Here is a 215,000-nt window from a genome sequence, read left to right on the forward strand (position 1 = left end):
CGGGGACTGCATATATTTTTGCATCTTTGGTTAACAGCGGAGTTTTGGGATCTTTTGTTGAATTACCCATTTTGTTCTACCCTTTAATAATCGTTCGTAACTCCTTAATTTTAACAGTGGTACCACAGTTTTGTTATAGTCTCTTCAGAATGACTGCCTCACCTGCTCTGTTTCCCTGATCTGCATGACCAAGACAGTAATCTTTTTGTCCCTGACTTGTAGAAACAAAGTCTCAAATAAAACAATACAAATCTAGTCCCTGATCTAAAACAGAAAAAAATTGGGTAGATTCACCTTACCTGAGCCTCTAGAAGTGATTGATCACTCCTGGATCTCGTGGTAAACCATCCTTCAATGCTTAGATCAAGAAATTGGCTGGCCTCTTTTGTACGACAATTCAGTCGTGGAGGCTTTTCAAATAAGAAAGAACCGAAGGTGGTTTCTTCCCAGTACGTGTTTCAAACCACCCCTGACCACCAATACTGGTCCTTATATGGCGAAATTGAGGATTTCGGTCTGGAAGGACCAATCTGTCAAAGGAAAAAAACTTTCAAAGACTTGGGTATTCAATACACGTAAGGTTCAGTTAAAGGCACATTTAATAACTTGCAGCAAGGAGACAAAAACATGCAAATACAAGAGTTTGCCTAACTACTTAACAGGAAGCATGCTATTCTTATACTGTTTTACAAGACATGGCCTTCTATAGCCGACGTAATCCAAACACAACTTTCAGTATTGTTCTACAGCAGATGTTACTCAGATTTTCTGCTGACATGACTAGATTTGTGAGAAACATTTTGAGAAAAACAACCTGGCCTTAGTGGGGACTAGCCCAAGCATAAGATTCTGTTGTATAGTTATAATGCATGTGTTAGCATTTCAAGGTACTTTTTCTAGCTCAGACACAAGCTAAAATGCTGGATTGCAGTTCATATTTTCAAGCAGTCTTTGTTCTAATTATCTATAGCTTCTGCAGCTGTGTATTTTCTCACAGCACAAGCGGAACTCCTTGTCTAAGTTTCATAACATTTATATAAGTGGTATTGTTCTATTCATTATTTTCCTGACAGAAGCATTAATCATCTGCTTCTCAGTAAATTTCCAAGGCATAAGCAAAGATTTTAGCTGCGCATATTTCATGACAATACAAGGTCAGAAAGCTTCTGCAATTTGTACAGATTTATGCAGTGTAAAATAGAATAAATGTGTTAATCCTTTTCAAGCTCTAAATGCACTAAGCATATTACTAATACATATATTAATACATATTTTTCTGACAGTGTTTAACACTGTTGAAAATTGGCTCTTAAATTGACGTCTCATATTAAACCCTAAAAAAAAAAAAACAAGCTGCTGCTTTTCTCTCCCTTTCGTAAAGCCTCCCCCCTACCTTCACCATAACATCCAACAATGGCACTACCATTGCCCTTGATACCTCAACTAAACTCCTAAGTGTTACAGTTGATAATAACCTTAAGTTCGATGTCCATATTAATCAGACTATTAAAAAAAAATCAACAAAACAACTTGTCTCTGTATACAAAATTAAACACTTCCTCACTCCACATGCTAGGACAGTTTTGCCCCGTACGCACCTACTTTCCACCCTCCTATATGCCTCCCCACTTTTTATAAACCTGAGTAAGACTGACCTTAACAAACTCTCTTGCTGCTGCAATCATATAGCCAGATTTGCCATGGGATCAGCATATAGAACACACCACTATCTGAACTTAAACCTTCTAGATTGGCTTGAATTGCCTAGCCAACTTCAGTACAGTCAACTAATAGTTGCATATAAAATTCTCTATCAACCTGAAAACATGCCTGTACTTACAAACATTATCACCCCTTACAGTAACCTCAAGACAATCCGCTCACCCAACAAATTACTTATTCAAAGTCTCAAATCAAACATCTCAACTAGAGACTCTTTGTATGCTAACTCTGTTAGCAAAGCATGGAACTCATTACTTGCTGAGCTTACTTCAGAATCCTCTCTATCACAATTCAAAAAATGCCTAAAGCAGTACCTTAAAAGGTGATGGCTATGTTCTTGCTCTTATCCTGATTAACTCTCACAATATAAACAAGTGCTAATGAGGACTTTTGGCTGCATCAATAATGCTTCCTATTAGAGGGACTATAACGTATCAAATTTAATATGTTAAATTCTATGTCTCATATCCTTTGAAAGATATTTGTAACAGTGCTTTGCTTGTTTAATACAAGTTTTTCTGTTTGTATGTCTGGAGCTTTTCTCCCCGGGCCTCCACTGAAAATGGGCATGTATCCAGTCGGACTATCCCAGTTAACAAATGTAAAATAAAATAAAAATGTTGCCAAAAGTGACAGATATGGATTTAAATAGTTTTGTGGAGGGGAGGCAAACATTTGGCAACATTAATAGAACAATGATGATCTAGAGGGAAGCAGTGTAAGAAAATACTGCTGCTGTCGGTGGACCTTGATGCAGAGAAAGCATTCAACAGAGTAAGCTTGGATTTTAGGAGTAGTACAATGGAAGCATTTGCATCCCCCGATACAAGGTTAACTAGGAGGATATATGAGGGATCAGAGGCAAAAAGTTGAAGGGTTCCTTTCTGATAAGCTTGTGTCTGAACAGAGGAACCAGGTAGGGGTGTCTTCTTTACCCTTTGATGTTTGTTTTATAGTTAGAGCCACTGGCAAAGAAAATAAGGGACTCAGAAATTCAGGTGCATAATTGGTATAGTAATCAAGAAAAGTTTGCTTTATTTGCAGACAATATTATTTTGCACCTGATAAAACCAGAAAAGGACATCTCAGTGATGTGGAACATCTTGAGATAGTTTTGAGTCTTTTTGGGATATAAAATTAATGGAGATATAACAAAGACTATAACTGTAAACTATGTACCCATGCATTAATTAGTCCAGCAATTCCCATATTTATGGGGACATGACAAAAAAGGTATGTACTTACCATAACGTTCCATGTGAGTTGTTTATCTTGCCTTTATTCTCACTGTGGGTTCGGAGCCGATCCTCAGCTCTGACACGGCCAATAGCAAAGCTCAAGGTTTGCCAGTAGCTCAAGACCAAGCCCCTTATCCCACAATGCATTGCTGGAATTACCTCAGATCTTGTTTGCTGTGAGTATATATGCCCTTTTATTTAATTCTATAAGGAAGCACTTCCCGAAGGGGAAGAAGTATTGAATAACCAGGATGGTACTAGCCTCTAAGTCAACTGTCAGCCAGGAGGGGGAAGGAGGGAGGGAGAGACGTGAGAATAAAGGCGAGATAAACAACTCACATGGAACGTTATGGTAAGTACATAACTTCTTTATGTGAAGTTGTTAAATCTCGCTGTTTATTCTCATTGATGGGTAGCGTCCCTAGCACCTTCAATCTTGGGTGGCTGATGGAAGTACATTTTTCAGTACCGTGGAACCAAAGGAAAACCTGTCCCTGGAAGCCTTATCTGCTTTGTAATGTGAGATAAAGGTATGAGGCTTAGACCAAGTGGCTGCAGCACAAATTTTGTCAAGGGGCAATTTAGCTTGAAAGGCAGAAGACGTAGAAACGGCTCTGGTAGAATGAGCCTTAGGTTTGTGTGTCAATGGCATGCTTGCATTCGCATAAACAAAGGATATACAATCTGATAACCATTTAGATAAAGTTGTTTTAGCCACTGGATTACCTTTTCTGGCTTCCAAAAAGGATACAAAAAGTTGATCTGATTTTCTAATATCCTTAGTTATGTCAAGATAAAATCTGAGCTGTCTGTGTACATCAAGGTTGTGCATCATGTATTCCAATTTGTTAGAGTGGTTGGGAGAAAAGACTGGTAGCTCAATGTTCTGATTGATATTGGATTCAGAACAGACTTTAGGCAAAAAGGAGAGGTTTGTTCTGAGAGATACTCTATCAGCATGGAAAATCATGTAAGAAGGCCTAACAGATGATGCTTGAAGTTCTGACACTCTGCAGGCAGAAGTAATGGCTACTAGAAATATGGTCTTCCAGGACAAATATTTGAGATCACAAGAAGATGCTGGTTCAAAAGGGGGGAGAATAATTTGAGACAGCATAAAATTAAAATTCCAGGGAGAATAAGGAATTTTGACAGGAGGTCTCATGAGAAAGGCCTTAGATAACTTATGGCTCATAACATTCAACCCATCGAATCCAAGGTGGAAATTTGATATGGCGGCTAACTGGACTCTAACTGTGGCAGCTGCTGCTCCTTCTTTAAAAAATCTTTGTCAACAATTCTAAAATGGACGATAGAGGAGCTTGGAAAGGGTCGATTTTCTGTATATTGGCCCAAATTGAAAACCTGCTCTACTTGCTGCGGTGCAGTTTCCTGGTGGATGGCTTGTGAGAAGACAAAAGGATTTGTCTTGTATCATCTGAGAGCGAATGAAGCCTGGCAATTAGGGGAAGTGGATTAGCTAAGCAGTCAGTTTTAGGGACTGCAGTGAAGGATGGAGGTCCCCTGATGGGTGTGTCAGAAGGTCCGGAACTGGGTCCAGGATCCATGGATCCTCCAGTAGATGATGGTGAAGGAAGGGGAACCAAATCTGTGGAGGCCAGTAGGGAGCTATGAGGATAACTGTCCTTCCCAGTGACTTTGCTTTCTGTAAAACCTTGGGTATCACTGGAATAGGTGGGAATGCATATAGCAGACCCGGAGGCCAATTGTGTATGAGTGCTTCTCTCGGGGAATGTCCCGGAGGTGGTATTAGGACAAAGTAGCTTCTGCATTTGGAATTGATGTGACTGGCAAAGAGGTCGCAGCAAGGATGGCCCCATTTGCGGAAAATCAGATCTGCAACTCGTTGGTTGAGAGACCACTCATGAGGCAACAGCATTGTCCTGCTTAGCTTGTCCGCTATCACATTGGATTTCCCCGGGATGTGCATTGCTATCAGAAAATGGTAGGATGACACAGCCCATTGCCATACCCTGAGTGCTTCTCGACAAAGGAGTAAGACTTGGTTCCACCTTGTTTGTTCAAGTACCAGACCACTGACATGTTGTCCATCTGAATTGCAATTGTCCCTAGTGGAAGAGTGTCCTGAAAGTACTGCAATGCCTGAAGTACCGCTCTCAACTCCGGAACATTGATATGCAGATGTGACTCTTGATCCGTCCATGTGCCTTGGGCAGTCTTTCCCTTAAAATACCCCCCCCACCCTATCAGGGAAGCATCCGTGGTCACAGTGGCTACTGGGGGGAGAACAAAGGGTCTTCTGATTATAACATGAAGAGATGTCAACCACCATTGAAGATCTCTCTTGCAAGAATATGTGATGAGAATCATGTAGTGCATCGGTAGCTTTTGGTAGGACCACTGAGCGAAGAGGAGCCATTGAAGGATTCGCATATGCATCCTTGCGAGTGGTACAGCCAGGATTGCTGCCACCATCAACCCTAGTACCTTCAAGACCTCTGCTGCTGTAGCTTTGTTCTTTGACACCAGTGAGATGACATGTTGGCAAAGAAGTGAGACTCTTTCAATTGGAAGACGTAGAGTGGTGGTTGAGGTATCTAAGTCTGCTCCTATAAAAACGGTATTCTGCGATGGCAACAAGGCGGACTTTTCGAAGTTGATTGTAATGCCTAATTGATGGCAGAGTGTCAGAGTATATTGTGTTCCCTGAGTCAATTGATGCCTGGTGGTAGCAGTGAGGAGCCAATCGTCTAGGTATGGAAACACCTGGAATCCTAGACGCCTCAGGTGAGCTGTGACCACTGCCATGCATTTGGTGAACACCCTGGGGGCTGTAGTGAGACCAAAGGGCAGGGCTTGAAACTGGTAATGATTGGCTCCCAGCCAGAAATGCAGGTGACCCCTGGAGTGTCTGTTCATCTTTATGTGATAGTATACGTCCTTGAGATCTATGGAGCATATCCAATCGCCTTTCCCTAGGAAGGGAAGAATGGCCTGAAGCATAACCATTCAGAACTTCTCTTTCTTTACAAATTGGTTGAGTCTGCTGAGGTCCAATATAGGTCTCCAGTCCCATTTTCTTTGGTACCAAAAAGAATCTTGAGTAAGTTCCATAATCCAACTTGGTCTGCTGGGACTGGTTAGATGACTCTTTTTTTCTAGCAATTTTTGGACCTCTATGATTGCTTGTTCCCTGAGATTGGGTGGAACAGCTGGGATTTTACTTACAGGAGTAGGTGGAGAAGAGAACGGTATGAAATATGCTCTGGAAATAATGCTTTGTACCCATGTATCTGATGTTATGTTTAGCCAGGCTTCTGGGTACAAAGACAACTGACCCCGACTGTCTCCAGAGCCGAACAGCCAGGCCCCCTTTCAGGAATGCTGGTACGGCTGACCAGAGAACTGACCTCCACCACCCTGTTGCTGCGGACCCCCTCTGCCGTGCGGGCGGCGTCTTCCGTTATAACCTCCTCCTCTGCCTCTAGAGGAGGTTTCTCCACATGTGTCCTTGAAGGCTCCCTGTGCTTTTTGGAACCACATTTTCCCTACCCTAGGGCCCTTGGGGTAGAGCTGAGTAGGGGTAGAAAAATGAACTCCAACGGCAGATAGGGTCTTGCCTTCCTGCTCACACCTGCTTAAAGTTTCCTTTACTTTAGGTCCAAACAGTGATGAGCCATCAAATGGGGTGTTGATAAAAGAAGACTTAAAGGGTTCCACAAAGGAACAGAGATGCATCCAGGCTTGTCTCTGCAGAGAAATGCCTGAACTAGTGGTTCTACTCAAACCATCAGCTGCATAAGATATGAGACACATGGACGAGTTTACAACCGAGTTTAGGGTAGTGAGCTGTGTTTTGACTTTGTCAGCAACCCCTGCAGCTACTGTACCCTGGAGAGTATCTCCTAGTTCTTTCAGGGGATCTCTCTACAGTCTCATAAAATGGGTTAAATAGTTCAGCAATCGCAGAGAAAAAGTCGCTGAACTAAACATGCATTTCCCATATCTATCCATGATCCTAGAATCTCTGTTAAGAGAATGGATAGAAGTGGATGTTTCAGACACTTCTTTTTTGGTGGCTGCAGCTACCACCACGGCATCAACAGGCACTCCTTTGGTCAAAAAGGCTTTGTCCACCGGGACAGAGATGAACTTATTCGGCTTCCGAAGACAGGTTCCATGGCCTCCGGTGACTCCCACGCTTTACGAGAGATCAGCTCCATGGGCTCATTGTAAGGCGGAGACACCCAAGAAGTGGAAGGTTGAGATCCAAAAGCCTTCAAGAACACTGACTCATCCTCAGTAGGAGTTTTGGACTGCCAATCGCCCCTCTAACTAAGGATCTCTAATATCTCCACAAAGGAGATATCCTCAGAGGGGGATTGAGGGGACCCTTCTGACTCATCCAAGTCCGTGTCGGATGTCAAAGACTCATGTGGGGAGTCTAAGTGCCTCCTGTTGCACAGTCTCTTCCTGGGTACCTCCTCAGTGGGCAGATCTGGGGAGGTCTCGGAAGAGCAGGGGACGCCCTGTGGGGCCACTTGAGGCTCGGGGTCTCTACGCTTAGGGTGGCCGGTAGATGTAGAAGCGGACACAGGATCTTGAGGGGAGAAGGAAGCCCGAATTGGTGCCGATGATGTCTTAGGAGACAGGACTCTCCTCATGGCATCGAAAGCACCATGGCTCTGATGAGAAGGGGTAAACAGATCCAGGGGGACCATCCGATCCTCCCGCACTGAAACCATGGGCTCCGAGCCTGAAGTAGGAGCCAAGCTCATCCAAGCCGAAGCCTCGAGAGGAAGAGTCGGCACTGACAAATTGGTCCAACTATCCTCCCTGGACCTGACAGGAGAGTGTCGGTTCCTAGCTTCCTCGGTCGGGGCCGAGGACGTCCGAGTAGATGGAACTGATAACACCAGTGTGTGTCTTGGTTCCATAGGTTTGACAAGCATTGGTTCAGGCTCCTTCAGCTCCGAGAGTCCAGTACAGCTCAGACGAGGAGTAGCCAAATCTGGTTCAATGGTCTTCGGCTCCGAAGTGGTCAGGGCCGACAACAATTTAGCAAGTCCTGGTGCCCGTAGAAGCTTCTGCACTAGCCGATCCATATCCATATTAGAGAGGCTGACCGAAGACTTTGAGGAATGCACTGAAGGTGCTGACTGGAGCAGAGGAGATGAGGGAACCTCAGAGACCGGCTCCAAGACTGGGATTTGGCTCCGAACCAAAGGGACACTCTGTTCCGAGGACTGTGGCACCTATGACCCTCTATCCTCTGATCTCTTTGCCTTCTTGGTTTGTTTAGAATCAGAAGATTTTGAAGATTTAGAAGTGCTGGCTACCCAATGCCTCAGAGAAAGTATGCTGCAGCAACCCCCTATCTATGAGTTTTCTCCTTCTCTATAAGAGAGCCCTAGATGAAAAAGAGTGGCAAATACCGCAGGAGTCTTGGACGTGTTTAGACCCCAGACAGTAAACACATTGAACATGTCCGTCCGTGATGGACATTTTCTGTCCACAATCTGGACATTTCTTAAACCCCGATTTGGGGTGAGACTTTTCTCTCTCATCTGACATTTATAAAGAGACACGCCACAAAATAAACCTGTAAAGGTTAAATACAGGGTTAACTGAGCTCACATTAAACAATATACTGAGAACAAGTAAAAAATTGTTAAACTAAATAGGGCTAAGAAAGGGCCCAACACTAAGAAAAAACATAGCCAACACAGGGCACTATCACTACAATCCAACCTACTTTAAACTATTATTATTTTTAATAAGAAACACACGCACAAACACTAAATATGAATAATCTCTCAAAAAGAGAAGAAAAAAGTTTTTTTAAAACTTGCGATTTATCAAAATGGTCCAAGCTAACTGGATCACCGAGATCTCTCTTGCCGCGGCAAACTAGATCTGGGGTAATTCCAGCAGTGCATTGTGGGATAAGGGGCTTGGTCTCGAGCTACTGGCAAACCTTGAGCTTTGCTATCGGCTCCGAACCCATCAGTGAGAATAAACGGCAAGATTTAACAACTTCACATTGGAAGTATTTAGGAGTATGGATTAAAAAGGGTTATGTTATGGTAGCTAAGGATATGTGGGAATAAACTAAACAAAGGATAATACAAAAACTGAGAAACTGGAAGCTATTTTTATGGACAGGGACAGTAAGATACACTTCAATTTTGTACACAGGTCAAGCATATTTTAATCAACCAATAAAGAAGATATGGACAGTAATTAATAGAGCTGAAGGATTTTATCCAGGAAGGGAAAACAGCAAGGATCAAGTGGGTTAAGATGATCCTTCCAATAGAACACTGTGGATTAGGATTAATGGATTTGAAAGGATATTTTAGAGCTACACAGTTAAGGCTCATATACATAACAAGCAGAAAGTCATAACTCAATGTGGAAAAGAATAATGATGAAGCTGGGGGAGGCCATTCAAAATAAGAAGAGAGAGTGGCATTTTGAATGCAGATCCTTACGGAGAATAGCCACATACAATATTATATTCATAAAGTAGCAAAGTATTTTAACTAAACCAACACAAGAATGGAGAAAGGAGATTTTGCCAATAAGGACGACTGCAGTTAGGGGGCTGGAATTTACTGCAGAAAAGTGGCAAATGAACCAAGGTATTGGGAGAAAATATCTAGACAAAAATAACAGAATGAGAAGAAGCCAAGAAGACATCTGCATTGCAGGATGGAGATGGCCTTCCCTATCAGGGACTGATATCTAAGGATAGGATTCCACTATTCCTTTCTCCTAGCCTCAGTGAAAGACCTGATCTGATAGTTTTTAATTGAATCTGAACAGAAGCTGCTGATACAAAAGGGATTAGTAGTTGGGCATATAGAATACTGCATGATAACTATAGAAATTAGAGGAGGTCAAAAAAGATTGGGAAGAGAGATTGGGCAAGCAATTCACAAGGAAATAAATGGTAGGACATATGCATGGCTCCCAACTATGCAACAAACAAGATTTAGGGTTTTCATTTATAAGTGTTTGCATAGGTATATTTATACCTCAAGCAGATGCCAAATAATTTTTCATCAGGTAAATGGCAAATGTTGGAGGTGCAATGGAGAAAGAGAGAGTTAACTAGAAAAAACATTGTGCCTTACCATAACGTTCCATATGAGTTGTCCATCTTCATTTGTCATCAACGTGTGGCTTTGGTTCTGATCCTTCGGAACCAACTTGGCAGCTTCTCTAGCTTGTGGATTCCAAAAACTCTCGAGCATATCCCTTACCCATCATACTTAGGTTAACATTTGTTAATCTATGTAATACTGTCTATTGGAGCTTTTCTCCCCGGGCCTCCGCTGAAAATGGACATGTATCCAGTTTGTCTATCCCAGTAAACAAATGTAAAATAAAATAAAAAATTAGGGTAGATTACGTCGGATCAAGTTTGCTGATAAGTGAAAGAAAGAAGTAAAAATATATGAAAGGAGACCATATCTGGAGTAGCAATAAATTCCAAAGGGAAACATTTTAGGGGAATGCCCATTCTTCCAGGAAAGTTTGCAGGGGGAAGGAGGGAGGGGATTTGATGACAAATGTAATTGGACAACTCAGATGGAGCATTATGGTAAGACATAACTTCATTATCTGAAGTTGTCAATCTTCATTTTGTCATCAAAGTGTGGGACAGAGTCCGCAGATATGTACAATCCTGGGTGGACTCAAGGAAGGATATTCCTGAGCACTATTGAACCAAATGACACCCTTATCCTAGAGACCAGATCTAACTTGTAATGAGTAACAAAGGTATGGGGTGACACCCAAGTTGCAGCAATACAGATGTAATCTATGAATGTTCTTAACTGGAAGACAGTAGAAGTAGCTACGCACTAGCTAAGTGAGCTTTTGGGGGTATCTACAATGAAATACCCACCTTCCTAGAAAAGAAAACACAGTCCGTAATCCACTTGGCTAAGGTTGCTTTGTTCACAGCCTGTCCTAATTTATTATATGAAAAGGAAATGAATAACTGGTCAGATTTTCTGATACCCTTGGTCCTGTCAAGGTAGAATCTTAGTTGTCTGTGAACATCTAAAAGATGTAATGAGTACTCACGCTTGTTAGAGTAATTTGGAAAAAATACTGGAAGGCTGATGCATTGATTAAGGTTGGTTTCCAAAACTACCTTAGATAGAAAGGATGGGTTGGTTCTTGGAGAAACTCTATCCTTATGAAAAATCAAATATTGTGGTCTACACAAAAGTGCTTGAATTTCTGAAATCTGTCTAGCTGAAGTGATGGCTGCCAAAAAGTTAGTTTTTCAGGACAGAAACTTTAGATCACACATAGAGGTTGGTTCAAAGGGGGATTGTGCTAGAACTTGCAGTATCAGAGTAAAGTCCCAAGGAGGCATAGGATCCTTGGAAGGGGGTTTAAGGAGGATGGAACCTTTCAAAAAGGCTTTACAAAACTGATGTGTGGCCACTGATGATTTGTGGAAACCATTGTGGAAATTAGAAACTGCTACTAGTTGGACAGAGAAGTGGAAGCGCCTTCAATGAAAACTGAAGCTAGAAGATGAAGAATTTTGTGTATTGGTGATGAAAAAAGATCAAAATGATGTAGAGGCACCCAATAAGCAAATCCTTTCCATTTACTTGTGTAAAGTTTACATGTAGATGGTTTGTGAGATGACAAAAGGATACGTCGGACTGGGGAAGAGAGTATATCATGTCTGGCCACTAATGGAATTAGAGAAATCAAGCTGTCAGCTTCAGAGTTGTAATGCCTGGGTGGCTGATGCCTGTCGGGTGTGACAGGAGGTCCTGAGTTGGATTCAGAATCCAAGGTTGTTGTATCAGATGAGGCCAAAGGAAGAGAACCAGATTTGCCAAATCCAAAAGGGGACAATAAGGATGACTTTGCTCTTCAACTTAGGAATTTAGGAATTGGTGGGGTTGGCGGAAAGGTATAAAGGAGACTGGGTGGCCAATTGTGAAGAGCATCTCAGTAATTCCTCTAGGGGGATAAGGGCAAAGTAGCTGCTGCATTTGTTGTTCAGAGGGGAGGCAAAAAGGTTGCAGCAATGCTGGCACCATGTGCAGAATATCCTTTCCGAAACTTCTGGCTTGAAGGACCATTCGTGGGGTAAAAGAATACACCTGCTTAATTTGTCTGCTACCACATTTGACTTTCCTGGGATATGCACCGCAATCAGAAAGCGGATGGATGAGATCTCCCACTGCCATACTCTGAGGGCTTCTCGGTATAAGGTGTAAGATCTGGTTCCTCCTTGTTTGTTGAGGTACCAGATCACTAACATGTTTATTTGAATCACAATCATCCCTAGAAGTAGAAAGTCCTGGAATGCTTGCAACACTAATAGCATTGCTCTCATCTCTAGAACATTTTTGTGCAGCTTAGCCTCTGTTGAGGACCAAGTGCCTTGGACTGTCTTTCCCTGGCAATGCCCGCCCACCCAACTAAGCTGGGAAGCGTCTGTGGTCACTGTAGCCTGGGGTTGAGGGGAAATGAATGAGCACCCTTGTAAGACTTGTTTCAAATGAACTCGCCATAGGATCTCTCTCTTTCATCTGTTGGTGATTAAGATTGGCATTGACAAGGGATGATGAAGCACGGACCATTGTGCTCTAAGCACCCATTGTAAAATTCTCATGTGGAACCTGGATAGGGGAACAAGGGTTATGGCAGCCACCATTGATCCTAATGCTTGAAGTATTAGCCATGCTGGAACTCGGTTTCTTTGTAATAGTGTCTGGACAGTTTCCAGCTGAGATGGAGGACGTGAGGCAAAGGAGGTTGTTGTGTCCAACAAAGCTCCTGTAAATGTTAGAATTTGCGTTAGTTCCAGCGAGGATTTTTCTAAGCTGATTATGATGCCTAAATGGTCACACAATTGTAAGACTGTTTGTTTTGCTGTTAGCAGTAGCTGCTTGGTAGCAGTGGAAATGAGCAGGCATCTAGATACAAAAACACCTGGAATCCTTGCAGTCTTAAGTACGCTGCTACTACTGCCATGCATTTGGTGAACACCCTGAGGGCTGTAGTGAGACCAAAGGGCAGAACTCTGAACTGGTAATGACTGGCTCCCAGACAGAAACAAAGGAATCTTCTGGAATGTCTGTCCATCTTTATATGGTAGAATGCATCCTGAAGCTCTACAGAGCACAGCCAGTCATCCTTTTTTAAAAAAAGGAAGAATGGACTGAACTGTGACCATCCAGAATTCGTTTTTTTAAACAGATTTGTTTGCTGAGATCCAAAATTGGTTTCCAGTCTCATCTTTTTTTTTGGCACTAAAAAGAATGAGTAAAAAACAGATTCTATTTGGTCTGGTGGGACTTCTTGGATGACTTTTTTTCAAGCAGCTTTTGTATTTAAATGACTGTTCCCTCTGACTGGGTGGAACATCGGGGAATGTCTTTGAATAGGAAGGAGGAAGGCAAAAGAGTATTGTATAACCTCTAGAAATGATTCTCTGCACCTAAGTATCAGAGGTGATTCCTTGCCAGGCTCTAAGATGCAGGGATAAGTAACCTCCAATTGCCTCCAGGGGACAACTGGCCTCCTTTCTGGAGTTGTAAGGGTTTCCCGATGAAAGCATTCCAGAAACCCTGATTCTGTGAGCCACCTCTGCTGCCAGGGTGGCGGCATCCATTACTGTTCTCCCCTCCACCCTTGGGGAATCATCACTACATGCATTCTGGGAAGACCCTTGGGATTTTCTGAACCACATTTTGCCTGTTTCTCATTGGGTCCTAGAGAAGGACCTCTGAGGAGTGTAAAAACATGCTACTATGACAAAAAGGGTTTTCTCATCCTTCTCACATCTGGTTAAAGTGTCTCTTAACTGTTGGGCCAAAAAGGGATGAGCCATCAAAAGATACTTTGGCAAAAGAAGACTTGAATGGATCTGCAAAATCACACAAGTGCATCCAGGCATGCCTCCTTATGGCAATACCTGAACCTGCTGCTCTAGTAATTTCTTCAGCTACATGTGAAATGAGTCTTATGGAAGAATTTGAAATGGAAAACAGGGTAGCCAACTGAGAAGTGACTGATTCTTGTACCTCCTCAAAAACAGCTGAGAGAGAGTATCTAATAGCTCTTTAATCAGATCTCTCTGTAGTCCAGTAAAATGTGCCAGGTAATTCAAAGACCATAGGGCAAAGTTTGATGAAGCATAAACTTGCTTCCTGAATATATATGCATTATCCCTGACTCCTTGTTGGGAGGATTGATAGAGAAACTTTCCTCTGCTAGTTCCTTTTTAGTGGCTGCTGCTACCACTGTGGCATCTATAGGAACTCACTTTGTCCGAAAGGGCTTATCCTCTGGGGCTGTGATAATTTTGTCTGGTCTTCTGGGGATTGGTTCAGTGGTGTCAGGAGCTTTCCACAATCTCCTAGAGATCAACTCAATGAGCTTGTCGGCGGGTGAAGACACCCAGGAAGTAGATGGGCAGGTACCGAAAGCCTGCAGGTACATGGATTTCTCAGTTGAAGGATTGAGGGACTTCTAATCATCTCTCTAAGGATTTCTGGGATATGTCCAAAAGGGACATCAGGGGGTGACCTGGGGGACCCTTCGCCCTCAATCAAATCAGTGTCTTCTGTGATGGACTCTTCTGGGGAGTCTGTTTCCTTTTACATAATTTGTTCCAAGGGACATCCTCACGGGAATGTCTGGGAAGGCTTTGGAAGAAGAGGAGGTACCCTGCTGAGAAACCTGAGGCTGCAGTACCCACTGACCCTGTGGAGGGACTCGCTCTGTGACCAAAGGAGTCAGGAATGGAGGATCCCAGGAGGACCTAGTGCTAGAAGTAGCCAATACCCTTTTCACAGCCTTGAAGACTGACCCACCAAAGAACATGCGGGACTCTGGAACCAAAAGGGCACACCTTGGCATTGAAGCCCCTCACTGCACCAATTTGGTCCCTCTTGAGACTGAAGCTGGAACAGAACCTGTCCATGGCGATCCTCCAAGATGTTGAGACTGTTCCAATAAAAGAAGTCAACCCCAACACCTCGGAACCAATAGGCAAGCTATCGCTCCAGGAGGACTCTGGTTCCAATACAACTGAAATGCTCAGGGCAGCCATCTGATCTGAAGAGAAAGGATATGTTTGGAGCCAATGCAGTCAGTTCCGGAAAACTTGGAACTGAGGACTCTAAAGTGCCTGCAGAGGTTAATTATGGAGGGGGAAGTAGAAGGTATATGTGCCTGTCCTTAAGGGGTAGAAACTGACAGAATGTCTGAAACCCCTTGGGCCCAAAGCATTTTCATCACAAACCTCTCCGTGTCATCTTCAGTTAGACTCCTGGGAGAATGGATGGAGACCAAGTCGGCTCCAAAGGGTCGGAAGCGAACCCTTACATTGATGACAAAATTAAAATTGACAACTTCAGATCATATTATTTTGGGATTTAAGGAGATGGCAAACCTTAAAATATTTTCAGAGTACTCCATCAAGTATTGGGAAAGCAAATAGGTGTAGCCTACGACTTTTTTTGAATTGGGGTACAGGATCTGAATTGCCTAGACATAGTAAGTCCTTAAGTTTAAATCTGGTGATTGTCAAAAAAGCAACTACTAGAAAACGGAAATCGAGGTCTAAACCAACTGTATTTGGACTAGTGAATATTGTAACAGAGATAAAAGAACTGGACATGGGATGTTTAGAAAGGTTAGGAGGAAAATGCACAAAAAATGGAAATTGTGGGAACAATGCAAACAGAGTAATGATTTACAGGAGTGAGGTTTAAGGGAAGGCAGGAACTGAACAATTTTTGTAATGATTAATTGATAAACATAAAGAATATATGTGATGTATGTCTGCAATTTGGAATATGTTAATATGGTTTGTTTTCATTTATACAAATGTATGCTTGCCTATGCCTTAAGTGATAATTCAATAAAGGTGTTAAATAAAACAAATTACAAATTTCAAATAAAAAAAGACATCTACAGTTTAAATAATGATTCTAAATTAGACACAATGTTAGAACATTTGTTAAAAACAGATAACATTTCTCTAACTATTAAATTGTCATACAAGTTGCATCTAGTTTACAGAAATTAAATATAAGTTAGTATAATACAAACAGGAATTGTAACGTGAGAAAAAAGCAGGGTTATGGAAATATTTATATAGAGTCAATGGAGAGAAAAAAGAAGTGCTCTTTAAGGAGATCCCTCTGAAGGCGGGTGAAATGGCACAAATAATTCAGAGACCTCATGGAAACATTCGCTTCCCATATCTGTACATAGTCCTAGACTCTTTGTTAGGGGGAATGGGCAGATGATGAAGTTTCTGCCAACTCCTTCTTTGTGGCTGCTGCTACCACCATGGCATCAACAGGTACGCCCTTAGTCAAAAACTGTTTGTCCTGAGGTGCAGTTATAAATTTAGCAGGTCTCCTGGGGGGTTGGTTCCACTGTGTCTGGAGCTGACCATGTCTTCCAAGCCACCACAGACATAAGTGGGTCGAAAGGCGGAGACACCCAGAAGGTAGAAGGCCAGGAACCAAACACGTCCAGGAATACAGACTCATCCTCGGAAGGGGCTAGGGTATGCCAGTTCCCCCTCTGCCTAAGCATTTCCAAAATGTCTGAAAAGGAGACATCTTCAGAGGGGGATCTTAGGGACCCTTCCGAATCCTCTAAGTCAGTATCTGATGTGACAGACTCAGGGGAGTCAACGTGCTTCCTCTTGCACTTACTCTTACAAGGTGGCTCCTCTGAGTGATCAGGGGAGGCCTTTGAAGAGGAAGAAACACCCAAAGGGGTGCCCCGGAGCGCTGGTTCCCCACGCTTGGGGTCTGGAGGAGGGGTAGAGGCAGACGCAGGCACCATAGGGGGAGGAGCCGATGGAGTTGACCGTGGGACTGACTCAGGGGCCAGTACACTCCTCATGACTTCGAAAGCGCCCCCGCCCGGACACAGAAAAGACTCCAGTTCCGAAGAAACCGGAATCCCTCCCCGCACTGAGTGGGATGGCTCTGAAGCCGATGTAGGAGCCGAGCTCACCTGCGCCGAAGCTCCAAGGGGGAGAACGGGGTCAGACAAGGGTCCGATGTCACTCGCCCCCTCGGAGCCAACGAGGGAGTCCCAGCGCCCAGATCCCTCCAAGGACGGTGTTATGAAAGGAATTGAAGCCGACGAAGGAACCGAAGGAGAAGGTAAAGGAGCCGACGGTTCCACGACTCGAACCCCAACGAACTCCGGCTCCGAGCTCAAGAGAGGAGTCGGAGGAGGAATATCTGCAGAAGTGGATGGAGCTGACACCTGATGAGGTGGGCTGGACAATATTTTAGCTAGGGCCTGTGATTTCAGCAGCCTACTGACCACTCTCTCCAAGTCCTGATCTGAAAGTCTAGAGGACAGAGAGGAGTGAGAGGACCTATGACTGCGCTCCGATTGGAGCAGAGGTGACCGTGGAGCCGAGCGTATCGACTCCAAGGAGGGAGACCTAGCTCTCTTTCGACTCCCAGACGGCTCCAAAGTACATACTAGAGACGATTGGGAGGGAGGCACATCGGTTCTGGTCGGAGCAGAGGTGGATAGTGGAGTTTCACCCAGCGACAGCTCAGAACTGGAAGCCGAAGACTTAGGTGGCTTGGAGGATTTCACAGGCTGAGCCTTGGCCGGTGAATCCTGGGGCTTGAGCAAACCCTGAAGGATTAACTTATTTTTCTGCTCCTGCAGGACTCTTGGGCTGAAAGCATACAAACCGAACAAGAGTCCTGCAGGTGCACCGCACCCAGACAATAGACACAAGAAGTGTGATCATCTGTCAGAGACATCTTCTGACAGCATGAGTCACACTTTTTGAATCTGGACACTTTAGTATCCTTGGACATGTTACCACACACACACACACACACACACACACACACACACACACACACACACACACACACACACACACACACCAAGGTTAAACACGCACGCACACACTCACCCACACACACACACACACACACACACACACACACACACACACACACACACACACAAACAAGAAAAACAAGTTAGCAGGTATAACTAATTAAATAATATAAACTATACAGCTAACACACACAAACTAAGTAAAGTCTACTACTACAGACACTACCTAAAAACGTTCTTTCTTTTTTTTTTAAACTAGAAAAAGACAAAAAAGGGTTAGCCTCTAATTTAAATGGCTACCACGAAAGGGAAGGGAGGGGTGGGGAAAACTAAGTAAAATGAGTTTTCAAGAAAAAAACAGGAGGGATAGATGCTATTTAGAGAATATGGCTGGGGAATAGTACAACTAAGAAGTTAGGTACACTAAAAAGGATAAATTCAAGTAAAACTAGAAAAACACAATAAAGTATACTAGCCTGAGCCAGTAAGACAACCTCGCAGTCTGAAGTGGCAAACGAGATCTGGGTAACTAGCACCAAGCATCATGGGATATGGGGTAGCCTCGAGCCAGTAAACAGCTCTTGAGCTATTGAAAATGGCCGGGTCGGAGCAGAGGATCGGCTCTGATCCCCAACCAGCAAGAATGAAGGCGAGTTAGACAACTTAACATCTGAAGTTAGAAAGAGAGTAAAGTAGGGGGTGTAAGGAGGTGTAAGATACAAATAGGTACTTTACATTTAGGGACAGAGTTATTTATTGGCATTTGTTTACTGGGATAGTCCACTGGGCCAAGCTAAGCCCATTTTCAGTGGAGACTCGGGAAAACAGCTCCATAAGAAACACAATTAGAAAATAAAAGCAAAAATGATAAACTTATTACAAAGTAGCACACTTAGCTATATAAAGCACACAGAATAAACTTATTACAAAGGTTCAAGTACAGTTAGCATAGAAAATGGGTAAACATATTAAATTATTAGCAAACAGAGTGGAGATTCTAAGCTTCAAGTACATTAACAGACAATAGTAGTCAAGTTAAAGGAGTGATAGGGTATAAGATGAGTAGTGGGGAGAAATAAGCAGCAAGGGGAAGGAAGTGATGGTGTTAAGAGTAAGTGAGTAAGGGTGAGAGAAAGAAAGTAAGAGATACAGGACTGGTGAGAAGGTTGCTAATAGTAAAGGGTAGAGAGAGAAGGAGAGTGGAGTAAGGAAGTAAACTTGAAGACAGCGAGTGTTAGGAGGGAAAATGAAGAAACTAGGTTATAGAAGGAGGAGGTTGAGTACAATTACAAATCAAAGTAGAGTTGAGGAGATTACGAAGAGCTGTTTTGAAGGAAACAGTGGGCCAGATTCAGGAAGCCTCCGTGTAAGAGTTATAACTCTTACACGGAGGCTGCAGTTAAACGGTGTGATGTCAGCATGTCATGCATATGCATGAGGTGCATGAGGCATGCTGAATCACACTGTAACTCTTACACGGTCCGTGTAAGAGAGTAGGGGGTGTGTCCGTAGGCTAAGCCCTGCATGCGGACACGCCCCCGTAAGTGTAGAATGGCTGAAAGTAAACAGCCACGAGAGAGGCCATGGAAATGTAAATAAACACACTACACAACACATTCCCCCACAGACCATCAGTGTACAAAGTGAACAGAGGCTATAAAATGAAAATAAAAACTGTTTTATTTTTTTTAAACCCCGTAAATGTGTGCTACTGTGTGCAGGTGTCTTGTGCGGGTGTGCTACTAGCGCAACTGCAGTTAGCAATCAGTGGAAAAGGATATGAGAACTAAATATGCAAAGTAAGCCAAGAAGAAATAGCTTAGCGGTAGAGTTGCCGGCTTAAGAGTAGGCAGGCAGGGTTTGAGCCCACACAACAACCTTTTTTTTTTTTTTTTGTAAATAAGCGCTAAAAAAGCCCCTGACAGTATTGTACAAATGTGAAAGTATACCCTTTTGTAAAATGGAATGAAATGGAGCATATATATTGAAGTAACACAATAATAAAAATAATTAGAAATGTACTGATAGCTAAGCTGCTGTGAGACAGAGTGCCCGTAGCTGCGTAGTGTTTAAAAAGCTGCAAACTGTATGCCCATTGCTAAGCACCGGTTTAACAGGCTGAAACTGTTTGCAACTAGCTGTGCTTAGCTTAACATGTGTGTCACTAGACAATTAAGGTTTATCCCAGCGCACACCGTTTGCACGCCGCTCCCACAAGTTAACTGGCAGTGCGCATGCATTAGCTCCGCACAAACGAGCGCAGACCTGCTTTTAAGTGCTTAAAAGTGCTTATGGCATGTTTGATTGACAGGTCCTCAACTCATTTCTGTCAGGAAAATTAAAAATCAGTGGTTAGATTCGAACCCAGGATACCATGCACTAGAGTCAAGGTACTAAACCACTAAGCCATGACAGCAATACCTAGAAATGCAGAAATAGCATATATATGGGATAAAATCCAGAATGGAGCATGATAAAGCATTTTCAGTGAAGTAGATACAATTCCAAAACGGCCAATCAGAGAAATGTGTGGGAAAAGCGGCATATATAAGCCCCATAGGCGGGAATACACAGCAGAACCGATTGTAGAACAGACCTGCAGTCAGAATGAGTGGAGTAGGTGAGGGACGTTGCTTTCAAGCACAGCATTGGGGCATTGAGGAGTCCAGATACATGGTCTGGCTCCTTGTCCATCATCACGAGGCCCAACTCATGCAGGGCCAGGTCTCATGGGGAGCGTACAGGGCGGAGGCATGGGACCAGTTGGCTCGTGATCTGACCAGTGCTACTGGCATTCCACGCACTGGTGAGCAGGTCCGTCACCACCATGCGGACCTGAAGCGACGTAAGCAAGACCAGTTGACTGAATGGATCCAGGAGGCCCGGGATATGCCCAACGCCCCACTACTGAGTAAGTTACATTTTACTTATGTATGTAAGGATTTCAACTGGCTGATACCATGGAGATGTGTAGTCAATATTACTTCTTTGTATTACAGCTGCAGGTGTGCGCTCTGCGAACCGAGACTCATGCCCGTGGGCTGGCGGCTGCGCCACCATGCAGGTTAGTAACCCCACCCAGTACTTGTAAATAAATATTATACTGTAGCATGTATCAGAACACTGCAGTGTATTGATTAAAAGTAATATAATGTGCAAGCAAGAATTGAAAGTCTGCAGGTATGGCTGCAACAAGTTCATCAGTATGCAAGTGTAACTGGAAATATAATTGATAGAAATAAATAGTGCTGTAATACAGATGTCCCACCATTAATTAAATATAGTGTAACCTGCAGTAGTCTCAAGAGTACAGCTTCAGAATCTGAGGTAGTCACATGTGAGATATATCCCTGTTGAAATGCTGAATCATGACAGAAGTGAGGCTGTTGGAAAGTGTTTGAATCACCACCGGTCTAATATGTGAACAAAGCCTAGAAGTACCAACCTGAACTGTGAAGTTGCAGGATGTGTGAGAGTGACAGAAAGGGTCATGTATGAATAAATAAAGTAGTAATAACCCCTGAATATATTAGCCCCAGTGTGTTTCTACAGAACTAAATGCATGTGGGAAGTACAAATTAACATCCCAAACTGATTTCAGTGTGTCAGAATCTGGAATGTCTAGGCCAAAATCTGTATATGGTGATAACAGTAAACAATTTGCAGATAGAATGAATGATTATCTGACAGACTAAACAGCCATAGTTGTCCCCTGTCTTGTCATCAAAGTGTAGCAGGATGATGTATCTGATCAAATTCAAAATAAGTAGGCTAGTGATGTATTTGTAACAGGTGTAGCATGACAGTCAAATAAAAATTATTTTGAAACATCAGCCTCAACTTAATTGTGTACCTATTACAAATGTATATCAATGTGTAACTTATGAATGTGTCATCACTTTCTATCTCCACCCAACCCTATAATTCCATATAACAACCCCCACTAAATATTGGTATGTGAACATTTCATTAACCATGGACATTTGTCCGTTTCAAAAATATATGCATGTCTGTTCGTGCATGTGCCCTGTTCATACCTGCAAATCTGATGGCCTGTTGCCATTAATCAACCCTGCATGTTGTTTGATTGTGTATTTCCGTTCAAATAATGCATGTGATATTGATATGCCCCTTGTTCAATGGTGTTAATATCTGGGTGTTTGTTTAATGGGAAAACCAATACATGCTGTTACAACTAATCTGAATGGAATAATATGCCACTAACCCAAACTAACATAACTACTCACAAACCTAGAATGCTTGGGAAGGCAGGTCCCAGCGGACCCACCTCTCCCACCTCAGCTGGCGACTGCACCTGGCACTAGTGCCCAGGCCGGACCCTCCTCCGGTGGCCCTGTGCCACCTTCGGGTGGAAGCGCTGCAGGGGATGGGGCGCGTCCCCCCTCTGCAAGCGTGGCGGAGGAGTTTGTCCACTCACCCTCCAAGGTGTCTGGTCTGTGGTGCAAAGGGAGATCCAAGACTCCGTTCTTGGGCCCCTACGCCAGCTTGAGGCTCGTGTGGCACAGCTAACGGCCCTGCCCATTGCTCCGCCTACACAGCCCCAGCACAGCCCGTCCTGGGCTGTGAAGGAACAGTGGCAACTGCCTATGGGTGGGGATATCAGTTCCACTGTTGCCATCTGTGGGCTCATGCGTCTTGGATATCCCAACCTCCGTCCCCGTCAATTGTGTAACCCCCCCAACGTGTGTCATACACCGCCCCTGTATGCGTCTTGTCTGTCTTGTCTGTTAACCTACCCAACCTACCTCCCCAGCTATACCGACTTCCTTCACCTGACATACCACTCTCACCTGAAAAAAAAAAAAAAAGGGCACTCTGTACCCACAAAAAAATTACGCCCCATACATAGCTGTCCATGTCCGCTTGACATTGAAACTGTTAATTACAATTGGCTCTACAACAAACATTAATGTTGTCCTGACACCTCTCTCAGGGGTGGAAGGTTTCAAATGTCTCACCAAAATACATGGAAATGCACAGCTGTTGCTGCTAAAGACATAGGCATCTATGGGCCTTACCTACATCCCTCCTGCAAATCCCATGCTTGTTTCCCTACTGTCTTACCCTCTTTGTGACCCCTTTTTCACCACTTTCCGGTCACCCCTTTTTCTTTTCTTTCAAAGAAAATAGCGCGGGTGTGCACGTGTGTTAGCGGAGCTCAACGCCAGTGCGCATGCGTGAGCTCCGCGCAAACCAGCGCAGACCTGGTTTTAAGTGCTTAAAAGTGCCTTTATGGCACTTTGATTGACAGGTCCTGTACTCATTTTGAAAGTCTGGAAAGAAAAATAAATTCCCACTGCCAGTCTCGAACCCATGACTTTGGTAACATTAGTCTGTATGACCTACCACTAAGCCATGACTGCCATACAAGAACATAGTGCTAAAATAAATATAACATGTAATAGTAGGAATCAATATAAAGGCAATATAGGAGGTGTACTACCCAATGCATTTCAGGTAGAGTTTTAATGGCCGAATTACTGGATTCCCACACTAGTTCAGTGTTAACAGAAACAGCCCTACTAATTGTTCGCTTGTACATAATAATGTAAGATAATGTACACATAAGAAGGTATGTAAATGTACACATACACATATATAAATATATAGTAATACATATGAAATATAGTCGTAGGTGTCAGTATCCATACACACTCACTACAGGAGACAGTGAAGATAAATGCAGCAGCCAGAATCTGCAACACAGCCTGACCCCTCTGAGACCCACTAACCCTTTTAACTGCTTAAAGGTGGCTTCAGCACTTTGATTGACAGGTCCTGTACTCATTTTGAAGGTTTGGAAAGAAAAATAAATTCCCACTGCCAGTCTCAAACCCAGGACCTTGGTAACATTAGTCTGTATGACCTACCACTAAGTCATGACTGCCACATGAGAACATTGTGCTAAAATAAATATAACATGTAATAGTAGGAATCAATATAAAGGCAATATAGGAGGTGTACTACCCAATGCATTTCAGGTAGAGTTTTAATGGCCAAATTACTGGATTCCCACACTAGTTCAGTGTTAACAGAAACAGCCCTACTAATTGTTCGCTTGTACATAATAATGTAAGGTAATGTACACATAAGAAGGTATGTATATGTACACATGCATATATATAAATATATAGTAATACATATGAAATATAGTTGTAGGTGTCAGTATCCATACACACTCACTACAGGAGACAGTGAAGATAAATGCAGCAGCCAGAATCTGCAACACAGCCTGACTCCTGTGAGACCTACTAACCCCTTAACTGCTGGAAGGTGCCTCCAGAACTTTGATTGATAGACCCTGTACTCAATTTGAAAGCAAAATACAAGCATACTAGTAGGCCCTACCACAAGACCATTCTAACACTGGTCTGTATGACCTACCAGCAAGACATGACTCTCATACAGGGATATAGTGCTAAATAAGTGGAACATGTAATAGTAGGAATGAAGATAAAGGCAATATAGTATGTGTACTACCCTAAGCATGCAGACAGACTTTCACTGTCCCAATTACCAGATTCCCATACTAGTGTGTGTTAACAGAAACAGCCCTGAAAATTGTTAGCTTGTACCCAATATTGTCAGCTAATGTACATATATGACAGTATGTATATGTACACATATGTATATATAGCAATACATAATAAATATAGTTGTGGGTGTCAGTATGCATACACACTCACTACAGGGAACAGGTGGGAGAAATGCAGCAACCTGAATTCACAACACAGCATGACGCATGAGAGATGTACTAACCTTCACACTCACAGAACATTTTCCAACAGCATACCAGCATGGTCCACGCCCTTACAATCTGAAAGGGCAACGCCTACCTCACATACCTTTTTATAGCACTGTCCTGAAATCACAGTGAGACATGCAATCAGTACACAACTGGCTGTATGCAATTAGCCAATGCTGCCTTACAATTGGTGCAGAGGCCATCACATGGGCCTATGCAGATACCTACAAAAGCATTCAGTACCCACACTCCACACATGCAATACAGTCATTGCACAAACCTGAGAAAGAGAGAGAGAAACAGAAATAAGAAAATATACAGACTGACAGCAGCAAAACCAGCAGCAGCAGCAGAAAACAGCAAGCAGCAAGCAGCACCACTGACACAGCAACAGCTGCCACAAACACAGGTAATGCAAAGTAGCAGGTTAATACTGTGTTTACTGTGACACCTCCAAATGTATCATAGTTCACTATCTATAGGTATGTCCATGAGATAGGTTGTGTGTACATAGTCCTGAAATATATACATATGTAATATTGCTGTACATGTTGCCCATACTTAAAACTTCCATAGCTTAGAACACAAGGCCAGCTGTGCATATGATGCAGTAGTTACCAGGGTCAGTAGAGGTTACTCCTCATTGGTGTGGGACCACTGTGTATGTATGGCACTGTTCAGGTACATATCCCGTAGTATGGCCAGGGATTAATATCAGTCTGTCATGTGGTGCTATGTCCTCCAGGGGTGAGCGTAGCACACATCCAGGGATACCATTTCGTAACAGTGATGCTATGTGTTCTGCAATGTTGAGGGTGGCTCTCACCTGGATATGTGAGAGGATAGGGAGGTTACAGTCATCTGGGATAACTAATACCACATATGTAGGAGAATGGGGGGGGGGTACCTGCACCTAAACTGTCTGCAACAATGTTGCCAATATCTGTGCATTTGGTGAATGTGAAGCATCTTAACACTGCTGACCACAGATGCCTTGCCTTCATGTGAATCTGCCCTGTGCTGCAGTAGCCTCCTGCTATTGTTATACAATGTGCCTGTATCTGTAGTCCACTGGACAGGATTAATAAGTGGTGTGCAGATGTTCTGGGTTAGATATGTGTGTGCACAGTACATGCAGTATGTGGGATGTCTGTGGTAAGCATATGCAAAGGGGCCGGCGGTATGTGTTGTGGCTTCCACTGGCCCAATGGGCTGCATGGATAGCATCACTGTCATAACTAGTGAATAACTGTGTAATTACATGCATACATAGCAAGGTAGTGTACTGTGCTTGTGGTGTTGTTCGGATATGTATATCCAGGCTGAGTAATGTGTGTCCACATCACAGGGTTGGATGGCAACACACATCCAGTATGTAGGGATGAACACCCAGAGCGTGTCAGACGTGTCACCTGTGCAGAAATATCTGGCCATTACCTGTGCATCCCCACAACACACACACATGCAACATATGGCAGAAGTACTATAGCAGTACACACATGTTCATAGGTTCATACTAGGCTATTTGCCCTAGGGCATTGATAAGCCTAGTAGAATGTGTTTGTCTTCGCCACCCAATTACAAGTTATGCTGCTATGCCCTTGTCCGACGTTAGTATACTGTGCCTCTGTCTAACAGTGACATAGAAGTGATACCTGGGGTACAACTATGATCTCCATCCACTCATCCAGATTCCTATGGAAGAGAGTCAATGAGGGACTCTGCCTAACCTGTAGTGTGAGCTCATTACAGAGTGAAGGGAGCCTCTTGGTTAGGAATATGCCCTCCAGCATGTCCATGTATGTCAGTGCTGAGGTCCAGGTCTCCTGAGCATGTGGCTGTATGGGACTCTGATTGCCTGAGGTGCAGCATGTTCATTACTGCTGGGTAGGACATGGCTGTATATGGCACGCAGATTGCCTCTGAACAGGCAGTATGCCACTGAGTCCAGCTGGATTTCCTTTACCTGGGCAGCGTATGACATCTGTTTGAGCCATTGCATCCTCTTGATGAGGTACTGTTGTCCTGTACCAGTTGCTGTAGGTGTCTGGTTAGGTACATCCCAAAAGGTGCATTGTACGCAATTATAGGCCTGATGATGAATGAGTAAAGAGGCACAATGACCTCCCCTGCCATACATGTGAATCCCTCATGATTAGCTGGGCTATATAACATGTCTTTCAATCCACGTTGGCCATGTGGTTGACAAATGACAGACTGCTACCATGTTTCTTCCCCAGGTCCCCAACTACGTCTTCTGTACTCAGTGGCGTAACACCTATGTTGTACTTTGCCACCAATGTGGAGGTGTGGGAATCTGCATTGAATATTGATACTCCCCTCCCTTGTTCAAGTGTTGGGGCCGACAAGAATGGTAACAGCTATAACTTGGTAGTACTGGTGTGCTCCTGTGAAACCTGAAACAGGTTTATGTTACTGCACAGATATCGATGTCCAGAATGCTAAGTAGGGTTTTGAGTGCGTGCATCCTGAGGTCTAGACTTCCGGTGTTGAGTAGCATCACTCTTACTTCCTCATCCTTTGTGATACAAATGGATGTGGGTTTGCCTTATGAGCCTTGCCTAATACAGGCACTATGGGTGTAACAAGAGGCTCCAAATTCCAATAGGACAGGGGTGACAGGTGCAAGCTGTCCCTAGCAAAGCATACCACCCCAAGATGGCAGGCATTGGCACACCTGTGAATGACACCAGTATGTCAGTCAATTGTTGGAAGGGATCATCGTGCCTTGATATTGTGGCATTGTTCTTGGTGAGGGTAGGATGCTACTCAAGGTCAGGGTCAAACTGTCTTGGGCTACGTGCTCAGAGAGCTCCGTACTGTCTCATGTCATGTAGTCCAGCGAGGTATGTGTCAGGTCATTCACACCAGCATGGACATTGACTGAGTCATACCTGTACTTGCCTTGGGGTTACCTGAGTATTTGTGTTATGTGGCAGGTCATAGTACCCGACAGGCTGCACACCGTGACCCTCACCTCGTTAAGCCTGGTGAATGTGATGTTAGTGTGCCTGATGATAGAGGCACCTAGTACAGGTGTATGAGGTGTGTTGTTTACTGTTAATGGCTGTGAGTGTTCAGCACATTGGCTTTGTGTGATATGTGTTGCACGTGTTCGTTTCCGTGGTAGTGGTTGCCTGAGTGTCTGCTTAGGAGGTCTCTGCTGCGTAGGCAGACCTGTAGTCCCAGCCTACAAGTATGTTCATGTGTGATCATGTGTTAGTTCTGCTGTCGTGGTAGGTCTATGTGAGACTGGAAGTGTAGTGAGTGTGGTTTCCTTCGCCACCTGACTGGTTATGGCGGTATTGAGTAGACAGAGCCTAGCCTCCAGTTTGTTATATGGTTGCATCACTCACATGAGTTTGAATTTGTTGTTAGGAGGAGGGGGTTGTCTGTGTACATGCAGCTGTTCTAACATTGTCTCTGGAGTACCACACTCACCAGCTGGACTGGGAGGAAACAGACAACTGACCACTGGACATGCTAGAATACTATTGTGAATTCCGTAATAATTGAAAACAAGGTCCAGTGGGGAGTGAGGGTGTACTGATATTACCTACAACTGCTGACTGATATAAAAGTGTCAGTGAGCAAGTGCCAGGTAACCTAAGTGCAATGTGTCACAATTAAGTAAATGCAACAATGACAAGCAGTCACTTGCTGTCATGTGTAACATGGAAATACGTACAGTAAGCAATGCAGATATCAGTAGTGAGTCACAGAAGTGTTGAGAAGCTGTGTATTATGTGGAAGTAGCATACCAGTGAAATAACAAGCTAACAAATAACAAGCATATAAACAAAGGTAGATCCAGGAGGCCTGGATGTAGTGTTTGCTACAGCAAACAAGGTGTAGCAATGTCAGTAAGATACAGCTCAGATATGCAGGCACTATAAACCTGAAACCAGATGTCCCCAGCTATGAATGGCAGAGTACAGCCTATTGTCACACACGAGTGCAGACCACAAACCTTGTTAATGTTAAATAACTGGCCTGAAGGCCAACTGCCTATACCAGAACTAATACACTTGTACACTGGGCCCTCAATCAGCAGTTCCCAACTTCAACGGATGAAAGATATGTGTCCTGCCACCACAGTGCTTGCCACAAACCTCCCTAATGTAAAACAACTGGTCTGAAGGCCAAGTGCTTAGTCCAAATGACTTAGAATGATAGCTACACTGTAATCAAGTTACAACCAAGCAGTAATAAGTACAATTTAATACTCCCTGTATAGAATGTGTACCATGTATTGCTGAGATACTATGCTGATAACCTGTTTGTGTACCTTTCCAGGTTAACATGGCTCCAAAAAGGAACCCAGCATATTCTGCTGCAGAGGATGACGTGATTCACCAGAGCCTGGTGCGTGACTATGCCATCCTGTTCTCATGCACCACCCAGAATCAGAAGGAGAGGTCTGCACTGTGGCAAAACCTAGTTAGCAGGATAAATGATGTTGGCATGCATGATAGGACATATGAGCAGGTGAGACATCACTGCAGTGATTTGATTAGAAATGTCCGCCAGCATGCTGCAGATATCCGCAGGCAACAGGTTGCCACAGGTGGGGGGGTGGCCACACATCCCCTCACCAGACAGGAGGGGCTACTGCTAAGTGTTGTGGATCCAGCCCCAGAACAACAACAGCAACAGTCATGCATCATGATGGAGGTTGGATCCACACAGCAGCAAGACACCGAGCGTGCAGGTAAGATGCCATATTTATTTATTGTTATTACTTTTACATTTGTTGACCAATATAGTCTAGCTGGATATATGTCCATTTTCAGTAGAGGCCTGGGGAGAAAAGCTCCACACATAACATAATAAAGGCAGACAGACAAGTTGTTAATACAGACAGCCAACATAATAGAAATATACACCAGCCTGTTAATTAAATCAACATACATTTAAGGAACTCAAACAGTTTAGAATCATACACAATGTACTGTCGGTTTCAAAACAATTCTACCTAAAGCATAACGGTTATGCAATAAGGCAAAAGCCATATAGATAATAGTTAGGGCTCAGAAGGGTAGAGAAGTAGAAGGAGTATGAAAGATAAAATAATAGGGAAGAGGCAGGAGTCAAGAAGGGAAGTGAGGAAAAGAAGGAAGACAGTCAAGAGGAGATGGGAGGGATGGGAGAAGTAGGTCAGAGCATAGAAGGACATCAAGGTGAAAGAAACAGGGTAGAAGCTAGTTTCTATGCACAATGAGGGGTTAAAGGTAAAGAGAGGGTGGGGAGAGGGACGTTAGCCTGGAGTCCAACAAGAACAAAGCCAGTGGTTTTGGAAGTACAGTTTGAGTTGTCGTTTGAAGAGAGGTAAGGGTGAGATTAGAGTTAACTCCTGGTATGTACATATGACTGTTCTGTACACTGTTACTTCATGCACGCATAAGGTGTGCATGTGGTATGTATCTGTCATCATGATATGTAATTGTGCATGTGTGATACAGACATTATGAGCAGCTGATGTGTATAAGGGAACTAGTGTACTACTGTACTGTATCATGTGCAAAACAAATGGCACACTTGTGCCCACTGACATTACTCTCTTCACACTTCCAGGTCCCTCCCATCTAGCAACGAGGCAGGCAATACATGCTGGTGAGTGTTTTTAACATTACCTGAAAAACAATTTATAATACTAGTAAGAGTAGTGTAACTCTGTAGTAGACATGCTGGTGAGTGTGTTTAATAATACCTGTAATACCCAGTTGTACTAAATTAAGAGTAGTGTAACACGGTACTGATGTGTGTGTTTACTGTGGGGTGTACATGTGTGCAAGTGTGCCTGTGCCCATGTGTGCATGTGTGTTAGTGTCCATGAGTGTATGTGTCCATTTCTGAATGTGTGCATTAGTATTGAAGTGCATCTCTGTCAAATATGTGTTGAGACTGTAATCTGTGTTCCCTGTTTTCCTCCCATAGGTTCTGGTGCTGCTCTGGTGACCTGCAGCAGGGAACCTGAATCTTGTGCCCCAGGTACTGATGATGATGAAATGTCTGTAATGGTGCAGGAAGGTGTGTCTGGGTCCACCATTGGTCAGCCAATTGACAGTACACAGCTGTCAACCCCGTCAATGCGCACAGTCATCCTGCTGTTACATCCTTTGTCACCATTGTCCCTAGGTGATGGATAGTCTACAGTGGGCATAGATCAGTGTAATGTGGTACCTGTGGTACATGCATCCCCACAAGGCAGCCATGAGCAGGGTCCTCCAATGGTACCACGCAGACAGTCGCCCATGGGTTCTCGTGGGGGCATCCGTGGCCGTACTGCCTCTGGCCGACGTGCCCAAGGAGGTATGTCACCCTCCACTATGTTTCGAACTGTCATGCAGGCACAGGCACGTATGGAAAGGTACACCAGACAGGGTCTGAGGGAGCTGAGAGCATGTCGCACAGCCATGACAGACGGCATGCGTGACGTTGCGAATGCTATCCGTAACTTCACAGATGTCGTTGACAGGCGTTGTGGGGCAAAGAACAGCTCCGCCACAACCAGATGTCCATGGGCCAGGGCGATGGTGTGCGTTTGCGGCGTCGGCGTGGCGTATGCCAGCAACAGCACCAGCTGGCAGCGGCCGCGGACGACAACAGGCCCACTCACGCACCTCAAGTGCCAGCACCAGCCCCATCAATGCTGGGTCTGTGCTGTCATCAAGACGCCCCAGGAGACCACGTGCACGTGGCTCTGGACAGTCCCAACAGGGAACTGTGTCCAGTCAACACACCCCTGCTTCTGACGACAGTACCCAGTCTGGGTTAGTACCGGATACGGCCTGTAGCACCACTGCCAGGCACAGGTACCGTTTCCGTGCCCACAGACACTGATCTGGATGACCTGACAGGTGCAGTCTGTGGCTGTCCACAAAACCCTGTACATGGCAGCCATTATGTGGGACTGTGTGCGTGCTTACACACATGCAGAAACCTAACACCTAGGGCAAACACATACACACACACACTGCACCAACAGTGGTCCACCCTGTACTGCTGCCCCTCACAAACACACATACACACACATGTCAATTGGTGTTACCAGTGGCTGGCTTGGGCATACCTAAGCCACACCCTGTGCATATGATGACACTGTGCCACCTCCTACATACTACAACATTGGTGCAGGAAAAGGTAAACACGTTGCTGATGCACAGGGTGACTACATAGATGTGTATAAGTAGTAACATGTTGGTAACTGTTCACTGTTCCAATATGATTGTGTGTATATCCCAGCAGTCCTGCTGCAGTAACTGTATGAATGTCCTCAATTGTTATCTGCACCCATACTACTTACCAAAGTGTACCAGCTGCACACCATCACATGCTAACATTGACTATGGGAATGCACATCATGTGCTGTTATGTAGATTCAGCTATATGTATCTGTTCTGTCACACATGCATTTATACACACCCTGCTACCCACACACATGCACACGCTCACCTGCCATTCCCATTATTTATTACCCTACATGAGTAGCTGTCGATACATGACAGGTACACATTTGAGAAGTGCACTATGTTGTTTACTACCGACTTCCTCTTCTCTACCTGTACTCACAGGGTGCAGGCAACCTAATCAGTTCAAAGATGTAATGTGCATCAGGTACTGTGGTACCCTGATTGCCACATCAAACATGTTTCCCATACGGAAATGCACACACAGACACATCCCACATTCACACACTTGCCACATTCAGGCTTCAAAACACTATTTAGGTATATTCTGGTACATGTGCGTGTTACAGTAGCATGTAACACTATACTGAGTACTGGCAGTTGTCTGTTGTCATGTTGTTTGTATAGAATAAAAGAATTGTTTGATTATCCTACTTCGTTTTGTGGACATTACTTGAAGAAGTGTTACCTTACATGTGTTATTGGTATCACCACCTTCGCTTTTGTAGTTTTGTTTGTATAGGGTGCTGTCAACATCACTGCTTGTTAAGGGTAATGTGCACCCTGCAGTGCATAGCCCCATGTGGCAAAAGCCACATCCCACCCCCATCATTGTGCACACACACTAACCCCACCCACAGTAAAACACATACTTTCCATTTGCAAGATTCAAACCCATACCTAACTGTGTTATGACAGTAGAAACAGACACATTAGCAGAGTGTGCTATTTGCAGTAGTTGGAGAAATCCTTTCTAATGCTGTACCTGGAGGGTGCTGACATCATCTGTGTGTAGGAGGAGGGATGTGCACCCTGTAGTGTGTTCTCCCAGTTGGCAAAAGGCACTTATCCCTCCCAGCATAGTGCACACACATAAACCCCACTCATACTAACACACATACATTCCCTTTGCAGGATTCAAACCCCTACCTAACTATGTTATGACACTGGAGAAAGACGCATTAGCAGAGCACGCTATGCAAATTACTGGAGGATTTTAATACAGGTAATATAGTTATAGAGTCCTGACATCATCAGTGTTTCAAAAGGGGGATCTGCATCCTGTACTGTACTGTCACAGTTGCTAATAGGGGCATTTCCCACACACACATCGATGTGTTTGAGGTTTGCATATGTGGGGGATCCAGTACTCCAGTGTGATTAGTATATGGTTTGATTGCAACAATGAGGGATATACTCCCAGTGGTGAGCATTTTGTACTCATGTTTGTGATGATCAGGTCTAGTATATCTGCCCCTCTTGTGGGAAGGTTGGTTACCTGTTCCATAGCTAAAGAATGTCTGATCTATGGGAACCCTAGAGCTTGGGTATTGTGGCTTGTGTAATGTTCACAGTCTATGTTTGGGTAGCTGGCGTCACCCAGTATGATGGTGTTTGCAGAGAAATCTATACTCTCCTGTGTCAGCATGAAGGCTGTGTGGGAGTCCTGAGTTTGAGAGGGTGCTGTAAGAGCTCCTCTTTGTCTCTTTCCATGTGGTCCAGGGAGGTATGTCTCAGGTTGTTTGCACCAGCATGGACAATGACTGCCTCATAGTTGTACTTGCTGTGGAGTGACCTGTGTGCCTGTGTTATGTGGCACATTCTATCACCCGACAGGTAGCTAAATGTGACCCTCACCTTGCTCTGTCTGGAGGGCCGCACGTCTGTCAACAGCTCATGTCAAGCAAGTTCACACCCCTCATAAATGATGTGGAAACCTTCAAAGGCCCCAGGCCTGTTGAAAATATGGACCAGACTGCAGATACCTGTATAAAGGCATTCTATGGACACATTCAGGAATGCATGGATCATGAAACCACATATGAAAGCATGACCCAATTCTCCAAAGGCAGATGTCCTGTGTGCGGACACCAGCCATAAACACACTATACAATAGAAGGATGACGCCACTACATGATACAACAACCTCCCAAAATGTGAAGGCATCACTGATGAGTATTGGAAGACAACTACAGGCACCCATATGATTGTCTAAGGCCATCTTTGAGAGAAGATTCCACAAGCCACTGAGGATAATCACAAGGCTTTCTGTAGTTATGTTAGGAACCTGGGTGGTACTACCCAGATATGCTCAGAGGTAATCCAATATGTCACACGAAATACAAACACACAGACATTGCCATCATCCTAGTGGACAGGTTCACTGCTGCCTTCTCCCCCCCCCACCAAAAGGGCAAATATGTCTTGCGGCAGAGTGCTGCCCCCCCTGACATCACAGATGCTCAGGTAAGAGATGCCCTTCCCAAAGCAATAAACACTGCATCAATGGGACCAGACAGTGTCCCAGGCTGTGTCCTACATGAACCACAAGAAGAGCTACACCCAGACATAACACCACTGTTCAATCCCAGCCTTACTACACGATATGTGGCCAAAGAGTGGCGTACAGCAACAGTGGTCCCTCTACATTCAGGTGGTGCCTTCACGGATCCTGGACACTATTCGCCCCATATGTCTGACTAGCTTTGTCTGCAAAGCTATGGCAAGGATCATCATGAACCTCATATATCTAGATATTGTGGACCTACAGATATGTCACCATACACAGTTTGACTTTGTTAATGGCAGATCCTGCCTCTCAAACCTGTTTGATTTCTTTGAAACAGTCACCAAGGCCACTGTCAAGGGGAAGGAGGTCTACACAGCCTACCTGGACCTTGCATAAGCCTTTGATACAATACCCCACTTGTGCATTCTAGGGAAGCTTACCAGTGTACATATTAACCCCTATGTCACTATGGTTATTGCACAGTGGCTCAAGGGCAGAACACACATGGCTAGAATTGCTGGAGCCATGTCAGCCTCCAACCTGGTACAAGTGGTGTCCCACAAGGCTCAGCCCTGGGAGCTGTCATGTTCATTATATATTTATCATAGGTACAGGCCAACATGGAAGTACTGTGGCTGAGCAAGTCGCAGGTGACTGCAACCCGGACTCCATAATCAACTCTCCAGCTAACACACACATCCTCCAAAAGGGCCTCTTGCAAACACACGACTTGTGCCACAGCCATGGCCTCAAGGTGAATGACAGAAAGTGTATAGTCATCCCCTTTGTCAAACACAAAGTGACCACAAAGTACCACATATGTGTTAATCCATTAAGTGCAGACGAAGGAATTATGGACCTTGGGGTACACAGGTTGATAGCATTCTACCATTTGACAACAACATGGACAAAGTGGTTAGGAAAGCATGTTATATGGGCCACATCATCATAATGGGATCCACATGTAGATCAGGGGAGGACATTGTGCCCCTTTACTCATCCCTCATCATGCCCATAATTGACTATGATGAACCTGTCTGCATGCACCTTACCAGACACCTGCAGCAACTGGAGATACCACATACGTACCTCGACAAGAGGATCAAAGGGCTCAAACAGATGCCACATACTGACTGGTTAAAGAAACAGCAGCTCTACTCAGTGGCATACTGCCTCTTCATAGGCAATCTGTGCCTGACATATAAAGCCATGTCAAACCCTCACTTAATGGCCATGCTGCACCTCAGAATATCCAGATCCCATCAGGATACATGCTGGAAAGACTTGAACCTCAGGAGTGATATACATAGGACATGCTGGAGGGGCACATTCACAACTCAGAGGCTCCCTTCATTCTTGAATATTATCCCTATAGAGGTTAGGCAGAGTGACTCAGTGACTATCTTCAAGAGTGATATTAATGACTGGATGTGACATTGTAGGGTTACCCTGGGTATCACTTATGTGTCACTGTGAGACAGAGGCACAGTATACTAACCTTGGAAAAGGGCATAGCAAGACAGATTTACAATGCATGTTGAAAGCCACACATTATGGCTAGGTGGATACATGCCCTGGGCAGACATCCCTGTATGAACCTATGGACCTATGTATCTTGTTCACCATTGGCCCTACGTGCTGTTAATCACCAATGCAATCTCAATACTATGGTAGCATGTGCAAAGGTCAGTTGTCAGTCACCTCTATGGTACAGTTGTGGAATATGTGTGTCATGTAGTAATGTCACAGCTGCCACATGTACACAGTCAACCCTATCCCCTACCCATGGATGTACAACACATGTATGAGATGGAAACACATGGCCAAACTGTGGACTAAGCACTCTGAACCCAGTACTGGCATAACCTGTCTGGTGGCATGAAATACTACAGTGACAGCAATACCAATCTGATGTGGACCTACACGGACAGCAATACAAGCATGGAAATACACTGGGCCAGTTGTGGAGCTTAAGGATAGCATCCTGCATGACTGGCAGACATCTCTGCAGCTGGCACACAGGCATACATTAGGCCTGCACACAGCACGCATAACACATAGCACACAAATCCTGTGTGTCAAACAAGCACAGTCTGTACAGCTATACAACACTACTGCCGCAGTTGTGTTAGGTACTTTTATTGTCCAGTACAGTGAGAACATGCTCACCAGGCTGGACAAGGTGTAGGTCACAGTGATATGCTCATGGGGCACTGTGGTCCACCCCATAACACAAGCATACAGGTCAGTCAGATGCATGGACACATATGACTCAGTCATTGTCCATGCCACCACAGCTGATGTGGGATGTCCCTCACTGGGATACATGATAGGGAACATGGAAGGGATCACTGAGCAAGTGACACAGGCTGGTAGACCCCTGACCTTGGTTGGCATCAGACCCTCACCAGGGATTCTGACATATTACTGAATGCTAATGAATTAGTGTAGCTACAACACCCTAGCTGAATGGTTCTTAGCATGCAGTCACTGCATTGCTATGGAATAACGTCTTACCACTCCCACAACAGGTGAAAACATGCAGCACCTGTACCTCAACATGTAGACTATATGCCCCAGACCAGGTGTGTATCCCTCACTACTAGGCTGATAGCATCTACATCTCACACTGTATATACACATCCCACATGCAGCACCTGCACAGAAGACCACAGTCATAATGTTACCCTGTGCAAATACCATGTATTCACATGTGGCAGGCATCACACATGGTAACTATTGAAGGTCACAGGTACATATGTGTATTTGGCACACACATACATCATGTGTGCATCGCCATAACTGGTTTAATCAATGTCATGCATTATTGTGAGGGACAACCCGCACACATGGGCATTCTGTGTGGGCAAAACACACGTGGCATGTCTGTAATCAAAAGCCATACATAATTGTGATATCATTTAGAAAGGGTATGTGCATCCTGTAGTGTGTTTTCCCAGTTGCCAAAAGGGATATTTCAGTCATACACACTTACCCCCCCTTCACACACTTGCCACTTGCTGGATTCAAACCCCTACCTAACTATGTTATGACACTAGAAACGGACGCATTAGTACAGCGCGCTATTCACATTACTGGGAGATTTCCTTTCCCCTGATATACTTATAGGGTGCTGACATCATCAGAGTTTAGAAAGTGGAATGAGCATCCTGTGGTGTGTTTTCCCAGTTGCCAAAAGGGATGTTCCTTTCATACACACTTGCATACACACTTACCCCCCTTCACACACACTTGCTACTTGCTGGATTCAAACCCCTACCTAACTATGTTATGACACTAGAGATGGACGCATTAGCACAGCGCGCTATTCGCATTACTGGGAGATTTCCTTTCCCCTGATATACTTATAGGGTGCTGACATCATCAGAGTTTAGAAAGTGGAATGAGCATCCTGTGGTGTGTTTTCCCAGTTGCCAAAAGGGATGTTCCTTTCATACACAATGACATACACTTACCCCCTTCACACACACTTGCCACTTGCTGGATTCAAACCCCTACCTATGTTATGACACTAGAGACGGACGCATTAGCAGAGCGCGCTATTCGGATTACTGAGAGATTCCTTTTCTCCTGATATACTTATAGGGTGCTTACATGATCAGTGTCTAGAAAGGGGAATGAGCATCCTCTGGTGTGTTTTCACAGTTGCTAGGAGTAACATTTGGACCAAGTGTGTGAGCATGCCCAGTTCAGCCTTCCCATGGCATGTTGTGTGAAAGATGTCTCATTTATCTAAGTGTGTGAGCATGCCCAGTGTGAGCTTTCCATATGTTGAACTCTGCAGCCCATCACATTTGTGGATGAGTGTGACCTTCAACAAATACCTCCAGTTTATGGTTGTGTGTTCTGTGCCATGTTGTGTAGTTACTGTCCAAATGCTTTTTGTGTGAACACAACAGGGAGTATACTGTGCCTGCAGGTTTTACATGGGATACTTTGCACACAATTGTCAACATCCGTTCATACTGACCTAACACTGTAGTACTGTATAGTGTAGTGGTTCAGTACTTTCACTGTGGTGGTCAGTATCCTGGGCTTTAGTCCTATCACTGCTTTACATTTCCATAGTGTGCACAACAGCCTGGTTAGGGTCCAGTTGTGCACATCTGCACAAAGGCGGTGCCTCTACGGACCCTGGTAATTACTGCCCCATAAGCTTAACAAGTCTAGTCTGCAAAGCTATGGAGAGGATCATAATTGAGCTCATAAACAAAAATATAGGGGACATGCAGACATTGTACCCGTCCCAGTTTGGCTTGGTCAAGGGCAGATCATGCCTTTTGTACTCGGTTGACATCTTCAAAACGGTCACTTAGGCCATTGTTGGGGAAAGGCAGTCCATACAGCCTACCTTGGCCTTGCAAACACTTTCAACACAATACCCCACTCAGGTATTGTGGAAAACCCTAACAACTGAAATGTAAACCCATATGTCACAAGATGGGTTGCAAACTGGCTTAAGGACGGGACCCACAGGGTTAGAGCTGCTGGAACTATGTTAGACTCCAGGCTGGTCACAGGTGGTGTCACACAGGGCTCAGTCCTTGGTCCCCTATTGTTTGTCATGTACTTCCCAGAAGTACAGGCCAACATGGGAGGACTTTGGCTGACAATGTTTGCAGATGACTGCACACTGGGCGCCATAGTGGACAGTGCATCAGACACGGATATCCTTCAGAAGGGGCTCACGGTAACTGATAGCTGGTGCCAGAGCCATGGCCTGAAGTCAAAGTGCACAACATGTGTAGACATACCCTTCAGGAAAAGCAAGGTAACCCCAAGCTACCATATAGGTGGCAATCCTCTAAGCACAGAGGAGGTTATCATGGACCTGGGAACCCAGGTTGACAGTCGCCGTTCTTCTGACACTCACGTTGCTAAAGTGGCTAGAAAGACCTTCTACATTGCCCACCTGATCAGGATGGGATTCACATCCAGATCTAGTGGGTCATTGTTCCCCTGTACTCTTCACTTATCAGACCCGGTGATCGAGTAGAATGCCCTATTCTGGATGTATCTCACCCAACATCTGCAGCAATTGGAGACACCCTGAATGTCCCCACCTAAAGGATAAAGGAACCCCAACATCTGTCATATGCTGCCAGATTGAAGACACTCCCGCTCTATTCAGTCACATACCATCTGCTTAGAGGTGACATGTGCCTGACATGCAAGGCCATGTCCAAACAGGGATTAATGGACATGCTCCACCTCAGAATCGGCAGATCCACCTGAACCAGTAGTGCAAGTGACTTGCACCTTAGCATGGATGTACGTTGGACATGGAGTGATGGAGTTGTCACTCGGAGACTCCCTATGCTGTGGAATACAATCCCGGTCCATGTGAGGCAGAGCACCTTGCTGGCTGTGTTCAAGAGGTATCTTGACCTGTGGATGGGAGGTCATACGTTTAACCCGGGGATCGTCACTGTGTCACTGCTGGAGAGAGGCACGACAAAATAATGGGCACAGTACTGTTTCCATATAAGGGGTGGTGTACGCCAACAAACTCTGGGCTAGGCTTATACCTGCCTTAGGGAAGATAGCCTAGTATAACCCTATGTACCTATGAACCTATCTGACCATGTTGCATTATGTTCAGATGTGAACTACTTACAACAGCCTCATCCAACATCAGTAGTGTATTCCACAACATGGGTGTACATTGGCAAACACTACCGATGTGCCCTAGGCCATTTCTAATGCTAGTCGGAGAGTGTGTTTGTCCGTCAACACATTGTAAGTGTAGTTTGCCATGACATATGTCTTGTTTAGTATACTGTACCTCTGTCTACCTGTGACATAACATTGATACCCAGGGTAAACCTACCATCTCCCATCCACTCATTAGGATTCCTGTTGAGGGGAATCAACGAGTGACTCTACGGATAACCTGTACTGGTAGTTTACTCATGCGTGGGGGTGGCTTCTGTGTTATGGATAATGCAGTACAGCCTGTCCTATGTATGTCAGTGCTGGGGTTCAGGTCCCTCATGTGCATAGCTCACTGCCATTCAGATTGTACAAGGTGCAGCATGTGCATTGATTCCAGCTTGGACATGGCTTTCTACATCAGGCACAGCTTGCGTCTGGGTGGACAGCATGGCAGTGTGTGGAGCTGCACTCTGTTTAATCAGGCGACACATTACATGTGTTCCAGCTCTTTCATACTCCTGGTGAGGTACTGTTGTGGACTTTACAGTTGCTGGATGTGTCTGCATGAGGTACACCCCACAGGGGCTGTTGTGGTAATTTCTAATGCTGATGAAAGATAACTGCAGAACCACAATGACCTCCCCTTAGCTAGATGTCAGAAATCATGGACCATGCAATCACAAATAAAAACAGGACCCTCTCCACAAAGGGAAAGTGGCCTGTCTGGTGGACCACAGCCATAAACAAACTGTATAACAGATGAGGGATACTAATGCAAGACAGAGCTACATCTCCAAAAGGGAAGATAGCTGTGATTAGCACTAGTAGAAAGCTACATTATGTCATAAAGACATGCAAGGTCAACTTGGGGACATAAATCACCAAAGACAATGAAGGTAACCACACTGCTTTCTTCAGTTATGTCAGACACCTGGTTGGGAACCCTCAGATATGCTCAGAGTTGGTACACAACAACATATATTCCAGTGACCTGACAGATATTGGCAACATTCCGGCGGACAACTTCAGTGCGATTTACCCCCTCCCTCACCCCCAAAAGAAGATAGTTATCACAGCTGTATGTAACCTCACTGTCATCTTGGATGTCCATGTGAGAGCCGCACTCAGCAAAGACAAGTACACAGCATCAATGGGACCTGATGGTATCCCTGGTTGCATGCTATGTGAACTCCAGAAGGAGCTGGACCCGTATATACAAATGCTATTTAACCTTAGCTTTGCTACAGGATATGTACCTGAACACTGGCGTACGGCAACAGTGGTCCCACTCCACAAAGGAGATGCCTCCACAGACCATGGCAACTACCACCACACAAGCTTAACCAGCCTTGTCTGCAAAGCTATGGGAAGAGTCATTATGGAGCTCTTACACAGAGACATTGCTGACCTACAGACCCTTGATCCCACCCAGTTCAGCTTTGTACAGGGCAGATCCTGCCTTTTGCACCTAGTTGACTACTATGAAACTGTCAGTAGGGCCATTGATGAGGGCTACACAGTCCACACAGCCTACCTGCACTTGGCTAAGGCCTGTGACACAATACCCCACTCAGGCATCATAGACAAGCTCAACAGCTGATATATAACACCATATGTCACAGGATAGGTTGCAAAATGGCTAGGAAATAGAACCCATAAAGTCAACATTGCAGGTGCCTTGTCGGATTCAAAGCCAGTCACAGGTGGTGTCCCACAAGGATGTGTCCTGGGACCCCTCTTAATTGATATTTACTTTTCAGATGTGAAAGCAAACATAGGAGGGTTGTGGCTGACAAAGTTTGCAGATGACTGCAACCTAGGCACCATAGTGAATACATCAGCTGGCACACACATCCTACAGAATGCCGTCACAAAGACGGATAGCTGGTGCCAGACTCATGGCCTGAAACTGAATGCAACTGATGTGTAGTCATCCCCTTTGGGAGGAACAAAGTACCCACAGATCAATACAAAGACAGCAACCCACTGAGCACAGAAAACAAATCAGACACCTGGGGACACGTGTAGATAGTGACATCTCGTTTGACACCCATGTTGCCAAAGTGGTTAGAAAGACTATCTATCTTGGCCACCTTATCATGGAGGGTTTTCCATCCAGATCATAGGAGGTCATTGTACCACTATACTTCTCCCTTATCAGGCCCATGATTGAATACAAAGCCCCATTTGGTATGTACCTCACCCAGCACTTGCAACAGCTGGAGAGACCCCAAAAGTACCTTACCATGAAGATCAGGGGTCTACAACACATGTCATATGCTTCCAAAATAGAGGTTTTCTAATCTTAATGAGCTATTTGGATTATATTGGGAAAATAACGAATTTAGGGAAGGGCAATCCCGAGGTTTAGTATGTATTTTATGTATGGTAGTTAACTGGAAATACGTGAGGTAGTGGTGAAGTTTAAGCCAGATTAAAACTTTTAGGGGAGTGCAGTGGTGGGTGGAAAGGCAAGTGTTTTTCGCAAATTTGGCTATTTTGTTCTAGCATATTTCTAATTTAGTTTTGAGGATTGCAGGCTGGTTAGCAATGGGGCACTGTAGACAAGGAAAGGTAGAAAGTAGGTGGAAATGAGTACTTGTTTTGTGGGGACAGAAACAAAATGACTATGTCTGTAAAGAAGGCCTATTTTTGTGTGAGCCTTATTGATGTTATTTTTGTATGTGTAGATCAAACTTTAAGTTTTCATCAATTATGACTCCCAGTAGTTTGGTGTAAGAAACTAATTAAACTTTTGTGTGGTTTAGAGAGAGTATGTTAAATTGAGATTTGCTGATGAGAATATTTTCCTTTGGCATAAACATTACAGAGTTTGGTTTTACTGGGGTTTAGTGACAGATGCTGATTGTGGAGCCATGTCTCTATTGTAGAAAATGCTGACTGAGTGATGTACTGTAGCTGCGTTGGATTTTCAACATAGCAGATAATAGTGGAGTCATCTGCATACTGAGCATGAGACCCTTGATGTAATGTTAAGTGAAGGTTATTGATAAAAATATTGAACAGTAGAGTTTATTATCGGTTTGAGCAAGAAGAAGGCCAGAGTCTTTCAGAATGATTTTAATGGGCTGGTGGGACAGTATTGACCTGATGGATATAGTTAGAGAGTTCGAGGCAGTGACTACTGATCTACTGCACATCTCTTAACATATCATTAAAAAAATACTCCTAAGCCTCCATTGAACATGGGCTTCAATCTTGCTGGATAACTTGGGTTATAAAAAAGAAGTTATGTTCTTAACATACCATTCCATCTGTGTTGCCCATTTTCATTCATCCTCAACATATGGTACTTGGATCAGACCCTTGGGTCTGACTCTGCTGCTATTTCAGCTCGTGGAAGCCTACAAACTCGAGCTCCTCTCTACCCATGATGCTCTGGTCCCCATTCTCCTCAGATAATACATACAGCTTGATACAGAAAAACAGAAGAAATAGGAAACCCTACAAAGCACCATCAGTGGAGTTCAACACCTAAGTAATATAAAGTTTCTAATGTGTCCTCGTGTACTTCCTTCTTCCTATAGGAAAGGGGTAAGGAGGGTGGGGAGTTGGGGATGAATGAAAATGAACAACACAGATGGAACATTATGGTAAGAACATAACTTCTTTATCTGATGATGTCCATTTTCATTCATCTTTAACATATGGGACAGAGTTCCCAGCTGCCTGAGCCCTGGGTGGACCCTAAGGAAGGATGTTCCTGAGAATGGTCGCATCAAAGGCCACTCTTCCCCTAGAGGCCAGATCCAATTTATAGTGACTGATAAGGGTACGTGGGTTTGACCAAGTAGCAGCTGCACAAATATCATCCGTGGGAGCTCTAGATAGGAAAACAGAAGTAGCCATGGATCTAGTAGAATGAGCCTTTGTGTTTCTCTCTGGAGGGGGACATTTAACTTTTTGTATACAAAGAAAATACATTCCATAATCCATTTAGCTATAGGAATGTTAGTGATAGCTTCCCCCAATCTATGATGTGCAAATGAAACAAAAAGTTGGACTGCTTTCCTCAAATCCTTCATACGGTGTTAAGTTTCTGTCAGTGTATGTCCAAGTAAATGTAACAAGTATTCTCCTTTGTTACTGAAATTTGGAAAGAATAAGGGGAGGTTAATGGTCTAGTTAATATTTGATTCTAACACCACTTTCAGTAGAAAGGAAGCATTGGTACGCAAAGTAACCTTAGCCTTCTGAAAGACCAAGTATGGAGGTTTTTATGCTGAAGTTATAGCAACCAGAAAGGCTGCCTTCAGAGATAAAAAATTTAAATCCCATTTTGCTGTGGACTCAAAAGGAGACAGGGTCAGGGCTTGTAGTACTAGCCTTAACTCCCACAGGGGAATAGGATCTTTAAAAGGGGGTCTGAGCAACACAGTACCTCTCAAAATACTTTGCAAACTTTAGAGGAAGCCAAAGTAGAATTCCTGAATCTCAAATGCAAATTTGAAATCACTACTAGCTGCACCTTAATCATAGATCAACTTGCCCAGTCATTAAACAACTGAGCTAGAAAATCAAGAACTGTGTGAATAGAAGCTGTAAAGGGATCTATGTGATTCTGCTCTGCCTAAAAGACAAAACATTTCCATTTGCTTTTGTACAATTTTCTGGTGGACGACTTAAGGGATGATAATAAAATGGAACAGACTGAGGAAGAAAACAAAGGTTGCCTGGCCATCAGCGGACTTGGAGAAACCATGAGGCCAGTCTGAGGCTTGGAATGTCTGGGTGAACCAGTCCCATCAAATGGGACAAAGTCTGGAGTCAGATCCAGAATCTAAGGTGGGGACAGAAGATGAGGCCAAAGAAAGGGGAAATATACTTGCCGAGGCCAGTAAAGTGCAATGAGGATGACTCTGCTCTTCAATCTGGCTGCTATCTGTAGAAACATGGAAATCAAGGGAATTGAGGGACAGGCTTGGGAACCAAACTGGAGAAGAGCATCCCTTGATGACTCCTCCACTGGGGGGACTAAGGAAAGAAGCTGCTGCACTTGTTTAGGGGAGATGCAAAAGATCTTAGCAATGCTGACCCCACTGACAGGAGATCATTTCCACCACCTTGTGGCTGAGGGACCATTCGTGAAGTAGCAGGATGGACGTGCTGAATTTGTCTGCTGTCACACTGGAGTTCTGCGGAATGTGCGTTGCTATCAGAAAATGACTGAGGCTATCACCCATTGCCACACTCAGAGCTTCTCGACGTATGGGGTCAGATTTAGTTCCTCCTCATTTGTTGATATACCAAACTACTGACATTTGTCCATTTGAACTGCAATTGTCCAAGAGGGAGACAGTCTTGGAATGCTTGCAATTCCAGAAGCACCACTGTCATCTCTAGAACACATATGCATAGTGGCCTCTTCGGGGGGCCAAGCACCTTGGACCGTCTTCCCTAGGTAATGTCCCTCCCCAATGAATCTGGGAAGCATCCATGGTCACTATGCCCTTGGCCTGATGAAGTATGAACAGTCGACCTTGTTGGAGCTGGGAAGACTGAATCCACCATGAGAAGTGACTCTTGCATATTTGAGTCACTCTCATCTTCGCGGACAGAGAGTGACTGAAAAGGGACCACTATATGTCTGAAGCATCCATTATAACATTCTCATGTGATACCTCAACCAGGGGCACTAGGATTATGGCTGCAGACATCAAGCCTAGAGCCTGTAAAACTATTCTGGCTGAACTCTCTGTACTACAGATGATCTTGTTGACTTGGTTTCTGATCATCTGTATTCACAAATAATGGAAGCAACACAACCATGGAATGTGTGTTGAAGACTGCGCCTATGAATTCCAGTTTCTGGGTGGGTTGCAAGTTTGATTTGTTGTGATTTACAGTGATTCCAAGATTTAAACAAGTTCTCAGTACATGGTCTCTTGCTTGTACCAACTGATGCCTGGCTGGGGTGGCAATGAGCCAGTCATCTAAATATGGGAAATACCCAGATTCCCTGCTACCAAGGCCATGCATTTGGTAAACACCCTGGGGGCTGTGGTGAGGCCAAAGGGCAGTGCCCTAAGTTGGTAGTGACTGGCTCCCACTTTGAAACATAAGAACCTTGTTGATCATCTGTTCATCTTTATAGGATAGTATGGGTCCTGGAGATCCATAGAGCACATCCAGTCATCCTTTCCCCGAAACAGTAGGATGGACTGTACCATGACCATCTGGAACTTGGTGAGCGTAACTGACTTGCTTAGCGCACTGAGATCCAGAATTGGTCTCTAGCTCCCCCGTCTTCTTTGGAACTAAAAAGAGCCTTAAGTAAGTTTCAGATCTGATTCGGACTGGTGGGACATCTTTTATGAGTTTTTCGGGCAACTGTTGAATTTGCTGAGTTGCCAGCTCCCTCTGACTATGCAGAATACTGGAGAGCTTTGTAATCGATGGGGGCAGGAGGTAAAAGGATACGGTATATCCTGTGGTAATAATTCTCTGCACCAAAGTGTCGTTTGTGATATTCAGCCAAGCTGTTTGGTGCCAGGAAAGTAGACTCCCAACTGCCTCCAGAGGAAGTTAATTTTGCCTGCTTTCAGGAGCACTGATAGGGCCTGTCAAAGAAGGTATCTCTGGACCCTATACTCTGTAGGCCTCCTCTGTCATTATAATTTCCCCTCTCCCTCTGGGAGAACTAGTTCCATGTGTATATCTTGGGATGGACCTTGAGATTCCTTGAACCACATTTTGCGACTTCCCCACTGATTCCTTGAAAAGGTTCCAATGTGAAACGAGGTCTTTCAGTCTTTTTCACATCTGGAGAGTGTTTCTTTCACAGTGGGTCCAAAAAGTGAGGATTCGTCAAACAGAGCATTGACTAAAGAAGATTTAAAAGGCTCTGCAAAGTCACACAGATGCATCCAGGCATGCCTCCTAATGCTTATGCCTGAACCCACCGCACATGAAGCACCTTCCAGAGTGTTGGAGATGAGCCACATGGAGGCATTCACAATCGACTGTAAGGTAGTTAGAAGAGCCACAGATTCTTTGGGCCCTTGTTAGTAGTGGTTCTTGCTAATGAGTTAGAAAGTTCGTGGAGTAGATCCCTTTGCAATCTGCTAAAGTGGGCTAGATAATTCAGTGAACATATGGCAAAAAAATTGCTCAAGTGTACACTCATTTCTCAAACCTGTCTATGGCCCTAGACTGCCTGTTCTGAGGATGGACAGACAGTATCTTCAGCGAGTTCCTCTATCATGGCTGCCACAACTATGGAATCAACTGGTACTCCCTTACTCTAATTCTGCCTTTCTACTGGTGGTGCCACAATTTTATCTTGTCTTATGGGGATGGGTTTGGTCGAGTCAGGTTCTTTCCAAGCGTTTCAGCAAATTAGATCTACCAACTTGCTGGCAGGCAGGGCTACCCAGGAGGTAGATGGGCCAGTCATAAAAGCTTCCAGTATACAGACTCTTCAGGAGAGGTTTTTTGAACAGACCAACCACCCTTCTGTTTTAGGAGTTCAAGGATGTCTCCAAAGGAGAGGTCATCAGGTGGTAATTTGAGAGACCCTTCTCCCTCATTAAAGTCGGTATCCTTGGTGAGAAAATCTTGCGGTGAGTCCAAGTATTTCCTCTTATACCATCTCTTCTTAGGACTTTCTCAGTGGGATGGTCTGGGGAAGTATCGGAAGAGGTAAGAAACTCAGATTGGAAGCTTTTGACTGGCTGTCCCAGTGGCATGGAATGGTGAGGATCACGTGAAAGTCAGCTGGGTGGTAGAGTGGAGCTGAGGTGGTAGGACCCACCTGATCTGAAGGCACAGAAAAGACCCTCTTCAGTACCTCACAGGCTGACCTCTCTTGGGATGAGGAGACCAACACAGCAGAGCAAGGGTCCCTGGTCTGCCAGCATACCTCCTCCCCACAGGCTGTCTACCTGAGGAGGAAGACTGAGCCAAACAATCAAACAACGTAGCTCCAAAAGGGAGAGAAGGCTCTAAGAACTTCCGAGTTGACTGAAACCCCTTGGAATCAGCGTGGAAACCTCAGCTCTGACAGCTGTCCAGATCTGAAAAAGTCAAAGCCAATGAACTCTGTCGTTATCAGATCTGAAGAAACCAGCTTCTTCAGATCTGACACAGAAGGGCCTGGAGCACTCTAATCTGGGAGAGAGAGAAAACAGAGCAACAGAACAGGATGAAAATCACAGGAAAAGGCAAACGCCCAATAGGAAAACGAGATTATCTAAAGACTTATCTGACTTTGAAAACAAACTCGAGAGCAGTCAACAACCACATCTGGACATGAAGAGCAGCAAACGAGATCTGAGGGGAATGGGGACCAGAGCAACATGGGTAGGGAGAAGCTCAAGAGTTTGTAGGCTTCCATGAGCCGAAAATCCTCTCAGTCCAGCTAAAAGCAAAGAAAACTCTAATCAGCAATCATCAAAAAATAGACTGCAGCCCCATGTTTAACTCCAGGAACCTCGTTTTTGCCACTTGTATAGTGTAGGTGCCTGCTTTTGTGACTACTGTTATGCTTTAAAATCTGTTACAGTCAGCTAGACTGCAAACCCCAGGGCCGACAGCTGCAAACCTTCTTCCTCTTAGCTCACCCCCACCCCTTTCATCCATTTCACTGTTCACACATTTTATTTAACTTATTTGTTTTATGTTAAGGTATTTAGCCCCTCTCAATAGAGTCATAGCCTTCAGTCACTTCCCCCTCAATACTTATTCTTCACTAATTACGTACTACCTGCTTGTCTGTCCCTTTTCATCCAGCATAGGGTTCCCCCGAGTTACCTGCTCACTCAAATTACCTTACTGATTGCTTTTCATTTGTTTCCTTCCTCTTGTGCTTTCTCCTTGCAGGGTCAACCAGCTCTGTTTGCCCTTGCTACACTTGGGCTTACTCCACTCCCCCTACCCTATCCCCATTCCCACCCATCCCACTTTCATTTCCTTTATACTTTTCTCCTCTGCACCCTCTTCATTTCTGACCAATCCCCTCCTACCATACTTCATTTCATATACCTGCCCCTAATCTCATCCTCTCACATCTGCCTTAGTCTCCTTTTCTGTCAATCACCTCACTTTAAACCTCCTACACCTTACACGCCCTCAAAGCCCTCCTCATTATGGAAAACATTGATGTCTGTGCTGTGACTGAAACCTGGTTCAAGGCTCCTGAGAGCACCCCAGCACTATCAGGTTATACCTCATATCATGTGTTCCGGCCCCAAAATCCGGACCGAACCACAAAAGGAGGGGGAGTATCCATATTCATAAAGGATACCCACACCTCCAGGTTAGTGGCAACGCACGAAGCATTGGAGACCATCCAGGTGCAATTAACCATAGGTAAAACTGCCCTACAGTTTGTAGCATGCTACAGACCACCCTCTCAAACTCAGGAAACCCACACAGCCTTCCTGAAGACACTGGAGAGTATGAATGTCTCTCCAAACATCATCATATTGGGTGACTTCAACTACCCAAACATAGACTGGGAACATTACTCAAGCCCCAACACCCTAGCCCAAAGGTTCCTGGAGTTCATAAACTCAAATGCTATGGAACAACTAGTCACCATTCCCATAAGAGGAGAAAATATACTAGACCTGATCATCACAAACATGGGGACAAAATGCTCCACACCGGAAGTATATCCCTCATTGGTGAGATCAGACCATAAATTAATCTCACTGGAGATCCACATCCCGCCCCCAACCCCCGCAAAAGACCACAGTGTAGGACTTCTCAAAAGTAAACTTCACACTTGAGACTGGAGTGGTATCCTTCAAGGCCACGAGCCAGTGGAAACCACAACCCACACTGCTGAAACCCTTACAAATGCCTTCTACGAGCACCTCCAGGAATGTATGGATCAAGCAATCCCTAATAAAATCAAGACCCTTTCCACCAAAGGCAAGCGCCCGGTCTGGTGGACCCCAGCCATAAACAAACTCTACAACAAGAGGAGAAAGCTACTACATGACAGAGCAAAATCCCTAAAAGGGAAGGCATCTCTGATCAATACTAGCAAAAAACTATGATCACTCATAAAATCATCCAAGGCCAACTTTGAGAAAAAAATCGCTAAAGACACAAAAGAGAATCATAAGGCCTTCTTTAGCTATGTTAGAAACCTGGGTGGAAACTCCCAGATATGCTCAGAATTAGTCCAAAATGATACAAAAATCACTGAACCAACATACTGGCAGACAGGTTCAGTGCAAATTTCTCCCCTCCCTCCCCCCAAAAGGAGAAATATCTATCCCACCAGAGTCTAGCCTCCCAAACATCTCAGATGCCCAGGTGAGAGCTGCTCTCTCTAAAGTAAAAAACACAGCATCAATGGGACCGGACGGTGTCCCCGGCTGTGTGCTACACGAACTCAATGAGGAACTAAACCCACACATAAGGCTGCTGTTTAATCTTAGCCTTACTACAGGATACACTCCAAAGAATGGCGACGGCAACTGTGGTCCCACTCCACAAAGGCGGTGCTTCTACGGACCCTGGAAATTACCGCCCCATAAGCTTGACGAGCCTTGTCTGCAAAGCTATGGAGAGGATCATAATGGAACTCATAAATAAAGACATTGGGGACCTACAGACACTGGATCCTACCCAATTTGGCTTTGTCAAGGGCAGATCCTGCCTCTTGAACTTGGTCGACTTTTTCGAAACAGTCACTAAGGCCATTGATGAGGGTAAGGCAGTTCACACAGCCTACCTTGACCTAGCAAATGCATTCAACACAACACCCCACTCGGGCATCATAGAAAAGCTCACCAGCTTAGATGTAAACCCATATGTCACAAGATGGGTTGCAAACTGGCTCAAGGACAGAACCCACAGGGTTAGAGTTGCTGGTGCCATGTCAGACTCTAAGCCAGTCACGAGCGGTGTCCCACTGGGCTCAGTCCTGGGCCCCCTCTTGTTCGGCATTTATTTTTCTGAAGTGCAGGCAGACATAGGGGGATTGTGGCTGACAAAATTTGCAGATGACTGCAAACTGGGCACCATCGTTGACACTCCATCAGACACAGACATCCTCCAGAGAGGTCTCATAGAAATGGATAACTGGTGCCAGAGCCATGGCCTTAACTAAATGCCAAAAAATGCACATATACAACGCTTTAGTAATGCGAGACAGTTTTTTGTGGAGAGAGAACTAAAACCTATTATTAAGAAAAATAGGAGTTACAACTTGAATAAGGAAGAATGGTGCAAATTACAGGATATGAGTCAGAACAGAAATATAGTGTTTAAACCATCAGACAAGGGGGGCACGTTAGTTATATTGAATGCACAGGACTATTATAACATGTGATCTGAAGTAGGCAGACTTCATTCGTCTGCAACCTGTGGGTATCGGATCCGACCTCGGATCCGAGCCGGCAATTCAAAAGCTTAGGCTCCGAGCTCCTAGCTCCTCCCTCTTACCCATAACCCCTTGCCAAGCCCTGACTGACCTCAGATTTCATTTGCCGCTTTTCAAGTAGCTACGGATTCTAGAGCTCCTGGCGTTTGTTGAAGAAAGATAAGATTTTTTGACTAAAAAGTTTTGAAAATCTCTATTTTGTTATTGATATTGTTAGTGTTGAGTGTGTATAGGCTTTCCTCTCTTTATTTAATAGTTCTCGGTTTTGTAGTTTGTGTGTGTGTTGTGTTAGGCCTTAGGGTTGTGATGTCTGAAGCCCATAAGGCTGTTTTCGAAATGTGTGTGGCCATAAGCTGTCCCCAGCGGATGGCCACACTCGCAAGAATGCTTGGGGGTTGAACACCTGTCATCTGGTTGTACCATTTGTGCAGGGTTCAACCCCCGGGCTTTGAGGGAGCGGAGGTCGAAGCTGGTGCTGGCGGGTCTTTACGCCCAGATACCGCCGACCTCTGCCCTTCCACTCAGCAACCTGTTGCTGTGGGTTCTCCCCCTCTGGCTGGGACTCAACCTCCCTCTAAGTTGCCGGAGGGGAAAGAGTCCTCTAGGGAGAGAGAGAAGTTGAGGCACAGGAGAGGCACCACAAGCGGAGGCGAAACTTCCAGTTCGGCTCCTCCATCTAAGCGGCCTCCCTGTGCCTTCTAGCTTTCCTCCTCCTCGGCTCCACTCCCTCGGTTCTCTCCTGGACCCGAGGAGGAGGAGGCTAGCCCTTCTAGGAGGTCTCCGAGGCTCTCTAGGTCCGCCGGTGGCCTCCACCAGGTCAACTTTTTCCATGAGTGAAGCTGATATGGACCGGGTGATGAGGAAATTCATCCAGGGCCACATGCAAATGGGAGTGCTCCTGGCCCCCATCCGGGAGGGGCTTCGACCTTTTTTCGCCCCTTGGCTCCTTCTCCGACCCATACCACGGGTTCGGAGCTGTCGGCGCGGGCAGACTTGGATCCGGGGGTGGGTCGGATCCGATGGGTCGGCGCACCTCGGATCCGTCCCATCCCTTGAGTGCTTCGGGTACTTCGGACCCGACCTCTCGAGCAGAGGCCGAGCCTCGGATCCGAGGGAGCTGGTGTGTCTTCGGCTCCCCAGGTCGGAGGGCACCGTCTCGGATCCGACGGTTTCGCTCGACTCCGATCCGCAAGGCCGGATCCGAGTGGGGGTCGGCTCTCGGGGTTTAGAGAAGCTGGCTCCCCCTCGGCTTTCGACGTAGTGGAAAGGGCACTGTTGAGGACGTCCGGACCCCCGGTCCCTGCCACGGCTCCATCCCGCACTCCCTTGCAGTTGGGCCAGGCCCCCACCAGCCGGTCCCAGGGACAGCCCGCCTCGATGTCCCAAGTGGTTCCCTTGGAACATCCAACTGCTGAAGAGTACTCCTCGGACAGCCCCCCCGATGAAGTACCTCGGAAGCGTAAGTGCAAAAGGAGGCACATGGACTCCCCCGAGTCCGTTACTGAAGACACAGACTTGGATGAAGGGGAAGGCTCCCCTAGGTCACCCCTGAGGACGTCTCATTTGGAGACATTATGGAGATGTTAAGGATCAGGGGTGGTCTGCCCCCAAGGCTTCCTCTGACGAGTCTGTGTTCTTGGAGGCATTCGAGGCGGGCCCTTCTACCTCTTGGGTGTCCCCTCCTGCTGACCCCCTGGTGGATCTTATTTCCATCAGAGCGTGGAAGGATCCGGACACCGTTGAGCCTATCCCTAAGCGCCCGGACCGCATCCTTTCCCCTCCGGCGGACCGCACTCACTGGAGCAAGGGCCCCCCAGTAGATGCCATGATGATGGCTGCAGCCACGAAGAGGGAATTGGCCCAGGAGAGTCCCTCCATGCATCCTCCGGGCAAGGAGTCCCGCTCGATGGATTGCATTGGGAAGCGAGTTTTCAGTTCAGCAACCTTCTCCTTGAGAGCGCTGAACTACATGGCACATGTCATTAGGATGCAGCGGGATCTGATTAAAGAATACGCTGCATCTCCCCCGGAGTCCATGTCGAGTGTGGATAAACAGGTATACTCCACCCGAATGGCCACTCTCAGATCAGTTTCCAATACATCTATGCGGCTGCTTTCTCATGCTACTGAGGGAGCTAGAGCCAGCGGAGCAGGCCTAGTCATGAGGCGACAGGCCTGGCTCCGCCACTGTGATTTTGCAGAGCCCTTCAAGGCGACCTTCGCGAATGCCCTTCGATGGTTCTGCCTTGTTTGGCAAGACTGTTCAAACATTAGTCCAGAGCGAAAGGACGGGAAGACGCTGTCTGCCATCGGAGTCCGCTTCTCAGCTCCCCAGAGGTCCTTCTCTAAGAACCAAAAGGGACAGAAGAAGATGTGGTTCCGAAGTCGCAGCAGTCCCAACCTGCTCGGATAACCAGTCCTTCCGTGGCAGAGGAGGACGGGAGGTCATCGTGCTAGAGACAGGGGGCTCCTGGCAACTTTGGGTCCAGAGAACCTTTCTCTGATAGACCCACGCAGCAGCCCTGAAGGGTTGCCCGGCTGTCCGTCTCTGGAGGCAGTCGGGGTGGTTTTCGAGGCACCTGACTTCTTGGGAGTCCATAACAACAGACAGTTGGGTGCTTCGTGTCATATCCAGAGGGTATTCAATTCCCTATTCAAGGTTCCCAAATCTCGCAGCCTCCCAGATGTTCCACCCGACCAAAGGGAGGCGGCAGGTGTTGGAATCGCACAGCTGGCAAGAAAAAGAGCTATCCAGCGTGTCCCGAGATCAAACCGGATTAGGGTTTTACTCCAGGTTCTTTTGGTGCCAAAGAAAACGGGGGACCTAAGACCAATCTTAGACCTTTCCCAGCTGAACCTGTCAGTAACCAAGCAAAAGTTCCGGATGGTCACCCTGCAATCTATACTTCCCTCTTGAGGGAGAACGACTGGATGTGCTCCATCGACCTCAAGGACGCCAGACTACCACATTCGGATGGACAGACGATCCAGGAGGTTTCTTCGCCCGCTGGGAGCCAGTCATTATCAGTTCAGGGTCCTCCCTTTGGTCTCACCTCAGCCCCAGGGTGTTCACCAAGGTGCTAGCGGTGGTAGCGACCCACCTGAGGCTCCAGGGATTACAGGTCTTTCCGTACCTGGACGACTGGCTCCTGACGGCATCATCAAGGCATCTTCTGTGCTCAGCCAGGGATTACTTTCTGCAACTAGCCCCAAGGCTGGGCATCACGATCAACTGGGAGAAATCTTTACTGCACGCCACAAGTTATAGATTTCATAGGAGGAAGACTAAACACCAGATCAATGCGAGCCTTCCTCACTCCAGACAGAATTGCCAGCCTGAAGTGTCATGTGACAGCGGTCCTGCAACCATCTCCAACTGCAGCTTCGGTCCTGAGGGCCCTAGGTTCTATGGCGGCAGCTATTCCGCTTCTCATTCATGCTCGTTTTATGCGGGTTCTTCAATGGACCCTTCAGTTTCAGTGGTCCCTCTTTGTTCCTCTCTCAACGCCTCCGATTGCGGTCAGCAAGGCGTGCAGGGACTCCTTCTTTGGTGGCTTCTTTCTCCGAGCCCTGGCAGGAGACCTTTGTGCTGCATTTCCCGAGCCACAGTGACCACGGACGCTTCTTGCCTCGGGTGGGGGCATTCTATGGAAAGATTGTCCAAGGCACGTGGAATCCCACAGAGACGCTATTGCATATAAATGTCCTGGAAATGAGGGCGGTGCTCCTAGCGTTGCAAGCACTTCACCACATTCTTCCTTCAGGGACTATTGCATTCAGACAGACAACATGTCGGTAGTCTGGTATATCAACAAACAGGGAGGAACCAGGTCTTACCCCTTTGTCGAGAGGCCATGAGAGTCTGGGAATGGGCAATTTCCACCAAACGCTTTCTGGTAGCAACGCACATTCCGAAAAGTCCAACATCCTGCGGACAAGCTCAGTCGCACCATTCTTTCTCCACACGAGTGGTCTCTCAATCCTCAAGTAGCGAAGAAGATTTTTGCCGCCTGGGGCAACCCTGTTGCGATCTTTTGCCTCTCCCTCAAACGCCAAATGCGACAATTTCTTCGCTCTACTTCCCCCACCAGGGGAGTTCCCGAGAGATGCTCTGGTGCATGCTTGGCCTCCCGGTCTCCTTTATGCCTACCCTCCACTTCCTCTGATGCAGAGGCTTCTGCAGAAAGCCAACAGTTTGGGGGGCAGAATGATTCTCATTGCCCCGTTCTGGCCTCGTCAACCTTGGTTCCCCTTCGTATGGTCTCACAAAATCAATCCACCCTGGATTCTGGATCCAATTCCGGATCTCATCTCCCACCCTCTGGGAATGTCGGTTCCCAATCTGCACCCTGAAGTTGACAGCTTGGCTGCTCCAGTTCCATCCTTAATTAGGACTCCCGGTATCTCATCACCGGTCAAGGCCATTTTAGTGGCAGCTCATAAACCTTCCACCAGGCAGGTTTACCGGAGTAAATGGAAGAGATTCTCTATTTGGGCGGTACAGAGAACTTTGGATCCTTTCGGCACCTATGTCAGCGGTGCTGGATTTTTAACAGACCTCTTTCATCAAGGGGCTAGTTCTTCCACGATTAAGGTACAATTGGCAGCTATCTCGCATTATCACATTGGTCATGACACAGCTCCCCTTATGACGGTAAATTATGCAAAACATTTCTCAAAGGGTTTTTGTTGAGGCCTCCAGTCAAGGAGGTTGTACCACCTTGGGACTTGTCTTTAGTTCTGCAAGCCCTTACTGCTCCTCCCTTCGAGCCTGCAGCTTCTACAGATTTAAAGTACCTTTCCTGGAAGACTGCCTTCTTGGTAGCTATCACTTCAGCCAGAAGAGTGTCTGAGCTTCAGGCTCTATGCGTCAAGCCGCTTTACCTTTCTTTCTTCCCTGATAGGGTGTGCCTCAGGACCAATCCATCTTTTCTTCCGAAGGTCTCTTCGGAATCCAATATTAACCAATCAATTAATTTACCTGTGTTTTTCCCAAGTACTCAAACAAAGGAGAATACAAATTGCATTCCTTGGATGTTCAAAGACAATTACGTTTTATATTCACAGAACAGCTGGTCACAGGAAATCAGATCAGCTGTTCTTCTCCTTGCTAAATTTGCTCTGGGTAAAGCAGTATCTAAAGTCACACTATCTAAGTGGATTGCTAATTGTATTCTGCAGGCATATGACACTTCAGGTAGACCTGCTCCTCAGAGGGTTACGGCTCATTCTACTAGGGCAGTTTCCACGCCAGCCGCCTTTAAGTCCCGTGTATCATTGGATGATATCTGCTGCAGCTACTTGGGCCTCGCCTCATACTTTTATTTCTCATTATAAGGTGGATGTTGTTTCTAGAGGAAGAGCATCCTTTGGCTCAGCGGTGCTCCGAAACATCCTTCCATGACGGCCGCCCAAGATTCAGGTAGCTAGGGACTCTGTCCCACAGGCTGCAGACGAATGAAGTCTGCCTACTTCAGATTTAGAAGTTATGTACTCACCATAACGTTCCATCTGAGTAGGTGACTTCATTCGGATGCAACCATCCCCCCCTCCATCCCCCTGACATTTATAGAGCGAGTATTTATGCTGTTTTAGTGTACTGTAGTCAGTATTTTGAGGCAAACTCAATCTGAGGTCAGTCAGGGCTTGGCAAGGGGTTATGGGTAAGAGGGAGGAGCTAGGAGCTCGGAGCCTAAGCTTCTGAATTGCCGGCTCGGATCCGAGGTCGGATCCGATACCCACAGGTTGCATCCGAATGAAGTCACCTACTCAGATGGAACGTTATGGTGAATACATAACTTCTAATTTAGAACATTTGAAGAATGAAGGAGTTTATGGTAAAGTGCAGGAAAATATTCTTAAACAGGCACAAGAGGAACTATACAAATTGTTAAGGAAAGGGGAAAGGTTATGCTATTTTACATCTAGGGACATAAATAATAAACTGTATATAAAAAATAATAGGCTTAAATGATACCTTATTCTTTGTATCAAGTTTTATTACTCTAAAGCTTATGTAGTACTGATATGATGTAACCATTGACTTTTGTTGTTGCATATAAAACTGTAATAAAGAATTTAAAAAAAAAAAAAATAGTACTATAGCAAAATTTTTTTGTGTCCCAGAACTGCATAAAAACTTTTTCCATCCCCCAGGCCGCCCTATAGTATCAGCAAAGGGTTCCTTTACACACAAGGTGGCTAATCTTTTGCATGAAATATTAATAGGAGAGGTAACCAAGTTAACATCATATATTAAGGATTCATATGATTTACTGGATAAAATAAAACAGACAGTCTGGACAAAAGACATGTTTTTCATCACAGTGGATGTAGTTAGTCTTTATACCAGTATTACCCATGAACTGGGTTTGAGGGCTGTGCAATATTATTTGAAAGAGTCACCAAGGACTCAGTATATAATGGAGTTATTAAATTTTTGTTTAGTTAACAACATTTTTGAATCTGATGGGACATTATATAAACAAAAAATGGGAACTGCAATGGGGGCAGCCTTCTTTCAGCGTATGCCAATTTGTTCATGGGACTGTTTGAGTTGGAACATGTCTATAGAAATAGTTTTTTTAGGGGTCATGTAATACAATATTTTTGTTTTATCGACGATTTGATTTTTATTTGTAAGGGTGATGGAGAGGAAGCTAAGGTATTTATACAATATTTGAACAACAATGAATATAAAATCAAATTTGATGATATCCATATGGGAGAAGAAATCAATTATTTGGACATAAATTTGAAGGCAAGTAGGCAAAAATTCAAGCTAAAATATATAGGAAGTTCGAACAAATGAGTAGGATGGTACATGCTACTGCCACCCAGAACATACATTGAAATCTATCCCATATGGGAAATGCTAAGAGTCAAAAGGCTATGTACCAATGTTAGGAAGCAGAAGTAGAGTGTGACAAGGTTTGCAATAAATTCATGGAGAGAGGTTATGACCCAAATCAAGTGAAACTAAGTTATAATAAAGTATTTGGAAAAAGTAGCAAAAACAAGATTATGGGAACAAGGATAAAATAGTCAGCATGTAGTTACAAATTACAAGGAGAATGTTCAAAATGTTTTTGTCACAAAATATACTATTTTTCTAAAGTATTTAATGAAATGATAAAAAATAGTTGGAACAAGACAAGAAGGAGGTACCTTCTTTGGTGAATGTTGAGCTTACTATTTCTTTCCAGAGAGGGAGAAGTTTGAAGGATTTTTAGTAAGAGGCAGGTTTGAGAGACCAACACAGAAGCTAGCATGTGCAATAACAAGGAAGGAACTTTCCCCTGTGGAAAATGTGCAATATGCCCTATATAATCAGAGAAGCTGAAGATATTAAGGGAAAAGTTTTAATACTATAGGAACATTTAACTGCACTAGCAGGGTGATTATATATCTTATAAAATGCTTTTGTGGCAAAGGCTATATTGGGGAAACTAAAAGAAGTCTGGCTGAGAGAATAAAAGAACATGTTAGGGATGTTAAAATAGGAAGATGAGCAGCCCAGTGGCAGAACATTTTCATTCAGAACATGGGGTATAATAGACAATATGAAAGTCACTGTTTTGGAACAAGTATATAACAGATATGGAGATGAAATGTACTGAAAAGATTTTAAGAAGAAAGGAAGCAATTTTAATAATGAAATATGAAACTTTGCAGCCTTTAGGAATGAATAAAGAGTGCAATTGGCAGAACTTCATGGGTTAATTGTTAGCTTAACAATTAGGAACTGATTTTATTATGTAATGAATTGTTAATTGATATGGCAGCTGTATAAAAGGACTGTGTGAGTGAGCTTTACTTTTTACTAAAAGGCTTGCAGCCGAGGCGCTAGGAGAGGAGAGACAACTAAAAGGTTTTTATTAAATTCTTATTTTGGAAAGTAGAGCTGTTTTCACTGGTCTTTTGTGTGGTTTCAGAATAATCTGCTTTTGGATAGTGGTTATTTTATCCTCCAGAGAGGTCTCATAGAAATGGATAACTGGTGCCAGAGCCATGGCCTTAACTAAATGCCAAAAAATGTATAGTCATACCCTTTGGGAAAAACAAGGTAACCCCTAATTACCACATAGGTGGTAATCCATTAAACACGGAAGAAGTTATCAGGGACCTGGGGACCCAAGTTGACATTAACCTCTCTTTTGGCACTCACATTGCCAAAGTGGTTAGGAAGACCTTCTACATTGCCCACCTGATCATGAAGGGATTCACATCCAGATCAGGAGAGGTCATTGTACCCCTGTACTCTTCACTTATCAGACCAATGATTGAGTACAACGCCCCATTCGGAATGTACCTTACCCGACACCTGCAGCAGTTGGAAAGACCCCAAAAGTTCCTCACCAAAAGGATAAAGGCTCAAACATATGTCATACGCTGCCCGACTGAAGAAACTCCAGCTCTATTCAGTCGCATACCGTCTGCTCAGAGGTGATCTGTGCCTGACATACAAGGCCATGTCCAACCCGGAATTAATGGACATGCTCCACCTCAAAAAATCCAAATCCACCAGAGCCATGAGAGCAAGAGACTTAAACCTCAACACGGATATAAATAGGATGTGCTGGAGGGACAGATTCATCACCCAGAGACTCCCTACACTATGGAACAGAATCCCAGTTCATGTGAGGCAGAGCCCCTCACTGACTCTGTTCAAGAGAAGTCTTGACAAGTGGATGGGAGATCGTAGGTTTACCCCGGGAATCATCTCTGTGTCACTGCTGGACAGAGGCACAGCAAACTAATGGGTATAGTATTCTCATCCTAAGGGGTGGTGAAAGCCACACACACTCTGGCTAGGCTTATAAATGCCCTAGGGCAGATAGCCTAGTATGAACCTATGAACTGTTCTTACTAACATTCACATAACTCTTCTCTACTATGTCACCTCAACACCTACTTATCCCCCTCTCTTCTCCTACTAGCACTATCTACTTCATACCATGGACCTCTGCATTACATAGCATCAACAGCAACTCTCTCAAACCATCACCATTATAGCTACCTTCACACAATTCTAATCTCTCCTCACCTATTTCCCATCTTTCCTACTGCTTACTATTCAATTAAGACATATCCTAATGTTTCACTTTCAACATTTACAAAACCCATAGCTCCATATACACTTGGCTTACTCTCTTTACTGACTGATTTCACTGATGCACTACTCCTGGATGGCAACGTCCACCTCAACCCCTGAGCCACCCATCACCACCTCTTACAAGCAAACACCTCCCACCTGAACCCTTAGACAACACCCCATATCCACAGTCCATCTCCTAAATATCTATTTTCTCTCTAAATATCCAAAGCATTGTTAACAAAACTACAGACTTACACTCATGGATTGAATTCAACTCCCCCCACATCTTAACCCTCTTTGAAACCTGGTTAAAATCTCACATCTCTAACTCAGAAATCCTTCCCCCAGGCTACAATATCTTCTGTGCAGACAGAGGAAATAAAAGAGGTGGAGTTTGCTATCCTCTACTCCAACCAACTTACTCTCTCTCTCTCCACTCTCACTTTCCATACTTAGCTTTGCTCCTGCTGAAATATTAATAGTAAGCTGTCACCTTAACCCCTATAAAAAAATTGCCAATGTATCCATCTACATCCCCCCAGGGGACAATATCCCTAGCCTTGAAAATTCTCTCTCTTGGCTCAACCTAAACGTTCATTATGAAACTATTATACTTGGCGACATAAATATAGATTGGACCACTCTCTCCTCATTTCCTTCCCATAGTCTAAATCTGTATGGCTTCCACCAACTAATATCTTCCCCTACCAGGCACAACAGGAGCTTTATTTCAGGATCTATAATAGACTGGATCCTTACTTCTGACCCTTGTCTCTACCATAACCCCTGCATTTTCCCTAATTCTCTAAGTGACCATTTCCCTATTTATATTTTCATAGATACTCCCAACACCCTCCCAAAGAACACCTTTACAGAAAATGTCGTGATCTGACTCACTTCAATCCAATTTCATCTCCACTTTGTCCAACATAAACTGGTCCTTCCTTAAAAACCTCCCCCTTGACGCTGAATCCTCTTTTAATACTTTATTTCTAGATGTATAAATTCCATGGCACCTTTCAGGAAAATCAGAGTAAAATCAAAATGTGCTCCCTGGTTATCTAAGCAAACATGCTCTATCATGCATCTGAGGGATGCTGCCTGGAAAACTTGGGCCAGAAATAAAACTCCTCCCTTACTCCAAAGCTACAAGGAACTTAGAAATAGGTGTAAAATTAGAAGTTATGTACTCACCATAACGTTCCATCTGAGTAGGTGTATTCATTTGTCTGCAACCTGTGGGTTATGGATCCGATATCGGATCCGAACCGGCATGGTTTTCCAGCTATGGATCCAAGCTCTCAGCTCCTCCCCTCACCCATAATGCCCTGCTCTACCCTCATGACCTCAGATCGAGTTTGCCAAAGCAACAACACCCTAAAAAGGGTAACATAGAATATGCAGGAAACTGAAAGGCCAGGGGGATAGGAGGGCGGGATGGTTGCAGACAAATGAATACACCTACTCAGATGGAACGTTATGGTGAGTACATAACTTCTAAATCTGAAGTAGGATATTCATTTGTCTGCAACCTGTGGGACAGAGTCCCCAGCTACCTGAATCTTGGGCGGCCATCATGGAAGGATATTCCGAGCACCAAGGAGCCAAAGGATGCTCTACCCCTAGATGCAAGATCCAACTTATAGTGGGAAATAAACGTATGAGATGAAGCCCACGTGGCTGCTGCACAAATATCATCTAGAGGAATCCTAGCCTTGAAGGCTGCCGAGGTAGATACTGACCGGGTTGAATGGGCATGAACACCTCCGTGCGGGCCTTCCTGAAGCTTGATAAGCCAATAAAATGCACTGTGAAATCCAGCGGGACAGAGAAACTTTAGAGATTGGCTTGCCCAAATTGAATTTTGCAAAGGAAATAAACAGCTGGTCTGATTGCCTATGACCAGCTGTCCTGTTCAGATAAAATCTAAGTTGCCTGTGAACATCTAGTGAATGTAGCTTATATTCACCTTTGTTTTCATATTTAGGAAGAAAACAGGAGGTTAATGGACTGATTGATGTTTGCTTCAGAAGTTTATTTTAGGAAGAAAGGACGGGTTGGTCCTGAGGGAGACACGGTCCGGATGAAATACCAAGTAAGGAGGTTTAGCTGATAATGCTTGAAGTTCAGACACTCTCTTGGCCGATGTAATGGCTACCAAAAGGCTGTCTTGTAGGACAAGAATTTGAGATCCACCGTAGCCGCTGGCTCGAAGGGGCGGTCAAGGCCTGTAGAACCAAAGAGAGGTCCCAAGGAGGAACTGCTTGTTTTATAGGGGGCCTGAGAAGAAAAGTACCTTTAAGAAAATTTTACACAATTTGGCTGACATAAGAGGATTAGAGTCATGGCCAATGTGATAGTGAGAAATTGCCGCCAGTTGTACTTTGACTGTGGAACTGCTGGCACCATCGTTAAAGAGAGTGGTTAGAAAGTCAAGCACTAAAGGAAGAGGAACCGTGAAGGGATTCAGGCCTTGCCGCCCGCCCAAAGAGAAACGCTTTCCACTTGCTTCGTAAACCTTTCTAGTGGATGGTTTATGAGCTGCCACCAAAATTGCTTTAACCGGTGATGAAATACCGAGTCCTTATCAAGAGTGGAACTGGAGCAGCCAAGCGGTCAGCTTCAGGTTGTCCAGATTCGGAGGAGGAATGCAGGATGGATGGGATATCAGATCCGGATGGGATCTAGAATCCAAGGAGGATTCACCGAGTGAGACCTTAGGAAGGGGAACCAGATCTGTCGAGGCCAGAATGGAGCAATGAGAATCATTCTGCAACCCACCCGAGAGGCTTTCTGAAGAACTTGGAGCATCAGAGGCAAGGGTGGATAGGCATACAGAAGACCGGGTGGCCAAGCATGCACCAGAGCTGCCTCTTGGGGTACCTCCGGGAGGAGGTATTAGAGCAAAAACTGTCGCACTTGGTGTTTGAGGGAGAAGCAAAAGATTGCATGAAGGGTTCCCCACCGTGCGAATATGCGCCCGCTACTTGACAATTGAGAGACCACTGTAAGGGGTCAGAATGGTGCGACTGAGCTTGTCCGCTAGGATGTTGGACCGACCCGAATGTGCTATTAGAAAGATTGGTGGAGATTGCCCATTCCCAAACTCTCATGGCCTCTCGACAAAGAGGGTAAGACCTTGTTCCCCTTGCTTGTTGATGTACCAGACAACAGACATGTTGTCCGATTGAATTGCAATTGTTCCCAAGGGAAGAAAGTCCTGAAGTGCTAGCAACGCTAAGAGCACTGCTCTCATCTCTAGAACATTGATATGCAGTAAGGTCTCTGAATCGCTCCACGTGCCTTGGACGGTCTGGCTCAAAAGTGCCCCCACCCGAGGCGGAGGCGTCCGTGGTCACCGTGGCGAGAGGGGAGAAGCACAAAATGGGCGGCCTTTGTGGAGATCCGGGAGTGGAGCCACCACAAGAGGGACCGCTTGCAAGCCTTGCTGATCGCTATGGGATGATGCATGGGGAGAGCAAGGTATGACCACTGTACTAAGAGCGCCCACTGTAGAATGCATATTGAGCCTGGCAAGAGGAAGAAGTGCTATAGCCGATGCCATGGACCCTAGAGCCCTCAGGACCAACTCCGTGAACAGAACTTGACTGGAGAATGGCCCGCACCTGGAGCTGCAGATTTAGAACTCTGTCCGCAGTGAGGAAGGCTCAGAACTCCTTGTGTCTAGCCTGGCCCCTATAAAATCTAAGAACTGTGTGGGCCAGGTTGGATTTCTTTGTATTTATTGTGATGCCCAGAAAGGGAGCAAGATGGAGAAAGGAGTCTCGCCAATAGAAGTAGATGCCTTGTTGGGGCGGTAAGAAGCCAGTCGTCCAGGTAGGGAAAGACCTGCACCCCTGAAGCCTCAGGTGGGCCGCTACCACTGCTAATACTTTGGTGAACACCCTGGGGCTGTGGTGAGACCAAAGGGAAGGACCCGAACTGGTAGTGACTGGCTCCCAGCCGAAGCGGAGAAACCTCCTGAGCGCCTGTCCATCAGGATGTGGTAGTACGCTCCTTGAGGTCTATCGAGCACATCCAGTGATTTTCTCCCAGAAGGGGAGAATAGATTGCAGAGTGACCATTCGAATTTTTCTTTGGGGACTGCCAGATTCAAGAGAGAGAGGTCTAGGATTGGTCTTAGTTCCCGCCTTTTGGCACTAAAAAGAATCTGGAGTAGAACCCTGATCCGATCTGGTCTGGGGAACGGGCTGGATGGCTCCTTTCTTTAGCAGATGGCCAATTTCTGCCAAAGCGGCCTCCCTGACCGGGTGGGACGCCTGGGAGGGACTTCAACTTTGGAGCGTGAAGGAAAGGAATGCGTTTTCCCCTGGATTTGATTTCGAGAACCCAGCGGTCCGATGTTATGGACTCCCATGCCGCTTGGTGCCCCGGAACGCCCCGACTGCCTCCAGAGTAGAGCAGTCGGGCAACCTCAGGGTTGCTGCAAGGGCCGCTCAGAGAAAGGTTCCCTGGACCCAAGTTTCTGGGAGCCCTCTGCCTCTAGGGCGGCGTGGTCCCTGTCCTCCTGTGGCACGGAAGGAGTGGTTGTGGGGAGCAGGCTGGGACTGCTGCGACTTCCGGAACCAGATCTTCTTCTGACCCTTTTGGTTCCTAGAATAGGGCCTCTGGGGTGCAGAGAAGCGATTCGACGGCAGACAGCGTCTTCCGTCCTTTTCGCCTGGGTCAACGCCTCGAACGGTCTTGCCAAACAGAGCAGAACCATCAAAGGGGCGTCGCAAACGACGCTTTGAAGGGCTCAGAAAAATCGCAGTGACGGAGCTAGGCCTGACGCCTAGTGACCAGTCCTGTCCTCGAGCTCTAGCGGCGCCTTCCGCTGCATGGGAGAGTAGCCGCAGAAGTATTTGTAACTGACCTAAGAGTGGCCATACGGGTGGAGTGCAGAACTCTGTCCTCCTCCGAAATGGACTGGGGGATGCAGCGTATTCTTAATAAGATCTCGCTGCATCCTAATGACATGTGCCAAATAGTTCAGCGCCTCACCGAAAAGGTCGCGAACTGAACATCCGCTTCCCCAAGCGGTCCATCATCCGAGACACCTTGCTCGGTGGGTGGAGTGAGGGACTCTCCTGAGCCAGTTCCCTCTTTGTGGCCGCCGTCAACATGGCATCTACCGGAGGCCCCTTACTCCAATGGGTCCGGTCGGATGGCGGACTAAGGATCCTATCCGGTCTCTTGGGAATTGGCTCCACGGTGTCCGGTTCCTTCCACGCCCTGGTGGTAATAAGGTCCACCAGGGGTCGGCAGGGGACACCCAAGAGGTAGACGGGCCTGCTTCAAATGCCTCCAAGAACACGGACTCGTCCGAGGAAGACTTGGGGCAGACCACCCCTTATACGGACATTTCCATGATGTCTCCAAAGGAGACATCCTCGGGGGGTGACCGTGGGGAGCCTTCCCCTTCCTCCAAGTCCGTGTCTTCTGTGAGAGACTCGGGGGAGTCAATGTGCCTCCTTTTACGTATGCTTGCGAGGGACCTCCTCTGGGGGGCTGTCAGAGGAGTCCTCGCAAGCAGCAATTTGTTCCATAGGAGCAACTTGGGGCACAGAAACGGGCTGTCCCAGGGGCCGGATGGTGGAAGCCTGGCCCAGTGCAGAGGGAGCGGGACGGAGCCGAACAAGTGCCGGGGTCCGGAGACCTCAACAGAGCCCTCTCCACTACATCAAAAGCAAGGGGAGCCGACCTCACCAAAGGATCCGACAATCGGCTCCCTCGGATCCGAAGAGTGGACCGGAGCCGGCAAGCGCCGGATCCGGGACAGTACGCCCGACACAGACGGGCGCCGAAGGAGCACTGATCCCCGGATCCGAGGCTCGGATCCAGGCTCCGAGAGGTCGGATCCGACGCACTCGAGGGCAGGGTCGGATCCGGTACCAGTACTATCGGCGCCGACCCACCCCGCCCGGCTGCTCGGCTCCAGCTGCTCCAACCCGGATAGCGGGTCGGAGAAGGAGCAATAGGCTTAAAAGGGTGTTGAGCTCCCCCAGAGGGGAGGCAAGAGCACTCCCATCTGCATCTGGGCCTGGATGAACCTTCTCATCATCCGGTCCAGATCAGCATCAGAAAGGCTATGTAGATCTCGACGAGGCTACCGAGGTAGGCCTGGAGTGCCTCCTCGATAGCCTCGACGATCGGGTCTCCTCCTCCTCAGGACCCGTGAAAAGCACACAGGGGACCGGAGCCGAGAAGGAGGAGACCGAGCCGACACGGAGCCGGGAGAAGCTCGCTGGCTGGCGGGGCCGAAACAGAGGTCTCGGCCCGCCAGGGTGCTTCTCCTCCGGTCCTTTTCTAGCATCCCTCTCCTCTCCAGAAACGGGAGGTTGAGTCCCAGGAGCAGGAGGGGGTGCCACAGGGGGAACAACCGTAGCCACAGTTGTTCTTGAAGGAGCGGAGGCCGGAGCCGAGTCTGGCGGTAAAAGACCCGCCAAGACAAGCTTGGACCTCCGCTCCCTCAGTGCCCTGGGGTTGAACCCTGCACAAATGGAACAACCAGATGTGAGGTGTTCAACCCCGAGACACTTAACACACCGAGTGTGGCCATCAGCCGGTGAGAGCTTATGGCCACACTCGGAGCATTTCGAGAAAATAGATTTAGGCTGATCATCCATAATCTTTAAAGCTACTAAAAGTAACTTAAACAAAAAGACACACAGGCCCAACACACACACTCTACGCAACAACGAGGGGAGGGAAAAAAAATTACTTAATTTAACTCAAAATAAAACTATCAAAGAGGGAAACCTAAACTTTCACACAGAAAAACCAAAAAAACTTTAAATTTTCTGTTTTAACAAGTAATAAATGACCACTTAGCTGAGAGCTATGAATACAAATCCAGTCACCAGCGCGGCAAACGAGATCTGGGGTCATGAGGGTAGAGCAGGGCATTATGGGTGAGGGGAGGAGCTGAGAGCTTGGATCCATAGCTGGAAAACCATGCCGGTTCGGATCCGATATCGGATCCATAACCCACAGGTTGCAGACAAATGAATATCCTACTTCAGATCACTAGTTACCACAGACAAAAAAACATGCTTTGCCTCTAACCAAAGTAGCCCACATAACAACCCTAAAACATGTTGGTCTACCATAAATAATATCCTCCACTCTGGTAATCCTCCTACCCCCAACCTGTTCCCTCTCAATACTGCCTCAGAGACTGCTGCTCTTTTAGTTTATTGAAACAATCCAAAGACCAACTCCAAACAACTCTACTGTCTCCTCTCTACCTTTACATCCCAGTCCTCCTTCCTCCAATACATTCTCTCTACAACTAGTTCCCACTGCCTTCATCAAATCATAACTAAATAAACTTAAGCCCTGCTCTCCCTCTGTTGACAATCTACCTCCCTACTTTCTTAAAATTGCTGCCAATGCTTTCGCTTACCCTTTCTCTATCCTTATTAATCATTCTATTACTGAATCTCGTCCCAGATGTATGGAAATCCTTCTATACAATCCCTTTTCACAAAGGAGGAAACTCCACTGAGCCATCCAGCTATCGTCCCATTGCTATATTATCCCCCCTTTCCAAAATTCTAGAAGTGTGTGTGCACACTCAGCTACTTAAACACCTGCTATCTAATAAGCTTCTTACTCCCACCCAACACGGCTTCAGAACCCACCACAGTACATCAACAGCTCTACTCTCATTCACCCAAACAGTAGCAGAAGCCTGTGATAACCTACAAGTTTCCTGCTTATTCCTTTACCTCTCCAAAGCATTTGATACTGTCTCTCACTCTAAACTGATAACTTCATCTTTCCACCCCCTCTTTAAGCTGGTTTTCTAACTACTTATCTAATAGAAAACAATCTATATGCTGGAAAACTGTCACCTCTCCGTTTCTTCCTAACACCGGTGTCCCCCAAGGTTCTATATTGGGTCCTCTCTTGTTCAGTATTTTTACTAACAGTTTATGCTCTGCTACCAACCTCTCCACACTTTTACAATATGCTGATAACTCGATCCTTATTACCACTGCCCACAGCATCCCAGAACTCTTTGCTCTTACCCAAAATACTTTTACATCCATCGAAACCTGGCTCACTGATAATCAACTAATTCTAAATCCCCCCCAAAATTTCTACTTTTCTTCCTAAAACAATGGCAACACACAAATCCACTTTCTCTATTACCTCCATCAAAAATACCACTATTAGACTAGAACCCCATACTAAATTACTTGGTGTTATAAATGACGATGAATTAAAATTAGACATACATATCCATCATTGCATAAAAAAAAAAACACCAGAAACTTGGTCTCCTGTACCGTAACCACAGACTGCTTTCATCCTCCACCAAACCTTCCCTGGCCCTGTCTCTCCTATTATCCTTTCTCTTGTATGCAGATCCAGTTTTTAATAACCTTCAGTCTTCATTTCTCTCTAAACTAGAGCATACATACAATAAAATAGCTAGATTCGCCTCTAATCTCGCTTACAAATCCCACCACTGCCTCTCCCTTAAATCATTACAATGGCCTGAATTCCCTAAATAATTGTTTCTTTCTCAACTGCATATCACACACTCAGTTCTTTATAATCCCACTTCCTGTCCCTCCATTTCTAATACTATATCTCTATATAACCCGCGACATAAACTCTGTACATCTGACAAACATCTTCTTGACATTTACAAACCATCAAAAAATATCAGTAAGTCCCTATATAAATACTCTGTAGCTCACACATGGAACTCCCTTCCACTTAAAATAAGAAGTATCCCCCATTTCAAACTACAACTCAAACACTACCTTCTTACGATCTGGTCCTGCTCTTTCCAAGCTCCAACCTGATCTCTAACTGATTTCTTCCTAAATGCTACTTTTGATAACTAAGTTTTTCTCTCTTTTTATCTGCCTTTCTTGCTGTTCTTTACAGTATATCTACAGTCAGGTTTTTGTAAATATTCCTACTCTGGGATTAGCCTGATGCTACTGCATTGGATTTTTTGAAATGTTTATATAAATATATTGTCTTTGTTGATTTTACTTTATGTAAATGTTTCTTGTCAATATTACTGTTGTAATGTTTAGTCTTTGTATTAATTACTGTTTTTTGACATGTCTGTAACTGTAATTGGAGCTTTTCTCCTCGAGTCTCCACTGAAAATTGGCCTTTGACTCAGTTGGACCAACCCGGTTAACAAATGACAAATAAATAAAAATAAATAAATATAAATAAATAAATAGTGGCCAAATCAGATCAGAGGGTGAAATCAGAGTCCCATACTCTGTGGGTGAATGAAAACGGACATCAGATCAAATATTTGGTGATGGCTGGTTTAAAATGGACTCCAACCCAATCCCCAATCACTCATCTCAGTTAATCCAGTTCTTTCTGCCTGATCCATCTGATCTAGATGGAATGAAATAATAGGATGGATACTGCATGCTGCATAGGTTGGGCATAACCACCTAAGGTACTCTTAAAACATACTTTTCTAAAAAATAAAAACATTGTGTAGTGTACAACAGCACCTTATTGTAGGCATTATTATATGCAAGTACACATTAATCAAAACAAATTTGTAATGGAACTCGCACAATTACTTACAATGCTTTACCTTGTTTCTTCAGAAGCAGAACAAATGGTTTACAAATTTAAAATCTACATATGCAACCCATATCAACACACAAACAAGGACATCTAAGCAAAGACTTTTATTGTGTATATAAAAATTGTTTTATTACAAAAGTGAATAGTGTAGCCATTTGCCACATCAGAGCACCACGATTTTTAACACTAATTTCAATTCTTCTCAGATGCCCTACTTGTTTTTGATTAAGAATGAGAGGCAACATCACACACCCCACTATTTGTTTAAAATGACAAAGGATTTCTTGGAGTAGCAGTGGAAAGCACAACTGTCTATGTCATGTAGCTCAAGTGCACCTGGTGCAAAAACTTACTTTCATTTTACAAAAACGTTAAACATGTCCATCATCTAAGTCACTTGAAAGTCCTTCCTTGAAATGTTTCTTTCTTTCAAGGTTTTCTTTTGCTTTTCTTTTCTTTTCCTGTTTTAGTCTCTGAGCTTCATGTTTCTCTTTCACAAGCTCACTGTCTTCTCCCTTGTAAAGAATGTCTAACCTTTCTTGCATTATTTTTCTAGCTAGTTTTCTGTTTTGCTCCACTGATCTTGTCTGATGACACTGCAAAAGACAGAGAGAGAGAGAGAGAATGATAATTAGCAATGCTGATACATATTTAAAACTAGAATAAACCATTAAGATGCCTTCTTCAAATCAGGGCAACATGATTTGATGTTTGTCTCAAACCATCAGCAAGCCTTCCCTTGTGTATACAGGAATATTTTACAAATATTAAATTTAATAAAAAACTCAATCATCCATGTCCCCTTATGTTTGCGTATCATATTTCAGCTGGTCAAAGTATAACAACATCCATAACAGCATCTGAACAAAATTGTGAATACGATCTTCACAAAAGTGCCATGAGTACCTGGCAAACTGTTTAGACTTGGACTCAACACTGCATATGAAATAGATATATAAAGATGCAAAAGACTGCGACTTTGTTTAGGCAGAGAATCTATGCCTTGCACCCAATGACTGCCATAAGAGGGTCTGGCTCCTCTGTAGCCTTGCATCTGGATTAAGCACGTAAATGGAGAATAAAAGAATGAGCAAAGACAGACCACTTTTCCCACCTCTTGCAGTCATATCAAGTGGCTCAAGTCAAAGTCAAACTGAAACAGAAAACATGGTGTATTATACTACACATTACAGCAGTTTCACTCCTTATCTTTAAGCCACCAAGACAAAGTGTACACTGTTTTGTCTGCTTCAACATCATGGTCACTGTAATAGAATTATTCTGACACTTTTTCAAAGAACATATTTTCTGCTTAATTTTTAAATGTAAGATTTTGCATAACATCTTGCTGTAGTCCATACCTCTCAACTTCTTAGATCAAAAAATCTGGACAAAGCCTAACATGATGGGGGGACAAATAGGAACAGATTTTAAATATTGCTCTTACAAACTTAGAAATTTGATAGAAAAAGAAGTTATATACACACCATAACGTTCCATGTGAGTTGTTCCATCTCGCCTTCATTCTTCAATGATGGGGTTTGGAGCCAATCCTCGGCTCTGAAACGGCCGACTAGCAAGCTCAAAGTTCTCCAGTAGCTTGAGACCCCACCCCTTATCCCACAATGCACTGCTGGAATTACCTCAGATCTTGTTTGTTGCGTACCATATAGAAGTACAATAATTATTCTGCCTAGGAATGAAGACAGCCTCCAGTTCAACTTTCAGCCAGGAGGGGGAAGGAGGGAGGGACGTGAGAATGAAGGCGTGATGGAACAACTCACATGGAACGTTAAGGTAATTACATAACTTCTTTATGTGAAGTTGTTCAATCTCTCCATTCATTCTTCACTGATGGGCAGCGTCCCTAGCACTGTGATCTTGGGTGTCTCACGTAAGTACACTCTTCAGAACCGTAGAACCAAATGAAGCCCTGTCCCTGGAGGCCTTATCCACTTTGTAATGAGTTATAAAAGTGTGAGGTTTAGACCATGTGGCTGCTGCACAGATGTTGTCCACAGGTCATTTTGCTTGAAAGGCTGAAGAGGTAGAAACTGCTCTGGTTGAATGAGCCTTTACTTTAGTAGACAAGGGCAAGTTATGACAAGAATATGTGTAGGTGATGCAATCCGATAGCCACTTAGACAGGGTTGTTTTAGCAACTGGTTTACCGTTCCTGGCCTCAGAAAAGGACCCAAAGAGCTGATCTGATTTCCTAATGTCTTTTGTTCTGTCCAAATAAAATCTAAGTTGTCTGTGAATATCGAGTTTGTGCAACATATATTCCAATTTGTTGGTATGATTAGGGAAGAAAACAGGCAACTCAATGACTTGATTAATGTTAATCTCAGAACATACTTTGGGCAAAAAGGATGGATTTGTCCTCAGAGATACTCTGTCAGCATGGAAGACCATATAAGGGGGCTTGATGGATAGTGCTTGGAGCTCTGACACTCTGCGGGCTGAAGTGATGGCTGCTAAGAAGATAGTTTTCCATGACAGAAATTTCAGTTCACAAGATGATGCAGGCTCAAAAGGAGGAAGAATGATACGTGATAACATAAAATTCAAATTCCGGGGGGAATAAGATGTCTTCACTGGAGGCCTCATGTGAAAAGAACCTTTTAAAAAAGCCTTAGACAATTGATGAGCCATAATATTCAAACCATCGATTCCCAGATGAAAATTAGATATAGCAGCTAATTGCTCTCGCACCATAGCAGCCGCTGTTCCTTTGTTGAAGATTTCTGTTAAGAATTGTAAGATAGAAGACAATGGCACTTGGTAAGGGTCAATGTTGTGGGAAGAAGCCCAAATGGAAAATCTCTTCCACTTACCACGATACAATTTTCTAGTGGAAGGTTTATGGTAAGCCAACAAAATATGACTAGTTCATGAGAAAAATTATAGAGCCTGGCTATGCGGGGAATTGGAGCAGCCAAGCGGTTAGCTTCAGTGTCTGGAAGGATGGATGAAGATCCCCTCAGATGTGTCAGCAAGTCCGGAACCAGGTCCAGGATCCATGGATCTTTCAGAATGTGATTGTAAAGAAATGGAAACCAAATCTGCCGAGGCCAATGAGGGGCTAGAAGGATGATTGTAGGCTACACACTAAAGTGCGCTAGCCGATTTACAGCATTTATAGCATTTACTGTCTGTTTTTTTCCTTGTCTCTGTAATAAAACAAAAAAAAATCTCTTGTTTTCCCGCCTTACTGAACTAGAGTAGTCCAGTTTAGTTCCTGTTACTGATCCATTGCCTTATTAGGGAGGAGGGAAGTTTCTTTGCTTACCAGTGGGAGTGGGAAGCACTGAGCAGCCTTTCTGTCCGATTTGGTGAAGTTTCAGCCAGAAACTAGTAGTCCATTGGTCGCTTTTGGGCCAATTCCTAGCTCCTTTCAGCCCCTGCTATAAAACACGATTTTCCAGCTTGTACCAACTCAGCACAGATCCTCGTGGTGGCCTGCAGAGTGATCCAAGCAGCAGAGAGCTAAAAGAGTGACTTTCTACCAGATATAAGTATTTTTGTGGCTTTCCCACTGTTATTTAAGCAGCGACTGCATTTTAGCCTGTTTTATTGCTACTTTAATTGATTTCTGCATTTTACACTGTTTATTGCACTTTAAGTTACTAATTGTTGCAAATTGTTTCTGTAGGCTACACGATTTACAGCATTTACTGTCTGTTTTTCCTTGTCTCTGTAATAAAACAAAAAAATCTCTTGTTTTACTGAACTAGAGTAGTCCAGTTTCAGAGTTGCTGATCCCTGGGCTTTGTTTTAGTTCCTGTTACTGATCCATTGCCTTATTAGGAAGGAGGGAAGTTTCTTTGCTTACCAGTGGGAGTGGGAAGCACTGAGCGCCTTTTGTCTGATTTGGTGAAGTTTCAGCCAGAAACTAGTAGTCCATTGGTCGCTTTGGGCCAATTCCTAGCTCCCTTCAGCCCCTGCTAAAAAAACGCAAACTCTTAAAAGCCCATGATTTAGCGGAGTTACCACTGTTGCACACAAGAGCAGCGCGGTTAAACAAGGTTAAACTATTTGGGCCATCTAAATTCCACTCTTCCAATTTTCCTTAAAACTACCTTCCTCGAGCTGTACTGCTGATCTAACCAGCATATCCTATAACTGAAAAGTTCATCTCTACTTGATTCCCAAGTAGACTATTCTCTATCTGTAAAGCCTAGCACTTACTCCTACAGTACTTGCACCTTGATAAAGCACTCTTATTATAGCTAGTACCCCACCAGCCTAAAACCCACTTCCCGAGTCCTTTGAAAGTCTCTTTATCTACTACTTCTAGTATGTCGAGGGATCAGTTGCTAGTGTCCTCTCCAGCTCAACTGGTGAACCTGGGAATATTGAGGCAATGTTACAACTGCCTCATGTACACAGACAATCCTCTCCTTCTCCCACAAAACACAAATACATGCGAGAGATGCAACTAGGCTGAGCTCTCTCAACATAGGACTGGCAAGACCAGACAGGAGGAGAAGGTAACCACACACAATACATACCCAGTCACACATGGTACCATCACAACTTCAAATCATACACATACTCACACAAAAGGCTCTGATCAAAACTTTACCAAAACAGCAGAGGCCACCAAAGCAGACACCCAAACAACTACCACCTCACGACCCAACACATGCAACACATAGACCACACAGTCAGAGTGTCAAACAGTCACAGCCCTTAAGGCCAAACAAAATGCCAGACACACTTGTCATTGGTGATTCCATAGTCAGACACACTGGACGCCCGCTCACCAGACTGAGTAAAGAGAAGGTCACAGTAAGCTGCCTGTCGGGCTAGAATCCGCCACATAACGCAAGCACTCAGGTCTCTCAACAGCAGGTACCGACTCAGTCATTGTCCACGCTGGTGTCAACGACCTGAGGACTACATGAAAGGGACATCGAGGAGCTCTCTGATTATGTAGCCCAGGCAGGTATGACCCTGACCTTGAGCAGTATCCTACCTTCACCTAGAATGATGCCACAATACAGTGATAAGATGATCAGCTTTAATAATTGGCTTAAATTCTGGTGTCATTCAAGGATCCAATGTCTGTCTGCCTGGGATGACATGCTGGACAAGCCACTTGCACCTGTCACCCTGGGCTCGGATATTGGCAAAGGCTCTTGCCAGCCCCATAGTGCCTTTTTAGGCAAGGCTCAAATTCTAAACCTACCACCCTAGAACACCAAAAGGAAAAAACTAAGGGTAATGCTGCTCAATGCCAGAAGTCTCAATCTCAAGATGCAGGCCCTTCTCAATATGGAGAACTTCCAGGTCCGTGCTGTGACAGAAACCTGGTTCAAGGCTCCTGAGAGCACCCCAGCACTAACAGGTTTCACCTCATATCATGCGTTCCGGCCCCAAAATCCGGACAACACCAAGAAAGGAGGGTGTCCATATTCATAAAGGACACCCACACCTCAAGGTTCGATGCATCGGAGACCATCCAGGTGCAATTAACCATAGGCAAGACTGCTCTGCAATTTGTAGCATGTTACAGGCCACCCTCTCAAACTCAGGAACCTCACATGGCCTTCCTGAAAACATTGGAGGATAAATGTATCTCCAAACACCATCATACTAGGTGACTTCAACTACCCTAATATAGACTGGGAACACTACTCAAGCCCGAACACTCTAACCCAAAGATTCCTGGAGTTCATAAACTCAAATGCCATGGAACAACTAGTCACCATCCCCACAAGAGGAGAAAACATACTTGATCTCATCATCACGAACATGGGATCAAAATGTTCAACACCGGAAGTATACCTCACTGGTGAGATCAGATCATAAACTAATCTCGCTGGAGGTCCTCATCACCTGAAACAAAAAGACCACAGTGAAAAACTTCTCAAAACTTCACACTTCTAAAAACTAGTGTGGTCTCCTTTAAGGCCCCTGAGCCAGTGGTAAACATTACTCAAACCGCTGAATCACTTACAAATGCCTTCTACCAGCACCTACAGGACTGCATGGATCAGGCAATCCCAAACAAAACTAAGACTCTCTGTACCAAAGGCAAGCGTCCAGTCTGGTGGACCCCAGCCATAAACAAGCTCTACAACAAAAGGAGGAAGCTACTACAAGATAGAGCAAAATCCTTGAAAGGTAAGACACCTTTGATCATTATAAGTAAAAAACTAAGAGCTCTCATAAAATCATCCAAGGCAAATTTTGAGAGAAAAATCGCCAAGGATTCTAAAGAGAATCATAAGGCCTTCTTTAGCTATGTTAGAAACCGAGGAGGAAACTCCCAGATATGCTCAGAATTAGTTCAAAATTATGTGAAAATTACTGAACCTACACACATTGCCAACATACTGGCTGACAGGTTCAGTGCAAACTTCTCCCCTCCCCAAAAGGAGAGATATCTATTCCAGAGGATTGTAGCCCCCAAACATCTCCAACGCCCAGGTGAGAACTGCCTCACTAAGGCAAAAACACAGCATCCATGGGACCGGATGGTGTCCCCGGCTGTGTGCTTCATGAACTCAACGAGGAATTAAACCCACAGTTAGGACAGCTGTTTAATCTTAGCCTCACCTCAGGAAAGGAGTGGCGACTGTGGTCCCACTTCATAAGGGCGGTGCCTCCACAGACCCTGGAAATTACCGCCCATTAGCTTGACAAGCCTTATCTGCAAAGCCATGGAGAGGATCATAATGGAACTCATAAATAAAGACATAGGGAACTTGCAGACTTTGGATCCAACCCAGTTTGGCTTTGTCAAAGGCAGATCCTGCCTCTTAAACTTGGTTGACTTTTTCGAGACAGTCACCAAGGCCATTGATGAGGAAAGGCAGTCCATACAGCCTACCTCGACCTGGCAAAGGCCTTGACACAATACCCCACTCAGGTATCATCGAAAAACTCATCAGCTTGAATGTAAACCCATACATCACAAGATGGGTTGCAAACTGGCTAAGTGACAGAACCCACAGGGTCAGAGTTGCTGGAGCCATGTCAGACTCAAAGCCTGTCACAAGTGGTGTCCCACAGGGCTCAGTCCTGGGTCCACTCTTGTTCGGCATCTACTTTTCTGAAGTACAAGCAAACACAGGAGGGTTATGGCTGACAAAGTTTGCAGATGACTGCAAACACATCTGACACAGATATCCTCCAGAAGGGCCTCACAGAAGCGAATAACTGGTGCCAGAGCCATGGCCTGAAGTTAAACGCCAAAAATGCATAGTCATACCCTTGGGAAAAACAAGGTTACCCCTAGCTACCATATAGGTGGCAATCCACTGAGCACAGAAAAAGTCATCAGAGATCTGGGGACCCAGGTTGACAGTAGCCTTCGTTTGACACTCATGTTGCTAAAGTAGTTAGGAAAACCTTCTATATCACCCACCTGATCATGAAGGGATTCACATCTAGATCAAGGGAGGTCATCGTCCCCTGTACTCATCACTCATTAGACCTATGATTGAGTACAATGCCCGTTCGAATGTATCTGACCAGACACCTGCTGCAGCTTGAAAGGCCCCAAAAGTTCCTCACCAAAAGGATAAAGGGTCTCAAAAATATGTCTTATGCTGCCCGACTGAAAGAACTCCAGCTCTATTCAGTCTCATACCGCTTGCTCAGAGGTGACCTGTGCCTGACATATAAGGCCATGTCAAACCCAGATTTGATGAATATGCTTCACCTCAAAAAATCTAGATCCCTCAGAATCACAAGGGCGGGAGACTTAAACCTTGACACGGTTATAAATAGAACGTGCTGGAGGGACAGATTCATCACCCAGAGACTCCCTATGCTGTGGAACAAAATCCCGGTACATGTGAGGCAGAGCACCTCTCTGGCCTTGTTCAAGAGGAATCTTGACCAATGGATGGGAGATTGCAGATATACCCCAGGGATTACTTCAGTGTCACTGCTTGACAGAGGCACAGCAAAATGATAGGCATAGTTTTTATTCAAACTAAAGGGGTGGCGAAAGCCACATAACTATGAGCTAGGCTTATAAATGCCCTTGGGCAGATAGCCTAGTATGAACCTATGAACCTATAATCGTCCGTCCCAGCGACTTTGCTTTCTGTAAGAATTTGGGCATCTGGGGAATTGGTGGAAATGCGTAGAGGAGACCCGGGGGCCAATCATGGACAACAGCATCCCTTGGGGAGTGACCTGGCATGGGAATCAAGGCAAAATAGCTTCTGCATTTGTTGCTGATGTGACTGGCGAACAGGTCGCAGGAAGGCTGGCCTCATTTGTGGAAGATCCTGTCCGCAATCTCTTGTTTGAGGGACCAATTGTGAGGCAATATAATTGCTCTGCTCAGTCTGTCCGCTATAACGTTGGATTTGCCTGGGATGTGCATTGCCAACAGAAAGCGCTGGGATGACTGTGCCCACTGCCATACTCTGAGGGCTTCTTTGCAAAGGGGATAAGACTTGGTCCCACCTTATTTGTTCAGGTACCAGACCATTGACATGCTGTCTGTCTGTATTGTAATTGTCCCTAGAGCAAGAGAGTCCTGAAAGTATTGCAAAGCTATAAGTACTGCTCTCATCTCCAGGACATTGATATGCAGATGTGATATTTGATCTGTCCATGTGCCTTGCCAGTCTTTCCCTGAAAAAGCCCCCCACCCTATCAGGGAAGTGTCCGTGGTCACAGTGGCAACTGGAGTGAGGAGCATGAAGGGACATCCTATTGTGACATGACGTCAACCACCACTGAAGATCCTTCTTGCAGGAATTCGTTATAAGGATCATGTGACTCACTGGAAGTTCTTGGTAAGACCATTGTGTGAATAGAAGCCATTGAAGGATTCTCATATGCATCCTTGCTAACGGGATTGCTAGAATAGCTGCCGCCATCAATCCTAGAACTTTCAATACTTCTGCAGCTGATGCTCTGTTCTTTGATATCAGGGCCATGATGTGTTGGTGAAGAATAGAAATTCTTTCTGGTGGAAGACAAAGAGTGGTAGTTGACATGTCTAGTTCTGACCCTATAAAGACGATATGCTGCGATGGCAACAAGGCAGACTTTCCGAAGTTGACTGCAATGCCTAACCGATCGCAGAGTGTCAGAGTAGCCTCTCTTGCTTGAAGAAGTTGATGCCTGGTGGTGGAGGTAAGGAGACAATCGTCCAAATATGGAAACACCTGGAATCATAGACGCCGCAGGTGAGCCGTGACTACTGCCATACACTTGGTGAACACTCTGGGGGCTGTAGTGAGACCAAAGGGCAGAGCTCAGAATTGCTAATGATTAACTCCCAGCCGGAAACGTAGGTGATCTCTGGATGGTCTGGCTATCTTTATGTGATAGTACGCATCCTTGAAATCGATCAAGCACATCCAACTGTCCTTCCCTAGAAACGAGAGTATGGACTGTAGCGTGACCATTCGGAACTTCTCTTTTCTCATAAATTGGTTGAGTCTGCAGAGATCCAAAATGGGTCTCCAGTCCCCTGTTTTCTTTGGAACCAAAAAGAATCTTGAGTAAGTTCCGAATCCTGTCTGGTCAGCTGGGACTGGCTGGATGACTCTTTCTAGCAATCGGTGTACCTCTATTGCTGCTTGTCCCATGTGACTGGGTGGAACTTATGGGATTTTTTTGACGGGAAGGGGCTGGGTGAAGAACGGTATGAAATACTCTCTGGAAATAATACTTTGTACCAAACTGTCGTTTGTTATATTTAGCCAGGCTTTTGGGTACAATGATAAGTGACCCCCGACTGCCTCCAGAGTAGGACAGCCGGGCCTCCCTTTAGGAGCGCTGATAGGACTGACCAGATTGAAATCCCCTCCTCTGCCTCTGGAGGGGTGCTCTCCATGTGTGTCTTGAAAGGTTCCTTGGTTTTTCCAGAACCACATCTTTCCTCCCCTCTGACCTTTAGGAAAGGGACAAGTGGGGGTGGAAAAATGGACTCCGATGGCAGACAGAGTCTTTCCTTCTTGCTCACACATGGCCAAAGTCTCCTTCACCTTTGGCCCAAACAAAAATGAGCCGTCAAATGGGATATTAGTAAAGGAAGACTTGAAGGGTTCTGCTAAGGAACAGAGCCGCATCCAGGAATGCCTACGAAGAGCTATACCCATACCTGTGGCTCTACTCCAACCATCAGCTGTTTAAGATACTAGACGTATGGATGAGTTGACTATCGAACTGAGGGTAGAGAGCTGAGTGGCAATCTTGTCGGATACACTCGAAGCTACAGCATCCTGAAGAGTACCTCCCAACTCCTTAAGGAGATCTCTCTGCAGTCTGTTAAAATGTGTCAAGTAGTTCAGTGATCTGAGTGAGAAAGTCGCTGAACTAAACATGCATTTCCCATATCTATCCATGATCCTAGATTCTCTGTTAGGAGGATGGATAGATGAGGAAATCTCAGACATTTCCTTTTTGGTGGCTGCCGCCAACACCATGGCATCAACAGGGACTCCCTTGGTCAAAAAGACTTCTCCACGGAGGCAGAAATAAACTTATTAGGCCTCCTAGGAACAGGTTCCATAGATTCTGGTGACTCCCATGCCCTACGAGAGACCAGATCCATAAGCTCATCATAGGGCGGAGATACCCAAGAGGTGGAAGGTTGAGACTCGAACGCCTTCAGGAGAACCGACTCGTCTTCAGTAGTGCTCTTTGACTGCCAATCACTCCTCTGCCTAAGATTTTCAATAATCTCTGCAAAGGAGATGTCCTCAGAGGGGGATCTAGAGGACCCTTCTGATTCATCCAAGTCAGTGTCCGATGTGAGAGACTGCTGGGGGGAGTCCAAATGCCTCCTCTTGCATAATCTCTTCCTGGAAACCTCTTCAGGGGGAACTTCTGGAGAGGTCTTGGAAGAGCAGGGAGCACTCTGTGGGGCTACCTGAGGCTCAGGGTCTCTACGCTTGGGATGACTGGAGGAGACAGAAACTGATAGAGGCACTTTAGCGGAAGAAGAGACCAGACTTTGAGATGAGGAAGTCTTTGGAGACAACACTCTCCTCATGGCTTCGAATGCACCTCGACTCCGATGAGAAGGAGTCGATGGATCCAACGGAGCCGTGATCTCCTCCCGCACCGAAGCCGTGGGCTCTGAGCCCAAGTTAGGAACAGAGGCCCCAAGAGGAAGAGTCGGCATTGACAAGTTATTGCGACTATCCTCCCTGGACCCGACCGGAGAGTGTCGGCTCCTAGAGTCCCCGGTCAGCGCCGAGAACGTCCGAGCAGATGGAGCCAACGACACTAGAGCAGGTGACGGCTCCAAGGGATCCACAATCATCAGGTTGGCCTTCTCCGGCTCCGAAGGTCAGGTATGGCTCGGAGGAGCAGAAGACAATTCAAGAGTAGTGGTCTTCGGCTCAGATGGTTGGGTCTGAGCCGACAGCAATTTAGCTACACCTGGTGCCTTTAAGAGTTTCTGAACCAGCCAGTCCATATCCAGATCAGAAAGGCTGACAGAGGACCTGGAAGAGTGAACAGATGGAGCGACTGAATCAATATGGATGGAGGTTTTTCGGCAACCGGTTCCAGAGCATACTGTCGGCTCCGAAGGCAGTGGAGCCGAAGTCACCACATTTTCTGACCTTTTCCCTTTTTTGACTTAGATTCAGTGGAAGATTTGGATGATTTGCTGGCTCCATCCTGGTCAGAATGCCTCAAAAAAGGGGTGTTTGATAATACCCCTATTAATTAATTTCCACTTCTTTTCTGCTAGCACTCTGGTGGAAAAGGAGTGACAGATACTGCATGACTCTTGCAGGTGCACCTCACCCAAACAGTAAACACACTGTACATGGGCATCCATGACTGACATTTTCTGTCAGCAGTCTAGGCATTTGTTAAACCCAGACTTTGGATGTTTGTCTCTTTCTTCAGACATTTTACAATTTCCACTAAATGGAACACACTATTTAACTAAGAGTTATTTAAGAAATGTTAACTAACTAACTCGCACAGCCCAAAAGGGGCAACTAACAACTATCAATATTAAACAGGATTAAGTAATCCAATAACAACAGTCCCAACAGGGAACACTGACTAACAGTAAAGAAAAGGATCCTAAGGCTAAAGGGCCGAAGGCAAACAAAGACTTACTGAGGAAAGGGGTTGAACACAGAAAAAACAACCATCTACTAGGTAGTTGTTGTTGTTGTGTCTTTCGGCTTTTCCAGATTAGGGGTCGCCACAGCAGAACTCCAGTCTGCTAATGATTGGCAGTAGATTTTTACGTGCCGAGTTGCTGGCCCTGACGCACAACCTTCAACGAAGGTACGCCCATTCACGCATGTCTCCACACAGAAGACGCTCTAGCTGAGAATCGAACAGGACTACGTCTTACTGTGAGGTGACAATGCTACCGCAGCACCACCACCGCAGTTCAACCATCTACTATCTATTATTAGAAATAGATCAAAGATATATAAAAACTGAAAAATATAACTTGCTGAAAGTTGAAAACTCACAATAAAGTCTCGAGCAACGCTGGAAACCAAGAGATCCGTGCCGCGGCAAACTAGATCTGGGGTAATTCCAGCAGTGCATTGTAGGATAAGGGGTGGGGTCTCGAGCTACTGGAGAACTTTGAGCTTGCTAGTTGGCCGTGTCAGAGCCAAGGATCAGCTCCGAACCCCATCAGTGAAGAATGAACATCGAGACTGAACAACTTCACATTAATAGGTTTCGCATTAGCATGAATTTTCTGAAGGATGTGGATCTTAAACTCAAATGTTTGTCATTTAATGACTTCAATCCTCAGCTATTTGCCAGAAAAGTACATATTTTAGGAGGAACACACCAAACATATGAGGCAAAAATCTGGACATCCTGCGAAAATCTATACAGTTGAGAGGTATGCTGTAGTCCTTTCCTGGTTTCCTGTGAAGCTTTCTCCACCCACTCCATCCCTAGACATGTTTAGGCTAAACACCCCAACATTTTTTTGACACCATAAAGCAAGCACATCCCAGCATTTTTATCACAGCATAAATGCAAGCATATGCCAAGTACTGATGCACACTGCTGCAGGAACTGTGGTTGAAAGAAAATTGGGCATTTACATCATCCCATATTTTGTAATGTTCCAAATTTCAGAAGTAAAACAGATTAGAAAAGTTGCTACCAGGTGAATTCTATTTTCCTTCCTTAAACACTCTCTTCTGTAGGTTCAAGAAAAAAGAATAACCTCTGCATCTCAAAACAGAATACTGCATTATCTATAGAGATGAACTGGTGTGAACAATGATGTATTTTTTTAGGGTGACTGGAAAGATAAATAGTGAAGGACATACACAGCAAAAAATATTTCAGACAGCAAAAGATAACAAAATCAGAGACTGGAAGCTCTGTTTTATGAATACGGATAGCAAGATATAAACAGTTAAAATGTTTTTAGTTCCTTTATTTTTATACACTGGTTTAATTAGCCAGAGAAGAAGTCGTGGATAGCAATAAAGAGTTGAAGGATTTTATCTGGGAGGGGAAGAAGGTAACAGTCAAGTGGGAAAAGTTGATCCTATCAACAGAACAAAGTGGTTTCGGATCCTATTAGAATGCCGAAAGCTTAAAATAGAGAATGACCTAAAGGTTGGAAATACCGGATTTCTATCTGCCTTTTGTGAGATTATGGTACAGTGGGGATTGGAATATTTGCCCTTTCCTCACTGTAGTGCGAGCTCGGAGTTGGTATATATATTTAGTGGGGTGGGGAGGTGCAGCCCCCCACAATAGCATGTTTGAGGTCCTGCATTTTCGACCTTTAGGTTGTTTGCATTTTTGGATTTTCATTTATGTAATATAGACCTGTTTTGGACTACCTGATTGGAAGGGGTATTTTATTGTACTGTAACATGCTCATGCCAGCCAAAAAACTTTCAAGCTAAGCTTTTACCCACAATGTCCTCCCTCTGTTACCTCATATCTCGTTTGCCTTGTTGCCGTAAAGCCGTGACAAGCCAGCTCTCTAAGCTAAGTGATACAAATTTTTCTAAATTACCTGTTAACTGTTTTTTCACCTTTAGTCTTTATCGTTTATTACCCACTGTTTCGTAGTTACTCTGTCTACCATTTTCTTACAGTTTTTTTTAGGTAATTTTCTATACCTTTCCCTTCTCTATTACCATTGTGGTAAATCTCTTATTACCAACGTTGGTAATCTTTCCCCCTTACCTTTTAGGTAATTCCTTTTAATACCATTGTTGGCATTTCCCACCCCACCCTTCTCTTCTTTCCTTAAAAAAAAAAACTCTCTATCTCGTCTCTAATAGCGTTTATTAATAATTGTTAGACATTACATCTGAAAAGAAAGGTGCGCCTGGGTTTAAACAATGCGACCAGTGCAGCCGCAAGATGCCAAACTCTGACACACACGCCTCTTGTGTCTACTGTTTGGGTCTTTCTCATCTATCAGTACAACCACCCTGCGTGATTTGTAAAGGACTTTCTTCCAGGACACTTAATGAGAGGAAGAATAAACTGATTCTATAAGGCTTCCTTAAACACCATTCTTGGAGGATACCTCTGGGTTGTAGGGCTTATCTCCTCCCAGTAAACATAATAAAAAGAGATCACACTCAGTTCCTTCATCACCTTCTAGTGAGAAAAAACAGGAACCGAGACGTAAAATTCCTAAATTGTCTGAACTATTGAAATTGACCTCCACGGCACCGTCAGTTACGGTTCCATCCACGTTACCGCCATCGAAATCATTTATCTTGAGTGTCAGCCTCAGCACAGAAAACTACACCTTCAGCACCGATCATACCTAAAACATTAGAACTCACATTGTGCTGATCTCGGTCCCATCAACTCTGGGACCGTCTCTCTCAGCACCATACACAGCCAGGGCCCCGAACTTACCTTTATTGGTTCATAGGTTCATACTAGGCTATCTGCCCTAAGGCATTTACAAGCCTAGCCAGAGTGTGTTTGGCTTTCGCCACCTCTGAACTGATTTCACTGTGCCCTTTTTAAGGTTAGTTTACTGTGCCTCTGCCTAGCAGTGACACCGAAGTAATTCCCCAGGGTAAACCTACGATCACCCATCCACTCATCAAGATTCCTCTTGAAGAGAGTCAGTGAGGGGCTCTGCCTAACATGGACTGGGATTCTATTCCAGAGCGAAGGGAGCCTCTGGGTTATGAATCTGTCACTCCAGCATGTCCTATTTATTTCTGTGCTGAGGTGCAAGCCCCTCGAGCACGTAGCTCTAAGGGATTTGGATTTTCTGAGGTGGAGCATGCTCATTAATTCCGGGTTGGACATGGCTTTATACATCAGGCATAGATCGCCTGTAAATAGGCGGTATGCAACTGAGTAGAGCTGGAGTTTCTTTAACCAAGCAGCGTGTGGCATCGGTTTGAGTCCCATGATCCTCTTTGTGAGGAACTTTTGGGGTCTTTCTAGTTGCTACAGGTGTCGGGTAAGGTACATTCCAAATGGGGCATTGTATTCAATTATGGGCCTGATGAGGGATGAATAAAGGGGCACAATGACCTCCCTTGATCTAGAAGTGAATCCTTTCATGATAAGGTGGGCTATATAGAAGATCTTTTTAACCACTCTGGCAATGTGGTTGTCAAAGGAGAGATTACTGTCAACTTGGGTCCCCAGGTCCCTAATTACTTCTTCCATACTTAATGGATTCCTGCCTATGTGCTAATTTGTGGGCACTTTGTTTTTGCCAAAGGGTATGACTATACACTTTTTAGCGTTTAGCTTTAGGCCATGGCTCTGGCACCAGTTATCCGTCTCTACGAGACCCTTTTGGAGGATGCTTGTGTCAGCTGGAGAATCAATTATGGCGCCCAGTTTGCAGTCATCTGCAAACTTGGTCAGCCACAGTCCTCCCATGTTAGCCTGAACCTCAGAAAAATATATACCGAACAAGAGAGGTCCCAGGACTGAGCCTTGTAGGACGCCACTTGTAACTGGTTTAGAGTCTGACATGGCTCCAGCAATTCTATGTGGGTTCTGTCCTTGAGCCAGTTTGCAACCCATCTTATGACACAGGGGTTTACATTTAAGCTGGAGAGCTTATCTATGATGCCCAAGTGGGGTATTGTGTCGAAGGCTTTTGCGAGGTCCAGGTAGGCTGTGGGGACTACCTTCCCCTCATCAATGGCTTTGGTGACTGTTTCAAAGAAATCGACCAGGTTTAAGAGGCAGGATCTGCCCTTAAAGCCAAACTGGGTAGGATCCAGTGTCTGTAGGTCCCCAATGTCTTTGTTTAGGAGTTCCATGATGATCCTCTCCATAGCTTTGCAGACGGGGATAACTTTGGAACTGTCCATGCATACTACCATAGACATTTCGGTGCCAGTGACCCCAACAGCCAGATCCTAATATTCACCCTCGGTGGATCCCTTCCTGGGCAACAGTACAGTCCCTTCTTAGAAAGGCCTGACTCCCCGTCAGGAATATCGACGCACTCCCCCAGGAGCTTTTCCAAATTGGATGTGGTTCACCTTGTAGATCAGCTGCTGATGGTGAGATGGATTACACCACCATCCAACACTCCTCTCCCTCTTGGAGGTGGGAGTATTTCTCCAGACTCCAGCTAACTGTCCTCCTTCGACTTCTATGCAAGTTTCGAAGCCCCCTGAACAGACATCCTCATTGGCTCCCACTGCTTCGGTTCCACTGGTAGATCTCACCGTGGTGTCGGAGCCATCCCTTTGGCTCCCGTCCATTTGGTAAAGAGCCTCAGGATCGTGGCTGGCCCGTAGGCACCGGGGTGCATGGTATGGCACAGATTTTTTTCTACAGCGACATCCATGGTACCGGGAGTCCTTTCGGTGCCCAGTCCTCTTGAGACTCCTTGCTTGGGGGCTGGCTTGTTGGAGCCGGGTGTGACCCCAGTTCTGAGGTTGTCTTTCTCGGTTCTGGGCTCCCATCCCTCTTCAGGTGGGCCAACTTTCCAGACAACAGAGAGAGCTCTTGCCTTGGTAGGCAAGCCTCTGGCATCAGAACCCACACTACATCCTCCTTCTGAGCTGCAGCTGAATCAAGCCACTACTGTAGAACAGCGAGCACAAGAGTCTCAGGATACCCTTCCACAGGGCGTTTTGTTTTCGGAGTCCTCCTCAGAAGCTCCCATTGGGGAGGTCTTGCATAAGAAGACATGCAAGAGGAAGCATGCAGACTCACCTGAGGAGTCCTTTACCAAAGACATGGACTGCGATGAAGGAGAAGGGTCCCCACAGTCGCCCCTGATGATGTCTCTTTTGGAGACATCCTGGAAATATTGAAACAGAGAGGTTACTGGAAGCCCTCCAAACCTTCCTCTGAGGAGTCTGTGTTCCTGCAGGCTTTTTGTGATCCCCCCTCTACCTCCTGGGTTATCCCACCAACAGATGAGCTGGTTCAGCTCATTGTGCCATATGCATGGAAATGTCCTGACACCACTGAACCGATCCCCCCAAGGCCGGACAAAATCTCATCTCTCCTGCAACAACCCCCCCATTAGTCCAAGAGACTTCCAGTAGACGCTATGGTGGTGGCAGCTGTCAGCAAAAAAAGAACTGGCCGATGAGAGCCAGACAGTCCACCCCCCAAACAAGGAGTCCCGGGCAGTAGACAAGCTAGGGAAGCAAGTCTTTGCATCATTGACCTTTGCAGTTAGGTCTTTGAATTATCTGGTACACTTCACCAGGCTTCAGAGAGACTTAGTGACTGAACTCTCCGAAACTTTAGCAGGAGCTGTGGTCTGACGACGTCCGCGACAAGGTTGCCTCACAGCTAGCTACCCTGGAATCCATCTCCAACTCCTCCATGTGTTTGATTTCTCACGTCACGGAAGGAGCTGCCAGAGCAGTGGGTCCAGGAGTTGTAATGAGAAGCCACGCCTGGATGCGCCTTTGTGACTTTGCGGACCCCTTTAAGTCTTCCTTCCTGAATACGGCAGTGGAAGAATCTTCCCTTTTCAGCCCTAAAGTCAAAGATCCTATCAGGTGTTAAAAAGACAGCAGGACCCTTTCTGCTGTGGGCATACATTTTTCAACCCCTCAACGTCCGTCCATATTCTAGGAACCAGAGGAGTTGAAAAATGTGGCACAAAAAATCATAGGTTCCTTTCCATGACACACGTTGTGAATACACCTCCCCATGGTAGAAGGGGTAACTCAACTGGAAGATGCCCCTATAGGGGCAGAGGAGGTCCACGTAACCATGGTTCCAGAGATTCTTTCTCTGGGCAACCCTACCAGCTCTCCTGATGAGAGGCCCAGTTGCTTTCCTCTGGAAGCAGTCGGGGGATGTTTTTCCTTATACCATTCTGCTTGGCAAACAATAACAGATTTATGGGTATAATGGAACATTACCAGAGGATACCACATTCCATTCAACCTTTGTCCAATACCACCAACTTGAATTCCTGACATTCCACCCAGTCAAAGGGAAACAGCAGCACTAGAAATTCAAAAGTTGCTTCAAAAAAGAGTCATCAAGCAGTCCCACCAGACCAGATAGGATCCAGATTTTACATGAGATTCTTTTTAGTGCCAAAAAAGACAAGGGACTGGAGACCAATCCTGGATCACAGCATTTTAAACAAATTTGTCAAGCAAGAAAAATTCTGGATGGTCACGGTTCAGTCTATCCTTTCGTTACTGGTAACGGATGATTGGATGTGCTCAATAGATCTTCATGATGCACATTACCCATATAAAAATGGGCAAATGCTCCAGAAGATTCCTTCACTTCTGGCTAGGAGTCGATCTCTTTCAATTCCACATACTGCCCTTCGGACTCTCTACAGCCCCCAGTGTGTTCATCAAGTGCATGGCAGTAGTAACAGCTCACTTGAAACTATTAGGATTTAGAGTATTTCCATATCTGGACGATTGGCTCCTCTCTGCCCCACCAAGCGTCTACTGGATATAGCGTTATTGTACAACTCTCAGACTTGCAGAACATCTAGGAATCTTGATAAACTGGGGAAAGTGCAACCTAACTCCTTCTCATTCCCTAGAATTTATCAGAGCAATCTTCAATACAACTGCTTGTCTAGTATCTCTACCAGATCAGACTGATCAGTATAAGATCGCATATCTGGATGATACTCTGTCAAAAGCTAGTCCCAGCCCGATCTGTACTTCAACTCTTGAGTTCGATGGCAGTGTCAATTACGATGGTACCCTTGGCAAGACTGCACATGAGAATTCTACAATGACTCTTTCTAACTCAATGGTATCCCTTACATCACCCCTTATTCTTCCGAATTCGAACACCACAAAAATGCAAACAAGATTTAATGTGGTGGATGAAGCCACTCCTTTTGTCCTCAACAGCCCAGGGCCACACTGACCACGGACGCTTCCCTGATTGGGGGGGGGCTTTACCAGGGGAAGATGGTCCAAGGCACTTGGTTGAAGACAGAGGCCAACCTACATATCAATGTCCTAGAACTGAGGGCGGTGCTTCAAGCATTTCATCCCATCCTTCCGTGAGGGGCTATTGCAGTTCAATCAGACAATATGCTAGTAGTGGTTTGGTACATCAACAAACAAGGTGGAACCAAATCCTACCCTTTATGTCAATAAGCCATGAGTATTTGGCAGTGGGCGATAGCTTCCAATCGCTTTCTGACAGCAACGCATATTTCCCGGGAGTTCCAACATGATTGCAGACAAACTGAGCAGATGCATCTTACTGCCTCACGAGTGGTCCTTCAATCCTACTACAGTGACGGAGATCTTCAATTGCTGGGGCCAGCCTTGCTGCAATCTATTTCCCTCCCCAGCAAACCATAAATGCAGCAGCTACTTTGCTCTAATCCCCCCATAGGGGAAGGCCCCGAGGGACGCTCTGATCCACAACTGGCCCACGGGACTTTTGTATGCCTTTCTCCTGCTTTCCCAATTTCTAAAGAAAGCCCTTCATCTGAGAAGTAGAGGAATCCTCATTGCCCCTTCTTGGCCATGACAAGTTTGGTTTCCCTTCCTTTGGCCTCACCTACTAGATTGCCCATGTATTCTGGATCGTTCTCCTGAAGTGATCTCGCAACCACAAGGGTCGACTCACACGAACATTTCCAGTCTCAAGCTGACAGTTTGGTTCCTCCACTTCCATTAATCACCTGGCATGACAACCTCACATCCTTGATGCATAATATCCTTCTGACTTCTCTTAAACCATCCACCACGAAAATCTATCTCAGCAAATGGAAGAGATTCCTCATTTGGTCTCAAAGAAGACAACTGGATCCCTTCTGAGCTCGATACTGTAGTCTTCGAATATTTGTCAAATCTTCAACCATTCAGGTGCACTTAGCTGCTATCTCAAATTTCCATACTGGGATTCAAGATTCTTCCCTTATATCCCACTGTCTCTGCAAAACATTCTTAAAAGGTGTTCTACATATCAGACCCCCTTTCCGGGAACCAAGAGAACCTTGGAACTTAACATTAGTACTGCAGTCTCTAACACTATTCTCCTTTTGAACTTGCCTCTACTTGCGATCTAAAATTCCTGTCCAGGAAATCATTATTTTTGATAGCTATCACATCAGTTAGACGTGTCTCAGTGCTTCAAGCTTTGTGTATCAGACGGCCCTATATGATATTTCACAAAGACAGAGATCACTCCGAACCAATCCATCCTTTCTACCTAAAGTCATTTCTGAACTGACAATTAACCAAACAATTGACCTGATAGTAATTTTTCCCAACTACTCAAATAAAGGAGAATATTGCATTGCCTTCACTTGCTGGACATACACAGGCAATTACATTTTTACCTCGACAAAACTAAATCAATACGTAAATCAGACCAATTATTTGTGGCCTTCTCAGGACCAAAAATGGGTAATCTTGTCTCAAAGGTAACTTTGGCCAAATGGTTCAGAAACTGCATAACCTTGACTTACCAAAAGAACAGGACCCCTCTGCCTTATAAATTCAGAGCACATTCTACCATGTCAGTAGCTACTTCTGTTGCTTTCCATGCAAGAGCGTCTTTGAATGCCATTTGTGCAGCCACAACCTGGACTAACCCTCATAACTTTATCACTCATTACAAATTGGATTTGGCCTCCAGGGGAAGAGCATCCTTCAGTTCAATGGTACTCAGGAACAAAGGTAGCTAGGGACTCTGTCCCATCGATAAGGAATGAATATTAACAACATTAGATAAAGAAGTTATGTTCTTACCATAACGTTCCATCTGTGTTGTTGATCTTGATTCATTCATTACGTCCCACCCTCCTTCCTCCTTCTAAGGCTCCTGGGGGATCGTACAGGGTCTTACGCCTGTTCTTAGGGTTTTTCTGCCCAGAGACAGCCTCTGCTTTACTTATGTTAGGCAAACTCGATCATTTAACAGGGGAAGGGCATTGTGGGTAAAAGCTTAGCTCGAGAGTTTTTTGGCTGGCATGAGCTTGTTACAAGGCCAACTCGGTTCAGAGGACAAAACAGACACCCATCAGTATTGAATGAATGAATGAAGATCAACAACCCAGATGGAACGTTATGGTAAGAAAAAGAAGTTATGTCTTAACATAACATTCCAACTGTGTTGTTCATCTTTTTTCATTCATCACTGATGGGTTTGGTTAAGAGCCCTCAGAACAGAGTCGGCCTTTTTACCAAGCTCGTGCCAGCAAAAAAAACTCTCGAGTTAAGTCTTTACCCAAAATGCCCTTCTCCTTGTTACCCCAGATTGAGTTTTCTACAGAAAAAGTAGTAAAGCAGAGGCCACTTCTGCACAAATACCCTAGGGCACCACTTGTACCCAAAGCATCCCCCAGGAGCCTTTGGAGGGGGAAAGAGGGTGGGAAGTGATGAAAGAAGATGAACGACACTGATGGAACGTTATGGTAAGACATAACTTCTTTATCTGATGTTGTTAATCTTTCCATTCATCACTGATGGGACAGAATCCCAAGCTACCTTGAGGTCCAAGGGTGGCCCTTATAGAAGAACATGCCTCAGTACAACTGAGCCAAAGTCAGCTCTCCCTCTGGAGACCAAATCCAACTTGTAATGATTGATAAAGGTATGAGGTTTAGCCCAAGTAGCTGCTGCGCAGATGTCATCCATGGAAGCCCTGGAATGGAAAGCTACAGATGCTGCCACAGATCTACTGGAGTGAGCTTTAACTTTTGGCATAGGTTTTTTACTGAGGGAATAGATGAAACGTATAATTTCATAGTTTCATAGTATAGTAACTAGGCTATCTGCCCTGGGGCATTAGTAAGCCTAGCCATAGTGATGTGGCTTTTGCCACTCCATGAAATGGTACAAAAATGTACAGAATAAATCTAGAATACTGTGCCTCTGTCTAGTAGTGACACAATGAAGGTCCCCTTATATAATAGAATTAGTTTACTGTGCCCCTGTCTAGCAGTGACACAGATGTGACCCCCGGGGTAAACTTACGATCTCCCATCCACTCATCAAGATTTCTCTTGAAGAGAGTCAGTGAGGGGCTCTGCCTAATACGAACTGGGATCTTGTTCCAAAGCATGGGAAGCCTCTGGGTTATGAATCTATCCCTCCAGCATGTCATATTCATACTTGTGCCGAGGTTTAAGTCTTTAGCTCTCGTGGTCCTGCTGGATTTGGATTTTTTGAGGTGGAGCATGTCCATCAGATCCTGATTGGACATGGCCTTGTACGTCAGGCAGAGATCACCTCTGAGCAGGCGGTATGCTACTGAATAGAGCTGAAGTTTCTTTAGTCTGGCAGAATAAGACATATGTTGGAGACCCTTGATCCTTTTGGTGAGGTACTTCTGTGGTCTCTCCAGCTGTTGCAAATGCCGGGTGAGGTACATACCAAATGGGGCATTGTACTCAATCATGGGTCTGATGAGGGAGGAATATAGGGGTACAATGACATCCTTGGATCTGGATGTGAATCCCTTCATGATGAGGTGTGCAAGGTAGAATGTTTTTCTAACCACTTTGGCAATGTGGGTGTCAAATGAGAGGTGGCTGTCTACTTGGGTCCCTAGGTCTCTGATTACTTTTTCCGTACTCAGTGGGTTGCTGTCTATGTGATAATTTGTGGGTACTTTTTTTCCAAAAGGGATGACTATACATTTTTTGGCATTTAGTTTAAGGCCATGACTACGGCACCAGTTGTCCGTTTCAGTGAGGCCTTTTTGTAGGATGTGTGTGTCTGCTGGTGTATCGACTATGGTGCCTAGTTTGCAGTCATCTGCAAACTTTGTCAGCCACAGCCCTCCCATGTTTGCTTTAACATCTGAGAAATAAATGCCGAACAAGAGGGGTCCCAGGACAGATCCCTGTGGGACACCACTTGTGACTGGCTTTGAGTCTGACATTGCTCCAGCGATTTTAACTTTATGGGTTCTGTCCTTTAGCCAGTTTGCAACCCATCTAGTGACATAAGGGTTTACTTTTAAGCTGTTTAGCTTATCTATGATGCCTGAGTGGGGTATTGTGTAGAAGGCCTTGGCCAAGTCCAGGTATGCTGTATGGACTGCTTTGCCCTCATCAATGGCTCTAGTGACTGTTTCGAAAAAGTCAACCAGGTTTAAAAGGCAGGATCTGCCCTTTACAAAGCCGAACTGAGTGGGGTCAAGTGTCTGTAGGTCCCCTATGTCTCTGTTTATGAGTTCCATAATGATTCTTTCCATAGCTTTGCAGACCAGGCTAGTTAAGCTTATGGGAGGTAGTTTCAGGGTCTGTAGAGGCACCCCCCTTGTGGAGTGGGACCACTGTTGCTGTACGCCAGTGTTCAGGTACATATCCCGAAGTAAGGCTAAGGTTAAATAGCATTTTTATGTGTGGGTTTAGCTCCTCTTGGAGTTCACGTAGCATGCACCCCGGGATACCGTCAGGTCCCATTGATGTTATGTTTTTTGCTTTGTTTAGGGAAGTTCTCACTTGGACATCTGAGATGACAGGGAGATTACATTCAGCTGGGATAAGTATTTCTTCTTTTGGGGGTGAAGGAGGGGAGAAATTTGCACTGAACCTATCAGCCAGAATGTTAGCAATATCTGTGGGTTCAGTGTATTTTTTGTTGTTGTGAACCAACTCTGAGCATATATGAGGGTTTCCGCCCAGGTTTCTAACATAGCTGAAGAAGGCTTTGTGGTTATCTTTAGTGTCCTTAGCGATTTTTCTCTCAAAGTTTGCCTTGGATGTTTTTATGAGAGAACGTAGTTTTCTGCTAATGTTGATCAGAGATGTCTTCCCTTCATGGGATTTCGCTCTGACGTGCAGTAGCTTCCTTCTTTGTTATACAATTTGTTTATGGCTGAGGTCCACCAGACAGGGCTTACATTTGGTGGAGAGGAACTTGGATTTGTTTGGGATTGCATGATCCATGCATTCTTGGAGATGTCCATAGAAAGCATTTGTGAAGGATTTGGCATTGTGGGATGTGGTATCCACTGGCACAATGGGCTTAAAGGATACCATCTCAGTCTTAAGAAGAGTGAAGTCTGCTTTTGAGAAGTTTTTCACTGTGGTCTTTTGTGCTGGGGTGGAGGTGGGATATGTATATCCAGGGTGATTAGTTTGTGGTCAGATCTCACTAGTGAGGGGTATACTTCCAGTGTGGAGCATTTTGTCCCCATGTTTGTGATGATCAGGTCTAGTATATTATCTCCCCTAGTGGGAGAGGTGACTAGTTGTTCCAGTGCATTTGAATTTATGAATTCCAGGAACCTTTGGGCTAGGGTATTAGGGCTAGAATAATGCACCCAATCTATGTTTGGGTAGTTGAAGTCTCCCAGTATGATGGTATTTTGTGATACATTCATATCCTCTAATGTCTTCAGGAAGGTCGAGTGGGGTTCTTGAGATTGGGAGGGTGGTCTGTAACATGCTACCAGTAGTATAGCAGTTTTGCCTATGGTTAGTTGTACCTGTATGGTCTCTGATGCTTCATGTGTTGCTACTAACCTGGAGGTGTGGGTGTCCTTTATGAATATGGACACTCCCCCTCCCCCTTTGTGGTTCGGCCCGGGTTTTGGGGCCGAAACGCATGATACGCGGTATAGCCTGGTAGCGCTGGGGAGCTCTCAGGACCCTTGAATCAGGTTTCAGTTACTGCACAGACGTCGATGTTCTCCATGCCGAGGAGTGCATCAAGTGCCTGCATCTTGAGATTTAGACTTCTGGCGTTGAGCAGCATTACCCTTAGTTTTTTTCCATTTTTGTTTTCTAAGGAGGTGGGTTTGTCTTTTGAGCCTTGCCTAAAAAAGGCACTATGGGGGTGGCAAGAGCCTTAGCCAATATCCGGAAGCCCAGTGGTGACAAGTGTAAGCCATATGCAGTCCCTTAGCCATTTTGATAATGTAACCTTGGAAACGGCCAGTCCCATTCTGGGTCCAGAAAAACAGATGAAGAGCTGTTTCGATTTGCTGATAGGTTTGGTCCTGTCTATGTAGAATGTCAGTTGTCTATGTACGTCTAAAGAGTGAAGGCAGTACTCTCCTCTATTGGCAAAATTCGGAAAGAACACTGGTAGATCAATGGCCTGGTTTATGGAGAATTCAGAAACAACTTTGGGAAGGAAGAATGGATTCGTCCAAAGCGATACTCTGTCCTTATGAAAGACCAAATAGGGCCTCTTGATACACAATGCCTGCAGCTTCGAGACCCTTCTGGCAGAAGTGATGGCTACCAAGAACAAGCATTTCCAAGACAAAAACTTTAGGTCACACTTCGCAGCAGATTCAAAAGGTTTTTGAGTCAAAGACTGAAGGACTAGAGTGAGGTTCCATGGGCTATGTGACAGGAGAGGTCCCGTTGAGGAAAGTCTTGCAAAGGTGTAAAGAGATGAGGGGTGCCATCTATACCATTGTGGAAACTTGAAATTGCCGCTAGATGTACTTGTATGGCAGAGGCAGAGGCTCCATTATCAAAATACTTAGCCACGTTTTGAAGCACTGCAGTTACTGCAGCTGAATATGGGTCTAGCATGTTAGCCTTGGACCACATGGAGAACCTTTTCCATTTATCCTGTTATAGTCTTCTGGTGGATGGTTTATGAGGCCAGAAAGATGTCTCAAACAGGTGAGGATAGATTTGCTTACCTGGCTATTAGTGGAAGTGGAGAAACCACGCTGCCAGCTTGAGATTGGACAGATTTGGGTGACTCACCCCTTAGGGGTGAGTAATCAGATCTGGTAGAGGGTCCAGAATGCATGGCAGGTATACTAGGTGAGGCCAAAGGAAGGGGAACCAAACCTGTTGAGGCCAGAATGGGGCTATGAAGATTACCTTGCATCTGAACCGAAAAGCTTTCTTTAGAATTTGTGGAATCAGGGGGATGGGAGGATAAGCATAAAGAAGTCCCGTGGGCCAATCGTGGATCACAGCATCCCTCGGTGACTCCCCCCTCTTTGGAAGTAGGGCGAAATAGGTGCTGCACTTGTTTGATGGGGAGGCGAAAAGGTCACAGCAAGGCTGGCCCCAGTGGCTGAAGATTTCTGATACCACCTTGGGGTTGAGAGACCACTCATGAGGCATGAAGCTGCATCTGCTCAGTTTGTCCGCAATTGCATTGGAGCTCCCCGGGATATGCATTGCTACCAGAAAGCAATTAGAAGATATCGCCCACTACCAAATTCTCATGGTTTCTCAACATAGGGGGTAGGACTTTGTTCCTCCTTGCTTGTTGATATACCTGACCACTGACATATTGTCTGACTGAATTGCAGTTTTCCTGGAAGGGAGAGCCGAATGGAAGACCTGTAACACTAACAGCACAGCTCTCAGTTCCAGAGCATTAATATGCAGGTGGACCATGTGCCTTGGACAGTCTTTCTCTGGAAATGGCCCCCCCCACCTGATCAGGGAAGCATCTGTGGTCACAATGGCTGTGGGCTGAGGGGATTGAAATGGGTGACTCCAAAGTTCTACGTCTGGCCTCATCCACCAAAGGAGGTCCTGTTTGCAGGAGTTGGTTATTCGAATCTGGTAACCAAGGGGGTGATAGCTTGGGAACCATTGACAAAGAAGGAGCCATTGCAGGATCCGCATATGTAGCTTTGCTAGAGGCACTATTGGGATTGAAGCTTCCATAGAGCCAAGGGCCTGAAGAACTTCCCTTGCTGAAACTTTTATTTGAGAGAGTATCACTCGGAGTTGAAGCCTCAATCAATGGAGTCTGTGAATTGGGAGTGATACCAGACATAACATTGCTCCAATGAACTCATTTGTTGTGTAGGAGTAAGGTTCAATTTCTCCCAATGTATCATTATTCCCAACAAATTTGCCAGAGAGAGGGGTATAATGCAGTGCTGTTACCAGAAGATGCTCGGTGGGGGCGGTGAGGACCCAGTTGTCCAGATATGGAAACACCCAGAATCCTTTTAGTCTCAAGTGAGCTGTAACCACTGCCATGTTTTTTGTGAACACTCTGGGGGCTGTAGAGAGACTGAATGGCAGGGCACAGAATTGATAATTACTGGCCCCTAGCCGGGAGCAAAGACGAATCCTGGAGCCACTTGTTCATCTTGATGTGGTAATATGCATCCTGGAGATCTATAGAGCACATCTAATTGCCTTCTCTTAAAAAGGGAAGAATGGACTGAACCGTGACCATCCAGAATTTGATTTGAGTGACAGACTTGTTTAAGCTGCTGAGATCCAAAATGGATCTCCAGTCCCCTCTGTCTTTTTTGGCACCAAAAAGAATTTCAAGTAAAATCCGGATCCCCGCTGGTCTGGTAGGACTGGTTGGAGGACTCTTTTTTTTTTTTTGAGACCGCTTTATAATCTCTGAAGCTGCTTCTTCCCTTTGACTGGGTGGAACATAGGGAAGTTTTCTTGGAAGATTTGGTTGACAAGAAAGCGGAATGGTTTAACCTCTGGTGATGATACTCTGCACCCAATGATCGGTGGTGAGAGACTGCCAGGCAGCTTGGTGCAGAGAGAAATGACCCCCGACTGCTTCCAGAGGTAAGCAATCAGATTGCTCCTCAGGAGTGCTGATAAGGCTGTCCAGAGAAGACATCCTTGGAGGCTTGGTAATGAGGACCCTCTCTGCCTCTATAGGGACATCTTCTGGAATTGTTACCTCCTCTGCCCCTGGGGGTATCATCACCATGTGCGGCACGGAAAGGCCCCTAAGATTTTTTATGCCACGTTTTTCCACTCCTCTGATTCCTGGAGAAGGTACATTGAGGGTTGGAAAACCGTAGGCCTATGGTAGACAGGTTCTTTCTGTCTTGCTCACACCTGGCTAGCGTGTCCTTCACTTTGTAGCCAAAAAGGGACGAAGCTTCAATGGGAGCATTCAGAAAGGAAGACTTGAAGGGATCTGTGAGGTCACAAATGCGCATCCAAGCATGATGCCTCAATGCCGAACCCGCTGCTCTAGCTGCTCCCCTTCGGTCACATGTGACAGCAACTTCATGGATGAGTTGGATATTGATTCCAGGGTTGCAAGCTGTGAGGCCACTTTGTCCCTGACCTTGTCAGACAACTGTCCTGAGAGCACCCCAGACAGTTTGGGGAACAAGTCCCTCTGGAGCCTTGTAAAATGTGCCAAATAATTCAGGGACCATATAGCAAAGGTCCCTGATGCAAAAACATGCTTCCCAAGTATGTCCACCGCCTGGAACTCCCTGCTGGGTGGGTGGACAGCGAGACTTTCCTTAGCCAAGTACTTCTTCGTGGCCACCAGCACCACCACCATAGCATCAACTGGTAACTCTTTGGACCAATGTGGGTTCTCCTCGGGATCGCCTTAATGGAATCAGGGTTCTTCCAAGTGTGCAGTACGATGAGCTGGACAAGCTCGTCGGCAGGCAGGGTCACCCAAGAGGTAGAAGGCTGGGCGCAAAAAGCCTGCAGGAACACCAACTACTCAGATTAAGGGTTGGAGGGCTTCCAGTCACCTCTCTGCTTTAACATTTCCAGGATGTCTGTGACCGCGGGGACCCTTCACCATCATCGTAGTCTATGTCTTCCATTAAGGACTCCTCGGGTGATTCCCCGTGCTTCCTCTTGCACATCTTCTTTCGAGGGTGCTCCTCAGTGGGAATCTCTGAGGAGGAATCAGAAGAATGGGTACCCTGAATAGGGGTGTCCTGCAGCTTTCTGCCCGATGTCCCAGTGGGTGGTCTGTGACAGCTGTAGCTCAGGGGGTTGAAAACTGGGGTTCCAACATTAAAAGAGTGCTGCCAGAAGCAAGAGCCCTCTCCATCGCACAGAAGGCAGGTCTGCCCAAAGAGGGATGGGAGCCTGAAACCGAGAAAGTCAACCTTGGGACCGGCTCACACCCCACTCTGATGACCCGCCCCATGGGTGGAACCTCAAGCAGGATTGGTGTGGACAAGGCTATCGGCACCGAGGAGAAAGACGGCTCCATACCCTGGGCCAAAGCGCCAGTCCCCCAATCCCCAGATTGAGGAAGGACCGGTTCAGTGGGAATCGAAGACCAAAGGGACAAACTCGGAGCTGGAGTGAGATGCACCGTAGGTGCCGAAGTGATGGGTTCCAAGAAGGATGTTGGAGCAGAAGGCTTCGGAACCGAGAATGTTGAAGGAGGAGTGTAAGATGGAGTCCGTGAATAAGTCAACCCAAGTCCTGCAGGTGGATGGGTCTTAGAAAGTGTGGGGACCCCCTGGCTAACAACAGCTGGTCCACAAGACGCACCATGTTGTGTTCCAACAGGCTCCTGGTGGATCTAGTGGATACTCCGGACTGGGAGTCAGGACTTTCAATGAACGGGCGCTATGCTTGGACCAGAAACGGTCTACGGAAGGGAAGTATCAGGTCCATGGTGCAAGGTCTGCCGGCACTGAAGTCTCTAGCTTTGAGACTGGAAGTAAAGGGGTCCAATCCAGTGAAGTTGGTACAACGCTCGGTGCTGAAGTGGCACTCAGAGCTGAAATGGTCGGTTCCAAAATGGTAACTAATGAAGTAGTCAAAGGTGTGCCCTGAGCCGAAGTGACCACTGGTGCCAAAGTTGAAATAGGCGTAGTAAGGTCTATGATCGGTGCAGAAACTGGAGTCGGTACTTTTAGTTATGTACTTACCATAACTTTGGATGTATGGGATCCATCTCGCCTACATTCATAACTGATGGGTTCGGAGCCGATCCGTCGGCTCCGACTCGGCCACTATACACTAGAACGAAGTCTCTCATTGGCTGGGCTACCCCTTATCCCATAGTGCACCACGCCTGCTTCCCCAGATCTTGTTTGTTCGCTTTCATACATACATACAGGTACAGAACACATACCAATAACTGTAACCAACCAGAGCCCTTCCAGAGGAGAGCTTAGCAAGATCAATATTTCCTCCAAATCCAAAAGGTAGGGGGAAGGAGGGTGGGTATGAATGTGAGATGGATCCCATACATCCAAAGTTATGGTAAGTACATAACTAAAAGATGTAATGGGATCCTATCTCGCCTACATTCATAACTGATGGGACGGCGTCCCTAGCACCTAAAACCCTGGGTGGCTCACCGGAACACACTCCCGAGAACTGCGGAACCAAATGAAGCTCTGCCTCGGGAAGCCACATCAACCTTGTAATGAGAAATGAAGGTGTGCGGAGAAGACCAAGCAGCAAACGCACAAATATCATCTATTGAAACTTTGGAGTGAAAAGCTACAGAGGTGGCCATAGCCCTGGTAGAATGAGCTTTGTGTGGGAAAGGCAACTCTCTGCCTGACTGGGAATAAATGAAAGAGATGCAATCCTTAATCCATTTGGCAATGGTGGTTTTGGCAACTGGTAGACCTAACCTATTCTCCGCAAAGGACACAAACAGTTGGTCAGATTTTCGTGTCTGAGTGGTCCTATCTAAGTAAAAACGCAGTTGCCTGTGAACATCCAACTGGTGGAAGGTATATTCTGCTCTATTAGAGAAATTTGGAAAGAAAACTGGGAGCTCCAATGATTGCTGAATGCATAAAGGGGACGCTACCTTAGGCAAAAAGGATGGATTAAATCTAAGGGAAACTCTGTCTTTGCGAAAAATCAAATAAGGAGGAGAAAAACAGAGAGCCTGAAGCTCCGAAACACGCTTAGCAGAAGTTATTGCCACTAGAAAAGCAGTTTTCCAAGACAGGAATTTTATATCACAAGTGGCTGCCGGCTCAAAGGGATGGGCAGTTAAAAAGGCCAGAACCAAATTCAAGTCCCAAGGGGGCACAGGATGAGCCGTAGGAGGCCTGAGGAGCCAGGCTCCCTTAAGAAAGGACTTGCAAAGTCTGTTAGCCATTAAAGAAGGCGCTATAGCAACATGAAAATTAGATATAGCTGCCAGTTGAACTTTAAGTGTGGAGACTGAAGAGCCTGAATGGAACAACGAAGCTAGAAATTCCAAGACCTGCAGAACTGGGGCCGTAAGAGGATCAATGAGGCTGCTGGGCCCAACAAACAAACCTTTTCCATTTGCTGGAATACAGCTTAATGGTAGACGGCTTGTGGGAAGAAGACAAGATGTGCATCACTTCCGAAGAAAGAGAAAGATCTCTAAGGATGGAAGTGGAGTAACCAAACCGCCAGTCACAACAACCAGAGGGACGGATGAGAGTGTCCCGACTGATTGGACAACAGATCCGGCACTGGGTCCAGAATCCAGGGGCCCTGTACCGCATACTTCTGAAGGAATGGGAACCAAACCTGATGGGGCCAATGTGGGGCGACCAAAATCATGTGGCACCCGACATGAAGAGCCTTCTGAATCACCCTCGGGAGAAGGGGAATCGGGGGGAAGGCATAAAGCAGACCCGGGGGCCAATTGTGGGCTAGAGCGTCCCTGGGAGACTGGCCCTGAGAGGGTGTCAGAGTGAAGAACTCTCTGCACTTCGCATTGTTGGGGCTGGCGAACAAGTCGCAACAAGGGAGACCCCATTTGGTGAAGATCTGCGCAGCCACTCTGTTGTTGAGGGACCACTCGTGGGGCAACAGGAGAGTCCTGCTGAGCCTGTCTGCAATCACATTGGCTTTTCCCGGAATGTGCGTGGCTATTAAGAAACGTCGAGAGGCTATGGCCCAGCGGCATACTCTCATGGCCTCCCTGCAAAGGGGGTAGGACCTGGTTCCGCCCTGCTTGTTTATGTTCCAAACTACCGACATGTTGTCGGATAGAATCGCAATAGTACCTTGGGGAAGAGCATGATGAAGTGCCTGTAAAACCAGAAGCACCACTCTCATTTCCAGGATATTGATGTGAAGGTGCGCCTCGCAATCCTGCCAAGTGCCTTGGACAGACCTGTCCAGACAATGACCCCCCCACCCTATCTGGGAGGCGTCTGTGGTCACTGTGGCAACAGGGGGCTGAAGGGAGAAAGGACGCCCCCGGTCCAGGTTGGACCGACATAGCCACCAACGGAGGTCCTGACGACAACTGTCCGTAATCAGAACTAGGTGGTTCAGAGGAAGTTTTTGGTATGACCATTGAACCGATAATAGCCATTGCAGCACCCGCATGTGCAGCCTGGCTAACGGTACTAGGAGGATAGTTGCAGCCATCGTGCCCAATAACTGAAGAATCTGTCTGACAGGAACTCGAGATTTGGGTAATAAATTTAGAACTTGTGATTGTAGAACCTGAATTCTCTCTGATGGCAAAAATGCCCGCATCCTTTTTGTGTCTAACTCTGCGCCTATAAAGGTGATATGCTGAGATGGCCGCAGCACAGATTTTTTCCAACTGAAAGTGATTCCTAGCAAGAGACCCAAGGTTACTGTGGCTCTCAGTGCTTGAATCAGTAGATGCTTGGAGGTGGCAGTGAGGATCCAGTCGTCGAGATAGGGAAACACTTGGAATCCTAGACTTCTCAAGTGAGGTGTCACCACTGCCAGACACTTGGTAAACACCCTGGGGGCTGTGGTGAGACCAAAGGGCAGTGCACGAAACTGGAAATGAGTGGTTCCTAGGCGGAAGCGTAAATGACTCCTGGACTCTTGACGTATCAAAATGTGATAGTAAGCGTCCTTGAGGTCTATGGAGCACATCCAGACATCCTTCTCCAATAACAGGAGAATGGACTGAAGGGTGACCATCCGGAACTTGGACTTCTTTACAAAACGATTTAAAGAGCTTAGGTCCAAAATGGGCCTTACGTCCCCTGTCTTTTTTGGCACCAAAAATAATCTTGAGTAAGTTCCTGATCCAATCTGGTCGGCGGGGACAGGATGGATGACCCCTTTGCTTAGCAGCTTTGAAACTTCTATGGCTGCCAGATCCCGTTGACTGGGTGGCACGTCCGGGATTCTCCTTGTAGAAGGAGGGGGCTTGAAAAAGGGAATGAGGTAGCCTCCGGTTACAATGCGAAGCACCCACTGATCCTTGGTTATCGATTCCCAAGCCTGTGGGTGTTTCGCAAAACGACCCCCGACCGGCTCCGGAGAAGCACAGCCGGGCAACATCCTAGGGATGTTGAGGGTAGGAGGAACCACAAAAGGAGTCACGGTCTCCAGAGTTACGGGGGCCTCTGCCACCTCTAGGGCGGCGTCTTCCTGAATCCCCCCCCCTGCCTCTGGAGGGGGGATCACTCGATGGAGTAGAGAAGAATTTTTGGGATTTCCTGAACCACATTTTCCCTCCTGTCTGGGCCTTGGGATAAGGTCTATAGGGAGCGGAAAAACGGGCCCCAACGGCAGTCAAGGTCTTGCCCTCCTGCTCGCACCGAGTAAGTGTGTCCTTCACCTTGGGTCCAAACAAAGAAGACCCATCAAAGGGGGTGAAGGAAGACTTAAAGGCCTCTGCGAGTGGACACAAGCGTAACCAGACTTGTCTCCTAAGAGCCACTCCTGTGCCCGCTGCTCTACTCGCCCCTTCGGCTGCATCGGAAATGAGCCTCATGGATGAGTTGACAATAGAAGATAGGGTAGTCATCTGGGCACCTACGGTCTGTGCTAACGCCTCAGGAAGGTTACCCGCAAGGGACTCTCCTAACTCCTTGAGGAGGTCCCTTTGGAGCCTTGTAAAATGACAGAGATAGTTCAGCGACTGCAGAGTAAAGGTCGCTGAAGAAAGGGTATGCTTCCCGTACCTATCCATGCTCCTAGAATCCTTATTAGGAGGATGAATAGACGTTGAAGCCTCTGCCACTACCTGCTGAGTGGCAGATGCCACCACCATAGCATCAACTGCAACACCCTTAGTGAGGAATTCCTTCTGGGGAGGGGCTGAAAGAAACTTATTGGGCCTGGCAGGCACCGGTTCCGCCATATCAGGATGTTCCCACACCCTCCGAGAGATTAAATCCAATAACTCGAAGGGTGGACACCCCCAGGAGGAAGAGGGCTGGGCCCCGAAGGCCTTGAGGAAAACTGACTCCTCAGCGGTAGGGGCTTTGGATTGCCAATCGCCTCTCTGTCTCAAGATCTCAAGGATATCCGAGAAGGAGACGTCATCCGAGGATGATTTACGGGACCCCTCCGCATCATCGAGGTCAGTATCTGAAGTGACGGATTCATCTTGGGAATCAACGTGCTTCCTCTTACACAGTTTCTTCCTTGGGGGTTCATCCGAAGCAGATTCAGAAGGACCCCCCGGAAGAAGGGAACCCTCCAAGGGGGTATCCTCAGGCCCTGGGGCCCCACTGTCGTGGGAAAGAATGTCTCCAGAGGCACCAGTACCCAAAACTTGGGACGGTGAGGTAGAAACCTGCTGAACCGGCAAGGTCATGGCCAGCGCACTCCTCATGGCCTCAAAAGCAGGACCTCCAGTCTCTGCAGAGGACACTTGCTGAGAGACCACGGCAGTACCGGGAATACCTGCGGCCGATGCTCCGAGGGGAAGACTGGGCATCGAAGAGGCGAGCTCCACAGTGTTGCCCTCGGCCCCTGCCGAGGAAGACCCGGTACCAAACCCTGACACCGAGGACAGGGTAGGAATGAAGGTCGGAGCAGAGAAACTCCGAGGGGGTCCCTGCTCCAACTGGATGATTCCGCTGCGTTCTACCTGCACCGACTCCAACGGCTCCAAGGGGGTCGGAGGAGGAATCAGATGCATGGGATGTGGAATCGGCTCCGAAGCCGCGTGGGCTGGAGCCGAGATCATTTTAGTAAAAACTGGGGACTGGAACAGCCTCTGGATAACCCTATCCAAATCCGAATCCGACAACCTAGAGGATTTGGAGGAAACAGATTGGGGCCGAGAAGACTTCTGCCTCGGCTCCGATAAAGCAGGGGATCGGCTCCGAAAGGGTTCCAGCACTATCGGACCCGAGACCGGGACCGTTTGCAACAGTGTCGGTGCCGAAGGAGGCTCCGGAGCCGAGGGGGAAGAGTCTGAGCTGCACACCTCCAATGGCTCTGAGACCAAAGGAGCCGAAGTAGGTGATTGGCCTCTCGATGCACTAACCTGCGGCCACGACACCAATGGAGCAGAGGGAAGAAGCACCGAGGCAGACCCTTCAGCCATGGGCTCCGAAGCCATTGGAGCCGAGGAAGAAGAAGTCGACCCTTGTTTCTTAGCTGTCGGGTCCGACGGACTGGTCGGAGCAGACGATCTATGCTTCTTGGGTGTCGGGCCCGACGGACTGGTCGGAGCAGACGATCTCTTCTTTTTAGAAGCTGGAGATGAAGCCAAAGCTTCCTCAAATGAAGGCTTAATCAGACCTCTAAGTATCAGCTTGTTTTTTCTCTCCTGGAGAACCCTGGAGGAAAAAGCGTGACACACACTGCAAGTATCCTGTAAATGTTTAGGCCCTAAACAGTACACGCAGACAGCATGGCTGTCTGTAATAGACATTTTATAACTACATTTAGCACACTTTTTAAATCCTGATTTTTGCTCCTTAGACATTTTCAGTAGAAAAAACAGGTAACTGATAGCTAGAAAAAAACAGTAACTAATGTATGGGCTAAAGCCCTCTAACTTAAACGGGCTTAGCCCGACACAACAGGTCAAAACACAGAGAAAGGAACTACGTGGGCTAAAGCCCTCTAACTTAAACGGGCTTAGCCCGAAAACTATTTCAGTCACACAACAAGAAAATTAGATAAACATACAATAAGGGCAAAGGCCCTCTAACTTAAACGGGCCTTGCCCAGTACACTAGTAGCGTGAAAAAGAATAAAATTTAACTTTACACCAAACTGACCACAAACGCTCACAAAGCTGTTAAAACAGCTGTTTGTTTAAAATCTGACAGAAACCCTAGTCAAAAAAGACCAAAAGGTCAAGAAAAAAACACTTAGCTCCAGCCAAGTCGAGACCACGTCCGGCTTGAAAAGCGGCAAACGAGATCTGGGGAAGCAGGCGTGGTGCACTATGGGATAAGGGGTAGCCCAGCCAATGAGAGACTTCATTCTAGTGTATAGTGGCCGAGTTGGAGCCGACGGATCGGCTCCGAACCCATCAGTTATGAATGTAGGCGAGATAGGATCCCATTACATTCAAAGGTTTCGAGATGGATCCCATTACATTCAAAGGTTTCGAGATGCTCGGAGCCGAGGAAGACGGAGCTGTAGATGCAGATTTATGCTCCGAAGATAACTTTGGGACCTTTGATTTCCCAGGCTTGCTCTGATCACCCGATGGTGAAGAAGGAACAGAGTGGGATCTCTTTTTGACCTTAGTAGGAGGGGTTGAGACCTCCATCGCAGAAATGGCCTATGAGAGGGGAGACTTGAGTAACCCTTTCAGGATCAGTTTATTTTTGCGTTCATTAAGAGTGCGTTAACCGAAACTGACAAATGCCACACAGAGGCTGTACCGAAAGGTGGGACACTCACAAACAGTATACACAGTCATCATGAGAATCTCTATTACGTAACTTTCCATTACATGAAGCACAATGCTTAAAACCTGAAGTACCCTTCTTATCAGACATCTTGATAGAAACACACCACAGGCCAACCATATAATCCAACTAGAACAAAGTCAAACACCGTTCAAAAAAGTCACAAATATAGCAACATACTGATATGTAGAGAAAAAAGGAAACCCCTTACTAAAAACCAAAGCTAATAGGTTAAACAGAAAAGAAAATACCAACTATGGTATTGAAGAAATACCACAAGGGTAAGGGAGGAAAGGCCGTACCAACAATGGTACTTGAACAATGGGTAGAGTAGGGGGGAAAAACAAGGTTAGACAGAAGAAAGGACACTGGAAATACTAATTACTTAATAGAATATGATGATATCAAAAGTTTTTCACACAAATATCAAATAAAGTTCCACTTAGCTGTGAGCTTGGTTGAAACGTGGCTTTACAGCTATGCAGCAAATAAGATCTGGGGTAACAGGGAGAAGGGCATTCTAGGTAGAGACTTAGAGAGTTTTTTTGGTTGGCGTGAGCTTGGTAAAAAGGCTGACTCAGTTCGGAGGGCTTGGAACCAAACCCATCAGTGATGAATGGAAAGAAGATTAACAACATCAGATCATAACTTCCTTTTAGTAACCAAAGAAAACTTCACTAAGTCCAAAATATCCTAAAGTCCTTGCAACATCCTCCAAAAAGTATGGTAGTGGAAAACTAGATAATGTACATGTTTTATCTTATTTGTATAAATAAAAGTTATGTACTTACCGTAACTATGCATCTGTGTTGCCCATTTCCATTCTTCCTCAACAAATGGGGTTCGGGTCAGACTCTGACACTTTCTTCAGATTCTAGTATCAGATTCTCAAGCTCCTCATAGGAGGTTACCAGGCTATTGGCTCTAAGGCCTCTAAAAGCCTAGCCATTTTATACCCTTGGATCCCTTGTGGACCAAAATATAGTCTATGTTTGCATGTGAATCTAAGATTTCCTCACTTACCCATAATGCCTCTGATCACTGCAATACCTCAGATCTAGTGTGCCGCTATCATACATTATCACAAAAAAAAAAATAACTCAAGATAGGGTTGGTTGGTATAATGGTTGAGGTGTTTACCTAACAAACACAAGGTACAGGGTTTAATTCTTACATGAGGCAATTGGTTAGGCTACAAATGGCCCACAAGGGAAGTTAGCCTAGTAATAATTTATGAACCTATGAACCTATAGCTATGACTGAAGAGTGACAGGAGCTCAAACAGGAACTTGTTGTTGTGTCTTTCAGCTTTTCCCGGTTAGGGGTCGCCACAGTGGAACTCCGGTCCGCTAATGATTGGCAGCTGCTTTTTACGTGCCAAGTTGCCAGCCCTGACGCACAACCTTCAACGAAGGTACTCCCATTTACGCATGCCTCCACGCAGAAGACGCTCTACCTGAGAATCGAACCGGACAGTGTCTTACTGTGAGGCAACAACGCTACCGCAGCACCACCACCGCGGATAGGAGCTCAAACAGGAACTATGGTTTATAATAACAATTCTGTTAGGTCTTTCCCAAAGACATGGAAGGGGAAGGTGGGAGGGAATTTGAAGAAAGAAAATGGACAACACAGATGCATAGTTATGGTGAGTACATAACTTATCTGATGTCATTTTAATTTGTTCCTCATCGAATGGGACGTCGTCCCCAGCTACAGTTACCTTGGGTGGCCCTCATGGATGTTTCATAGCACCTCAGAACAGAATGAGGCTCTGTTCCTGGAGATGATATCCAAACCATAATGGGAAAAAAAGGTGTGAGCATTACACAACGTGGTAGCTGTACAAATGTCATTGATGGAAGCTCTAAAACAAAAATCAACTGATGTAGCTAATGAACTAGCTGAATGAGCTTTTGGTCATCTTGGTAAAGTTAGGCCTTTCAAGGAATAAACATAGGAAATACTATCAGTTATCCATTTAGCTAGAGTAGTTTTTGAAACTTTTTCCCAACTTGATATTGGAAAAGGAGACAATTGATCAGCTTTTCTAAATTTCTTAGTTATATTAAGGTAAAAATGAAGTTGCCTATGGACGTCTAAGAGATGAAGGGTATTGTCTCCTTTATTGTCAATATTTGGAAAGAAAATGGTAGGTTGATGACTTGACTGATGTTTGATTCGGCGGCCAGTTTTGGTGGAGAGGAAGGATTAGTGCACAGGATAAGTCTTTCCTTGTGAAAAATCAAATACAGTGGTTTGAAGATGGTGCTTGTAGTTCTGATACTAGTCTTGCTGAAGTGATAGCCACCAAAAAGACGCTTTTCCAAGATAAAAACTTAAGGTCTATTTTAGCAGAAGGCTCAAACAGTGGGTGTACTAAAGTCTGTAATACCAAAGTCAGATCCCAAGGTAAAGTGAAATCTTGAGTTGGAGATCTAAGCAAAAATGTACCTCTTAGGAAGGACTTACATAACTTAGATGAAGCTAAAGGAGAAGCATCATCTCCAGTGTAGTAGATGGAAATGGCTGCCAGCTGTACTTTAAAGGTGGAAAAACTCACCCCTGTTTGAAAAATGGATGCAAGGAAATCTAAAATAGCTGGGAGTGGAGCAGTGAAAGGATCCAAGTCTCTCTGACAAGCTCACAAAGAAAATCTTTTCTATTTGTTCTTATAAATCTTACTAGTTGAAGTCTTGTGGGACGAGAAAAGACTCTGACGAACTGGGGAGAAAAGCCTGGAATATCTAGCCATCAATGGAATTGGAGAAACCATGCAGTCAATTAAAGCCTGTAATGTCCTGGTGAATCATCCTTGCGGGGTGAGACAGGAGATCTGGAGTGGGATCCAGAGTCCAAGGTGGACATACTAGGTGAGACCACAGGAAGGGAAACCATACCTGCCAAGGCCAGTAAGGGGCAATAAGGATTACTTTATTCTTCAACCAATATGCTTTCTGAAAAAACTTGGGTATTAGAGGTAGAGGAGGGTAAGCATAAAGGAGACCATAGGACCAAACGTGGACTAGAGCATCTCGGTGACTGTCCCTAAGGGGGAATTAGGGCAGAGAACCTACTGCATTTGTTGTTGAGAGAAGAGGCGAATAGGTAGCAGCATGGTTTACCCCAACTGTGAAAGATCATATCCGCCACTGAGTGACTGAAATGCTAGAAGCACTGCTCTCATCTCTAGAACACTTACATGCAATTTATAGTTTGTTCTTGGGACCACGTGCCTTGAACTTTCCATCCCAAGTAATGCCCCCCACCCCAACTGGGATGTGTCCATAGTCAATGTGGCCTTTGGGGGAGGAAGGATAAAAGGGCACCAGTGACAAAACTCTTTGGAGTGTATCCACCACAATAGGGATTTTCTGCAAACCCGAGAATTTCACTGGGTGTCATTGAGACGGTTGATGAAAAGATCACTGCACTGTTAGAGTCCACTGAAAAATTCTCATATGGAAATGAGCAGTGGGTATTAAAGTTACTGCAGCAGTCATCAACCCTAGGGCTTGAATACTATTCTTGCTGGGGGGAGAAGGATGAGAAAGAACTTGACTGACACGCAATTTCAAAATAAGAATTCTTTTTTGAGGCAGAAGAGCTACGCAACTGACTATGCCTAGACGAGTCCCTATAAACTCCAAGACTTGAACTGGTTGAAACTGACTTTGACAGATTTTTTGTAATTCCCAGAGACTGAGATAAATGAAGTAGGTAATCTCTGGCCTTTTCCAGAAGATGCTTGGTCGGTGCTGCAATAAGCCAGTCTAAGTAAGGAAACACACTGAATCCGCAGTTAGATGAGCTGCTACCACTGCCATGCATTTGGTGAACACCCTGGGGCTGTGGCGAGACTGAAGGGAGGGGGCTCTGACCTGATAATGACGGGCTTCCAGCCAAACCGTAAATATCTTGAGAGCGGCTGTTCATTCTGATGAAATAGTATGTGTCTTGAAGATTTAGAGAGCACATCCAGCCATCCTTCTGAAGGAGAGGCATAATGGTCCCGTTTTCTTTGGCACTAAAGAATTTTGAGTAAATTACAGATCCTCTTTGGACTGGGGGGACCTCTTGGATGACTCTTGTCCAGCAGTTTTTGAATCTGTAGAGCTGCTAACTCCCTCTGATTGGGTGGAACATTGGGGAGAAATGTTCTTTTCCTTTGTAGAACTTGTAAAAAGGAAATGAAATATCTTCTGAATACGATCCTTTGCACCATAAATCTTTTGTGATGGCTATCTAGGATTTTGGGTGCAAGGACAAGCACCCCCCGACTGCCTCCACAAAGGGACAGTCAGGCAACCTTTCAAGAGTCGTTAAAGGAGCTGTCTGAGAAAGAATTTCAAGACCCTCATTTCTGTGGACCCCCACTGCTATGTGGGCAGTGCCTCCCATTGTAGTTAACCCCCACCTCTAAGGGAAATTCTCAGAATGAATCTTGGAAAGGCCCTTGAGATTTCCAGAATCACATCTTTTTACCATTGCAATGATTCCTGGAAAAGGGTCTCTGCGGGGTAGAAAAGCAGATTCCCACAACAGATAAGGTCTTTCTATCCTACTCACTGTGGGAGAGTGTCTCTAGATGTTGGCCCAAACAAGGAAGATCTATCAAAGGGAGCACTGATGAATGGCACTTTAAAGGGCTCTGGGAAATCGCACAACCACATCCAGGCATGTCTCCTAATGGCTATGCCTGAACCGGCAGCACATGAGGAACCTTAAACTGCATGCGAGACTGATCTCATGGACACGTTAGGAATGGATTGTAGTGGGAACAGTAATGAGGAAAAGGACTTCTGTTCCTCTGCGGACATAGACCCAGGGGTAGTTAGAGAGTTCCTTGACTAAGTACCTCTCTAACTTAGTGAAATGCACCAAATAATTCAGTGACTATAAAGCGAAGGTCACTCATGCACACTCTCACATCCCAAACCTGTCCAATGCCTTAGACTCCCTATTAGGGGGATGGACAGAGGAGTTCTGTTCAGCCAACGCTTTCTTAGAGGCTGATGCAACAAGCATGACATCTACAGGAATACTCTGTGTCCAGTGTTGCCTGTCAGAAGGAACACTCAAAATTTGGTCTGGACATTTGGGGATCAGATCTACAGAGTCTGGTTCCTTCCATGCTCTATGGGAGACAAGGTCTATTAGCTTATCTGCAGGTGGGGTAACCCATGATGGCCCAGACCCAAAGGCTTCTAAGAACATCGATTCCTCCTACGAAAGGGTTTGGGAAGACCAACCACCTTTCTGGCAGAGAATCTCTAAGACGTCTCTAAATAAGACATCCTCAGATGAAGATCTAGGTGAGCCTTCCCCTTCATCAAAATTGGTGTCTTCAAATCAGGGATTAATGTGAGGAATCCAAGTACCTCCTCCTGCAAGCCCTATTCAGTGGAACCTTCTCAGTGGGATGTTCTGGGGAGGTATCAGAAGAGACTGGGAAGTTCCCTGGAAGCAATTCTGGGCTTGCTGTCCCTGAGATGTAGGATGAGAAGACTCGGACAGGATCCAAAGAGGGAATGGGGCATGGATCTAAAGAATGGAGAGTCAAAACCACTCTGGAATGCGATAATACACTCTCCACCATCTCAAATGCAGAGGAATCAGAAACAGCAGACAACAATCCCACAGGAGCAGAGACTCTAAGAACAGACAACCCCCCAGGCTTCACTAACCCTCCATTCAGGTGGAGGAGTCCGAGCCCAGCTATCTAAAGCTAAACAGACGTCTACGAAAACTTTGGAGTCTAACTTATCTCCTCAGATCAGACAGTGATTCTTCAGCTCCGAAAGCCATTGTGCTCCAACAGGGTCAGAGAAGATCAGATCAGGGAAGTTGCTGGAGCAGATGATAAAATGACCTTCAGATTCTGTGGCTTGATTCTCGGGGCTCTTGGATCTAAGGACTCTGAAATGGCTGGTCTGATTGGAGATGGAGCAAGTAAGGCTCATGGATTTGATGCGCGATGGAACTGAAAGGATCCCCATCTGGATCTGTGTTCTGAGGAATTTTCTCATCATCCTTATCCACCTCCGACCTAGAAAGACTTCCAGAAGACCTAACAGAAGAGGACGTGGAAGGTGACCTTAAAGTTTTGAGAGTCTCTCATAAAAAAGGAGACCGGAATCTCGGGGATACTAGCTATGGAGAAAAGCTTGGAGCACTGGGCCGAGGAGATTTGATTGCAGATAGTGTCAGAGCTGAAGGCTTCAGATCAGAGGTCTTAGAAACCTTCATAGGAGGCTCCAAGAAAGCTGTAGATACATGAGACTGTGGGGATGCAGGAGACTGTGCAGGTGAGTGTTTACAGTGCTCCCTTGTCTTCTCTGATTTTTGAGAGGGGCTTTAAGCCCCTGAAGAAGTGCCTGCAGAAGAAGCTGAGGCCAGAAGGAGAACTTTTAAAATCAACTTATTTCTCATATCACTTATTGCTCTAGAGTTAAAGACCGCACAAAGAGTGTGAGGTATCCAAATATGCTGAGTCCAAACAAACTAATTTCCTGTGGGCATCAGAATTGGGGATGTTAAGCCCACAGGAAGTACATTTCTTAAAACCAGTATGCTTATCAGCCATACTGAAAACAAGCCAACTGTGTAGATACAAAAAGATTTTTTTTTATACAGAAAGCAGGAAAATGATAACAGCTAACTACCAACAATTGTAAAGAGAGAGACAGGTGGACTACCAACAATGGTAGTACAGGATTAATGAAAAAAAAAACTCAATAAGGAAAGATTTTTAAGGGTAAGGGAGACGGTCTTAGTATATTAAGGAAAAAATAATTATATATATATAAACATATAGGAAAATATACTGAAAAACCATAATCTATTCACTCACTATAACCCACCAAGAGCTCGAGCAATTGCAAACCCAGCCGATCTTGAAGAGCGGCAAACGATATTAATACAATGATTGGGACATTATGGGTAAGGGAGAAGCTCAAGAGTTGGATCTTAGAATCTAAAGAAAATGGCAGAATCAAGTCAGAGGATCGGATCCGAACCCCATTCATCGAGGAACGAATGAAAATGTCATCATATCTGCTTTTAACTGCATAACAAAAACATAAAGAACCGAGAGTGTTTCTATTAGGTAAATGTTTTTTTTAAACAAACATTTTTATTAAATTGTGTATGACACAGGCCATTGCCTCAGGATGCCCATGTCAACCAGACTGGCTAGAGAAACTGTTAGAAATTGTCCATCCATAATGCTAGGTAAGTTGATGTGGTCATAAAACAGGGAGATGACAGGAAGGAACACGTAAAGTAGAGAACAGGAGATGTGGACAAAAAATATGAAGGGTGAGTGGGTAGGATCTGTGTTGGTACCTCTGGAGCTTCACTGAATGTATCACTTATTAGTCAGGGACAATCAACAGGACTCACAGATGAAGCACCAGCAGAGTACTAAGGGAAAATCTGCATGCAAAACTGCATATAAGCCTTCAACTAGCAATTTCCAGCTCAGAAGGTCAGAAACTACCCTCTCCTCCCACAAGATTGTAGACCACAAACCTTCTTAATATAAAATAGCTGGCCTGAAGCTCAAGTGCTTAAAGCAGAACTAAGACCCTTTTATAATAACAAGCAGTTCCCAACATAGAAGGATGTAAGATACCTCTCCTGCCACAAGAATGTAGACCACAAACCTTCCTAATGTAAAACAACTGTCCTGAAGCCCAAGTGCTTAAACCAAAAGGCTTACAATAAGTTACAATTTAATCAGGCTACTAACAAGCAGTTATAAATGCAGCACAATAAATGCAATTGAACACTTAAGAACAAGCAAAAGTAATATAGTAGGAAGAAACACAAATACAATAAAAGCAGCTGAATAAAGTGCATTTTCTGGGTTAAGTGGGAAGGGAGGAAAAAGATAATTCAAGGTTGAGAAACTAAGGGGGTGGGCCTTTCTAAATGATCTCTCCTCAGTAGAATGAGCTGATGAGAGAGGACTGGGAGGAGTGTCCAAAATCAGACATAATAGGGGCGGGCAACTCAAAAGCCACCATGTTTAAGAACTCGACAATTGGGCAGGTGGGAGGGAAAAATAAAATGCAGCCAGAGATCAGCAATATTCAGGCAGAGTATAGCAAACAAGCCAAACAAAACACTTCAGCTAAATAGAGATATTTCTCGATTTAGAAATCCTCTAGATTTTGTTGCATATTTGGGAGACATACATATATTCTCCATTATGTCTTTGCAAATTGCTTATCTGATCTCTCTTCCCAGTCCTCCTAACTTAATCGGATTTATTCTTATAGTTATGATGCAATATTTTATACGCTCTAATTATTTTTATTAGGTAAATGGCTTTCTTCTTTGTTTAGAAATGACTGAAAAGTGGGTTTTAAGGTTAAAATACTGTATGCATTTAAATGTTTTCCAATGACACTGCTGCACTGATGTTACATATTTGTTTTGTGTTGGCAAAGTAGGTTCAAAAGGTTTCCAAGTTGGGCCCTGTAGCACAACAGTCAGATCCCAGGGAGGTGAAGAATCCTTTATTGGAGGTCTAAGAAAGTAATTGCCATTTAGAAATACTTTGGAACAGAAAAAGGGTCAACACTGTTTCAATGCCCAAAGTTAGAATCTTTTCCACTTGCTCTTGTATACCTTCTTGGTAGAGACTTTTTGTGAAGACAAAATTATGGAACATACTGAGGAAGAAAGCCTGGGCTGTCTGACCATTAACTGAACTGGAGAAACCATGCAGTTTGCTTGAGGGACTGAATATTGGAATGGCTGATTCCCGAGGGGTGTGAGAGGAGATATGGAAATGCTTCCATTATCCATGGAGGATAACGAAGGTGAGACCATAAGAAGGGGAACCATATCTGTTGAGGGCAATGAGGATGACCAAACTCTTCTGCCCATTTGCTTTCTGTAGAAATGTTGGGATCAAGGAAAGAAAGGGATCAGTATAAGGGAGACTGAGAGGCCAAACATGGACTATAGTATCGCTCGGTGACTCCCCCCAAAGGGGGATCAGAGCAAAATACCTGCTGCACTTGTTTGGGGAAGCAAATAGTTTGCTGCAAGGTTGGCCCCAACATTGAAAAATTTATTCCACCACAGACTGTTTTAAGATTCCACTCATGTGGCATCAAAATGGATCTGCTTAATTTGGCCACTAATTTGTTGGATTTCCCCAGCATGTACATTGCAACTAGAAAGCAGTTTGAAGAGATTGCCCATTCCCACACTTTCATGGCCACTCTGCAGAGTGGGTAAGATAGAGTTACTCCTTGCTTGTTGATGTACCAGACAACAGACATGTCGGTCTGAATCACAAAGGGCTCTAGTGGAAGTCCTGAAATGCCTGCAATGCCAATAGGACTGCTCTCATCTCTAGTATACAGAAAAGCAGTTTGGTCTCTTGGGGGGGGGACCATGTGCCTTGGATTGCTCTTCCCAGGAAATGCCACCCCCCAACTGGCAAGAATCCATAGTCACTGTGACCACTGGGAGTGGTAGAACAAAATTTCAGCCTAGGTGAATGTCATCTGACTGACACCACCAGAGGAAATGACATTTGCAAATTGGAGTAAGTTTGATTGGAAAGGATAGGGGCTGTTGAAGAATGGCTCACTAAAAAGCTAGAGCCCACTGAAGAACACAAAAAGTAAAGTATTAAGCCAAGGAAAGCAATACAGTGGTTGCTGCCATTGATCCTACTACTTGAAGAAAGTACAGTTTTGTACCTACCATAAATGTAGATGTTCGAAGATCCACATTGCTGTAGTCCTTACACTTGGGTAGTCCGCTGTCCTCGGTCGGCCCGAATATCAAAGTATAAGGCTGACATCGGTCAAGGCGCATTTGACTGACATCAGGACGTCAGGGTACAAATGCGCATGACCAACGTCATATCCTCAGTCTTTTCTTGCCCCAGATGTCAGAAGACCCTAAAAATAAAAGGTCAAAACCAAAAGACAGCAAACACCCAACCAACCACCCTTGCACTAACTATATGTACAAAAAATACAATATACACAATATGTACAACCCAACCCACACAACCACCTCTAACTACAGAGGGAAGGAGGGAGGAAATTGGACTGCAGCAATGTGGATCTTGAACATCTACATTTATGGTAGGTACAAAACTGTACTATGTTCTTCATCTCACATTGCTGCAGTCCTTACACTTGGGTAGAATCCCAAAGCAGAGGTAGGGGAGGATGGCTAACTACAAGGAAGCAGGAGCTGCCAACATGCCCTGCAAAACAGCAGTGGCAAAACCAGCCCTGGATTTAGAGTAAAGTGGCAGGTGATAATGCCTAGAGAAAGTATGCACTGAACTCCAAGTAGCTGCCTCCAAAATATCCTTGGTTGCCACTCCCCTCAAAAAAGCTGTTGAAGTGGCAGTAGCCCTAGTGGAATGAGGCCTAATCCCAGCTGGAACCTCCTTGCCATGATGGGAATAACAGAAAGCAATGCAAAACCCAATCCACTTAGAAATAGTTTGTTTAGACACAGGCTTGCCCTGAGAACTCAAAGCAAAAGAAAAGTACAGTTTTGTACCTACCATAAATGTAGATGTTCGAGGATTCCATTGCTGCAGTCCTTACTATTGGGTATAGTCCGCATCCAGTCGGGCCGAATACCAGAGTATAAGGCTGACGTCGGTCAGGCGCATTAGACTGACGCCAGTACGTCAGGGTACTAATGCGCATGACCGGCGTCATATCCTCAGTCTTTTCTTGCCCCAGATGTCAGAAGACCCTAAAAAGACAAGGCCCAAAGTACCTGCACCAAAACATGAACAATATATACAAAAATATAAGCAGGTAAATCACCTACACAACCACCCCTAAACACAGAGGGAAGGAGGGAGGTAATTGGACTGCAGCAATGGAATCCTCGAACATCTACATTTATGGTAGGTACAAAACTGTACTATGTTCTTCTTCCATTGCTGCAGTCCTTACTATTGGGTAGAATCCCAAAGCAGAGGTAAGGGAGGCTGGCAAATCATAAAGAAGCAGGAGCTGACAACATGCCTTGCAAAACAGCTGTGGCAAAACCAGCCCTAGACTTAGAGTAGATAGGAAGGTGATAATGCTTAGAGAAAGTATGCACTGAACTCCAAGTAGCTGCTTCCAAAATATCCTTAGTTGCCACCCAGAAATGCTGTTGAAGTGGCAGTAGCCCTAGTGGAATGAGGCCTAATCCCAGCTGGAACTTCCTTGCCATGATGGGAATAACAAAATGCAATGCAAAAGCCAATCCACCTAGAAATAGTTTGTTTTGACACAGGCTTGCCCTGCGAACTCAAAGCAAAAGAAACAAACAACTGCTGAGACTGCCTAAAATCCTTAGTCCTGCTTAAGTAATAACGCAATTGCCTGTGTACATCTAAAGTATGCAAAATCTTTTCCCCTTTATTTTGGGGGTCTGCATAAAAGGTAGGCAAATGAATAGTTTGGTTTAAAGCCACACTAGAAACCACCTTAGGCATAAAGGAAGGATTAGTACGTAATGATACCCTATCCTTATGGAAAATCAAAAGGGCTCGACTGCCATAAGGGCCTGCAACTCAGACACCCTTCTTGCAGAAGTAATAGCCAACAAAAAAGCAGTCTTCCATGACAAATATTTCAATTCAGCAGTAGCCGCAGGCTCAAAAGGTTGTAGAGTAAGTTTTTCCAACACAAAATTGAGATCCCAAGCAGGAGTAGGAGCTCACGTGGGGGTCTTATATTCTTAGCCCCTCTAAGAAACTGCTTGAACAAAGGATGCGAAAACAATGGTGGGTCACAATCATAGTGAGCTGAGATTGCTGCAGCATGAATCTTGATGGAAGAGAAGGACAGACCCTTGTCCAGTAACTCAGTAAGATATTGAAGAGCCATACTCAAATTAGGCTCAGAAATCTCCAAATTCTTTGCTTTACTCCAAAATAAAAATCTCTTCCATTTTGCTGCGTACACTTTCCTTGTACTAGGTCTTCTAGCTTCCATAATCACATTTAAAACTTGTTGAGGAAGTTGAGACCTGCTGTGTTTCAACACAGAATATGCCAGGCTGTCAGAGGAAGAGAGTGAAGCTTGACATTGAGCAGATGACCGTCCTGCTGGGATAACAGATGTGGAATCAAAGGTTAAGGCCATGGAGGCTTCTTTACCAGACTCCGGAGTAGAGGGTACCAGTGTTGCCGAGGCCAATCTGGAGCTATCAAAATCATCCTTGGCCTGTCCTGTCTGACCTTTAACAGTACCTTTGGAAGAAGAGGCAGAGGTGGAAAGGCATACAGATGAAGGTTTGTCCAACTGAAAGACAGAGCATCCACTTTCCAAGCTGTGTGATGAAACCCCTTTGTGCAAAACTGTGGCAGCTGGTGGTTTAGTGGAGAAGCGAACAGATCCATGTCTGGAGTTCCCCATGACACTGTCAATTTCTGAAATACATGAAGATCCAGTTTCCACTTGTGGGGATCCATGATTTGTCTGCTTAACACATCTGCTAAGGAGTTCTGTGCTCCTGGCAGAAACCTTGCCTGAAGAGTTAGGTGCAAGCGTAGCGCAGTCTCCCATAAAATCATTGCATGCCTGCATAGAGGATAAGAATGTGTTCCCCCTGTTTGTTGAAGTACCACATGACAGTTGTGTTGTCTGTTAGAATCAACACCTGCCCTGGAAGAAGTAACTCCTTGAAAGCCAGCAATGCGAACTGGACTGCTAACATCTCCTTTATGTTGATATGTAGATGCTGTAGTCTGGCAGGCCACTTGTCTTGTATCCACTTTACATTTAGATGAGCTCCCAAGCAATGTCTGAGGCATCTGTCGGTAAAATCTGACTCGCCTCTGGCGGGTCACAGAGAGTCCCTTGTTTAGGTGACATTCCTGAGCCCACCACAAAAATACTCTTTGAAGGCAAGGTATTATTTGAATGACAGTGTCTAAATCCTGGCAGTGCTGTGTCCATACATTTTTGAGATACCATTGTAACTTCCTCATATGCAGTTTGGCATTGGGAAGCACCAGAATATAAGATGCCATGAACCCTAATGCTTGAAGGACTGTCTCTGCAGTCAGCACGGACTGATGAGATAGTTGATGGAAGTAAAGTGACAGACTCTTTTGTTTGTCCGGGGTTAAAAGGCCATCTGGGCTGCTGTATTCAGTCTCACACCCAGAAAGCACATGTCTTGAGAGGGTACTAGACTGGACTTTATTTCGTTCACAGAATACCCTAGGCATCTTAGCACTGCTATAAGATATTCCAGATGCTGTAGAAGGTCTTCCTTTTCTTGAGCCAGAATCAGGCAGTCGTCTAAATAAGGATAGATTTGAAGTCCTTGTAGCCTGAAGTAAGCTATCACTGGAGCCAGAACCTTTGTGAATACTCTGGGCAGTAGATAAGCCAAAGGGCAATGCAGAGAACTGATAATGAGAATCTCCAGCTTGAAACCGCAGATACTTCCTGTAACTTAGCCTGATATGCACATGAAGGTAAGCTTCCTTGAGATCTAAAGTTACCATCCAGTGATCTTTGCCCAGCAGGTAAAAGCTGTTGTAACGTCAACATCTTGAACTTGGGAATGTCCAGATAAGTGTTGAGGAGAGATAAATCCAAAAGCAGTCTCCACGTGTTCCCCTTCTCTGGTACTAGGAACATGCGAGAATAAAATCCTAGGCCCCTTTCTGACACAGGGACTGGTAGAATGATGTCCAACACCCATCTGTCTTGAGTAATTAAATCCCAATTTCCTTTGAAAAGAGACAGTTGTCCTTCCAAAGGAGCTGCCAGACGAGAATCTACTGGCAGTTGAAAAGGCAGGTCATTGGGTCTGTTTACGAAAGGACTGACCCTGCCCTCACCAGAAGTCTGAGCAGGTGAACTCCTGTTCTAGGCCTAAAAGAACCTTGAGCCCTGCCCTACCACGTCTAGACCTACCCCTAGACTGGGAATCATAAGCAGGATATGTCCACCCCTTAGCAGGCCAATTTCTACTAAACTTGGTGGCTGTACCTGCAAAAATCTTTAACAGTTTGCATAGACTTAGCTTTGTCCTCCATTTTCTTTAAAACTGCTTCCACAGGTGAACCAAACAACACATCAGACTGTAAAGGAGCATCCAAAATCCTTGTCTTAACATGCTCAGCCAAATTTTGATCCCTCAACCAGGCATGCCTGCGAAGAACAGAACTAGTGGCAGCCACCCTCGAGGAGGCCTGCACAGCATCAAAACCACATTGCAAAGAATGCTTGCCCACTTGTTCAGACACATAAACTAAATCCAGCAAGTCTTTACAATCAATACCTTCCGCCAAAGCATCCACCTTAGATTTCAATTGTGAAAGGAGATAATTTTGATATTTCAGCATGTGAAACTGACAATTCAACGCTCTCATGGCTAGAGTGGAAGAAGTATACACTTTCTTACCCCACCTATCTAACGCCCTTGCCTCTTTGTCAGTGGGAACAGGATTTTTAACCACAGAGGCCTTAACACCTTTAGGCCCCTGAGAAACAGTTTCTGGGTCCGCCCTAGGACTCTTAAACAAATACTTATGAGCTTGGGCACCCTATAGTACCTATCAGGTTTAACAGGAGCAGGAGGCAAAGAATCAGGGTTCAGGAAGCCTCTGCAAAACATCTTCCACCACATTCAACACAGGAGGTATAGCTAAGGGCCTATGCTGGGGTAAAACAAGAATTCCCTAAGCCTCTTCCTGGAATCAGAGTAATCCTGGCCTTCCCATTTAAAGTGCTCCCTCATGGAATGCAGAGTCTCTGAAAATGAAAAATCCTCAGGAGGAGAAGCCAAGGAGTGGCATCATCCACATCAGAATCAGAATAATGAGGATACTCCTGCAAATCTTCCGCAGAAGATTCAGAAGCCCCTGAACCCTGTTCAAAACTGTCAAACTCTGGTTCCACTCTAGGCCTCTTATCAGGAGGGCCCATAGAACCTCTAATCATAGTAATCAAATCTTCTGCCATTTTAAGCATATGTTTCTTAGGTACAGAACCCGAAGGCTAGGAGAAGCCCCTACTGAAGCTGAAGTTGGCCTACCTCTAAAGAAGTTTTGGCAACAGAAGGAGAGGCTCTAACTACTTTGGGAAGAGAGGGAAGAATAGTTACCTGAGAAGCCCCTCAGCCTGGCCTGCCTCCTGAGAGGGTACATCCTGTAACAGTAAAGTTTCTGCCTGAGACTCTATAGAAACTCCTGGCAAAACCTCTGGCTCCACTGAGCCATCTAAAGAACCGACGTCTGGGACTGCGGTTCATCAACCCTAGGCTTCGCTGTTTTGTCCTTGCGCTTCTTGGATGAAGCGGGCGTCGGACCATCCGACGGCATTTTATAATTGCAACGCTTCCCAAACACTAATCTGGCACAGTCTAACCTCCTCTTAATAGTGCGTTTGTTAAACTTAGCACAAGAGCGGCAACCAACAACGTCGTGCTCAGGCCCTAAACAAGGTATACATAATGTATGGTAATCCCTATGAGGTATTTGTTTCCCACAAGAAATACAGTTATTCACTTTTTCTGACATCCGGTTAAATACTGAGGCAAGAAAAAAACAAAATGTTCCCCAACGGGGTACTTAGCCAACTCTGATTCGGTCTGAAACTCCGGTTTCGGAAATATTTCAGAACGCCAACCTGCACTCGCAAAACTGCTTCTGCATCGGATCACGCGGCAAAAAAGACTGAGGATATGACGCCGGTCATGCGCATTAGTACCCTGACGTACTGACGTCAGTCTAATGCGCCCTGACCGACGTCAGCCTTATACTCTGGTATTCGGGCCGACTGGATGCGGACTATACCCAATAGTAAGGACTGCAGCAATGGAAGACGAAGAACATCAAACAACTGCTGAGACTGCCTGAACCCTTTAGTTCTGTCCAAATAATAACGCAACTGCCTGTGTACATCTAAAGTGTGCAAAATTTTTTCCCCTTTATTTTGGGGATTTGCATAAAAAGTAGGCAAATGAATAGTTTGGTTTAAAGCCACACTAGAAACCACCTTAGGCATAAAGGAAGGATTAGTACGTAATGATACCCTATCCTTATGGAAAATCAAGAAAGGCTCAACTGCCATAAGGGCCTGCAATTCAGAAACCCTTCTTGCAGAGGTAATTGCCAACAAAAAAGCAGTCTTCCATGATAAATATTTCAACTCAGAAGTGGCTGCAGGCTCAAAAGGTTGTAGAGTGAGTTTCTCCAACACAAAATTGAGATCCCAAGCAGGAGTAGGAGCTCTTGGTGGGGGTCTTATATTCTTTGCCCCTCTAAGAAATTGCTTGAATAAAGGATGAGAAAACAATGGTGGGACACAATCATAGTGAGCAAATTGCTGCAGCATGAACCTTAATAGAAGAGAAAGACAAACCCTTGTCCAGTAACTCAGTAAGATATTGAAGAGCCACACTCAAATTAGGCTCAGAAACATCAAAATCTTTGCTGCACTCCAAAATAAAAATCTCTTCCATTTATCTGCGTACACTTTCCTTGTACTAGGCCTTCTAGATTCCAAAATCACATTCAAAACTTGTTGTGGAAGTTGAGACCCTCTATGGTTCAAAACAGAATATGCCAGGCTGTCAGGTGCAGAGAGTGAAGTTTGACATTCAGCAAATGGCTGTCCTCCTGTGACAACAGGTGTGGAATTGAAGGCAAAGGCCATGGAGGCTTCCGTACCAGACTTCTCAGTAATGGGTACCAGTGCTGTCGAGGCCAATCTGGAGCTATTAAAATCATCCTTGGCTTGTCCTGTCTGACCTTTAGAAGTACCTTTGGGAGGAGAGGCAGAGGAGGAAAGGCATACACATGAAGATTGCTCCAATTGAAAGAAAGAGCATCCACTTTCCAAGCTGTGGGATGAAACCTTTTGTGCAAAACTTTGGCAGCTGGTGGTTTAGTGGAGAAGCGAACAGATCTATGTCTGGAGTTCCCCATGACACTGTCAATTTCTGAAATACTTGAGGATCCAATTTCCACTCGTGGGGATCCATAATTCGTCTGCTCAACACATCTGCTAAGGAGTTCTGTGCTCCTGGCAGAAACCTTGCCTGAAGATTGAGCTGTAAACTGAGAGCAGTCTCCCACAAAATCATTGCTTGCCTGCATAGAGGATAAGAAATCGTAGCCCCTTGCTTGTTGATGTACCACATGACAGTTGTGTTGTCTGTTAGAATCAACACCTGCCCAGGAAGAAGTAATTCCTTGAAAGCTATTAATGCAAACTGGACTGCTAACATCTCCTTCATGTTGATATGTAGATGTTGTAGTCTGGCAGGCCACTTGTTTTGTATCCACTTTCCATGTAGATGAGCTCCCCAAGCTTTGTCTGAGGCATCTGTCGTTAAAATCTGACTCGCCTCTGGCCGGGTCACAGAGAGACCTTGTTTAGGTGACATTCCTGAGCCCACCATAAAATTCCTTTTGAATGCAAGGTATTATTTGAATGACAGTGTCCAGATCCTGGCAGTGCTGTGTCCATACATTTTTGAGATACCATTGTAGCTTCCTCATATGCAGTTTGGCATCGGGAAGCACCAGAATACAAGATGCCATGAACCCTAATGCTTGAAGGACTGTCCTTGCAGTCAGCACGGACTGATGAGATAGTTGACGGAAGTAAAGGGATAGACTCTTTTGTTTGTCCGGGGTTAGAAAGGCCATCTGGGATGCTGTATTCAGTCTCACACCCAGAAAGCACATGTCCTGAGAGGGTACTAGACTGGACTTTATTTCGTTCACAGAATACCCCAGGCATCTTAGCACTGCTATCACATATTCCAAATGATGAAGAAGCTCTTCCCTTCCTTGGGCCAAAATCAGGCAGTCGTCCAAATAAGGATAGATCTGTATTCCTTTTAACCTGAAGAAAGCTATCACTGGAGCCAGAACTTTCGTGAATACTCTGGGCAGTAGATAAGCCAAAGGGCAATGCAGAGAACTGATAGTGAGAAGTCCCAGCTCGAAAACGCAGATACTTCCTGCAACTTAGTCTGATAGGAACATGAAGGTAAGCCTCCTTGAGATCCAAAGTTACCATCCAATGATCTTTGCCCAGCAGAGGTAAAAGCTGCTGTAACGTCAACATTTTGAACTTGGGAATGTCCAGATAAGTGTTGAGGGTAGATAAATCCAAAATTGGTCTCCACGTGTTCCCCTTCTTTGGTACTAGGAACAGGCGAGAGTAAAATCCTAGGCCCACTTCTGGCATAGGGACCGGCTGTATGGCCCCTATTTGGAGTAACAGAGAAATTTGCTTGTGAGCCTCTATTCTTTGTTGAGGAGGAATGTCTGGCATGCCTTTGAAAGGAGGCAAGGTATGGAAATAAAACCTGTAACCGTGGTGTATGATATCCAATACCCATCTGTCTTGGGTAATTAAACTCCAATTTTCTTTGAAAAGTGCCAACCTTCCTCCCAAAGGTGCTGCCAGGCAGAAGGCTCTGGCAGCCGAAAAGGTAGGTCATTGGGTCTGTTTACGAAAGGACTGACCCCTGCCCTCACCCGAAGACTGTGCAGGAGAACTCCCTGTTCCAGGCCTGAAAGAGCCCTGAGCTCTGCCCCTACCACGTCTAGATCTACCCCTAGACTGGGAATCATAAGAAGGATACGTCCACCCCTTAGTAGGCCAATTTCTACTAAACTTTGGAGGCTGGACCTGCAAAAAATCTTTAACAGTCTGCATAGACTTAGCCTTGTCTTCCATTTTCTTTAAAACTGCCTCAACAGGAGGACCAAACAACACATCAGATTGTAAAGGAGCATCTAAAATCCTTGTTTTAACATGTTCAGACAAATTTTGATCCCTTAGCCAGGCGTGCCTGAAGAACTGACCCAGTGGCAGCCACCCTAGACGAGGCCTGTACAGCATCAAAACCACATTGCAAAGAATGCTTACCCACCTGTTCAGAAACATGCACTAAATCTTGCAACACTTTACAATCAATACCTACTGCCAGAGCATCAACCTTAGACTTTAATTGTGAAAGGAGATAGTTCTGGTATTTCAACATGTGAAACTGGCAATTCAAAGCCCTCATAGCAAGAGTGGAAGAAGTATAAACTTTCTTTCCCCATCTATCCAAGGCCCTAGCCTCTTTGTCTGCAGGAACCGGATTCTTAACAACAGAAGCCTTAACACCTTTAGGCCCCTGACTAACAGTTTCTGGGTCAGCCCTAGGACTCTTAAAAGATACTTATGAGCTTCAGGCACCCTGTAATACCTATCGCGCTTAACAGGAGCAGGAGGCAAAGAATAAGGATTAAGAGAAGCCTCTGCAAAAACATCTTCTACTACATCCAAAACAGGAGGTATAGCCAAAGGCCTATGCTGGGGTAAAACAAAAATTCCCTAAGCCTTTTCCTGGAATCAGAGAAGTCCTGACCTTCCCACTTAAAATGCTCCCTCATGGAATGAAGAGTTTCTGAAAAGAAAAATCCTCAGGAGGAGAAGCAGAAGGAGTAGAATCATCCAGATCAGAATCAGAATAAGGAGAGCACTCCTGCAAGTCTTCAGCCGAAGACTCTGAAACATCGAAGCCTGCTCAAAACCCCCAGCTCAGGCTCCAACCTAGGTCTCTTATCAGGAGGGGCATAGAACCCTAATTAAGGTAATCAAATCTTCTGCCATTTTAAGCATATGCTTCTTGGGCACAGTACCTGAAGAGCTAGGGGTAACACCAACTGAAGCCAAACCTGGCCTGTCCCTGGGAGAAGCCTTTGAAACAGAAGGAGAGGGCCTAGCCACCCTAGGAAGGGAGGGAGTATAGTAACCTGAGAAGCCCCTCAGCCTGACTTGCCTCCTGAGAGGCCACATCTTGCAATAATAAGGTCTCACCCTGGGAACACAAAGAAACCTCCGGAGCCACCGGCTCCACCGACACCTCAAAGAACCGGCGTCCGGTACAGGCGGTTCTTCTAGCCTAGGCTTAACTGCCTTGTCCTTGCGCTTCTTGAAGCGGGCGTCGGAGCATCCGGCGGCATTTTATAATTACACCGCTTCCCAAAGACTAACCTTGCACAATCCAACCTTCTCTTTATAGTGCGTTTATTAAATCTAGCACAAGAGCGACAGCCAACAACGTCGTGCTCAGGCCCTAAGCAAGGAATACACAAAGTATGATAATCTCTATGCGGTATCTGTTTCCCACAAGAAATACAATTATTGACTTTTTCTGACATCCGGTAAATCACTGAGGCAAGAAAAAACTAAAATATTCCCCAACGGGGTACTTAGCCAACTTTGATCTCGGTCTGAAACTTCAAACTTGAAAAATCTCAGAACGCCAACCGGCACTTGCAATGCTGCTTCTGCATCGGACCATGCGGCAAAAAAGACTGAGGATATGACGTTGGTCATGCGCATTTGTACCCTGACGTCCTGATGTCAGTCAAATGCGCCTTGACCGACGTCAGCCTTATACTTTGATATTCGGGCCGACCGAGGACAGCGGACTACCCAAGTGTAAGGACTGCAGCAATGTGAGATGAAGAACATCTAACCTGGCTGAAGTCTGATAGAGATGGATGGAAAATAATCTGATGGACTTGACACCTGAGCATGGATATGTGATGAATGGGTAGTGATGCTATTTGCGTTGTGTCTAGATGTGCACCAATGAAGTCAAGGCTCTGGACTGGAACAGAGCTTGATTAGGCTAACTTCTTGTTAATCCCACTGACTGGCAAATCTGGAGCAGTTAGTTCCTGGACTGCAGAAGCAGATGCTTGGAGGGGGTGGTTAGGAGCCAGTTGTCCAGACATGGAAACATTCTGAATTCTATGAGTCTTAGGTGAGCAGCCACCACAGCCATGCACTTGGTAAACACCCTTGGGGCTGTGGCGAGTCCAAAGGGCAGGGTTCTGAATTGGTAATGACTGGCTCCCAGCCAAAAGCATAAATGCCTTCTGGATTGCCTGTCTTTTTTGATGTGAAAATATGCATCCTGAAGATCTAAGGAGCACATCCAATCATCCTTATGAAGAAATAGCAGAATGGATTGAAGCGTGACCATTCCTAACTAATTTTTTATGTATTAATTCAATTTGCTCAGATCCAGAATTGGTTTAAGGTTCCCTATCTTCTTGCACACTAAAAAGAAACCGGAGTAAATTCCAAATCCTATTTGGTCTGGCAGGATCTCTTGGATGACTTTTTTTTTTTTTTTGCAGCTTTTGAATTTCTTGCGCTGCTTTCCTCTGACTGGACAGAACATGAGGAAGCTTTTTCTTTTTGGAAAAATGGAATAGAATAACCTCTGGAAGTTAGAAAAATGGAATAGAATAACATCTGGATATTATTCTTAGCAACCAGGAATCTTCTGTTATATTTGCCCAGGCATCTGGGTGCAACAACAAATCATCCCCAGACTGCCTCCAGAGGTGGACAGTCAGGGAGCACTTCAGGAGTGCTGTAAAGGTCTGTCTGGAAAGGAATCACAGACACCCTGATTTTGCAGGCCTCCTCTGCCCCTAGGGTGACGTCTACTACTGGAACTTCCTCCTCTGCCTCTCGAGGAATTGTCCCTGTGCGAATCTTGGAATGGTCCCAGAGATTTCTGGAGCCTTATTTTTTTACCAACTTTTTGATTCATGGAGAAGATTTATTGAGGGGTAGAAAACTCAATTCCCACAGCAGACAGAGTCCTTCCTTCTTGTTCATTATGGGTAAGCATCTCCTTCACCGATGGACCAAATAATGATGTGCCATCGAAGGAGGCATTGACGAAGGGGGTCTTAAAAGGCTCCGCAAAGCCGCACAGTCACATCCAGGCATGTCTCCTTATGCCAGTGCCTGAACTGGCAGCTCCTAAGGTGTCTTCAGCTATGTGTGAGATCAACCTCATTGAAGTGTTAGAAACTGACAGCACAGTGGCCAACCGAGTGGATGCTCTATTGAAATCTTCTGAAGACATGGACTCTGAAAGAATTTCATAGCTCCTTGGTCAAATCTCTGTAGCTTCGTGAAATGTGCCAGGTAGTTAAGAGACCTCAAGGTGAAGATCGCAGAGACAAAGACTCACTTTACAAGTCCTGCGCCCTAGACTCCCTGATTGGTGGGTGGACAGAACAGCACTGTTCTGCTAGCTCTTTCTTAGTGGCTGCCACCACCATCATAGTATCTACTGTGAACTTCTTTGCTCCAGTGGGGTCTATCCTGGGGGATTGGAGGGGCAAAAAATGTCTCTTTGGAATGGGCTCGACGATTTCCATCTCATTCCATGCCTGGCAGGAAAATAAATCAATGAGCTCATCTGCTGGGGTGAGTAACCCAAGACATAGATGGACCAGAAAAAAAAAGTTATGTCTTACCATAAAGTTCCATCTGTATTGTTGACCCTCGTTCAGTCATTACGCATGGGTATCAGTTCCGACCTCAGAACCGAGCTGGCCATTTTCCAAACTCGCGTCAGCTACAAACTCTTGAGCTAAACTCTTACCCATAATCCCTCTCTCCCTGTTACCTCAGATTGAGTTTGCAAGTCAAAAGAAAGTAGAGGCTACCTCTGGTAAAATAACCTAAGAGAACCGGATGGTGAAATCCACTAGAAGCCACAGGAGGGGCTAATAAGGAGGGTCGTAATGACTGAACAAGGATCAACAATACAGACGGAACGCTAGGTAAGACAACTTCTTTATCTGATATTGTTAATCCTCGTTCATTCCTTATGCATGGGACAGAGTCCCCAGCTACCTCTATTCCTGGGAGGCTCTCATGGAAGGACATTCCTGAGCACCATAGAACAGTACAGTTGTGTAGCTACCATAAATGTAGATGTTCGAGTGTATTCACTGTTGCAGTTATTACACTAGGGTTATCCTGCTGGCAGGCTACCCAGTCGGTGTGAATTCCAAAGTCCTGGTCCGGCGTCAGTTGCTCTCGCCTCTTCCGTGACATCAGTGCGCCAGAGGTATAAAAAATGCAGCAGACACCATTTTCTTGCCCCAGATGTCAGGTGCCCCCAGAATGGTAGGCTAAAAATTTTTGCTAATAAAAAAGCATGCACTAAAATAAAACAAATTCTTCATCTATAAGCAAATACACTACATAGGTTGTATAGGATAGAGAAGTACAGATAAGTCCCAGCAAAGAAAGGGGGATGAAGGGTGGGTAACCTGGACTGCAACAGTGAATACACTTGAACATCTACATTTATGGTAGGTACACAACTGTACTATGTTCATCGTGTTTCACTGTTGCAGTCATTACACTTGGGTTGAATCCCAAAGCTGAGGTTGGGTGGCTGATCCTAAATAGAATTAGGAGTGGCTATGAGGCCTTGCAGAATGGCAGTGGTGAAGCCTGCTCTGGATTTAGAGTAAAGAGGTAAGTGGTAGTGCTTTGTAAAAGTGTGCACTGAAGTCCAAGTTGCAGCCTCCAAAATGTCCTTAGTTGGTACTCCTCTGAGGAAGGCTGATGAAGTAGCTGCTGCTCTGGTTGAGTGTGACCTGATGCCCTTAGGCACTGACTTGCCATGCCGTGAATAGCAGAAACGAATGCAGTGGGCTATCCATTTGGAAATAGTCTGCTTTGAGATTGCTTTTCCTTAAGATCCTGCAGCATATGCCACTAAGAGTTGCTCAGATTTTCTGAAAGCTTTAGTTTTGTCCAAATAGAAGCGTTGCTATCTGTGTATGTCCAAAGAATGTAGAAGTCCCTCCCCCTTATTCTGTGGGTTCGGATAAAAGGTAGGCAAATTAATTGTTAGATTAAGAGCCACACTGGACACTACCTTAGGCATAAATGTTGGGTTTGTCCTCAGAGAAACCCTATCCGAGTGAAAAATTATAAAAGGTTCAACCGCCATTAGTGCCTGTAACTCAGACTCTTCTTGCTGAAGTTATTGCTAAGAGCAGAGCTGTTTTCCATGATAAGAATTTTATCTTGGCTGTATTAGCTGGCTCAAAGGGAGGCGGTGTGAGTTTTTCCAAGACAAAATTGAGGTCCCATGCAGGTATTGGTGCTCTTCTTGGGGGTCTTATGTTTTTGGCCCCACTGAGGTACTGCTTTAGTAGTGGATGTGAAAATATAGGTGGGTCCGTATTGTAATGAGCTGAAATGGCAGAGGCATGAATTTTAATCGAAGAAAAGGATAGGCCTTTGTCCAACATCTCAGTCAGGTATTGTAAAATCTGAGGAATATTTGCTACAAGCATGTCAATCCCTTGTGCCTAGTTCCAAGCACAGAATCTCTTCCACTTTTCCGCATATGATTTTCTGGTGCTGGGCCTTCTGGCCTCCAGAATAGCATCCATAACTGCTTTGGAGAGAGGTGTGTTCTGAATGGTTACATTATCCGCCATGCAGCCAGATTTAGGGTTTTGAGTTGGCTGTGCAGTATCTGATTGTTCTGTTGGGTCAGTAAATGAGGAATTTGAGGCAATGTCCAGGCTGGGCCCCGAGACAAGCTCTTTAGTACTGGTTACCAGTGCTGGCGTGGCCAGTCTGGGGCTATCAGGATCATTTTTGGCTTCTCTTGTCTGATCTTTGGGAGTACCTTGGGGAGGAGAGGTAGTGGTGGAAAGGCATATACTGTAAGGTTTTTCCAACTGAATGATAGAGCATCCACTTTCTATGCTAGCTTGTGATAAGTCCTTGTGCAGAATCTCTGTAGTTGGCAGTTGTGAGGGGAGGCAAATAGATCCATGTCTGGGTGTCCCCATTTCCTTGTTATTACAGTGAAGATTTGTGGATCTAGTTTCCATTCATGAGGATCCATGAGGTTTCTGCTTAGTTCGTCTGCCAGAGTATTTGTCCTTCCTGGCAGGAATTGTGCTTGCAGGTGCACTTGATAAGTTGGTGCTGTGTTCCACAAAATCATGGCTCGTCTGCAAAGGGGGTAGGAATGTGTGCCTCCCTGCTTGTTTATGTACCACATATCTGCGGTATTGTCCGTCTTTATCAGCAGTTGTCTTGGATGAAGGAGATCCTTGAAAGCTGTCAGTGCATTTTGTACAGCCAGCATTTCTTTTAGACTGATATGAAGATGCATTTGGCTTGTGGGCCATGTGCCCTGAATACATGTTCCTGCCATGTGGGCCCCCCAGGCATAATCTGAAGCATCTGTTGTTATTGTTTGCCTGGCAGAGGGTAAAGTGAAAGGCTATACCTTGTTGTGGTGACAGGCCTGAGCCCACCATCGAAACTCCTGTTGCAGGCAGGGAATGAGTGTAATTCATTTTTCCAGGCTGTGACAATGTTGAGTCCAAACACTTTTTAGATACCATTGAAGTTTCTTCATATGTAGTCTTGCATATGGAATTAACAGAATGCAGGATGCCATGAAGCCCAAAGCCTGCAGAATTTTTCTTGCAGATAACTGGGTTTTTGTTGCCAACATTTCTAAATAAGAAGTCAGTTGCCTTTGTTTGTCTGGCATGAGATAAGCCATCTGGGTAGTTGTATTTAAGCTTGCACCCAGGAATATTATTTCTTGAGAGGGTACTAGCCTTGATTTCTTTTCATTTACTGTGTACCCCAGGCAAGTTAGCAGTCTTTTTACAAATGCCAGATGTTTTAGTAAAATGTCCTTGTTCTCTGCTTGAATAAGGCAGTCGTCCAAGTAGGGATATATCTGAATTCCTCTTTGTCTGCAAAAAGCAATTACTGGTGCCAGGCATTTTGTGAAGACCCTGGGTGCAGTAGATAAGCCAAAGGGCAGTGCAGAGAATTGGTAGTGCATTGAGCCAGCTATGAATCTGAGGTATCTTCTGCACGACTGTCTGATTGGGACATGCAGGTATGCCTCTTTTAGGTCCAAAGTTGCAAGCCAAGCCTTCTTGGCCAGCATGGGTAGAAGCTGCTGTAGAGTCAACATTTTGAATTTTGGAATGTCCAGAAAAGTGTTTAGAATAGACAGGACCAGTATTGGTCTCCAGGCTTTGTCCTTTCTGGGTACCAAGAAAAGTCGTGAGTAAAATCCTTGTCCCTGCTCCTGTGGAGGTACTCGCTGAATGGCCCCCATGTCCATGAGGAATGAAACTTTCTTTTGTGCCTCTGCCCATTGATTGTGTGGCAGGTCTGGCATGCCTCTTGCTTTTGGGAGGGTGTGGAAGTGGAACCTGTATCCCTGAGACACTATATTTAAGACCCATTTGTTCTGGGTGATCATGTGCCAGTTTTGTGAAAAAAGTGCTAGTTTTCCCCCTAAGTGGGCTTCCAAAAGGTAAGTGCTTGGTAGTGGGAGAGGAAAGTAATTGGGACTGTTTCCTATAAGGCTGAGATTTGTCTTCTCCACTTTTGGAGGTAGAAGCACCCCATTGCTTAGGCCTGTATGAGCCTTGGAGCTGGGATCTGCCTCTAGGGTGTCTGTATCTGCCTCTTTGTGGCCTGACACTGGAAAGGACCAATTTTTTGAAGGCCAGTTCCGGCTAAATCTGGGTGACTGTACCTGTAAGAAATCCTTAACTGTCTACATAGATTTTGCTTTATCCTCCATTTTCTTCAATACCTCTTCTGCCTTAACACCAAACAAAGTATCATGCTGTAATGGAGCATCTAATAATTTTGCTTTAACATGATCAGGCAGGTTCTGTTCCTTTAACCAAGCATGCCTTCTAATCACAAAACCCATTACAGCGGCCCTACAAGAGGCCTCCAAACAATCAAAACCACATTGCAAATTATGTTTACCCACTTGTTCAGCTGCATGCAATAAATCCCGCATTTCCTTGTTTTCTGAACATTCAGAGTTAGTCAACATTTTCTGTTTTAAGAGTGACATTAAATACTGCTGATATTTAAGCATATGAAATTGACAATTTAAGGCTCTTACAGCCAAAGTAGCAGAGGTGTAATCTTCTTTCCCCCATCTGTCCAGTGCCCTTGAATCCCTGTCAGAGGGGACAGGGTTTTTAGCAGTAGAAGCTTTGACTCCATTAGGACCCTGAGATATGGTTTCTGGGTCAGCAGCAGGGTTTTTATAAAGAAATTTATGGGAATCTGGGACCCTGTAATATAAAGTCTGGAGAGAGGCCGGACTCTGAAAAAACATCATCCACAATGTCCAGAACAGAGGGAATAGCAAGGGGCCTGTGCTGAGGAAGTAATAGAAAATCTCGGAGCCTTTTCTTAGATTCTGAGTAATCCTGGCTCTCCCAATGAAAGTGCTCCTTCATGGTATGCAGGGTTTCCCCAAAGGAGAAATCTTCTGGAGGAGAAGCTGAAGGAATAAATTCTTCAGCATCAGAGTTCTCATAGGGAGGAAAAGAGTATCCCTGATCAGACGAGGAATCAGAGGAAATGGAAACCTGGTCTGAAGATTCATATTCTGTCTCTTGCCTAGGCCTCTAATCAGGAGGGGGATGGGAACCCCTGATCAAAGTAATAAGGTCTTCGGCTATTTTGAGCATTTGTTTTTTAGGCATGGAGGCCTGTCCTGGAGAATGCTGTACTTGTTTCTTTATCTTTAGAGCTGCTTTGGTCTTTGGCTTAGAAGCTGAAGATGGCTTTACATATAACTGTGTTGGTCTGAAAACACCCTCAGAAGCTGATGCCTGCACAGCGGCTCCGGACCCATCTGAGGGAATAGTTTCCGAGGATCCAATACCTTGAGTTTCCAGAGGCCCAGTCGGCTCCATGTGGGAGTCGGAAGCGGCCTGTGGCTCTGAGGTAGCAGGCTTCAGGGGCTGCGAAAGCGCCTCACTGAGAACCGGCGAACCGACGACTAGCTTAGCGGAAGCTTCATCATTGGTTTTGGACCTCGGATGCCTGTCCTTGTCTTTATCCTTGCGTTTTTTAAAAATTGTGGTTGTCGGTTGTTCCGATGGCATAGTATAATTGAATCTTCGGCTGAAGTAATGAAAGGCAAAATCGTACTGATGCTTTACAGTGTGTTGGTTAAATCTAGCACAAAACCGACAACAAGCAATGTTGTGGTCAGGGCCTAGGCAAGGAATACAGTAAGAGTGAAAATCCTTATGAGGTATTTGCTTCCCACAAGAAGTACAATTGTTAACTTTTTCTGACAACGGTCTGGAGCAAGAAAAATGTTTCCCCAACGGAAGCATTTAATGAAGACTTCGGATCTGAAATTAGATTTCGAAAATCTCAGGAGTCAGCCGACCGGCACTTGCGAACTGCTTTTGCTTTGGGCACCGCACGGCAAGAAGGACTGAAGAAAATGGCGTTGGCTGCATCTTTTATACCCCTGGCGCACCATCAGGGAAGAGGCGACAGCACCCGGACCAGGACTTTGGAATTCAGGCCGACCGCGGGTAGCCTGCCAGCAGGATAACCCTAGTGTAATGACTGCAACAGTGAAACACGAACATCAAGAGATGCTCTTCCCCTGGAGGCCAAATCCAATTTGTAATGATTGATGAAGGTATGAGGCGTAGTCCAAGTTGCAGCTGCACAGATGTCATGTAAAGAAGCTCTGGCATGGAAGGCAGCAGAAGTTGCCACCGACCTTGTCGAATGAGCTTTCATGGTAGTAGGCAACGGGATATTACAGTGTGTATAAATGAAGGTCACACAGTCCTTCAACCATCTAGCTAATGTGACCTTAGCAACAGCAGATCCTAATCTAGGTCCAGAATAGGCCAAAAATAACTGGTCAGATTTACGAAAGGACCTAGTCCTGTTTAAGTAAAAACGGGTTTGCCTGTAGATATCTAGGATATGTAGGCAATACTCTCCTCTGTTTGAATGATTGGGAAAGAAAACTGGCAATTCAATGGTTTGATTAATAAACATTTCACAGATCACCTTTGGCAGAAATGAAGGATTAGTTCTCAAAGACACTATCTCTATGAAAAATCAAGTATGGACCCTTGATACATAAAGCTTGAAGCTCAGAGATATATCTGACAAAAGTAATGGCGACCAAAAACAAGGTTTTCCATGACAAATACTTGAGGTCGCAAGAAGAAGCTGGTTCGAAGGGTGGCATTGTCAGAGCTTGTAGAACTAATGATAGATCCCATGGTTGAACAGGTTCTCTAAAATGTGGCTTCAGATGATTCACACCTTTTATAAAGGTCTTGAACAATTTGTGAGATATAAGAGAGGAATATTGGACATCCTCATGGAAATTAGAAATTGCAGCCAAATTAACTCTAATGGTAGAGGTCGATAGACCTGATTGGAAAAGGTCGGCCAGATAGTCTAGCATTATCGACACTGGTGCTGAGAAGGGATCTACTTGTTTATCTTTCAGCCAACAGGTAAATCTTTTCCACTTGCTCAGATAAGTAATTCTAGTGGAAGACTTATGAGATGCAATGAGAATATCACGTACTGGTAAAGAAAGATAATTCTGCCTGGCAATCAAGGGAATTGGAGTAGCCAAGCTGTGAGCTTCAGGCTGTTCGAGGTGGGATTAATCAGGTTCTGTGAGTGTGAGATAAACTCCGAGGTTGGCTGGAGAATCCATGGTCGATCTAGTAAGTGAGGCCAAAGGAAGGGGAACCAAATCTGACGAGGCCAATATGGTGCTATCAGGATCACCTTGCTCTTCAACAGACGGGATTTCTTCAGAAACTGGGGAATGAGGGGAAAGGGTGGGAATGCATAAAGAAGACCCGAGGGCCAATAGTGGACTAGAGTGTCCCTGGGTGACTGTCCCGGAGAGGGGATCAGGGCAAAGTAGTTGCTGCATTTGTAGTTGGTTGGGGATGCAAAGAGGTCGCAGCAAGGACGGTCCCAGTGGTGGAAGATCTCTGCTGCTCTCAAGGGATTCAGGGACCACTTGTGAGGTTGTAGAATGCACCTGCCGAGTCTGTCTGCTATCACGATGGAACTCCCAGGAATGTGCTTTGCTAGAAGAAAACGGATGGTAGCCATCGCCCATTGCCATATCCTCATGGCCTCTCGACAAAGGGGGTAAGACTTGGTTCCACCTTGCTTGTTGATGTACCAGACCACCGCCATGTTGTCTGATTGAATCGCAATTGTCCCAGATGGCAACAGAGGATGGAATGCTTGCAGAGCCAGAAGCACTGCCCTCAGCTCTAGAACATTTATATGCAGATGGGTCTCCAGTTCAGACCAAGGAGCCTTGGACTGTCTGTCCCCGACATAGCCCCCACCCCATCAGGGAGGTGTCCGTGGTCACTGTGGCCTTGGGTTGCTGGGGGGAGAAGGGGCGAGACCATTGTGACAGATTGTGCGTCATCCACCAATTTAAATCCTGTTTGCACCTGTTGGTTACTCAAATCTTGGCTGAAAGAGGATGCTGAAAAGGATACCATTGGGTGAGCAGAAGCCATTGTAGAAGCCTCATATGAAACCTGGCCAGGGGGGACAATGGTGATGGAGGCTGCCATGGAACCAAACAACTGTAGAACACAGTGAGCTGTGGATTTCTCCCTTGAAAGGATTGGAATCAGTTGTTGCTTTATCCTTAAAATTCTGTGCTCTGGAATGGCAGGTCTGCAGTTCTTTGTGTTCAAGATAACCCCTATGAATTCTGTCGACTGAGATGGGGTGAGATTGGATTTTTGCCAGTTTATGGTTATGCCTAGCCTTTGTGCAGCGAGGAGAGAGTATGCCAGGGCTTCTTCCGTAGATGCCTGGTGGGGGTGGAAATGAGCCAGTCGTCTAGGTATGGAAACACCTGGAATCCTTGAAGTCGCAAGTGAGCTGTGATGACTGCCATGCACTTTGTGAACACAATGGAGACTGTAGAGAGTCTGAAGGGCAGAACTCTGAACTGGTGGTGACTGGCTCCCGCACGGAAGTGCAGAAATCGTCTTGATGGCCTGTACACTTATGTGGTAGTACGTATCTTGAAGATCTATCAAGCACATCCAATCGTCTTTTTCCAAAAGCGGGAGGATAGACTGTATTGTGACCATCTGGAATATTTGTACTCTCACAACTTGTTCAATACACTGAGATCCAAAATTGGTCTCCAGTCCCCGGTTTTCTTTGGCACCAAAAATAGTCAAGTAGAATCCGGATTCTATCTGCTCTGGAGGGACTATTTGGATGACTCTCTTTCTTAGCAGCTTTTCTATCTCTAGTGCTGCTTCTTCCCTTTGACTGGGTGGAACGTCAGGAAGGTTTTTTGAAGGGACAGGACAAATATCAAAGGGGATATGATAACCTCTGGTTATAATCCTTTGTACCCAAGAATCGGTGGTGATGGTTAGCCAGGCAGAAGGGTACAAGGAGAAATGACCCCCAACTCCTCCAGAGGAAAGGAGTTGGGCCACTTTTCAGGAGCGCTGGTAGGATTGGCCAGGGAAAGAGTCCCTGGAACCCTGGTTACGCGGACCCCCTCTGCCCCGAAAGGAGCGTCTTCCCTGTGAGTTTCTCCCTCTGCCTCTAGGGGAGAACTCGGCCTGTGTGTCACGGAAAGGACCCTGAGATTTCTTGAACCATATCTTTCCACTCTTTTGGTTTCGGGAGAAAGCACGTTGAGGGGTAGAATAACGGACACCTACGGCAGAAAGGGTCTTACCATCCTGTTCACATCTGGCCAGTGTGCTTTTAACTTTGGGTCCAAACAAAGAAGAGGCCTCAATGGGAGCATTAAGAAAGGAAGCCTTAAAGGGTTCCGTGAAATTGCACAAGTGCATCCAGGCGTGTCGTCTCAAGACCGCAGCTAAACCCACCACTCTAGCCGCTCCTTCTGATGCGTGAGATATCCATCGCATAGAGGAGTTAGATATTGACTCAGTGGTGGCCAGTTGAGAGACCACTTTGTCACGGACCTCATCAGACATGGCACCAGCCATGGTTTCAGAGAGCTCGGAAATCAAATCCCTTTGAAGCCTGGTAAAGTGTGCCATATAATTCAGGGACCTGATAGTAAAGGTCGCTGATGCAAAGGTGTGCTTCCCTATCCTGTCCAGGGCCAGGGACTCTGTTAGGTGGATGGACAGTCTGGCTTTCTTCTTCTGCCAGATCCTTTTTTGTTGTGACCGCCACCACCAGAGCATCCACAGGAAGACCTTTTGACTAATGGGGGTCCATAGCAGGAGGGGACAAAATCTTATCTGGCCTCCGGGGAATAGCCTTGACGATGTCAGGAGCCTTCCACGCATGCTGCACGATGAGCCGGACAAGTTCATTGGCAGGTGGAGTAACCCAAGAGGTGGGGGGCTGGGCGAGAAAAGCCTGCAGGAACACAGACTCCTCAGAGGTCGGATTAGAGGGCTGCCAGTCAACTCCCTGTTTAAGGATTTTGAGGATATCACCAAAGGATACCTCAGAGGGTGACCAAGGGGATCCTTCCCCCCTCATCAAATTCTGCGTCTTCAGTAAGGGACTCTCTGGAGTCCATGTGCTTCCTCTTACACAAACTTTTCCAGTGGACTTCCTCAGAGGGAGAAGCTGGGGAAGACAGCGGAAAAAGGGTTTCCAGTGGGAATATGTCCTGAGGTCCTTGTTAGGTGCGACTTGAGAAACCAGTGTACCAGAGGAGGGAGGTGGGATAGACAGCCCAGTATTGCCAGCATCGCTAGCAGAAGCAAAAGCCTTCTCCATCAGTTGAAAGGCTGGTCCACCTGAAGAGGACTGAGTGTCCAGGACAGGGGTCACCCCTCCCCTAAGTGGCTCAGCCTGCCGACTCGGAGTCCCCGGATGGCTGTGGAGCAGCAAATTATGCGCATCACAACTATCATCTTGGGTCGTAGCAAAGATTTCCTGCCACAAAGGCAACTGTGGTTCCTTAGTGAGATCCATAAAGGGAACCGCAGGAGGGGAAGACTGAGCTATATCAATGGACTTCAAAGGCAATGAAGGAGGAGAATAAGAAGGGGTCTTTGGAGATGGCTGATCACCTCCCAAGGAAGGATAGGTCCTGGGGGGTGGGATACCTCTGACCAAAAAAACTTGATCCACAAGACGCAACACATTGTGTTCGGAAAGACTTCTAGAGGACCTCACAGAGACTGAGGGAGAAACAGGCCTGTCCACAGAAGAGAAACTCTGTGCCAACCTCACCCCCTACATCATGCCTACACAATACCAGTATTCCACTATATGGCTGTCTCGTTCCAGTTACCATAAAACACTGTTCAAACTAGTCTTTACTTTTATAGTGACTACACAGATTCTAATTTTAAAATTTTATTTCAAGTTTCACAGAGCAAAAACATGGAGAGGTAGATATTTGCCAAACAAACAAAAAATGGGTACTACAAACAGATGTAGCATAAGCAACAGCATGCCTCACGTTCCTTGAAAACTGAGACTCACACTGAAGTGCATCTGGCTTACTACTTGAACAAAAAGAGGCATATGCAGGGAGTCACCGTCAAGTAGTTTATAGTGAAGCACTAATGGGTGGCTATTTAAATTGTGGAGGGATTCATTTCTGACAGAGTGTGTAAGGCATAATAACCATGCAAAGTGAATTCCTTAATTAGTGATGCACACCCACACGTTGCTTGTCTGTGTATCCCAGTCAGTTTCCCCAGGGGAATTGTTGTGCCTCACACATGTAAAGTTTTTGACCTCCACATTTTATCGCCATATTCAAGTCACAAGTCACAACCTAGCCACTGGGGATGCACAAGCCAGTGCATTTCTTTGTGCCAGTCCCAAGCCCGGATAAATGGGGAGGGTTGCATCAGGAAGGGCATCCGGCGTAAAAATTCGTCAAAAAATTCATGCGGACACCAGTAAATATTTCCATACCGGATCGGTCGAGGCCCGGCTTAACAACAACCGCCACCAGTACTGTTAGCCAACAGGGTGCTGGCGGAAATTGGGCTACTGTTGGCCAAAGGAAGAGAAGAGGTGGAAGGCATGGCCGAAGGCAGGAAGAGAGGAGAAAGGCTAGGACTGTGGTAGTGAGGGTCGGAACTTTGAATGTTGGCAGTATGACTGGTATAGGGAGAGAGCTAGCTTATATGAAGGACAGAAGGAAGGTTGGTATATTGTGTGTGCAAGAGACCAGATGGAAGGGGAGTAAGGCTAGGTGTATCGGAGGTGGGTTCAAATTGTTTTATCATGGTGTGGATGGGAGGGGAAATGGCGTAGGAGTTATCCTGAAGGAACAGTATGCGGAGAGTGTTTTGGAGGTGAAGAGAGTGTCTGATAGCATGATGTTTATGAAGCTGGAAATTGATGGTGTAATGATGAATGTTGTTAGTGCATATGCTCCACAAGTTGGGTGTGCAATGGATGAGAAAGAAACATTTTGCAGTGAGTTGGATGAAGTGGTGATGACTGTACCCAAGGGTGAGAGAGTGGTGATTGGAGCCAATTTTCAATGGGCATGTTGGTGAAGGGAACAGAGGGGATGAGGAAGTGATGAGTAGGTATGGTGTTAAGCAAGGGAATACAGAAGGTCAGATGGTAGTGGATTTTGTAAAAATGATGGACATGGCTGTAGTGAATATGTATTTTAACAAGAGGGAGGAGCATAGGGTGACATACAGAGTGGAGGAAGATTCACACAGGTGGATTATATCTTATGTAGAAGGGCCAGTCTGAAAGAGATTGGAGACTGTAAAGTGGTGACCGGGGAAAGTGTAGTTAGGCAGCATAGGATGGTGGTTTTTAGGATGACATTGGTGATCAAGAAGAGGAGGATGAGTGTGAGGGCAGCACCACGGATCAAATGGTGGAAACTGAAAAAGGGTAATTGTGAGGTGGAGTTCAGGGATGAGTTAAGACAGGTACTGGGTGGCAGTGAAGAGTTACCAAACAGCTGGGTAACTACAACAGAGCTAATAAGGGAGACGGCTAGAAAGGTGCTTGGTATGACATCTGGACAGAGGAAGGATGACAAGGAGACATGGTGGTGGAATGAGGAAGTACAGGAGAGTATACATAGAAAGAGGGTGGCAAAGAAGATGTGGGATTGTCATTGAGATGAAGAAAGTAGACAGGAGTATAAGGAGATGAGGTGCATGGCAAAGACAGAGGTGGCAGAGGCCAAGTATAAGGCATATGAAGAGTTGAATGAAAGGTTGGACACTAAGGAGGGAAAAAAGGACCAGTACCGAATGGCTAGACAGAAGGACCGAGCTAGGAAAGATGTGCAGAAGGTAAAGGTGATAAGGGATAATGACGGAAACATACTCAAGTGAGGAGAGTGTGTTGAGGAGATGGAAAGAGTACTTCGAGGGGTTGATGAATGAAGAGAATGAGAGGGACAGAAGGTTGGATGATGTGGAGATAGTGAATCATGAAGTACAATGGATTAGCAAGGAGGAACTAAGAACAGCTATGAAGAATGGAAAGGCGGCTGGTCCAGATGACATATCTGTGGAAGCATGGAGCTGACTACTGGGTCAGCTCTTATGGGTGTATTATTAATGTGGCAGTTCCTTGGGATAGATGACTTCCAAGAAGGTGCAGTATTGCATTTTGTTTCTGTACATGATTTTGGCACAGTTATTTATTTGAGATACAACATCCTGCAGGGCGGCAAAATCATTTGGGAATTCAATAACTGCTCCTAGCTTTCAGTCCTTTGCAAACTTAAGTCAAGCACAGCGCTTTGGTACTGGCTTTTACTTTAAAAAGGTAGGTGCCAAACAGGCGAGATCCCAGCACAGAACCCTGGGGGGGGGGGGGGCTCCAATGGTGACTGGTCCCTTTGTAGAGGTAAAGTACAGTTGTGTACACTTACCATAAATGTAGATGTTCGAGTGTATTCACTGTTGCAGTCATTACATTTGGGTAATCTGCTGGCAGGTTGCCCTCAGTCGGCCTGATTAACAAAGTCTTGGGTCCTGCGTCAGTTGCTGTCCCTTCTTCCATGACGTCAGGTTGTCAGGGGAATAAAACATGCAGTCAATGCCATTACATCAGTTTTTCTTGCCCAAGATGTCAGGTGCCCCCCAAATGGGGAACAAAATATATAAGTAATTAACAACACAAAAATATACCTCCAAACAAAAGCAAATACACCAAAAAGGCTTTTAAGCATAGTAAAAGAAAGTAGAGGTATAGTAAGAGAAAAACAGGGGGTTGAAGGGGGGGGGGGTAACCAGGACTGCAAAAGTGAATACACTCGAGCATCTACACTTATGGTAAGTGTACACAACTGTACTATGTTCTTCGTGTTTCACTGTTGCAGTCATTACATTTGGGTAGATTCCCAAAGCTATGGTTGGGAGGATGGATTTATATAGCATTAGGACCAGCTATAAGGCCCTGCAAAACAGCAGTGGCAAAGTCAGCTCTGGATTAAGAGAAAAGTGATAATGCTTGGTGAAAGTATGAACTGACAGGTAGCAGCTCCTAGAATATCCCTGGTAGGGACACCTCTGAGAAAGGCTGTAGAAGTAGATGCAGCCCTGGTGGAATGAGATCTGATCCCCTGGGGGATAGGTTTTCCATTGTGCTTATAACAGAAAAGAATACAATGGCTTATCCATTTAGAAATGGCTTGTTTTGAAATAGCCTTCCCCTCTGCCCCTGCAGTAAATGCTACCAGAAGTTGTTCAGATTTTCTTTGAGATTTAGTCCTATTCAAGTAGAATCCAAGTTGTCTGCGTATATCCAATGAATGCAGAATCAGCTCCCCCTTGTTCTGGTACTGGGAAAGAAAGTTGGCAAATGAATGGACTGATTAAGAGTCACAATGGATACCACCTTGGGCATGAAGGATGGATTGGTCCTGAGCAACACCCTGTCAGCATGAAAGATGATGAAAGGCTCCACTGCCATAAGGGCCTGCCATTCAGATATCCTTCTAGCTGAATTGCTAAAAGGAAGGCTGTTTTTCAGGAAATAAATTTTAAGTCTGCAGTAGCAGCTGGCTCGAAAGGAGGTAGAGTGAGTTTCTCCAATACAAAGTTAAGGTCCCAGACAGGGGTTGGAGCTCTCCTGGGTGGTCTCAAGTTTTTGGCCCCTCTGAGATACTGCTTTAGCAGAGGATGAGAGAAGGGGGGGGGGTCTGTGTTCTAATGAGCTGACATGGCTGAGGCATGGATTTTAATGGAGGAGAAAGACAGGCCCTTGTGAAGCACCTCAGTTAAGTATTGCAAAATCTGATGTAAATTGGGCGCTGCTGTGCTCATCCCTTGAGATTGATTCCAGGCACAGAATCTTTTCCATTTCTCAGCATAAGATTTTCTAGTACTGGGTCTTCTCGCCTCCAAAATGCTAAGGGATGCTAAGGGGTAATTTAAATGATTAGCCAAGCTGCAAGATTCAATGTTTGGAGCTGAGGATGCAGAATTTGGTTCTCCTGCTGAGATAGTAAGGAAGGTGTCTGAGGCAGGTGCTATGGAGAAATTTGTGACACACTGCGCAGGAGTGGGTACCAGTGTTGGCGTGGCCAGTCTGGAGCAATCAAAATCATTTTTGGTTTGTCCTGTTTGACTTTTAGTAGAAATCTGGAGAGCAGAGGCAGAGGGGGAAAGGCATAGACTGATAGGTTTTTCCAGCTGAAGGACAGAGCATTCACTTTCCAGGCTTTTTTGTGATGAGTTCTTGTGCAAAATTTGCCCAACTGGTAGTTCTGGGGTGAAGCAAAAAGATCTATGTCTGGGCTCCCCAATTTGCATTGTCAACATGTTGAAAATCTGTGGTTCCAATTTCCATTTGTGTGGGTCCATGAGATTTCTGCTTAGTTCGTCTGCTAGAATATTCTGCTTTCCTGGCAGGAATTGAGCTTGTAGTTGTACTTGGTAGCTCAAAGCCATGTTCCACAATGCCATGGCTAGTCTGCAGAGGGGGTAGGAGTGTGTACCCCCCCCCCGCTTGTTTATGTACCACATAACCGTGGTGTTGTCAGTCTTTACCAGTAGTTGTCCTGGATGAAGGTAGTCCTTGAAGGCTGTCAGAGCATTCTGTACAGCTAGCATTTCTTTTTGATTGATATGAAGGTGAATTTGATTTGGGCTCCACTTGCCCTGAATGCACTTCCCTGCCAGATGAGCCCCCCATGCATAGTCTGATGCATCTGTAGTTAGGGTTTGGGCGGCAGGAGGTGGTGTGAATGGCAGTCCCTTGTTTTGGTGGCAGGCCTCTTCCACCATAGGAACTCTAGGTGCAGGCAAGGTATGATAGGAATCATTGTTTCCAGGCTGTGACAATGTTGACTCCATAAACTTTTTAAGTACCACCGAAGTTTCCTCATATGCAGTTTTGTATATGGAATTAGAAGAATGCAGAAGGCCATGAACCTCAAGGCTTGCAGTATTTGTCTTGCAGATAGCAGGGTTTTTGTGGCCACCTGTTTGAAGTAAGTCACCAAATGAATTTGCTTTTCTGGCGTAAGGAAAGCCATCTGAGCAGTTGTATTCAAGCTTGCACCCAGGAATGTAATTTTTTGAGAGGGTACCAGTTGTGATTTCTTTTTGTTTATGGTGTACCCTAGACAAGTTAGAACCCTTTTTACAAACGCAGATGTTTTAGAAGAGTGGTCTGGTTTTCTGCCTGAATTAGACAATCGTCCAGGTATGGATATATTTGAATATTTCTTTGCCTGCAAAATGCAATTACTGGAGCCAGGCACTTTGTGAATACCCTGGGCACAGTAGGCAAGCCAAAGGGCAGTGCAGAGAACTGATAATGCATGTAGCCTGCTTTGAAGCGAAGGTATCTTCTGCAAGATTCCCTGACTGGGATATGCAGGTAAGCTTCTTTTTAAATCTAGAGTTGCCAACCAGGCATCCTTGCCTAGCATAGGAAGTAACTGGTGAAGAGTCAGCATTTTGAATTTTGGAATGTCCAGAAAGGTGTTTAGAGTAGACAGGTCCAGAACTGGACGCCATGATTTCTTTTTTCTGGGTACCAGGAAAAGTCTGGAATAGAAACCTTGTCCCTTTTACTCTTCTGGTACTAGTTGAATAGCCCCCATGTTTAGTAAGGAAAGTACTTGTTTCTGAGCCTCTACCCACTGATTTGGGGGCAGAACTGGCCACCCGTTTGGAGTTGGCAACGTGTTGAAATGAAATCTGTATCCCTGGGACACTATACTTAAGACCCATTTGTCCTTGGTTATAAGTGTCCAGTTTTCCACCCAAAGCAGCTGAGAGGTAAGTGCTTGGTAATTTTAAAGGAAAGTCATTGAGGCTGTTTACCATAGGGTGGTGTCTTGTTATTTCCAGATTTGGAAGTGGAAGTACCCCACTGTTTAGTTCTGAGAGTCCCTTGGGACTGAAAACTAGTGCATTTAGTGTGTCTGGGTTTGACTTGAGTGGCTCTGGAAGGAGATGGAAAGGACCAGTTCTTAGTAGGCCAGTGCCTACTTAATCTTGGAGGTTGTACTTTTAAGAAATCTTTCACAGTTTGCATAGATTTGGCTTTATTTTACATCTTTTTTTAGAACTTCTTCAGCCTTATTGCCAAACAGACAGTCCTGATGTAAAGGAGCATCCAACAGTTTTGTTTTAACATGACTAGGCATAGATTGTTCCTTAAGCCAAGCATGCCTTCTAAGCACAGACCCAGTTACAGCAGCCCTGCAAGAGGCCTCTAAAGAATTAAAACCACACTGCAAAGTATGTTTTCCAACTTGTTGAGCTGAATGCAATAAATCCTGTAAATCTTTATTTTCCACACAGTCAGAAATCAACATAATCTTCTGTTGAAGCAGTCCCATGATATGCTGTTGATATTTTAGCATATGAAATTGACAGTTTAAAGCCCTGATTGCCAAGGTTACAGAAGTATAAACCTTTTTACCCCATCTATCCAGCGCCCTGGAGTCTCTATCAGAAGGGGTAGGATATTTAGCAGTAGAAGCCATAATGCCCTTGGGCCCCCTGAGAAATTGTTTCTGGATCCGCAACAGGATTTCTGAAAAGAAATTTATGGGACTCAGGAACCCTGTAGTATCTGTCTGGTTTACTAGGGGCCGGAGGCAGGGAATCAGGGGCCATACTGGACTCTGAAAACACATCAATGTGTAGAACAGGAGGTATAGCCAAAGGCCTATGCTGAGGAAGAAGGAAATCCCTAAACCTCTTTTTGGATTCAGAAAATTCCTGACTTTCCCAGTGGAAATGCTCCCTTAAGGTATGCAAAATTTCCCCAAAAGAAAAATCCTCGGGGAGAAGCAGAGGGAATGGAATCCTCTGCATCAGAATCCTCATAAGTAGGTATGAACTAATCCAGTTCATTAGAAGAGTCAGAGGAAACAGAGTCCTGTTCAGAAGAGTCATAATCAAGTTTGGCCCTAGGCCTCTTAGAACGGGGGGGGGGGGGGGTTGACTAGGGGTACTGACGATCAGAGTAATTAAATCTTCAGCCATTTTGATCATTTGTTTTTTAGGCATAGGGGCCTGTACATGTGGCCTGGGCGTCGGTTTTTTAGACATAGATCGAGATTTAGGCCTTAGTTTTGATGGTGGAGTCAATTTAATATGCAAGTCTGTAGGCCGGAATACAACCTCAGAAGCCGGTGCCTGCACAGCGGCTCCGGACCCATCCAAGGTAGAGACATCCGCTGGTTCCATAGGTGAAGCATCTCGCGGCATACCAGACTCCGAATGGGTCACAGTAGAGGCCTGCGAATCAGAAGTAGCAGGTATCAGGGGCTGTGAAAGCGCCACACTGAGTACCAGCAAACTGGTGACTGGCTTAGGAGAAGCGTCATCGGCAGTTCTGGACCTCAACAGCCTGTCAGTCTTTTTCTTTGCGTTTTTTTCGGTATTCCGGTAGTCAGATGGCTAACCGACGTCATTTCTGGATAATTAAACCAAGAACCAAAATATTTAGAAGCAAAAATGTACAGACGAGGGATAGTGCGCTGATTAAATAAAGCACAAAGCCGACAGCAAGGTATGTCGTGGTCAGGGCCTAGGCAAGGAATACAGTACAAATGAAAATCCTTATGAGGTATTTGCTTCCCACAAGTAATACAATTATTAACTTTTATGGACATCAGTAAGGAGCAAGAAAAACGTTTCCCCAACAGGGTACTTAGCTTTTAGTTGAAGACTTTGGTTCTGAAACTCGAATACGAAAATTTTAGGAGTCGGCCAACTGGCACTTGCGAACTGCTTCTGCTTCGGGCACTGCACAGCAAAAAAGACTGATGTAATGGCGTCGGCTGCATGTTTTATACCCCTGACGACCTTATGTCATGGAAGAAGGGACAGCAACCAACGCAGGACCCAAGACTTTGTTAATCAGGCCAACTGAGGGCAACCTGCCTGCAGATTACCCAAATGTAGTGACTGCAACAGTGAAACACGAAGAACATCTTCCCCTATTTTGATTTCTAGTGTCCTATCTGTGAGCCATTCGGCAACCAGTGGGTGACATAGGGGTTTATGTCAATTACCCACTTTACAAACAGCCAAAATAATAATTACTAAATGATACGTGAACAACAAAAAAACTATTAACCTAACTGTCTGTTACCTTCTACCAGGTAATAATTTTGACATAGTAGAAAATCTGCTCAGCTGGGCATCTATGTCTCTACCACAAGAGACCATATTACTAAGATATTTTTATATCGACTGGCAAACTTGCAACTCCTCTAAACCTACCAAAGTACAGTTGTGTACACTTACCATAAATGTAGATGTTAGAGTGTATTCACTGTTGCAGTCATTACATTTGGGTAATCTGCTGGCAGGTTGCCCTCAGTTGGCCTGATTAATAAAGTCTTTGGTCCTGCGTCGGTTGCTGTCCCTTCTTCCATGACGTCAGGTCGTCAGGGGTATAAAACATGCAGCTGATGCCATTACATCAGTCTTTCTTGCCATGCGGTGCCCGAAGCAGAAGCAGTTCACAGTGCTGGTCGGCCGACTCCTGAAATTTTCGTTTTCGAATTTCAGAACCAAAGTCTTCAACTTAAAGCTAAGTACCCCGTTGGGGAAACTTTTTCTTGCTTTTTACCAATGTCAGTAAAAGTTAATTGCATTACTTGTAGAAAGCAAATACCTCACAAAAATTTTCATTCATACTGTATTCCTTGCCTAGGCCCTGACCCCGATGTACCTTGCTCTTGGTTTTGTGCTTTATTTAATCAGCGCACTATCCGTCGTCGGTACATTTTTGCCTCTAAATATTTAGGTTCTCGGTTTAATTATCCAGAAATTTGGTCGGTTAGCCATCAGACTACCGGGATTCCGAAAAAACGCAAAGATAAAGACAGAGACAGGCCATCGAGGTCCAAAACTGCCGACGACGCTTCTCCTAAGCCAGTCGCCAATTCACCGGTACTCAGTGAGGCGCTTTCGCAGCCCCTGATACCCGCTACTTCTGACTCACAGGCCTCTACTGAAGACCCATTTGGAGTCCGATATGCCACGAGATGCCTCACCTATGGAACCCGCGGATGTCTCTACCTTGGATGGGCCCGGATCCGCTGTGCAGGCACCAGCTTCTGAGGGTGTATTCAGGCCTACAGACTTGCATATTAAACAGACTCCACCTTCTACTCTAAGGCCTAAATCTCAATCTATGTCTAAAAAAACAACGCCCTGGCCACATGTTCAGGCCCCTATGCCTAAAAAACAAATTATCAAAATAAATGGCTGAAGAACTAATTACTCTAATCAGGGGTAGTCAGCCCCCCCCCCCCAAGAGGCCTAGGGCTGAGCTTGATTATGAATCTTCTGATCAGGTTTCTGTTTCTTCTGACTCTTCTAATGACCTGGATTCGTACATACCTACTTTTGAGGATTCTGATGCAGAGGATTCCATTCCCTCTGCTTCCCCTCCCGAGGATTTTTCTTTTGGGGAAACTTTACATCCTTTAAGGGAGCATTTCCACTGGGAAAGTCAGGAATTTTCTGATTCAAAAAAAGAGGCTTAGGGATTTCCTTCTTCTACCTCCTCACAGGCCCTTGGCTATACCTCCTGTACTAGACATTGTTGATGATGTGTTTTTGGAATCCAGTATGGCCCCTGATTCCCTGCCTCTGGCTCCTAGTAAACCAGACAGATACTACAGGGTTCCCGAGTCCCACAAGTTCCTTTTCAAAAATCCTGTTGCAGATGCAGAAACCATTTCTCAGGGGCCCAAGGGCATTAAGGCATCTACTGCTAAAAATTCTACCCCTTCTGATAGAGGCTCCAGGGCGCTTGATAGATGGGGTAAAAAAGGTTTATACTTCTGCAACCTTGGCAATCACGGCTTTAAACTGCCAATTTCGTATGTTAAAATATCAACAGCATATTATTGGACTGCTTAAACAGAACATGATGTTGATTCCTGACTGTGTGGAAAATAACGATTTACAGGATTTATTGCATTCTTCTGAACAAGTTGGAAAACATACTTTGCAATGCGGTTTTGATTCTTTAGAGGCTTCCTGCAGGGCTGCTGTTACTGGGTCTGTGCTTAGAAGGCATGCTTGGCTTAAGGAGCAATCTTTGCCTGATCATGTTAAAGCAAAATTGTTGGATGCTCCTTTAAATTAGGACCGTCTGTTTGGCAAGAAGGCTGAAGAAGTTCTAAAAAAGATGGAAGATAAAGCTAAATCTATGCAAACTGTTAAAGATTTCTTACAAGTGCAACCTCCAAGATTTAGTAGGCACTGGCCTACTAAGAATTGGTCTTTTCCAGCTCCTTCCAGATCCTCTCAAGCCAAACCAAGACACACCAAAAGCACCAGGTTTCAGTTCCAGGGGAATCTCAGAACTAAGCAATGGGGGGCCTCCACTTACAAATCTGAAAATAACAAGACACCCCCCTATGGTAAACAGTCTCAATGACTTTCTTTTAAAATTACCAAGCACTTACCTTTTAGCTGCCCCTTTGGGGGGAAAGATTGCTCTTCATGTAAAGAACTGGGAACTCGTAACTCAGGACAAATGGATTTTAAATATACTGTCCCAGGGATACAGATTTCATTTCCACATGTTGCCAACACCAAACGGGTGGCCAGACCTGCACCCAAATCATTGGGCAAAGGCTCAAAAACAAGTACTTTCCATCTTAAACATGGGGGCTATTCAACCAGGGACAAGGTTTCTATTCCAGGCTTTTCCTGGTACCCAGAAAAGACAAATCATGGCATCCAACTCTGGACCACACCTTTCGGGACATTCCAAAATTCAAGATGCTGTCTCTTCACCAGTTACTTCCTATGCTAGGCAAAGATGCCTGGTTGGCAACTCTAGATTTAAAAGAAGCATACCTGCACATCCCAATCAGGGAATCTTGCAGAAGATACCTACGCTTCAAAGCAGGCTACTTGCATTATCAGTTCTCTGCACTGCCCTTTGGCTTGTCTACTGTGCCCAGGGTATTCACAAAGTGCCTGGATCCAGTTATTGCATTCTGCAGGCAAAGAAATATTCAAATATATCCATACCTGGACGATTGTCTAATTCAGGCAGAAAACCAGGGCATACTTCTAAATCATCTGGCATTTGTAAAATGGGTTCTAACTTGTCTGGGGTACACCAAAAACGAAAAGAAATCACAACTGGTACCCACTCAACAGATTACATTCCTGGGTGCAAGCTTGAATACAACTGCCCAGATGGCTTTCCTCATGCCAGAGAAACAAATTCATTTGGTAACTTACTTCAAATAAGTGGCCACAAAAACCCTGCTATCTGCAAGACAAATTCTGCAAGCCTTGGGGTTCATGGCTTCCTGCATTCTTCTAATTCCATATGCAAGACTGCATATGAGGAAACTACAGTGGTACTTAAAAAGTCTATGGAGTCAACATTGTCACAGCCTGGAAACAATGATTCCTATCACACCTTGCCTATGCCTGGAATTCCTATGATGGGCAGAAGCCTGCCACCAAAACAAGAGATTGCCATTCACACTACCCCTTGCCACCCAAACCCTAACTACAGATGCCTCAGACTATGCATGGGGGCTCATCTGGCAGGGAAGTACATTCAGGGCAAATGGAACCCAAATCAAATGCACCTACATATCAATCAAAAAGAAATGTTAACTGTACAGAATGCTCTGACAGCCTTAAAGGACTACATTCTTCCAGGACAACTAATGGTAAAGACGTACAACACCACAGTTACGTGGTACATAAACAAGCAGGGTGGTACACATTTGTACCCCCTCTGCAAACTAGCCATGGCATTGTGGAACACAGCCTTCAGCTACCAAGTGCACCTACAAGCTCAATTCCTGCCAGGAAAACTGAATATATTGGCAGACGGACTAAACAGAAATCTCATGGACCCACACGAGTGGAAACTGGAACCACGGATTTTCAACATGTTGACAAGCAAATGGGGAGGCCCAGACATAGATCTATTTGCCTCTCCCCAGAACTACCAGTTGGACAAGTTTTGCACAAGGACTCCCTACAAAGACGCTTGGAAAGTGGATGTTCTGTCCTTCAGCTGGAAAAACCTATCCATCTATGCCTTTCCCCCTCTGCTCTCCAAAATTCTGCTTAAAGTCAAACAGGACAAACCAAGAATGATTTTGATTGCTCCAGACTGGCCACACCAACACTGGTACCCACTCCTGCGCAGTGTGTCACAAATATCTCCATGGCACCTGCCTTAGACCCCTTCCTTGCTGTCTCAGCAGGAGAACCAAATTCTGCACCCTCAGCTTCCAACATTGAACCTTGCAGCCTGGTTAATCACTTAAATTCACCCTCATCATCCCTCAGCAAACCTGTGATGGATGTCATCTTGGAGGCAAGAAGGCCTAGCACTAGAAAATCTTATGCTGGCAAATGGAAAAGATTCTGTGCCTGGAACCAATCTTTAGGGATGAGCACAGCAGTGCCCAATTTACCTCAGACACAACAGTGGTGCTGCGGTAGCATTGTCGCCTCATAGCAAGACGTTGTCTCGTTCGATTCTCAGCTAGAGCGTCTTCTGTGCGGAGGTATGCGTGAATGGGCGTGCTTTCGTTGAAGGTTGTGCGTCAGGGCTGGTAACTCTGCACGTAAAAATCCACTACCAAACATTAGCGGACCGGAGTTCCGCTGTGGTGACCCCTAACCGAGATAAGCCGAAAGACACAACAACTGAGATGCTTCACAAGGGCCTGTCTTTTTCCTCTATTAAAATCCACGCTTCAGCTATTTCAGCTCACTATAACACAGAACCATCCCTCTTCTCTCATCCCCTGCTCAAACAGTATCTCAGAGGGGCAAAGAACTTGAGACCACCCAGGAGAGCTCCTACCCCTGCCTGGGACCTTAACTTTGCTTTTGGAGAAGCTCGCTCTACCTCCTTTCGAGCCAGCTGCTACTGCAGACTTAAAATTTCTCTCTTGGAAAACAGCCTTCCTTTTAACAATCACTTCAGCTAGAAGGATATCTGAATTACAGGCCCTTATGGCAGTAGAGCCTTCCATCATCTTTCATGCGGACAGGGCATCTCTGAGGACCAATCCATCCTTCATGCCTAAGGTGGTTTCCAGTGTGGCTCTTAATCAGTCCATTCATTTGCCAACCGTCTTTCCCAATCCACAGAACAAAGGGGAATGGATTCTACATTCCTTGGATGTGCACAGACAACTGAGATTCTACTTGGACAGGACTACATCTCGAAGAAAATCTGAACAATTGCTGGTAGCATTTGCTGCAGGGGCAGAGGGGAAGGCTATTTCAAAACAAACCATTTCTAAATGGATAAGCCATTACATTCATTTCTGCTATAAGCACCATGGAAAACCTATCCCCCAGGGGATTCAGATCTCACTCCACCAGGGCTGCATCTACTTCTGCAGCCTTTCTCAGTGGTGTTCCTACCAGGTATATTCTAGAAGCTGCTACCTGGAGTTCTGTACATACTTTCACCAAGCATTATCATTTACCAATTTTGTCTAAATCCAGAGCTGGCTTTGCCACTGCTGTCTTGCAGGGCCGTATAGCTGGCCCTAATTCTGTATAAACTCCTCCTCCCAACCATAGCTTTGGGAATCTACCCAAATGTAATGACTGCAACAGTGAAACACGAAGAACATAGTACAGTTGTGTACACTTACCATAAATGTAGATGTTCGAGTATGTTCACTGTTGCAGTTCTGGTTACCCTCCCTCCAGCCTCCTAATTTACTCTGGCTATACTTCTACTTTCTTTTACTATGCTTAAAAGCCTTTTTGGTGTATTTGCTTTTGGTTGGAGATATATTTTTGTGTTTTTAATTTTATTTGCTCCTCATTAGGGAGGCACCTGACATCTGGGGCAAGAAAAACTGATGTAATGGCATTCCACCCAAGCCACCATTGCACGTGCCCACCTTATTTCCACACTCTTATATGCATCACCAATATTCACCAATCTCAGAAAATCAGATCTTGTCATTCATCAAACCTGCTATAATAAAATTGCCAAATCTGCAACAAATATGCCCCATTGAACACATCACTGCACTCATCTAAAAGCTCTGGATTGTCTGGAACTTTCCAACCTCATTCTTTACAACCAACTTATAACAACCCACAAACTTCTTCACTGTCCTGACAAAATCCCTGCTCTACAAAACCTACTTCACCCAAGCACCAAAGCTAGAATTCTACGATCAAATCAGAAACTCCTACTGGTGGTAACAAAAAACAATAACTATGCTGGCACTTCCCTTTACAGTAACTCTGCTGCTAAGCAGTGGAACAGCCCCCCCCCCCCCCCAATATCACAACTATAATTACCCTCACCTCCTTCAAAAAAGCCATAAAATCCGATCTTCAACATCTTTGGTTATATAACTGCAATAACCCAGACTAATCTCCTACTAGTACTTTCAGCCTACAATACAGATCTCTATTTCCCACCCCACAACTTCTACTTCCTTGCTCTGCTTCCCAATATCATTTCTCCTGTTACATCTCTATGCCTCTCCCTCTAAATATCCCTTCCTTTCCTATATCCAACTGATTTTATGTACAGCACACCTACCAATACTATCCTTACTTACACCCTTTGAATTATTCCTCTGTATGTCTGCAACCTTCCTGCGTACCCTACCTTTAGACATTACCACCTACTAATCTCTCTCAGTACCTCCACTTACATTTCATTATTTCCATATCAGTACCTATCCTCTCTCCCCTCTACTCAGAACCCTTCCTATCCAATCTATCTTTTATACATATTTCATCCTACCAGCTTTTTATAATGTGTGTGCGTGTGTGTGTATATATATATATATATATATATATATATATATGTATATCATTATTAATAGTAAAAGTGTATGGATACTATATATGATTGCATGTAATCTAACTGTATATCAACTATCTAATGTAATATTTTACTGTGTACATGGAGCTTTTTTCCCTGGGCCTCCGCTGAAAAAGGACGCGTGTCCAGTCGGACTTTCCTGGTTAACAAATGTAAAAATAAATAAATACATTATTTAGATTTTCTACTATGGCTGAGTGAGTACTTGTGTCAAAAGCTTTTGCCATGTTGAGATATACTGTGAGTACCGTTTAGCTTTCATCCATTGCTTTGGTGGTCTTTTCAAAAAATCCACCAATTTAAGCAAGCATGACCTGCCCTTGATGACAAATCCAAACTGAGATGGGTCCAATGTTTGGAGGTTCCCTATCTTATAACCGATTAGTTCCATGGGTCTGTAACTGCCTGGGTCTGTGGAAGGTCCTCCCTTATGCAGGGAAGTGACTGTAGCTGATCGCTATTCACTCGGTACAAAACCTGTATGGGGGGGGGGGGGTGAGACTAGACAGGGTTGATAGGGATGTGCTTCATGCTACGTAAGATGCATCCAGGGATTTTGTCAGGACTTTAAAATTTAAAAGTATGCAAAAAAACACCAAGAAAATTTTCAATCTAGATTTAATTTGCTGGATTAGAACTCTGGCTCACCTGTATGGTGGCCATTAACATGGTGTATCAGAACTGACAAATCCATTTTTAAGTCATATCATTTATACCACTATTTCATATAGTACTAGTCTTGCTTTACCTTAACTACCACCACTTTGTTCATTTCCCTCAAATCTCTACATGCTCTACTAATCAAAATCTTTAACTATCTGGTAATCACTTGTCACTTCAATAATAACATAACCACCACATTTCACTTTAAAACAACTTTGTCAAATCCATTATTCTCACTGTTCCCACTATTCTTTCACATTATATCTTTGTAATTAAACCATTTGCAACTGCGTACCCCATTCTGATTCCGACCACACAAAAAAAAATCACTTTCTCTCTTTCCAAACCTTTAATCACACTCCTCTACGTATTTTCATTATATATTCAATAGGTAGCAAAGTACAGTTGTCTACACTTAACATAAATGTAGATGTTCGAGTATATTCACTGTTGCAGTCATTACATTTGGGTAATCTGCTGGCAGGTTGCCCTCAGTCGGCCTGAATAAAGTCTTGGGTCCTGCGTCGGTTGCCGTCTCCTCTTCCATGACGTCAGGTCATCAGTGGTATAAAACATGCAGCCAATGCCATTTTAATCAGTTTTTCTTGCCCCAGATGTCAGGTGGGGAGCAAATAAAATAAAATAAAAATATTTTATATTTTATATATATATATATATATATATATATATATATATATATATATATATACACACACACACACACACACACACATACACACACACACGTAATTTAGAACACAAAAAATTTACCTCCAACTATAAGCAAATACACCAAAAAGGCTTTTGAGCATAGTGAAGGAAAGAAGAGGTATAATAATAGAGAAGAAAGGGGGCTGGCAGGTGGGTAACCCAGACTGCAACAGTGAATACACTCTAACATCAACATTTATGGTAAGTGTACACAACTGTACTATGTTCTTCGTGTTTCACTGTTGCAGTCATTACATTTGGGTAGAATCACAAAGCTATTGATGGGAGGATGGAATTATACAGCATTAGGAGCAGCTATAAGGCCCTGCAGGACAGCAGTGGCAAAGCCTGCCCTGGATTTAGAAAAGAGAGGTAAATGGTAATGTTTTGTGAACGTATGAACTGATCTCCAGTAGCAGCTTCTAGAATGTCTCTGGTAGGAATCCCTCTGAGAAAAGCTGCAGAAGTAGCTGCAGCCCTGGTGGAATGGGATCTGATCCCCTTGGGTACAGGTTTACCATGGTGCATGTAGCAGAAACGAATACAAAGGCTTATCCATTTTGAAATAGTCTGCTTTGGGATAGACTTCCCCTCTGCCCCTGCAGCAAATGCCACCAGTAGTTGCTCAGACTTTCTTAGAGATTTTGTCCTGTTTAAGTAGAATCTTAGTTGTCTGTGAACATCTAATGAATGCAGAATCCGCTCCCCCTTGTTCTGCGGATTTGGGAAAAAAGTTGGCAGATGAATGGTCTGGTTAAGAGCCACACTGGATACCACCTTAGGCATAAAAGGATTGGTCCTGAGGGCCAGCCTGTCCGGATAAAAGATAATGAAAGGTTCCACTGCCATGAGAGCCTGTAGTTCTGAAATCCTTCTAGCTGAAGTGACTGCTAAAAGAAAGGCTGTCCAAGAAAGAAATTTTATGTCTGCAGTAGCAGCTGGTTCAAAAGGAGGTAGGGTGAGTTTTTCCAGCACAAAATTGAGGTCCCATGCAGGAGTTGGTGCTCTCCTGGGAGGTCTCAATTTTTAGCCCCTCTGAGGTACTGCTTTAGCTGGGGATGACAAAAGAGAGGAGTCTCTGTGTTATGAGCCAAGATGGCAGAGGCATGGATTTTTATAGAAGAAAAAGATAGGCCCTTGTGACGCATATCTCAGTTAAATATTGCAGAATCTGAGGAATATTGGCATTGTTGTGTTCATTCCCTGTGCTTGGTTCCAGGCACAGAATCTCTTCCATTTATCAGTATAAGATTTTCTAGTACTAGGCCTTCTAGCCTCCAAAATGACATCCATCACAGGTTTACTGAGAGATGTGATTGGCGAAATTAGTTAATTAGCCGGGCTGCAAGATTCAGAGTTTGGAGCGGAGTGTGCAGAATTTGATAGTTCTGCTGAGACAATAGATGAGGTGTCTGAGGCAAGTACCATGGAGGAAGGTGTGACACATTCCTTAGAAGTGGGTACCAGTGTTGGCGAGGCCAGTCTGGAGCAATCAGAATCATTTTTGGTTTTTCCTGTCTGACTTTTAGTAGAATCTTGGAGAGCAGAGGCAGAGGGGGAAAGGCATAGACTGATAGGTTTTTCCCGCTGAAGGATAGAGCATCCACTTTCCAAGCTTTTTTGTGATGAATTCTTGTGCAGAATTTGTCTAACTGGTAGTTTTGGGGAGAGGCAAAAAGATCTATGTCTAGGCTCCCCCATTTTTGTGTGAACATGCTGAAGATTTGTGGATCCAGTTTCCATTCGTGTGGGTCCATAAGATTTCTGCTTAGGTCTTCTGCCAGATTATTTTGCTTTCCTCGCAGGAATTGAGCTTGTAAATGTATATGAAAAGTCAAGGCTGTGTTCCACAAGGCCATGGCTGGTCTACCAATGGGGTAGGAGTGGGTACCTCCCCTGCTTATGTACCGCATAACTGTGGTGTTGTCTGTCTTTATCAGTAGTTGTCCTGGACGAAGGACGTCCTTGAAGGCTGTCAGAGCATTCTGTACAGCTAGCATTTCTTTCTGGTTGATATGTAGGTGCATTTGATTTGGGCTCCATTCGCCCTGAATGCATCTCCCTGCCAGATGGGCCCCCCAAGCATAGTTTGATGCATCTGTAGTCAGGGTTTGGGTGGCAGGGGGTAGAATGAATGACAGTCCCTTGTTTTGGTGACAGGCCTCTGCCCACTAAAGGAACTCCTGTTGAAGTCAAGGAATGAAAGGAATCATTGTTTCCAGGCTGCGACAATGTTGACTCCATAAGCTTTTTAGGTACCACTGAAGTTTCCTCATATGCAGTCTTGCATATGGAATTAGCAGAATGCAGGACGCCATGAAGCCCAAAGCCTGCAGAATTTGTTTTGCAGATAGCTGGGTTTTTGTGGCCACTTGTTTGAAGTAGGTTATCAATTGAACTTGTTTGTCTGGTGTGAGGTAAGCCATCTGGGCATTTGTATTCAAGCTTGCACCCAGGAATGTAATTATTTGAGAGGGTACCAGTTGTGATTTCTTTTCATTTATGGTGTACCCTAGGCATGTTAGAAGCCTTTTTACAAATGCAAGATGTTGTAGAAGAGTGCCCTTCTCTGCCTGAATTAGACAATCGTCCAGATAAGGATAAATTTGAATGTTTCTTTGTCTGCAAAATGCAATCACTGGTGCCAAGCACAAGACCCTGGGTGCAGTAGATAAGCCAAAGGGCAGTGCAGAGAACTGGTAATGCAAATAGCCTGCTTTGAAGCAGAGGCATCTTCTGCATAATTCCCTGATTGGGATATCCAGATAAGCCTCTTTTAAGTCTAGAGTTACCAACCAGGCATTCTTGCCTAGCATAGGCAGTAGCTGTTGCAGAGTCAGCATCTTGAATTTTGGAATGTCCAGGAAAGTATTTACAATGGGTAAGTCCAAAATTGGACGCCATGATTCGTCTTTTCTGGGTACCATGTAAAGTCTGGAATAAAAACCTTGTCCTTTTTCCTTTTCTGGTACTGGTTGAATAGCCCCCATATCCATGACAGACATGACTTGTTTCTGGGCCTCTGCCCACTGATTTGGAGGCAGATCTGGCCATCCGTTTGGAGTTGGCAACGTGTGGAAATGAAATCTGTACCCCTGGGATACTATATTTAAGACCCACTTGTCCTGGGTAATAAGATGCCAATTTTGAGCATGAAGTGCTAGTTTCCCCCCCAAAGGGGCTGCCAAAAGATAATTACTTGGAAATGGCAGAAGGAAGTCATTGAGACTGTTTACCGTAGGGTGGTGCTTTGCTACTTCCTGATTTGGAGGTGGAGGCACCCCATTGTTTTGTCCTGTAAGATCCTTGTGACTGAAACCTGGAGCCCTTGGAGTGTCTGGTTTTGACCCGAGCGGCTCTGTTGGGTACTGGAAAGGACCAATTCTTAGTAGGCCAGTGCCTACTAACCTGGGTGGCTGCACTTGCCAGAAATTTTTTACAGTTTGCATAGATTTAGCTTTGTCTTCCATCTTTTCCAAAACTTCTTCTGCCTTATTACCAAACAGACTGCCCTGCTGTAAAGAAGCATCCAGCAATTTAGCTTTAACATGATCAGGCAGCTGTTGCTCCTTGAGCAAAGCATGCCTTCTTATCACAGACCCAGTTACGGCTGCCCTGCAAGAGGCCTCCAAGGAATCAAAACCACATTGCAAAGTATGCTTTCCAACTTGTTCAGCTGAATGCAATAAATCCTGTAACTCTATTTTCCACACAATCAGAAATCAACATCATTTTCTGTTTCAGTAAGCCCATGACATGCTGTTGATATTTAAACATATGAAATTGACAGTTTAAAGCCCTGATTGCCAGGGTTGCAGACGTATAAACCTTCTTACCCCATCTATCCAGCACCCTGGAGTCTCTATCAGAAGGAGTAGGATTTTTAGCAGTAGATGCCTTAACACCCTTGGGACCCTGAGAAATTGTTTCAGGGTCAGCAGTAGGATTTTTGAAAAGAAACTTGTGGGAGTCAGGAACCCTGTAATATCTGTCTGGCTTACTAGGAGCCGGAGGCAGGGAATCAGGAGCCATGCTGGATTCTGAGAAAACATCATCAACAATGTCTAAAACAGGAGGTATAACCAAAGGCCTATGCTGAGGAAGAAGAAGAAAATCCCTAAGCCTCTTTTTGGATTCTGAAAAATCCCGACTCTCCCAATGAAAATGTTCCCTTAAGGTATGCAAAGTCTCTCGAAAAGAAAAATTCTCAGGAGGAGAAGCAGAAGGGATGGATTCTTCTGCATCAGAGTCCTCATAATGGGGAATAAAAAATTCCTGATCAGAAGAAATGGAAACCTGATCTGAAGATTCATAAGCAGTGCCTTGCCTAGGCCTCTTAGAAGGAGGGGGTTGAGAACCCCTGATCAAAGTAATTAAATCCTCAGCCATTTTGATCATTTGTTTTTTAGGCATCAGGGCTTGAGCACGTGGCTCATGCATCATTTTTTTAGACAGAAAAGTTGGTTTTGGCCTTGTTTTTGATGATGGCATCAGTTTAATATACAAATCTTTAGCCCTGAAAACACACTCAGAAGCCGGTAACTGCTCAGCGGTTTCGGACCCATCCAAGGGAGAGACATCCGCGGGTTCAATACTTTAAGAATCTCGAGGCATACCAGACTCCGAATGGGTCTCGGTACAGGCCTGCGACTCAAAAGTAGCGGGCATCAGGGGCTAAGAAAGTGCCTCACTGAGTATCGGCGAACCGGCGACTGGCTTAGGAGAAGCTTCGTCGGTTTTGGACCTCGACGGTCTGTCTTTTTCTTTGGGTTTTTTACGAATTCCGGTAGTCGGATTGCTAACTGATGACATTTCAGGATAGTTAAAAATCTTGACCCAAAGTATTTAGAAGGAAAAATATACCGACGCTTAATGGTGCGTTTGTTAAATTTAGCACAAAACCGACAGCAAGGCACGTTGTGGTCAGGGCCTAGGCAAGGAATACAGTACAAATGAAAATCCTTATGAGGCATTTGCTTCCCACAAGTAATACAATTATTAACTTTTATGGACATCGGTAAAGAGTAAGAAAAAGTTTCCCTAATGGGGTACTTAGCTTTAGTTTGAAGACTTCGGTTCTGAAACTTGAAAATTTCAGGAGTCGGCCGACCGGCACTTGCGAACTGCTTCTGCTTCGGGCACTGCGCAGCAAAAAAGACTTATTAAAATGGCGTCGGCTGCATGTTTTATACCCTGACGACATGGAAGAGGAGACAGCAACCAATGCAGGACCCAAGACTTTGTTATTCAGGCCGACTGAGGGCAACCTACCAGCAGATTACCCAAATGTAATGACTGCGACAGTGAAACACGAAGACCATATTAAGTTATCACAAGGACAATCCAATCAACTATCCTAAAAGGACCACACATACACTCTTTCAAACACTTCTGAATTAATAATATTAATAAAACTTACATTTTCACTTTGCTCATACAGACACAAATACATAACCTTCATTGCTGTGCTGACTGCATCCCTAATGTGCAATCCATAGAGGAAAACAAGAACAAAGAATCATCTGTTGCTAAATAAAGTTATAACAGAGAACTCTAAAAAGGGAAAGAATGCAAGTATGCCACAGATGGAATATAAAAAACTTCCGACAGTATCCCACATTCCTGGATAAGAGAGTGCTTAAAAATGTATAAGATACACTGTACCGAGGTATTGCATTACACGACCATGAAGCGGTGACAAACCACTTTGCTGTTAAGCCATGACAAAGGACAAATTATTATTCCAGGGATAAAAATTCAAAGTGGGATATTCCAGGGTGATGCTTTCTCACCGCTGTTCTTTTGTCTTGCCCTTAACCCATTAAGTTGTCTACTTAAAAGATTAGGCCATAGCTACAATTTGGCTCCCAGAAAACAACAACGTGCAAAGTCTTCTCATCTTCCTTTTGTAGATGATTTAAAACTGCATACTTGATCAGATGAGGAACTGAAAACACAATTACAAGCATTCAAAACTTTTTTCAGATAAGAATGTCATTTGGTCTTCACAAATGTGCAAACTTGAGCAAGAGTGAGTATATAAATATCTGGGAATTAATGAAGGATCAACAATGAAACATGAACAAATGCAAATAAAACTTAGTAAGGAGTACTTTAGAAGACTAAAATTAATACTGAAAACGGCTCTGACATCTAGGAACATTCAAGCTATAAACCAATTTGTTCTTCCTGTCCTAACTTACAATTTTGGAGTGACTGATTGGCCCCAAAAGGTATTGGATCAGCTGGACAGGAAATCAAGAATAATCCTTCAAGCTCAAATGATTTATAAAAATCAGTGTATACCAAGCCTATATGTTCCTCATTCTGAAGGAGGTATGGGCCTCCTCGAAACTAATTACATGTACAGATCTGCAATCATAGGACTGCATACATATCTGCTGACCTCACAAGACCCAAACATAGTGAAAGTTCTAAAACAGGAGGAGAGTAAGTCTAAGATGACTTCCCTGTTTAGCTTAGCACAGCCATATCGGTGTCAAGCGGGAATGGAAATTAAACCAGAAGTAGATAAAAATCGGGCAGCAACTGATGTGCCAAAAAAAACAGATGAGAAGGCAAGAAATGTGGAAAATGCATAAATATAGTTGCAAGTACAGAAAACGTACAGTTGTGTACCTACCATAAACGTAGATGTTTGAGTGTATTCACTGTTGCAGTCATTACACTTGGGCTTATCCTGCTGGCAGGCTACCCGCAGTCGGCCTGAATTCCAATGTCCTGGTCCGGCGTCTGTTGCTGTCGCCTCTTCCCCGATGTCAGTGCACCAGAGGTATATAAAATGCAGCCAATGCCATTTTCTTCAGCTTTTCTTGCCCCAGATGTCAAGTGCCCCCAAAAGGGTAGGCAAAAAATGTTGCAAATAAAAATGCATGCACTAACATAAGCATTACCTTCATCTACAAGCAAATACACCACATAGGTTGTATAGGATAGAGAAGTACAGATAAGTCCCAGCAATGTAAGGGGGATGGAGGGAGGGTAACCTGGACTGCAACAGTGAATACACTCTAACATCTACATTTATGGTAGGTACACAACTGTGCTATGTTCATCGTGTTTCACTGTTGCAGTCATTACACTTGGGTTGAATCCCAAAGCTGAGGTAGGGCGGCTGGGTCTAAATAGAATTAGGAGTGGCTATGAGGCCCTGCAGAACTGCAATGGTAAAGCCTGCTCTGGATTTAGAGTAAAGAGGTAAGTGATAATGCTTGGTAAAAGTGTGCACTGAACTCCAAGTTGCAGCCTCCAAAATGTCCTTGGTTGGTACTCCTCTGAGAAAGGCTGCTGAAGTGGCTGCCGCTCTGGTAGAATGTGGCCTAATATTCTTAGGCACTGACTTGCCATGCTGTGCATAGCAGAAACAAATGCAGTGTCCTATCCATTTTGAAATAGTCTGCTTTGAGATAGCCTTTCCTTGTGATCCTGCAGCACATGCTACTAATAGTTGCTCAGTCTTTCTGAAAGCTTTTGTTTTGTCCAAGTAGAAGCATAGCTGCCTGCGTATGTCCAAAGAGTGCAGGAGTCTTAACCTTTATTCTGGGGATTTGGATAAAATGTTGGCAAATGAATGGTTTGGTTAAGAGCCACACTGGATACTACCTTTGGCATAAATGTAGGGCTTGTCCTTAGAGAAACCCTGTCCAGATGAAAAATGATAAAAGGTTCCACTGCCATTAATGCCTGTAACTCTGAGACTCTTCTTGCTGAAGTTATTGCTAGGAGCAGAGGAGTTTTCCATGATAAAAATTTTATATAAGCTGTATTGGCTGGCTCAAAAGGAGGCAGTGTGAGCTTTTCCAAGACAAATTTGAGGTCCCATGCAGGTATCGGTGATCTCCTTGGGGGTCTTATGTTTTTTGCCCCTCTGAGGTACTGTCTTAGCAGTGGATGTGAGAAAATAGGAGGTTCCGTATTGTAATGAGCTGAAATGGCAGAGGCACGGATCTTAATTGATGAGAAAGATAGGCCTTTGTCCAGCATCTCAGTTAGGTATTGTAAAATCTGAGAAATATTTGGAACAAGTGGTTCAAGTCCTTGTGCCTGGTTCCAAGCACAGAATCTCTTCCATTTTTCTGCATAAGATTTCCTGGTGCTGGGCCTCCTGGCTTCCAAAATGACATCCATAACAGCTTTAGAGTGGTGTGTTCTTGCCATGCAGCCAGATTTAAGGTCCTGAGCTGGCTGTGCAGGATCTGACTGTTTTGCTGAGTCAGAAAATGAGGAATTTGAGGTAAAGTCCAGGCTGGGCCTAGAGACAAGCTCTTTAGGATTGGGTACAAGTGCTGGCGTGGCCAGTCTGGGGCAATCAAATCATTTTTGGCTTCTCTTGTCTGACTTTTAGGAGTACCTTGGGAAAGAGAGGCAGTGGTGGAAAGGCATAAACTGTCAGGGTTTTCCAGCTGAATGATAGAGCATCCACCTTCCATGCTTGTGAGTGATAAGTCCTTGTGCAGAATCTCTGTAGTTGGCAGTTGTGAGGGGAGACAAATAGATCTATGTCTGGGCATCCCCATTTCCTTGTTATCATGCTGAAGACCTGTGGATCTAGTTTCCACTCGTGAGGGTCCATGAGGTTTCTGCTTAGTTCGTCTGCCAGAGTAATTTTCTTTCCTGGCAGGAATTGTGCCTGCAGATGTACTTGGTAGGTCAGTGCTGTGTTCCACAAAGTCATGGCTTGCCTGCAGAGGGGGTAGGAATGAGTGCCCCCTTGCTTGTTTATGTACCACATAACTGTAGTATTGACCGTCTTTACCAATAGTTGTCCTGAATGTAGTTGATCCTTGAAGGCTGTCCGGGCATTCTGTACAGCTAGCATCTCTTTCTGATCGATATGAAGGTGCATTTGGTCTCAGGCCATGTGCCCTGAATACATTTTCCTGCCATGTGTGCCCCCCAGGCATAATCCGATGCATCTGTTGTTAGTGTCTGCCTGGCTGTGGGTGAAGTGAAATACTGTCCCTTGTTGTGGTGACAGGCCAGTGCCCACCATCGAAACTCCTGTTGCAGGCAGATAAGAGGTATTATTGTTTCCAGGCTGTGGCAATATTGAGTCCAAACACTTTTTAGAAACCATTGTAATTTCCTCATATGCAGTCTTGCATATGGAATTAGTAGAATGCAGGATGCCAAGAAGCCCAAAGCCTGCAGAATTTTTCTTGCAGGTAGCTGGGTCTTTGTTGCCATCATTTGAAAGTAGTGAGTCAGTTGCCTTTGCTTGTCTGGCGTGAGATAAGCCATCTGGGCAGTTGTATTTAAGCTTGCACCCAGGAATGTTATCTCTTGAGAGGGCACTAGTTTTGATTTCTTTTCGTTTTCTGTGTACCCGAGGCAAATTAGTAATCTTTTTACAAACGCCAGATGCTTTAGAAGAATGTCCTTGCTCTCTGCTTGAATAAGGCAGTGGTCCAAGTAGGGATATATTTGGATTCCTTTTTGTCTGCAAAAAGCAATTACTGGTGTCAGGCATTTTATGAAGACCCTGGGCACAGTAGATAAGCCAAAGGGCAGTGCAGAGAATTGGTAATGCATTGAACCCGCTATAAATCTGAGGTATCTTCTGCAAGTTTGTCTGATTGGGACATGCAGGCATGCCTCTTTGAGGTCCAATGTAACTAGCCAAGCCTTCTTGCCCAGCATGGGTGGAAGTTGCTGTAGAGTCAACATTTTGAATTGTGGAACGTCCAGGAAACTATTTAAAGTAGACAGGTCCAGTATTGGTCTCCAGGCTTTGTCCTTTCTGGGTACCAAGAAAAGTCTTGAGTAAAATCCTTGCCCCTGCTCTTCCTGTGGTACTTGTCGAATAGCCCTCATGTCCATGACAGCAGAAATTTGGCTTTGTGCCTCTGCCCATTGATTGTGTGGCAGGTCTGGCATACCCTTTCGTCTTGGTAGGGTGTGAAAGTGGAACCTGTAACCCTGAGAAACAATATTTAGTACCCATTTGTCCTGGGTTATCATGTGCCAATTTTGTGAGAAAAGTGCTAGTTTTCCCCCTAAGGGTGCTTCCAAAAGGTAATTGCTTGGCATTGATAGAAGAAAGTCATTGGGACCGTTTCCTATAAGGTTGTGATTTGTCTTCTCCGCCTTTGGGGGCTGAAGCACCCCACTGTTTAGGTCTGTATGAGCCGTGGGGCTGAGATCTGCCTCTTGGGCATCTGTATCTGCCTCTTTGTGGCCTGTCTGACACTGGAAAGGACCAATTTTTTGAAGGCCAGTTCCTGCTAAATCTGGGTGGCTGAACCTGTAAGAAATCCTTTACTGTCTGCATCAATTTTGCTTTATCCTCCATTTTCTTTAACACCTCTTCTGCCTTAACACCAAACAAAGTATCATGCTGTCATGGAGCATCCAATAATTTTGCTTTAACATGGTTAGGTAAACTTTGTTCTTTTAACCAAGCATGCTTTCGAATGACAGAACCTGTAACTGCGGATCTGCAAGAAGCCTCTAATGAATCAAAACCACATTGCAAAGTATGCTTTCCCACCTGTTCAGCTGCATGCAATAAATCCTGCATTTCCTTATTTTCAGGGCATTCTGAGCTTGTAAGCATTTTCTGTTTTAGCAAAGACATCAGGTATTGTTGATATTTCAGCATATGAAACTGGCAGTTTAAAGCCCTTACAGCTAAAGCAGCAGAGGTGTAACATTTTTCCCCCATCTGTCCAGTGCTCTAGAATCCCCATCAGAGGGATCAGGGTTTTTTGCAGTGGAAGCCTTGACCCCTTTCGGACCCTGAGAAATTGTTTCTGGGTCAGCAGCAGGGTTTTTATAAAGAAATTTATGAGAATCTGGGACCCTGTAGTACCTATCTGGTTTGACTGGTGCAGGGGGTAAAGAATCAGGAGACAAAATGGATTCAGAAAAAACCATCATCAACAATATCTAGTACAGGGGGGATAGCAAGGGGCCTGTGCTGAGGCAGTAAAAAAGTCTCGGAGCCTTTTCTTGGATTCTGAATAATCCTGGCTCTCCCAATGGAAATGCTCCCTCATGGTATGCAAGGTTTCCCCAAAACAGTAATCCGCAGGAGGAGATGCTGAAGGGATAGATTCTTCAGCGTCAGAGTCCTCATAGGGAGGTAGAGAATATCCCTGTTCTGAAGAAGAATCAGAGGAAATAGAAACCTGGTCAGAGGAGTCATAGTCAGTGTCTTGCCTAGGCATTTTATCAGGAGGGGGATGGGAACTCCTGATCAAAGTAATAAGGTCTTCGGCCAGCATCTGTTTCTTTGGCATGGATGACTGTACTGGAGAATGCTGTACTTGTTTCTTTGTCTTTAATGGTGTTTTAGACTTTGCCTTGGCTGCTGAAGTGGTCTTGATAGTAAGCTGTGTAGGTCTGAAAACACCCTCAGAAGCCGATGACTGCTCAGCGGCTCTGGACCCATCTGAGGGAATAGTCTCCGTAGGCCCAATACCTTGAGTATCCAGAGGCCTCGTTGTCTCCACTTGGGAGTCGGTGGCGGCCTGTGACTCTGAGGTAGTGGGGTGTCAGGGGCTGCGAAAGCGCCTCACTGAGAACCGGCGACTGGCCTAGAAGAGGCTTTGTTGGTTTTGGACCTCTGATGCCTGTCCTTTTCTTTGTCTTTGCGCTTTTTATGAACTCCGGTCGTCTGTTGCTCTGATGGCATTATGTAGGTCAACCTTCGGCCAAAGTAATGTAAAGCAAAATCAAACCGATGCTTAATAGTGCATTGGTTGAATCTAACACAAAACTGACAACCAGCAACGTCGTGGTCAGGGCCTAGGCACGGAATACAGTAAGAGTGAAAATCCTTATGAGGTATTTGCTTCCCACAAGAAATACAATTGTTAACTTTTACTGACATCAGTCTAGAGCAAGAAAAAGTTTCCCCAAAGGGGTACTTAGCTTTATTGAAGACTTTAGGTCTGAAATTCAAATGCGAAAATCTCAGGAGTCGGCCGACCGGCACTTGCGGACTGCTTTTGCTTCAGGCACCGCGCGGCAAGAAAGACTGAAGAAAATGGCGTCGGCTGCATCTTATATACCCCTGGCGCACTGACGTCAGGGAAGAGGCGGCAGCAACCAACGCCGGACCAGGACTTTGGAATTCAGGCCGACTGCGGGTAGCCTGCCAGCAGGATAACCCCAAGTGTAATGACTGCAACAGTGAAACACGATGAGCATCTCTTGGAACCACCTCATGTAGATCAGGATCAAATGCAGGAATGGTTAAGGTGAGATGAATTTAAACCAAAAGACGAAAGGTTAAATATATTGATGGCCCAAGACAGTGGACATTACTTTACAAAGTCCATTGAACATGTGGGAGAAACAGACAAATATAAGTTTTTTTAAAACAGAATTGGAAACAGTCACATATCTTGTTGCTGGCTGTGATATACTAATAGCAGAAAAACTGTATACTGAAAGGCATAATAATGTGGCAAGACTGGTTGCATTTGGGATTGTGCAAACATTATAAAGTACTGTTGTGTACACTTAGCATAAATGTAGATGTTAGAGTGTATTCACTGTTGCAGTCATCACTTGTGGGTTATCCCTGCTGGGTATGCCTTGGCCAGCCCGAATACCAGAGTAAAGGATTTCCCTCCTGCGTCGGCTGCAGGTCACCAGAGACTGACGTCAGGTCATCAGTGCTATAAAGAAAGAGAGGCAGCTGACGTCATTACATCAGTTTTTCTTACCCCCACCCCAACCACTTCCAAGAAGGCCTGAAGAAGGACAGCTTGGGTAAGGCCATAAGATAGATGGAAAAGAGAAAGGTGGGAGGAAAACAGGACTGCAACAGTGAATACACTTGAACATCTACATTTATGGTAAGTGTACATAACTGTACTATGTTCTTCGTGTTTCACTGCTGCAGTCATCACTTGTGAGAAGATTCCCAAAGCTGAAAGGTAGGGTGGTAGGAATGCAGTGAAGGAGCTGGAGAATAGGCTTGTATTGCTTTAAAATGGAAGCTACAATGCCCTGCAGTACTGCTGAAGCAAAGCCTACCCTGTATTTGGAGAAAGTAACCAGATGATAATATGTTTTGTGAAGGTGTGGCAGCTTCTAAAATGTCCCTGGTAAGGATGCCTCTGAGGAAGGCAGTGGAAGTTGATGCTGCCGTGGTAGAATGGGTTCTGACTGACTTGGGAGGTACCTTTCCATGAAAAGAGTAGCAGAAATGGATGCAGTATGATATCCATTTGGAAATGGTCTGTTTGGATATAGGTTTCCCCTCTGCCCCAGGGGCAAAGCTGACCAGCAGATGGTCAGTCTTTTCTGATGGACTTGATTCTGTCTAGGTAGTATCTAAGCTGCCTGTGCACATCTAAAGTATGGAGAATTCTCACCCGCCCCATTTTGTGGAGTTAGAAAGAAGGTAGGGAGATGGATGGCCTGATTAAGAGCCACATCAGACATCACCTTAGGTGTAAAGGAGGGGTTTGTCCTAAGGGATACCCTGTCTGGATGGAAAATAATGAAAGGTTCAATGGCCATGAGAGCTTGTAGTTTAGAAAATCTTCTGGCTGAGGTTATGGCCAGCAGGAAGGAAGTCTTCCAAGAGAGGTGCTTAAATTCTGCTGAGACAGCTGGTTCAAAAGGGGGTAAGGTCAATTTCTTGAGGACAAAGTTCAAATCCCATGCTGGGGTGGGTGGCCTCATAGGAGCTGTAATGTGTGATACCCCTCTAAGGAATTGTTTTAACAGGGGATCAGAGAATAGAGGTTGCTCTTTTGGAGAATGAGGAGAGATAGCTGAGGCATGGATTTTGATAGAGAAATAAGACTATCCCTTTTGTATGAGCTCCCGCTAGGTAGTCCAAAACCAAGGTGAGACAGGCATGGGTGCTGTTTTCACCCTTATTTTGGCACCATGCAGATAATCTTTTCCATTTAGCAGAATAAGATTTTCTGGTACTGGGCCTTCTGGCCTCTTTAATGATATCCATGACCTGTTTGCTCAATAATGGCCTGTTATCCGCCTCTGGGGGTAGAAGCCATGTGGACAGGCTGAGTGTGAAGATTTGGGTGCAGTACTGAGCCTTTTTCATGGGTTATCAGCTTTTTTGTGAGAGGAATGTTGCTGGGCAATTCTTCGGTTAGGCTGAGGAGTACGGGGTACCAGTGCTGTCTGGGCCAGTTTGGGGCAATGAGGATAGCCCTTTGTCCTTCCTCCCTCCCTGATCTTTAGAAGTACCCTGGGAATCAGTGGTAAGGAAGGAAAAAGTGTACACAAATAGGTTGCCCCAGTGATAGGAGACACATCCACCTTCCATGCTCGTGGATGGAATTCCCTGGAGCAGAACCTGTTTGGCTGCCTGTTTTGAACTGTAGCAAAGAGGTCTACCTCTGGGCAATCCCTAGAGGTGTATGATGTAGATGAAGATGTAGATGTGGATGGAATTCCCTGGAGCAGAACCTGTCTAGTTGCCTGTTTTGAACACTTCTGCCACTAGGGTGCAGGGGAACCTTCTCCAAAAAAAGACGGCCTGGATCAGTGCGCAAGTTATACAAACAAAGCTAGATTCAGCAGGCCTGAATCTAGTTTATGCTAGCTGCCTCAGCAGAATTTAAGCACCTCTCTTGGAAGACTGCCTTCCTGTCCCAGAGACTTCCCATACTCTGGAATAAACTACCTATCTATATCAAACAAAGCTCCTCATTAGGACTCTTCAAGAAAAATCTTGATGATTGGATGGGAAATAGGAAATTCACCTCGGGGATCACTTCTGTGGCTTTGCTTAACAGTGGCACAGGAAAATAATTTTCTTGGGTGGCGAAAGCCAGAGTACCTTCTTGGCTTATATAGGCCCTAGGGCCAATAGCCAAGTACCTCCCTATGAACCTATGAAAGTGTCCTTGTGTAGCTGCCACTCGTATGGGTTCAGGACATTCCTGCTGAGGTGGTCTGCCAGGGTGTTGTGTTCCCCTGGAATGTACTGGGCTATCAGATTCAGACCCATCATTGAAGCAGTCTGCCAGACAAGCATAGCTAGGGGGCACAAGGGGTATGACTGTGTTACCCTGTTTGTTGATGTACATTCACCTCTAAAAAAGGGAAACCAATCTGGTGGTCCCCTGCCATAAACAAACTGTACAACAGGAGGAGAAAACTGATGCGGAATAAGGTGAAGTCCCAAGACTGGAAAATCTCCCTTATCAGCCTCAACAAAAAGTTGAGATCCCTCATCAAATCCTCTAAAGCTAGGTATGAAAACAGAATTTCAGCAGATAGTAAAGACAACCACAAGGCCTTCTATAGTTATGTAAAGAATCTCCATGGCAATACCCAGATTTGCACTAAGCTACTACACAATGGTACCTCCTATACTGAGCCAAACAGATATTGCCAGTATACTGGCTGAAAGATTCAGTGCCAACTTTACCCCACAAAGGACCAATCACAATACCAGTAGATTGCCAGGCACCCAGTATTACTGCTACACAAGTTAAAACAGCACTGTCCAAGGCCAAGAATACAGCTTCTATGGGACCTGACAATATCCCTGGTTGTGTTCTACATGAACTACAAAGTGAACTGGCACCTCACCTATGTGCCCTATTCAATCACAGCTTCACCTCAGGCTTTGTCCGTACCGAATGGCACACTGCTACAGTCATCCCTCTTTACAAAGGAGGAGCGACTACAGACCTTGGAAACTATCTCCCCATTAGCCTGAAGACTCTGATATGCAAAGCTATGGAACTCATCATGATGGACCTAATAAACAAGGACATAGGGAATCTCCAAACTCTGGATTCCACACAGTTTGGTTTTGTGAAGGGTAGATCATACCTGGTCGACTTCATTGAGTCAGTCACCAGAGCTATGGATGAAGACAAGGTGGTTCATACAGCCTACCTTGATCTGGCCAAGGCTTTTGATACCATTCCCCACTGAGGAATTATAGGAAAAACTCACTAAGCTTGGCATCAACCCCTATAAAACTAGGTGGGTTGCAAACTGGCTCACAGATAGAACCCACATTGTGAAAGCAGCTGACTCCAAGTCAGACTGCCGATTAGTCATGAGTGGAGTCCCACATGGTTCGGTCCTGAGTCCTCTCCTGTTTGGTACCTACTTCTCTGAAGTCCAGGACAACACGAAGGGACTCTGGCTGACAAAGTTCACAGACGATTGCAAGTTGGGAGCTATTATTAACTCCCCAAGTGATGCTGACATCCTGCAGAATGACCTCACTGTGACCAACGGACTGGTGTCAGAACCATGGCCTTAAGCTCAAAGCCAAAATCTGTGTCATCATCCCCTATGGGAAAAACCCGGTTCCCATGAATTACAACATTGATGGTAGTCCACTGAACACAGAAGGTGTTACAAGAGATCTGGAAGCACAGGTTGACAGCAACCTCTCTTTTGATCAACACATTGCCGCTGTGGTCAGAAAGTCCTTCTACGTGGCACATCTCATTACTAAGGGATCTGCATCCAGGAAAAAGAGGTCATTGTCTCCCTCTACTCTTCCCTCTTTAGGCCATTCATAGAGTACAATGCCCCATTTGGCATGTACCTCACTAAACAACTGGAGAGGCCGCAAAAGTACCTCACAAAGAGGATCCTAGGCCTTAAACACTTGTCCTATATGGATAGACTAAAAAAAACTCCAGGTATTCTCTGTCTCATATCGCCTACTTAGAAGCGATCTCTGGTTGACTTACAAAGTCATGTCTGACCCAGCTCTGTTAGAAATTCTACATCTAAAAAAATCCCAATTCCTCTGCACCACGTGCTCCAGAGACCTCAACCTGGGAGGGAGAATGAATGGACGGCCTAGTAGACCCTAATCTGATTGAATACACCACCTGAGATCTTTTCTGCAAATTTGAATGACACGTTATCAGGGTTGACATGGGCTGATAAAGTATCGATTACCGCACAGCTAATATCCATTGTAGAATCAATCTGTAAGACCTGGCTAATGGCACTAGAGTTATTGCCACTGCCATTGATCCTACAGTGCGAAGAACCAAAGAGGCAGAAATTTTGGTACTGCAGATTATCTTCATGACTTGTGTTCTTAAGGTCTGAACTCTTAGATGAGGTAGTGACGTTATCATTGATTTTGTGTTGAACAGAGCCCCTTATAAACTTTTGAGCAGGTTCCAAATGAGACTTTTCATAGTTTATGGCTATTCCCAGGTAAGAACAAGTCTGGACAACCTGATCTCTTGCTTCTATTACTTGATGCCTGGTCAAGACGGTAATGAGCCAGTCATCCAAGTATGGAAACACCTGGAATCCTTGCAGCCTCACGTGAGCTGCCACTACTGCCATGCATTTGGTGAACACCCAGGGGGCTGTGGTGAGACCAAAGGGCAGAACTCTGAATTGGTAAGGACCGTCTCCCAGCTGGAAGAGCAAGTACCTTCTGGACCGCCTGTTCATCTTTATGTGATAGTATGCATCCTGAAGGTTTAACAAGCACATCCAATTGTCCTTTCCCAGAAATGGGAGACTGGACTGAACTGTGACCATCTGAAACTTGGTGCGTCAAAATGATTTGTTTAACATGCTGAGATCCAAGATTGGTTTCAAGTCCCTTGTTTTCTTTGGCACTAAAAAGAATCTTGAGTAAGTGCTGGATTCTCTCTCATCTGGCGGGACCTCTTGGATGACTCTCTTGTCTAACATCTTTTATATCTGAAGTGCTGCTTGTTCCCTCTGACTGGGTAGAACAATCTGGGAATTTTCTTGAGATAAGAGGTGGAAGGGAAAGGGAATTGCATAGCCTCTGGAAATGATCCTCTGCACCCATGTATCTGTTGGTATTTCTAGCCAGGCTTTCTGGTGTAGGGACCAATGACCCCAGATTACCGCCAGAGGAGGACAACCAGGCCTCCTGTCAGGAGTGCTGGAAGGGTCTATCGAAAAAGGAATCTCTGGACTCTTGGTTCTGCTGGCCACCTCTGCTGCGAGGGCAGAGTCTGCCACTGAATTCCCCCCTTTGCCTTTGGGGGAACTTCTTCCACCCGTGTCCTGGAAAAGATTCTGGGATTTTTTGCACCACATTTTCCTAGCACCTCGTTGATTCCTGGAAAAGGATCCTTGAGGCACAGAAAAACATACACCCATGGCAGACAGGGTCTTTCTGTCCTTTTCACACCTGCATAAAATATCCTTACCTTTGGGGCCAAATAAAGACATTCCGTCAAAGGGAGCAGTGACTAAGGAAGACTTAAAGGGCTCCACAAAAATCCCAAGCACATCCAGGCGTGCCTCCTTATGGAAACATCACAGCCTACTGTCCTTGAGGTTCCTTTGGCTGCATGCAAAACTAACCTCATGGAGGAATTGGAAACAGACTGCAGGGTAACCAGCTGAGAAGTGGCAGATACCTGTACCTAATCAGAAATGGGTCCTGAAAGAGTAGCAGAGAGTTCCTTAAATCAGTTCTCTGAAACCTAGTGAAATATGCCATAATAATTCACAGACCTCAATGCAAAGGTCGATGAAGCACAGACACACTTCCAAAATCTGTCCATCGTTCAAGACTCTCTGTTCAGTGGACAGACAGTGTAACTCTCTTCAGACAGTTCCTTCTTAGTGGCCGATGCCACAACCATGGGATCAACAGGCACACCTTTAGTCCAAAACTGTCTATCTTCTGATGCCGTCAAAATGTTATCTGGCCTCCGAGGGATTGGCTCAATGGTGTCGGAGGCCTTCCATGCCCGCCAAAACACCAAATCTATAAGGTCATCGGTGGGTGGAGTTACCCAGAAGATAGAAGAGACAGTACCAAATGCCTCCAGAAATACAGACGCCACAGATGAAGGACTGCTGGGCTTTCAGCCACCTCTCTGTTTCAGGATTTCAAGGACATCTCCAAACTGGTTCAGGAAGTAACCGTGGGGACCCTTCACCTTCAAAGTCCATATCTTCTGTGACTGACTCCTGAGGGGAGTTCAAGTGCTTCCTCGCACATGTTCTCTTCTTAGGGGCCCCCACAGTGGGATGCTCTGGGGAGGTGCCAAAGAGGTGGGGACACCCTGTTGGGAAGCCTGTGGTTTTGGCACCAGCTGTCCCTGTGTAGAGGACAGATGACACTAAGTGATGAGATGACAAGCCTGCAAACTGAGGATCAGAGGGGAAGGCAGATCCTCCCAGAGAAGACAACCCTGGATCTGCAAGGACAAGACTTTGACCTGCAGTCCCTTCTCGCTCTGAAGAGAACTCTCCCAAGGCTGAAGTCGGAGCTGAACTAACCAGTGCCCAGGCCCTGAGGTGTAGAGACTCTCTGAAAACTTCGGAGTCAAATGAGACACCCTGGAGCCGACAAGGCAGCCTTGGCTTGGACAGCTCTCGGAATCCAAAAAAACCAAAGAGCTCACAGCAAGCTCTGGATCCAAGGATAAAGCAATTCTTAGATCCTAAAACTCGGGAGACAGAGAGTGGGGTTGGGGAAGGAACCTGCATACGGGGTGTAGTGGAAGGTCGGATTTCCTGACCTAGAAGGGTAGGAGCCAACAGGGCACTTCACACACTCTGCGCCATGAGAATATATCTAACTAACCTCTCTCGGTCTTCTTCAGTGAGGCTCCTGGAAGAACGACTGGAAACTAGTGACATGGACCTTCAGGCTCTCTATATTAAAAAAAAAAAAAAAAAAAAAAAGGCACCCCAGAATGGGCTGGATACACTGAAGAAGAATATCTGGTTCTCGGAAGACATGGAATGTCATGTACTGACTCTGATGTTTTCAGAGTCTGATCCGAAGCACTCTGATCTGACATAACTTTGGTCATGTCAGGTTTCAGGTCTGATAGTGTTGTCAGATGTGAGGGATACCTCCTTTAATTTTGGATCTGAGGTTGAGTTTGGATCAAAAGACTTAATCTTCTTTCATTTAGGATCCAAGGGAGTTGATGGATCTGAAGGTCTTTTCTTATAGATTTTTCTAAAGAAAGATGTACTTAAGGAGGGGAAGCTCCAGATAATGCCTTGTTAAAGGAAGAGGGAACTAACCCTTGAGGATCAATTTGTCTTCACGTTCAACCAGTGCTGTAGGGTTGAAAGCATGACATATCGCACAAATTTCCTGTAGGTGGAGTGGACCCAAATAATACACACAGAGTGTGTGGGCATCAGTAAAAGGAATTATTTTGTCCACATTTCTTACATTTAAACCCAGCCGGGCTTTTGTATTTATACACCATTAAAAAAAAAAAGGCAGGAATACCAACAGAAATCTAGAGGAAAGTATATTAACGACAGTATATGGAGGAGTACAAATGTATGAAAATGGGAAAAGGGAGCTTAATATATAAAAATGAAGATTTAGAAGGATTTAGAAATATAGATATTTACACCACAGAAAACCAAAAAGAACTCAGGAACTGGTACAAAAAACTCCAATAATAGTTAAAAATGACTAGGTAGCCCAAAATGCAAAACAGACCTTTACTGCCAAAGTCAAGAACTACGGTTAAGCACGTTTGTCATATACTGACATCCTCAGAACCATTGAATGACTTATACAAACAGTGAATAAAAGAGGCACACACACACACACACACACACACACACACACACATACACCCTTCAGTTTTGTCCAGTAGTAAAATAAGGAACATTAATGACGTCCATTCAGGCTGAGTCTTTCGGCTTTTCCCGGTTAGGGGTCGCCACAGCGGAACTCCGGTCCGCTAATGATAAGCAGTGGATTTTTACAGTGCCGAGTTGCCAGTCCAACACCCAACCTTCAAAGAAGGCACACCCGTTCACGCCCGCACCTATCTGCAAGTCTTTAAACGTCACTCGACCGTGGAAAGGACAAGCAGACGCAACACAGAAGGCACTCCAGCCGAGAATCGAAAGGGAGAACCTTTTGCTGTGAGGTTAACAACAACATTAACCGCTGTACCACCACATCCAATGAAAATTAAGAATCAAACTCCATACCTCTTGAATAATTATGCAAATATACCTATACATTTTATCCAATGAATTACTAGAACTACAAAGATCAATCCTGTGCTGGAAAAAGAAAATCTGAGTAATAAAAGCAACAATAAGAAATTCATACTCTGAAAAAAGTTTTTTTTTTTTTTTTTTTATTACATTCTTGTTGCCCTGTTTTTCAATTCACTACTGAGTCCTAATGGCACAGGGACTCAAGGATTCCATTTTGAATGTTAGTGAGTGGAGTTGGATTCTTAATTTTCATTGTATGTTTTTGTAAGATACTTGAATGGAAGTAATTCATGTTCCTAATTTTACTATTGGACAAAACTGAAGGGGGTGCATAGTACAAATCATTCAATGGTTCTGAAGATGTCAGTAGATGACAAAAGTGCTTAACCATAGTTTTTAACTTTGGCAATAAAGGTTCACTGCGAGTTCTGGGCTGCCTGGTTGTTTTTATTAATATAGACATTATAGCTGAAATGAAAAAATATCGCTTTTGAGAAAATGACAGCTGCTAGAGAGAGGCTGGCACCATGTCTTTCACTTTCAAACGGCAAATGAGAGTTGAGGCAATTGGGGTTGGTGCTTTGTGGGTAACAGAGTAGCTCGAGAGTTTTCTGGTTGCCACAAGCTTTTGCATTGGCCAAGTCGGACCCAAGGGATTGGATCCTAACCCCAATCCTAAGTTGAGGATAGAATGAAAATTGCCATCAGATCTTTTCTCTCTCATATCTTTTTGAATTTAATTGCTATTATAGAATCTCAGTCATTTCTTATCCTTTCTGCAGCCAACCCAATAGCATTAGGTATTTTGACGCTGTATAGCAACTGCCTCATGCTTACTGAAAACTCTTTATTGCTACTTCATAATGACTTGATGTACAAGAGGTGCAAGTATTTTCTGAACTTGGAGGCCACAGCCTCACCTCAAAACACATTGAGTAGGCACAACACACACATGCCATCCACCCACCTACCAGTAATACAAACCTACACAGAGTAATATCAACTTACACAGACATTGATAATGGAACACTACCTAAGGATCCCATAACTAAGGACTAAGAAACCTCAGCCATTAGTTCACACAACAATGTGACCATTTCTCACCCCACATGCCCAAAGCCAGTACACATACCTCACACACACTGTATCTTTGCGAGTATAAGCTTTTGGTGTGTATGGAATTTAAGTGGGCCTCAAGTAAAATGTTAGTAAGAAGAGACTTATCAGGTATATGGACAGCACCGCCAGCAAACTGTATAAGAGTGAGGTGACTAGTTAGTCTTGCTGTAGTCAGGATCCAGGATGTAACAGACACTGTAAAGATTCCTCTACTCTGGCAAATACTCGGACTATTTCCCAGGGTGTGGGTGTGTGTCTGTGTTGTAGGGAAAGGGAGGCCTAATGACCTTAGGCAGTCTACTTAGAGGGACTGATCCTGCTGTACATGTGTCCTGGGCAAGAAAACACTGTTCTTGAATGGTATTCTGGCATTACCCAGACTGACCCTGATGTTCAAGATATTGATTTTAATAACTATGTAGTTGGTATCGTTCAAGGGGAGCCAGGAATAGTCTGCACCACTCTTACCATGCCTTATGCATGCTGGATAAAACCTTTGTTGCTCTCACAAAGCCTTTTTTAAGTAGAGTCGGTGTGACAGCCATTTTGACCTAGTAAACCCCTATTCAGAATGCACTAAGGTGGCTCTACTCAGTGCCATGAGTCTTAAAAATGACTGAAATGAGGTCCTACCTGTAGCATGAACACATTTGTACAAGGTTTCACAGTACTGAAAGCACTACATCTCTTACAGGGTTTAGTAGCTATCAGTCTTTAGACCTAATGGCAGCTACGCTACTAGGGGGTACAAGTATTTTTCAAATATATGTCATAACTAATTTCTCTGGTCCCCACATTTGAACTCTTAGGTGTCCAAAACACCCTAACAAACTTTAAAATTACCAGTTCACAGCTAGCTACAGAACACCCTCTGCCTCTTCTGACCACAATAGTTATCTTGATGCCTTAGCTGAAATTCCTATTAATCCCTACATTTTTCTACTGAAGGTCTTTAACTATCCTCAAACTAGCTGACCTATACCATCAATCACTGATGTGTCCAACACTTTGTTGAATTTATAAAAGTGAACTCCTCTGCCCCAGTAATAAACCATCTTATTAGGGGGCCAAAATATCACTGATTTCCTTCTCATATATATAGCCACTTCTTGCATACCTCCACATTCATAAACTTTTGTTTAAGACCATAAATCAGTGACTTTTTCCTTTGAAACTGGTGGTACTGTCCCTATAAAATAGTCTGCATTTAGTGACTTCTAATACGAAACCTTCAATGCCTAAATAAATTCCACAATAATCCTCCTCCAATGGACCCCATTGCCGAAGCTCTTGTCTATGTCTCAGACCTTCACTTTTATCAACTACACTTAAAGAAGTCTCCTCTTTTCCCACCTACAGAGCTCAACTCATAAGACACAGTCATCAAAAGTGCGACTGCATGTGCTTTTCCACTGGACACAAAGTACAGTTGTGTACACTTACCATAAATGTAGACGTTCGAGTGTATTCACTGTTGCAGTCATCACATTTGGGGTATCCCTGCCAGGGTAGCCCTCAGTCGGCCCGAATACCAGAGGCTTACTTAGTATTTCTGTGTCGGTTGCTGTCGCTTCAGGACTGAAGTCAGGTCGTCAATAGTATAAAGTAAGGCAGCCAATGCCATTACATCAGTTTTTCTTGCTGTAACTGTTAGGAGCCCACAAGTGGGAGCCAGGATATGGTGGAAGAACCCCACCAGTAGAAAGTAAATATCAAAAAGTTCCTTGTAATGAGAGACAGAGAGAGAGAAAAGGGGGATGGAGGGAGGGAAACCAGGACTGCAACAGTGAATACACTCGAACATCTACATTTATGGTAAGTGTACACAACTGTACTATGTTTTTCGTGTTTCACTGTTGCAGTCATCACATCTGGGTTGATTCCCAAAGCTGAGGAAAAGGGTGGAGGCAGTCAAGAAGACTGGGGACTGGCTAGGATGCCCTGCAAGACTGCAGTGGCAAAGCCTGCTTGGATTTGGAGAAGATAGGCAGGTGGTAATGCTTGGTGAAGGTATGGACAGATGTCCATGTTGCAGCCTCCAGGATGCTTGGTGAAGGTATGGACAAATGTCCATGTTGCAGCCTCCAGGATGTCCCTGGTGGGGACTCCTCTGAGGAAAGCTGTAGAGGTGGAGGTTGCTCTGGTAGAGTGAGTCCTGACCCCCTTAGGGGAAGGTTTCCCATGTTGCTTGTAGCAGAAATGGATGCAGTGTGCTATCCATTTGGAAATGGTTTGTTTGGATATGGATTTGCCCTCTGCTCCTGCAGCAAAGCTGACTAATAACTGATCAGTCTTTTTTAAAGATTTAGTCCTGTATAGACTGAATCTGAGCTGTCTGTGCACATCTAGAGTGCAGTATTCTTTCCCCCTTGTTTTCTGGGTTAGGGAAAAAGGCAGGCAAATGATTGGATTGGTTGAGAGCCACAATGGGCACCACTTTTGGCATGACAGATGGGTTAGTCCTGAGGGAGACCCTGTCAGCATGGAAAATGATGAAGGGCTCTACAGCCATTAGTGCTTGTAGCTCGGATACTCTTCTTGGTGAAGTGATGGCCAGAAGCAAGGCTGTCTTCCATGAGAGAAACTTTAACTCTGCTAAAGCTGCTGGTTCAAAGGGGGGCAGGGTGAGTTTCTCCAACAAAAATTTAGGTCCCAAGTTGGAGTAAGTGCTCTTCTGGGTGGCCTCAAGTTGCTAGCCCCTCTTAGGAACTGTTTGATGAAAGGGTGTGAGAAAAGAGGTTGCTCAGTGCTGAAATGAGCAGAGATAGCAGAGGCATGAATTTTAAACGAGGAAAAGGATAGACCACTGTGTAATAGGTCAGCTAGGTAATCCAGGATGAGAAGGTAGGGAGGGCTGTGCCGTATCGGCTCCCTTAGCCTGGATCCAGGTGCAGAACCTTTTCCATTTGTCAGCATTAAGACTTTCTAGTGCTAGGGTGTCTGGCCTCATGTATAACATCTAGAACCTGTTTACTGAGATTGGCAGCTTGTACAGTGGTCAGGGAATAAGCCAGGCTGCCAAATTGAGGGTCTGCAATAGGGGATGCATAAATTCTCCTTCCCTCTGGGTCAAGAGTGTTGGGATCTGAGGGAGATGCCATGGTGGCAGAGGGGACAGGCTGCTTAGCAGTGAGTACCAATGCTGGCATGGCCAGTCTGGGGCACTCAGGATTGTCCTTGGTTTTTCCTCCCTTATTTTGAGCCATACCCTGGTAATGAGAGGAAGTGGGGGAAATGCATAGACAGACAGGTTGACCCACTGGAAGGATAGAGCATCCACTTTCCAGGCCCTGCAGTGAAACTCCCTGGTGCAGAACTTGCTGAGCTGATGATTGGAGTGGTAAGCAAAGAGGTCGAACTTCAGGGTACCCCATTTCTCAGTTATAAGGGTGAAGGTTCTTTGGCTTTGCTGCCACTCGTGAGAGTCCAGATGATTTCTGCTTAATTTGTCTACCAGAGAGTTTAGAGAGCCTGGCAGAAATTGTGCTAACAGGTGCATGGCTGAGGCTGTGTGCCAAATGGTCTTGGCGAGTCTGCATACAGGGTAGGAGCGAGTCTCTCTGTGCTTGTTGATATACCACATCACCGTGGTGTTGTCTGTTTTGATCAGTAGAGCCCCTGGGGAGAGAAGGGGTCTGAAAGCTGTCAATGCATGCTGGACAGCTAACAGCTCTTTTTGGTTGTTGTGCAGATGTATTTCAGGTGGTCTCCATTAGCCCTGTATGCACCTGCCATTCAGGTGTGCACTCCAGGCATAGTCTGATGCATCTGTGGTGAGGGTCTGGGTGGCGTGGAGTGGTGGCAAGGATAGTCCCTTGTTGTTGTGGTAAGCTACTGCCCACCAAAGGAAATCTTTCCTTAGACAAAGTATCATTGGTATAAGAGTTTCCAAGTCTTGAGAGTGTTGACACAAAAGGCTTTTTAGGTACCACTGAAGTTTCCTCATATGCAGTCTGGCATATGGAATGAGTAGAATGCAGGAAACCATGAACCCCAGAGCTTGCAGGATTTTCCTTGCAGATAACTGGGGTCTGGTGGCTAGTTGACAGAAACAGGCTGTCAGGTAAGTTTGCTTTTCTGGTGTAAAGAATGCCATCTGGGATGCTGTGTCCAGGCTTGCTCCCAGAAATATAAATTTTTTTGGGTGGGTACTAGTTTGGATTTCTTTTCGTTGATAGTATACCCTAGGGAGGTCAGTAGGTCCTTTACAAAGGCCACGTGCTTGAGCAGTTTTTCCTGCCTGACTGCCCTGAATTAGACAATCATCTAAGTATGGGTAAATTTGAATATTTCTTTGCCTGCTAAAAGCAATGGTGGGGGGCAAGGCATTTTGTGAAAACTCTGGGAGCAGTGGATAAGGCAAAGGGAAATGCAGAGAACTGAAAGTGTGGAGATCCTGCCCTGAAACGTAGATATTTCCTGCATGATTCCCTGATTGGGATGTGTAGGTAGGCCTCTTTTAGGTCTAGGGTGGCTAACCAAACATCCTTGGACAGCATAGGTAGTAGTTGCTGGAGAGTGAGCATTTTGAATTTTGGTACCACCCAGCAGGTGTTTAGAATGGATAAACTGAGGATGGGGCACCAGGTGCCCTATTTTCTGGGTACCAGGAAGAGCTTGGAGTAGAAACCTTGGCCTATCTGTTCTGCAGGAATGTGCTCTATTGCCCTCATGGAGAGCAGGGAAAGGACTTGCTTTTTGGCCTTTGCCCACTGGTTTGGAGGTAGATCTGGGAACCTTTTGGGGTTGGTAGTGTGTGGAAAGAAAACTTGTATCCCTGGGACATTATGTTGAGGACCCAGCGGTTGTTGGTAATGGTGGCCCAGGTGCTTGCATAGGACAGTTTTCCTCCCAGGGGCAAGTGCAGGTGGGCAGAGGGAGGGGGAGGAAGTGGAGAGTCATTGTGAGTTCTTACCATGAGGGGGTGGTTTTTCATAGGTTCATAGGTTCATTTATTGTGGCTATGAGGCCTATGCCACCATATTGCCCATGATGTAAGCCCATTCAACTGAAGCAGTGACCCCCTCCAGACAGCCAGAGACGATCTTTGATCTGATCCACTAGATTTCTCTTGAACACAGTCAGCGAGGGTCTCTCACCTCACATGGACCGGTTTATTATTCCCATAGGAAGTCTCTCTTGATTGATCAGGGATATTCCCTCCAACTCTAAGTATTAGTTCTAACTCCAGTTTTTCCTAATAGTGGTTTGTGGTTTTTTTTTTTTGGGATGCTCTAGTGGTTTTGGTGTGGTTTGATTTTTGTTGGTGGAGCATGTCCACAGCATCCGGGTTGCCGGTGGGCGAGCTATGTCATATTATGTCACCCAATCTGGCAGCATATGACAGATTTAGAATTTATTTTTCCTTTTGGTTAGGAACTTTTGGGGTCACTTTTGCAGTCCGATCAATTTTTGATGAGGAACGAATGGGGCATTGTACTCTGATGCATTGGTCTGATCGATCACGAGTACAGGGAACAATGACCTCACTAGATCTTCTTCACTATCCCTGTTCATGAGGGGTGATAAATGTATGGGTCTTTCTAACCAGGCTTTCAATGTGTGGGGTCAGATAAGAGTCAAGTCAAAAGGGGTCTGTCAACCTGGGTCAGGTTCCAAGAAAGGCCAGTCTTCTGTCACAGGTGGTTTGGCCCTGGGGTTACCTTGTTTTCCCGAAGGTATGACTATATATTTTTGGCGTTTTTTGTTTTTTGGCGGCAGGCCATGGCTCTGGGGCTCTTTTTCTCTGCTTCTGTTTCAGTAGGTATCGGATATCTGTTTCCATTCATCCCACTACAAGTGTTTCAGTTTGCAGCGTGCTCAATCAAAGTCCTCCCAGTCCTCCCATGTTGGCCTGTACTTCTGAAGTGCCAGTCAAACCATAGAGAAGGAGGACCGAGCCTGGACACCATCACTTGTGACGTGACTGAGTCTGACACAAGCAGCAGCAACAACCCTGTGGGTTCTGTTCTGTCCTTAGTTTGCAGCCCATCTTGTGACATATGGGTTTACATTTGCTGGTAAAGTTTGTCTACAATACCCCCTAGTGGGGGTATTGTGTCGTGTGAAAAGTCAAGGTAGGTAGGCTGTATGGACTGCCTTTCTCATCAATGGCCTGGTACTGACTATGATAGAAAGTCGACCAAGTTCAAAAGGCATGATCTTCCTTGACAAAGCCAAAACTGGGTCGGGTCCAATGTTCCAAAGTCCCTATATCTTTGTTTATGAGCTCCATTATGATCTCCATTATGATTGCTCAGAAGACTTTGCAGACTAGACTTGTTAAGCTTGTAGGGGGGTCTACAGAAGGCGCCCTTTGTGGAGTGGGACCACAGTTGCGCCTGCCGCCCTTGCTTGGGCACGGCCGGTGTGGCTGAGAGGCTGAGGCTGAGATTACCTGATGCCTGGGTTTAATAATTCCTCATTTAGCTCGTGTAGCACACAGCCGGGGACACCATGGTTTAGAAGTGGAGGTACTCCATAGCTTTGATCTCTGCATTCCCTGTGGCTGTTGTCTGGGAGGGGGGGTCTGCTTCCCCAGGGTATGGGGTGAAATGACCTGGAGGGGGCAGGAAAGGACCAGTGCTTGGAGGGACAATGCCTACTGAACCTGGGTGGCTGGACCTGCAGGAAATCCTTAACTGTCTGCATAGATTTAGCTTTTTCTTCCATCTTTAAGACCTCCTCTGCCTTGGTGCCAAATAAGTTGCCTTTGTGCAAGAATGCATCCAATTGTTTAGATTTGACATGGTCTGGAAAAGGCTGTTCCTTAAGCCAAGCATGCTTTCTAAGGACAGAACTGGTGACTGCTGCCCTGCAAGGTGCTTCTAGGGCATCAAAACCAGAGTGTAAGGTGTGCTTAGTTACTTGACTTGGAGTGTATTAAGTCTTGCAGCTCTTTATTTTCTGCATAAGCAGGACAAGTTGATATCTTTTGTTTGAGGAGTTCCATGGTATGCTGCTGGAATTTTAGCATATGGAACTAACAATTTAGTGCTCTAATAGCAAAAGTAGCAGAGGTGTATACTTGTTTACCCCATCTGTCTAATGCTTGGGAATCCCTATCTGAGGGGGTGGGATTCTTAGCAGAAGTTGCTTTAATTCCTTTAGGCCCTTGGGAGATAACCTCAGGGTCAGCATAAGGATTTTTGAAAAGAAATTTGTGAGAGTCAGGGACTCTGTAATACCTGTCAGGTTTCCTGGGAGTGGGAGTGTGTCAGGAGTCAAACCAGATTCCATGAAAATATCATCCACAACATCCAGGACAGGGGGAATGGTCAAGGGTCTGTGTTGTGGAAGATCTAAAAACTCACTGAGTCTATTTTTAGACTGAGGGTAGTCCTGACATTCCCATTGGAAATGCCCTCTTAAAGTATGAAGGGTTTCCCCAAAGGAAAAATCTTTGGGTGGAGAGGCTGAAGGAATGGATTCCAATGCATCAGAATCCTCATAAGCAGAGAGGGGTTGCATGCATGTTGCATTTCTACTAACAAAGAACATGCCTTTAAGTTTATGATCATTGACCAAGTCAAGTATGACATTAGGGGTGGTCCTAGACCCCTAAAATTAGAAGAACTTGAACTAACTTGGCAAGTTAGGCTGAATGCCTATAACCCTCCTGGTCTTAACGACACCTGTTCTATTAGCAGCATACTAAAACTAAAAAGCTTAAAGAGGTGAAATATAGATTAGATTTTGGATACTTGTTAATTGTTATAATTTTTAAAGTTATATTTTTATTAGTAAGTGTAGAGTGGTATTATTTTAGTGTTACAATTCTAGATTGTGAGTTGTTGGTAATAATTTTTATATGTAGTTGCCATGTAACATCACGGTGCCTTTAAGGAATCAAAGCAAATGAGTTATAATTGGTTAATGCATATCAGCTGTTTTTATATAAAGAAGTTTTGTCTTCTTGAACTTGTTTCTGATGAAGTTTGCCAGTTAGGCAAACGAAAAGCGCTTCAAACAGTTCTGTGTTTTAATAAATTAGTGGACTTTGACAGTTTTCTGTGACAGTTTTTCTTTTTTATTTAGTCGGTTTGCCTTTTTGTGTTACTTGCTGGATAGGTCTGTTCGGTAAGATTTCCCAAGATCCTTAGTTCTTCGGACCCCCTCTGCCATGAGGGCAGCATCTATCATATCCCCCTCTGCCCCTGGGGGGGGGGGGGCAAATCCTGAACATCTTGGGAAGAACTCCTGAGACTTCTGAAACCACATCTTCTTGACTCCATGCTAATTCCTAGTAATGGATCGTTGTAGGGTGGAGAAGTGGATCCTGATGGCAGACAAGGACTTCCCATCCTTTTCACTCTGGATCAACATATGAAGCATTTTTCCAAACAAGGTGGAATAGTCATAGAGGGCATGCATGAAAGATGCCTTTAAGGGCTCAGAAAAGCCACAAAGCTGGAGCTAGGCATACCGCCTAATGGCCACTCCTGTTCCCACAGCCCTGGAGGCACCCTCAGTAACGTGCGAGAGAAGCCTCATGGATGTAGTTGAGATGGAAGGGATGGTGGCCATGCAAGAGGAAAAAAACCTTCTCCTTGCCGACATGGACCCTGGGGCAGACTCAGCGACCTCCTTGACCAGGTCCCCCTGCAGTCTGATTACATGTGCCAAATAATTCAGTGCACATAAGGCAAAGGTGGCCAATGCGTAGGTCCACTTCCCAAAACGATCCAATCGCCAGAGACTCCCTGTCTGGAGGGTGGACCGAGGAGCTCTCCTGCGCCAGCTCCTTTTTGGTAGCCTCCGCAACCCCCATGGCATCGACCGGGGACCTCTTGGACCAGTGAGGCTTGTCAGAAGGGGCACTAAGCACTTTGTCCAGACATCTGGGGATGGGCTCAACCATGTCCAGTTCCTTCCATGCCCTAGATGAGATGAGCTCCACTAGGGGAGCCACGGAGGTGGGGGTGGGGTATCCAGGAGGTAGCAGGTCCTGTGCCAAACACCGCCAGAAATAGTGACTTGTCCAGGTTGGGATTGAGGGTAGACCACCCATCACGTTGATGGAGAATCTCTATGATGAGATATCCTCCAGGGGTGAACAGGGGGAACCCTCCCCTTCCTCCACATCGGAATTGTTGGTGAGAGATTCTGGCGGGGAGTCTAAGTGCCTCCTCTTACATGGATGCTTCCAAGGGGGCTTCTGCGGAGGGAATTCTGAAGAGGACTTGGAAGCCTCGAGGCATTCCCATGTGTGAACCTCCTGGGGCAAAATGGCAACAGTCTGTCCCTCAGGGGGCAGGATGGCAGACTCTGGCCCAGAAAGAGAAGGAGCCAGGACAGAGGATGAGAGCATCAAGGCTCTCAAAGGAGAAGAGAACCCTTTCCATCACCTCAAAAGATGAAGGTGAGCAGATCTCGGAAGTTGGAAAGGCAGAGGCCAGATCCACTGCCTTCTGCACTGAGGGGGCAGCCTGAGCACAGCCTCCTGGCACCAAGGCTCCAAGAGGACTGGATGACTCTGAAAGTCTCGAAGTCAACACCACCCCCCTGGATCCAACACTGAGGCTATGGCTCCAAGAGTCGGTCGGCTCCGAAACCATCAGAGCTGAACCACTCAGGGCATCAATCAGAGTCGTGGTACCAGGGACCATTGGCTACAACCCCTTGACACCTAGGAACCTCAGACCCAAGGACTCTAAAACCAAGGGTTAGATCGGAGAAGGTGTGATGGGGAGAAAAGCGGTCTGGATGCTCCCTGCCCCAGAGGGAGATGGAGCAGGCAAGACTCCCAGCTGAATATGGAACCGAAGGAACTTCAGTATTATCCTGTCTACCTCAGTTTTGGACAGACTCAGAGTGGACCAGATCAAAGAGGCTACTGACCCGGGCCTGGAATGGCACTGGGGGGGGGGAGTAGACACTGGGGACAGGACCTGAGAGGTCTCCTGCTCCGGGGAAAAATGAGGCGGCTGGAGCAGAGGCGCACTCTGGCTCAGATCCGGGCAGGACTTGGGCTGGCGGTTCAGCCAAGGAAGAGCAGTCTAGAGACCACTTCCTTGGCCGATCTCGCTATTTAGAGCAGGCCTATTCTCCATCTCCAGACTTCTTGGCAGGAGGTTGAGCCCCAGAAGCAAGAGCAGAAGAGGAGGCCTCTGCAGGAAGAGGGAGAAGGCCCTTCAGTATAAGTTCCTCCTGTCAAAGTGCGAGGTTGAAGCCCGCGCAGACTGAACAGGTGGTGTCTGAATGGGGGACACCCAAGCAGCCAACGCACAGAGTGTTGGCATCAGACAGAGGGAGCTTATGCTCTCTCACTGTGTGCACTTCCTGAAGCCAGATTTAGGGGTCTTGGCCATGGCCAAGAGGACAACTTACACACATACACACACTAGACAGAAAGAAGGACAGGAAAAGAGGAAAGGTTTTAAAAAAAAAACACAGACGCCGAGTGCAAAGGGATAGGATAGGGTTAGAAAAGATAAAGGCTGATCAAGAGAAAATAGAGAAGAAACCCCACAAAAAACACAACAAGCGGAGCTTGGAGCAATTGAGAAATGCTGCTGGTCAAAATGGGATCTGAGGGGAGGAGGGAGAGCGGGCCATTATGAGTAGGGGAGGGGCTTGGACTTTGGATCCAATGCTGGGGTATGCGGCCGAGTCAGATCCGTGGTGGATCCAAGTCTCTCAGGTTGAAGATCAAAGGAAAAACAACAACTTCAGATTAATAAATAAAATCAACAGTTGTACTGCTAAGTAGTTCGTACCTGCACCAAATATAAGAGTTTTAAAAAGAAACCTCTACCATAGAATATCCATATAAATAATTATGAATTTTCATTTTTTTCTTATTATGCATTCTCCTGTCAAACTTACAATCACACATAAGCAAACTAGCAAAAAAGAAGCTCAAACCTAAATATGGACTTACAATAGCCAATGAAACTAAAAATCCTGCAAATTTTTAATTGTCAGGAAGTTACCACCACTCAACAATATTCAGAGCTAATCAAAACAATAGCTCACTAAACACTGAAAGTGTGATAAGAGACCTCAGGACACAGGTGGACAGTATTCTCTCCTTTGATAACCACATTGCCACAGTAGTCAGGAAATCCTTCTACGTGGCACACCATCACAAAAGGGTTCTCATCTAGAAAAAAGGACGTCATTGCTCCTCTCTACTCATCCCTCATCAGACCCATTATAGAGTACAATGCCCCATTTGGCATGTATATCACAAGACACCTACAATTGGAAAAGCCACAGAAATACCTCACTAAGAGGATTACCGGCCTCAAACAGATGCCATACGGAGATAGTCTCAAAATACTTTAGCTCTACTCTGTCGCACATAGGTTCATAGGTAGGTACTAGGCTATTGGACCTAGGGCCTATATAAGCCTAGCCAAAAGGTACCCTGGCTTTCGCCACCCAAGAAAATTATTTTCCTGTGCCACTGTCGAGCAGAGCCATAGAAGTGATCCCCGGGGTGAATTTCCTATCTCCCATCCAATCATCAAGATTTTTCTTGAAGAGTGCTAATGAGAGGCTTTGTTTGATATAGATAGGTAGTTTGTTCCAGAGTATGGGAAGTCTCTGGGACAGGAATCTATCCCTCCAGCATGTTCTGTTTATTGTGGTGACAAGGTTTAGGTCCCTAGAGCATGTAGCTTGTAGGGATTGGTATTTCTTTAAGTGGAGCATGTCTAAAAGCTCTGGGTTTGACATAGCTTTGTGTTAGGCAGAGATCGCCTCTGATTAGGCGATATGCGACGGAGTAAAGCTGCAATTTTTTGAGACGGTCTGCATAGGGCATCTGTTTGAGGCCAGTAATCCTCTTTCTGAGGTATTTCTGTGGCCTTTCCAGTTGTTGTAGATGTCTTGTGTGGTATATACCAAAAGGGGCAATGTACTCTACAATGGGTCTAATGAGTGACGAGTAGAGGGGAACAATGACCTCTTTTTTCCTGGATGAGAAACCTTTTGTGATGAGGTATACCACATAGAAAAATTTCCTGACTACTGTGGCGATGTGATCATCAAAGGAGCGACTACTGTCCACCTGTGTCCCAAGGTCTTTTATCACACTTTCGGTGTTAAGTAGACTACCGCCTTGTGGTAGTTTGCCTACTCAGAGGCAATCTCTGCCTAACATACAAAGCTGTGTCAAACCCAGAGCTGTTGGACATGCTACACTTAAAGAAATCCCAAAATCTCTGAACCACATGCTCCAGGGACCTAAACCTTGTCACCACAATAAAGTAGAACATGCTGGAGGGATAGAGTCCTGTCCCAGAGACTTTCCATACTCTGGAACAAACTACCCATCCATGTCAAGCAAAGCTCCTCATTGGCCCTCTAAAAAAAATCTTGATGACTGGATGGGAAATAGAAAATTCACCCTTGGATCACTTCTGTGGCACTGCTTGACAGGGGCACAGGAAAATAATTTTCTTGGGTGGCGAAAGCCAGGGAACCTTTTTGGCTAGGCTTATATAGGGCCCAGGGCCAATAGCCTAGTACCTACCTATGAACCAAGTATGATCCAGTCTAGGAAACAGCTACTGTCCTAGCAAATAAATGAAATAAGTTCAACTTACACAACTGTACTAACAGTAGAGATGGGTTATATCCTGTCCAAGGATATAACTGCTGTCCAGCATTCAAAGCTTCAGAGCACCTTCCAAGCACCAAAAATGTCAAGCAGCTCTACCAGAGCTGACTAAAAGAGTTTGAGCATGAAGCCCTTCAGAGCTTTCCTGCAAGCAGAGGGGGGGAGGCTGAGCCCTGAAAGGGCAATTCTAGTAACAAAAAAAAAAAAAAAAAATCACACCAAAAACAAGGAGGATGAAGGAAGGGAGGGAGTGGCTAATGCATACATTTTTATTCAAACATCTAATATTATGGTAAGTTAAGCTTACGCAGCTATTCTATGTTCTTCATATTGATTACTGTTGCATTAGCATTAGCTAAATGGCTAGATTACAACAGCTTGCTATACTTGTGAAGTGGAAGGAGAATTGTCCTAGCAAAGACTGATCTAGACCTAGAAACGGAATCAAGCTTACGGTGCTTTGTATAATTATGTACAGAGGACCAACTGTCAGCTTCTAGAATACTTCTAGAATCCAACCCTTTCAGAAAAGCCACAGATGAAGCCAAGGCCCTGGAACAGTGGGCCTCACCTCTGCCTGGAATAAATTTGTTATGGTGAATCCTCAGAAAAACACATGCCTAAAAACGAATTAAGACCCTATCATGCAGGCAGTCAAATGAAGATGACTGATGTCAGGATGTACCAAACATCCCTGGGTCTTGTGTGAGTAGATCCAAGTCTGTGAGGAAGCTTTTATTAATTACCCCGGCCATTTCAAATGGAAGGGAAAACCACAGTTGTCCAAGCCAAAAAAAGAGTCACCACAATGATCTTGGGGGATTCCTTCGGAATCTTCAGAAGCTTCCTGGATATTAATAGAAAGGCATATAGAAACACTCCTCTCCAAAGAAAAGAAAAGGCATTGGTCTTCCAGGCCTTCTTGCACAAGAGTTCTGGAACAGAATTTTGGCAGTTTATTGTTCAGAGAAGAGGCAAAGATGTCTACTTGAGGACTAGTTTCCACTTGTGAGGGTCTTCCCCAGTACAGTTATGCTCCTCTGCCACACAATTTTGCTCTGATGGAATGTATAGTGTCTGCAAAGTGAGATTGTGCTGTAAAGCTATATCCCAAGCCAATATGACTAGTCTGCAAGGCGGTATAACCTGGATCCCCCCCTTGCTTGTTGGATGACTATGTGACTGTCGTATTGTCTGCAACCACTTGAACAGATCTTGGGGACCAAAAATGGTTCAGAGAGTTGACTGCCTTGATCAGGGGCAAGCATCTCCTTGATAATTATGTACTTGCATCTGCCCTTGGTGTTCCACACCCACCTTACACTTTTATCCCTCCAGAAACTGCTCCCCAAGCAAAGTCAACGCATTTGTGGTTTTTGACTGCTTTGCAGCAGGGAGAGAGAAAGGGAGACCCGGATTTAAGGACATCTGTTGTCTCTACCTAAAGACTTCTCTTCTGACAAACCCCAGCACTGGGATCTGAAAAAAAGAGTGTGTGTTGATGCTGGGACCAAACAGATTTCAGATACCTCTGTACCTTTCTGACATGGAGCCTTGTCATGGATATCATGAGTCACAGCTGCCATGAGATCCAAAATCCTGAGATATTCCCTTGCAGTGACTGAAGTCTGAGTGAAACACCTTGCAAATAGATCTAGATGAAGACAGATTTTTTTCTTATAGGTTCATACTAGGCTATCTGCCCTAGGGCATTTGTAAGCCTAGCCAGAGTGTGTTTGGCTTTCGCCACCCATTTAAATGAATTTTACTATGCCCTTTTTCGAGGATTAGTTTACTGTGCCTCTGTCTAACAGAGGCACAGAAGTGATACCCGGGGTAAACCTATGATCTCCCATCCACTCATCAAGATTCATCTTGAAGAGAGTCAGTGAGGGACTCTGCCTAACCTGGATGGGATTTTATTCCAGAGTGAAGGGAGCCTCTGGGTTATAAATCTGTCCCTCCAGCATGTCCTATTTATTTCTGTGCTGAGGTCAGTCCCTCGGCGCATAGCTCACGATGGGATTTGGATTTTCTGAGGTGCAGCATGTCCATTAATTCCAGGTTGGACATGGCTTTATATGTCAGGCACAGATCGCCTCTAAGCAGGCGGTATGCAACAGAGTAGAGCTGGAGTTTCTTTAACAGGGCAGCATATGGCATCTGTTTGAGCCCTTTGATCCTCTTGGTGAGGTACTTTTGGGGTCTTTCTAGTTTCTGCAGGTGTCTGGTAAGGTACATCCCAAAAGGGGCATTGTACTCAATTATGGGCCTGATGATGGATGAGTAAAGAAGCACAATGACCTCCCCTGATCTAGATGTGAATCCCTTCATGATTAGGTGGGCTATATAGAATGTTTTTCTAACCACTTTGGCCACGTGGTTGTCAAATGAGAGACTGCTATCAACTTGGGTCCCCAGGTCCCGTATTACTTCTTCTGTACTTAATGGATTACCACCTATGTGGTAATTTGTGGGCACTTTGTTTTTGCCAAAGGGGATGACTATACACTGTTTGGCATTTAGCTTGAGGCCATGGCTCTGGCACCAGTTGTCTGTTTCTATGAGGCCCTTTTGGAGGATGCTTGTGTCAGCTGGAGAGTTGATTAAAGCGCCCAGTTTGCAGTCATCTGCGAACATGGTAAGCCACAGTCCTTCCGTGTTGGCCTGTACCTCCGAGAAATATATACCGAACAAGAGAGGTCCCAGGACCGAGCCTTGTGGGAAGCCACTCGTAACTGGTTTGGAGTCTGACATGGCTCCAGCAATTCTAACCATGTGGGTTCTGTTCTTGAGCCAGTTTGCAACCCATCTAGTGACATAGGGGTTTAAACCCCTATCTATGATGCCCGAGTGGGGTATTGTATCGAAGGCTTTTGCGAGGTCCAGGTAGGCTGTGTGGACCACCTTCCCCTCGTCAATGGCCTTGGTGACTGTTTCAAAGAAATTGACCAGGTTTAAGAGGCAGGATCTGCCCTTAACAAAGCCGAACTGGGTAGGATCCAGTGTCTGTTGGTCCCCAATATCTTTATTTATGAGTTCCATGATGATCCTTTCCATAGCTTTGCAGACCAAGCTAGTCAGGCTTATGGGGCGATAGTTTCCAGGATCCGTTGAGGCACCACCTTTGTGTAGAGGGACCACTGTTGCTGTACGCCACTCTATGGGTACATATCCTGTAGTAAGGCTGAGAATGAACAGTAGCTTTATGTTTGGGTTCAGCTCATCTTGGAGTTCATGTAGGACACAGCCCGGGACACCGTCTGGTCCCATTGATGCTGTGTTTTTTGCTTTGGAGAGGGCAGTTCTTACCTGAGCATCTGAGATGTCAGGGGGGCAGCACTCTGCTGGAATAAATATTTGCTCTTTTGCTGGGGGGAGTTTGCGCTGAACCTGTCGGCCAGGATGTTGCCACTGTCTGTTGGTTCAGTGTATTTTTTGTCATTTTGGACTAATTCTGAGCATATCTGGGAATTCCCACCCAGGTTCCTAACATAACTAAAGAAAGCTTTGTGATTATCTTTAGTGCCCTCTGCAATTTTTCTCTTGAAGCTGGCCTTAGATGATTTTATGAGTGCCCGTAGTTTTTTGCTAATACTGATCAGAGATGCCTTCCCTTTTTGGGATTTTGCTCTATCATGTAGTAACTTCCTCCTTCTATTGTATAGTTTTGTTTATGGCTGGGGTCCACCAGACAGGACGTCTGTCTTTGGGGGATTGGGTCTTAGTTTTATTTGGGATTGCATGATCCATGCATTCCTGAAGGTGTTCATAGAATGCGTTTATAAAGGATTCTGCGGTCTGGGCCGTATTTTCCACAGGCCCGGGGGCTTTGAAGGATTCCACCTTGGTTTTGAGTAGTGTGAAGTTTGCTTTAGAGAAGTTTTTCACTGTGGCTTTCTGGGCAGGGGGTGGGGTTGGGATGTGGATATCCAGTGTGATTAATTTATGGTCTGATCTTACCAGTGAAGGATACACTTCTGGTCTGGAGCATAGAGTCCCCATGTTGGTGATGATCAGGTCCAGTATGTTTTCCCCTCTTATGGGAGTGGTCACAAGTTGTTCCATAGCATGTGAGTTTATAAATTCTAGGAACCTTTGGGCTAGGGTGTTGGAGCTAGAGTAATGCTCCCAGTCTAGGTTTGGGTAGTTGAAGTCGCCCAATATAATAGTGTTTGGAGAGACATTCATATTTTCCAGTGTTCTCAGGAAGGCCGAGTGGAGTTCCTGGGTTTGGGAGAGTGGTCTGTAGAAGGCTATAAACTGGAAGGCAGTTGTACCCACTGTTAGTTGCACATGGATAGTCTCCAATGCTTTGTGCTGTGCCACCAACCTGGAGGTGTGGGTATCTTTGACAAATATTGATACTCCCCCTCCCTTTGTGGTTCGGTCCGAGTTTTGGGGCTGAAAAGCATGGTATGAGGTATAATCTGGTAGTGCTGGGGTGATCCCGGGAGCCTTGAACCAGGTTTCTGTTATGGCACAGATATCGATGTTCTCCATGCTAAGGAGAGTTTCGAGTGCGTGCATCTTGAGGTTTAGACTTCTGGCGTTGAGTAGCATTACTCTTAGTTTCTTATCCCTTGTGATACCTATGTAGGTGGGTTTGTCTTTTGAGCCTCGTCTAAAAAAGGCACTACGGGGGTGGCAACAGCCTTTGCCAATATCCGAAAACCCAGAGGTGACAGGTGCAAGCCAGCCCTAGCGAAGCAGCATGGCTTGTCGAGCATGTCATCCCAGGCTGACAAGCATTGGATCCCCTTTGAATGACACCAATACTTAAGCCAATTGTTGAAATTGATCATCTTGTCTTCATATTGTGGCATCATTCTTGGTGAGGGTAAGATGCTAATCAAGGTCAGGGTCATACCAGCCTGGGCTACATGCTCAGAGAGCTCCTCTAGGTCTCTTTTCATGTAGTCCAGGGAGGTACATCTCAGGTCATTCACACCAGCATGGACAATGACTGAGTCATATTTGTACTTGCCTTGGAGTGACCTGAGTGCTTGTGTTATGTGGCGGATCCTAGCGCCCGACAGGCAGCTCACCGTGACCTTCTCCTTGTTCAGCCTGGTGAGCGGGACATCAGAGTTGCCTGATGATAGAATCACCTATTACAAGTGTATCAGGTGTGTTGTTTAGCCTTAAGGGCTGTGACTCTTCAGCAACTGGCTTTGTGAACAGTGTGTTGCACGTGTTTTGTTTTGGGGTAGTGGTTGCTTGGGTGTCTGCTTTGGAGGTCTCTGCTGCTTACGCAGATTTCTATTTAGAGCCTCCGAGTATGTTTTTGTGTGTTTGGTTTGCTGTCGTGGTAGGTCTATGTGAGACTGGAATTGTATTGAGTGTGGATACCTTCTCCTCCTGACTGGTTTCGCCAGTACTGAGTTGAGAGAGCTTAGCCTCCAGTTTGGCTATATGGTTGCATCTCTCACATATGTTGGAACTTGTTGGGAGGAGGAGAGGGTCGTCTGTGTACATGAGGCAGTTGTAACATTGCCTCAAGATTCCCAGATTCACCAGCTGGACCAGAGAGGAGACTGCCAACTGACCTTTGGACATGCTAGAATAGTACAGGGAACTCCTTTAAAATTGAAAAAAAGGGCCAATGGTGAGTAAGGTACTCAAGGGGAGTTTGCGAGGGTGTAGTGCTTTTAAGTTTTTAGTGTTGACTTATATAATTGCTTTAGTGAGCAAGTGCCAGGCTTTAGAGTAGGAACAGGGTGTTTATTATGACAACTACAGCAGTTCTAAGGGAAAAAGTGAAGAGCAGACTTTGTGGAGCTGAGAATGGTTTAAACCCAATTAAGCGCCGCTGCCCGATGCTGGGCTATGCGCAAAATAGCACAAAGCCGCACTAAATCGGGTTTTATACAGGGGGACTTGAAAGAGCTAGAAATTGGCCCAAAACAGCCAATAGACTACCACATTTTTGTGCTGGGAACACTCCTCCAGGGATAGATAGGCTGTTCTAAGCTCCCCACTCCCACTGGTGAACAAAGAAGCCTCCTTTTATCCAAGAAAGGAAATGGGCAACAGAGGAACTTTCCAAAAGTCCAGAATACAGCAAAGCCTGTATTTGGACTACTCTAGGTCAGGAAATGCGGGAAAACAAGGATTTTTTTTGTTTTTTCGTTTTTTGAAAATAAACAGCAGGAAAATGCAAGAAATATGTAACACAGGCTAGCGCACTTGACTGTGTAGTCTCAACAGGTAAATGCAACAAACAGGACAAACTTTAAAAGTGCAGGTGCAAAAACAACTTTAAACAGTTTAAAACAGTTAAAGAAGCAGAAATACTTGCTATTTAGCTAGATCGGACAGTCGCCCAGGTAGTAGCAGGAAAAAAACACTTATCAGGTAAGCAGTCGCTCTTTTAGCCTCTCTGCTGCTAGCACCACTCTGCAGGACTACGAGGAGCTTGGCTGAGTAGAAACAAGTGCAAAAAACGTGCCAAAGCGGGTTTTATACAGAGGGACTTGAAAGAGCTAGAAATTGGCCCAAAACGGCCAATAGACTACCAGATTCTTGTGCGTATGGAAGATAAGCTCTTTGAAATGAGGTGTCTGATATCCAAGGAACACAATCCTGTGTTTGAGAGTCAAGAAAGTCTTTTGAATGTTCTTGGAATCCCAGTTTCTGCAAGAGCTTTCTCACCCATGGGAGATTTCCATCACCTTGAAAACGACTCTGCAAAGATAATCAAGTCATTTAAGTGTGGAAAAATGTGGATACCCTGCAGCTTGCATTGAGCTATTATCAGAGCTAGACACTTTGTGAACACTCTTGGTGCAGTTAAGGCAGAGAACTGATAATGTGATCTAGGCACACAAAAAAACATCTGAAGTCTGGATGAACAGGGATGAACTGATAACTCTAGACTTATAAGATGCTTAAAAGGACACTTAAAGAGGAAGAGGTAACAGGTTGTGAAGTGACATTATGAATAAGCACCATCACAAACAGGTTCAGAAAAGAAAGATTCAGAACTTGTCTCCAAACATTTTCTTTCTCTGACATGAGAAACATTTTGGAATAAAACCCCTTCCTCACCTGGGAAGGACGAACTGGTTCCATCACTCATTGCAACAGCATATGATGAAGAACAGGTGGACGTAAAAACAGTGATCTACAGGATGAGGAATGATGCCCTGGACAGCAGAAATTTCCTCTGATTGCCATATGTACCCTTGATGAATGACTTGCAGTACCTATACTTGTCTGAAACAATCTGTTGTCAGACAGAAAAATGGAGATTCAGACTTTCAGGAAGAGAAAAGGGGCCAGGGTGGGAGGGGGTCACAGACTTGTTTGAATGTCCTTGGTTTTGGAGGTTTGAGAATTCTTTATAGAACCCCCCCCCCCCCCCCCCGCCATTTCTTCTTAAGTGTCCATGTACCTGAATTGTGTTAATGTAGTTTATTCTGTTTTTTTTTTGCCAAAATAGATAAGAAAATTCCTAGGGCAATTTAGAAAAGGAGAGCTGACCAAGATTCCCTAGATCAGACTGACCCTCTCACACTTTTTGATCACTTCTAAAGCTGAGGGGCCAAATAGTAGATCTTTATCCAATGGAGAATTTAAAATCTAATTTTTTACATCATCTGGGAGGTTCTGTGAATGCAACCAAGAAAACCTCTTTAAAAAACAGCACCAGTGGCCATAGTCCTGGAAGATGTAGGAGGGTCATACATACACTGCAAACAATGAGTAGTGACCTATGCAACAGAAGAAACTAAGTTATTTAATGCAGATTTTTTTCCTTCTGAGCTGGGAATTGCTGTTTGAATGCTTATTGTGCCTGCTTATTTGAATTAAATCTTTCTGAAATTGGTACACCTTGTTTGCTATAGCAAAGACTAGATTCAGATTTGCTGAATCTAGCTCAGTTTGTATAACCTGAGCATTAATCCAGGCCATCCTCTTTTTGGAGAAGGTTCCCCTGCATCCCAGTGGTAGGACTGTGCAGTTAGAGCTAGTCTGATTGAACGTTGCTAAACAGAGCTCAGTTTCAAGCTTTTTTATTGGTTAATTTGTTTAAATCAGTTTGCTCTTGTTTGCTACTGTTATACTGAAGTGTGTTTCTGTTCTCCTGTGCTAAATCAACCTTAAAAAGAAATTATGTGTACTCACCATAATGTTTCAACCTGTGGGTTACGGATCAGACTCTGATCCAAGCCAGCAATTTCACAAGCATCTGCTCTGAGCTCCTCCCCCTACCCATAATACACCACCAACAACTTCCTTCCTTCAGATAGAGTTTGCTACCCCATAAAACAAAGAACCCGATGGGAACCTTATTCCATCAACTTTTCCCAACTAGAGCTGCAAAAGCACACTCTGCTACATACTAAGCCAGCAGGTTCGGGGAAAGGAGGGGGGGTGGTTGAAGACAAATGAAGTACAACTACTCAGATGGAACGTTATGATGAATACATAACTTCTTTATCTTAAGTAGTTTACTTCATTTGGTCTTCAACCTGTGGAACAGAGTCCCCAGCTACCTATACCCTTGGGTGGCCCTTATGGAAAGATGCACTGAAGTACAGAGGAGTCAAAGGATGCCAGGCCTCTAGATACCAAATCCAGCTTATAGTGGGAAATAAAAAGTATGAGACATGGACCAAGTAGCCGCAGAACAGATATCATCAGATATCAGAAGGCCGCTGAAGTAGCCATTGACCTGGTGGAATGGGCTCTAACCTGACATCGCAGAGACCAGCCCTTGTCTTTGTACACTTGAAAAATAGAGAGAGAAATCCATTTAGCAATGGTCACCTTGGAAATGGGTTTACCCAAAAATGGTTTAGAGAAGGACACAAATAACTGGTCAGACTTTCGGAAAGACTTGGTTCTGGGCAAGTAAACACATAGTTGTCTATGAACATCTAACAAATGCAACTTGTATTCACCTTTATTTTTGAAATTTGGGAAGAAAACATATAAATTGATAGTCTGATTGATGTTTGCCTCAGAGGCCACTTTGGGAAGAAAAGAGGGACGGTATGAAGAGAAACCCTATCCTTGTGGAAAACAATGTATGGGACATTGACAGACAATGCCTGAAGTTCTGAGACCCTCCTAGCCGAGGTGACAGCCACTAGAAAGGCAGTCTTCCAGGACAGAAATTTAAGGTATACTGTTGCAGCTGGTTCAAAAGGAGGAGCAACCAGTGCTTGCAACACCAAGGTAAGGTCCCATGGAGGAGTGGGATCTTTGACCAGAGGACAAGGGAAAGGTACCTTTGATAAATCTGGAAGAAGCCAAAGAAGTCATATTTTCACCAGTGTGGAAATTGGAAATGGCAGCAAGCTGTACCTTCACTGTCGAAGAACTAGCCCCTTGCTGAAAAATGTTTGCCAAAAATTCAAGAATAGCCGGAATTGGTGCCAAGAAGGGATCTAAGATTCTCCAAGAGGCCCAGATGGAAAAACGCTTCCATTTGCTATGGTAAATTTTTCTGGTGGAGGATTTAAGAGCTGCCACCAGAAAAGACTTGACAGACAAAGACAAACCAGGAGTCCTGGCAATTAGGGGGAACTAGAGCAGCCAAGCTGTGAGCTTCAGACTGTCCAGGTTCGGATGAGGGAGCCCTGAAGGGTGAGACATGAGATCCGAGCGGGGATCCAAAATCCAAGGAGGAACTAGAAGATGAGACCAGAGGAAGGGAAGCCAAACCTGGCAAGGCCAAAACGGGGCAATAAGGATGACTTTGCTCCCCAGTTGATGCACTTTCTGTAAAAATGTTGGGACAAGAGGCAATGGAGGATAAACATAAAGAAGACCAGGAGGGCAAACCTGGATGAGAGCATCTCTGGGGGATTCTCCCTGCGGGGGGTTCAGAGCGAAGAACTCGCTACACTTCACATTGGAAGGAGATTCAAAGAGATCGCAGCAAGGCTGACCCCACTTTAGAAAGATCTTCTCTGCTACTGAAGGATTCAAAGACCACTCGTAACGCATCAGGATAGAATGGATTAGCTTGTCCGCCAGAATGTTGAACCATCCTGGAATGTGTATTGCTACCAGAAAGTGACTGGTGGAGATCGCCCATTCCCAAACTCTCATGGCCTCTCGAAAAAGGGGGTAGGATCTAGTCCCTCCCAGTTTGTCGATATACCAGACCACCAACATGTTGTCTGACTGAACTGCAATTGTTTCCAGAGGAAGAAAGTCTTGAAGGGCCTACAACGCTAAAAGGACCACTCATCTCTAAAACACTGATATGCAAACTGGTCTCGATCGGGGACCACACGCCTTTGACTGTCCTTTCTGAGCAATGCCCCCCCCCTAGCTGGGAGGTGTCTGTGGTCACTGTGGCTTGGGCCGGGGCTGCAACAAATGGACATCCCTCGAGTATGTCCAAAGAATGCAGTCACCAAAGGAGGGACTCCCTGCAGGCTTTGCTTATGTGTATTGAATGTGTCAGTGGAAGATCCAGCACAGGACCACTGTACCGCAAGAGTCCACTGTAGTACTTGCATATTCAAACGAGGACACAGAAGTGTAACTGTGGCCACCATAGAGCCAAGGGCTCACAACAATGCCTCCACTGGGGGTAGATACGAGTGAAAAATGACAGCGATGTGCATTCGTAGATTTCGAATTCTCTCTGAAGTTAGGACGACTTTTGTCTGCAAGGTGTCTATCTGTACTCTGATGAACTCTATGACATGGACAGGGTGTAGACAAGATTTGGCAATATTGACTGCAATAGCTAGATGATACACTAGACGCAGGAAATAGTCCCTGGCCTGACAAGTAGATGCTTGGTGGAAGCAGCAACAATCCTCCAGGTACGGAAAGACCTGAATCCTCTGAAGCCTCAGTTGAGCTGCTACCACTGTCATAACCTTGGTAAACACCCTGGGGGCTGTGGTGAGACCAAAGGGTAGAGCTCGAAACTGATAATGACTGGCCCCTAGCTGGAAGCGAAGGAATCTCCTGGAGCTTCTGTGTATCTTTATGTGATAGTACGCATCCTGGAGGTCTAACAAACACATCCAGTCCCTCTCTTGCAAGTAAGGCAGGATGGACTGTAACGTGACTATCTGGAACTTCTCTTTGGCAACAGACAGGTTCAGGGTTGACAGGTCCAGAATCGGCCTTAAGCCCCCCCGTCTTTTTTGGAACCAAAAAGAACCTGGAATAGATGCCCGATCCGGACTGATCTCGGGGGATGGGTTAGATGGCTCACTTCTTTAACAGCTTGATTACCTCTAGTGCCGGTGCCTCCCTTTGCGCTGGTGGTATGTCTGGGAGGTGTTTTGGTGACACGGGAGAGCCCAGTTAATGGTGGGGTAGTTGAAATCGCCCATTATTAGGGTGTTGGGTCGTACCCTAATATTTTCCAGTGTATCAAGAAATGAGGAGTGGGAATCCTGGGGTATGGCGGGGGATCTGTAGCAAGCTACAATTTGGATTACGGTCTTGTCCAGAGTTAGTTGCACTTGGATAATCTCGGATGCATTATGCTGAGCAACTTAGCCTGGAGGTGTGGATATCCTTTCGGTCCAGGTTAGGTGGCCGAATAGTGTGGTATGAATTATAGTCTGGTAATGCGGGGGTGCTCTCTGGAGCCTTGAACAAGGTCTCTGACACTGCACAGATGCTGCCCAAATATGCACCCTTCTCCAGGATGGACACATGCCTCCTTCCTACTTTGCTGTCAATTGCCCATGTCGTAAATCTAACTCTGGTGACATGGGCTGTAGCTATGAATTTATCCCTCTATGCCATTGGTGACTGAAAATAACCTACCATCTTTGATGCTAACATCAACAATCCAGAGCACTACATTTAACAGCCCTTAATCCAAGGTTCCTAGAGTCATACAATTTATCTGCAATCTTACATTTGCACATCCTAAAAACTACCAAGGCTCATGCACTACACTAACATATATTTTTTTCATACCAGCTTTACCATATTCAGGGCTGCAGGTCCTGGCCCTCAACAGGTGTAAGCCAGACAACAAAATATTTTATGTATAATATGGTCTGTAGACTGCTGGCAAAGAAGGAAAACAACCTAGCCATACACCAGCAATTCAAGTTAATTAACTGGTTAAAGTCAGTGGAAGGCCTGCTACAAAGGGAAATGCTCACTGTCCAAGCAACAATTATACTTTCTTGGGAAGACGCCAGAATGTAAAGTCCTATATGATGTCATGTATGCTTTATTATTTTTTTTTTTTTTTTATATTATTATTGTTTTTTATTTTTCTTCTTTCTAACCAAACCATTTTTTTTTTTGTAAAGTGTACAACTGATGGAGCTTTCTCCTCCCGCTCTACTGAAAACGGACATATATCCAGTTGGACTAGCCCGGTCAACAAATGTAAAATAAAATAAATAAAATATTAACTGCTTACACCATAGTTAGAGCAATAAAGGCATCTAGTGTCAACAGATGGGTGTGTGCGCTGGGACACAGAGCTACAGTTACTTAAAATACGCATATCAATTTTTGAGAGATGAAATTCCAGGAATTATACAAGTAATCTGACATGTAATTTTCAGTTATTACTGTGACTTCATTATAAGTTCTTACTGTATCCATACATAATCAAAATTAAAACAGTCTATTTATAGAACACTGAATAAAGCAAACTAACAGCTCCCAAGTAATCTAATAAAATAAGAAATGCAAATTATGGTAAATTAGTGTTTTGGCATAAAATAGACAAGCCCATGGAATCTTTTACTTCTCTGGTACTTAGCCTAAATTACAGTTTTATGGTATTTTCCTGGAAAAGCCCAAAAGTACTGACCCCAAACATGCACAAAGTGCAATGCCATATATCTATGCCCTCCCAAAAGAATACGAGAAAATACATCCAAGCCAAAGGAGAGACACCAAACAATGTTATGGTTTTAAAGCTATGGACAACAAGTCAGTATTTTACTGTGCCACTGGACATGACAAGAAAGAACGTCTCCATACAATTTTAGATTTCCCATTTAGTAAAATAAATGAAAGCAGATAAAGTTTGGCTTACAGGCAAGCATGATAAATGGGTAGCAGTTGGCAGTGCTGATAACTATTAAAGATCAGCCTAGAAGGACAGGAAAACAGTAAAAAAAAAAAAAAAAAGTTCACACTTTTCTGATATCTGACAATGAACTACATTCGAGATATTCTCAGATGCTGACAAATAACAACAAAGAAATGCAACAAGCTGCATGCTGACAGTTTACCTTTACTACAGTCCCAGAAGGAACATGTTTCAGAACAACACAATTACTAGTTTTATTGGTAGCTTGACCCCCAGGCCCACTTCCTCGTACAAACTGCTCTTCAAGTTCATCTTCATTCAGTGTAACAAGATTTGCCAAGTCCTTCTTTCCTATTTGTTGTACAAAAACAGGGCAATTTCTAGGAAATATAAAGACTCTTCCCCGTTGTCCAATGACCAATTGCCTCATTAGTGGATGCCATTCTTTAGTGGACAACTGTACAAAATTATACAAAATGGATGCTATCATCATGGAGCTGCACAGTCAAGTTCCAGGAGATCATACCTATAAATGGATAGAAAAAAAAACACATTTATTAGCGTTAGAAACTCAAGCAGGTGATCTTTTTTTCCATCTGTGTATAATGCCACAAGAAAAGGATATCCTACTTTCTTTAAACTCCAAAAATAAATAAAGTGATTATTCACATTTCAAAGAATCAGGGAAAATTACATAATTCAGTTCTCCTCTCTCTCACTTGTATTGCCAGAAAAAATAGTGATCTTCAAGTCTGTTTACACATATTACATACACAATCCATATTAAATGCATCTATCATATGTGTTTACCTTTATATGTATTTATGCATATATACACATTACACACACACACACACACACACATATATATATATATATATATATATATATATATATATACACACACACACACACACATATACACACATACATATATATACATATATACATACATATACACAAAGTGCACACGCCCCTGTTAAAATGCCTGGTTTTTGTGATATAAAAAATGAGACCACAATAAACAATTTCATAACTTTTTCCACCTATAATGTGACCTATAACCTGTACAGTTCAGTTGAATAAACAAATCTGTTAGGGGAAAAATATAAAAAAAAAAATAAAAAACATACAATAAGCTGGTTGCATAAGTGCGCTCACCCTTAAACTAATACTATGTTGAAGCACCTTTTCCTTTAATTACAACATTCAGTCTTCTTGGGTACACACCTGCCACCAATGAAAGAGACTCTAACTCCAAATAAAGCTCAGCTGTCCTAGTAGGATTTTCCTGACATTTACTCAGTTGTCTGCTACAGGAAAAGCATCAAAGGGATCCCATTGTCGAAAGGTATCAGTCAGGAGAAGGGTACAAAAAAATTTCAACAGCATTGGATATACCATGGAACACAGTGAAGACAGTCATCAAAAAGTGGAGAAAATGTGGGACAACAGTGACATTGCAAAGAACTGGACAGCCCTCCAAAACTGATGGTCAGGGAGGCTGCCAAGAAATCTACAGCAACACTTTAGGAGCTGCAGGAATTTCTGGCAAGTACTGGTTGTGTACTGTATGTGACAACAATCTCCCATATTCCCCATATATCTGGCCTATGGGGTAGGGTTGCAAGACGTAAGCACTGTCTTGCACAGAAAAACATCCAGGCCCGGCTAAAACTTGCAAAACAATACATCAAGTCTCCCGAAGCATGTGGGAAAATGTGTTATGGTCTGATGAGTCCCGAGTCCAAGGTTGAACTTTCTGGCCACAATTCCAAAAGGTACGTTTAGCGGAAAAACACTTTGCATCACCAAAAGAACACCATCCCCATGATGAAGCATGGTGGTGGCAGTATCATGCTTTGGGGTTGCTTTTCTTCAGCTGGAACTGGGGCTTTAGTCAAGGTATTGGGAATTATGAACAGTAACAAATATCAGTCGCTTTTGGCCCAAAACCTTCAGGTGTCTGCTAGAAAGCTGAAGATGAAGCGGAATTTCACCTTTCAATGACAATGACCCCAAGCATATATCCAAATCAACAAAAGAATGGCTTCACCAGAAGAAAATTAAAGTTTTGGAATGGCCCAGCCAGAGCCCAGACCTAAATTTTTAATTGAATGGTACAAGTTATAGGTCACATTAAAGGTGAGAAAAGTTCTGAAATTATTTATTGTGGTCTCGTTTTTTTATATCACAAAAACCTGGCATTTTAACAGGGGTGTGAACACTTTTTATATCCAGTGTACATACACACACACACACATATATTATATATATATATATATATTAGGTTCATAGGTAGATACTAGGCTATCGACCCAAGGGCCTACGTAAGTCTAGCCAACAAGGTTACCTGGCTTACGCCACCCAAGAAAGCTATTTTCCTGTGCCACTGTTGAGCAGAGACACAGAAGTGATCCCCGGGGTGTATTTCCTATTTCCCATCCACTCAAGATTTTTCTTGAAGAGTGCTAATGAAGACCTTTGCTTGACATAGATGGGTAACCTGTTCCAGAGTATGGGAAGTCTCTGAAACAGGAATCTATCTCTACAGCATGTCCTGTTTATTATGGTGACAAGGTTTAGGGTTCCCTAGAGCATGTATCTTGGAGGGATTGGGATTTCTTTAGGTGTAGCATGTCCAACAGCTCTGGGTTTGACATAGCTTTATATGTCAGAGATCACCTCGGAGTAGGCGATATGCTACGGAGTAAAGCTGGAGTTTTTTTGAGGTGGTCAGTGTAGAGCACTTGTTTGAGGCCAGTAATCCCCTTTGTGAGGTACTTCTGTGGCCTTTCCACCTGCTGCAGATGTCGTGAGGTACATTCCAAAAGGGGCATTGTAATCTATAATGGGTCTGAGTGTCGAGTAGAGGGGAACAATGACCTCTTTTTTCCTGGATGAGAACCCTTTTATGATGAAGTGTGCCACGTAGGACTTCCTGACTACTGTGGCGATGTGACTATCAAAGGAGAGACTACTGTCCACCTGGGTCCCAAGGTCTCATCACGCATTCGGTGTTAAGTAGATTGCTGCCTATGTGGTAGTTCATGGGTACAGAGTTTTTACCAAAGGGGATGGCACTGCACTTTTTGGCATTGAGCTTGAGGCCATGGCTCTGACACCAGGCATCTGTCTCAGTGAGGCCCTTCTGTAGGATGTCCACATCATTTGGGGACTTAACTATGGCTCCTAGTTTGCAGTCATCTGGGAACTTCGTTAGCCAGAGGCCTTCTGTGTTATCCTGTACTTCAGAGAAGTAGATACCAAACAGGAGAGGTCCTAGGATGGAACCCTGTGGTACTCCACTTGTCACTGCTTTGAGGTCAGATTTGGAGTCTGCAACTTTTACAGTGTGGGTTTTGTCAGTGAGCCAGTTGGCAACCCATCTTGTGACGTAGGGATTTATACCTAGTTTAGTGAGTTTAGCTATAATTCCAGAATGGGGGAAGGTGTTGAAAGCCTTGGTGAGGTCAAGATAGGCTGTGTGAACCACCTTACCCTCATCTACGGCTTTGGTGACTGCCTCAAAGAAGTCGATCAGGTTCAGGAGGCATGATCTGCCTTTCGCAAACCCGAACTGGGTGGAATCCAGAGTTTGGAGGTTACCAATGTCTTTGTTTATGAGTTCCATGATGATAAGTTCCATGGACTTGCAGACCAGGCTTGTCAGGCTAATAGGTCGACAGTTCCCGGGATCAGTGGTGGCTCCCCCTTTGTGAAGTGGGATAACTGTTGCTGTGTGCCATTCAGTGGGCACAAAGTCTGATGCGAGGCTATTATTGAACATGGTGCTTAAGTGGGGAGCCAGTTCGTTCTGAAGTACGTGTAAAACGCAGCCTGGGATGTTGTCCGGTCCCATGGACGCTGTGTTTTTGGCTTTAGAGAGAGTGCAGCTTTTACCTGCGTAGTTGTGATTACAGGGACTCTGCATTCTTCCTGTATAGATATGGGCCGTTTAGGGGGTAAGAGGGGGGTAAAGTTAGCACTGAACCTATCTGCCAGGATGTTGGCAATATCAGTTGGTTCTGTAATTTTCATGCCTTTGTGCTGTAACTCAGAGCAGATCTGGGTGTTGCCATCGAGATTCTTGACATAGCTATAGAATGCTTTGTGGTTGTCCTTGGAATTAGTGGCGATTTTGTTTTAGTAGCTAGCTTTGGAGGATCTTATAAGGGATCTCAGCTTCTTACTGAGGCTGACCAGGGAGCTCCTCCACTCATAGGATTTTACACTCTTTTGCAACAGTTTCTTCCTTCTGTTGTACAGTTTATGGCAGGTGACCACCAGATTGGCTTCCTTTTTTTGGAGGATAGCGTCTTGGTTCTGTTTGGGATAGCACAATCCATGCACCCGTGTAAGTGCTTATAGAGTGCATTTGTGTAGGATTCAGCAGTTGTAACTGTATTGTCCATCTGCATGGGTGTCATTAAGTTCACCACTTCTGTCTTAAGAAGCATAAAGTTGGCTTTGGAGAAATTCTTTACTGTGGTTTCCTTAATGGGGGTGGGGGCTGGATGTGGATATCAAGGGTGATTAGCTTATGGTCGGATCGGACCAACGAGGGGTTGGCTTCAGGTGTGGAACACTGGTTACTCATGTTGGTAATGACTAGGTCTAGGATATTGTTGCCCCTGGTGGGGGTGTAGATAAGTTAATCTAGGGCATTGGAGTTTATGAATTCCAGAAAGCATTGAGCTAAGGAGTTGGTACATGAGTAGTTTTCCCAGTTAATGGTGGGGTAGCTGAAGCCGCCCATTATTAGGGTGTTTGGTTGAACCATAATATTTTCCAGTACATCAAGAAAAGAGGAGTGGAAATCCTGGGGCATGGTGGGGGGGATCTGTAGCAAGCTACAATTTGGATTGCAGTTTTGCCCAGAGTTAGCTGCACTTGGATAACCTCGGATGCATTATGCTGAGCAACTAGCCTGGAGGCGTGGATATCCATAAATGAATATGGACACACCTCCGCCTTTAGTGTTACGGACAAGGTTACATGGCTGAAAAGTGTGGTATGAGTTACAGCCTGGTAGTGCAGGGGTGCTCTCTGGAGCCTTGAACCAGGTCTCAGTCACTGCACAGACATCAATGTTCTTCATTTTAAGGAGTGCCTCGAGTGACTGCATTTTGAGATTTAGACTTCTAGCATTAAGTAACATTACCCTCAGTTTTTGTTTGCCTGTTCCTGTTATAGTGGTGAATTTGTTATTTAAACCCTGCCTAAAAAAGGCACTATAGGGGCAGCAAGAGCCTTAGCCAATATCCGGAATCCCAAGGGCGACAGGTGCAGGCCATCTGTGACAAAGCATTGTGGTCTGTCGACCATGTCATCCCAAGCAGATAGATAGTGGATACCATTAGAATGACACCAGAAGCTTAGCCAATTGTTGAAGTCAATCATTTTGTCCTTGTACTGCGGTATCATTCTGATCGTTGGCAGGATGCTACTCAAGGCTAGGGTCATACTTGCCTGGGCTACAAGATCGGAGAGCTCTTCCATGTCTCTTTTCATGTAGTCCAGGGAGGTACATCTCAGGTCATTCACACCAACATGGACAATGACAGAGTCATATTTGTACTTGTTTTGGAGTGACCTAAGTGCGTGGGTTATGTAGCGGATCCTGGCACCCGACAGGCAGCTGACAGTAACCTTCTCCTTGTTTAGCCTGGTGAGTGGGACATCAGTGTGCCTGACTATAGAGTCACCTATGACTAGTGTGTTGGGTACGTTGTTTTGACGTATTGGCTGTGGTTGAGTGGCACACTGAGTCTGTGGGCTATGTGTCATTTAGGTTGTGTTGGGGGATGGAGGTTGCTTGCGTTTCTGCTTTGGAGGTCTCTGTTGCTTAGATAGATTATTATTGAGAGCCTCCACAAATGTTTGTGTTACTATGTGTGGATTTTGGTGGTGTAGGTTTAGTGAGACTATGTGATGAGTGTGGTGTAGTGCATATGTTTACCCTCTCCTCATGACTGTCAAGTTCAGTCTTGGTTGGAGAGAGCTTTACTTCCAGTTTGGCTAGATAAGTGCATCTCTCACAGGTTGTAGTGTTGGGTGGTAGGAGGAGAGGGCTGTCTATGTACATGAGGCAATTTCTACATTGCCTCAAAATGCCCAGATTCATCAGATAGACAGGAGACCTTTCCCCTTTCTCCACTGTTGTGCAATCATTTTGTACACATACACACATTATATATATATATATATATATAGATATATATATATGTACACACAAATATATACACAATATACACATGCACACACACTATATACATTATACACACACACGCGCACACACACACACACAGTAGGTAGGTATGTGGAAGGCATGTAGGAGAGCTTTTTAAAGCTTTTTTTCAAAATTTATTTGTAAAACTTAACTTTATGTGTAATCAACTGTTTGTTCAAATAATATATACTGGCAGGTGATGTTTCAGTCACTGCAATGGTTGGCATAGTTTTGTATTGAGATTTTTTAAGTACATTCTCATGCATATAAGTGCATGTGTTTGTATATTTTATTTTGCATTTGTCTACCAAGAAAATCCAAATGGAGGCAACATGTCCCATCTCGGTAGAGGCCAGGGCAGAAAAACTCCATACTGCATTAATATGTATTATACTGTTTCTTAAACGTGTAAACTGCAATAATTTCTCAAAAAAAACTTGAAAATGATCAGTAAAAGTAATGAATGTAAATATACATATACGAGTAATGCATAAACAATGCATATTACAGGAAGATACTAGGGTATTATTAAACAAAATGTGAAACAAGTCAAGGATACTGTGGTATATGCTCATAAATGTGTATATGCATGCATGTGTATATCTGTATATATCCACATCAAGGTTTTTCCTTACGAATCGTCATAAAACAAAACAAAACAAAATCAATGTGTAACTAAAAAACTAAAACTGGTTCTTCAACTCAGCGAGAGAAGCAAACTCCACACTCCAGATAAAGATGATCACAATCCAAAGCACAGAGGTCAACAAGTACAGTATTTATATAGACCCCACAAAAGCCTTTGACCTACTTGAGCACCACCTCCTTCCAATGACTGTTGTAGTACATGAGATTAGAAACAAAGCCTCCTAGTGGTGTCACAAATCTCTCCAAACGTACCTTCTCTGGGAAAACTTGCATTTCACCCAACGACACAGCATCTCTTCTCACAGGAATTCCAGTTTCTCTTCCCTTTCAAATTTTATGAGAACTATCTATGGAAAACTCACTACTCCCAATGATACTCTGCAAATAACATGGTCATTTACAGTGCAATTCCTTCCACCATCCATTAATACAACTGCTGGAGGACCTTCAGGTCATAGCTATTTGGTTTACCTCCAGGAAAATACAGTTATGAAAGTAGAACTTGGCATAACAGCAGATGTTCAGCATTTGGGTGTGCGGAAGGTGCCCTGAAGCTTTGGAAGCTGGCCAGCTGTTATATCCTTTGCAGGATATAAACCATATAACTAAGGCTACTGCAGCAATGATCACCTTCCGCACACCCAACCTCTCAAGCATCTCAAGCTGAGCTGACTAAAAGACAAGTTTGGCGGCGAACCCCTTCAGAGCTTTCCTGCCAAAAGAGAGAGGGAGGCTAAGCCCTGAAAAGCTAGGTAAAAAAATTAATAAATAAAATAAAAATGTCTACTCCCTGGCTTAAAAACACACACACACACACACACACACACACACACACACACACACACAAAGAGATTGAGGGAAGGAGCAGCTACTGCAGCAGTTATCATTAGAACATGCACTGTTATGGTAAGTTCAACTTACACAACTATACTATGCTCTGCATATCTTTCAGTGCTGCAGTAACCTTAGCTATATGGACAGATAACTATACTGGGGGAGTGGAAGGAGAAAGGAACAGGAGCCCTTGAGAATGGTCCTAGCAAAGCATGATCTAGACCTAGAGAAGGAATCTTATATGTTTTGTAAGATTATGTACAGAGGACCAAGCAGCAGTTTAAAGCATACTTCTAGAATCCTACCCTTTACAGAAAGGCATAGAAAAAGCCAAGGTCCATGTAGAGTGGGCATGGACCCTACCTGGAATAGATCTGTCATGGTGAGTATAACTAAAGGTAACCGCCTTAGACAAACATTTATAAATCTGTTTTGACACCAGTTGTTCCTTCTTACCTCCATAAGAAATGAACACTTGATCAGAAAGATTTTGTTCTGTCAAGATAGTACCCAAGTTGTCTGTGGGCAGCCAAAGCAAGGAGTATCATTTTTAGGTTCAGGAAAAAAAACAGGGAGATGGACAGTTTGACAAAGTAAACTTGGATAGTACTTCAGACATAAAGGATTAGTTCTCAAAGAAACCTTGTCCCTGTGGAAAATGAGAAAGGGTTAAATCATCATAAGAGCTTGCAACTCGGGTACTCTTCTTTCACAGGTCAAAGCAATCAGTAAAACTGTTTTTCATGTTAAGAACTTGAAGTCAAGCAGGTTAGCTGGTTCAAACTAAGCACGTTAGCTTCTCTAACACAAAATTAAGATCCCAAGGATGGTTCACCAGTTTATGCGTAAAAACCCATTTTCAAAAACATTTTGACATGAGACTGTATTGAAAGAGGAACCACAACCAGACATACTGAAATGGTCAGAGGAATAAAGGCCATAGGATAGTAACTCGCAAATGCTGTAAAATCAGAACAGCTAGCCCTGGTTATGTTGTTGGCACCAACTAGAAAACCTTTTCCATTTGCCAATATATGATTTTCTAGTAGCAGGCTTTCTTGCCTTGATTAGTACCTACTGTACATCCTCAGAAAACAGGTGTCTGAAAAGGAATTAGGACCCTATCATTCAGGCAGTTAACTGAAGATGATCGATGTCGGGATGTATCAAACACCCCTGTTCTTGTGCGGGTAGATCATTCTGTGAGGAAGCTTGGGGCAACTGGCCCTGGCCATTTCTAAAAGAATGGAGAACCATGACTGCCCGGACCAAAAGGGAATCACCATAATGATCTTGGAGGATTCCTTCTGAATCTTCAGAAGTATCCTAGATTTCAGTGGAAAGAGAGTGAAAAAGCATGCAGGAACATTCCTGTCCAAAGAAAAGTCACATCTTCCAGGCCTTTTTGCATGGAGTTCTGGAACAGAATTTTACCAGTGGATTTTGCCTCCTCTCTGAACAGAGGTCTATACTTAAGGAACTCCCCACAGATGTATCAAATATTGGAAGACCCCCAGATCTAGTTTCCATTTGTGAAGCTTAGCCCTGGTTCTACCCAGTTTGTCTGTCACACAATTTTGCTCTGCTGGAATGCAGGATGCCTGTAGATTGAGACTGGACCTGAAGTAATATCCCCAAGCTAACATGGGTAGTCTGCAAAGGGGGTACAATCTGGATCCCCTTGCTTGTTCATATACCATATCACTGTAGTATTGTCTGTAACCACTTAAAAGGGGTCCCAGGAACCAGAGGTAGTTCAGAGAATTGACTCCCTTGATCAGGGTAAGCATCTCCTTGATATTTATGTGCTAGAGTCTGTCCTTGGTGTCCCACATCACCTCTGCTTTTATCTCTCCTGAAACTGCTCCCCAAGCGAAAACTGTAGCATTTGTGATGATTGACTGCTTTGGAGCAAGGAGGGAGAAAGGGAAACCTTGACTTAAGGATATATGTGGTCACCAAAACATTTTGCTGACAAACCCCCAGTACTGGTATTTGAAAAGAGACAGCGTTTTGATACTGGGACTAAAAAGATTGCAGATACCTCTATCTTTTTCATGTGAAGTCTTGCCAGGAGTATCATGAGAATCATAGATGCAGTCAGTCCCAAAATCTGAAGGTATTCCCTCATAATGACTGAAGTCTGAGTGGAAAACCACAGAAACAGATCAAGATACAGATCTATTTTTTCACGTGGAAGAAAAGCTCTTTGAAGTGTCTAGTTGACAACCCAGAAACATAATCTTAAGTGATGGAGTCAAGAAAGACTTTGAATGTTCTCTTGGAATCCCAGCTTTTACAAGAGATCTCTCACCCGAGGGGGATTCTGGATATTAAAAACAAAATCTGAAAGACAAGCAAGTTGTCTAAACGGAGAAAAAAAAAAACTGCATACCATGTAGCCTGCAGGGAACTATAACTGGAGCTAGACACTCTGAGCATTCCTGGGTGCAGCTGATATTCTAAAGGGTAAGTCAGAGAACTGATAATGTGATCCAGACACAAAATCTTAAGAAACGGCTGATGTTTGGATGAATAGGAATGTGATAAATTAGACATTACATACAGTGGATATAAAACGTTTATACACCCTTGTTAAAATGCCAGGTTAGTAGTATATTGTCTTGGATAAAATCACCAGACTTGATAATCTATTTAATAATCTGGTTAAAAAGAGGTACCACATCATTGTAAGTTTTATTTAAAGTACATAAGGGTTATATTATTATGACAACTACCAAGTAGGGCAGGACCAGCTCGAATCTTCTTCTTTCGGCTGTTCCCATCAGAGGTCGCCACAGCAGAGCAACTGTTTCCATTTCTTCCTGTCCTCTGCATTTTGCTCTGTCACACCAACCACCTGCATGTCCTCTCTCACCACATCCATAAAACTTATCTTAGGCCTTCCTCTTTTCCTGTTACCTGGCAGCTTCATCCTTAGCATCTTTTTCCCAAAATACTCTGCATCCCTCCTCAGCCCATGTCCAAACCAACGTAATCTTGCCTCTCTGGCTTTGTCTCCAAACCTTCCAACCTGGGCTGACCCTCTAATATACTTATTCCTAATCCTGTCCATCCTCATCACACCCAGTGCAAATCTTAACATCTTCAACTCTGCCACGTCAAGCTCAGTCTCCTGCCTTTTTGTCAGTGCTACTGTCTCCAACCAATATAACATAGCTGGTCCCACTACCCTCTTGTAGACCATCCCTTTCACTCTTAGTGGTACTCATCTGTCACAAATCACTCCTGACACTCTTCTACACCCACTCCATCCTGCCTGCACTCTCTTCTTCACCTCTCTTCCACACTCACCATTACTCTGAACTGTTGATCCCAAGTATTTACACTCATCCACCTTTGCCACCTCTACTCCGTGCATCCTCACCATTCCTCTATCCTCCCTCTCATTCACACACATATATTCAGCCTTAGTCCTGCTGACCTTCATTCCTCTTCTCTCTAGAGCATATCTCCACCTCTCCAGGGTCTCCTCCACCTGTTACCTACTCTCACTTCAGATCACAATATCATCTGCAAACATCATAGTCCACGGGGACTCCTGTCTGATCTCATCTGTCAACCTTGCCATCACCATTACAAATAAGAAAGGGCTCAGAGCTGAACCTTGATGTAATCCCACCTCCACCTTAAACGCATCAGTCACTCCCACTGCAGACCTCACCACTGTCAC

General features: G+C 44.9%; 1 protein-coding gene across 1 annotated transcript; it reads right to left on the reverse strand.

The window, feature by feature from the left end:
• Window positions 1–70,126: 70,126 nt before the first annotated feature.
• Window positions 70,127–204,118, reverse strand: MTRFR (mitochondrial translation release factor in rescue). Its single transcript, XM_044078709.1, has 2 exons — window positions 203,795–204,118; window positions 70,127–70,633 (listed from the first exon to the last, which is right to left on the reverse strand). Exons 1-2 carry the CDS (start codon window positions 204,083–204,085, stop codon window positions 70,409–70,411), a joined length of 516 nt encoding a protein of 171 aa, XP_043934644.1. The 5' UTR covers window positions 204,086–204,118; the 3' UTR covers window positions 70,127–70,408.
• Window positions 204,119–215,000: the final 10,882 nt, after the last annotated feature.

This window comes from Protopterus annectens, chromosome 1.part1 (assembly GCF_019279795.1).
Source record: "Protopterus annectens isolate FY-2018-M chromosome 1.part1, PAN1.0, whole genome shotgun sequence".
Lineage (NCBI taxonomy): Eukaryota > Metazoa > Chordata > Ceratodontiformes > Protopteridae > Protopterus > Protopterus annectens.

Excerpts from the sequence above, each read along its gene's own strand:
- MTRFR (XM_044078709.1), bottom strand. The coding sequence starts at position 204,085 with ATGATGATAGCATCCATTTTGTATAATTTTGTACAGTTGTCCACTAAA. Across the intron at positions 70,634-203,794 it reads CTTCTGGGACTGTAGTAAAG|TGTCATCAGACAAGATCAGT; the intron begins GTAAACTGTCAG and ends TGTCTTTTGCAG.